The sequence below is a fragment of the Pseudorca crassidens genome, chromosome 3 (genome assembly GCF_039906515.1).
Source record: "Pseudorca crassidens isolate mPseCra1 chromosome 3, mPseCra1.hap1, whole genome shotgun sequence".
Taxonomy (NCBI): Eukaryota; Metazoa; Chordata; class Mammalia; order Artiodactyla; family Delphinidae; genus Pseudorca; species Pseudorca crassidens.
This window is the reverse complement of record NC_090298.1, coordinates 43,098,984-43,353,340: the sequence shown is the minus strand read 5'-3', so window position 1 is coordinate 43,353,340 and position 254,357 is coordinate 43,098,984. Positions and strand designations below refer to the sequence as shown.

The 254,357-nt window shown below is 37.5% G+C and overlaps 3 protein-coding genes, 1 non-coding gene and 2 pseudogenes across 20 annotated transcripts; 3 read left to right on the top strand and 3 right to left on the bottom strand.

Annotated features, from left to right (window-relative positions):
* Positions 1-28,546: 28,546 nt before the first annotated feature.
* On the bottom strand, positions 28,547-95,966 carry DDX4 (DEAD-box helicase 4). Its single transcript, XM_067730700.1, has 21 exons — positions 95,895-95,966; positions 87,023-87,083; positions 70,036-70,113; positions 67,102-67,179; positions 64,793-64,843; positions 60,534-60,593; positions 55,472-55,573; positions 54,427-54,507; positions 53,318-53,365; positions 51,628-51,675; positions 51,476-51,523; positions 51,108-51,250; positions 50,318-50,470; positions 49,029-49,183; positions 45,735-45,864; positions 44,186-44,352; positions 37,148-37,293; positions 31,974-32,073; positions 30,547-30,817; positions 29,963-30,073; positions 28,547-29,296 (listed from the first exon to the last, which is right to left on the bottom strand). The coding sequence occupies exons 1-21, from the start codon at positions 95,964-95,966 to the stop codon at positions 29,210-29,212; spliced, it is 2,190 nt and encodes a 729-aa protein (XP_067586801.1). The 3' UTR covers positions 28,547-29,209.
* LOC137221293 (inorganic pyrophosphatase pseudogene) lies at positions 41,284-42,472 on the top strand (annotated as a pseudogene).
* A 16,578-nt stretch (positions 95,967-112,544) lies between the features above and the next one.
* On the top strand, positions 112,545-222,373 carry SLC38A9 (solute carrier family 38 member 9). Of its 17 annotated transcripts, none has more exons than XM_067730686.1 (16): positions 112,560-112,945; positions 126,333-126,395; positions 142,664-142,811; positions 164,237-164,369; positions 167,561-167,682; positions 167,817-167,880; positions 168,502-168,595; positions 170,209-170,379; positions 180,666-180,725; positions 183,348-183,542; positions 186,053-186,160; positions 201,069-201,175; positions 213,047-213,160; positions 214,749-214,897; positions 218,855-218,944; positions 220,149-222,373. In XM_067730686.1, exons 3-16 carry the CDS (start codon positions 142,708-142,710, stop codon positions 220,312-220,314), a joined length of 1,677 nt encoding a protein of 558 aa, XP_067586787.1. In that variant the 5' UTR covers positions 112,560-112,945; positions 126,333-126,395; positions 142,664-142,707; the 3' UTR covers positions 220,315-222,373. The 17 variants fall into 17 exon arrangements, 12 of the variants coding, with proteins under 12 accessions (XP_067586791.1, XP_067586797.1, XP_067586787.1 ...); XM_067730685.1 differs by lacking the exon at positions 126,333-126,395 and adding an exon at positions 113,359-113,417; XM_067730690.1 differs by lacking the exon at positions 126,333-126,395 and having other exon boundaries at positions 112,545-112,721.
* On the bottom strand, positions 126,707-129,235 carry LOC137221292 (zinc phosphodiesterase ELAC protein 1-like). Its single transcript, XM_067730699.1, has 2 exons — positions 129,013-129,235; positions 126,707-128,694 (listed from the first exon to the last, which is right to left on the bottom strand). Exons 1-2 carry the CDS (start codon positions 129,153-129,155, stop codon positions 127,755-127,757), a joined length of 1,083 nt encoding a protein of 360 aa, XP_067586800.1. The 5' UTR covers positions 129,156-129,235; the 3' UTR covers positions 126,707-127,754.
* LOC137222844 (U6 spliceosomal RNA) lies at positions 193,397-193,482 on the bottom strand (annotated as a pseudogene).
* Positions 197,388-197,518, top strand: LOC137222877 (small nucleolar RNA SNORA18). Its single transcript, XR_010942653.1, has one exon. It is a non-coding gene; the product is annotated as a small nucleolar RNA SNORA18 (small nucleolar RNA).
* Positions 222,374-254,357: the final 31,984 nt, after the last annotated feature.

The following is a 254,357-nucleotide window of genomic DNA, read 5'->3' as shown; positions in this document are numbered from 1 at the left end:
GGGGGTCCAGCAATGGGAGGAGGAGTCCCCAGAGAATCCGGCTTTGAAAGCCAGCGGGGTTTGATCGCAGGACTTCCACAGGACTGGGGGAAAGAGAAATTCTCTCCTAGAGGGTGCACACAAAGTCTCGTCTGCACCAGGACCCGGGGGAAAAAGCAGTGACCCCATAAGAGACTGGGCCAGACGTACCTGATAGTATTGGAGGTTTTCCTGCAGAGGTGAGGGGTGGCTGTGGCTCACTGTGGGGACAAAGACACTGGCAGCAGCAGTTCTGGGAAGTACTCACTGGTGTGAGCCCTCCTGGAGGCCACCATCAGCCCCACCAAACAGCCTGTAGGCTCCAGTGCTGGGTCACCTCAGACCAAACAACCAACAGGGCAGGAACACAACCCCACCCATCAGCAGACAAGCAGATTAAAACTGTACTCAGCACAGCCCTGCCCACCAGAGGGACTAGACTCAGCTCCACCCATCACCAGTCCCTCCCACAGGAAACTTGCACAAGCCTCTTAGACAGCCTTATCCACCAGAGGGCACACAGCAGAAGCAAGAAGAACTACAGTCCTGAAGACTGTGGAATGGAAACCACAATCACAGAAAGTTAGACAAAATGAAACAGCAGAGGAATATGTCCCAGATGAAGGAACAAAATAAAACCCCAGAAAAACAATGAAGTGAAGTGATGGTAGGCAACCTTCCAGAAAAAGAATTCAGAATAATGAGAGTGAAGATGATCCAGAATCGTGAAAAAAGAATGGAGGCAAGGATCAAGAGGATGCAAGAAATGTTTAACAAAAACCTAGAAGAACTAAAGAACAAACAAACAGAGATGAACAAAACAATAACTAAAATGAAAAATACACTAGAAGGAATCAATAGCAGAATGACTGAGGCAGAAGAACAGATAAGTGACCTGAAAAACAGAATAGTGGAAATCACTGCTGCAGAACAGAATAAAAAGAAATGAAGACAGTTTAAGAGACCTCTGGGACAACATTAAACACATCAACACTTGCATTATAGGGGTCCCAGAAGGAAAAGAGAGAGGGGACCTGAGAAAATATTTGAAAAGATAATAGCAGAAAACTTCCCTAACACAGGAAAGGAAACAGTCACTCAAGTCCAGGAAGCACAGAGAGTCCCAGGCAGGATAAACCCAAGGAGGAATGTGCCAAGAGACATAGTAATCAAATTGACAAAAATTAAAGACAAAGAAAAACTATTAAAAGCAACAAGGGAAAAATGACAAATAATATACAAGGGAACTCCCATAAGGTTATCAGCTGATTTCCCAGCAAAAACTCTACAGGCCAGAAGGGAGTGGCACAACATATTTAAAGTGATGAAAGGGAAGAACCTACAACCAAGAATACTCTACCCAGCAAGGCTCTCATTCAGATTTGACAGAGAAATCAAGAGCTTTACAGACAAGCAGAAGCTAAGAGAATTCAGCACCACCAGACCAGCTTTGAAACAAATGTTAAAGAAACTTCTCTAGGGGAGAAAGAGACTAGCAACTTAAAACAATATTGCACATATAAAGATTGCTATATCAAAAGTTCGTGGGAACAGCAAAGCCAAAAGCTACAATAGATACACACACAAAAGAGAAAAAGCAACCCAAACAACACTAAAGATGGTCATCAAACCACAAGAGAACAAAAGAAGGGAAGAAAAAGGACCTATGAAAACAAACCCAAAACAATTAAGAAAATGTAAATAGGAACATACATATCAATAATTACCTTAAATATAAATGGATTAAATGCTCCAACCAAAAGACATAGACTGGCTGAATGGATACAAAAACAAGACCCACTGTCTACAAGAGACCCACTTCAGACCTAAGGACACATACAGACTGAAAGTGAAGGGATGGAAAAAGGTATTTCATGCAAATGGAAATCAAAAGAAAGCTGGAGTATCAATACTCATAGCAGACAAAATAAGCTTTAAAATAAAGACTGTTATAAGAGACGAAGAAGGACACTACATAATTATCAAGGGATCAATCCAAGAAGAAGACATAACAATTGTAAATGTATATGTACCCAACATAGGAGCACCTCAATATATAGGGCAAATACTAATAGCCATAAAGGGAGAAATCGACAGTAACACAATAATAGTGAGGGACTTTAACCTCCACTTTCCTCAATGGACAGATCATCCAGACAGACAATCAGTAATGAAACACAGACCTCAAATGATACATTAGACCAGATGGACTTAACTGGTATTTATACAGCATTCCATCCAAAAGCAGCAGAATACACATTCCTCTTGTGTACACGTGGAACATTTTCCAGATTGACCACATGCTGGGCCACAAAGCGAGCCTTGATAAATTTAAGAAAACTGATATCATATCAAGCATCTTTTCTGACCACAACACTATGAGATTAGAAGTAAACTACAAGAAATAAAAAAAAAAGAAGTAAGCTACAAGAAAAAAACTGTATAACACAAACATGTGGAAGCTAAACAATATACTACTAAACAACCAATGGATCACTAAAGAAATCAAAGAGGAAATAAAAAAATACCTAGAGACAAATGAAAACAAAGGCACAATGATTCAAAACCTATGGGATGCAGCAAAACCAGTTCTAAAAGGGAAGTTTATAGCAATTCAATCTTACCTCAGGAAGCATGAAAAATCTCAAATAAACAACCTAACCTTACACCTAAAGCAACTAGAGAAAGAAGAACAAGCAAAACCAAAAGTTAGTAGAGGGAAAGAAATCACAAAGATCAGAGCAGAAACAAATGAAATAGAGACGAAGAAAACAATAGCAAAGATGAATGAAACTAAAAGCTGGTTCTTTGAAAAGATAAACAAAATTGATAAAACTTTAGCCAGTCTCATGAAGAAAAAAAGGGAGAAGACTCAAATCAATAAAATTAGAAATGAAAAAGGTGAAGTTACAATAGACACCAGAGAAATACAAAGGACCATGAGAGACTACTACAAGCAAGTGTATGCCAATAAAATGGACAACCTAGAAGAAATGGACAAATTCTTAGAAAGGTACAATCTCTGAAGAGTGAACCAGGAAGAAATAGAAAATATGAACAGACCAATCACAAGTACTGAAATTGAAACTGATTTTTAAACTCCCAACAAACAAAAGTCCAGGATCAGATGGCTTCACAGGTGAATTGTATCAAACATTTAGGGAAGAGCTAACTATCCTTCTGAAACTGTTCCAAAATAATTGCAGAGGACAGAAAACTCCCAAATTTATTCTATGAGTTCACTATCACCCTGACACCAAAACCAGACAAAGATACCACAAAAAGAAAATTACAGGCCAATATCACTGATGAACATAGATGCAAAAATCCTCAACAAAATACTAGCAAATAGAATCCAAAAACACATTAAAAGGATCATACGCCATGATCAAGTGGGATTTATCCCAGGGATGCAAGGATTTTTCAATATCCGCAAATCAATCAGTGAGATACACCACAACAACAAATTGAGGAATACATACCATATGATCATCTAATGGATGCAGAAAAAGCTTTTGACAGAATTCAACACCCATTTATGATAAAAACTCTCCAGAGAGTGAGCATAGAGGGAATATACCTCAACATAATAAAGGCCATATATGACAAACCTACAGCTAACATCATACTCAACGGTGAAAAGCTGAAAGTATTTCCTCTAAGATCAGGAGCAAGACAAGGATACCCACTCTCACCACTTTTATTCAACATAGTTTTGGAAGTCCTAACTACAGCAATCAGAGAAGAAAAATAAATAAAAGGACTCCAAATTGGAAAAGAAGAAGTTAAACCATCACTGTTTGCAGAAGACATGATACTATATATAGAAAACCCTAAAGACACTACCAGAAAACTACTAGAGCTCATCAATGAATCTGGTAAAGTTGCAGGTTACAAAATTAATACACAGAAATCTCTTGCACTTCTACACACTAACAATGAAAGATCAGAAAGAGAAATTAAAGAAACAATCCCATTTACCATCACATCAAAAAGAATAAAATACCTAGGAATAAACCTACCTAAGGAGACAAAAGACCTGTACTCTGAAAAGTACAAGATACTGATGAAAGAAATTGAAGATGACACAAACAAATGGAAAGATATACCATGTTCTTGGATTGGCAGAATCAATGACTATACTACCCAAGACAATCTACAGATTCAATGCAATCCCTATCAAATTACCAATGGCATTTTCCACGGAACTAGAATAAAAAAAACCATAAAATCTGTATGTAGACACAAAAGACCCTGAACACCCAAAGCAACCTAGAGGCAAAAAAAAAAAAAAAAAAAATGCAGCAGGAGGAATCAGGATGCCTGGCTTCAGACTATACTACAAAGCTATAGTCAACAAAACAGTATGCTACTGGCACAAAAATAGAAATATAGATCAGTGGAACAGGATATAAAGCCCAGAAATAAACACATGAATCTATGGTCAATTAATTTACAACAATGGAGGCAAGACTGTACAATGGAGGAAAGACAGCCTCTTCAATAAATGGTGCTGGGAAAACTTGACCGCTACATGTAGAAAAATGAAATTAGAACATTCTTTAACACCATACACAAAAATAAATTCAAAATGGATTAAAGACCTAAATTTGAGACTGGACACTATAAAACTCTTACAGTAAAACAGGCAGAACACTCTCTGACATAAATCACAGCAATATCTTTTTCAATCTGTCTCCCAGAGTAATGGAAATAAAAACAAAAATAAACAAATGGGACCTAATTAAACTCAAAAGCTTTTGCACAGCAAAGAAAACCATAAACAAAACGAAAAGATAATCCACAGAATGGGAGAAAATACTTGCAAATGATGTGAACGACAAGGGATTAGTCTCTAAAATTTACACACAGCTCATGCAGCTTAATATCATCAAGACAAACAACCCAATCAAAACATGACAGAAGACCTAAATAGACATTTCTCCAAAGAAAACATACAGATGGCCAAGGGGCACATGAAAAGATGTTCAACATCACCAATTATTAGAGAAATGCTAATCAAAACTACTATGAGATATTACCTCACACCAGTCTGCATGGCTACCATCAAAAAATCCACAAGCAATAAATCCTGGAGAGGGTGTGGAGAGAAGGGAACCCTCCTACACTGTTAGTGGGAATGTAAATTGGTATAGCCACTGTGGAGAACAGCATGGAGGTTCCTTAAAAACTTAAAATAGAGCTATCATATGATCCAGCAATCCCACTCTTGGGCATATATTTGGAGAAAAACACAGTCTGAAAGAATACATGCTCCTCAATGTTCACTGCAGCACTGTTTACAATACCCAAGACATGGAAGTAACCTAAATGTCTATCAACAGAGGAATGGATAAAGAAGATGTGGTACATATATACAATGGAATATTAGTCAGCCATTAAAAAGAATGAAATAGTGCCATTTGCAGCAACATGGATGGACCTAGAGGTTGTCATATTGAGTGAAGTCAGTCAGAGAAACAGAAATACTGTATGATATAACTTATATGCAGAATCTTAAAAAATGATACAAATGAACTTATTTACAAAACGGAAACAGACTCACAGACTTAGAGAATGAACTTATGGTTACCAGGGGGAAAGCGGGGGGAGGGGAGGGATAGTTAGGGAGTTTGGGATTGACATATACACACTGCTATATTTAAAATGGATAACCAACAAGGACCTATTGTATAGCACAGGGAACTCTGCTCAATATTAGGTAGCAACCTAAATGGGAAAAGAATTTGAAAAAGAATAGATTCAGGTATATGTATAACTGAATCACTTCTCTGTATACCTGAAACTAACACAACATTGTTAATCAACTATACTCCAATATAAAATAAAAAGATTTAAAAATAACAACCATATTAATAGTTTGGTGAAACAATATTTAAACAGTGTCTAAGAGGTTTCATCTTGTCCAACAGGCTAATTTTGAGATGTTAATGTTCCACTCTCTTATGTTTCCTTCCTTCCCCATTATAAGCAAGAAGACAGGACCCTTGTTATTTCTGTTACTCGGGAATGTGAACAGGCTGGAAATGTCCACTTGAAGTCAATGACTCTTCCAGTCTTTAGGGAGGGCTCAGATTAATGGGAGAGGTACCTCAAGGAAGGGAGAAGAGAGTGTCTAGAGAGGCAGCAGAGAATAAGAGGAAGAAAACCCCCACCCAGCCCCAGACCATGGAGAGGTAAAGGACTTTCTAGGTTTTAAGAGTTTGATCTGAAGGGCTTCCCCAGGACTTTGGTGGTGCTCATGAACCTGGAACCTCAGCATAACTATGAGTTTATGTGTTGGGGTGAAGATGATCCCTAATAATGCCTGAGATCAAATTTCCTGCCATTCCAACAGGATAGGGACTATCAGATTCAGGCTGAATTTTTAAAGTTGTTATATTACTTTCAAGAGTTATGGAATAGGAGTCACACCCCTATGTGTTCCAATTTCCAAACTGTATATCATTCATGTAATAATTTACATTCTGTTTTAGACAGCTTCTCAAACGTCTCCCATTGGAATTTAAATTGATGCAGCCACTATGGAAAACAGTATGGAGATTCCTCAAAAAACTAAAAATAAAACTACCATATGATCCAGCAATTCCACTTCTGAGTATTTATCCAGAGAAAACAAAAACAGTATTTCGAAAGGATACATGCACACCTATGTTCACTGCAGGATTATTTACAATAGCCAAGATACGGAAGCACCCTAAGTGTCCATCAATGGATGAATGGTTAAAGAAGATGTGGTATAAATATACAGTAAAATACTACTCAGCCATAGAAAAAGAATGAAATTCTGTCATTTGAGACAACATGGATGGACCTTGAGGGTACCATGCTAAGTGAAATATGTCAGACAAAGAAAGATACATACTGCATGATTTCACTTGCATGTGAAATCTAAAAACAAAACAAACAAAATTCACAGATACAGAGAACAGACTGATGGTTGCCAGAGTGGAGAGGAGTTAAGGGGAGGGCAAAATGGGAGAAGGGGATCAAAAGGTACAACTTCAAGTTATAAAAGAAATGAGTCGGGTTTCCCTGGTGGCGCAGTGGTTGAGAATCTGCCTGCTAATGCAGGGGACACGGGTTCGAGCCCTGGTCTGGGAAGATCCCACATGCCACGGAGCAACTAGGCCCGTGAGCCACAACTACTGAGCCTGCGCGTCTGGAGCCTGTGCTCCGCAACAAGAGAGGCCACAACAGTGAGAGGCCCACGCACCACCATGAAGAGTGGCCTCCACTTGCCACAACTAGAGAAAGCCCTCGCACAGAAACGAAGACCCAACACAGCCAAAAATAAAAATAAATAAATAAAAAGAAGGCTCAACATTTAAAAAAAAAAAATGAGTCATGAGAATGTAACGTACAGCACAGTGACTATAGTCAATATTGTACTGCAAGTCTGAAAGTTGCTAAGAAAATAAACCTTAAAATTTCTCATTACAAGAAAAAATTCTTATAACTTTGTATGGTGACAGAGCATAACTAGACAGATTGTGATAATTTCTTAATGTATACAAATACCGTATCATTATGTTGTACACCTGAAACTAATATACTGTTGTATGTCAATTAGACTTCAATTAAAAAATTAAAAATGTCTGCCAATCATCTTGCCTTTTGTTATTCATGCTCTGTGTAATGCTCTCTTGAGTGTAGGTTGGAATTGGTGAGTCACTTCTAATTAACAGAACACAGCAAAAGTGATGGGATGTCACTTCTGTGATCAGTTTATAAAATTTTAACTTTTTTCTTTCTCAACTCTCTCCTGCCCTCTCACTTGCTCACCCTGATGACACTAGTGGTCACATTGTAAACTGTGCTATGGAGAGGCACATATGGCAAGGAACTCACAGGGCAACCTTTGATAACAGCTCGTGAGAAACTGAGGTCTTAAGTCCAACAACCTGAGAGGAACTAAATCTTGCCAACAACCACTTGAGTGAGCTTGGAAGCAGATCCTTACTAACCAAGTCCTGAGATGACCATCCCAGCCAACACCTTCATTGCAGCTTTGTGAGACACGCAGAACCAGAGGACCCAGCTAAGTCATGCCCAGATTCCTAACCCACAGAAATGGTGAGATAATAAAGGTTGATTTATGCCTCTCAGTTTGGGGCTAATTTATTATGCAGCAATAGATAACTAAAACAGATTTCAAGAGAAAAAGTAGAAAAGAGAATGTGCTAATATACATTTACCTATAGGTGATATTTCTATAGAGAGTAAAATCTAGCCAGTGCTTCTTAAGCAGGGGTGCACATCAGAATAACTCAGGGCTAAGAGGAGTGTTAGAAGACAGAAATATACAGAAAAGGTAAAATGGGGTAATCAAAAATAAGGAAAATGAAGTTCATTTTTTCCCAATGAGATTCCACTGCCCAAGCCTCTGGTTCAGTCCATAGCAGGTGAAGCTGTCAGAGCCACTGTCTCAGGATTTGCTCTCCTTGTTACAAAAAGGCTTTGGTTCACCACATTTCTTATGTGGTCTTTCAGGATCCTTTGGCTTCCTGCTATCTACCAGTTGAATTTGGTTTCCAAATTGCATTAAAGATAAATGCAGGGGCTTCCCTGGTGGAGCAGTAGTTAAGAATCTGCCTGCCCTTGCAGGGGACAGGGGTTCAATCCCTGGCCTGGGAAGATCCCACATGCCGTGGAGCAACTAAGCCCATGCACCACAACTACTGAGCCTGCACTCTAGAGCCCGTGAGCCACAACTACTGAAGACTGCATGCCACAGCTACTGAAGCCCGCATGCCACAACTACTGAAGCCTGCACGCCTAGAGCCCGTGCTCCGCAGCAAGAGAAGCCACCACAATGAGAAGCCCGAGCACCACAATGAAGAGTAGCCCTCGCTCGCCACAATTAGAGAAAGCCCATGCGCGGCAACAAAGACCCAATGCAGCCAAAAATAAATAAATAAATAAAAATTTTAAAAAATTAAAAAAGATAAATGCAAGTGAAGAGGGACACTGTTGTGATATCATCAGAATCTTATCCCCAGTCCTTATTCCTAGACAGGCTTAGCAGTCAGATTTGGGGAAATGGCTCCAGTTGGATCCTTAGAACATTCCACAGTTTAATTAGTTTGTTCTGCCCTGGTAGAGGTTGTGAAACAGCTCATGGCAGTCCTGACACAGAGTAAAGTGAAAGTTTCCTTTCATATGTGTAGTCTCTTCAGGACTCCCTCCAGTTAGTGAGACCCATGAGCTAGTGAAATTAGTAAAGTCTCATTTTCAGTCATATCATGTTTCCCAAAACTACTAAGCAAGATTTCAAGTCATTCCCAGAAAACCTTGGCATGGTCAGAGGTGCTAAAAATCCCTAGAAAACACTAGTGAGTGGGGGAAAAAAGAGGACATAAGATTTGACAGTTAGGTGTTTTACTACTTTGACCTTTACAAGATAAGGACTTTGGGCCAAAAAAAGAAAAAGGAAAACTTACTCTTCTCAGGTGATTGAGAAATAATTTACTTAGCCATGGGAAGCTCTCATAATTAAATACGGAGGAACAAACACCAAAGAAAAATTAGACATTGGCCTCTCTGCTTCAGAATGTCCACTGTATTCCCTTCTGATTCTATACCCTACACCTCAATCTATCTCAACAGAACATGTTAGGACAGTCTAAAACACAGATGCCAAAGACATAAACTGCCAAATTCAAGATCTTATGTAGGAAATGTTTAAAAGAAATATAGGTAAGAAAATATAAAAAGATATTGTATCTCACCAAGATTAAGACTTTTTGATTCTGTACTTGTTTTTTTTAAAAATTGAAGTATAGTTGATTTACACAATTATATTAGTTTCAGGTGTACAACATAGTGATTAACATTTTTATAGATTATACTCCATTTAAAGTTATTACAAAATATTGGCTATGTTCCCTGTGCTGTACAATATAACCTTGTAGCTTATTTTATACATAATAGTTTGTATTTCTTAATCCTCTACCCCCGTCTCTCCCCACTGGTAATCACTAATTTGTTCTCTATAACTGTGAGTCTGTTTTGTTATATTCGTTCATTTATTTTTCAGATTCCACATATAAATGATAACATACAGTATTTGTCTTTCTCTGTTTCAATTATTTCACTAAGCATAATATATTCCAGGTCCATATATGTTGTTGCAAATGGCACAATTTCATTCTTTTTTATGGCCAAGTGATATCCCATTGTATATATATACCACAACTTCTTTATCCACACAGCTATTGATGGACAATTAGGTTGCTTCCATAACTCGGTTACTGCAAATAATGCTGCTTTGAACACTGGAGTGCATATGTCTTTTCAAATTAGTGTTTTCCTTTTACATACCCAGGAGTGGAATTGCTGGATCATATGGTATCTCTAGTTTTTAGTTTTTTGAGGAACTTACATACTGTATTCCATAGTGGCTGCACCAATTTACATTCCCACCAACAGCATAGGAGGGTTCCCTTTTCTCCACATCCTCACCAACACTTGTTATTTGTAGACTTTTTAATGATAGCCATGACATGTGTGAGGTGATATCTCACTGGGTTTTGATTTGCATTTCCCTAATGATTAGCAACGCTGAACATCTTTTCTTGTGCCTGTTGATCATCTGTATGTCTTTTTGGAAAAATGTCTATTCGGGTCTTCTGCCCATTTTTTAATTGGGCTATTGGGTTTTTCTGATGCTAAGTTGTATGAGCTATTTATATATATTGGATATTAACTCCTTGTTGGTCATATCATTTGCAAATATTTTCTCCCATTCAGTAGGTTGTCTTTTCTTTGTTGATGGGTTCCTTTGCTGTGCAAAAGCTTTTAGTCTAATTAGGCCCCATTTGTTTATTTTTGCTTTTATTTCTTTTGCCTTAGGAAACAGATCCAAAAGAATATTGCTACACTTTATGTCAAATGGTGTTCTGCTTTTGTTTTCCTCTAGGAGTTCTAAGGCTTCAAGTTTTAAATTTAGGTCTTTAACCCATTTTGAGTTTATTTTTACATATGGTGTGAGGAAATGTTCTAATCTCATTGTTTTACATGTAGCTGTCCAGTTTTCCCAGCACCACTTGTTGAAGTGATTATCTTTTCTCCATTGTATATTCTTGCCTCCTTTGTCAAAGACTAATTGAACGTAAGTGTGTGGGTTTATTTCTGGGCTCTCTATTCTGTCCCATTGATCTCTGAGTCTGTTTTTGTGCAAGTACCATACTGTTTTGATTACTGTAGATTTGTAGTACAGTCTGAAGTCAGGAAGCGTAACACCTACAGCTTTGTTCTTTTTTTCTCAAGATTGTTTTGGGTATTCAGAGTCTTTTGTGGTCCCATATATATTTTAGGATTATTTGTTCTACTGTGAAAAATGTCATGAGTATTTTAAACAGGGATTGCATTAAATCTGTAGATTGCTTTGGGTAGTATGGGTATGTTAACAAAATTATTCCAATCCATGAACATGGGATACCTTTCCATTTCTTTGTATCATCTTCAATTTCCTTCATCAATGTTTCATAGTTTTCAGGGACTTCCCTGGAGGTCCAGTGGTTAAGACTCCACGCTTCCAATGCAGGGGATGTAGTTTCAATTCCTGGTCAGGGAACTAAGATCCCACATGCCCTCACACGTGGCCTAAAAAAAAAAAGTTTTCAGAGCACAGGTCTTTCACCTCCTTGGTTATGTTTATTATTAGGTATTTTATTCTTTTGATGTGATTTTAAATAGAATTGATTTCTTGCTTTCTCTTTCTGAAAGTTCACTACTAGTGGCTAGAAAATGTACAGATTTCTGTATAGTAATCTTGTATGTTGCAACTTTAATGAATTCATTTATTACTTCTGATAGAGTTTGGTGGAGACTTTAGGGTTTTCTACATATATAGTATCACATCATCTGCAAATAGAGACAGTTTTACTTTTTCCCTTCCAATTTGGATGACTTTTCTTTTTCTTGTTTGCTGTGGCTAGGACTTCCAATACTATGTTAAATTAAAGTAGCGAGAGTGGACATTCTTGTCTTATTCCAGATTTGAGAGGAAAAGCTTTCAGCTTTTCACTATTGAGAATGATGTTAGCTATGAGTTTGTCATAAATGCCCTTTATTATGTTGAGGTATGTTCCCTATATACCAACTTCAATGAGAGGTTTTTTTATTGTGATTGGATGGTGAATTTTGTCAAATGCTTTTTCTGAGTCTATCGAGATGATCATGTGATTTTTTTATCCTTCCTTTTGTTACGGTGGTGTATCACACTGATTGATTTGCAAATATTGAACCATCCTTGCAGCCCTGGAATAAATCCTACCTGATCATTGTGTATGATCCTTTTTATATATTGTTGGATTTGGTTTGCTAATATTTTGTTGAGGATTTTTGCGTCTATGTTCAGCAGAGATACTGGCTTGTGATTTTGGTTTTTTTTCGGTAGTGTCTTTGTCTGGTTTTGGTATCAGAGTAATACAAGCCTCATAGAAATGAATTGGGGGGTGTTCCCTCCTCTTCAACTTTTTTGGAATAGTTTGAGAAGTATAGGTATTAGTGCTTCTTTATGTGTTTGATAGAATTCCCCTGTGAAGTCTTCCAGTCCTGGACTTTTGTTTACTGGAAGTTTTTAAAATTACAAATTCAATTTCACTAGTGATTTGTCTGTTCAGATTGTCTATTTCTTCCTGATTCAGTCTTGGAAGACTGTATGCTTAAAGAAATGTGTCCATTTCTTCTAGCTTGTCCAATTTGTTGGTGTATAACTGTTCATAGTATTCTCTTACGATTTTTTGTAGCTCTGTGGTACCAGCTGTTATTTCTCCTCTTTCACTTCTTATTTTATTTGGGTCCTCTATTTTTTTCTTGATGGGCCTGGCTAAAGACTTATCAATTTTGTTTTGTTTTGTTTTTCAAAAAAACAGCTCTTGGCTTCACTGATCTTTTCCATTGGTTTTTTTTGGGGGGGGGGGCTCTTTTTCATTTCCTTGTTGATTTTTTTTTTTTTTTTTTTTGCGGTACGTGGGCCTCTCACTGTTGTGGCCTCTCCTGTTGTGGAGCACAGGCTCCGGACGCGCAGGCTCAGCAGCCATGGCTCACGGGCCTGGCCGCTCCACGGCATGTGGGATCTTCCCGTACCAGGGCACAAACCCGTGTCCCCTGCATCGGCAGGCGGACTCTCAACCACTGCATCACCAGGGAAGCCCTCCTTGTTGATCTTTACTATTTCCTTCCTTCTACTGACTTTGGGCTTTGTTTGTTCTTCTTTTTCTAATTCCTTTAGATGGTAGGTTAGGTTGTTTGAGATTTTTCTTGTTTCCTGAGGTAGACCTGTATTGCTATAAGCTTCCCTTTATAGACCTGTTTTTGCTCTGTCCCATAGATTTTGGAAAGTTGTGCTTTTATTTTGTCTCAAGGTATTTTCTGATTTTCTTTTTATTTCTTCATTGACCCATTGGTTTTTTAGTAGCTTGTTGTTTAGTCTCCATGCGTTTGGGGTTGTTTCCCCATTTTTCTTACTGTAGCTGATCTCTAGTTTCATACTGTTGTGGTCAGAAAAAATGCTTGATATAATTTCTATCCTCTTAAATTTGTTGAGACTTGTGTTGTGGCCTAGCATATGACCTACCTTGGAGAACGTTCCATGTGCACTTGAAAAGAATGTGTATTCTGCTGGTTTGGGGTGGAATATCCTATAGATATCTATTAAGTCCAACTGATCTAATGTATCACTTAATACTACTGTTTCCTTGTTGATTTTCTGTCTGGATGATCTGTCCACTGATGTAAGTGAGGTGTTAAAGTCACCTATTATTAAAGTTAATTTCTCCCTTTACATCTGTTAACATTTGCTTTATACATTTTGGTGCTCCTATGTAAGGTGCATACATGTTAACAAATGTTATATCCTCTTATTGTATTGATCCCTTTATCAATATATAATGACCTTATTTGTCTTTTGTTATAGACTTTGTTTTAAAGTCTATCTTATCTTACAAAAACAGAAACATAGATCAATGGAAGAAGATAGAAAGCCCAGAGATAAACCCACACACCTATGGTCAACTAATCTATGACAAAGGAGGCAAGGATATACAATGGAGAAAAGACAGTCTCTTCAATAAGTGGTGCTTGGAAAACTGGACAGCTACATGTAAAAGAATGGAATTAGAACACTCCCTAACACCAAACACAAAAATAAACTCAAAATGGATTAGAGACCTAAATGTAAGACCAGACACTATAAAACACTTAGAGGAAAACATAGGAAGAACACCCTTTGACATAAATCACAGCAAGATCTTTTTTGATCTACCTCCTAGAGTAATGGAAATAAAAACAAAAATAAACAAATGGGACCTAATGAAACTCAAAAGCTTTTGCACAGCAAAGGAAACCATAAACAAGACAAAAAGACAACCCTCAGAATGGGAGAAAATATTTGCAAATGAATCAACAGACAAAGGATTAATCTCCAAAATATATAAACAGCTCATGCAGCTCAATATTTAAAAAACAAACAACCCAATCCAAAAATGGGCAGAAGACCTAAATAGACATTTCTCCAAAGAAGACATACAGATGGCCAAGAAGCACATGAAAAGCTGCTCAACATCACTAACTATTAGAGAAATGCAAACCAAAACTACAATGAGATACCACCTCACACCAGTTAGAATGGGCATCATCAGAAAATCTACAAACAACAAATGCTGGAGAGGGTGTGGAGAAAAGGGAACCCTCTTGCACTGTTGGTGGGGGTGTAAATTGATACAGCCACTGTGGAGAACAGTAATGGAGGTTCCTTAAAAAATTAAAAATAGAATTATCATATGATCCAGCAATCCCACTACTGGGCATATACCCAGAGAAAACTATAATTCAAAAAGACACATGCACCCCAATGTTCATTGCAGCACTATTTACAACAGCCAGGTCATGGAAGCAACCTAAATGCCCGTCGACAGATGAATGGATAAAGAAGATGTGGTACATATATATAATGGAATATTACTCAGCCAGAAAAAGGAACGAAATTGGGTCATTTGTTGAGACGTGGATGGATCTAGAGACTGTCATACAGAGTGAAGTAAGTCAGAAAGAGAAAAATAAATATCGTATATTAATGTATGTATGTGGAACCTAGAAAAATGGTACAGATGAACCGGTTTGCAGGGCAGAACTTGAGACAGACATAGAGAACAAACGTATGGGCACCAAGGGGGGAAAGCCACAGTGGGGTGGGGATGGTGGTGTGATGAATTGGGCAATTGGGATTGACATGTATACACTAATGTGTATAAAATTGATGACTAATAAAAACCTACTGTATAAAAAAGTAAATAAAGTAAAATTCAAAAATTAAAGTCTATCTTGTCTTATATGAGTATTGCTACCCCAGCTTTCTTGTCGTTTCTACTTGCATGAAATATTCTTTTCCATACCCTCACTTTAATTCCATGTGTGTCTTTAGCTCTGAAGTATCTTATAAGCAGCATATACATGGGTCTTACTGTTTTATCCAATTAGGCACTCTATGTCTTTTGATTGGAACATTTGGTCCACGGACATTTAAATATACTTATTTCCATTTTGCTACTTGTTTTCTGGTTGTTTTGTAGTTCTGTTTTCTTCTTTTTTAGTTTCTTCCCTTGTGGTTTGATTATTTGCTTTAGTGGTATGCTTGTTCTTTTGTCTCTAGCTTTTGTGTATCTATTGTAGGTTTTTGATTTGCAGTTACCACAGAGTTCATATGTTGACCTATATCTACCTGTTTTAATTAAACTGGTAGTCATTAAGTTCACACACATTCTAAAAGACTTACATTTTTTTACTCCCCACCCCTGCATTTTTGTATTTTTGATGTCATATTTTACATATTCATGTTTATCCCTTTTTTGTAGTTATAGTTGATTTTACAATTTTTTTACCTTTTAATCTTTGTACTAGGTTATTTAAAGTGATTCACAGCCTTTACTATGTATTTGCCTTTACTAAATGGATTTTTCCTTTCCTATAAATTCTTACTTCTTGTTGTAGCCTTCTTTTCCACTTATAGAAAATCCTTCAACATTTCTTTTAGGGTTGGTTTAGTGTTGATGAATTCTTTTCATTTTTTTACTTGTCTAATAAGTTCTTTATCTATCTTCCAATTCTGAATTATAACCTTACTCAGTAGAGTATCCTAAGTTTCAGGCTTTTTCCCTTCAGCACTTTAAATAAATCATGCCACTTCCCTCTGGCCTGCAAAGTTTCTGCAGAAAAATCAGCTGATGGCCTTATGGGAGCTCCCTTTTAAGTGACTCTTGTTTTTCTCTTGCTGCCTTTAGAATTCTAACTTTTTGCCATTTTAGTTATGTCTTATTGTGGGTCTCTGTGTTCATATCTTTTGGGGGACTCTGTGCTTCCTATATCTGGATATCTATTTCCTTCTTCAGTTTCAGGAATTTTTCAGCCACAGTTTAATCAAGTTACATTTTCAGTACATTTTTCTCTCTCTTCTGAGATGCCTATAATGTGACTATTAGTATACTTGGTGTTTTCCCACAGGTCCCTTAATCTGTTCTCATTTTTTTTCTTTTTGCTGTTCTGATTGGGTGATTTCCCTTATTCTATCTTCCAGATCACTTATGTGTCCTTCTGTATCACTTTAGTCTGCTGTTCATTTCTTCAAGTGTGTTTTTCATTTGTTATTGTATTCTTCAGTTCTGACTGGTTCTTTTTTACATTTCTACTTCCTTATTAAAATTCTGTGTTCATCTATTCTTTTGCCTAATTCAGTTAGCATTTATTACTAATGCTTTTAACTCTTTACCTGATAAATTATCATTTTCATTAGTTTTTTCAGGGTTTTTTCTTTTTCTTGTTCTTTCATTTGAAAAAAAAATGCCTCTTTCTCATTTTGCTTAACTTTCTCTTTTGAAATTAGGTGAACCAGTTACCTATCCCAGTCTTGCAAGGGTGTCCTTGTGTGGGAGCATGCCTATACTGTCTGCATGTGCCCGGTTGCTTTCCTGGGAGAGCTGGACCTGAAGTGATCATGAGTCACGTCTTACCCCAGGGTGTGCTGGCAGCTATCACCTTGGTGGGAGGTGGGGCTGGAGATGGAGGGGTTAGAGTCAGAGCCAGGTGTGAGCCAGGGCATCTCCTCTGCTCAATGACCAACACCATTCTATTGGGGTCAGGGGCAGGTCCCAAACTGCTGGAACAAAAGGCCTGAGGGTCAGGTCTGAGCTGGTTCTGTTCCTTCTAAGTCTGTGCTTTCCCCCTCCCAGCATCAGTACCCTTTACCCCAGAGGGGAGCAGTGCTGGAGCAAGAGGGACTCAAGTGAGTGATGGGAGTTGGTGACTGATGCAGGCCAGGGTGCACACTGGGGCAGTCCCAGCACACCAGAGTTCCACACCACTCCTGATCTGTTGCCCCCATAAATGCCAGTAACGCCTGCCCTCACCCTATATGGGTGCTGTGCTGGGTCTGAGCCACTCCATCCCCCACAACTGTGTACTCTCCTCAGAAACAGCAGCCTTCACCCTAGTGGGAAGCTGCACTGCAGAGCAAGAGGAGCTGGAGCAGGTGCTTGGCATCGGCCGGGGCATGCACTGAGTGGTCGAGGGAAACCAGCCTAAGTCCCAGGCAGTTTCAATCTACGCCCTCTGCCCTGTTTCAGGAGTAAGCAAGCATGTGCATGCTCTTCGTGAGCCAAGTCTAGTTTCCTAACAGTTCTATTGTTAGTCCCACTGGTTTTCACACCAGCTAAAAGGACTTGTCTTCCCAGTGTCAGACCTCAGGGCTAAGGCACCCAATACGCAGTTTGAACTGTTCACTCCCCAGGGAGGATCTGAGCCCACATAATCCTGCTCCTCTTCTGTGTCTCCTCCCAGGGACACAGGTCCTGACCTGACCACTTTTCTTTCCTTCTTACTCAACTCCATGTGGATCTTACAGCCTTGGTTACATAAGTCTGCCAGTCTCCAGTTTGTTTTCTATGAGAATTGCTCCACATGTAGATGTATTTCTATGTGTTCATCAGGGGAGGTGAGCTCCATATTCTCCTTCTTGGCCTTCTTGCTCTCTATCTGCTGGTACTTTTCTTGATTTTTATCCAAAAGCATCAGTTAGATCACAGCTGTTACCTGGATGATGTCAACTGTAAAATGCATTCTGATTTCAAAGATATTAAAACGTGAGGAAATGTCCATCCTAGAATAGATGAGAATAGTTTCAGGTCCTGAGAATAGAAGTATTTAGATTTCATATGTAAGGAGTCCACCTCCCAGCCCAAAAAACCTGACTTTTCAGGCTGACCATAGGCAATTACAAAGGCTTTCCCTGGCAGGCTTCACAGGAGAAAGAGGCCTTCTCCATATCAGATTTGGTACAAAATCAATACACAATGCATTGCCATTTCTGAAAGTTGTTGCATACAAGGACTCAGGTCCCCATGGATGGCCATGCTCTTACACACATCTGCATTCCTGGCCCAGGCGTCTCTATTTGGAAGTCTTCCTATGGTGGAAAACTTGAAGACAATTTTCTTCACCCAATTCAGTACTTTCCCACTCCTAGCTCTTCCTTCTTCCTTCTCCCAGCCCCTAGGTCCATAAATCTGCAGGTGCCTTTTGTTCAGGGCTCCCTGAACAGTGAGACAACCCCCAACATCTGTGCTGATCCACCTGACCCTCAACCAGTAGGACATTCCATAGGGAACAGTGGAACAGAGGGAGTCTTTCTTTAGTTTAGACTCTTGTTTATACAAACTCAGTAAGTGATTAATGACTTGACTGTCACTTTCACTTTGGCTTGTTGTTTAATCCAGTACTCCCAATACCTGGCAGTTCAGCTCTCTCTCTCCGTCTCAGCCAAGCTGCTGCCACTACTCAAGTCAAACAGAATGCGGTAAAGCAATTTGAACACAAACCATGGGAACAGTCAGGTTCTTAAGAAGTCTATCAGCCAGGATTTCTTTCCACTTGTTTTCTGTGTACTCAAGCAAATGTTGAGGAACTGCTACTCATTAAACACTGAGAACACTGAGTTGGCACGGCTAGATATGACATGACATGAGTCAAATGGGAAACAATTCACAACACTGTAGATATATATTTGGATGACGAAATATTGGGGTCTATGAGAAAAGAATCCAGGAATGGGAGGAAGCATTATGAACTATAGTAACCAAGGAAGGCTTTGTGGAAGAAGTGTGAGTAGAGCACCAAACTAGTAAAATTTGCGTAATTAGTGGGAAAAAACATAGGGATGTTAAAACATAAAACTCCCATTCTCAAAGAATGTAGTCCTTTTTTCACACTATGGAACATTGTGCAAGTTAGATTTTTGTTGTTGTTGTTGTTAAATTAGATGTGTCTGCCCCTGTAACAACAAAATAGTTTCCTCTGCCGAGCAACATAGAATAGGATGTATGATTATTTTTCAGAATTAAAACCTTAATTATTTTGACTTCATTCATTTTCCTTTAGTTTATATTCCCCAAATTCAAACCAATGAAATACAGAAAGATCAGACTGACTACTTTCCCCCATAGTTGTTTAGCTAATCCACTATGTGGCAATTAATATGCAATTTGACCAGAGTTGCCAGCCACTGGAGTGGAAAGAGGCATGCTCCAAAAATGTATAGCCATTCTGGCCTAAATAGCTCCACACTAAATGCTTATTAGGAATAATTAAATTTTGGAAACAAAGACGTAGCTTTGGAAGCCTGGCTTCCCTCCAGCTACTCAATTAATTAAATTAGTTTATTTATTAAGTCTCACTTTCAACTCTACCAACTTTAAAATAGGATATTATTTGCAAACCACAAATATTTCCTGAGCACTTTCTCAGTGCCAGGCAGAAGTCCCTGCCTTCCTAGAGCTTACAGTTAACTTAGTCTAGACTTTAGAGTTGCACTGTCACTAAAGCAGCCATAGCCACTAACCACATATGGCTACTAAGCACTTGAAACACAGCTAGTGCAACTGAAAAACTGAATTTTTAAAAATTTTATTTTACTTAATCTAAATTTAAAACCTGAGACATGATTCAGCTACTGGAAAACTTAAGTATGTCTGGAACAACTTGAGTATGCGAATCTATATTGGGTACATGAATCATAATTTGCTATATTCAGTATAGTTGATAAAATCTAAATATCGATCCTAAGTATTTCCAATGAAAACAGCATCCAAATTGAGATATGAGGTAATTATAAAATATATACTGGATTTCAAAGATTTAGTACAAAAATGTAAAGTACCTTAATTTTTATATTGATTACATACTGAAATGATATTTGGGATATACTGATCACATATGTGGCTCACAATATACTTCTATCAGACAGTACTGCTCTAGAGCAATGATTTGCCCAAGGAAGGCTTAAAAGCAGGGCTACTTAGGAAGCTCTACTGCACCTCACCTCACACTCATTTTCTTTCTGTTCCCTTCTTTCTTCGTTTTCTTCTCCCTCTCTTCCTTCTAACAATGATGTGCACTGGACTCAAGAGCTAGAAAGATTGCTGACCCAAGGTTTAAATAATTCAAGGCAACTGCTTATTCGTTGACGATTTTAATTACAAAAGATCAGTGGAATGACTTAGCAACTACAATATATTAGGAGTATCTTAGTAGCTCAAGGGAAAGGTGTGAAAGAAACAACTTCGCATTTCCCCATGGACAGTCTTAGAAGTAGTGTTCTAATAAGTCACTAAAAAATACTTAAACACTTTTTTAAAGTTTTAATATCAAAAAGTCCTGAAATATTAATGAAAGATAAATTTTATTACCTTATCCTAAATTACATTTCATAAATGTAAGATATTACATAAATAAAATTACACTGGATAACAGCTTTCACCAAAGCATTTTAAGCCAGCACAAAGTGGATTTATTAAGTTATCATTATCTTTTATGGTCACTCTCCAACTCCTACAGCACAGGCAGGTTGCAAAAACACAGAATGGGGAGGTATCTTATTTAATATCTTCTTAGCAGTTTACACAGGTTCTTTGCTACTTGAAACAAATCAAGAATTTAGTCTTTGTCCTGAGTTTAGTACAGAAATCCAGTGACTGTTCCTAAGAACATCCCATTTCACCAGTATTGGCAGAGACTGCTAGCTGATTCCCAGTTTCCTGGGTGTACAGAAAAGGCTACTTTACCTAGTCTCCCTTACAATTAGATGTGACTAAATTCTCAACAGTGGAATGTGAGAAGAGGTATATATGCCATTTCCTTGCCTAATCCATAAATATCTTCCGTATGTGCACCTCTGCCTTCCCCACCCACCTCTTCCCCTTTTCCTGGTTTGATGAAGAGAAGCATAAAGACCTTGGAAGCCATGTACCAAAGATCACAGAGCCACATGATGGAAGAAGCCTGAAGTCCTAAGTAACAATTTGAGAGGCCACCTACCTTGCAGGAACACCCTCCTTGGATAGTTAGGTGAGCAAAAACCTCCTTCTATCTTGTTAAGTCACTGAAGTTTTGGGAGTTGTAAAAGCAGCTAGTGTCATTCTAGTAGATATAATCAGTGACTCAAAAAAAGATAAACCATTTCACAATTCTTGGTGTCACCACCAAGCAGCAAGATAGCACCCCACCCCTTGATTCCACCTTTTCTCCACCCCTTTTACCACTCCCAGGTGTACTGTTGCCAAGACTGTGACCAGGTAGACATGTAAACAGGTGAAGAAAGAATGAAATAAATGACCGACACATGAAAAGGTGCTCGACATCACTAATCATCAGGTAAACATAAATTAAAACCACAGTAAATGGTTAGAATTTTAAAAGCCAGCAATACCAAAAAATGGTGAGGATGTGAAGCAAGTGGAACACTCTTACAATGCTGGTAGCTATAAATGATTCAACCATTTTGGAAAAGTCTTTGTCTGTTTCTAATAAAGTTAAACACATACCTACCCCATGATCCAGCAATTCCACTCCTAGGTACATGCCTAAGAGAACTGAGGGCTGTGTTCACCGAAAGACTTGTAGTAGAATACTCACAGAAGCTTTATTTATAGTAGTTAAAAACTGGGAACAACTCAAATGCTCATCAACAAGAAACTGGAAAAACAATTTATAGTATATTCACATGACAGAACACCACACAATAAAAGAGACCTACTGATACACACAACATGGATGAATCTCACAAATACTATCCTAAACAAAACCAAACACAAAAGAGAGCGTACTCTATGATTCCATTTATATAGAATTCAGGAACAAATATAATTTATGGTTATAAAAATCAGAATAGTGGTTACCTCTGGGCAAGGGAGTTGAGTGCAAAGGGACAAGAAGGTGATAGAAATGTTACCCACCTTGATTCACACAATGGTTTTAAGTATATGTAGGTAAAAATTTAAGCCATACACTAAATATCTGTGCATTTTATAATATGAAAATCTTATTTCAAATAAAAAGATTAAAAAGTTAACCTGTCCCAAAGCACACAAATAGTAAGATGTTGAGCTCGGGTTCAAACTTAGGTCAATCTGCGTCTTCTGACTTGAGTAGGGTTCACTTTCCTACCCAATTATATACAGAGAAAACTACAAGAAGACTGTTACTACTTATTTTAAATGTGATTAGCATCATTCTCTCTACATATTTCATTCATAATATCCATATTATGATAAACTGTACTTATTTTGGCACCAAAACATTCTGTACTTCAAATGCTGGTTTTAACTTTGTTGCACTATAGCAGCAGTAATTCTGTCTACAGAATTGAAATAAATGACTGAATCCAAACTTTCCACCATCCCCCATGACTAGTAATATAGTAAGATAATTCAGCTGAAGAACAAACATGTTAAAATTGTCAGAACCTGCACTGCATTTAACTGGTACAAATGCATTAGTTGATTAGTATCTGTAGATGCTCCGGTGGTGGAGCATCCTATGACTGATGAAACAATCGATAGATGAGATATATAGTAAGATGCAGAAATAGTCAATTAACAAGCGTCACTCATGCCCCTGTGATATTTATAAGCAATTCAAGCACTATAGTTGCAAATGTGATCTCTGACATATTTCTCGAGAATCAACTATTTATTGAACGTTGATATATCAGCTAGGGACTTCCCTGGTGGCGCAGTGGTTAAGAATCTGCCTGCCAATGCAGGGGACATGGGTTCGATCCCTGGTCTGGGAAGACCCCACATGTGGCAGAGCAAGTAAGCCCATGCGCCACAACTACTGACGTGAGCCACAACTACTGAGCCCGTGCACCACAACTACTGAAGCCCATGCACCTAGAGCCCGTGCTCTGCAACAAGAGAAGCCACCGCAATGAGAAGCCCGCACACTGCAACAAAGAGTAGCCCACATGCTGCAACGAAGACCCAACGCAGCCAAAAAATAAATTTTAAAAAAAAATTTTTTAAAAAGATATATCAGCTAATTCAATATTAGAATATGAACATAAAAATACAAGTGCACCAGCATTTGGCTATAATACCCTGCATTCTTACACAAAGCTGCCTCTTTAAAAGTATTTTATTGTAACTGCATGCACTGACTGTGTGCATCTTCATTGGGTGAACACCAAATGAAGAAAAATCCAGTTACTGTCTTTCTTTTACATAAAAGCAAACTGAGGCATAAAGCAGATCACTGATAGTGCTAGGCAACACCAAGTCAACATTAAAGCCAGTGTTAAGGTTACTCCAACTAGTTCTTTATAATAAAGCATCATACCTACCTTGTCACACAGGAGCTTCTCATCCTACACATACAAGTTTTTGAGTATTTTAAACTGCTCTTACCTCTGTTGAGAATTTACCCCCCACATGGTAACCCCCTCCCAAAACTAAGGAGAAAATCAGGTTAAATAGATATAGCCAAGACTTTAGGAGAATTAACAAGTTCATATACAAAGAAGGGGAGAAAAAGTTGGGTTTTGTTCCTGAATGCTGAAAAAGAATTCTACAAACACATGAGACTCCAAATCCAGAAAATACTGACAGCAGAAAAAAATCTTTCAAGGAATTCTCACATGCAAAATCCCCCACAGAAAAGATTTCAATGCCCTACGCTGACAATTTGGCAGTCTCCTAAATTACAGTAAAACAAGTAATGAGTCGCTTAAAGGATTAACCTGAATCGCCAGACCCCAAGCTCTAAGACAAATCATTTGCTCACCGCAATTTCCAGCCTCCGCAGTGTTTCAGCACACTAACCCTGCTGTTTCCCCCACTCCAACCCACACCCACCCACCCCCATTCTCTCTTCACGAGGAATTCCTCGGGGCACCACCAACTGTCTCTAAAGCAGGAGTCATTTAATCTTCGGTTCTGGGGCCTTTCGCTGGGTCTACGAATGGGTTTTACATAGGTTGATAAATCCCCCGAGATTTGAAGTAAAACTTGGGTCGATAACCTACGCGGTCCAAAGTGATTTAGGAGCTGCGATTCTAAAGGGAAGGCCGGAGGAAAGCCCCGCGGTGGCAGCCCACCACGCGCGCACGCCCCACACTCACCTGGACTTGGTCAGCCAGAGCTCCCGGCGGCAGGGAGGCCTTCCTAACAGCTGCTCATCGCAGTCCCTCAGATCCCTTGAGGCCAACCTCCGGCTCCGCCCCGGGGGGAAGGCTCCTGCCGCCCCACGCCCCCAGTACTAGTTGGCATTCCCCAATCGAGGCCGCGGAGAGAACGGAGAGAACGCTGCCAGGTCCGGGAGAGGAAGGACCACCAGGTCAGGGCCGCCCCCGGGGGCCGCCTCCACAGAGGCGGGATGCAGACGAAGCTGCTTTCCAGCACTGGCTGCTTCGAGGTGGCCACGGCCGCACACAGCCGTCTGGCCGCCGAGGCTTGGCTCTCTGCTGGCCGGATCGTAAAACTAGCGCCTTATCTCACCACCAGCACCCTGGGACATAATACGAGTCCATTCTGGACTTTTACAAAGGAGGTACTAGGTTTCCTGTTCTGCGTGGGATACAGCGGGGAAATCTAAAGCCGACATGGAACACAGACAACCCCTGTCGACCATCATGCACGCTGTTGTGTGGCTGAAATTTTAATAGTGCCATTTTAAACATATTTAAAAATCTATAAAGAGCACACAAACCAAACAACATGAAGAGCTGTCTTCTCCCGAATTAGGGGACCAATAAAGAGATTATAAAAACAGCTCAAAGTGTAAAGCTAGGGGAAATGTGGGAGGGTAAACTTATGCTGCTGCCCTATGATGAAATGTTATCAATGCTGAAAAGTTAAACCAGAAAACGAGGACTATTCTACCCCAAGACCCTAACAGACAGATGCAGTAAGTCATGTACCCAATACGAAATCAGGACCATTCTTCATCTTTATCCCTTCACTGGTACAGCTATTCCACATTTTGAGCTTCCCACTTTAGTTTGAGCTTCCCACTTCAGGCCAGAACCTTTGACTTCTTAAAATGCAAAGAATTCAATAGAAGAAAATCTAAGCTTTATTATTCACATCTCAACTTATCCCTTCTCTTGAGAGGAGGCCTTGATGAACAGAGTTAGAGAGAGAGGAGAGGGCACTAGACTCTAGGGGTTGGAGGGAAATGCACAAAAATGAAGAGATTACTGAATTTGACTAAAGCCAGCATTCAATATACTTAGAAGTTGATAAAGGCTTAAGATTTCTGATGCCAAGCAGCAGGAAAACAAATGCTTAATGCAAAAAAAAAAAAGATTTCTCAGGTTAAATTACAAGGATTAAACAAGTATTAGTAAAGTAGAACATTCATTTTTAAGCAACATTTAGAAAAACAAAGTAAGATTGGAAATAAAATTGCTAAAAATGTTTTAAACGCGTTTAAAGATGGTAAGTATTCTACCAGAACATAAGCAAAAAGATGAAAAAACATGAACGATAGGACATTTAGAGATTAATTTTGCAGTTCTAGCAAAATTAATAGAAGTTCCATAAAGAAAGAACAGAGAAAGCTTAGGAAAAATTATCAAAGAAATACAACACACTCCCAGGGATCTGCAAAGCACACCAAGTACTCGCCAAAATTAAAATGTCCATTCATAAAAGTTAACAACACCAACATATTTGAGGATATAGCTTCCAGACAATACTAATTTTGAACCCAGAAAGGTAATAATATGATGAAAAGGGCATGTTTCTTCTCCCAACAAGAAAAAAGAAAGACAATCAAACTACAGGGTAAATAAATTGCTCTAAGAGTATGGCCCAAGGTTAAAGCAAACTGGTATGTGAAATGGTTTTGATCAATTTTCACTTGACCCTGGCATTTATAATAATTATAATAATTCTCCCTTGAAACACAGAGGTGACAAAATTGGAAAAATAGTAAAGATAATCAGACTATGTTAACTGGCCCATTCAGAGAACAATATTTGTATAATGTAAACCTTGTCTATTGATTTCCAATTTTAGAATCAACCTGTAGATATAACAAGGGAGACTTTTTGTTATAGAATAGAATGCAAATATTAACTTTGGAAATGTAAATGTATAGTTTACAGATGCTGTAATATAAAAACAGAAATAGAGGGAAGGAAAAGGGTGCCTTTATCAATCATCTCACAAAGTGTACTTCTAACTATATTAAAGTTACGATTTTTTTTCTTCTTTTGCTTTCTTATTTTATATACTATATAAGATGATGATTACTGCAGTAATCATTTCACAATACAGTGTAAGCCAAACCATTATGCTCATTATGCACCTTCAGTTTATATAGTGATGTATAACAATTATATCTCAATAAAACTTGAAAAACGTAATAAAGTTACCAAGGAAGTAAGAGTGAGGTGAGTGATCTTTATCTATCACACACAAAGTCAATAGAAGTCTAAACTTGGTGAGACAAAAACAAAAGATGTGATGGCAACCATTGTAAATGATTAAAGGTATTTGTGGGATGTGGAAGAGCAATTTAGAAAGGCAGAGGCAGGCTTCCCTGGTGGCGCAGTGGTTGAAAGTCCGCCTGCCGATGCAGAGGACATGGGTTCGTGCCCTGGTCCGGGAAGATCCCACATGCCGTGGAGCGGCTGGGCCCGTGAGCCATGGCCGCTGAGCCTGCACGTCCGGAGCCTGTGCTCCGCAACGGGAGAGGCCACAACAGTGAGAGGCCCGTGTACCGCAAAAAAAAAAAAAAAAAAAAAGAAAGGGAGAGGCAGCAGAATATTGCTTTCTATTATTAATCTTTCTATAGAATTTTATTTTCTAGTCATATGTGTATCCATTACTTTGATTTTTTTTCTAGTCATATGTGTATCCATTACTCTGATATTTTTAAAAGAAATTATTCAAATCTATACCTAGAAATGAGGAAAGTAATTGAACACTGGGACATTTACAGTTGGTTTATAATGATGGTAGGATCATGTATGATTTTCTTTCTCTTTTTACATTTGTTTCAGTAATGCTATTATGGTAAATCTGACAAATCAAGCAAATTCAAAAAAGTTTTAAGGCAATCAGGCTATGACCAAGAAGCTCTTTGAGGAAATGAAAAAAAAAAAAAAAAAAAAAAAGAAATGACTTATAAATGCTCTTTGTAAACAAAACAAACTGGAAATTAGCCTTTCCCAGAAGTGAGATTAACAGAACAAGTTAAATATTTCCCCTTTTTTTTCTTTTTTCCAGCTTGTGGGATCTTAGCTCCCCTGACCAGGGATCAAATCCAGGCCCCTGGCAGTGAAAGCACAGAGTCCTAACCACTGGACCACAAGGGAATTCCTGTCCCATGTTTTTTAAAATTGAACCTCCCTTTTTGAGTTGTCTGTTCTTTGCGCATTGATCTAATAGAATTCCTAAATATCCACATAAAAATAACTATACACTGATAATCCACTGTAGTCACAGTAATACTTTTCCTTGTCTACTGTTTAACCTTTTTACATAAGCAACTTATTCTTTTGTGATCAAATCTGTTTGTTGTTTCCATCATGATTTCTGTCCTTTGAGCTTAATGTCAACTCTCATTCCCAATTCAAAGGTTTAATATTTAACTGTATTTTTCTGTAGTTGTAATTTTTTATGTAATTCACACAGGGCTTATTTTTAATATGGCATGGGCATATAACTAGTTATAGGCATCTAGCTAGTTATCCCAACAGAATCTGTTGAATATTCCATTCCTCTTTTCATATGTGATGCCTCATTTATTAACCAAATTCCTATAACAAGACATATATGTTGGGGAGATGTTGCTTTGGATATTTTAAGCGATAAAAACATACATTTGAAACTGATTATTTTTGTCCCCCTAAATATTTACATCTCACTTGTTTTATGTCCTAATGTTTTGGCTTACTCGTTTAATGATTTATTAAGAATTTCTTACATTCTAGACATAGTAAGTTTAAGATATATAACGGTAAATGAAAAAAACAGAGTACTTTCCCTCAATATTAAAATATCAAAAAATTATAACAGTGAACAGCAATGTTTTTTATTGATATAGTTTGAGTTCAAAGAATGACATTCATTATTACATCTGTGTATTAATGTATATTATATTCAACTTATATGACTTTTTGTTCACTTCATTGGTTTCACAAGACTCAATAAAATTTCAAAAGACAGGAGTTGAGAACTATGACCTGTAACAAGAAAAATTAAAAGTGCTGTTGGAAAACTTAGGGGGAAAAGAGTTTCATCCTTTATTTTCAAGGAATGTCTATATAGTATAACTACAAACAGTTGTATCATTGAGTACAGAGCTCACATTGCAAACATTTAACTATGTTCATCACATATCTGATGATATAAAATCAAAATTACTTTTAAAAGCTTGTCTATTTGTCATGAAAATCATGTCATTATATTTCAGTGACTCACTACTGTTTAAAGGCTCCTTTTAAGTAAAAATAGGACCCAATAATTTTTAACCAAAAGTGTATCGTTTGTCCTGTTTGTTATAGGATCAATAAACACTATACTAAGACATGGCATTTAGACATAAAATATGTCTAAAACCCCTGAAGAATACAATAAAAATAAGCAAGACATTTAGAATGCTTTAATCTTTCCAGTTAACACCATTTGTATCAGTAACTGCAACGTTGTAACTTTCAGCATTTCACATAACTAGTCAGCAAGGATGTCTTTTTAAGGGTGGGAGTAAGAACAGAAGACAGGAGAAACAAGAGTGTCAGGTTTCATACTTCTATTAAAAAAATCAAAAATCAAAACTATTTTCATCTCCGCATCAAAACTGTACCACAAACTTGAAGGTTGTTTTAGCTTTAATCCCATGACTCATCATCTACTGGATTAGGAGCTTGTGAAGAAGAAAACCGTGCTGTGTTCAAAGAGCTCTTGCCCTGGTAATTCTTTAAAAAGAAAAAAAAAAAAGAAACAAACATTTAATTTTAATGTAGCTTTAAATTTACACTGCCTAGACTGAGATTCAAGCTTTCCACCATGTCTTCCCCAAATATATAAAAAATTTCATTCCAACTGACTCCAATCCATTTGAAAAACAGTACGTATAAACCTGGAAAGTCTAAATGCACAGAGGATTTCAAGAAAACTTTAAGCCAGTAGTTTTGGCAAGTGGAAAAACAAAGCTCTTCACTTCAATGAATAAGCGTAAATATTTAATGATTAGTATGCTCATTGTTTCTGTATAAAAATGATGTTGCCTATAAACTGACAACAGAAAAGATATGCAACCACATCTCTATTATTTTCTTACTTAATAATGTGGTCAGAATTCAAAAAATAAAGAATTCCTACAAAAATCTCAGAAGATCCCAAATTAGAATTTAAAATGCCAGCAGAATTGGGAAAGGAAGGTGTCTGAGCATAAATCTCAAACTCACCTTTAAGATCAAAACTATATAATATGTATATAAAACTTTTAGAGAACTATTATTCTTCCAGGTATGAAAATAATGGAATAGGTAAATTACTGAATGTTATAGTTACTTCACAATAGCACAACATTTACAAAGAATAACTAAAAGCCAAGTTCTAAATTTTTCCCTTCAACTTACCTTTCTAGTATCAACTGATACAAACATATTTCCTCTTGTACTACCACTGAAGCCAGTAACATATATACTAAAGGCAATTTCTTCCAACCATGCAGGAACATCCTGTTGAGCCTTTAAAAGAAAAAATTAACTTCATATACAACATGCATAAAGTCTCAAAGATTGGCACAGTTTACTTTTCCTTAAAATACATATATATAAAATGTCCGCTTTCAATGACAAGGTAAGAACACTATCCATTCAGTTTTAAAAATTAAAAACTGGGGCTTCCCTTGTGGCGCAGTGGTTGAGAATCTGCCTGCCAATGCAGGGGACAAGGGTTCGAGCCCTGGTCTGGGAAGATCCCGCATGCCGCGGAGCAACTAGGTCCGTGAGCCACAATTACTGAGCCTGCACGTCTGGAGCCTGTGCTCCGCAACAAGAGAGTCCATGATAGTGAGAGGCCCGTGCACCGCGATGAAGAGTGGTCCCCACTTGCCGCAACTAGAGAAAGCCCTCGCACAGAAACACAGACTCAACACAGCCATAAATAAATAAATAAATAAATAAATAAATAAAATTTTAAAAAAAATTTAAAAACTTACATCTGACAGTACTTTCACTAGAGGCTGTGCTAAATGGCCATCAGATTCAGGATCAAAAAAGGAAATAGCTCTGCCAGTATTTCCACAACGACCAGTACGCCCAATTCGATGAACATATTCATCAATGGTAGAAGGGAGATCAAAATTGATAACATGCTGAACATTTTCAATATCCAGCCCTCGGGCAGCTACTGAAGTAGCAACAAGAGCTAGGCACTTTCCACAGCGGAAATCTCCAAGGGCTTGTTCTCTCTCTCTCTGTTCTCGATCACTTGAAAGAAGATATCAAGTATGTATTAGGACAGCACTTAAGAAAATTATTTAAAAGAAACATTGAAGTTCGACACAAATTTCTTTTTAATAACAGTAAAAAACAGCAACATTTAACATTAATGTCTACTTCTTACATACCAAGTATTATACTAATTCCTTTCAAGTCATAATTTAGTTTGATTCTCATAATAATACTTTGAGGTTAGGACAATTAACCCCATTTGCAGATGAGGTAAGGTGACAGCTAATACACAGAGCCAAAATACAAACTCAAATATGACAAACATCAAATCTTACCTATTAATAATCTCTTTCTAGTCTTGACAAAAAATATACTACTTGATCAGGATGCCACCTCAAAAATTGCTGCTTTTTGAGTGTGGGTGGGGGCCGGGGCCCGAGAGGTTCCGCCGCCGCAGCGCTGGGAGCCGCAGTGGTTCCGAGCGGGGCTCAACATGGCGGAGAGAGAGGTGGAGTCCAGCCCCCGAAAGAGGACCAAGGTGGAGGTGGTGCTCTTACCTGAGAAGAAGTGGGGTCGTTGGCATGCCCTGATGTATGAGAAAGATTTTGGCAACTATGAATGTCATTTTCTAGTCTAGCCCCTTTACCAACATTTAAGAACGTGGAAGAGTGTGACAAGTTTTGTCATATCAAGGATGTACCCAAACAACCTGCAGAGGCGAAGCCAATTCCACATAGTTGAGTGCCTTTTAACGTTTGTCTTGAAACTTTTCTTATTTAATTCTTAGTGGGTTTTTTTTCAGATGGAGAATAATACAGTACTGTCGATTGAGCAGTTAAAACAAAATTGCTGCTTTTTAAAGAGCATAATCTCTGAATTCTATATATTCACTGATTAATCAGAAAGATTAGATTCAGCTGAAGAAACACCTAGCTCTAACTATCAAAGAGCCTTTTAAATAGATGTCTTGAGAAGTTACCAATTCTCATAATAAGAAGTCTAAGACACACCTTTAACTCGCCCATCCCCGCCACTTGGTTCTTATAAAAACTTAAAATGAAGATGAAGAATAACAGTTTAGATCTTGAGATCTTAATTCTAGGATTTTATACGAGTTAAATATACTGACATTTCTTAACAAATGACAAACAGAAGTTACCTCCTTACTAGGAAATCATATCAATCTACTCACCCATGAATACTTGTTGTTGATATTTTTTCTTGACAAAGAAAAGTGGCAATAAAATCTGCTTTTTTCTTCGTTTCAACAAAGACCATAGTTCTTTCATCTCCTACAAGACAATGAAACAATGATTAACATTCAAACTACAAAATTAGGAAAAGAAAAGAAAAGGGTAGGGTGAGTAGGAAACTGTCTCATCCACCACTGTATTCCTAGCACCTAGACTGAGGCCTAATAGGTAATAGTAACTCAAATATTTCCTGAATGGATGAATGTCAAAGATGGAGAGACAAGGACTTTTTCCTACTTTAGGACTAAAAAAAAAAAAAAAATCAGCTTGCCCTTTGACTTCCTAAGCCAACCAAGAAGTAGAGACTTAGGGAAAGATAAATGATATCTACCTGCCAACTCTTAACAGTTCCACAATTTTGTCTCAGGCCCTTCGTTTCCCTCTCTATAAATAAAGGCTTTTGTTCTTTACTTCCCAAGATCATAGAATCTTTTATTCTATCTTGACTACCAGAGGTATTCATAATAATGGCATCCAACCCAGGGCTGACAAACTCTACAATATTCCATGTTCCAACATTACCTCTTAATTCAAACCCCTTAATCCCCAAAGTATCTTATATATACAGAAAATTATCCCAGGGCCTTAACGCATTAAAGAATATTTACTTGTTATTTTATAAGTACTTAATTGGCTGAAATTCAAGCATGAGCCAGAGACATTTCCACACAAGGAACTTTTCTATAAAATGTTAGAGAGGAAAGATATTTATAGCCTTAAAGTAAGAAGGTATTACATTTCATAATCCCACTCCCCCATCTTCCTATGAGCTGGCTTCACTTATTCAACAAATATTTAGTGCCTAGTAGATGCCAGTAACTATTCTAGGTGTTGAAAACACAGCAATAAAACAAAGCCCCTGCACTCACTGTGGGGAGGCAAATAACAAATATTATGCATTAAGTCTAAAAAGGAAAAAAAATCAGCAGAATAAAGGGCCCAAGTGGACGGATGTACCCTCTCTAATTAGATGACATCTGAGTAGAGATATTACTAAAATAAGTGAACCATTCAGATACCCGAGGAAACAGTATTACAAGCCAGAGGGTAAGAACAAATATAAAGGATCGATCTAAGGTATGGGTGTTCTTGGTGTGCTCAAAGAAAAAAAAAAACAAACAGAAAAGAGGTCCCCATGTGGTTTTTTATGTTCTAGGCAGAGGGAACATCAAGAACAAAGGCAATGAGGCAGAACCATGTCTGCTATGTGTGGGGAATAGTAACGAGCAAAGGGTGCCTGGAATAGGGTGAGCAAGGGAGAGCAGTAGGATTTGAAGACAGAGGGGTAATGGAGGCCATATCATGAAGGGCCTTGAAAACCACTGAAAGATCTTTACTTTGAGAAGGGAAGCCACTGGGTTTGGAGAAGAGAAGTGGAAAGATCTGATCTTTGTTTTAACTGAGCAGCTGATGGGTTCTGATATACTTTTTATTTTTATTTTATTATTATTTTTTTTTTGCGGTACGCGGGCCTCTCACTGTTGTGGCCTCTTCCGTTGCGAAGCACAGGCTCCGGACGCGCAGGCTCAGCGGTCATGACTCACGGGCCCAGCCGCTCTGCGGCATGTGGGATCTTCCCAGACCGGGGCATGAACCCGCGTCCCCTGCATCGGCAGGCAGACTCTCAACCACTGCTCCACCAGGGAAGCCCGGTTCTGATATACTTTGATGCTAGATAGAAACAAGAGGATTTTGCTAACAGATCAGATGTGCACACTGGAGAAAGAACTCAAGGATGCCTCAGATTTTGTGTCTGAGCAACTGGAAGAATGGAACAAACACTAAGTGAGATAGGAGGACTGTAAGAAAGGAAGGTTTAGGGGTGATATTTAATTATCAGTAAATCACAGGTATCTATTAGACAACCAGGTAGGAAATCAATAGAGCAACTGATTCTTACAGTAATAAATGAGTTATATCCTTGAGACATAGTCATTTTATTTATCAGAGAGTAATGATTTTATGTTTTATCAAAAATTACCTTTCAATCCAACAAGATGCCCAATGCCAAAACTGATAAATTTGATAGTCAGTTACCTAATACTACTGTGCAGCTTAAAGCCTCGATTTCATCTTTTCTTGGTTCCCAGTGTGAATCCCAAATGGTAATAAAAATTTAACTCCCCTGACACTTCTCTAGTTTTTTTCCTCTACTGATTTGGTATTTTTTCTCCTTCAGACAATAAGCTATACCCCTTTGGTGGCAGCAATAATGCAAATTTAGTTTTATAAGCAGACCACCTGGTGATCTTTGTAAATGGATTAATGAATTATAGTTACGTATTTTGTTGCGTGAAAAATAATAGACAATTCATCTTGTTAGCCTTTTTTGACTATTAGTCCATTGTGAACTAAAATCAATTAAGAATCTAAAAAGAATTCTAGCTTTGGTAGTTAGATTGCCATTTTTTGTATTTCTGTGTTTACTCTTTACCTGTGGCTGAAGTGGTAGAAATGAAGCTATAAGCTCTTTATGTACCTATAATTCAGAAAGGGCTTTACCCACCACTATGTATAAGCATTATGTTAATACTCTATGGAGAGTATTAACAAATTATAAAGTCTCTTAAAGGAGCTCAATTCTGATTGGTTTACAGAGATAAATTAGAGAATTTATAGAGATAAATACTCCTAAAATTCCTGGAAAATAAAGAAATTGACTCATAATACTTTAACTATATTAAACTTAAAAAAAAATTCTTCCTATAGGAGCTAAAGCAGAAATATTTTAAGATTCCAAGTTCCCATAATTAAGTGAAATCTTTGGTAAACAAGACTAACTTACTTGGTTTTAAAAATACAAATGTATTTTCTCGAATTTATCAGTGTTAAGTAGAAAACAAACATGTATCTTATTTTACTTGGGTTTTTCTTAATGTATAGAGATTTGCCAGTCAAAATAACTAACATTCTCCATAATGTTTTCTTTAAGTGTATGAAAATGTAAATCTGTGTTCAACTAAACTGACTATTCAACACTATCTACCGTTTTGTATACTGTCATCTGAAAGATAATTTCCAAGATCTTTGGCTTTAGATAACTTAAAATAGTAGACTATATTGAGTTAATTAACTCAATAATCACTGAATATAGGATAGAATTCTCAAACATTAATTACTAAACATAAGTTTATATCCTTTTGCTTGTTATTTTTCATATACTATAGAGAGGCAATATCTTTGAGTCATATTAATGAACCTACTCGGGCTTCCCTTGGTGGCACAGTGGTTGAGTCTGCCTGCCGATGCAGGGGACGCAGGTTCGTGCCCCGGTCCGGGAAGATCCCACATGCCACGGAGCGGCTAGGCCCGTGAGCCGTGGCCGCTGAGCCTGCACGTCCAGAGCCTGTGCTCCGCAACGGGAGAGGCTGCAACAGTGAGAGGCCCGCATACCGCAAAAAAAAAAAAAAAAAAAAAAAAAAAGAACCTACTCAATTTTGCTACTTTAAGTGTAAAAGAATATGTGTGGTGTAGAAAGATATATGTGTGGTATAGAAAGTTCATGAGCTCTGGTAGTCAGCTACAATGTTTGTGTATGACATCTCTCAACTGTCCATCCCTGCCTCTAGTTTACTCTCTGAAATAGAAGTTACTACAGTTAAAATAATTAACGTAAGTGGTTGAGACTACACTTGGAGTAACAGTGACCAAGAAATATAAACCATTTGTGTGTGTGTTTTTCAAGAAAAGAGCAAAGATGATCACTGATGAGCACACCCTTCAGGGCTGTCTGTGTCTTTTACTGTCTTTTATTTTTTTATACCTCTATTGCAACTGAGAGCAATGCAAATGATTCTTATCAATAAAAATACAAATGAAAATTTTCCCTCAAATGTAATTGATTATTGCTTTGTGGATACTGACCACTTTTGCATCTATTTGTAAATCCATCTTAGCTTTCCTGATATCCTATACATAAATGTGTTCTCTGGGGACTTCCCTGGTGGTCCAGTGGTAAAGAATCCGCCTTCCAATGCAGGGGACACAGGTTCGATCCCTGGTCGGGGAACTAAGAGCCCATATGCCGTGGGGCAACTAAGCCTGCGCACCACAACTACCGAGCCCATGCGCCTCAATGAGAGAGCCCACATGCCGCAAACTACAGAGCCCATGTGCTCTGGAGCTCGCACGCCACAACTAGAGAAGAAAAGACCCGCACGCTAAAGAGAAGCTCACGTGCCACAATGAAAGATCCTGCGTGCCTCAACTAAGACCCAACACAGCCAAAAAACTAAAAATAAATAAACATAAATGTGTTTTTTCAATTCTCCTTAGAATTGGCTGTAACATCTTACTAGCTCCCTTTGTAATTAATGAGCTCAACAAAATCTTTGACACCTGTTCATTTAAAATTATGAAAAAGGCAGATGGTACACTACTATGAAATAATGAAACCTACACATTTTAAAGGCAGAAGAGGAAAGCTAGCAGATTTAAGTTAACAATTAGAAAAAGAGATAAATTATATGAACAAAAATATGTAAAATACTAGGATATATGGCATGACATTTCCATGCAAAGTAAAAAAAAAAAGGCCATATTAGAAAATTTTATTTCAAGGCACAAACTAAAGCTATCTCAATCAAAGAAATACAACTTTCTATTGAAAAAAAATTTTTTTGAGGGTAAAGAGATAGATTTCTCATCAACATTGTGAAGGAACAGAACTAGAGCTTTAAAGTCCCTTCTATCTCCAAAATTCTTTGAACTATGAATACAGGAAGCCTTAGAGAGCAGAAACTGGGAAGTAGAAATACAACAAAGATTTCACTTTTAGTGGAGTAAACAGAGCTTGATGTAGATATGTTACTCTTCCTTTCTATTTTCTAAAACAAGAAAATATGTATTTCTGCTGGAATAGTTTTTTGTCAAACACTGTTCAAACAAAGTCTCAAATTCTTCCTATTTTTAACATTTATGGAGGAGAAAGGATTATACTGCTACATCATTTATCCAAAATATCGAATCATAAGAAAAAGAGCTTTAGAGAAAGAGGAAACAGTGAAAACTTATTTATTTAACTTATGCCAAATAATGTTTAAAGTCATTTCCAGAAGTCATTATTGTAAAAATCAAAATCATAACAAAAGATAATTATATCAATGTAAGGTACCTATGTTTCGTAGAATTTCGACAAGTTTTTCTCTTTTTGAGTACTGGCCAACTTGGAGAATGGTCTGCTGAACATCTCTACATGCTCCACCCACTTGTCCAACAGCAACAAACAAATAATTCGACTTTAAAAACTCCCCAGCCAACCTTGAAAGACAAGAGACAAGAAAGAAAGACAAGAGAGTATTCCTTAACTTATCCTCTTCCATTAATACTCATAATATTTACTGAATTCCTGCAAGTGTTACCTCAATATTAATAAGCCAGATTATAACAGCTATAATAAGAGAAGGTGGATACTTACATCATCCAAGTACTTAGATGTACATCCAAGTACATTCAAATATCAGTACTTTGTACATTCAAATACCAGTACCAAGTACATTCAAATATCAGTACATCCAATGTACATCCAAGTACATTCAAATATCAGTATTAAATGTTAAGATTTTGCAAAATACTTAACAACTACTAGTGAAAAAGTCTGTGTCAAATTACGGATAAGTAATTTCAAGTGGATGTGCTCACCATACAAAACTATATAAAACGTGTATATAACAATAAAAAAAAGTATGCTAAGTATCAGACTACAAGCAGGAATTTTTTTATTAAAAATTAAAATGTAACCCTACAACAGAAATTCTGTTTTTCATTCATTGCTTTCATGTATGTTATTTCTAGGAGTTGTTTCCTGAAATATTAGTTGTCAAATTAGTATACTTCAAATGAAGTATTAGAAGCAAACCATATCTTAAGTCAGTGCTTTTTGTAACATGACAAACATAGAAAATGATAATATTTGTACAGCATAATTGGGCAAAAAAATGTGATGATGTGAAGAGACTAGGGGCCGGGGCCACACCAAGTTGTGGAGGCTCACCCCAAAGGTTGGGGGTATCAGCATCTTCACACACACACACCTCACTGACAGCACACAATTAAGAAGCCCTGCTCTAGATCACCCAGGAACATGGAGTAGGGAGAAGGGGAATTGCCAATTACAGAGCAAGTTTGGAAGGAAAAAAAGGGAAGGTCATGTAGCAGTCATGTATATACTCTCCTATGTAGCAGTGCCAAAAGCAGTCCCTTTCTAGCCACCTCCTAGCATATCAAGAAAATAGTTCAAACTCAGTAAATCCATAATCTTAATAAATCACTGCTGCTTCTCTCTCTTCATCTGCTCTCTTACCATAAAAGAAAAACACTGTTGATATACTACCTCTAGAGACAAGAACCCTCTCAAACCTTGAGATCATCTGCAAGTCTTAATTGTCAATCATCCTTTACACTCATGAAAACATATTCTGAGTGCCTCGTGTCAGGCATACATGGTACAAGGCACTGGGTGTATAAAGATGAATGTGATGGTCTCTGCCTCTGAGGTGCTCATATCAGGTAGCATAAATATAATTATATTAAAAAATAATTACTATAATCTAAAATATTTATATAGGTTAATATTTACATATTTTAATTATTTAATGATTTACTATAATAATCCAGTGTTACAATAGTTAATATCTATTGAACCTAACTATATTCCAAGAAACATGAAAAGTGTTTTAAATAGTTTCTTTCACAAGATACAGGATTCTTTCACAAGACTGGCAGGAAATGGATGAAATGATGTCTGTTAAAGAGTCTTCAAGTTTGAAGCTTCATCTAAGGAAGCAGCAAGCAAGAATGTGAAAAAATGATGACTAGGGAAAGGCACTCAATGCATAAGAAGACACAAGGATAAATAATGAGGAGGAACAGAATTTGGCTTGTGTGGCTGATAGGAAATAGTCTAAATAAGCCAGAAATACATCGGTCCAGGTAAAAAAGTGGCAAATGAGGCAGAAACTGTCTTGTGTAAAAGAATTTGAAAGTTGGTTAGTCTGTGGAGATGGAAAGACATGGGAGGGTTTATCTTAAATAAATAGCTATAAAGATCAGACTTTGTTTTGGAATTTTTACCAGCATAAAAATGAAACTACAGGCAGGGAGACAGGTTAGAAAGAAAGCTACCACCAATGAGCAGAGGGAAACTGAAAAGGACCTAAAATAAGGTGGGAAATAAAGAAACTAATGAATTTGAAATATTTTAGAGATAACTGCCAAGTTGAACACTTTTGAAGGGCAGAATTAAAGGAGTATGAGGGAGGAATCAACATGATTCAAAGGACTCTGGCTGCCAAAGACCACAATGCCAATAAGGAAAACTGGAAAGGAAAGAGGGAGCTGAAGAATAGGTTCAATTTTGGACTTGATGAACATGAGTTACCGGTTAATTCATCTAAGAGGAAAAACAATCCTAAAGAGTTAAATCTAAAAGTCTGGAGCTGAGGAGAGAGATTAAGCATACAAGTAATAATTGGGTTGTTTGTTTTTGATATTAAGTTGTAGAAGATCTTTACATAATCCCTTATGGAACATATCATCTGCAATTATCTTCTCCCAACCAGTACATTGTCTTTTTGTGTTTCTTCATGGTTTCCTTCACAGTACAAGACAAACAACCCAATTTTTAAAACTGGGCAGAGGACCTGAATAGACAGTTTTCCAAAGAAGACATACAGATGGCCACCTGGCACATGAAAAGATGCTCAATATCACTAATCATCAGGGAAATGCAAATCAAAACCACAATGAGATACCACCTCACACCTGTCAGAATGGCTATTATCAAAAAGACAAGAAATAACAAGGGTTGGCAAGATGTGGAGAAAAGGGAACCCTTGTGTACTGCTGGTGGGAATGTAAATTGGTACAGCCACTATAGAAAACAGTATGGAAGTTTTTCAAAAAATTAAAAATAGAACGATCGTATGGAGCAATTCCACTCCTGGGTATATATCCAAAGAAAATAAAAATACTAATTTGAAAAGATATGTGCACCCCAATGTTCACAGCAGCATCATTTACAATAGCCAAGATATGAAAACCTAGGTTTCCATCAACAGATGAATGGATAAAGAAGATGTGGGGTATACGTATATGCAATGGAATATTACTAAGCCATAAAAAAGAATGAAATTTTGCCATTTGCAACAACATGGATGGACCTGGAGATTATTATGCTTAGTGAAATAAGTCAGAGAATGACAAACACTGTATGTTTTCACTTATACGTGGAATCTAAAAATAAAAGGAACAAATATAACAAAACAGGAACAGACTCACAGATACTGAGAACAAACCAGTGGTCACCAGAAGGGAGGGGGCTGAGAGAGGAGTAAAGGAGGCGAAGAGGATTAAGAGTTACAAACTACTAAGTATAAAATAAATAAGTTACAAAAATGTAATGTACAGTACAGGGAATATACTTCATATTTTAAAATAACTTTGTATTGAATATATTCTACAAAAATACTGAATTACTACACTGAGCACTTAAAAATAATATAATATTGTAAACCAACTATACGTCAATCAAAAAAATACAGGTAATAAGTTTGGGAGAGTAAACAGGTACAAGTGCAAGCCAAGGAAATGGATGCTTCAATGGTTCAGTGAATATGTAGAATGAAAAAAGTGGACTTTAGACAGAATAATAGGCAACTTGTAACATTTAAATGCAGACAGTAAAGCAACTGAGAAGTCATCAAGAACTCAAGAATATAAACAACTCAAGGTCAGGAACTCTATCCTATTTATCATATAGCCCCAGGGCTTATAATCAAATATGGCTCATAAAAAGTCCTCAACAAATATTACTGACTGACGGTAGTATACATTAGTCATTTGGGCTGGCCAATATCTGGCCAAACACTTTCCTATTTCAGGGTAAATTAAAGAAATAGATGGGACTTCCCTGGTGGCGCAGTGGTTAAGAATCTGCCTGCCAATGCAGGGCATACAGGTTCAACCCCTGGTCCGGGAAGATCCCACATGCTGTGGAGCAACTAAGTCGGTGCGCCACAACTACAGAGCCTGTGCTCTAGAGCCTGCATGCTTCAACTACTGAGCCCGCGCACCTAGAGCCCATGCTCCACAACAAGAGAGGCCACCACAATGAGAAGCCCGCACACCACAACAAAGAGTAGCCCCACTCGCCACAACTAGAGAAAGCCCCACGTGCAGCAACGAAGACCCAACACAGCCAAAAAAAAAAAAAATTAAAATTAAAAAAAAAAAATAGAGTGGCTTTGTAGCAGCAGCGGCGGCTGGTCTCCAGCATCATGAGCGGCTTCAGCAGCGAGGAGCACGCCACACCCTTCACCCTCGAGTACTGAGTCTTCCTCAAAAATGAAAAAGGACAATATATATCTCCATTTCATGATATTCCAATTTATGCAGATAAGGATGTGTTCCACATGGTGGTTGAAGTACCACGCTGGTCGAATGCAAAAATGGAGATTGCTACAAAGGATCCTTTAAACCCAATTAAACAAGATGTGAAAAAAGGAAAACTCCGTTATGTTGCAAATTTGTTCCCTTATAAAGGATATATCTGGAACTATGGTGCCATCCCTCAGACTTGGGAAGACCCAGGACACAATTGTGAACACACCAGCTGCTGTGGTGACAATGATCCAACTGATGTGTGTGAAATTGGAAGCAAGGTATGTGCAAGAGGGGAAATAATCAGGGTGAAAGTTCTGGGCATACTGGCTATGATCGATGAAGGGGAAACTGACTGGAAAGTCATTGCCATTAATGTGGATGATCCTGATGCAGCCAATTATAATGATATTAATGATGTCAAGCGGCTGAAACCTGGCTACCTGGAAGCTACTGTGGACTGGTTTAGAAGGTACAAGGTTCCTGATGGAAAACCTGAGAACCAGTTTGCTTTCAACGCAGAATTTAAAGATAAGGACTTTGCAATTGATATTATTAAAAGCACTCATGACTACTGGAGAGCATTAGTGACTTAGAAAACTGATGGAAAAGGAATCAGTTGCATGAATACCACAGTGTTTGAGAGCCCCTTCCAGTGTGATACTGATGCTGCCAAAGCCATTGTGGATGCTTTACCACCACCATGTGAATCTGCCTGCACAATACCAACAGATGGGGATAAGTGGTTCCATCACCAGAAAAACTAAGGAAATTTCTCTGGAATACAAGTTGATATTGCTGCATCCTATTCGTCTGAAAGCATTAGATGCAAAAGTAGTAACTTTTCCAAGCTTTAAATTTATAGAACTAATCAATCAAATTCTGCTGTGACCAATGCAATATATCCATACTGTTATCCATCTAAAAGCATCTTTCATATCAACTAAGATAACTTTTAGTTCCTGCTTAAATATCAAGACAGTTGTAGTTTGGAAGTCATCTGTGAATAAATGTCCAAGATAAGTACGTACTGGATGTATATGTTTGCCACGTGTTAGGAAATAAATAAATAAAAATAAATTTTAAAAAATTTTATTTATTTATTGTTGGCTGTGTTGGGTCTTCATTGCTACGTGCGGGCTTTCCCTAGTTGCGGCGAGCGGGGGCTACTCTTTGTTGTGGTGCGCAGGCTTCTCATTGCAGTTGCTTCTCTTGTTGCGGAGCACAGGCTCTAGGTGCTCGGGCTTCAGTAGTTGTGGCACGTGGGCTCAGTAGTTGTGGCTCGCGGGCTCTAGAGCACAGGCTCAGTAGTTGTGACGCACGGGCTTAGTTGTCCCGCAACATGTGGGACCTTCTCGGACCAGGGCTCGAACCCATGTCCCCTGCATTGGCAGGTGGATTCTTAACCACTGTGCCACCAGGGAAGTCCCGGAAATAAAATTATTTTGTTGAAAAAAAAAATAGATAGGCAGCAGGAATATTACCTGCTAATTAGGTAGGTATTTACCCACCTAGTATTAATTACCTATGATGATGATGGGAATGTAGATACCCCATTTCAAATTTAAGACACCATTTAAATATAAGAAACTATTCTTTTATGTACCACTAAGAAAGAAAAAAATCCTGGCAACTGGCCAAATGCTTTATTACGATTTAGACTTTTTCCTCAGTAAAGAGCTCTTTTTAACTTTATACAAAGGCTTTTAAAATCATCTAATAAGTAATACAAATTGATAGTGTTTGACCCCACGTAACATTCTATCAGACCAGGGGATCCACTTTCAGCAAAGGTGGTATTGCAGCAGGTGCACAACCATGGGGTCCATATCATATCACAACACCCAGAAGTTGCCAGCCTGACAAACTGGAACTGTCCACTGAAAGAACAGCTAAAGGGACAGCTTGGAAGTGATTCTTTATGAGGATGGAATATCTTTCAGTAGGAATCAAAGATCTTCATGTGGTACATGGGTCTGTGAACCAAGAGATACAAGCAAGGGTGGTCCACATACCATCCATCACTTCCAGTGACCCACATGGGAAATCTGTGCTTCCTACCCCCACTACAAGTATAGGTTCTGCAGTTTTGGAGGTCTTGGTTCCCAAAGAGAGAATGGTTCCACCAGAGAAAACAGGAAGAGTCTTACTGAACTGTAAGCTAGAGCTGCTACATGGGCATTTCAGGTTCCCTGTGGCCAAGGGATCAGCAGGCAGGAGGTAGAGTCACCACTCTAGCAGGAATGTGTCATCCTAATCTCAGAACTCACAGACCACAGAGTACGTGGTATGATACTCAAATATCTGCGGAAATTGGTATATAAATTTTCCAACACAAGCACAATTCCCCCAAGCTCTATTATTTGGTTTGAGGAGAAGGCACAACAATAAAAATAATTTCATTTAGTAAGCACTTATTAAATCCTAGCTAGGTGTTGCACTCATGTGCTCGCTCGCTCGCTCGCTCTCCCTCTCCCTCCCTCCCTCCCTCCCTCCCTCTCTCTCTCTCTCTCTCTCTCTCACACACACACACACACACACACACACACACAGACTTTAATAAAATGTGATGCTAATGTAAAGCCAGGAATTAAGGTAAGAAACAATGAAAAATAGGGTAAACTTCCTGGAAATACTTCTAAACTACCTACGTTACAATCTTAAATTTAGGATTAAATGAAGTAAATCTCTCAAAAATAAGATATTCACAGTATTTCTCCTGCTATAAAAGCATCAAGTACATAGCAACTACTTTTAAGAAGAAAAAATTTACCTTTGAATTTCTTCTGGAAAAGTTGCGCTAAACATAAGGGTCTGACGCTGTTCCTTTGATGGCATTCCTGGGCAGGAAATTAACTTCTTCATTTCTGGTCCAAAACCCATATCCAGCATGCGATCAGCTTCATCCAAAACTATATATTTGACTTGTCTGAGACCAATCTTTAAGGATATTTTCAAGGGTGAGGGCAGAGAATGCATACTAGTTAATGTATTAAACTAAAATATTCTCTACAACTCCAACTATTAATATATTCTTTAGGATGAAGATTAGAAATAAATGCATACAACAAAGAGAACTGTTATGTTTAGGTAATACTACCAGTGTTTATTTCAGTTCTCAATTTTGCCTTATGTTATAAAACATTTTATAAGAAAGAAACCAAAACATCTAGATCAGTACTACACAATACACCTTTCTGTAATTACTTAAAAATTCTGTATCTTCACTGTTAGCCAGTAGCCACATGCAGCTATAAGCACTTGAAATGTAGCTAGTGTGCCTGAAGAAATGAATTTTTAATTTTATATCACTTTGACATTTAAATAGCCACATGTAGCTAGTGACTACTGTATTGGACAGCACAGATCTAGACTATATTATCTGATAAAGTCAGACTCTTTAATGTAAAAAATAAAATTGCTTAACAGCATGACATATTCAAATGTCTTGTAACTGCTAAACTTATTTCTAACTCCTTTAAACCCTTAATAAATCCCCCATTCTCTAATCACTCAGGAACAACTGGGAAACTTTTCTAACCTATCATGGATACTTAGTGCTAAAAACAGACACACATTTGCAAAAAGAAAACAAGTTATTTTGGTACCCCAGGGAAGATGTTTAATCAAGGTGGATTTCTCTGGATACTCTTAATAAGTATCCTAAGAAAAGTCCCTTTATGCAGAAACAGCATGTTTTGAACAATCCCTTTAGAGAAGGGCCTTAAAAAAGCAAATCAGAGTCATGAAAGTGAACTGAAAATATTGATACAGAGATGTAATACTGTGGTATGTGAATACCAAAAAGAAATACATAGCCCTAAAATCTCTTTCTGAAGACAGAAAATTAATAGTCCTGGATAATAATCACTCCCACACCTAAAACAGAAGACAAAATTACTGATGCCACAAAGGCTTTCTTTCAGGAAAAAAAATTTATTTCATCAAGACATATATGAAACTAGATAAAACCACTTATTACATTTCTCTCCCGGTGTAGTGGGGTATAGGATATAGATTCTGGAATCAGATCCAGATTCTAACCCTAGCTCTATCACTTACTAGAGCTAACTGAGAGGTTTAAAATAAATTACATAATCTCACTAAGCTTGTTTTCCCAAGTATAAAATGGAAAATACTATTTACCTCCTATTTTCATTATTTTAAGATTTATATGAGAATGCATTCAAAGCATCTGATGGGGGCCTAATATATAAATGGTGCTGTAATAAATATATGTATCTTTATACCAATCTCTCTCTTCCCCAAACAAAAAAAATTATTAATCAATACCACAACTTTGTTATCCCTCTAGAGCCTACCTTTTCTTTACGTATGATATCCATCAGTCTCCCAGGAGTAGCACATAATATATTACAGCCTTGTACTATTTGTCGAATGGAATGCCCCAACTGGGTTCCCCCATATATAGCAACAGCTCTTACACAAGTCCTATTAACAATAAAAGTAAATGCCACTTTCTAGTTACTTGAAAATTAGCCATTTGTTTCTAACAAGATGTAAAATGAAATCCATAAAGGAAAAGCTAATACATTCAACATAATTTTAAAAAAATTAAATTCTTCCCAGAAAGAAGCTGAAAAGCTGTGAGAAAAAAATATTTGCAACCTGTCTGATAAAGGGCTCTTCAAAAACAATGATAAACATGACCAACACTCACGCAATAAGCCAAAAACATGAACAAATGGTTCACAGAAAATACAAAGGTTTTTTAACACGTTAAGTTCAACATTACTTTTAAAAGCAAAATAAATGAAGACTAACAACATTTTCCCTCAAGTGTGATAATACCATGTTATCCAGGGCATAGGGAAACTGGCATTCAGGAGGATAAACTGATACAACACCTTTCACAATTTTAATCTCTATTAAAATTTTAAAACATATCTTTTTCCCAATAAATTCACATCTAGGAATTTTCCCTTCAGATGTGTCCCCACACATGGGTAAAGATGACTGTAAAATAATATTCACTACTAACATTATTTTTAGTATCAAAAGATTGAAACCTATCTAATTGTCTAACAATAAAAGACTTAAAATTATAGCCCACCCATACAAAGAAATACTGTGCATTCATAAAAAGGAGTACAGTTCTAGAGTAAACAATAGCTCCAACATACACAACTTTTAAAAAACAGGGTGACAACAAGCTTAGTATGCCACCATTTGTTGAGAGAATTAAAGTGCATACATGTGCACCAGCTATTTCACATAAACTGTTAATAGTGTGTAAACTCTGAAGAGGACAATTAAAGATAAACATTGATACTTTTCAGTTTTTTGCCACAAAAATGTTCCAACAAATATCCATGTACTAATATTCATTTTGTGCATAATTATCTGAATTTATCATACATATGCTTTCGTTTTTTAAAAAAGAAAACTGTTATCTTTTACGTGATTTAAAAGCCTGAAGTTGGGACGTCCCTGGTAGCGCAGTGGTTAAGAACCTGCCTACCAATGCAGAGGACATGGGTTTGAGCCCTGGTCCAGGAAGATCCCACAGGCCACAGAGCAACTAAGCCCATGCGGCACAACTACTGAGCCTGCGCTCCAGAGCCCACGCACCACAACTACTGGAGCCTGCGCACCTGGAGCCCGTGCTCCGCAAAAAGAGAAGCCACCACGATAAGAAGCCCACACACCACAACAAAGAGTAGCCCCCGCTCGCCACAACTACAGAAAGCCCGCGCACAGCAACGAAGACCCAACACAGCCAAAAATAAAATAAATAAGTAAAAATTTTAAAAAATTTACTGGAAAAGCTTTAAAAAAAAAGTAAAATTAAAAGACTGAAGAGCAACATACTACATGGGGATAAGCAAGAAATAAACACTGATATAAGCAATGTACACCTACTTTTTCCAAAAGATCTGTCAAACTTGACATTAAAGGGATTTTAATAATTTTAATTTTTTCTACTCTCATTTTAAATAAACTGATTTATACAAAATAAAAGGTTAAGCTTCTATACAGAGAAAACTCTAAAAAATTGTAAAGAAAAACACTAATATCCCAATAGATAAACTGGTAGATAATACATAATTCACAAAAGAAAATGTATAAAGCGTTCAACCTCTCAATAACCAAATAAATGAAAAAAAAATGAAGATACCTGTGGTGGTTTTAAAATATGTACATAAATTCTTCAATACTCCTTCCTTTAAATATAGATCCTAACTCCGCTCCCCTATAGGTGTGTACAAGGCTGGCTTCATAGGTGTACAACCTGTGCAGTCATACAGGGTCCCAAGCTTAGAAGAGCCCTGTGCTTGGTTTAATGTTCTATATTTGCTGCTTAAAATTCATAATTTTTTAACAAAGGACCCTGCATTTTCATTTTGCACTAGTTCTAGCAAAATATATTATAGCCAGTCCTGAGTATGGGATAGACTTACTGACTTGCTTAGTAACTAACAGAATATGGCCAAAGTGACTGCAACTGTTTTATAAAAGTCATAGCAACCTCCTCCTTGCTCTTTCTCATTGACCACTCAATCTAAGGGAAGCCAGCTGTCATTTCCTAAGGACAATCAAGCATCCTTACACAGAGATCCAGTCAAACCTTCAGATGACTGCAATCCTAGCTGACATCTTGTCTGCAACCTCATAAGTGATCCCAAGTCAGAAACACCCAGCTAAACTGTTCCGCAATTCCTAACCCTCAGAAACTGTAAGATAATATTTATTGTTTTTTTGTTTTGTTTTGTTTGTTTGTTTTTACAGTACGCGGGCCTCTCATTGTTGTGGCCTCTCCCGATGCGGAGCACAGGCTCTGGACGCGCAGGCTCAGCGGCCATGGCTCACGGGCCCAGCCGCTCTGCGGCATGTGGGATCTTCCCAGACCAGGGCACGAACCCGTGTCCCCTGCATTGGCAGACTCTCAACCACTGCGCCACCAGGGAAGCCCGATAATATTTATTGTTTTGAGCAACTAGGTTTTAAGGTAAGCAGCAACAAATAACTAATACCAAATACTGGCAAAGTGTGTAGTGAAATTGGCATTCTCACATACTGCTGGTAGAAGGCAAGCTTTAAAATAAGTCCATATTCTTTAACATTAAATTTATAAAAATCTCTAAGAAAATACTTAAAACATAAAAGTAGAAAAAATTTATATAGCAAGCTGTTCATTACAGCAAGAATTATTTTTATTTATAGTAGCTCCAAATTAGAAACAACCTAAATCCCCCAAAATAGAGAAATAAAATACATACACATGGGCAATCTTAAAGTCATTAAAAATTAGGTCTGGTTGTTAAATAAGCAGTTATCCATTTTATTAAGTTACGTGTAAAGAACAGAAAATTATTAGGAACACCCTAAGTTCATTTTTTAAACATACATTTAAAAACTACCAGAAGACACACCAATATGTTCACTATTGTCTTATCTATTTCTATTATCATCTAATTTTTAATAAGAATGTTTCCTTTTAAAATAAAGAGATTCCATAAACAAGATTATGAAAAAGGAAACTTCAATCAATTACATGAGTGCATTCTTATTCATGCACTGTGTTCTTCCCAAAATAAGTAAGAAAATTCTCTAAAGAAAAACTTGTTTGTGAGTGGCATTCTAGATGTACTTACCCAAAAGAAAATTTTCTGGCTTCCAAATAGATCTGACTGATCAATTCTCGGGTTGGTGCGACAATAATACACTCTGGTTCCTGCAGCTCTTTAAAACGACTGGCAGTTACTCCATCACGCATCATATGAGCCAAAATTGGCAAGAGAAAAGCTGCCTAGAAGTTAAATTCCATAAATTACAAATGTATAGTGCATCATCCTTCACCCTATGGCAACCTATTCCTCATGTCTTCATATCCTTTAGCTTCTTCTTTCATCTTTTTGGTAAATTTAAGATGAGAAAGGAAAACTATTTTTATTTCCACGAGTTTTTAACATTTAGGTCTTCATGCTCATATTATACAATATAAAATGTCTGATAGTTAATCTACCCTATGAAAATATCTTTTGTTCTTTTTTTAAAAAGCACAGCCATAGATTCTAAATAAACTTATTTTTAGAGGTTAATGCAGCATGCAGCATTCATTCTAAATGACTCCTTTTGGGGTAGAAATAAAATTATCAGAATGCATGACAAAAGTGGTCCACAAGCAGAGCAAAATTTGGGAAATCATTCATTTGGATTACTAAACATATCACCCTTATTAAAGTTACATGTGGCAAGAAACTTTGTGCTATAGTTTTCTCATTAAACAAATAAGACACTAAAATCTACCTCCAAAACCACATTTAAGTCACACAACAGCTGCTGTATTATACAACTCACTTATTTTCCCTTCAACTCTACTATGGAAGTTTTTTAAGACTAATACAGTATGAACCAAGAGTCTATCATCCTGGAAATGACAGTCTTTAATACTCATCTCATGGAACCCTATTTAATAGACAAACCCCACAGTTTAGTCCTAAGACCAACCTGGTCCCATCAGAGTTCTTTTAGAATTAGCATAACCGGAGGTCACTTCATACTAAGGAACAGGTATAATACCTACAGCTATTTCTCATTCTCTTGACTCCAAAACTGTATCAGCTGTATTACATAAATTATTTTTTACCTTTCTCTGTGGCTTATAAACTTTGGTGCTTTGACCCTCAATCATTTTGTTTTAGATACTATGTTGCACAGAAAAAGCTGACCACACTTAGAGATTAAAAATCTATGAAGTACTCTGGAAATAGTTCAAAATTCTTTCTTCAGAAGCACACAAACCTCAATAAAACCAGAAATCAGAAGCAAACACACATGAATATTTATGACAGTTCACTGAAATCTTCTACTTGGGAAGAACCAAAGTTCAAAAAGTAGCAGTTTGAATATGGGGCAGAATACATGCAGGAAAGTGACTTACAGTCTTTCCAGACCCTGTCTGAGCACAAGCCATCAAATCTCTTCCTCCTAGTATAATAGGAATACTGTATTTTTGCACAGGAGTAAGCTTAGTATAACCAGCTTTAGCAATGTTGCTATTCAGTGTCTGACAAAGATTAGCTTCTTCAAAAGTCTAAAAAAAAGCAGGTGGCAGTGATTAAATTCCATATATCATATACAGGTCATTCCATAAACATATTCTATTTGAATTAGTTTCAAGTTGTTAATTCCACTTTATATACTATGTTAACTTTACAAATATGCCCCCACTCAAAAGTAGTATCCAGAATCTGTATGTTATTACTTGATAGAATTAAGGAATATTCCGTATAGACAGTGGTTCTAGAAACTCTTTTCTGTCCCCTTAAAACCTGTGAGATACAAATAACTCTAATCAGTAAAAATGGTTCATTACCAACAAGGGACTCTGGGCTCCCCCACTCCTTAGAAAACCACTCCCCTAAGACACACTTTCTCACACACTTAGGAAGCAGAAATCTTGATCTCTAGGAAAAGTATCCTTTTTAGTGAATTTAAATAAAGTTCTCATCCTGGTTTTGGGAGGTGGGGAGGAAATATAGTACCCTCCCTTTCAACATAGCAATTAATTCTAATGTAGATGGTAGTCATGGTTCTAAATTTCCAACCTAAGACATTAGAGAATAAGATGAAATTTTTGTATTCTTTAATACCAACTTAAAGAAATGTACTAAATTTTTAAAAACCGAAGTTTGCTACACAGTCATTATAGAAACAATTATTACACTGACCAGAATTGCTGGTGGTACATCATGTCCAGATACTTCTACAAGAATAGCATCATATTTGTCAAAGTTTATGCCTGTCTGATAATGTGCAAAGATGGAGTTCTCATCCTCAGGTGGAGGAGGTGGTATGTAGGTCACTTTTGGTCCTTAGAATTTAAAAAGAAAATTTACATTACAAGGACTAGAATAAAAATAAGAGGGAAAACATACAAAAACTGACAAACTCAAATTTTAAATACTGTAGTAATTCCCAATGTTTACCATTAAAGTTTTCACTTCAAATTTTAAAAAGTTACCTCTGTTTTTAAATATTCTGTATTTGTATTAAAATGCAATATACACTCATGTGGATCACACAAAAATTAATATACCTTGAGTGTCACCACTTTCTCCTCCTTTAGCTTCTGACTTCCAAGAATCTTAAAAGGAATCAAATCGAAAAACAGATAAATGTTCTTAAAAATCGAAGGGTAAAAGAATGCTCACTATAAAAATCAAATACCTTATCTAAAGTAAAACTTACTCTTTCCAGAGCCTGTAATTACTTCTTCATTTAAACCTTTGTAACCACCTATTAAAGAAATCCACAAGATACAGTCAAGATACAAGATTATGCACATCTTTCTTTTCATTGCTTATCTTCAAAGAGAAAAAGTTCTGAAAATGCATGAAGTCCCTTCGTACAAATAATACTTGACACAATTAAGATAAATAGAACCCTGAACATTTTGTTTCCTTAGCATTCAACATGCTGATTTTATGATTACACTGTTATAACATATTAGTATTCTTTCATTTAAACTGTTATGTCTCTTTCCTAATCCCTATATTCCTCAGCAAAAGAATGTATTTTCTAAAAGGAACTAAAAATCCATCTTTGTTGGGATGTCCCCACTACAACCCATAGGTTCTATGATTTGCTAGGACTCAGAATATAGTCATAACCATGGCTGTGACTTATTACATAGAAAGGATAGGGAGCAAAATCAGCAAAGGAAAAAGGTGTACAGGGAAAAGTCCAGAGAAAACCAGGCAACCGAGCTTTCAAGAGTCTCTTCCACTGGTATCACACAGGACAAGTTGTGACAACATGTTGGAAATGCTGTCTACCAGAGAAGCCCATTAGAGGTTCAATATCCAGGGTTCTTATGAGGTGCTGATAATGCAGGAACCTTCTGCCTGGCATGTACCAAACTTCCAGACTCCCAGAAGAAAAGCAGGTATTCAGCATAAACCACACAGTTGTACAAACTGTTTAGGCACAGTGAGCCACTCACACCAGTTAAGAGTGGTGAGAACCCTAAATTCAAGTTCTCAGAAGCCAGGTCTTTCAAAGAACAGCAGTCAGGTCTGCCGTGTTGACTCCTTTCTATACACTATCTTTCTGATCTTTAGACAAGGAGTCATCTATTGTGCGACTTTCAGGTACTATCACAAAAAAAGAACAAGGACTGCATTAGATTTGAAAGGCTAACTAGATATAGCATCTTTACATGTGAGCTAATTTTCTTGTCCTGTATGTCCATAGGTCTTGAAATCCTTTTTCAAACAACATCTGAGCATTTGTAGAAGATACGGTTTAGCCATTAATAATCTTTTTCTATAGTGAAGAATCCAAGAATCCAAAGGAAGGAAGTGGGGACTAATAATGATCACTAAGAATTTTTCAGAGACATCAAACAAGCTTTATGGTTTTACTAGTCTGGAAAACATTTCAACTTTTATATGACATTTAAATATTTTTAACTCTGAAAAATTTTTTCATAGTATAAAATCATCTATACTGAACTTTCTTTATCCCCTATGCCAAGCCAAATAACTATCTCATAAGAAAAAACATTATTTTAGTAAGAATTTATACATATAGATTACATCTCAATCTTTAACATCTGCATGGTATCTCCCATTTTATGGTTATATCATTTATTAAACAGACTGACGAGTTTTTAGGTGGTTTTCAGTTTTTACTTATTATAAATGAAGCTGCAGTGAACACACTTTTACATGTACTGAGCAAATACACCTACAGTATGTAATTCCTATAACAGAATTGTTGGATTAAAGAGTAGTAGTAAACAACTCCCCAAAACTGGCTGTGCAAATGCATACTCCACAAAGTGTATAAAAGCAGCAACAGTTACCTTTAACTTCAAAAATTAAGCTTCGATTACAGTAATTTTAACCACTTACAGGTAAACCAGATAAGAACTCACCTCGTCCACTTCCACTACCACTTCTGCTTTGATAAGTGTCACCCTTACCTGTAAGGCATTGTTTTACAGAAGATTTAGAGAAATCACAGCTCCTCCTCAAGCACATAAACCATATAGCTATTTCTTTTCAAATACTGAGTAATTACTCAGGATTCTAGTCCCTTAATCCACCCATCTCTTAATTCTATACTTAAACCTTTTTCTCATTTGAACATTTTGTTTAAAGACTTCATTTTTTTTAGGGCAGTTTTAGGTTCACAGAAAAATTAAGCAGAAAGTACAGAGATGTCCCATATACCTCCTATCCCCACACCTGCATGGCCTCCCCCCATTATCAACATCCTCCACCAAAGAGGTAATTTGTTACAATTGATGAACCTACACTGACACATCATAATCACCCAAAGTCCATCATTTACATTACAGTTCACTCCTGGTATTATACATTCTTTATGTTTGGACAAATGTATAATGGCATGTCTCCACCATTACAGTATCATACAAAGTAACTTCACTGCCCTAAAAATCCTCAGTGCTCTGCCTATTCATCCCTTCCCCCAACCCCTAGCAACCACCTATTTTTTTCACCCTTCTTCTTATAGTTTTGCCTTTTCCTGAATTTCATATAGCTGGAATCATACAGTATGTAGCCTTTTCAGATTGGCTTCTTTCACTCAGGAATACATATTTAAGGTTCCTCTATGTCTTTTCATACCTTAATAGCTCATTTCTTTTTAGTACCACAGTTTATTTATCCACATTTCAACATTTTTCGTCAATAATTATGTTCCTTTTGTTCACTTTCTCCTCAAATCCCCTAACTCAGAATCTTTTCTTTGAAATCAAAGCAAACTTCATTTTCCTTCCTCCAATTAAAAGTATAATTTATAATTCAAATTAACTGGTAGATAAGAAAGAAGAAATAATTCACAGAGCACAAACTTTGTAAGGGAGGCAAAACTGTCCATGTATTTTTGCCTACAAATCTAAAAAGCAGAGAAAATCATGAGCCAATCTAGTACACTTAAACATATATATTAGGTTTATTAATCCTAGAGATAAAAGCAAATGTGAATGATTAACATTCAGTAATAAATTCTATTTCTCACCTACACCAGTTAATGCTGATCTTCTAGAGCCAAAAATGCCACCAGTGCACTGGGTCCCCTCATCTTGTTCATATTTGCTATCTAGATTTACAGATAATAAATTTAGATTATGTTACTTTTAAGAAGCTTTTAAATCATGCAGCAAAGAAAAAAAATCAACTTATGGTGCCATAAGTTAAAAAGATGCAGAATAAAATAATCTAAATTTAACAGGAATTACAGTATTTTTCTAGGAAGCACACAAAAGAATTTCTCCACAAATTATTTCCTTCAATTACAAATTACTTCCTTAAAATTTTTATTTTATTAAAATTATTTTATAAAAGTAGTTAGGGTCAATACTACACCAAAATATGATATAAGCAAAAGTTAAATTACCTCTGAAAAACAGCATGGTTACTGCCCCCAGAAATTTCACATTACATAATCTCACTGCTTATTCTCCGGAAAAGCACCCCTTGCACCCACAGTTCCCAAATCAAACTTTATCAGTCCTGAACAGCAACCCTCCAGATCCCTTCACTTTTTTTAAAGTGACAATTCACTAATCCACTGTACATCTATTAAATCATTATTACAATTTATGTTTTTAGCTTCCACTATTCTGTCCTCCTCTGTTAAGTGACAAATGCATTCCAACAGTGACTTCAGAAAACAATACCTTAGCACCAAGGAATGATGACTGGTAGAATTTAGGTAGAAAGTCACATTGGTATAAAAGAGGTATAATGGGACACAGAGCCATAGAGAAGGCCACCTATTTGTAAGGTCAGTCATCTTTATCAAAGCTCTAAAATGCTTCACAGTATGTAATATTAAAGAAATGAGTCACACACACTGCTAAAAAGATTCATATATTCCCACTTAACTGTAAGGAATTACATGTGTCTAAAAAATAATATTTTATACAATATAAGTGATTATGTACCAACCACTATGCTTAACTATTCTCATATAATCATCATAACAACCTTATATGATAAGTATTATTTTTTATCATTTCTTTCGTAATAAATGAACACACTATTTGCAATCCACCACTAACTTGGACTTCCTAGAACAAACCCTCCACAGAAACCTCGGAAACTACCTCTTCCACCTCTTCTGGATGACCCTGAAGCTTCTGAATCATTTCCATCTTGACAGCCTATAATATTAAAACATACACGCAAAAACAACACAAAACAACAAGAAAGAAATACTGGGGACATGGTGGCCAAGTTAATTCAAGTCTTGCATAATTCAATGACTTTAATATTTTAAGCCATTAACAGATAGTTACTAAAAAGAAACGCTGTATGTGACCTATAAATGTTCAACTTCATTAGTATAAATAGATATACTACAGTATTTTAAAAACCTGCTACTTGCTTTGGGAGTAAAAACTAAAAATGACTAAAAGGAAAAAATGACAGTTGTAAAACACTCAAAGTTGCCACAACTGCACCATTAACAGGGTATTTCCACAATCCATGGGAAGAAAAAGTACTTACCATAAGTTTAGTGAGGTTACTGAACCTTCAATATACAAAAGTTAATTGTATTTCTATACACCAGCAAACAAAATGAAAATTATTAAATGGTATGTATCACTGATATCAATGAAAATGGCAAAGTAAGGGACTCCAAATGCTGCTACTCCAAAGAAGAAAAAAAATTGAAAAAACTGTTAGAATTAACATTTTCCAAACTGAAAATTCAACAAGGACTTGCATCAACCCAAGGAACATTTCTTTTTTTTAAAAAAAGGCAGATTCTTGGTAAGAGCAGTGATTTTGACCACAAGGCTATGAGACTAGATATCAATTACAGGAAAAGATGTGTAAAAAATACAAACACGTGGAGGCTAAACAATACACTACTTAATAACGAAGTGATCACAGAAGAAATCAAAAAACACCTAGAAACAAATGACAATGGAGACACGACGACCCAAAACCTATGGGAGGCAGCAAAAGCAGTTCTAAGAGGGAAGTTTATAGCAATACAATCCTACCTTAAGAAACAGGAAGCATCTCGAATAAACAACCTAACCTTGCACCTAAAGCAATTAGAGAAAGAAGAACCAAAAAAACCCAAAGTTAGCAAAAGGAAAGAAATCATAAAGATCAGATCAGAAATAAATGAAAAAGATATGAAGGAAACGAGAGCAAAGATCAATAAAACTAAAAGCTGGTTCTTTGAGAAGATAAACAAAATTGATAAAACATTATCCAGATTCATCAAGAAAAAAAGGGTGAAGACTCAAATCAATAGAATTACAAATGAAAAAGAAGAAGTAACAACCGACACTGCAGAAATACAAAGGATCATGAGAGATTACTACAAGCAACTGTATGCCAATAAAATGGACAACCTGGAAGAAATGGACAAATTCTTGGAAATGCACAATCTACCGAGACTGAACCAGGAAGTAATAGAAAATATGAACAGACCAATCGCAAGCACTGAAATTAAAACTGTGATTAAAAATCTTCCAGCAGGGCTCCCCTGGTGTCGAAGTGGGTGAGAGTCCACCTGCCGATGCAGGGGACACGGGTTCGTGCCCTGGTCCGGGAAGATCCCACATGCCGCGGAGCGGCTGGTACCCGTGAGCCATGGCCGCTGGGCCTGCATGTCTGGAACCTGTGCTCTGCAACAGGAGAGGCCACAACAGTGAAAGGCCCGCGTGCAGCAAAAAAAAGAAAAAAAAAAATCTTCCAGCAAACAAAAGCCCAAGACCAGATGGCTTCACAGGTGAATTCTATCAAACATTTAGAGAAGACCTAACACCTATCCTTCTTAAACTTTCCAAAATATAGCAGAGGGAGGAATACTCCCAAACTCATTCTACAAGGCCACCATCACCCTGATACCAAAACCAGACAAAGATGTCACAAAGAAAGAAAACTACAGGCCAATATCACTGATGAACATAGATGCAAAAATCCGCAACAAAATACTAGCAAAAAGAATCCAACAGCACATTAAAAGGATCATGCACCATGATCAAGTGGGGTTTATTCCAGGAATGCAAGGATTCTTCAATATACTCAAATCAATCAACGTGATACACCATATTAACAAACTGAAGGAGAAAAACCATAGGATCATCTCAATAGATGCAGAGAAAGCTTTCGACAAAATTCAACACCCATTAGTGATAAAAACCCTCCAGAAAGTAGGCATAGAGGGAACTTTCCTCAACATGATAAAGGCCATATACGAGAAACCCACAGCCAACATCATTCTCAGTGGTGAAAAACTGAAACCATTTCCACTAAGATCAGGAACAAGAAAAGGTTGCCCACTCTCACCACTATTACTCAACATCGTTTTGGAAGTTTTAGCCACAGCCATCAGAGAAGAAAAAGAAATAAAAGGAATCCAAATCAGAAAAGAAGAAGTAAAGCTGTCACTGTTTGCAGATGACATGATACTACACGTAGAGAATCCTAAAGATGCTACCAGACAACTACTAGAGCTAATCAATGAATTTGGTAAAGTAGCAGGATACAAAATTAAGGCACAGAAATCTCTGGCATTCCTATACACTAATGATGAAAAATCTGAAAATGAAGTTAAGAAAACACTCCCATTTACCATTGCAACAAAAAGAATAAAATATCTAGGAATAAACCTACCTAAGGAGACAAAAGACCTGTATGCAGAAAATTATAAGACACGGATGAAAGAAATTGAAGATGATACAAATAGATGGAGAGATATACCATGTTCTTGGATGGGAAGAATCAACATTGTGAAAATGACTCTACTACCCAAAGCAATCTACAGATTCAATGCAATCCCTATCAAACTACCACTGGCATTTTTCACAGAACTAGAACAAAAAATTTCACAATTTGTATGGAAACACAAAAGACCCCGAAGAGCCAAAGCAATCTTGAGAACGAAAAAAGGAGCTGGAGGATTCAGGCTCCCTGACTTCAGACTATACTACAAAGCTACAGTAATCAAGACAGTACAATACTGGCACAAAAACAGAAATATAGATCAATGGAACAGGATAGAAAGCCCAGAGATAAACCCACGTACATATGGTCACCTTATCTTTGATAAAGGAGGCAAGAATACACAGTGGAGAAGACAGCCTCTTCAGTAAGTGGTGCTGGGAAAACTGGACAGCTACATGTAAAAGAATGAAATTAGAACACTCCCTAACACCATACACAAAAATAAACTCAAAATGGATTAAAGACCTAAATTAAGGCCAGGCACTATCAAACTGTTAGAGGAAAACATAGGCAGAACACTCTATGACATAAATCACAGCAAGATCCTTTTTGACCCACCTCCTACAGTGGAAATAAAAACAAAAATAAACAAATGGGACCTAATGAAACTTGAAAGCTTTTGCACAGCAAAGGAAACCATAAAGAAGACCAAAAGACAACCCTCAGAATGGGAGAAAATATTTGCAAATGAAGCAGCTGACAAAGGATTAATCTTCAAGATTTACAAGCAGCTCATGCAGCTCAATAACAAGAAAACAAACCCAATCCAAAAATGGGCAGAAGACCTAAATAGACATTTCTCCAAAGAAGATATACAGATTGCTAACAAACACATGAAAGAATGCTCAACATCATTAATCATTAGAGAAATGCAAATCAAAACTACAATGAGATATCACCTCACACCGGTCAGAATGGCCATCATCAAAAAATCTACAAACAATGAATGCTGGAGAGGGTGTGGAGAAAAGAGAACCCTCTTGCACTGTTGGTGGGAATGTAAATTGATACAGCCACTATGGAGAACAGTATGGAGGCTCCTTAAAAAACTAAAAATAGAACTACCATACAACCCGGCAATCCCACTACTGGGCATATACCCTGAGAAAACGGTAATTCAAAAAGAGTCATGTACCAAAATGTTCACTGCAGCTCTATTTACAATAGCCAGGACATGGAAGCAACCTAAGTGTCCATCACCAGATGAATGGATAAAGAAGATGTGGCACAGGGCTTCCCTGATGGCACAGTGGTTGAGAGTCCGCCTGCCGATACAGGGGACACGGGTTCGTGCCCCGGTCCGGGAAGATCCCACATGCCGCGAGCAGCTGGGCCCATGAGCCATGGCCGCTGAGCCTGCGGGTCCGGAGCCTGTGCTCCGCAACGGGAGAGGCCACAACAGTGAGAGGCCTGCGTACCGCAAAAAAAAAAAAAGAAAAAATAAACAAAAAAATAAGATGTGGCACACATATACAATGGAATATTACTCAGCCATAAAAAGAAATGAAATTGAGATATTTGTAGTGACGTGGATGGACCTAGAGTCTGTCATACAGAGTGAAGTAAGTCAGAAAGAGAAAAACAAATACCGTATGCTAACACATATATATGGAATCTAAGAAAAAATAAAAAGGTCATGAAGAAACTAGGGGTAAGACGGGAAGAAAGACACAGACCTACTAGAGAATGGACTTGAGGATATGGGAAGGGGGAAGGGGAAGCTGTGACAAAGTGAGAGAGTGGCATGGACATATATACACTACCAAACGTAAAATAGATAGCTAGTGGGAAGCAGCCGTATAGCACAGGGAGATCAGCTCGGTGCTTTGTGACCACCTAGAGGGGTGCAATAGGGAGGGTGGGAGGGAGGGAGATCTAAGAGGGAAGAGATATGGGAACATATGTATATGTATAACTGATTCACTTTGTATAAAACAGAAACTAACACACCACTGTAAAGCAATTATACTCCAATAAAGATGTTAAAAAAAAAAAAGGCTGATTCTTGGTAAGAGCAGTGATTTTGTGGCATATTTTAACTTACCACAGTCCCATTCCCTGGCAATTCCACTTCTAGACATATACCCCAAAAATGCAAAAACAGCGACTCAAACAGATAACTGTATATTAATGTTCACATAAGCATTACTCAAAACAGCCAAAAGTAGTAAGAAACCCAAGTGTACCTCAACAGATGAATGGATTTTAAAAAGTACAGGAGAGGCCACAACAGTGAGAGGCCCGCGTACCGCAAAAACAAACAAAAAAAGTACACATACAATGGAATAGTAGTATTCAGCCATAAAAAGGAATGTAGTTTTCAGTTTCGTATCTCTGTCTTAAGTACAAATTGTTCCAAAACATGGTCCTTACCGCCTCTCTTGGAAAACCCTCTGTTCCGTGTTTGATTATCTTCACGGTCATTATTAGACTCTTGAATAAAAATTTAACATGTGAATAGCATCTAAATAATTACTTTAGTATTTACATTAATGTAGCATCTAAAGAACAGCACTGTCACAAAAGAAATTAGTAAGAAAAAATAAAAATCTTTATAAGTTAAAATATGAACATTTTAATTTTTAAAATAATTGTAACCACAGAAATACAAAGACATTATTCAGTCAATTCCCTATAGAAATCACCTAATATATCTAAATATTAAATGTTAAGCGTATAATTTGTCAAATTCTGAGCACAGCCAAAAAATAAGAATTTCATAAATATCAGTTTAAGTAGAAACAGTTTCAGAAATATCTAACCATTAAGTAGTGGGGATCTCAGAAATGCATGACTGTTCTTCTTATAACGTCATCATTATTTCTGTAACTTGCCTTTCTTAATAAATCTGAGATGTCAGTGTTTTTTTAATATATGCAAACTTTCTCCCATTCATCTTAATGGAGAAATTGGGGGATATCCTGGTTTTCTGTTTTTAGTGACATTATCAAGTAACATTACCAGGGTTTCTAAATAGTGGTATGAGGATCACTACACTGAAGGCTGCCTAAAAATTATTAGTAAGTTGGAAAGAGCCCACCCCCAGAGATGTTTATTTTGAACGTGTAGAGTGACAGCAAGGAATGGATGATTTTTCTAAATTAAAAAATTATAACTTTTAGTAATAACTTTAAGCTTTCTAGAAGATTCCAATAAAGCCATGTTTGGGAAATACCGAGATGGTTTCAAGGGATCTTTGTACATATCACTAACGTTTAGCACCTGAGAACTTTAGGTCCCAGTGATGACACAAATGGCTGAACAGATTAGAAGCTATCAGATAAGTTTCTGCGCAAAAGTACTAATCTACTCAATTAATATTGTTTTGTAATAAACAATGGCCCAGAGCTCTTGTTGCAGGCTCCTATTTGAGCTGACATCAACAACTGACAAATATTCCTGAAGAGCCATCTAACATCAAGACAACTTTCTTAGAAGCAAGATATAATATGACAAGCGTGCTGAACAGTAAAGAAAGAATTTTGGAAAGATACTTGGAATAATAATTCTGGAATAATGATGACGTTAGCTAATATTTATTGTCTTACAAAAAAAAAAAAAACTATGAATTAATCTGGGGCCTGACATGGAGAAAAAGGTCTCATATAATCTTTGGCCAACTGTTCTAAAACAAGCCCAAAGCTATTTTTACCACACTGGGAATTAAAATAGGCTGATGACATTAGCAGTTGGGTGAAGGGTACAATTACATTAGAAGAAGAAGGGTGGAGTAAACCCTCTGTACTATTTTCGGAACTTCTTTTGAGTCAAATGATTTCAAAATTAAAAATTAAAAAAATTATTTCTGTAGCTTAAAAAATAAAGCCAAGCGCAAACAAAAATGAGACGATGATCCCAAGATCAGTTATAATCTATTAATTATATAAAAATAATAGTAATAACAACAAATAGAACTTAGTATCTGTCTGGCACTGCTCTAAATGAAGTCTGTTTTAACTTTTTAAGTCCTCACAAAAACCTTACGAGGTGGGTATTATCCTCAAATTATAAACAAAGAAAAAGAAATGCAGAATTTTTTAAGATAATACAACTGACAGGAGGAGCATCTGGGTCTCAAATCCAAGGTGTCTGAGCTCCTTATCGCCATACTATACCAGCTATGGGACATGAGATTGCAGAGAAAATAACCACAGAACACTCTATACATCTGTGTGCAGAGAAAAAGCTTCTATAATGATAGCAAAACCTGCTCCTGGGCTTGCCAACAACTGTGAGAGTGAAAGAAATTTTTAGGAATATACACAGTTTTTTAGTATAGGGGAACTAAAACTGAGAATAGAAGTAAATAAGGAAAGGAAGGGTGGGGGGGAGGGATACACAAGAGGGAAGAGATATGGGAACATATGTATAACTGATTCACTTTGTTATAAAGCAGAAACTAACACACCATTGTAAAGCAATTATACTCCAATAAAGATGTTAAAAAAAAAAGAAGTAAATAGATCAAAGGAAGAAAGTAGACCATTTTGGAGGAGAGAAGTTCTCTCAAGTGCTGTGAGAAATTGGAATTTGTGCTCAAAAGCACTCTGGTTCATCACTAAAGAGTCAACTGGGGAGGAAGGAATGTCTTTGGTGAGTAGAAATGATCTTGAATACTAATTAACAGTTGGAAAACTAGGACAAGGAGAAATGGAAAAGGATAAAAATGGTGATGTTTTTCTTCTCTCAAATATTAGCTGTATGTTACATATGTTTTCATTAAAAGAGGATAGGAGAAAAAGCAGACAAAAGCAGGGAGAATGAGACAGAGTAGTTTGGAGAAGCAGTCTTAACTGATATATTAAAACCCCACCATGTTCCAAAAGGGTTTTAAGGTGATCAGGTCTAGGTTTGGTTTTGATTTTGAGAATCACAGTTAAGATCAAGTTTCAAAAAAAAAAAAAAAAAAAAGATCAAGTTTCAAATATTTAATGAAGATAGATGACATTTACTGGTTACCATGAATGTGTCTGGGACTAAGCTTCGTGCTTTTACACACATTCTCATTTAGTGTGCCTATCAAGCTACAAAATGAATGGTCTCCATTCTACAGAAGAGGAAATTGTGGCTCCGAGAAAGTAAGCAACTCGCTCTATGTTATTCAACTAGCAGATAGCAGAGCAGGGACATGAAACAAAGTTTGGAACTCCAAAGTGTATTATGTTATAAAGATTCCATAGATCAGTGGTTACCAAACAAAAGAGGCATCAGAGTCACCAGGGATGCTTTTTAAATACAGGTTCCAGGGCCTCACCCAAATCTACTCAACCAGGCTCTCCTGGAAGAGTAATGTTAATTATTGTAGTCTACCTTATGGTAACATTACTCTATTCTCATCATTCTCTGTATTCCTCCAAACCAGAGTGTCAGTACCTTTGACAGAAATGTCTTTGATTTCAGCAGTGATCCACAGTCTCATGAATCTGAATAAAGACCTATATGTCTCAAACTATATTTATATATGAAACTGGAATTCTGATTCGTTTTTTTTTTTCAGAGTGACTAAAACCATTTTATTTTCCCACCAGTGATGTGATATAATTTTTATACGTACTCACCAGCATTTGATGTTGTCACTATACTTTAATTTTAGTTATTCTCTGATATCTCATTATGGTCTTAATTTGCATTTCCCTAATGGCTAATGATGTTGAGCATCTTTTCATGTGCTTCTTTGCCATGTGTATATTCTCTTCCATGAAATGTCTGTTCCTGTCTTCTGCCTATTTTCTAGTTGGATTTTTTCAAGTTGTTTGGAGGGTTCTTTGTATATTATAGATACAAGTCATTTGTCTCATATGGGATTTTCACATGTTTTCCCACTGTGTAATTTTAGTTTTCATCCACTTAAAAGGATCTTCTATGAAGCATTTTTAACTCATTTTGATGAGATTCAATTTATCAGTTTTTGCTTTTATTGATCATACTTGCAGTGTCAAGTCTAAGAATTATTCACCTAGTTCTAGATGCCAAAGATTTTCTATTTTTTTTTCTAAAAATGTCCTGCTTTTACATTTAAGATTATGATCCACTTTGACTTAATTTTTATGTAAGGTGTGGAGGTTTAGGTTAAGGTTCATTTTTTGTTTGTTTTTGTTGAGGGATGTCCAACTGTTTCAGTACCATTTTTTGAAAAGTCTATTCTTCCTTGATAGCTTTTGCACTGCTGTCAAAAACAAGTAAAATGTATTTATGTCAGTCTATTTCTGGGTTCTCTATTCCATTCCATTGATCTATGTATCTACCCTCCATCATTACTGCAAAATCTTGAAATTGGGTAGATTAATTCCTCCCATTTTAATCTTCCTTCACAAATTGTTTTAGCTATTCTTTTTTTTTTTTTTACATCTTTATTGAAATTCTGATTCTTGACTTGCTCTTTCTACTATCCTCTTTTTCTTAAGGAAGCACAGCATTCAAAAGTTGCACTTTATAGATTAATTAAGGCAGGTGACAATAGGCCAAATTAGGATGGCTGAACTCTTGGTTAAGGCTCTGGCTATAGCTGCTTTATAAAATGGGTTTAAATAAAATAGAACTGGAACAGACTAAGATAATTAATCTTAGTTTCTCTTTAGCATGTACTCTGGACACTAAATTCTTAAAGTCACTACAAAAAACAATGAACTTACCTCTCCAGAAACCAGAGCTATCACCTTCTTCAAACTTGTTATTTGAAAAACCTACAAAAAATATAAAATTAAACTTGCACATTTCTGAAAACAACAATTACCTATACCTTTGTAGAAGAAAGAAAGAAAGAAAGAAAGAGAAACATAGAAACAAAGAAACACTCTCTTTACAGGGACTTCTAGTCTTGATGCCCCTTTAAAACAGTATAAACCACATACAACTGTATATATAAATAGTGAATGAGAATTCATACACATTGTATGACAACTTCTTCCTGTGTCAGTTTATTAAAATACCAGCCAATCTTATATTACCTCAAATGTCACATATTCCTCTATACGTACATGGCTGTGTGTGTGTATATATATCACTATAACCACTATGTACTTTCTATTCAAAATATAAAAACTTTTTAAACTTTATAAATTAACTTGTAATCTCTTCATCTGCTGGAGGACAATACAACTAAATTATAATTCAATATTCAATAATTTTCCCCTTCTCAATAACAAGGAAATTCTGCCAACTTCTTTTTGTTTATAAAATTTTAAAGAAACAATCTTTCATCAAGCTCTGCTTTCAAATTTCTCATTTAATAAAAACTTGTATCTCCAGATTTATGCATCTCTGGAGCATATAGATATATCTCTAAAATTCATTTTAAAAGCATCCATCAAAACATTTCATAAAATTTTAAAAATTTGAGTCTTGATAAAATGATCTTTACTGCAGAGATACTCAGGGAATAATGTAAGTTAAAACTAATGTCAGGGCTTCCCTGGTGGCGCAGTGGTTGAGAGTCCTCCTGCTGATGCAGGGGACACGGGTTCATGCCCCAGTCCGGGAACATCTCACATGCCACGGAGCGGCTGGGCCCGTGAGCCATGGCCGCTGAGCCTGCGCGTCTGGAGCCTGTGCTCCGCAGCGGGAGGGGCCACAACAGTGAGAGGCCCACATGTCGCAAAAAAAAAAACAAAAAACTAATGTCAATATGCAATGCCTATCAATTAGTATCTAACCTAAATAATAAAATACATTAAATTATGGCTTTGGTACTACAGAGACCAATCAGTTACTGTTTGACAGATGTTAAATTTATATGCAGGGACTTCCCTGGTGGCACAGTAGTTAAGAATCCGTCTGCCAATGCAGGGAACACGGGTTCAAGCCCTGGTCAGGGAAGATCCCACATGCCGCGGAGCAACTAAGCCTGTGCGCCACAACTACTGAACCGGTGCTCTAGAGCCCGCGAACCACAATTCCTGAGCCCGTGTGCCACGACTACTGAAGTCCGCACGCCTAGAGCCCATGCTCCGCAATAGAGTAATCCCCGCTCACTGCAACTAGAGAAAGCCTGCGCAGCAATGAAGACCCAACACAGCCAAAAGTAAATAAATAAAAAATAAATTTAAAAATACATATATATGCAAAATGTCTACATATAAAGTCATTTAACATCTCAGGTTCAACAAACCTATGTACCCTCCAGCATTAAACCTCTTGGAAATTTAATACCCAATTAGCATATAAAAAATAAGTACCCTTTGACCTCAGTATATGATTGGATGATACTTTTTCCTTGAACAGATATGTAATTTCAAAATAAAGATAATCCCTACAAAAAGACTATATATCACAAAACTTGAATTTTGAGTTATTTTATTCATTTAAATATTTGCAATCTTTGAAGTTGGTTCAGAAAAGGATTACGTTCTACTGCCCTCTACAATTGCCCCTTCCCCTCCATACACCTCTCCCACAAAAGTCAAGTGCTGGGTCTCCAAAATGCTTGAGAAAGTCTTCCACCTACACACTACTGGTCTTGATCTTAAACTCTTACCTAAGTTCTACTTTACAGTTTTTAAAGTTTTTATGGAAAAAAATGTAATTTCAAAGCTTCTACTGGTTCTTTGCTCAAGTAAAGATGGCGACTCAGATTCACCTTTGGAAGTATAAGATAGATCTCTTGCTTGTGGGAGCAGGGAAAGCAAGTCATGAGTATAGTAGAAAAGAACTGGGGTTCACCTGTGGGGTAAATCAATTTGAAGAGATGTTGCAGCAAGTAGCATGGCTATTAAAAAGAAAAAGAAAAAGCGAAATAGAGTAGCAGACACATCCAAAGCAGCATAAGCAGCATAAACTGCTGCTCTAAACTATGACTAGGAAAGTGAAAGCACTCCCTTGTGATCTCCACAAAGTCTTGGGAAAGGCACACACTTTCTATGTATATTAAAGGGAAACAGAATTCAAAGACTATAAAACTTGGGGTCACTTAAGTTTTGATTGTAAGATATCATAAGCAGGTTACCTCTGTTTCCAAAACTCCTTCCAACTCTAAAGCCACCCACTGTGGATGTATTCTCTCTTGTATTAGACTCGCCAGGATCTGAAAAAGTTCAGAGAAAGTTAAAAAACTCTTCAACATACAAAATCAAGTGTGCCATCAATAACTAGGAATTAAATGAATCTGTGGGTTAAGGGAACTCCCAAGGACAGGGAGAGAGTAGTACAGGAACTTATAAAGATAAAATACACCTGCAACTTTTTAAAATCATTAAATTACACCAAAGTAAAAACAAATATACTATTGGTGAAATACAACTGTCTACTAGGTGTTATTTTACTAGTGACCTTTAAACAAGAAATTCAACTCTGATTTTCTATATATTGAAACCTCACCCTGATAGCTATTTACATTATACCCCTATGTGAAAGTCATTGCTACTGAAAATTTTACACTGCTGTCCTGTAATTATTCTGTTACTTATTCATTTTTCTAGTACTTCAGTCGCTCTCAGTCTTTCCACTTTTTAAAATTAAAATTAGGAAGGGACTACATAATAAAGAAAAAAATGCCATGAATACCACTCCCCTTTACCTCCCACCCCTCCATAGTATGTCCTCATATCGGCCTTATTAGCTTTATCCCCCACTACATGGCTCTGAACACCCAACATTTTAATTCATAAAACAACTTCCCATATTTTTCCTAGCAAAATTCTTTTCACTCTTCAAAAGCCGGGTTCAAAAGCCACCTCTTCAGTGAAGTCCTCCTTCATTCCTCCAGCCATAGTCAATCCTTCAGTCACATTCCCACAATACACTATGTGCATCTCTTTTTTAGCAATATTTCTTTCCATGTGTTTCTCTACCACTAAATTAAGAATTTTGAGGGCAGAGTTGCTATGGCAAGCAGCACAGGTATTTAAAACAAAAACTTAGAACAGACATCCAAAACATCATAAACTGCCACTTCAAACTATCATTGGGATTAACTATCATTATCTTGTGATCCTCATAAACTGTCTTACCTCCATCTGTAATATCCTAGTTCAGAGGAGTTAAGGGATCTGTGAAACTCCTAATGCCAAATGCAAAATTGCATATATGCAACTATCAGTATTTTCATCAGATTCTAAAGAAGTGTGTGATTCAGGAAGTTAAGGCTTTTTAGGCCATACTTCACAGAAGATAAAAAGCTAATCAATATATATGTTAAGCAATTAAGAGTCAATTTCAAAACCATGTGACTAGATATGCAAGTTCTGAGAACAAATATCACAGAGATTGAAAACAGCGAAAATGTTAAATGGATCATTCGGGAAAGGGGTTATACTCATGGGTCTTCTATGAATTTCCAGGATTATATGTAGTATTAAAGATAGCTTTTTTTTCTTTTAATTTTATTGGAGTACAGATGATTTATAATGCATTAGTTTCAGGTGTACAGCAAAGTGATTCAGTTATACATACACATATGTTTATTCTTTTTCAGATTCTTTTCAAAGATAACTTTTTAAAGTATTAACATTTACAAAGAGTTTTGATCAGAAATTTAATGTATTTCAACCTACAACATATGGAATTAACAATTTATAGTAAAGTCTCTCTCAGTGATGGCTTTCTCATTTAAAAAGGCTTTATGCAACAATGTTTAGAAGTCTTCATCAAAAAGTTATAACCCATTCTAAATTAGGATTTTAAAATATATCTAAATATTAAATAGTTCCCTGAGTATAATATTAAGGTATTTGTATTTCTAATCTTAGTAGTAGCAAACAAAACCCACACTTCAACCTCTTAGCACAACTACATGCTCCAAATCATCAATGACTCTTACTTAATATGCAGGCTTAAAAAACAAAATGTATATAGACATATTTAACAAATAAATTATTTCCATTAGTAGCAGAAACATGTCAAAACATAAAAGTTCACATTTATGTTAACTGTATCTAAAAATATTAAATTTTCCAAATGGCAAATGAAATACACGCATCAACCTTTAGTTTCCAATGAATAAAAATATCTAGAAGGATTGACGTTTTTCAAAAAATAATAATAAATTCAAGAATAAGTGTCGTGTATATTTAAAACTGCCAATTAACCCTAGCTTACGGCATCCCATAAAAGAAATAAATTGATTTAAAAATCCATATGACCATTTAATTTGAGGTTCTAATAATAAATATTTTGTTGCACTATAATAAAACATAGTGCAGAATATTTTCAGCATTTTAATATCAAATGGACTGGAGGAAGGTATTTTGCTGGGTCATTATCTGTCAAATCTAGCACTGGTTGTTCTAAAAGTAACAACAAAAAATTCCAATTTTTGGAAAACAACCTCTTAATATTAATGAGTTAACAGAACTGCTTTCCATACTTCCTCTTCTTGAGAAATGTAAAACTTAAGAAAGAAGTCCTTCACACCATAATCTTTGGAGCTTTTACAAACATTCCTCCTATGCCAATTGTTGGGAACAATAATCACCAACACCTGAAGAAGCTCTGGGAAGCAACTCTCTTTAACCAATCTATCTAATCAATTTAACTACTGCCTACTATCTTAAAAAAAGTAAAGCAGCGGGCTTCCCTGGTGGCGCAGTGGTTGAGAGTCTGCCTGCCAATGCAGGGGACACGGGTTCATGCCCCGGTCCAGGAGGATCCCACGTGCCGCGGAGCAGCTGGGCCCGTGAGCCATGGCCGCTGGGCCTGCGCGTCCGGAGCCTGTGCTCTGCAGCAGGAGAGGCCGCGGCAGTAAGAGGCCCGCGTACCGCAAAAAAAAAAAAAGTAAAGCAGCAAAAAATAACAGACATCAAAAAAAAAAACTCATTATCCCAACAAAGTCTACTGTACACTAAGTTATAAAAGATTTTACCTTGCACTAAACAGCCATAAAGGCCTCTATTCATTCCACTATTCAAAACTATCTAACAGAAGATTAGGGAAAGATACTTACCCCTGTTTCCCAAACTCCTCCCAGCGGCAAATCTGCTTCTCATGAAATGATCTCTTCGAGAAGATCCATCATCCATTTCTAAAGCAAATAACATTTGAAGCAAGTCAAAATAACAAAAAAAATACCTTGGTGGTAAGCAAACTTTAAACCTTCTCAAAGTGCCATCCACGTGGCAAAGGAAGAATTTTATATAGCACTAAGAAAGATGAAAAGCCTAGTAGAAAAATGGGCTATGAATAAGCCCATTCTTTCTTTCTCTCCAAAAGAAAGCCCATTCTTTCTTTCTCTCCAAAAGAAAGAAAGAAAAAAAAGCGTCTCTCACTTTCCAAAGAAATTGGAAATCAAAAAAAGGATATAATTTTCTCAACCACAACTGACTGGAAAACAGTTTGCTAATACTGAGACTAATCAAGGACATAGCGAAACAAGCACAAATCATATACAATATTGAAACTATAAACTGGATCAATCTTGATTGATTTTAAAAGAAAATACTTTTTGGAAGTATACTAGTATGATTTTCCCTGTGGATATACTCAGATGGTAACAGATACACACAAAGATGTTTTTATAAGCATTGTCTATAATAGCCAAAAAAAAAATCAAAGGAGAACAGGTAAATTACAGTCATTCACAGAACACTGTGCACATTCACAGAACTAAAAACATTAAAGAAGTTGACATTCAACAATAGAATGTTCATAAAAACTGGCCACATGGAAGGCCAAAATGCAAATTCAACAATTTCAAAAATCAATATCATATACACAAAATTCTCTAATTGCAATGCAATCAATTTGGAAGTTACCAAAAGAAAGACAAATACTGTATATTTTCACTTATATGTGAAATCTAAAAAACAAAACAAGCAAACAAATACACAAAACAGAAAAGAGTAACAGATACAGAAAACAAATAGTGGTTTGCCAGATGGGAGAGGGGTGGGGGAAGGTACGAAATAGGTGAAGGGGATTAAGAGGTACGAACTACCAGTTATAAAATAAATAAGTTACAGGGATGTAATGTATAGCACAGAAAATATAGTCAATGTCTTATATTAACTTTGTATGGTGTGTAACCCAAAAAAAATCAAATCACTGTTATATACCTGAAACTAATATGGTATTATAACTCAAGTATACGTCAATTTAAAAAAATTAGAAATTATTAAATACCAAAAAAACTTGATTAAAATCCTCTTACATTTGGAAATGTATTTCTAAAACACTTCTATATAACATAGTGCAAAGAAAAAAATTACAATGGAACTTTAGATATACTTAGAATTGTATGATAAAAATGACATATATCAGAACTTAAATTTTTATACAAAAAAAAGGAACTCAAAAAAAAAAAAAAAGAACTCAAAATTAATGAGCTAAACAGCCATCTCAACTAATAGGAATGTTAGAAAAAGAACAAAATAAATCACACAAAAGTAAAGGAGGAAAAAAATGGTAAGAGCAGAAATTAATGAAATAGGAGAAACAAACATATAATAGCGGCTCAACAAAACCAAAACCTAGCTCTTTAGGAAACCAATAACCCACTTTAGGATGGAGGACACACATAGACTGAAAGTGAGGAGATGGAAAAAAGATATTTCATGCAAATGAAAATGACAAGAAAGTGGGGGTAGCAATACTCATATCAGACAAAATCAACTTTAAAACAAAAGCCATAAAGAAAGCTAAAGAAGGACACTATATAATGATAAAAGGATCAATACAAGAAGAGGATATTACACTCATTAACATATATACAGCCAATGTAGGAGCATCTAAATACATAAAACAAATACTAACAGACATAAAGGGAGAAATGGATGGGAATACAATAATAGTAGGAGACTTTAACACCCCACTGACATCAACGGACAGATCTTCCAGACTGAAAATCAATAAGACAACAGAGGTCCTAAATGACACAATAGAACAATTAGACTTAATTGATATTTTCAGGACATTACGGTCAAAATATATACACACTACACATTCTTTCCAAGCACACGTGGAACATTCTCTAGGTTAGACCCATACCAGGACACAAAACAAGCCTCAACACATTTTAGATGATAGAAATTATTTCAAGCATCTTTTCTGACCACAATGGCATGAAACCAGAAATCAATCACAGAAAGAGAAACAAGAAAAAAATGATTACAAGGAGACTAAACAACATGCTATGACAAAAACCAATGGGTCAACAATGAGATCAAAGAGTAAATTTTAAAAATACCTTGAGACAAATGACAACAAAAACACAAACACACAAAATCTAAGAGGGAAGTTTATTGTGATATAGGCCTTCCTCAAAAAACAAGAAAAACTCTCAAACAAGCAACCTAACCTACCATCTAAAAGAATTAGAAAAAGAAGAACAAAAACTACAGTCACAAGGAGAGAAATAATATAGATCAAAGAGGAAATAAATAAAACAGAGATTAAAAAAACAACAGAGGGCTTCCCTGGTGGCGCAGTGGTTAAGAGTCCGCCTGCCGATGCAGGGGACACAGGTTCGTGCCCCGGTTCGGGAAGATCCCACATGCCGCGGAGCGGCTGGGCCCGTGAGCCATGGCCGCTGAGCCTGCACGTCCGGAGCGTGTGCTCCGCAATGGGAGAGGCCACAACAGTGAGAGGCCCGTGTACTACAAAAAGAAAAAAAAAAGAAAAAATCAATAAAACCAAGATCTGGTTTTTTTGAAATGATAAACAAAATCAAGAAACCTCTGGCCAGGCTCACCAAGAAGAAGAGACAGAGGACCCAAAATAAACAAAGTAAGAAATGAAAGAGGATAAATACCAACTAACACTGCAGAAATACAAAAAAAAATAAGAGAATACTATAGACTATTATATGCCAACAAATTGGACAACCTAGAAGAAATGGACAAGTTTCTAGAAACATACAGCCCACCAAAACTGAATCAAGACAAAACAGATAATTTGAACAGACTGATCACTGTAAGTGAAATAGAAACTGTAATTTAAAAACTCCCTGCAAACAAAAGTCCAGGACTGGATGGCTTCACTGGAGAATTCTATCAAACATACAAAGAAGAACTTGTACCAATCTTTCTTGAACTCTTCCAAAAGACTGAGAAGAGGGAATACTCCCAAAGTGATTTTATGAAGCCACCATCACCCTGATACAAGACAAAGACACTACCAAAAAAGAAAATTATAGGCTAGTACCTTTGACAAATATAGATGCAAAAATTCTCAACAAAATATTAGCAAACCGAATCCAAACAACACATAAGAAGGATCATACACCATGATCAAGCTGGATTCATCCCAGGGTCACAAGAATGGTTCAACACATACAAAATCAATGTGACATACCACATCAACAAAACAAAAGACAAAAACCACATGATCATCTCAATAGACTCAGGAAAAGCATTTGATAAAATTCAACACCCATTCATGATAAAAAAAACTCTTACCAAAGTGGGTATGGAGGGAACATACCTAAGCATAACAAAAGCAATTTATGACAAACCCACAGCCAACATAATACTCAACAGTGAAAAACAACACCTTCACGCTAAAATTTGGAACAGGACAAGTATGCCCACTCTCACCACTTCCATTCAACATAGTATTGAAAGTCCTAGCCACAGCAATCAGACAAGAAAAAGAAATAAAAGATATCCAAATTGGAAAGGGAGAGGTAACACTGTCATTATATGCAGATGACATAATATATATAGAACACCCTAAAGACTCCACACAAAAACTACTAGAACTGATAAACAAATTCAGCAAAGTAGCAGAACAAGATTAACATACATAAATCTGTTGCATTTCTTTACACTAACAATGAAATACCAGAAAGGGAAAGTTTAAAAAAAAAAATCCCTTTTCAAATCACATCAAAAACTCCTAAAAGAGAACACAGGCAAAACATTCTCTGAAATAATCTTACCAATGTTTTCTTAGATCACTCTCCCAAGTCAATAGAAATAAAAGCAAAAATAAGCAAATGGGACCTAATCAAACTTACAAGCTTTTGCACAGCAAAGGAAACCGTAAACAAAATGAAAAGACAACCTATGGACTGGGAGAAAATATTTGCTGATGATGTGAACGACCAGGGATTAATTTTCAAACAGCTCATACAAACAACTCAATAACAAACAACCCAATCAAAAAATGAGCAGAACACCTAAATAGACATTTCTCCAAAGAAGACATACAGATGGCCAATAGGCACATGAAAAGATGCTCAACATTGCTAATTATCTGAGAAATGCAAATCAAAACTATAATGAGGCATCACCTCACATGGGTCAGAATGGCCATCATTTAGAAGTTTACAAATAATAAATGCTGGAGAGGGTGTGGAGAAAAGGGAACCCTCCTATACTGCTGGTGGGAATGTAAACTGGTGCAGCCATTCTGGAAAACAGTATGGAGGTTCCTTAAAAAACTAAAAATAAAGTTACCATATGATCCAGCAATCTCACTCCTGGGCATATATCTGGAGAAAACTCTAATTCAAAATGATACATACACCCCAATGTTCATAGCAGCACTATTTACAATAGCCAAGACTTGGAAGCAACCTAAATGTCCATCAACAGATGAATGGATAAAGAAGATGTGGCATATATGTACAATGGAATACTGCTCAGTCATAAAAAAGACTGAAATAATGCCATCTGCAGCAACATGGATGGACCCAGAGATTATCATACTAAGTGAAGTCAGAAAAAGAAAGACAAATATCATATGATATCCCTTATATGTGAAATCTTAAAAAAATGATACAAATGAACTTATTTAAAAAACAGAAACAGACTCACAGACATAAAAACAAATTTATGGTTACCAAAGGGAAAAGGGGAGGGAGGGATAAATTAGGAGTTTGGGATTAGCAGATACAAACTACTGTATATAAAATAGACAACAAGGTCCTAGTGTATAACACAGGGAACTATATTCAGGATCTTGTAATAAACTATAATGGAAAAGAATCTGAAAAGAACATATGTATGTATACATATGTATAACTGAATCACTTTGCTGTATACCAGAAACTAACACAACATTTAAGTCAACTATACTTCAATTAAAAAAAAAATTTTTTTAAAGAAACCAATAAAGACTTGCCAGAGTGACAAATCACTAGAAGTCTGATGGAGGCAAGGGGAAGGGAAAGAAAGAAAAGACATAACTGAACAGTATTTGGAATTTTTTTAAAAAGGAAATAACCTCAAAAACAGCGAGAGGTGCTGTTAAATGGATATAAGGTTTCAATTATGTAAGATAAAAAAGTTTCTAGAGTTCTGCTGAACACTGTGCTTGTAGTTAACAGTAATACTGTACACTTAAAAGTTTAAGAGAATAACTCTCATGTTATATGCTTTTTACCACAATAAAATAAAAAGTACCATGAACGACTTCATACTACTAAATTTAAAACTTAAACAGAAAAGTTCCAAGAAAATTAACTCATCAAAACAGACTCAAGAAGCAATAAAAACAAACAAAATTGTCCTAAGAAACTGAACCAGTACTTAAATCTCTGCATCACACCTAAATGTAGTTTCACAGGTGAATTCTACCAAACTCTCAAAGAACAAATCATTCCAATGTCATACAAGTCCACCAGAAAATAGAAAGAGGAATTATACCCCAACTCATTCCACAAGGCCATCGTAATTTTGATATGACAAGACAGAAGAAAATTATAAACCCCTCTTACTCATAAGTAGATACAAAATCTCAAAAACACATATTAGCGAATCAAGCCCAACAGTAACTGAACAGATAAAACACTATGACCAAGTTGGGTTTATTCCAATATGCAAGGGTATTTTAACATCAGAACATCTAAAAAGGTAATTAACAACCTTAACAGATTAGAAAAGAAAAAACTAATTATCCCCACAGATTAAAGTAAATAATACAATTCAACACCATTCACGACTGAAAACATATACTTAGCAAACAAGGAAAAAAAGAGATGTTCATGGCAGCTTTGTTCATAACAATAAAAAAGGAAACAACTCAAATGTGCACCAAGAAATGAATTAAAATATGTGGTATATAGTCACACAACAGAGTTTTATATACACTGTGTTCTATATTATATAGTATTATATATATGATAGATTCACACAGCAGATTATAATTATAAATGAACTACAAGAACTGGCAACACAGATAAAGAATAAAGAAAGAACACTGAGTGAAAAATCCAAATTGCGGAACAAAAACTATTTATGGTACAGCACCATTTTTGTAAAACTTAAAGAAGCAAACTTAAATATAGTGTTTGGGGAGACATACGTATGTGATAAAGCTTTTTTTTGAAAAGGAAGGGAAAGAAACAACGCAGGATGTGGACTGGACAACAGAACAGGAAAATAATACATAAACAATATAACAATATTAGTAGTGTTCTTAAAAATGGGTGGTAGTTCAAAACATTTATGAAGCTTTATAATTTGCAAATGTGACATTTTTAATATAGTAGGTATTTCTTTTTATGAAAAGTCCTTCAATAAAGGTTCTATCAATAAAATAAAGTCACAAGGTAACAATTATTCTTTGAATTCTTACTGTCACTAGTTGCCACATATTAGGGTAAAAAAAACCTTTCAAAAATAAAAAATGCTAAAAGACATTTAAGTCACATATCCCTCCTCTGTACATTCCTCCTCTAGCTATACTCTGGTATCACAATTCATACTAGTTTCCTTCTCTCTTGATCAGGCTAAACATTTCATCAAGCAACCTAAAGGCTTCTGAGTTCCAGGTGGTAGTAAATAGGTAAAGCTCAGATGCTCTCAGATGACGGAAAGCTCAAAGCCAACTTAAGAAGATCTATTCAAAAATCTAACTGCTCCAACATTCAAGGGACTCCTCATGAAGGAAGTACCAATTTCAGCATCACAGTAAGAAGTAGCTTTGCTTTTGGTAAAGAGAAAAGGGAAGGGGACATTACAAGGACAAGAACATTCCAGGCAAGGACACAGCCAGAAAAATTAACAATTTTCCAAACACTAGTTTCTAATGTTTGCCAGGCTCTCCCCAAATATACAAGATGAGAATAGCCATGCCTTAGCTGGCTCAAATTTTAAAGCTATGCTGTATAATACAGTAGTGCCTAGCCACATGTGACTATTTAACTTCAAAATTAATTAAAATTAAATAGAATCAAAAATTCAGTTACTCGGTTGCACAAGTCATGTTAGTCGTGTTTCAAGTGCTCAACAATCAAATATAAATTGTAGTTCAACAGCCAAATGCAGTACAACTAGAGAATATCTGCATCCTTGCAGAAAGTCCTAATGAACAGCACTGGTCTAAGACTGGTAGTTCCCAAGCTATATCACTAAGACATAAATGGAAAAAGGAATAAAGTACTCACTCATTCTCTATAGTGAATCAACATATAAAGCAAATGTTGCAATGGTACTCAAATACATAAGAAAGTAACTTGTGTATAAGAAATGGCAAGCCCTTAGAGTCAACAGGAAATGTTTTAGGCTCAAGAAACAGACTAACATACCTTTCAATCAACTAAAGTTTCTGTATACTCTTCCCAAGATTTCCTGTCTCTGTTAGAAATCAGAATAGTAGTTACTCCTGACAGAGGGATTGTACCTTGAAGGGAGACCCAGGAGGGCTTCTAGGGTTCTCCTATAATGCATTGTTTCTTGATCTGGGTGCTGGTTACAAGGGAGTGACCTGTACATTTATGATATGTATATTACTCAATTAAAAATACTGAATCTGTGTGTACACTATGCTTCAATAAAAAAAAATTATTTAGTCAAGAAGAACCTGGCCTGGCCTAGACACTTCTGTGGACAAATTCTACTAAACTTATAAAAAGCAGGTAATTTCCATGTTCCAGAGCTTATTTTTCTTTTAAATGAAAAGCCTGAAAACAGAATCAAATGAGAACAACTTAAAGAAAACTACAGGTCAATCTTTTTTCTTTTTTTTTTGCGGTACGCGGGCCTCTCACTGTTGTGGCCTCTCCCATCGCGGAGCACAGGCTCCGGACGCGCAGGCTCAGCGGCCATGGCTCACAGACTTAGCCGCTCCGCGGCATGTGGGATCTTCCCGGACCGGGGCACGAACCCACGTGCCCTGCATCGGCAGGCAGACTCTCAACCACTGCACCACCAGAGAAGCCCCAGGCCAATCTTATATAATTCAAAAAGTGCTAAATAAAACACCTAATTTCATCCAATACTGCAATAAAATAACTATATTTATCCAAGGAATGAATTTATCCTAGAAACTTATCCTAGGAACACAAAGTTAGTTCAAGTTAAAAAAAAAAAAAATCCAATTGATATAACCACTATGGAGAACAGTATGGAGATGCCTTAAAAAACTAAAAATAGAACTACCATATGACCCAACAATCCCAACACTGGGCATATACCCAGAGAAAACCATAATTCAAAAAGACACATGCACCCTAATGTTCACTGCAGCACTATCAGCAACAGCCAAGACATGGAAGCAACCTAAATGTCCATCAACAGAGGAATGGATAAAGAAGATGTGGTACATATATATATAATGGAATATTACTCAGCCGTAAAAAGGAATGAAATGGGGTCATCTGTACAGACACGGATGGACCTAGAGACTGTCACACAGAGTGAAGTAAGTCAGAAAGAGAAAAACAAATATCGTATATTAACACATATATGTGGAATCTGAAAAAACTGGTATAGACGATCTTATTTACAAAGCAGAAATAGAGACACAGATGTAGAGAACAAACATACAGATACCAAGGGGGAAAGGGGGAGGTGGGATGAATTGGGAGATGGGGATTGACATATATACACTATTGATACTATGTATAAAATAGATAACGAATGAGAACCTACTATGTAGCACAGGGAACTCTACTCAGTGCTCTGTGGTGACCTAAATGAGAAGAAAATCCAAGAAAGAGGGGATATATGTACACATATCGCTGATTCACTCTGCTGTACAATATAAACTAACACAATATTGTAAAGCAACTATACTCCAATAAATAAATAAAATCTAAATAAATTAATTTAAAAAATAAAATAGAAAATCCATTTATTTCCCTACACTAACATATTTAAAGAAGAAAAACAACAGAAATCAGTAATTCCAAAAAAAAAAAAAGCACTGGCTAACTTTCAACTGCCATTCCTGAACAAAACTAATAGTCAAGCAGAAAGGAAAGAAACTTCCTTGGCATGACTGAAAAAAAAATTAACAGAAGCCTAAAGCAAACATTACACTTTAATTATAAAAAATGTGGTGCATTCCCACTGAAATGAGGAAAAGCCTAAATGCTTGTTACTTCTACTACTATTCAATGAATGGTAGATTTGTCCAGTGCTTCAAGACAAAAAAAAAAAAAAAAAAAAGAATAAAATTGCATGAGATGAATCTGCATCAGACATCATGAGGGAAGAGACAGAATGCTTAACAGATGGTGCCGGGAAAACTGGGTTACCATATGCAGATAAAATGATCTCTATTTCACACCATATTCAAAAGGATGGATTCAACTGTACACTTAAAAATTGTTAAGATGAGAGAGCTTATTCAACTTGATAAAGTATAGCTAAAAAAACCCTATAGCTAACATCATACTTAATAATGAGAAACTCAAAAGTTTTCCCACTAATATCAGGTATAAAGCAAGGATGTGCCCTCTCATCACTCCTTTTCAACATCATACTGGAAGTTCTATCTAAAAAGTATACATATTGGGAAGGAAGACATACAACATAAAACTGTTTTTTCACAAATGACATGATCACCAATGTAGACAACCCAAAAGAACTGACAAAAAAACCTCCTGGAATTAACGTGCAATTTCAGCAAGGTTGGAGGATACAAGGTTATTACACAAAAGTTAACTGCATTCCTACACACCAGCAACGAACAAGTAGAATTTGAAATTAAAAACACATTACCATTTACATTAACACCCCAAAAAATGAAACTGTTGGGTATAAACCTAACAAAATATGTAGATCTATATGTGGGAAACTATAAAACTCTGGTTAATGAAATCAAAGAAAAACTAAATAGACTGAGAGATAATTCCACATTCATGGATAGGAAGACTCCATATTGTCAAGATGTCAGTTCTTCCCAACTTGATCTATAAGTTCAACATAAATCAAAATTGCAGCAAGTTATATATTTTGTGGATATCAACAACTGATTTTAAAGTTTATATGGAAAGACAAAAGACCCAGAATAGCCACCACAATATTGAAGGAGAACAAAGTTGGAGGTCTGACACTACCCAACTTTAAGACTTACTATAAAGCTATAGTAACCAGGCCAGTGTGGTATTAGCAAAATAACAAATAGATCAATGGAACAGAACAGAGAGCCTAGAAATAGACCCATATTAATATAGTCAACTGATCTTTGACAAAAGAGCAAAGGCAATAAAATGGAGCAAAGAAAATCTTTTCAACAAAAGGTGCTGGAACAACTGGATATCCACATGGTATAAAAAAAAGAAAAAAGGAATCTAGGGCTTCTCTGGTGGCGCAGTGGTTGAGAGTCCGCCTGCCGATGCAGGGGACACAGGTTCGTGCCCCGGTTCAGGAAGATCCCACATGCCGTTGAGCGGCTGGGCCCGTGAGCCATGGCCGCTGAGCCTGCGTGTCCGGAGCCTGTGCTCCGCGATGGGAGAGGCCACAACAGTGAGAGGCCCGCGTACCGCAAAAAAAAAAAAAAAAAAAAAAGAATCTAGAGCAGACCTTACACCCTTCACAAAAATTAACTAAAAATGGATCACAGACCTAAATGTAAATGCAAAACTATAGAACTCCTAGAATATAACAGGAGAAAATCCAGATGACCTTGAGAATGGCAATGGCTTTTTAGATACAACACCAAAGGCATAATCCATTAAAGAAATAATTGATAAGCTGGACTTCACTAAAATTAAAAACTTCTCTGTGAAAGATAATGTCAAGTAAATGAAAAGACAAGCCACACACTGGGAGAAGATATTTGCAAAAGACATATCTGATAAAAGACTGTTATCCAAAATAAACAACTCTTAAAATTCAACAATAAGAAAACCCAATTAAAAAATGGGTCAAAGACCTTAACAGTCACCTCATCAAAGAAGAATATAGGGCAAATAAGCATATGGAAAGATGCTCCACATGACAGGACATCAGAGAAATGCAAATTAAAACAATAAGATGCCACTATATACCTATTAGAATGGCCAAAATCAATAACACTGACAATAACAAATGCTGAGGAGTATGTGGAGCAACAAAAACTCTCATTTATTGCTGGTGGGAATGCAAAATGTTACAGACACAATTTGGAAGACAGTCTGGTTGTTTCTTACAAAAATAAACATACTCTTAACCATACCATCCAGCAACTATGCTCCCTGGTATTTATCCAAAGGAGTTGAAAACTTATGTCCACAAAGAAACCTGCACATGGATGTTTCTAACAGTTTTATTCATAACTGCCAAAACTTGGAAGCAACAAAGATGTCCATCAGTAGGTGAATGTTTAAAAAAAAAACAAAAAACCCGTGGTACATTCAGACAATGGAATGTTATTCAGTACTAAAAAAAGAAAAAAGAAAAAAAAATAATACCTATCAAGCCATGAAAAGACATGGAGGAAGCTTAAATGCATATTACTAAGTGAAAGGAGCCAATCTGAAAAGGCCACATACTGTATGATTCCAGCTATACGACCTTCTGGAAAAGGCAGAACTATGGAGACAATAAAAAGATCAGTGGTTGCTAGGAGTTGAAGGAGAGGGCAGGGATGAATGGGTGGAGCATGGAGGATTTTTAGAGCAGTGAAAATATTCTGTATGATACTATAATGGTGGATACATGTCATTACACATTTGTGCAAACCCACAGAATATACAACACAATGAGTGAACCATAATGTAAACTATGGACTTTGGGTAATAATGATGTGCCAACGTAGATTCATCAATTGTAACAAATGTACTACTCTGGTGGGGGAGGTTGGTAGTTGGGGAAGCAGAGCATGCGTCAGGACAGGGGTTTTATGGGAACTCTATACCTTCCCTTTAATTTTGCTGTGACCCTAAAATTGCTCTAAAAAGTAATTTTTAATCATTTTTTACCTTAAAAAATGATTAAGACAGTAAATTTTATGTTACATTTATGTTACCAAGATTTAAAAAAAAAAAACCTCCACTATCACTGAAGACCCATGGCCCAAGTTGACGAGAAAAACCCTAATGTCAAAGATTATTTTTTGTGAGCCCTGTATGTACACTCATACTACATATACTATGTCCTGATTTGGCACCCAAATAAATATGGCCATCATGAATTTTTTTTTTAAAGTACAGATTTGGATGAATAAAATTTAAACGTGAAAGGTAAAACTCTAAAGATAACTTAGGTGGTTACTTTTTTGACACAGAGGTAGGGAAAAGCATCTTAACTAAAAGTGCAAAAGCAAATCAGAAAGCAAAAAAAAATTAATGGCTTTGAATTAAAATTTTTGATCAGCAAGGAATATCATGGACAAAGTTGACAGATAATAAATGGAAGAAGATATTCACAACGTTTAAATCAGAAAAAAGTGTAAAATCTTGAACATACAAAGAATACCTGCCAATCAACAAGAGGAAGAAAGCAAACCCAATAGAAAAATGGACTAAATATATGATACGCAACTTACAGAAGTGGAAACCCAAAAAGATAACATGCATGCATATGAAGAGACAGTTAAGCTAATAAATAATCAGATAAGCGAATTTAAAACAGAGATTTTACTATATACCCAATAGGCTGGCTAAAAGCACAAGACTGAATAGTAATGTCAATGGAATATAAGAGCCCTCAGGTCCTACTTATGGGAGTATAGACTGACATAGCTATTCTGGAAAGCAATTATTAAATATTTAATCAAATTAAGTATTTATACACCCCATGACCCTGTAATTCCTCTCCTGAGTCCATTACCCAAAGAATTCTCACTTAGACCCATAAAGGGACATGTAAAAGAATGTTCATCCTTGTGGTGCTGGAGGGGAATAAGAGGTAATTACAGTGTCCATCATGGGGATAGGGAGGATATAAAACTTGGTGATAAAGTATATGAAATACCATACAGTAGTTAGAAATAATGCAATCAATTATCAATTAGGAATATGTCATAAACGTAGTGGTGGGGGGTAAGAAAAAATTATGAGATCTTCAGCACAGTAACATTTTTCTAAGTTAAAATTACAAGCACACAAAAAAATAGGCACACGTAACAACATATCTTTTAAAACACACACACAAAAAGAATGGCTGCTTCAGGGAAGTAGAGGAGTAAGAATTCCCTGACACTTCTAATAGCTAGTCTAGGAAGAATTCAAATCATTCAAAAATGGGTAAAAAAGAAATCAGCAAAGGCAGCACAGGATCTGTTCAATACAACAAGGAAAGAGAGAGGAGGGAAGGATGAAACAAGAAATGAGAGCTTAAAAAACTTAAATCCTCTAGAAAAGCACAACATGATTCCTCTCTAAGAAAACTGCTCTCCCCAACAAAACAGCCTAGCCCTGGCCCAATCACTTAAGAGTAGAACCCATCAGTCAAGAAGCTGTGTCCAGGCACAGGGGTGAGTTTTTAATGTTCCACTCTTAAATACAAAAAGGCAGGCAAGGATCACCAGACTTCTGAAGAAAGTCACCTACATGAAACAAAACAAACACAGGGAAAAGAAGTCTAAGAACCAGCACAGGGAACAGAAATAACATTCAAATGAAATTATAATAATCCTCAGAGAAAAAAATAAGAAAATAAGTAAAGGGTATGAATTTCAGATTTAAAAGGCCCACTCACTAAGTGTCTATATAGACTAAGTGTATAATAAATAAAAAGTTCCACATCAAGTTACACAATCATAAAATTTTCAGAATACAGAAGACAAAGTAAGATCCTAAAAGCTTTAGAAGAGTTTAGAAAAAGTCATATACAAAGGACCAGAACTCATATCAAACTAAGCAGCATCACTAGTATTTCACGTACAATGAAGCAATTATAAAGTTTTGGGGGAAAATTATTTCCAACCTAAAATGTTACTCAAAGTGGGAATCAATCTTCTGTTTTTATGAATCAATTATGAAAGTAAAGATATTTGCAATCTCTCAAATTTCTTTCCCATGCTTCCTTTCCCAAGAAGCTGCAGGAAAATGGGCTCCACTGAAGTGGGGAGGCAGGGGAATCAAGATAGAAAAAACATGGGATTCAGGGAAAAGAAAGGTGACACACGAAAGAGGTGAAGGGTAATTCTTGGGATGAGAGGCTAGAGAGGCAAGTCTATCCTGGAGAGGATAGAGGAATCAAGAAAAAATGAAACTGATAGATCACCGTATACGTCATAGAACCTAACCATGAATATAGTCTGATGCATATCCATGCTTAGAAAGATGTGTTAAAAACTATGAACATAAATAGATATGAATAAATAGCTGTGCTTCTGGCAGAGGGTTTTGAAGTAAATTAGCAATAGAAACACAGATCAAGTAAACAAGGTAATGATTAACTCTAGTAAAAAACAAAACAGAAGACTGAATAATAAAGGAAATGCAACCATAATATATTACATGGTTCACGTATGAATGATATATACACAGCCATGATATAAAAACTGAGTATAGGTTTTTATGCAAAAAGTGTGGTAACTGTTAGGAGAGTGCGAAGGGAAGAAGTGTGAGTGGAGTATACAGGGGAAAGGGGGGGAGCTAAATATTGGTATCGGAGGAGGGTTGGATCCAGGACCCACCACCTAATCCCCTCCACCCACCCCCTACCCCCAAGGATACCAAAATCCCTGGGCGCACAGGTCCCTCATATAAAATGGTGTCATCTTTGCATATAACCTAACATCCTCCACATACTTTAAATGATCTCTAGATTACATATAATACCAAATACAATGTAAATGCTATATAAATAGTTGCCAGTGGAGGGCAAATTCAAGTTTTGCTTTGGGGAACTTTCTGGAATTTTTTTCCAAGTATTTTTCATCCATAGTTGGTTGATTCATGCAGAAATCTAAACAATCAGAGTTGAAAGACTGTCAACAGACACTCATGGTTAAACCTGGGAGCCAAGATTTCACTTCATTTTCTTTCTTTTCACAACTATATTTAAGTTTTTCCACTATTTTTTTTTGCAATAAGAGTATGTAGGTATTAACTTAGTATAGCATTCATTGGCCTAGTATGTATTTCTGTAATAAGGAAATCTATCTTCATGAAAAAAATATTTTACTTATAAAAGAGCTACCAAAGTATTTGTTATCCAGAAGGTGAGCAGGCAATCTATATTTTTCATTATTTGATTTTATATCATTAGCCTGAACATTCAAGATCTAATGCTAAGAAAAGTCCAGGGTTTTAGTTGGTGGCTATTTCAATCTAGTTTACTGATGATTTCACTACAAAGTCACGTTATACCTTAATATACTATAGACCCAAACTTTCATTCCCTTACAAAAATTATCTTTGACACCTCACAGAACAAGGTTTCTCCTGATTACGCAATGATCTATGCATATAGATGTGTTAAGAAGTATAGATTACTTTTACCCAATTTTCTTTTTTGAATACTTCAAGTACACACACATGCATGTGGTTAGCCTTCTGCTGGGGTTTCAGCAGGCATAAATTTCATAAACTTCTGAGAATCTGAATATTCTATATTAAACCGCTGCATTTAAATGTTTACAAAAGACAAATGCATCTTGGTAATAGCAAAAGCATTTCTTCTAAACTCAACTTCCTTCTATCAAGAGAATTACTCTAAGAAAAGAGAGAGAGAGAGAATTACTCTGAAATTAAGGTGAACATGGGAATTAAATTTGCTTTAACCCAATGAACTCTGATTCTCGAACTCCCCTTCACATTTTAGAAACTACCTCTCCACAGGTTTTTTCACTTTGGGACAGGCTTCAGTGAGCCAGTAGCTTCCTAGACTATAAAATGTTTTACTTCATCCACTAATTTTTGATGAGAGAAATGAAACTACCTGGTGTTACCAGGCCCTCTCTTGCATCAGAGTAAGACTTAAAAGTAGTAGCTACTCAAATTCATAGAGACTCACAGTAAATTCACAGTAACTCAAATTCATAGAAAGTAAACAGTGATTGCCAAGAGCTGAGGAGACGAAGTACTGGCGAGTTATTGTTTAATGGGCACGAAGTTTCAGTTTGGGAAGATGAAAAAATTCCAGAGGTAGATGGTGGTGATGGCTGCACAGCAATATGAATGTCCTTAATGTCACTGAACTGTACACTTAAAAATGGTTAATACAGTTAATTTTGTGTTACGTGTATTTTACCACAATAAGAAAAACTGAAGAAAAATAGTAGAAATAGCATTTCAGCCTGCTTTGGACTTCAACAAAATGAAACACTACTGCCATAAGTTTAACTTCCTAGCCCAGGACCTACCACTTCCACCCATCTTCCCATCCACATCAACTTTATAAAATATGTAGGCGAACCAGATGGAAATAAATGGTAGGAGAAAACAACAGCTCCCTTATCTTGATTTGTTTCTCTTATTTGCCTAGGACCTCCCCTAAATTTGTTTTCAGATCCCAAAGAAACTCATATTATCTAGATATGAGTTTGGTTTAAACAGTTATCCTGACAGGTCACCACCACTACAACCTGCTTCAACACCTTACAGAGTCCAATCTCCTACTTATATCAGGAACCCTGACAATTCCCTAAGCAGCCTGAAAGCCAAACATGCAACTTCCAGGTCGGGCAAAGGTTTTACAGCAAACCTACTAAATCAAAGGATACACTCTACAGCACTAAATACAGCACAACCCAAAATATTCAAGTCAGAATGAATTCTCACTAGAAAATTTAGAAAACATCCTCTACAAGACATCTACTAGTCAGCTCCTCATCCACTGGATGAAGCCCTTAACCTAAAAACGGTTTTACATTTTTGCCTTAACACATACCTGACAATGAAGCCAGAGTCCTGTTAAAAGTGTCTCCATTTGCTCCAGAAGAATACCTATCCTGTAAGAAAAAAAAAAGACTAGTTTTCTACTTTGAATAATAAAAATGTGTAATCTATCTCACAAATACTACAAAATTTTAACAACTGGGTTTTGTTCAGAACAAAACAATTACAGAATGTAAGATTTTCTGAGTCACTGCATGTTCCTTTATTAATTACTCTAAAACACCTCCACTTTAACATTGTACGTATAGCGTATTAATATATCACTTAAAACACTGGTCAGCAAACTACAGCCACAAGAGAAATCTGGTGGGCTACCAGTTTTTGTAAATAAAGTTTTACTGGAACACAGCCACGCTCAATTCATCTAGGTATGTCGATGGCTGCTTTTGCATTACAATAGCGAAGTCGCAACAGAGACCATAAGGCCTTCAAAGTTTAAAATGTTTACTACCTGGCCCTGTATGGAGTTTGCTGACACCCAACTTCAAATAAAACTTTAGCCACCCTACTTGAAAAGTATAATCAAATACTATTATTATATAACTACAATAACCAAAGTAATACATGAGTAAATCAATACCTGCCAATACACAATATAGGTTACAGAGTTCAGTATTTTACAGTATACTCATCAAATCTGTACAGAATAAAGTAGAGCACAGAAGGAGAGTGGCAGATAACAATTTCTACAGTAAAGCACTACAGAAATTTATTTTTAAACTTCAATTGTTTTTATATGAAGTGAAACTAATGTACTCACATTATTAAAAAAAGAATTAATTCTAAAGTAAAGAAAACCTCACTTATGCACTAAAAACAGTGTATCTACAGATGTTATCTCGCAGGTGCACTAAAAATCCAATGAAATGGTGGACGCCAGCTACAGGTCAGAATATTCATGGTTAATTTCAATCAAATTTGTCACAGAAATAGTTCAAGATTGCCTTTAATGCTCCCAAATACTGACTGTCCCATTTTCCCTACTTCAGTCTCAAAATTTATTCGCTATTAATACATATGCATTATGCTTGCAATGGTGTAACGACTGGTGGACTCAGAAAATTCATAGCTAAATGTCAAGTTAATTTTGGAACCTTCCAACATTTCTCAGGGTATTCCTGGGTTAATGACAACATGAGTAACATTTTTCTCACTTCCAACTCCTAGGATGTCCTTATCATCATTAAATCTTTATTTCCTCTCAAACAAGCTTCCTCTACTTAAGGCAAAACTTTTGAACAGAGCTCTGAAATTCTTGCACATCAAAATCAGAATTCAATCATTTAAAAACGAAAAGTGACCTAAAATTTACAGATGATACTTTAATTAACTGATTGCTTTAGAAGAATCACAATATTTTTTCAAATAAATTCCTTTAAATAAACCCAAAGCTGGAGGGAGCGTACCAACGTAGGTCTCTTCAGGTAATACTTTTATCTAAAATTTCTTTCACAAAAGACACTAAATGACTTTAAAAACTACCTTTATAAAGCTCAAAAGTCATCCAGTTATTTTTCCGACTTATTAAAAATAGACAATAGAATCCTGGAAATGGCTTGGGCTACAGTAAAAAGTTCCAATTTATGATTACCATAGACATTAAAACAAGAAAAGTAATCCAGTTTTCCCTGTTTAAACTGAAACCCTGAAGACTTCTTTCTCTTTTCTAGTGGCCAAAGTATTACTGGATGAATAGAGCCCCAAAAAGGGCTGGTTTTATAAGTGTTATAATGCTTTCAGCATTATATAACTGATAAAAAAGTAATGAAACACTCTGGCACCAAAGAATCGAAAAATTACTATTATTAGACAATCTTCAGACTGTGGAATTTAATGTCCCAAATACATTCCAAGGCAAATTTTTAAAAAAAAATTTTTTCAACAGAATTCACCTTTCATCATAAAAAATCCTTAACCTTTTTCATTACCTTAAAAATGAATTAACTTCATATTTCCTTCCAGCTATTGCATCACTTCTCTGCTCCTTTGTAGGCAAAACATCTTGTCTACAGTTGCTGCCTCCACTTTCTCATATTCCATTTTTCCTTCAAGCCACTCTAGTCTAGCCTCCATCCTCACCTCTGCTCTGAAAAAGCTTATAATAAGGATATTATGTAATAAAATTACTACTTTTATGCTTCATCCTACCAGAACTCTCAGCAGCATTTGAAACAACAGACTCTCCTTCCTCTTTCCAACATTCTTCTCTGGCTTAAGGAACACACACTCCCCTGGTTTTCCTCTTGCCCCACTGGCCACTCCCTCCTCAATGTCCTTTGCCAGCTCCTCCTCTAACGTTCCTTTAAAGTTGGAGTGCCCCACAGTTCATGGCACAGCCCTCAGTCTATTTTACTCTATCTAACTTTACCCAATCTCACAGCTTTAAACCCCATTAATATATAGGTAATTCCCAAATTTGTATCTATAGCTCTGATCCCTCTCCTAAGCAACAAATTCATATTATCTACTGACTGGCATTCCTACTTACATGTTTTCTTAGGTATCTCAAAATGAACACAGCAAATTCAGAATTCTTGATTTTTTTCCCCTCCCAAATTTGTTCATCTTCCACATATTTCCCATTTCAGTAAAGAGCACCATCATCCATCTAGTTGCTTAAATTTAAAAACCTGGCATCACTCTCTCTTTCATTCCCCATATCCAGCCCATCCAGTCCTATCAGCTCTATGTCCACCACTATCTCCAGGGTCCTCTCCCTCTCCTTTTCTCTTTCCTTCTCGCATTTCATTTTCTACCAATCTTGTCTTATCTCACTGTGCTTCAGCCATACTAGCTATAGCAGATTGAATAATGGCCACTCAATGATATTGTCCTAATTCCTGAAAGGTGTAAATGTTATCTTATTTGGAAAAAAGAGATCGAGCAGATATAATTAAGAATTCTGGGACTTTCCTGGAAGTGCAGTGGTTAAGAATCTGCCTGCCAATGCAGGGGACACGGGTTCGTGCCCTGGTCCGGGAAGATCCCACATGCCGTGGAACAACTAAGCCCGTGTGCCACAACTACTGAGCCCACGTGCCCTAGAGCCCGTACTCTGCAACAAGAGAAGCCACTGCAATGAGAAGCCCGCACACTGCAACTGAAGAGTAGCCCCCGCTCGCTGCAACTACAGAAAGCCTACACGCGGCAACGAAGACCCAACGCAGCCAAAAATTTTAAAAAAAAAAAAGAATTCTGAAATGAGGAGATTACCCCAGATTATCACAGTGGGCTCTAAATGTCATCACAAGTGTCCTTATGAGAGGCAAAGGGTATTAAGACAAACACAGAGAAGGCCTGTGAAGACAGCAGAAAAAGAGGCAGCCACAAGCCAAGGACTGCCCATAACCACCAGAAGCTAGAAGAGGCATGGATTATCTCCTAGAGTCTACAGAAGGAAGACAGCACTGCTGACACCATGATTTCTAACTTCTGGCCTCCAGAACTGTAAGAGAAATTTTTCTGTTACTGTAAGCCACCTAGGTTGTGGTAATTTGTTACAGCAGCCATAGGAAACTAATACATTGTACTTCCTCCTGTTGCCCTGATACCCCAAGTTTGTTCCCTTCTCTGGATCTTTACACATCATGTCCTACTGGGACTCCTTCAGGTCTCCAGCTCATGAGTCACAGTCTCAGGGAAGCTTTTCCTCTCCAAGTAATCTAAATCTACCCATCCCAATATCTCTCTCTCTCTCTCTCTCCCTTTCTCTCCCTCTCTCTCTCTCTCTCTCTCTCTCTCACACACACACACACACACACACACACACACACACACACAGAGTTTCCTGATTTTTTTCATAATATTTTTCACTCTATATTTGATTTTCAATGTGCTTATTCTGTGTCCCCCAGTAAAACAGAACATCCATGACAGTGAGCCCCTTATCTATCACGTTCACCACTCTCTCCAGCACCAAGTATGGCTGAAATAAAAATGTGCTGGGACTTTCCTGGCAGTGCAGTGGTTAAGAATCTGCCTGCCAATGAAGGGGACATGGGTTCGATCCCTGGTCCGGGAAGATCCCACATGCCACGGAGCAACTAAGCCTGTGTGCCACACTACTGAGCCTGCGCTCCACAACTACTGAAGCCTGTGCGCCTAGAGCCTGTGCTTCGCAACAAGAGAAGCCACCGCACCACAACGAAGAGTAGCCCCTGCTCACTGCAACTAGAGAAAGCCAGCAAAGCAACAATGACCCAACGCAGCCAAAAAATAATAATAATAATAAAAATGTGCTGAATGAGTCTCAAGTCTTAACATTACCTTATTTTTAGAACACTTAGCTATAAAATATTTATAACCTCTTTATCCATTCAAATGAACCAACTGAGAAATTTCAAAATGTTTTAAACAAGGATTCTCACAGGTAGCTACAAATAATCTATTTGCATTTTGATGAACACATTTCTTTTTACCTTATACGTACTCTTATTATTTTCAATTCTGGAATATCTTACTTTTTTTTTTTAGATCTTTTGTCTTTCCAAACAAATGAATACTTCCATTAACATGTTAAGTTGTTTTTTTTTTAAACATGGTAGAGTTTTGATCTCAATTACTTGTCAGGTCTGCTACTCAAGCGAACTTATAGCTGGACAGCTTATGAACCTTGAAGATGCCTCTTCCCTGTCCATTCAGTGACCTATGCAGACAGTTCCATGTGTTTCTTCCCCAGCCCTTTAAGGACCTTTGCAAATATCCTCCATTTTATGCCCAGAATACCCTGAAATGCATCAGAGTACTAAATCAACTTGTACACAATACCAAGATCTCATCTCCTATTCTAGGTTCCATGTCAAATAAAGCCGAGTTACATTGTCCAAATAAACTGACCAGATAGGTTGCATCAGATAGCATGCCATGTAAAATTTAAATTTTGAACAAAATACATCTCTCCTCCTATGATCTAAAACAGAAATTAAAGCCCCCAAATACAGACAATACCATCCTCCATCCCTTCTTCTGATTCATCAGTCCCAGCCAGATCAGCCCCATTCACATTCCCAGTTGAAGTCTGGTCCCTTCTTCAGTTTCTCCAGCAATTGCTGCATGGAGTCATCTTCTAGAATTAATGCAGCTCCTTCAGCACCTCCAGAGCTAGAGAACTCCAACTCTGAGTGTCATGTATCACACACAGACCTAAGGTTCCAGATGACCTATCATGTCACATAAGAAAGAGCAACTCACCTCAAAATAGAAACAATAACCAAAGCCCAGGAACAAATGTGTCTGTTGCAAATGCTTACAATCTAAGCCCTAATTTCTGCATGTGACAGCATTTTCCAAATAAAAGTTATTTCCCCAAACAAAAACATTTAGCAATCAAAACTCACGTCGACGTTATCAACTGCAGACTATACCACAAACCTACTGTGAGGACAGAGTATATACAGAGAAAAAAAGGGAGAAAACGAAAGACTCTCTCTCTGGTGTTAGGTTCTCGTGGGCATCAGCCAATCTCCATCAGTTCATTGGAATCCTTTGGTCATAAACTGCCAATCCTCCTTCAAGAGGATTCACTTTTCTCTATCCCCTGGACTAACTCGACCAACATTTCTACCATCATTGCAATCTCTTTAGCCTTCTTCTCAGCCTTCCCATACTTTTTTGTCACTCTGCCCTTGATGCCGTCATTTAGATTTGGGAGATGAGTGAGAGCACTTTCCTGGGTTTTTATTTGGATGAACATATTGTGTATCTCCCACAACTTGCTCCTATTCCACATATATGATCTTCTGTGCTCTTGAGTAAGAGACACAGTATCTTCCCACATCTCACTGATGACTAGAAGCAGAAATTGCTGGAAATCTTCCTCAGGCTCCGGCACATCAACTTCCTTAGGTCTGCCAACCCAACGATGTCCAACCACCACATTTTCCCCTGCTACTTCAGAACTGCAGTATGAACATGAACAAAGAAGCCATGAACTTTACTTTCTTATCTAAACAATTATTACAAACTTTGCTTTTACTACTTAATAAAATAATTGTGGATGGACTAATTATCTCAAGCTGTTTCCACTTTAATCACAAGAGTATCTGCCTTTGAAATATGCCACAAAAAAGGCAAAAAGATCAGACAGAAGTGATCACTGTGTAGACTTACTCCCAGGGTCATCTAACAAGAAACATTACAACTAGCAAGCAAACCCAGCATCCTGTTACAGTCATCATACTCATCCATTCCACCACTCATCCCAACAAGTTTGCATGCAACGTGCAAATGCCTAACCACTGGGTTTTCTGGACTGCTGTAACTGTTAACATTATCAAATTTCTCTCAACCCCACATCTTTTATTATTCTATCTTCAGGTGGTACACTCACTTCAAAAACTAGAATTGGGAAGTTCTGAGAACTACCAGAATAGTAGCCTGTTAGTTCAAAATTATATAAGCATGTATCAATATTAAATCTCCAAGTAAGGATCCTGAGAAGCATTCAGAAGAGGCTGATCACATAATAAGGACCTAGTGTATAGCATAGGAAACTCTACTCAATACTCTGTAATGACCTATATGGGAATAGAATCTAAAAAAGAGTGGATATACGTGTATATGTATAACTGACTCACTTTGCTATACAGCAGAAACTAACACAACATTGTAAATCAACTATACTCCAATTTTTAAAAGTTAATAAAAAAAAGAAAAGGCTGATCACAGATATTGTTACCAATCTAAGATGGTCTCAGAGCCAATATAAATTGAACAAAAGGGAAGCCCAGCTGTCTCTTGAAATGGAAATTCAATTAGAACAACCAATCAAAATGGTGCCTTTAAAAGAAAATAGGCTGTGGGCTTCCCTGGTGGCGCAGTGGTTGAGAGTCCGCCTGCCGACGCAGGGGACATGGATCCGTGAGCCATGGCCGCCGAGCCTGCGCGTCCGGAGCCTGTGCTCCACAACGGGAGAGTCCACAACAGTGAAAGGCCCACGTACCGCAAAAAAAAAAAAAAAAAAAAAAAAAGAAAATAGGCTGAAGAAAAGACCTCATTTTTCCTACATAAAAACGTCATATATTTATCCTTAGTTTCTACATTTCTTATTCAACCAAGGCAGGCAAACAGAGCCACTGATTGCACCATGTTCCTTCAAGTCAAGTAGACCAAATAACTAATTGCACAACCAGTACCAGGTGTTAAGTTTGCAGACAAGTGCAAAAAGTTTACTACAAACTGGCCCCACACAAATAGATACTAAGAATCATAAGGTAGAAATGTTAACATAAATTAATATTCAACTCAGTATGACCAATATCAAGAAACAAAGTATGTTACTGAATAGCACAAAGATTTCCAAAAGGTAAATCTAGAAGCCTGACAGTTGACCATCCTCAATTTCAGACACCCTTTGCAATAACCATGCACAACATGCTACAGTGCAGTAAGTACACTGTTTGAAGAGTATTTAGTGAAGACAAAATCTCAGAGTAAGAAAAAATAAAAATTAGACAAGTCCAAGTGGAAGAACATCTGTATTTGTGAGTTAAACTTTGTATTAGAACAAATCTGTTGAGAACCAGGGAAAGAAAGAACCATAAAATATTCTTTGACCAAGTAATTCCATTTTAGAAAAAAATACTCCCAAATTAAAACGAAGAATAAACTGTAGATATTCATGACAATATTACAGTGGAAAGATAACAACATCTTAAATTCGCACCAACAGAAAATTATTTATGTTATGGTAGCTCTAGTCCATGAAATATTATATAACCATTAGAAATTATTTTTAGGAAATTAGTAATATGGAATAGTTAATGCTGAAGAGTGAAAAAGCTGAAATCAAAAATTATTATTATGTACTATCATTACAATCTATATAAAAACACGTTTGGGAAAAATAGAAGAAAATTTACTAAAAACAGAGCATTTGTGCTAGTGAGCAAGACTGTTAGGTGATTTTTCTCCTCTTTTCCCAATGGTGTTCCAATATTTTTATGATGGGAAGACTGTAAAAAGATAACATACAAAAGATGTTACTTCTAAAGTAAGTCCCAAAACAAGAAACACGATAAATTCAGATTAACATTTTAGATATTTTAACATAAACTTTATATACATACAGATCAAATCCAATTGAGACAAAGAATTACTTATCTTATGATTTGGGGTAAATTAAGAATTTCCACTAAGACATCACTTTGAAATAGAAAGTGTCAGAATTGACTAACATAAACACCAACTGGAAATTCTAAAAGGAAAAAAATCAACTTTTGGAGACATTTTCAAGTATGTAACACTTATGTAAAAGCAACCCGTTAAAATACACTATCTTCTAAAGTAGAGTCTGTTCACCTTATTAAGTCAATTTTCAAGTGAAAACTGAAATCCAAAACCCACTCCATAACCCCTTCTTCTGAATTCCAATGTAACTCTTCAAACACCATTGAGAAAAAAGATCTGCTGATTTGTACATTTGAAGATCAAACTAATGTTACCATCTGAATCAGCCTAATGTTTTTATCTTGAGAGCCCTGCTTGTAGGAAACCAATTTTCAGAATTCAAAACATCAACCAAAATCAAATTAAATTTTTTCAGTTTTCTATATGACCGTATCTCAGAAACATTCAACCACATTAGCATAAGCTTGCTTTCACCCACAAGTCCTAAATCATTGAGATTTAAATTAAATTGTTAATGTTATTATATACATTTTAGTTTTTAATTATCAAATTACCTCAGACTATTTTATTCTATTTGAGGCTTAGCGTGCCTCTTCATCATTCGCCATGAGATAGTTAATAACAATCACACCGAGATAAGCACAACAAACTGTAATTTAGAACTTTCTCACCACAGTGATTTTCAACTTCGATAAAATCTGCAGCATTTAATAACTGCAAACTTTGAATTTTATTACCTTCTCAAACACAGGAACATAGGAAGACATACAAGGTTTGATTATTTCTGCTTCCCAATCTTCATCTCCCATGGTGGCTTCCAGTTCTATTTTCATAAAAATACAAACATGCACATTTAGCCTCAATTAGAATCAGAGAGATCAGAATCATATCTTTAAAAGCATAAACCCTCATCATTTCACATATACCCCTCCAAACTACTCAACTAAGTGTTGATCCTCCCAAAAAGTTTTTGCAAAACAAGCAATTAGGGCTTCCCTGGTGGTGCGGTGGTTGAGAGTCCGCCTGCCGATGCAGGGTACACGGGTTCGTGCCCCGGTCCGGGAAGATCCCACATGCCGCGAAGCGGTTGCGCCCGTGAGCCATGGCCGCTGAGCCTGTGCTCCGCAACGGGAGAGGCCACAACAGTGAGAGGCCCGCGTACCGCAAAAAAAAAAAAAAAAACAAAAAACAAGCAATTAAGTTTTGTTTCTTCCCTAGAGACAGCATTTATGTCCATCCTTTTTCTCTTTAAAAATCAGTTGAACCACTTACCTAATCACTCTAGCAATCACCATGTCCCCACTGATGTTTAGGCTTTCTCCCAAAATCTGTTGTTAAAATTTATCGTCTCCATCGAAGGGTCCTCAAACGTCTTATTGTATATTAAGGGGAGGGGACATTTTTCAGATACTACTCAAGGTTTCTCCCTTCACATGCCTCCCTTCAAAACTAGGTAAGCCGTTTAGCTTGAGGTTTTTTACTTAGTTTCTTGGAGGGGGGGCGGGGATCAAGGCCTCGAAGTTTGGCAGGGAAGGAAGCAGTGGTTAGGTGGCCCGAATACCTCCAACAAAGGACTGGCTTCGCCAAGGAGGATTTATACACAGTGTTACTACAACCATCCCTATTCAGAGAAAAAGACAAGCAGGGGCTGGTCAAAAAGGCTCCTTCACCTCCTCTGCAGGCCTCAACCTCAGACTTCGGGCACCCACGGTGCTTTTGGACCCTCCGGCAGAAAGCAGAATGACGCCAAAGGACGGCTTCAAACCCCCGCCCACCGCGTCCGTCCTTCAGTCGGCCCAAAGTCCAGCTACTGGGAAGCCCAGAGGGTCGGGACGAGGCGCGTACATGGGGGAAAAAGCCGCTAGCCCACTCACCTCTCCACTGCTTGCTCTCCCAGAGTTCTCGCAGGCGCTGACGCCGCGTAAACGGCTGCACGTGCAGGACGCAGGCTGCGTCAGGCGCGCCCCTCCAACAACAAATGGCGCCAGGCAACGAGTGCCCTCAGCCAATCAGCGGTCAGGCAGACGCGCCGTCCCGCCCCCATCTCCAGCCTCTCCTACCCTACTTGTTGGCATTCTAGGCTGCAGTGGTGGGACCCATTAGGCTCCTCCCAGAGTGGTCCGTTAGGCCTGGGGTAGAGAGCTGGCCGTGCGCCACTTGTCTCTAGATTCTTGGGTGGGGTCCTCAAACTGGAGTGGCTATAGAATTTCCGTATGCGAGAGCTGCAAGTCAGAGTTGAAAACAGGGCTTCCCTGGTGGCGCAGTGGTTGAGAGTCCGCCGGCCAATGCTAGGGGACACAGGTTCGTGCCCCGGTCCGCGAAGATCCCACTTGCTGCGAAGCAGCTGGGCGCGTGAGCCATGGCCGCTGAGCCTGCGCATCTGGGGCCTGTGCTCTGCAACGGGAGAAGGCCAGAACAGTGAGAGGCCCGCGTACCGCAAAAAAAAAAAAAATTAGAGGAATAAAATGCCTTCTCACCTACCTCTTTAAGCCTCCTCTCCCCTTTTGCCTATTGCAGTTCCTGGCAGTTGGCCTATTTCTGAGGCGCTTGCTTCACATCCGGGAGATTCCCGAGTGCTTCAACGTACGGCTGAGGCCGGTGGAGGTTGCATTCCTTTTCCTCCCAGTGAAGGTTGGGATGAGACTGTCACGCTGATACCCAGAAAACTGTGAAGAAAGTAGCTTGTCTTATAGAGTTGGGGGTCCAACTCTTTGGGAAGGAGACGCTCTCTGATCCAGAAGGAAGAAGGAAATTCTGCTGGTGTAGGTCGTTCATCAGCGCTTGGATTTGTGGCCCACCTGTTTATATCCCTAGAGCTACTGACCAAAGTTAAGGGTGACCGAAGGTCATTTTGGTACTTATGTTCTCACCAATCAGATATTCTTGTTCTGCCCCACAAAAAGTCAGGGAAATCCCTCCGTATTTTCCCATCCCTCCAAAAGGCATAACAACGGTCTACTTGAAAAGTGTCATTTTCATTTTGGGTTCTATTTTCATCACTTTCTGTTCTCTGAATCTTTGAATAAATTCCCGAATACTTCATAATTATAAGTCCCAACACAGTCCAGCACTCAGGCACAGAGGTTGAGGTACCTTATGGGCACGCTTCATACTTTTCAGCTCTAGAACCACCATTACTGGTCTGTCTCTTCCGTAAAAAATACGTCAGGATTTATTTAGTTAGCACCAAACTTTGTCAGACTATTTTCAAGGTGAATTATCTTTTTTTTATTTGATGTGGACCATTTTTAAAGTCTTTATTGAACTTATTACAATATTGCTTCTGTTTTATGTTTTGGTTTTTTAGCCACGAGGCATGTGGGATCTTAGCTCCCTGACCAAGGATGGAACCCACACGCCCTGCAATTTCTATTTTTAAACAAAATTTTCACATCATACCCTTGAGGCAGCTGACACTTTCAATCACTGTATACGTAAGGGGGAGAGACACAAATACTCTTTCTGGTGCTCTGAATTTGTACACAGGGTCCTCTGAGGTATTTTAACTCACTTTGAATATTCTTTCAAAATTTTTTATGTCACGGGAAAATACTTATTAAGTGAAAAGAGCAAAATATGAAATTGTATAGAGAGAATTATAACCAACTAGATTTTTTATTTTAGGAATGGAAAGTTTGGAGATATTTTCTAAAATGAGCATATTTTTTAAAACATTTAGCAAACATTCTCTGCTGTTAAATCTTGGAGAGAAGAGATTTTTGTTGCTTTCAATGAAATAGTTCTTTATGAAACACTCAATGTATATAATTTTTGAGAGCTAGCCCTGGTTAAGAAAAAGTGAATTCTGATGAGAACTGAAGTTCAATATTGAGGAAAGGATAAACAATGGATGAAGATAATGAAATTCAAAAATTGAACATAAACAGTGAAAAAGGACAAACAATTTAGTAAACACTTGCTCCTTAATGTGTGTCCCAAGAAAGTGAAGCCAGTATATTCCATTTTCTGGTTCCATCTAACAGATCTTAAATTAGTGATGGTATTAAATCACAACATAGGGAAAAGGCAGGGATTCATTCAGCTCTTAAATAGGCTTTAAATAAGCACCTACTGTATGCCAGGTACTATGCTAAATGCTATAGGTAAAATTAACCTATCAAGGGACATTCTAGTGAAAAGAATGGCAATGGCTAACAGAACTTAAAACCTTAAGATTCGTGTCTCAAAATTCCCTGGAAAGCTTATATACAGTTTCTCCAAATTCTCTAAATCCCATATAATAAAGGTACTTGTTTCTCAAGTACCTTTAATTCAAACCAATCAATATGCCAAAGTGGCATATTTTGGGGTGCTCCCCTTCAGAGTATTCTGCAGCTGTACAAAGGAAAGAGGGTTATCTCTATATATTGCTATGGAGTGATCACTAGGATATATTATTGGAAAAAAGCCAGGTACAGAGTAGGGTGTCAAGTATGCTGGCTTATATATAAAGAGATGTATCTGTTTATATTTTTAAAAAATGGAAGGATAAGCCAAATATTAGACTACCTATGAGATGAGAGAACAGGTTGAAAAGGATAAGAATGTGTGCCAGACGTCTCTGAGTGAGTGGATTTGATTGTGAAACCATGTGATTGTTATGCAAAACTATAAAACTAAATTAAATTTAAAGAGCTATTTTAGAATTTAAAGCAAAAAACCAAATACACTTAAATAAATGTATATTTATTTAGTGGCTTTTTAGTGGGTATTTAGAGTTAGTGGCTTAACCACACAGAGAAGAGTTATTTCAAGTGATTTAAAATACAGTAATTTGACCATATGTCCCTAGTGGGATATATCATAAGGCAAAAAGAACTGCAAAAAATAAACCAATTCTGTAATCATATTGTTGGTAATAAACTAGTACATAATTAAGTTAATATTGTTTAAGAATTAAGATTTTTAGTGTGAGAGAAGAGATTGAAATAGAAATCAGAGGTTAAGAAATAGCCCTATACTCTTAAACTTGAATTGGAAATATCATTATGAACTCATGATATATTATCTCCATAAAATAAAAAGGATTTCCTTACTCTGCCCACTGAAAAAGCATAGAAACAATGACAAACCCATTAGCAGTGCACATGCTAGCACACAGACTGCTGTTGACCTGAAACAAAAACACTGCCAAATATTTCTCCAGCAAAGATGGGTTTATTCAGGATTAGCAGAGAATTGCAATTTGGGGTCTGCAACCATGCCAAACCACATGCAAGTCCCGGCATGGCAAAGGAAGGAGAACACTTTTATAGAGAGGAAAAGGAATTTTCAAAGCACCTGGCCAGTAAGATGGGTTCCTCACAGTTCTAGAGAAGTTCCCCAGGTAGGGATAACCTTTTCTAAAGAGACTTTAGCCACAGAAGAGGCCGTCTGTCTTCAAGGAAAGGCTTCAGTCCAGTGTGAAAACATACAGACCATAAATAAAACAAAGAGCTCATAGCTTTTCATTGGCTGAGTCCCTGCCAGGAAAGGAGTCGTTCTTCTTCCTGTTAGGTTCTATCACCAGAGGGTGTGAGAGCTCCCCCTTCTGGTCTCCCAACTCTATTTAATTGAGGTTTCTGTTTATTAATTTTTTACATTTTCCCCTTTTGATCAGGATTTTTCTCTGAAAGCACTGCTATCAAGAGTCAGGGTTTTTAGTTTCAATGGCTTTTTGTCCCTCAATGTCAAGAAGGACCATTCCTGGGTATAGTGTCTCACATCAGAGGGAAAGTGCACAGATTGGAAGCCTATTAAGGTCACATTTGAGTAACAAGGAGGAGGAAGGAGGACTCTCAGGCACTTTTTATCTAAAGTCCTGTTATCAAAATCATAGACATCAGAGATCTCCTGAGGCATTATGCCATCATCAAAGGCTTGGTGACAAACTTCCAACAGGCCTGGTCCAGATATCTTGGGAAAGCTGTCTTATCAGATGTCATCTGCTTCAATTCTGGAAAATCTTTACTTTCAGGTCACCAGATGATGTGCAGTTTCAGTTAAGGTTCGATGCTTTCTTTAGGTGTGTCTCATGAATCCAAGAGTCTATTCCTTGGAGTCTGGAAGCACAAGGGCTGTTTGGAGTACTTGATAGAGTACTTTCCAGCAAGGTTGAAGAGAGTTCTTCTGATGTATCTTTTCCGATAGATGAAATCTCCAGGTTGCAAGATGTGATGCTTAAGGTCTTTGTCCCCCAAGGGTGCACTGTGAAAAGACTGATCCACCAAAACATGGTTATTTTTAATAGAAGCAATTAGGCCTTTGCAATATTGGAGTATCTCTCCTTTTATCAGTTGTAGGTTAAAGAAGTAGGAGCCAAGTTCATTGGGTATACTGTGACTAGCTCAAAGGATGAGAGTTTATAAATTTCAAAAGGGGTGGATGTGAGGTTTAGAAGGATCACAGTAAGGCAAGGGGGTTATCCTCATGCCACAGGGTCCAGCTGTTGGCTATAATACCCTATGGGTCAATGGTGAATCCATGTTTTGGGGTGAGTACCCCAAGGGCATTCCCTTCCTTTTCATATACAACAAGGAAAAATGGAATTTGATAATTGTGAAGGTCAAGGGCAGGTGGGTTCAGCAAACTCTTCTCTAAGACCTTGAGGCTATGTCATCCAATTCTTCCCATAAAATTAAGTTGTGTTGTTATTGTTGAGTAAAACGTACAGAAGTTTGGCCATAAGAGGGAAAAATTGGAATCCAATTTTAGCCATTAAGGTCTAGCCCAAGGAAACCTGTCACAATTTCAGCAATTACAAACTAGACAAAGAAAATCTCACAGTTGGCACTTAGTTTTGGGTTTTGGGAAACTAAGACACCATGAAGTCTATCTGGATCTAAGTGTATCCCTTGTTCTGATATCTGACGCCCTACATATCAAACCTGGTTTGGGGCAAACTGCCATTTTTCTTTGGTGATATTATGTCCCTTTAAGGCTAAAAGTTTAGCAAGTGGTTGCTGTCTTCCTGTAAGGAGGCTTGAGAACGAGAGCAAAGAAGTGAATCATCCACTTGTTACAACAAAGCAGTATCTCTAGGGATCAACCTTGAGGATTTGCCCAAGAAATAGGGGCTCCGTATAACCCTGAGGCATTACAGTCCAGGTGAATTGGCTTTCTTGCAAAGTGAAGGCAAAAAGGTATTGGCTAGCTTCACCAACTGAAATACTAAAGACTGCGTTATATAAATCAGCTACAGTAAAGAATTTACTACCTAATAACTATGAGGGCTAGGAACAACAGAGATAACAATGTTGTTTGTTGCTGGGAGGTCCTGGACAAACCTCCACCCTTGGCCCTTAGGTTTTCTCACCAGTAAAATGGGAGTGTCTGCCTCGTACAAGGGATAATGAGGCCTTGAGCCTTGTAATCTTCTATTATAGGCTTTACACCTTGAATGGCTTCCTTACTCTTAGGGTATCAATTAATTCTGGGAAGAGATTTTGAGGAGTCTCTCTGAATTTTAATGGGAAATGTGCTATGAATTTTGCCAACATCATTTGGAGATTTTGCTCATAAGGCAAGTGTTAGCTGATTCAATAGGGACAAATGATCAGCGTTTCCAGAATCTGCTCTAGTACGGTCAGAGATGGAATAAAAGATATCAAAGGGTCATTTAATTCACTTGGTGGATTGCTTAGATGACTACTGTCAATTTCTATATTTTCCCCTTCAGGGAGAAAGAATACTGGCATGATAATTCTCTAAGAAGTCTTAGCCTAATAAGTGGGTAGGGGCAGAGGAGCCAAGGAGAAAAGGGTGAGTATCTCTCAAAAGCCCTAAACTAAAGGGAATAGGTTCAGAGACAAGAACCTTTTGAGGCTGATTAAAGATCTGCACTATTTGAACTGTTTTAGTACTTTGAGGCAGGGCTGTTTTATAGTAGCAGAATTGAGCAATGAGTGTAGCTCCTTTGTCAGTTAGGACTAGAAGAGATTTTCCCCCAATCTGGAGAAATGTTCCTTCAAGCCAGTTAAGAAGGAGGGCTGGGAAAACCACCTATAGTTCCTTGGAGCCCTGTCACTGAGAATTGGGAGGATGTTGGAAGACAAGTGCTTAATTTTGTAACAATCTAGAAACTAGGCAGGTTTTGATTATATTTAGGATCATTCATTTGCTGGAGTTGGAGATTAAGAATTTTGACTGTATTCCTTTAAGGTAACATCTAGAGAATGAGAGAGATGTTTTGCCAGATTTACTAAATCTGGAGTGAACAAAGTTTTCCATTCCAACCTGGTCATTTTTACTAGAAGGAAAAGGTCCCAGTTCCACCCATTAATAAACATAAGAGTTGGGGGAGAGGAACCAAGATGGCGGAGTAGAAGGACATGCTCTCACTCCCTCTTGCGAGAACACCAGAATCACAACTAGCTGCTGGACAATCATCAACAGGAAGACACTGGAACTCACCAAAAAAGATACCCCACATCCAAAGACAAAGGAGAAGCCACAAAGAGATGGTAGGAGGGGCGCAATCACAGTAAAATCAAATCCCATAACTGGGGTGGGTGACTCACAAACTGCAGAACACTTATACCACAGAAGTCCACCCACTGGAGTGAAGGTTCTGAGCCCCATGTCAGGCTCCCCAACCTGGGGGTCCGGCAACGGGAGGAGGAATTCCTAGAGAATCAGACTTTGAAGCCTAGTGGGAATTGATTGCAGGACTTTGACAGGACTTGGGGAAACAGAGTCTCCACTCTTGGAGGGCACACACAAAGTAGTGTGCGCATCGGGACCCAGGGGAAGGAGCAGTGACCCCAGGGGAGACTGAACCAGACCTACCTGCTAGAGTTGGAGGGTCTCCTGCAGAGGTGGGGGGTGGCTGTGGCTCACTGTGGGGACAAGGACACTGGCAGCAGAAGTTCTGGGAAGTACTCCTTGGTGTGAGCCCTCCCAGAGTCTGCCATTGGCCCCAGCAAAGAGCCCAGGTAGGTTCCAGTGTAGGGTTGCCTCAGGCCAAACAACCAACAGGGAGGGAACCCAGCCCCACCCATCAGCAGTCAAGTAGATTAAAGTTTTACTGAGCTCCGCCCACCAGAGCAACAGTCAGCTCTACCCACCATCAGTCCCTCCCATCAAGCCTCTTAGATAGCCTCATCCAACAGAGGGCAGACAGCAGAAGCAAGAAGAACTACAATCCTGCAGCCTGTGGAACGAAAACCGCATTCACAGAAAGATAGACAAGATGAAAAGGCAGAGGGCTATGTACCAGATGAAGGAACAAGATAAAACCCCAGAAAAACAACTAAATGAAGTGGAGATAGGCAACCTTCCAGAAAAAGAATTCAGAATAATGATAGTGAAGATGATCCAGGACCTCAGAAAAAGAATGGAGGCAAAGATTGAGAAGATGCAAGAAATGTTTAACAAAGACCTAGAAGAATTAAAGAACAAACAAACAGAGATGAACAATACAATAACTGAAATGAAAACTACACTAGAAGGAATCAAGAGCAGAATAACTGAGGCAGAAGAACGGATAAGTGACCTGGAAGACAGAATGATAGAATTCACTGCTGCGGAACAGAATAAAGAAAAAAGAACGAAAAGAAATGAAGACAGCCTAAGAGACCTCTGGGACAACATTAAACGCAACAACATTTGCATTATAGGGATCCCAGAAGGAGAAGAGAGAGAGAAAGGACCAGAGAAAATATTTGAAGAGATTATAGTCGAAAACTTCCCTAACATGGGAAAGGAAATAGCCACCCAAGTCCAGGAAGCAGAGTGAGTCCCATACAGGATAAACCCAAGGAGAAACACACCGAGACACATAGTAATCAAATTGGCAAAAATTAAATACAAAGAAAAATTATTGAAAGCAGCAAGGGAAAACTGAAAAATAACATACAAGGGAACTCCCATAAGGTTAACAGCTGATTTCTCAGCAGAAACTCTACAAGCCAGAAGGGAGTGGCATGATGTACTTAAAGTGATGAAAGGGAAGAAACTACAAACAAGATTACTCTACCCAGCAAGGGTCTCATTCAGATTCCATGGAGAAATCAAAAGCTTTACAGACAAGCAAAACCTAAGAGAATTCAGCACCACTAAACAAGCTCTACAACAAATGCGAAAGGAAATTCTCTAAGTGGGAAACACAAGAGAAGAAAAGGACCTACAAAAACAAACCCAAAACAATTAAGAAAATGGTCACAGGAACATACATATGGATAATTACCTTAAACATGAATGGATTAAATGCTCCAACCAAAAGACACAGGCTTGCTAAATGGATACAAAAACAAGACCCATATATATACTGTCTACAAGAGACCCACTTCAGACTTAGGGACACACACAGACTGAAAGTGAGGGGACGGAAAAAGGTATTCCATGCAAATGGAAATCAAAAGAAAGCTGGAGTAGCTGGTATTTTATTGTGTATATGCAATATAATTAATTTAGCTAGTTTCCCATTGGGAAAAAAAAAGAAAAAAAACCCATAAGAGTTAAAAACCATACGGATGGATGGAACCATAAAAGACTCAGAATTGCTAAAGCAATCCTGAGGAAAAAGAACAAAGCTGAAGGCATAACCCTCCCAGACTTCAGAGAATACTACAAAGCTACAATAATCAAAACAGCATGCTATTGGCACAAAACCAGACATATAGATCAATGGATCAGAATAAAGAGCCCAGAAATAAACCTACACACCTACAGTCAATCTTTGACAAAGGAGGCAACTGAGAAAAGACAGTCTCTGCAGCAAGTGGTGTTGAGAAAACGACAGCCGCATGTAAATCACTGAAGTTAGAACACTCCCTCACACCATACACAAAAATAAACTCAAAATGACTTAAAGACTTAAATATAAGACATGACATCATAAGACTACTGGAGGAGAACACAGGCAAAACATTCTCAGAAATGGGGACTTCCCTGGTGGTCCAGTGGTAAAGAATCCACCTTACAATGCAGGGGACACGGGTTTGATCCCTGGTCAGGGAACTAAGATCCCAGATGCCGCGGGGCAACTAAGCCCGTGTGCCACAACTGCTGAGTTTGCACACCTCAACTAGAGCCTGCATGCCGCAAACTACATGCTCTGGAACCTGCGCACCACAACTACAGAGGCCATGTACCCTGGAGCCTGTGCACCACAACTAGAGAGAGAAAACCCACATGTTGCAACTAGAGAGAAGTCTGCACACCACAACGTAGAGCCTGCATGCCTCAACGAAGATCCCCCATGTGCTGCAACTAAGACCCGATGCAGCCCAAAATAAAAATAAAATAGATAAATAAATAATAAATAAATCTTTTAAAAAAACCAAAAAACATTTCTCTAAAGTAAATTGTACCAGTGTTTTCTTAGGTCAGTCTCCCAAGGCAATAGAAATAAAGAGAAAATAAACAAATGGAACCTAATCAAACTTGTAAGTTTTGGCATAGCAAAGGAAACTATAAACAAAACGAAAAGACAACCCATGGAGTGGGAGAAAATATTTGCAAACGATACAACCAATAAGAGCTTGACTTCCAAAATATATAAACAGGTCATGCAACTCAATAACAAAACAAAAAAAAAACCCAATCAAAAAATGGGCAGAAGACCTAAATAGACATTTCTCCAAAGGAGATGGCCAATAGGCACATGAAAAGATGCTCAACATTGCTAATTATCAGAGAAATGCAAATCAAAACTACCATGGGGCATCACCTCACATGGGTCAGAATGGCTATCTTTAAAAAGTCTACAAATAATAAATGCTGGAGAGGGTGTGGAGTAAAGGGGATCCTCCTACGTTGTTGGTGGGAATGTAAATTGGTACAGCCACTATGGAAAACAGCATGAAAGTTCCTTAAAAAACTAAAAATAGAGTTACCATATTATCCAGCCATCCCACTTTTGGGCATATATCTGGAAAAGACAAAAATTCTAATTTGAAAAGATACATGCACCCCAATGTTCATAGCAGCACTATTTATAATAGCCAAGATGTGGAAGCGACTGAAATGTCCATCGACAGGTGAATGGATAAAGCAGATGTGGTATATATATATACAAAGGAATACTACTTGGCCATAAAAAAGAATAAAATAATGCCATTTGCAGCAACATGAATAGACCTAGAGGTTATCATACTAAGTGAAGCAAGTCAGAAAAAGAAAGACAAATATCATATGATATCACTTATATGTGGAACCTAAAAAAATGATACAAATGAACTTATGAAACAGAAATAGACTCACAGACATTGAAAACAAACTTATGGTTATCAAAGCAGAAAGGGGGTGCATGAGGGATAAATTAGGAGTAAAAAAATTTAGAAACTACTCAGGTGGAATCAACATTTGAAGGAAGACCAGAATTTTATTTAAAAACATTCTGAAGTCAATTGTAATATTCATGAGCAGGTTCATTAGATTTTTGTGTGCAAGTCTGAATTTTGTTCAAATCAAATTTCCCGTTTTGGAAAAGCCCTAGGAATTGCTCGATGAAGTCATCTAGCAATTGCCTGAGCCTAATCATAAAATAAGTTAGCGCACTGGTTTCTCAGTTGTAATTCTAGAGCTCTTTCAGGACTTTCCCAATTAGCAGTTTTCATCCAATGCTGGACCTGGCCTTTACCAACAAGCATATACCAACTAGCTGATATTAATCAGAGAAACCAGGTTGATACACTTGAATGGCTATATTAAATTCCTCAGCGAATCTGTGTAAACCTTCAGTTACTTTGGAAAAATCTTTGGCTATGGCTCGCAGTTCAGCTTTAGTCCAGAGAATATGAAGAAATTAAGCTTTTAGCCTCGATCCTCAGAATGCTAAATTTTAAAGCAACAGGTACTGACAAGTGCAGAGAAAAAGGGAATAGGGAGAGTTTCAGAGAAAGGGGGAAGTTTGGTGAGAGAATTAGTATGGGGATGGTGGTAAAAAAGAGGAAGACGGAGCTGTGGGAAACAAGAAGGGGCCAGAGGCAGAGCCTGAGACAAAGAAGCCAAGGAAGAAGAGCCTGAGGCTTCAGGAGCCATTTTACCTTTCTTTAATCATTTGTCTGCCTCAGTTAATCTTAAAGTCTTATTTTGCAGAAGCAATTTTAGACTCCTGATAATTTCAGAAAGCCTCAAAATACCCATAGAAATAAGCATTCCACTCAATTGTAAATTTTTGATCTATTGTAGTCCAATTCTGTTTTAAGAATATTAAGTTTGGGGATTTCAAAAGTTCCCCACAATGACTATTGATATTCTCAATTGTCTTTGGTCAGGTCAGTCTATTTAATTAGAAGTGCACAAAGGGAAGGACCTTGGGTTTTTTTTTAACATCTTTATTGGAGTATAATTGCTTTATAATGGTGTGTTAGTTTCTGCCTTATAGCAAAGTGAATCAGCTATACATATACACATATCCCCACTCCTCCCTCACCCTCCCTTTCCCACCCCTCTAGGTGGACACAAAGCTGATCTCCCTGTGCTATGCAGCTGCTTCCCACTAGCTATCTATTTTACATTTGGTAGTGTATGTATGCCCATGCCACTCTCTCACTTTGTCCCAGCTTACCCTTCCTCCTCCGCGTAGGACCTTGGTTTTAAACATAAAATTGGCTAAAGTCCCTGTAGAGGGTGTGCCCTCAAAATACTTAGATAACTGGGATCTCATTTTCTAGGTGTTTTTCCTCTAGAGTCAAGAACAATTTTCAAACAGTTTAAACAGCTTACAGCACAATAGGTTCAATTCAAACAGCTTGCAAGCTCATCCCAGCCAGTCTTAAGAAGACAGCTTGGTCCCTGAGGAGCCAGGACAAAGGCCCTTCCTCCCTCCCTTCCTTCCCTCCCTCCCTCCTTCCTTCCTCCCTCTCTTCCTCCCTTCTTTTGCCATTCTCCAGAAAACAGCCCTTCCAGAGGAATGGGCTGAAGGCTAAACCAGCAGTTTCATTTGAAGCAGCCCCTTCCCAAAGAAATTGGGCCAAAGTCATTTTCAGCTAACTTCAGTTGAAACATTCTGATCTCAAGATCAGACCAAAGTGCCAAACGAGTACTCCAAACAAGGCCTTACCAAGAAAGATGAAACCTTTAAATAAATCCCAAACAAAGCTGGAGAGCTTCAAATGCAAAAAGGGAGTGAGCTCAGATCCTGGAGGAAAGGAGAAAGTCCTCTCCTTTGAAGAATCCAGCTAATAAAGGAAAATCTCCACTCTGTGTTCTCTAGGCCAGAGGGTCAGAAAGCTACAGTTCTGGGAACAAATCCAGTCTAATACCTATTTCTATAAATAAATTAAAATATAGCCACCTCATTGGTTTATATATTGCCTGTGTTGGCTGCATTCACGCCATAAAGGCAGAATTGGGTAGTTGTTAACAGAAACCATATGGCTATAAAACCTAAAATACTTACTACTAGGCCCTTTACATAAAATGTTTGTCAATTCTTGCTTTAGGCCAGGAACATAATTGCTAGTGACCTGCAGTTCCTAAGCTATGAGGTTACCACAGGGAACTCACAAGGACTTCACAGAGTATTTTAAATTTTTGAGGAAAACAGCAATATCTGTCAGACACCTTGTGAACGCTTGAGGTACTTCACAATTTCAACATTAGATCAAGTTAATTCTTTTGGCTAACGTATCTTTTCAAAATTGAGTTTTCAGCAATTCCTATGATCTCAAGCAAGTGCTGTGCAAAATCCAATGTGGAAGAGGAAATGGAGACAGTGATGTCCCATCTGATTTCAAGGTTTGAGAAGTTATGCAGTGCCCAATAGGTGTATACACCCAATTAGTAAGCAATTGTGGCTATTAAAGAATGAAATAAAATCTTTTTCTTTCAATTTTCATATATATTTAAATAAACACATATTAATTTGTTTGGACCTAACCACTTAGTAAACAGAAACTAAGGACACTGAGAAAAATTTACTCAGACACTAAGGGTGACACAAACCTCTGATCTAGAAGATGATCATTAATGGCTACTGATCATCAATGACTGGTGAAAAGCTAAAGGCGAACTTTGTAAGAGACAATATTTGAGCCCACTGAATAGTCTTAATATCACAAATGAAAGAATTCCAGAAATGTGCTTCCTGATGTGATGGGAAGTCTATAACACCAACTATAAATGCTTGATTTTAAAAATCAAGTTTAAATGTGATCAAGCTTCTAGACTTAACTACCAGTCAGCTAATTCTATAAAGTCTGTATTCTTTGTTGTGTGACCACTCTGTTCCATTAGCTTAGTGGTCAGCTAGTGATTTAGCAGAGATATCTTTATTAAATGCTTATAAGCAAAAAAGAAAAAGAAAAAACCAGACAAAATGCAAAAAATCTCTCCCAGTCTTTGTCAACTAGCTGTGTGTTGGGGCACTCCTTCAATGCTTAGCAGGATACTTTACATTTCTGCATTAGCCTTCACTTCCTGCTTGTACAGAGTCTGAAAGTCAGCCAGAAGTGAGAGCTTAGGGTCTTCTCAGGTCTTTTCTGAGCATGGGTCCAGACCAAGGCATGCATGTGGCCTTCTGGATTCCCCAGAAGAGGAGGAAGCTTTTCAAGAAAACACTTATACCAGGACTTCCCTGGTGGCACAGTGGATAAGACTCCATGCTCCCAATGCAGGGGGCCCGGGTCCATCCCTGGCCAGGGAACTAGATCCCGCATACATGCCTCAACTAAGGAGCCCACCTGCTGCAACTAAGATACAGCACGACCAAATAAATAAGTAAATATTTAAAAAATAGAAAACAAAAACCCTTTATTCCCCAAGTATCTGCTTCCCCAGCCTCTTCCTTCCTAGGCTTTTTGGCCTGTTTATTGTTTGTCCCAACTGTTACATCGTACCCTGGCGGCAGTGACTAATACATTTGCTTTAAACTCTTTTGACAATCCTGCCTCAGCCCTGGGAGGCTCCAAGCCTGGGGAAACAAAGGTAAGCCCTTGAGCCAAACCTTCAGGACACCACCAGATAGGTCAAAACACAAAATTACAACTCCTTTAGAATAAGGTCCATATTACTCTCTCTGGTACCAGCAACCTACACCAGGAATGTGGGCTGCTGTCCTCAAGGCCACTGGCAAGCTAGAGATTAATCACAGAGCTTTCTTGCCAAAATTCAGCAGTCTTTTCTTAAGTGTTCCCCTGGTTGTTGTGAGTTTTTTAATTAGATTCCAGAGTTCCAAAAAAAGCTGATTCTGACAGTTTCACCAGGTTATTCGTTGCTTTTGTGGAGGGAGAGTTTTCAAGTTCCCTATTCAGCCATTTTCGCTGACGTCATTCCATACCATCTACTTTCGTGCTTCTCAGCCTTACCTAAAAATATTTTCTCAGCCTGAAAAGCAGAGAAAGAAGAAAATTTTGCCACCATTGCAGCTATCAAAAGAATGTACTGTTGAAGGCAGGCTAAAAAGCAGTTGCAAAAGTTTTTTAATAAGGACACCATTAGCAAAATAACTTTTATCTGCCTTAAAGGCAATATTCATCACATTACCTGCCTTGCATTTGTCAAACCCTCGATAATAGAGGCAGAGTTTGAGAGCATAGGCTTTGGAAGAAGACCTCAGTTTGAATTCCAGATCTTCTGCCACTTGATAGTTGTTTGGCCTTGGGTAACTCTTAGAATTCTCTAGGGCTGTTTCCTTATTTGTAAAATAGGGATAATATACACTTCTAGAATCATGGTAAAGACTTAATGAGATATTTTATGTAAAATGCTTGGCACTCAGTTTTAACTATTTGTTAAATTTGGTTTCTTTCATTTGGGATTAACACATTACACTAACATTGTTGGATTTTTCCTGGTTGTTTTGCTTAAAAAAAAAAAGCCACCGGCTTCCTATGTAAGAAGAGCTGAAGTATTGCCATATGCTTTTCAGGAGACTTACCTTAAGCTGACTTTTTATAACAAGCACACCAATTTTCCTTAGACTGTATGTTTATTTGGGGTGGCCGTCGGCGAAATTGTTAGGGATGGGGAGAGGGTGCTTAAAATCCTACCAAAGCCCCTCTTTTAGCCTAGTGACTAAACTGCCAACACGTAAAAAACAAAAAACAAACCTAAATGTCTAGACAAGGGAGAGAAAGTGCCAAATCTAACAATTTTTTTTTCAAACCAGCTTCCCTTGGTGTCCACAGGGTGCAAGCACGTGATGAGAGTACGGAGCACCAGCGAGAACAGCCTGAGATGACAGATAATGGGAGGTCAGCCCTAGATGGAAATGTCACATCAGCCCTTTCTCAGGTGGCCTCCGGGGTGGTAGACTGCAGGAGATCGCGTCCCTCCTCTTAGATGCCTTAAGGGCAGGCAGGCAACAGACTCTAGCGCAAAGGTCTGGCTGCAGATAAAACGCGATTAGCCCACCTGCTCCGCCCTTCCTTCCGAAGCCGGAGGGCTGGGCTCGGCGGGAGGCGTGTTGGCTGTCGCAGAGCCCTCTGGGAGTTGTAGTCCGCGGCGGCGGGAGGTTTGACTGGGGCGGCGGGCTTAGCGCTCTCAGAACTGCATCCCCCGCTGGCCTCCGCGGCCTGGGCCGTTGCCTTTTCCTGTTCAGGGGACAAGAACCCTTGCTGCAGCAAGTTGAGAAGTTTGGGGGAGGGGTGTCCTCCTTCCCGCCGAGCTCTCGGAGATTAAGGGCTCGGCCTGCTCAGGTAGAGGACGTTCCGGGTCTTGCAAACTCATCTCCCGGGAGGGAGCGGAGGGAAAGGGGGGACGCGGCTGCTAAGACTGAGCTTGCGACGGAGTCGGCTGTTACCCGGGGAAGTTCTTCAGGGAAACGCCTCGGAACTGTGGCTTCTTGCGGAAGCGGTGAGGCCAAAGCCGGGGCCCGCGGAGACCGGTCCGGAGAGGCGGCGCGCGTTCTTACAGGTCTCGGGTGAGAGCAAGTCAGGGCCTCCGTCGGGGGCTGAGAAAGAACTCGAGGGGCTGTGGGAGTCGGTGTCTGCCGGACCTTAGGGAAAAGGCAGGGTTACCGTGGGTGAACACCCGAGTGAGAGGAGGAGGGAGGAAGAGAATTGGGGGAATTGCGGGAATGGGAGCGCCCTTTTCTATCCCGAGTAGGAGAGAGCTAGAGAGGGGAGGTGGGGAGGAAGCTCCCTTGGTGCCTTGAGCTAGGACCGCAGATGGGGTGAGGGCTGAGACAGGGAAGTCCTCGTCACGCTTTTCCCCCGGCTCGACTGTGAGAGACAGTGACCACAGTAGGTGGCTTGACATTTTCCTGTCTTAGAATAATAGAGCTGGAACGGACCTTTGAGAGCAGCTAGTCAAGCGCATTCTCTCATTTTCCAGATGAGGAAACTTCAGTCCACCGAGTTGAAGAAACTGGCTCGCTCACCACGAGACAACCGGTTAATGGCCAGCTTGACTAAAACCTAATTTTCATGACTCTCAAGCCATGCCGTAATCTATTGCTGAGATCAGTAGATTAGCAAACTTTACAACCTGTTCCCCCTCCTTTTATCTTTTTACTGCTTGTCATATGCAGGGTAACAGGCAGCCCCTGAAGGGAAAGGCTTTACACTTTGCAGTAGGTCAAAGAAACCCTTGTTTTAACTTGAACAAAAATCTCCTTGCCTCACAAACAACTACAAACTTCATATTAAGAATAAAGGTTGGTGGCAAGCTAAGATGTCACCTATAGCTTCTTTGCCTCGAAGAAAATAAAGTTCACCTTTCCTTTCCCACTGTATGCCCACTAGAGCTCTGAAAACATTTAGCCTTAGATTTCTTCTGTCTTAAATGCTGCATATCTCAGTTACATACATAAAAATAATGCTGCTTATTGTGATTTTTATAATACCCTAAATAGTTACAATAAAGGGTAAACAGCATAGGAGGATGGGAATACCTGAATTACAAATTAAAATAATGATTTATAGTATTTTTTTAAGAGATACGAACATAAAAGTAAAGAAAAAATTAAGAAGATAAAAATTTCTAGCAAGCCAGCATTTTATAATACACTTAAATTTCAGTACTTGCCAGTATTCTTTCTTTCCTACTGCCTAAACATAACTAGAGCATTTAGTGTTCCCAGTGTGAGAGGAGAGGTTCTTTGGTGCCATTGCATTGTTCTGACTGCTAATTTCTTTATTAAAACACATTGTCTTCCAGCACTGTCAAATTTAACACCTTTTGAAGGATTTATTGATCAGATTAGAAGCATGTTCCAACTGTCACATCAGAATTTGAATATTATGGCTCCTATTGGCTCACCATTAAGCAATTCATAAGGAAGAGGTTTAGATAAAGTTTGTTACCGGACTTTATAGAAGTTACAGACTTACCTAGAAGAACATACATATACATAACTGCTTTCACAAGGCTGCCTTTTTAATGATATGGTTCCAATTGCTTTGATATTGGCATACTACAGAGGTGAGTAAACTATGACCAAATTTGGCCACTGCCAAATGTATTTACTTTTTATATGGTTTTACTGGAACACAACCATGCTTACTCATTTATACATTGTCTTTTGTGCTACAGGCAGAGTTGAGTAGTTGTAGAGACCATATGGCTGGCAAAGCCTAAAATATTTACTATCTGGCCCTTTGCAGAAAAAAAATTATCAACCCCTGGCCTGGTGAACTGAATGTAAATATAGTATCTAAAACTCTACCATTTGCAGAAGTATTAGTTAATAGTAATTTTCACTCATAAATACTTGTATGGTGGGTTCATAATCCATTTCTTTGGGCAAAAGCTAGTACCTCCTTATTGCAGATTGTCGCTAGCATCTTGGCATATGTACTATAGGTTTGCTTTTGCAAAGAATTGTCAAAGAAAGTTTCTGAACCTAGTGTGGAAAGGGCTGACATTCTTTGAGATATACTGATGCTCACAGTTAATAACTTTTAAAAATAACATTTAGGAGCTTCCTTTGGTTGTTCTCTATGTTCTTTTCATGGAGATAAATGCTTCAGCATAAGCACCAGCAAACAAGTTAATAAGCTGTTTTCATATTGAGACCCCATACTAAAACCAATCTTAAAATAAATGATAAGGGTCTTTTTCTTTTTCTTTTCTTTTTTTTTTTTTTTTTGCGGTACGTGGGCCTCTCACTGTTGTGGCCTCTCCCATTGCGGAGCACAGGCTCTGGACGCCCAGGCTCAGCGGCCATGGCTCACGGGCCTAGGTGCTCCGCAGCATGTGGGATCTTCCCAGACCCGGGGCACGAACCCGTATCCCCTGCATCGGCAGGCGGACTCTCAACCACTGCGCCACCAGGGAAGCCCAAGGGTCTTATTACTAAATGACTTATCTTTGACATTAATAATCTTGTATCTGGGACTTCAGTGTCTTAAAGATCAGAGGATTGAATGAAATAGAAATGAATATATCTGTTTATGTCATTTTTTTGTATTTAACTCCCTATATTAGTGTTAGTCTGTGGCAAATTAGTGCTTAGGAATATTTAAAATTTTACTTAATCATTGGTAGCACTATTCTGTGTTACCATCTAAGTAATATTAGCTATGAAACTCCAATTCACCTCTCAACCTAATTCATCAAACTTCAGTTTATAGTTCTTAAGACTTTCAGAAAGGTATCAAATTTCCTTTGAAACAGCATTCTGGGGGAATTTGAAGTTCAGGTTACTTGACTAATTGAGGCAACTGAAAATGATCTGTTTCCTTACAGTTCTTCATATTTACTTGAATGTTAATAAATCTTTGAAAGGCACTAGGAACTTTGGACTCATTCATGATTTATTTTGAATCATTGAAATATCATCAGTTTTCTGCTTGTTTGGAATAAAAAGCTAATTTGACAATGCCACAAGATTTCAGATTCGCCCAGGACAAATACATGTATGTGATTAAACTGGAAACTTTATGTCAATTCCTGAATGTCCTTCATATTTTCCCCAACCTTGATTATCACTTTTTGTTAAGGCTGACTGAAATCTAAGAACCTTTCTAGATTTTCCTCTTTTCTGGTTTCCTAACATTCAATATTCAGTGAAAGTATCATCTCCAGGACATAAAAAATCCTGTTTCTAAACTCAACCACATTCTCAGTTTAGTTCAGGAACCAATACAGTGGAGAGTATTGGTTAACAAAGTAAGTCAGAAGTGTAGCCGTTTTTTTCTGCCATTGTTTAAGCAGGTATGTTTTTTCCTACTCTGACTTGGCTATTGACCTTTCCTGTGTTTCACTGCTGCTGGAAGGATTATTGCTGTCCAAGGGAATATCTAGTCTTGAGACAAAGAAGTTTGCATCAAGAGAAACAAATTCACCTAAGCTAGTTTGCTTCAAGAAAACTGTGTTGTTTTAAATTTTTAATCCAGATACTTCGGCACATATCTTCACTCTTCTAGTCCTAAACTTTGTTTTTAAAGAGTTTAAGGCCATTTGTCATTCTAGGTATTACTGCTTTTTTGTTTCCGAATCTGAACAGGACCTGATTTTCAGAGGCTTCTTTTGTCTTCCAAATAGCCTGCCTCCTTCTTTAAAGCAGACATCCCACTATAGTGGGAAATAGCGTTTGGGATCAAAGTAGCCTGGTTTCATTTCCCAATCGTGGCTTTATTAGTTACGTGATTTAGGACAAGTTACTTCTGAGCTTCATGGTTTTTTATTTATTTATGTTTTTTGTATCAATAATTTGAAGGTAATACCTATTTCCCAAATCCTAAAGTATTGGATGCAATTAAACAACATGTAAACATTAGGCCAGTAGTAGGCATTCAATAAATAAATGTTAGTTCCATCTTCCACTACCTTTCTATTGACTTGTCTTTTTCTCTGAATTTTTCTCCAAAGTGACACTGTTTTGTTCTTCAGAAATGAATTCTTTCCCTTTAGGTCTATTCTGTTTGTGACAGTTCAGTAATTCTATGAAGCTCAATTTCTTTATCTTTCTTACCTCACTGGGTTTACTCACTTTATGCTAAAGACGTACATCTGTCAGCTGATTTTATTCAGGCCACTAAATTAAGCCAAAATATAATTTTGCTAGTTACTTTTAAAGAACTAAATTCATAATAAAAATGATAGCTATGTTTATTGAGCACTCACTGTGGACCGGTCACATTATTATGTGCATTATCTCATTTAAATCTCAAACCAAATTCCCTTAGGGAATTTAAGTAAGTTGCCCCAAGTCACACAGTAAATCCAGGATTCAAATCCAAGCAGTCTTATGTGAGCTGACCACTAAATTCTACTTAATAGAATCAGAATAGGCTATATCCCAATTTAACCATTGTGTATAATTCAAACAAATGAATACCTTCTGAAGGTGGTTTCATCAGTTTTTGTAGATTTAAGAGCAATAAGGTTCTGCCTGCTTACCAATATTAAAAATTTTCTCTAGCATTTCTTTACAACTCTGTTTATGCCTTTTTCCTCCCACAGTATAACAGTTTCATTAAGCTCATTTCATTAAACTTAGTTTAAGTTCACAAATAATAGTAGCAAACTCCTATATAAAGTTCAGTAGTGCTTGGAATAGTTCCAAATGCTTACACATTAATTTATAGATTATTTTATGTGCTTTAGATTTTCTTTTATAAATTTCCCCCAAGTTCTTTAAGTTATTCTTTTTGATGAAGGGGTACTGGCTTCCTGACAGTCAACTTTTCAATTTCTAAAATATTTAATTTTTTAAATTGAGATGATATTTTTAAAACTCTCTAAATTTAATAACTTCTCTACTATATGTTTATTTTCCAAGCTTTTAATTCCTATGCCATGTCCATCTTTCTTTATTTTCCTTTTCCTTTTTTTTTCTAATTGAGATACAGTTGATGTACAATATTACATAAGTTACAGGTGTACAAAATAGTGATTCACAATTTTTAAAGGTTATACTGCATTTATAGTTATTTTAAAATATTGACTGTATTCCCTGTGTTGTACAATATATCTTTCTAGCTTGCTTATTTATTTATTTATTTATTTATTTATTTATTTATTTATTTATTTTTGCGGTACGCGGGCCTCTCACCGTCGTGGCCTCTCCCGTTGCGGAGCACAGGCTCCGGACGCGCAGGCTCAGCGGCCATGGCTCACGGGCCCAGCTGCTCCGCGGCATGTGGGATCCTCCCAGACCGGGGCACGAACCCATGTCCCCTGCATAGGCAGGCGGACTCTCAACCACTGCGCCACCAGGGAAGCCCGCTTATTTATTTTATACGTAATAGTTTATAACTCTTAATCCCCTACCCATATCTTGCCCCTCCCTGCTTCCCTCGCTCCACTGGTAACCACTAGTTTGTTCTCTGTATCTGTAAGTCTGTTTCCTTTTTGTTATATTCACTAGTTTGTATTATTTTTTAGATTCCACATATAAGTGATATCATGCAGTATTTGTCTTTGTCTGACTTATTTCACTTAGCATAATACCTTCCATGTCCATCCATGTTGTTGCAAATGGCAAAATTTCATTCTTTTTTATTGCTGAGTAGTGTTGCATTATACATATACCACATCTTCTTTATCCATTCATCTGTTGATGGACACTTAGGTTACTTCCGTATCTTGGCAGTTGTAAATAATGCTGCAATGAACATTGGGGTACCTGTATCTTTTTGAATTAGTGTTTTCATTTTTTTTCAGATATATACCCAGGAGTGGAATTGCTGGGTCATATGGTAGTTCTATTTTCAGTTTTTTGAGAAATTGGCCATACTGTTTTCCACAGTGGTTGCACCAATTTACATTCCCCCAGCAGTGTATAAGGGTTTCCTTATATGTACATCCTCACCAAGACTTGTTATTTCTCACTTTTTTGATGATAACCATTCTAATGGGTGTGAGGTGATATCTTATTGTGGTTTTGAATTTCCCAGATGATTACTGACGTTGAGGATCTTTTCTTGTGCTTGTTGGCCATCTGTATGTCTTCTTTATAAAATGTCTATTCAGATCTGCCCATTTTTAAATTGGGTTGCTTGTTTTTTTGTTGAGTTGTATGAGCTGTTTATATATTCTGGGTATTGACCCCTTATCAGTCATATCATTAGCAAATATTTTCTCCCATTCAGTAGGTTGTCTCTTTGTTTTGTCAGTGGTTTCCTTTTTGCCACACAAAAGCTTTTAAGTCTGATTAGGTCCTATTTTGCTTTTATTTCCTCTGCTTTAGCATACAGGTCAAAAATACATGTTGCTGTGATTTATGGCAAAGGGTGTTCCGCCTATGTTTTCCTGTAGGAGTTTTATGGTTTCTGGTCTTACATTTAGTTCTTTAATCCATTTTGAGTTTATTTCTATATATGGTGTGAGAAAATGTTCTAATCTCATTATTTTACATGTGGCTGTCCAGTTTTCCCAGCACCACTTATTGAAGAGACTGTCTTTTCTCCATTGTATATTCTTGCCTCCTTTGTCACAGATTAATTGATCGTAAGTGCACGGGTTTATTTCTGGGCTTTCTCATCCTGTTCCGTCGATCTATTTGTCTGTTTTTTTTGGCCAGTACCATAGTGTTTTGAGTATTGTAGCTTTGTAGTATAGTCTGAAGTCAAGAAACATTGTTCCTCCAGCTCTGTTCTTCTTTCTCAAGATTATTTTGGCTATTTGGGGTCTTTTGTGTTTCCATACAAATTTTAAAATTATTTGTTCTGGTTCTGTGAAAAATGCCCTTGGTATTTTTATAGGGATTGCAATAATCTGTAGATTGCCTTGGGTAGTATGGTCATTTTAACAATATTAATTCCAATCCATGAACACAGTATACCTTTCCATCTCTTTATGTTGTCTTCAATTTCTTTCATCAGTGTCTTATAATTTTCCAAGTATAGTTGTTTTGCCTTCTGAGATAGGTTTATTCCTACATATTTTATTCTTTTTGATGCAATGGTAAATGGGATTGTTTTCTTAATTTCCCTTCTGGTAATTTATTTTTAGTGTATAGAAGTGCAACAGATTTCTGTATATTAATTTTGTATCCTGCAACTTTACTGAATTCATTGTTGAGCTCTACTACTTTTTTGGTGGCATCATAGGATTTTCTATGTGTAGTGTCATGTCATCTGCAGAGTGTTACCTTTTTACTTCCTTTCCAATTTGGAATCCTTTTATTTCTATTTCTTGCCTGATTGCTGTGGCTAGGACTTCCAATATTATGTTGAATAAAATTGGCAAGAGTGGGCATCCTTGAGTTGTTGCTGATCTTAGATACCCACCTTAATTTATTTATTTTTTTTTATTTTTTATTTTTTTTAGAGAAACAGAAAGTGCATATTTATTTAAAGTAAGCAAGAACCTATGAATTCCTGACAATGGGAAAGTCAGTTTAAGACAAAGAAAATACTATACTCGGTGTAGATATGGAACTTATTACTTCAATAAATTGTCCAGGTAAAAATTATAATATAATACTTTTCAGAAGTATTAAGAAACAGCATTTCTCAGTGTTCCAAGATGCTCCTTGGCAAAAGAGGATTCAGTGATCAAATACATTTGGGGAACACCACATATTCTAATCCCATCTGGAGTCACATAACCATGAACAAATTACAAGCTCTAGGAAATCCAATTTAAGATTCACTCTTAATTCTAGCTCCACAAATTCTTAGAATGTGTTCTACCATTAAGAACAAATTCTAGGCCAGAAGAGAGTCCAAGAAGGAACTCTCACCATGAACTGATACCCTGCACTTAATCCAACATATCAATTCGTTCCACATCATGTTCTCTGTGGGCTTAGCCCACACATACTAATAGAGCCTGATTCTAAGGGCTGGAGCTCAAGTCAGCTCTCAAGGAACGCTCAGGAACAGCAAAATGGAGTGGTAGGCTATAAAATCAGAAACACTTGAAGGAACTGCATATTTACTGATATTTACCTATCAGTCTTCAGCACTTAAGACAGTGAGCTTGGACTTCCGGGAAGATGGCGGAAGAGTAAGACGCGGAGATCACCTTCCTCCCCACAGATACACCAGAAATACATCTACGCGTGGAACAACTCCTACGGAGCACCTACTGAACGCTGGCAGAAGACCTCAGACCTCCCAAAAGGCAAGGAACCCCCCACGTACCTGGTTAGGGCAAAAGAAAAAACTAAACAGAGGCAAAAGGATAGGGACGGGTCCTGCACCAGCGGGAGAGAGCTGTGAAGGAGGAAAAGTGTCCACACACTAGGAAGCCCCTTCGCGGGTGGAGACTTCGGGAGGCGGAGTGGGGGAGCTTGGGAGCCGCGGAGGAGAGCACAGCAACAGGGGTGCGGAGGGCAAAGCGGACAGATTCCAGCGCAGAGGATCGGGCCGACCGGAACTCGCCAGCCGAGAGGCTTGTCTGCTCGCCCGCCGGGGCAGGCGGGACTGGGAGCTGAGGCTCCGGCTTTTGTCGGAGCGCCGGGAGAGGACTGAGGTTGGCGGCGTGAACACAGCCTGCAGGGCGTTAGTGCACCGCGGCTAGCCGGGAGAGAGTCCGGGGAAAAGTCTGGACCTGCCGAAGAGGCAAGAGACTTTTACGTCCCTCTTTGTTTCCTGGTGCACGAGGAGAGGGGATTAAGAACGCTGCTTGAGAGAGCTCCAGGGACGGGCGCGAGCCGCGGCTAAAAGTGCGGAGCCCAGAGACAGACGTGAGACGCTAAGGCCGCTGCTGCCGCCACCAGGAGGCCTGTGTGCGAACACAGGTCACTAGCCACACGCCCTTCCGGGGAGCCTGTGCAGCCCGCCACTGCCAGGGTCCCGGGATCCAGGGACAACTCCCCCGGGAGAACGCACGGCGCGCCTCAGGCTGCAACGTCACCCCGGCCTCTGCCGCTGCAGGCCCGCCCCACACTCCGTGACCCTCCCTACCCCCCGGCCTGAGTGAGCCAGAGCCTCCGAATCAGCGGCTCCTTTAACCCCGTCCTGTCTGAGCAAAGAACAGACGCCCTCCGGCGACCTACACGCACAGGCGGGGCCAAATCCAAAGCTGAGCCCCTGGGAGCTGTGAGAACAAAGAAGAGAAAGGGAAATCTCTCCCAGCAGCCTCAGAAGCAGCGGATTAAAGCTCCACAATCAACTTGATATACCCTGCATCTGTGGAATACCTGAATAGTCAAGGAATCATCCCAAATTAAGGAGCCCTGTGGATGAAAGGCTCTTGGTGCTGCAGCCAGGAGTCAGTGCTGTGCCTCTGAGGTGGGAGATACAACTTCAGGACACTGGTCCACAAGAGGCCTCCCAGCTGCACATAATATCAAACAGCAAAAATCTCCGAGAGATCTCCATCTCAACGCCAGCACCCAGCTTCACTCAACGACCAGCAAGCTACAGTGCTGGACATCCTATGCCAAACAACTAGCAAGACAGGAACACAACCCCACCCATTAGCAGAGAGGCTGCCCAAAATCATAATAAGTCTACAGACACCCCAAAACACACCACCAGACGTGGACCTGCCCACCAGAAAGACAAGATCCAGCCTCATCCACCAGAACACAGGCACTAGTACCCTCCACCAGGAAGCCGACACAACCCACTGAACCAACCTTAGCCACTGGGGACAGACACAAAAAACAACAGGAACTACGAACCTTCAGCCTGCAAAAAAGGAGACCACAAACACAGTAAGATAAGCAAAATGAAAAGACAGAAAAACACACAGCAGATGAAGGAGCAAGATAAAAACCCACCAGACCTAACAAATGAAGAGGAAATAGGCAGTCTACCGGAAAAAGAATTCAGAATAATGATAGTAAGGTTGATCCGAAATCTTGGAGATAGAATGGACAACAGAATGGACAAAATGCAAGAATCAGTTAACAAGGACCTAGAAGAACTAAAGATGAAACAAGCAACGATGAACAACACAATAAATGAAATTAAAAGTACTCTAGATGGGATCAATAGCAGAATAACTGAGGCAGAAGAACGGATAAGTGACCTGGAAGATAAAATAGTGGAAATAACTACTGCAGAGCAGAATAAAGAAAAAAGAATGAAAAGAACTGAGGACAGTCTCAGAGACCTCTGGGACAACATTAAACGCACCAACATTCGAATTATAGGGGTTCCAGAAGAAGAAGAGAAAAAGAAAGGAACTGAGAAAATATTTGAAGAGATTATAGTTGAAAACTTCCCTAATATGGGAAAGGAAATAGTTAATCAAGTCCAGGAAGCACAGAGAGTCCCATACAGGATAAATCCAAGGAGAAATACGCCAAGACACATATTAATCAAACTGTCAAAAATTAAATACAAAGAAAACGTATTAAAAGCAGCAAGGGAAAAACAACAAATAACACACAAGGGAATCCCCATAAGGTTAACAGCTGATCTTTCAGCAGAAACTCTGCAAGCCAGAAGGGAGTGGCAGGACATATTGAAAGTGTTGAAGGAGAAAAACCTGCAACCAAGATTACTCTACCCAGCAAGGATCTCATTCAGACTTGATGGAGAAATTAAAACCTTTACAGACAAGCAAAAGCTGAGAGAGTTCAGCACCACCAAACCAGCTCTACAACAACTGCTAAAGGAACTTCTCTAGGCAAGAAACACAAAAGAAGGAAAAGACCTACAATAACAAACCCAAAACAATTATGAAAATGGGAATGGGAACACACATATCGATAATTACCTTAAATGTAAATGGACTAAATGCTCCCACCAAAAGACACAGATTGGCTGAATGGATACAAAAACAAGACCCATATATTTGCTGTCTACAAGAGACCCACTTCAGACCTAGAGACACATACAGACTGAAAGTAAGGGGATGGAAAAAGGTATTTCATGCAAATGGAAACCAAAAGAAAGCTGGAGTAGCAATTTTCATATAAGTTATATATATATATATATATATATATGTAGTTTGCTTGAGTGCAGTGTTTTTTGTTTTCTGTACTGAATTCATTAGCATGGGTCGGTATAAAATTTAGCATAGGTCAATATGTAATTTGTAAACTAATAAGGTCTTAAAAGTGAGGAATTAAGTCTTTTAAATTTAATTATTTATTGTAAAGAGCAGAATAGCATACATAAACAGGTGCCTAAGGAAAACTTGTATTCTAATATGGAACTCTCATGAACACCTTTTTTTTTTTTCTTCTAACGGTATGATAGTAGGCCATTTGATTATTTTTATGGCTTTAACTTTACAACAATGAAATATTCGTAAATTTTAAAAAGTATTTTTCTTTATTTGATGCGGGTGGGATACTGGAGAAATGAAAGGTCAAACACCTATTGAGGAATCCATACTTGTCTATATATTGTGTACTTTTATTTCAAGAACTGATTTAAAATTCCTAAAAGGATGCTATAATAAGTTATTATGCCATTTTACAGACTGAATTAAGTGAATTTCAGGGAGGTATGAAACTTGCCTAAGGCTATCCAGCTACCAAGCGGTAGAAGTGAGAATTAAAACCAGGTATACCTATCGCCAAAAAAAAAAAAAAAAAAAAAAAAAAGTAAAGGCATTAACCCTTTTTTGTCATATTATATCAAATGTCTCAATTTGCATTCGTGTCTGTATTGACTGTGCTTTTGCGTGTGTGGTAGGGGAGGCACTGGTATGTATTTTCTTTGCCATATATAAGTTTTAATATAATTAATATTAATGATATTATTTCATGTAGATACATCTTCCTTTACCTTTAGAATATCAATTTTTGGTGTACTGATAAAAAATTATTTCCCCATCTAAAGATTTTTTAAATATTTTCTATTTCCTATAATACTGGTATTTTTTATTCCAGATTTTAAACAATTAATCCATTATAAAATTATTATTGAGGATAATGCAAGTTTTATAGATTTTTTTTCAAATGGAGATCAGATTTTTCCTGATTTAAAAATATCCTTACGTTTAATACAGAAATAACTAAAGGCTTTACCTTGCATAATCATGGTGCAGTGTCACACTCAAGGAAATGTGGGAGTAAATCCATCCCTCTCTAGAACTGGACAGTGATTGGTGCAGAATGTTCAACTTGCAATCCGGAGTATCACTTCTTGAAAGCCCTTGTTGCTTTTTCCTCTTACTAGCCATCCTCCCAGCTGTACCATCTTTTCATTCTTGGCACAAGTTATAGAGTGATTTGCTAATAATTAATTTAACTATTTGTGTGTATAATCTGTATTATTTCCCATAAAATCATTTTGCTTATACAGCAATATAATACATTTTAAAGTAATGACATAAAACAAATACTAACATAATTCATTAATTTTCCCTTGATTACCACTAGATTAGGTTTCAAAATATTAAGAAATATTCAACATAATTGCCAACTCCTTTAATTATTTATTGGCAATATATTCCTTAATTTATTCAGAAAGGAATGGCCTTGATTATTGTAAGCTACTAATGTTGTTATTTATTATCAAGCAATATTGATTTTTTACTAGAATAAAAAATGTTGCAGAATATTCTTAATCTTAATTTTCTATAGGCGAAGAAAAATTCACCAATCTAATTCAGTTAATATCATTTTAATAAAGTGACAAATACTACCACAGGGATGAATGAAAAAAAAAAAAAAAAAGACAGTGAGCTTGAAATTCTGTCTTATATTCATTTATGTACTCCCAACGCAGTGCATGGGGTACCACCAATCAGGCAGCTAAAATTTTTGGACAAATACAGTCATAAAATGGGCTAGGCACAGGTTCTAAACTTTAGGTCATAAATTTTGTGCATTCATGACATCAAGGCCTCATTTCATTCAATAAATATTTCTGAGTGCCTACTACGGGTGGGTATTTCCAAGAATGCAGAGGTGACTAAGATACAATCTTTACCCACAAGAGCTCCAGGCATCAGAGGTACTAGTACTAGCCATTCCCTCTTGTACAGGTTTTGGCACACCGCTGGTATCTAATAAATGCTTGCTTGAATTGAGTTCAGAAGTCAAGATACACTTTAGGTCTGGTCAACTTTGGTACTTGGCAGGCCGGGAGCCTAGAGCAGGGCTGAGTCAGACCACTCTGGAGACTGTTTCAGAATGACTGAGATATTGAGTAACTAGACCCATCTTGATTATCACTACTCTAGGGATTACAGACCCATCCAGGAGTCAATTTTTACTAGAAAAGCCCCAGGACCCAAAGGAGTTTAACAGTATACACCAAGACAGTATTTCTGAATAAGTGTACAATAAACTCATAGGTTCTTGAGATGTTAATAGATAGTATACGGTGAAATATGACTCAGAAAGGGGTTCAATAGAGTTGACAGGCCTCTGTACTTTAGGACTTTATGCCCTGAAGCAATGTGCTATGCTCCTTTTATACACTGTCTTATTTAATTTTTTCCCTGTCTTATTTTTCAGTGACAATTTCTCACTGTCTTATTCTTATTTTTCCCATTTTTAGAGATGAGCAGCTAAAGCTCAGAGAGTAAGTCATCTGCTCCAGAGCACACAGGACCATCATGAGGTAAAGAATGGGACTCTGAAATCAGGGCCTTCTGGCACCAAAGACTGGCTGGTGATCCCTGAAGCAGTGCTGTTTTGAATGTACTGATGGGAACCAGAACTCTGCCGGAGGGACACACAGCACACAGGGTTTCCCAGACTGATTTGATGAGGGAAGCCTTTTGACTGAATCAGTACTTGAGACTACCTCTCCATTAACACATTTTGAGAAATACTGTGGGAAAATGAGTCCGAGATACCCCATGAAAGACAGAAGGGAGGTGGAAGGCAACTCATGAAGAAAAGCTATTCTAGAAAGAACATTTACTAAAATTGTGCTCAAAGAATTATTTATTGGAAAGCGTAAACGCAAGTTGGACAGGTATCATTTTTTAACCTCCAGATTCATAAGCTCCAGCTCATAGCTCATTTATGACCAATAATATTGGATAAGATGTTCCAATTCCAACATATTCCCTTAGCTAGCTTTTTAGGATTTGTTGTAGAATTTGACTTACCTCGTAGTTCAGTTCAGTATGTCACTAATTTTTATAAAGTATATTCACAGTGGGAGTATAAGTTTTAACTTGCTGTGTATCTCAACAGGCCTGCAATATGCATTTTGGGACGAGATAATTCTTCACTGTTTAGGACTGACCGAACTTTGTAGGATCTAGCATCCTGGCCCCTACTGACTAAATACCAGTAGTAACCCCCCCTAGTTTTGACAAGAGACATCCCCACAATTTCAAAACTCCATCTAAGGGAGAGTATCACCTCCAACTGAGAACCACAGGTTTAAAGCAAACTGGAAAGTTCAATAAAATAGTAATTGGAGGATAAACACCTAACCTGACTCTGCACTCAGTATTCAAGCAAAGAATTCAAGACTTAACGTGCCAGCTTCAATCCTTCATATCCAACGTCTCATTACATTTCTCTCTATTCTGTTAATAACATGAACAGATTCAACACAAAATGCCAAAATACCATTTTTAGCCAGGAGGGCCAAGCCCTGCTACTGCTTTGCCAACAACAGCAATAAAGCCGGGCAGAAGCTAAGCCCAGGATTGCATGGCATATTGGCTACCCTCTGAGGCAGCAGCCACAAAACATGTACACCTGAACAGTCTATCATTTTGTCAAGTGTGGACTTGAAGAAGGATTCTGGCTTTATTCTTTTTAAAGTGATCTATTATCACAAAGCTTGCTCCCTTCTCAATGCTGAGTTAGTTCAGCAGTGCAGCTCCATCCTTGTTAGGATTGTTAGGACCCAAATAATTTTAGACCAAAACGACAACGACGACGACAACAACAAACTTGACTGTTCGTTCAGTAACATATTCACAGACACACCAGAATGCATTCAGGAACACTGGCTTCATTTCTTGATTGGAATGCCAATCACCATAAAATCTTCTGCTAGAGTCACTTCTTGGAGATCTAACACTGATTCAGCTTGCTTTTTAAGCTCTACGATCCCATCTGTTTCTCCTTCTCTGGCCAAGGCAACTGGTTTGTACCTCTGACTGAAGTGAGTCAGAACGAGCCTCTTTGCTTGGCACAGCTTTGCAAATGCTGCTGCCATGTGTGGCGTGCTGTGGCCGTGTTCCTTTGCTTTGTCCATCTGGGTGTCATCCAGGGTTGCTTCATGTATCAACAGGTCTGCTTCAAAGCACAGCTTCACTCCTCCATCATCCACAACCCCAGAACAGTCACCCAAAATGCAGATTTTTCTTCCAACAATAGGCTTTTTTAAGACATCTTGGGGAGAAATTGTAACTCCATTTTCCAGAACAACAGAAATTCCATTTTTCAGCTTCCCATAGGCAGGACCTGGCGGAACACCAAGATCTTTCAGTTTCTGTGCATTGAGTTTACCTGGGCGTTTCTTCTCCACAACTGAAAATCCAAAGGAGGGTATTCGATGAAAGAGGCGAAATGCTTTCACAACAAACTGTTCATCATCAACCAGGAGGTGCGAGTTTTCTTCTGAGTCTAACACGATAGTTCTTCCCTGTCCGTCTTTGGGAGGGTTGTCTGCTTTATTCACGTGTACAGATTCTTTCAGTTCTTCTGTAGGACACTGATCCGCTGTAGGCACCAGCTCATGGACCACATAAGGGAAGACCAACTCCGTGTGAGAAAGTTCCATGGTTTGCCAGATAAAGTCCCGAAGCCCCGCAGGGCCATAGATTTCGATCGGCTGTTTGGTGACCATGGAGCCACTCTGCAGGCTGATTGTGCAGAGGAGGCCAGGAAGGCCAAAGAAATGGTCTCCATGAAGATGCGTGATGAAGATCTTAGTAATTCTCCCTGCTCTGACCTCAGGGTTTCAACATAAGACAGTATATAATCAGGGTTGAACTGTGTACACCTCAAGGCCACGTGTCCCAAGTGCATTAGTTCCTTCTTCCAACAGCTCTTTTTCTAACTCCCAATCTTGGTCTGGGACATCATCACCTGTAACTTGTAATAATTCTTCACTTCTTCACAGACTAGGAATTTACTCAGTCACCACCTGCTGTTGGGTCTATAAGTATCTCTTTGAGTCTCTCATCTTCATCCTTATCCCTACTTCCTGCTTCAACATCTTCATCTTCTCTCTCTCTCTCAGGTGAATGCCACTGCCTTGGAACTGGTCTCCTGATGCCAATCTCTCTCTCCCAGTATATGTGCCATTGGAAAACTGTCCTTCACACCGAAGGACCAGAGCAGAGGCACCCCGGGTTGGGGATGGGTATGCTGCGCCTGTCCCCAGAAATGTCACATCCATAGACATCTTCCACCCCACTCCCCGAGACCCGCGGCAAGAGCCGAGGGAGGCGCAGGCCCGCAGCAAGGCCCAGCCGTCCACGGGGACACGACCACCCACCTTAATTTAAAATGTATTTTTCATTGATATTTTATATAGAATGTTTTTACTCATTACATCCAGGAGATACTTTTTTCAAGTTTTATTTAGTGAAATTGACAGTTTTAGACTAAGGATATTTAATAGGACTGTCAATCCTAGTCTTGTAAATTAGTGGGTCAAAGTACTCTTAATTCTGCCTTTAGTTTTAAAACTTAAGACCAAAGAAGTCAACTGAATTATTAATCAGTTTTATTACATTAAAAAAGGAACTGAAAAATCAGGCTTCTGTTTTTGCATATCAACTAACTGTTCTGATGAAACTACTTAGCTTACTCACAGTTCCTTTTTATCTTAGTGAGATTTTAGTAACAGTTACTATTGATCAGTGTATACTTTATATTCAAGATCATTTCTGATGCTCCACATTTGAATATATATGTTATATGGCTCTATGTTTCAAATAGTCAACTAAACTTTTTACCTTAAAAGAATAAATCTTGCACTAATCTATTACAGAGCTAATTTGGGAGCCACGACTAGCAAGTGGTGTAGATATGAGCTAAAAGTGAAATGAGGAACAGAAAATCATAATCGTTTATTAGCATCCTGCTTGGTTTTATTATTTAAGTGATTTAGGACAAATTACCTGACTTCTTGACTTCATAAATTATATTTTTTAAGTTTCTTGAGGATAGGGACCATGACTTTTTTTTTTTCTGTTTTTCTCAGTACCCAAGTACCTTGTAGAGGCTCATTGAGAACTTGTTGGATGAATATATTGTTCAGAGTTTACCATTACTCAGTATTTTAGTTGCCTCATCTTAGAATAGATCATCATTTTTATGTTCATACTCTTTATAAGATACAGAAATAAGGCCCTTCTTGATTGGAAATGGTAATACAGTAGACCTTGAACAACACAGGTTTGAACTGTTCAGGTCCACTTATATGTGGATTTTTTTCAATATTATGTACTGCAGTACTACACCATCCATGATTGGTTGAATCTACAGATGCAGATTTGCAGATACTTGACTGTCAAGTTATACACCAATTTTCAACTGTGCAGAGGCACAGTTAACTCCCTCATTGTTGAAGGGTCAACTGTATATGGTTTTGCCTTTTTTGAAAAGTTACTGTTTAAATTACTATTATTACCTTATAAGGTAATACTTTAACATTTTTATTTAACATTATTTATCTTCAGTAGCATTAAGTTAATGAGAGCTTTGGCTTAATTGTTGAACAGAAACACAGAAGAGCAGAATAGGGAAATGGAAAGGAAAGAAACAGAAAAGAAAACACATGCTGGGGAATAGAACATGTTACCAACATCTCTATCACATAATAGTGGCATGTTGGCAATATTTGCTTATTAGCTCTTTGTTACTAAGAAGAATTTTTCATTTTAAAAAAATAGGAAAAAACTCAAAAGGCTGCATATGTTTTAAAAAAAAAGAAGTATTTTTATTTGATTGTTTTTTTTTTTTTTGCGGTACGCGGGCCTCTCACTGTTGTGGCCTCTCCCGTTGCGGAGCACAGGCTCCGGACACCCAGGCTCAGCGGCCATGGCTCACGAGCCTAGCCTCTCCGCAGCATGTGGGATCTTCCCGGACCGGGGCACGAACCTGTGTACCCTGCATCGACAGGTGGACTCTCAACCATTGCTCCACCAGGGAAGCCCTATTTGATTTTTGAAAGGAATAATAATACATTGGAACATTTATTTTCCCGTTACAAAGTACTAAGTATAATATGCATCATGTCATTTAATTCTCAAACACCCCAGTGAAGAGGATGTTATTATTTCCATTTTGCAAATGGGAAAATAGTCTCGTGGAGGTTAAATGGTTAGTCTTAAATTACACAGGTAGTGAGTGGCAAATATAGGACTCTCCCTCAGAAACCCCATTTTCTTTCTACTTTGCCGTAAATGCTACAATTAGAAAAATAAGATCAGTGGACATTAAACTCCATTAAACAAATACAGCAATAATAAAACTATACTTGTTGAGTAGTCTGGGCTGTAACAAGAAAGAGAAGTAAAAGTGAAAGATAAAAGAGGAGGAAAGGCCAAAGAACAGGAAAAACAGCACAGCATAGTGGCAAAGAATACAGGCTCTGGACTTAAACTGTGTAGGCTTGAATTTGAACTCTGCCACTTACTAACTTTGTAGTCAATTACTTACCTTCTCCATGCTTTGTATCCTTTTCTATAAAGTGAAGGTAATAATAGTAACTTACAGGTTGAGGATAAAAGGTAAAGCACTTGGTTTTGTGTTAAAATCTGTTTACTTCATCTTATGGAGTTCCCTTTTTTTTTTAATAATTGTGAAATACAACATCCTACAAAAAAGTGCATCGAACATACGTATATTGAATAATTATAAAGCAAATAGCCATGTAACCACAATCAAGTTAAAGAAATAGAATACTGCCATTACCATATAAGGTCCCTTCCTGTCTTTCCCTAACACAGCCTCCTATTTTCCCCCTTAGGGCAGATTTCTCAGTGTCAGGACATTTTTGGCTAGGTAATTGTTGTAGGAAGCTAACCTGTGCACTGTAGGATCTTTAGCAGCATCCCTAGTCTCTACCTACTGGGTGCTAATAGCACTTCCCTCAGTTGTAACAACCAACTGGGTGAGGCCAAATTCCTTACTATACCACTCTACAACTCTCTACCTGCTTGCGTGGCAAGTAAACTGTAAGGGTACAAACAGAGAGCTCCACTGTAGAAATCTTGGTAACAAATGATGGTAGTCAGAGTCTGGATATATTTGAAAGAAAGCCAACAAGATTTCCTAACGGATTGAATGTAGACTGAGAAAAAGAAGTTATGAGTGATTCCAAGAATTTTAGCTTGAGCAACTAGAAGGATGGAAATACCATTAACTGAAATCAGGAAAACAATGCATGGGGTAGCTTTTCAGGAAAAAGTCAGAAGTTCAGTTTTTGACAGGTTTCACTTGTCTATTATATCCAAGTAAAGATATTAAGTTGGATATATACATATACCAAATCATTATGTTGTGTATCTAAAACTAGTATAATGTTATATGTCAATTATATCTCAATTTTTAAAAAGGTGTTAAGTTGGTAGTTGGATATGCAAGTCTGAAATTTAGGAGAGAAGTTTTGGCTAGAAATATAATGTGAAATTTGTCATTATCTAGATCAGCAGAACTTTCTGCAATGATGGAAATGTTTTATACCTACACTGTGCAATATGGTAGCCACTAGCCACATGTGGCTAGAGTGACTCAGGTACTGAATTTTTTTAAATTTAATTTTAATTAGTATAAATTTAAGTAATCACTTGTGACTAGTGGCTACTGTATTGTATAACACAAGTGACGATATTAAAACCATGAGATTGGATAACATTACCTAAAAATTGAGGTAAATAGAGAAGAGTACAAAGACTGACCCTTGAGACTACAATTTCTTTTTTTAATAAATGTATTTATTTTTGGCTGTGTTGGGCCTCTGCTGCTGCATGCGGGCCCTCTCTAGTTGTGGCAAGCAGGGGCCACCACTCATTGCGGTGCACAGGCTTCTCATTGCGGTGGCCTCTCCTGCTGCAGAGCATGGGCTCTAGGCGTGCAGGCCTCAGCAGTTGTGGCACGCAGGCTCAGCAGTTGTGACTCGCAGGCTCCAGGGCGCAGTCCCAGCAGTTGTGGCACACGGGCTCAGCTGCTCCGTGGAATGTGGGATCCTCCCAGGCCAGGGATCGAACCCATGTCCCCTGCATTGGCAGGCAGATTCCTTAACCACTGTGCCACCCAGGGAAGCCCGAGACTCTACAATTTTAAGGGAGACAAGGAGCTAACAGTGAGCAAAGCAGACAGAAAAGGAGAAGGGACCAGAGAGATATAGGAAAAACCTGAAGCCCTGTTGAATCAGTTTATTAAGGAAGAGAGTGATTCTTTGTGGCAAATATTTCTGATAAGGCAAGCAAGTTAAAGATTGAGAAATTGAGTTTACCAATATGGAGGGCATTGGTCTAATAAGAGTAGGTTTTGTGTAGTGATGGGGAAGATAGCCTGATTAGCATGGGTTTAAGAAAGAATGGGAGGATCTTACCTATTTTATGCTTTCTATTTGTCCTACTTCTTTTACATTTTTTTCTCCTTTCTTACCTTTCTTTAAGTCATTTATTTTTTAACATTCTCCTTTCTCCCTCTCCTAGATTATAAGTTATATATTGTTTTCTATTATGTTAGTAGTTACCTTTAAAATTACACCATACATCACATCAAAGTGTAATGTTGATCTGGCCAATACAAGGGCTTTAGAACACTTTAATTCCAAGAACTTCACTTGATCTTTTCCCCCTTTGGTCTGGAATTTTAATTTTTTTTTCCAACTCTGTAACATATTGTTTATTGATTCTGCTTGAATTCATTAAACTTCTTGAATCTGCAGATCATTATCATTTACGAATTCTCGAAAATCCTAAGCCATTATCTCTTCAATATTACCTCTGCTATCTCCTCTTTCCGGTTCACCAATTACATGCATGTTAGACCTTCTCATTCTATCTCTTGTCTTTTAACCTCTCTCCCACATTTTCTGCCTTTTTTTTTTTCTCTCTTTGCCACTTTCTAGATAACTTCTTCTGATGTATCTTCTAGTACATTAATTTTCTCTTCAATTTCTTTAATAAAGGTTGCTAACTTTATTTATTTAGTATTATTTATAGATTTGTTTTTAAGGTACCATTGGCTTATAAAATTGTTCATTATATTTCTACTTCTGTATACCCTACAGTGTGCTCACCACCAAAAATTTACTTTCCATCCATCACCATACAGTTGATCCCCTTTACCCTTCTCTCTGCCCCTTTCCCTCTGATAACCACTACTCAGTATTCTCAGTATCCATGTATTTGTTTTTGTTCAGTTCATTTATTTATTTTATTTGTTTTGTTTTTTATATTCCACATATAAGTGAAATCACACAGTATTTATTTCTCTGACTTATTTCACTTAACATAATATCCTCAAGGTTCATCCATGTTGTCATAAATGGCAAGGTTTCATCTTTTTTTTATGGCTGAGTAGTGTTTCATTGTATGTATATGCCACACCTTCTTTATCCATTCATTCATTATTGGGCAGTTAGGTTGTTTCTGTACTTTGGAAATATTTCTTGCAATACTATTGCAAATAGTGCCGTGATGAACATAAGAGTGCATATATCTTTTTGAATTAGTGTTTCTTTGGATAAACACCAAGAAGTGGGATGGCTGGATCATATGCTACTTCCATTCTTAAATTTTTGAGGAATCTCCATACTGTTTTCCATAGTGGCTGCACCAGTTTACATTCCCACCTACAGTGTGTAAGTGTTCCCTTATATCTACATCCTCACCAACACGTGTTATTTCTTGCCTTTTTGATAATAACCATTCAAATGGGTGTGAGGTGATATCTTATTGTGGTTTTGATCCCTAATAATCCCTAATAATTGATGATGTTGAACATCGTTTTCATGTGCCTGTTGGCCACCCATATGTCTTCTTTGGAAAATGTCTGTTTATCTCCTCTGCCCTTTTTTTTTTTTTTTTTTTTTGGTGGTACGCAGGCCTCTCACTGTTGTGGTGTCTCCCGTTGCGGAGCACAGGCTCCGGATGCGCAGGCTCAGCGGCCATGGCTCATGGGCCCAGCCGCTCCGCGGCATGTGGGATCTTCCCGGACCGGGGCACAAACCCGTGTCCCCTGCATCAAGAGGGGGACTCTCAACCACTGCGCCACCAGGGAAGTCTTATGAACATTTTAATAATGTTAATTCTTTGAATTTATGAGCACAGAATATCTTTCCAGTTATTTGTGTCTTTAAATTTATTTCCAGGTATTTTATTCTTTCTGTTGCAATTGTAAAGGCAATTTTCTTTTTTTTAATAAATTTATTTATTTATTTATTTATGGCTGAGTTGGATCTTTGTTGCTCCATGCGGGCTTTCTCTAGTTGTGGCAAGCGGGGGCTACTCTTTGTTGTGGTGCGCGGACTTCTCATTGTGGTGGCTTCTCTTGTCGCGGAGCACAGGCTCTAGGTGCTTGGGCTTCAGTAGTTGTGGCTCACGGGCTTAGTTGCTCTGCGGCACGTAGGATCTTCCTAGACCAGGGCTCAAACCTGTGTCCGCTGAATTGGCAGGCGGATCCTTAACCACTGTGCCACCAGGGAAGCCCCCAATCATTTTCTTAATTTCTCTTTCTGATAGTTCATTGTTAGTGTATGGAAACACAACAGACTTCTGAGTGTTAATTTTGTATCTGCATCTTTACCAAATTTATTGATGAGTTCTAGTAGTTTTTTGGTGGTGTCCTTAGGATTTTCTATTAATAGTATCATATCATCTGCAGACTATTAAATTTTACTTCTTCCTTTCCAATTTGGATTCCTTTTATTTCTTTTATTCCTTTTATTTCTTTTTCTTGCCTACTTGCTCTGTCTAGGACTTTTGTTTTTTTTTAGAAGAGGGAGAAAGCACAAGGGCCGCAACCAACCAGGCCCCCTGGCCCACTCCTCACACCAGGGGTGGCAGAGGACCCGGATACAGATGTGTTCAGCAGCAGACACGTGCTGCTGCTGCCCTCCAGCCCCAAGTTTCCCCCAGGAAAGGGATCCGTGGGACCACCCTCCAATGCCCCTGCCATCTGCACTTGCCTCTCCCCTTTCCCCATCCCAACCTGTGCGCTGGGCCCATGGCAGGGTGTGGAAGAGACGCAGTGCACCAAGGCGGGAAGTGCTACAAGGGGCGCCCCCCCTTCCCTCTCGCCACTTCCTCTGGCGGAATGTTGCCTTTCGACCTGAGACCCCTGGCCTAGGTGGAACAGGCCCCTCCCCCGACCGACCGATGCAGGCCAGTTCGGGGACATGCGTGCAAGACCCACCACTGTTCCCATCATGTGGCCAGGGGCAGTGAGGATGGACTGAGGATGCTGCCTGCAGAGGTCAGGGGAGCATCCAGGGAGGTAGGAAGAAGGAGATGGATGGATACCGTCTTTTAATACTATGTGAATAAGCGTGGTGAGAGGGGCCATTCTTGTCTTGTTCCTGATTTAGGAGGATAGCTTTCAGTTTTTCACCACTGAGTATGTGTAGCTGCTGGGTTTGTCACATATGACCTTTATTATGTTGAGGTACATTCTTTTATACCCACTTTATTGAGAGTTTTTATCATAAATGGGTGTTGAATCTTGTCAGATACTTTTTCTGCATCCGTTGATAAGGTCATATGGTTTTTATCCTTTATTTTGTTAATGCGGTGTATCACATTGATTGATTTGCAGGTAATGAACCATCCTTGCATGCCTGGAATAAATCCCACCTGATGATGGCATATAATCTTTTTACTGTATTGATGTATTTGGTTTGCTAAATATTTTGTTGAGGATTTTTGTATCTATGATCATCGGAGATATTGGGCTATAATTTTTCTTTTTTTATGTTGTCTCTGTCTGATTTTGGTGTCAGGGTGATGTTAGCCTCGTAAAATGAGTTGGGAAGCATTTCCTCCTCTTCGGTATTTTGGAAGAGTTTGAGAAGGATAGTTATTAAATCTTCTTTGAATGTTTGATGGAATTCACCTGTGAAGCTGTCTGGTCCCAGACTATTGTTTTTGGAAGCTTTTTTGAGTACTATTTCAATCTCTGCACTAGTGATTGGTTTATTCAGATTTTCTATTTCTTTGTGATTCAGTCTCGGAAGATTGTATGATTCTGAGAATTGGTCCCTTCTAGGTTGTCCAATTTGTTGGTGTATGACTGTTCATAATCTCTTATAATCCTTTTTGTTTCTATGGTATCTGTTGTTATTTCTCCTCTTTCATTTGTAGTTTTATTTATCAGCATTTTTTCCTTACTATGTCTAGCTAAAGGTTTGTTTATCTTTTCAAAGAACCAGCTCTTGGTTTCATTGATCTTTTTTATTGCCTTTTTAGTCTATTTCACTTATTTCCACTCTGATCAATATTATTTCCCTCCTTCTACTGACTTTGGGTTTTATTTGTTCTCTTTTTTCTGGTTTTTTTAGGTGAAAGATAAAGTATTTCAGATTTTTCTTGTTTCTTAAGGTAGTTCTGTATTGCTATAAACTTCCCTCTTAGTACCACTTTTGTTGCATCCCGAAGATTTTGGTTTGATGTATTTTCATTTTCATTTATTTTCAGGTAATTTTTGATTTCTCTTTTGACTTCTTCTTTGACCCAATAGTTGTACTGTAGCATGTTGTTTAGTCTCCATATATTTTCCAGCTTTTGTTTGTAGTTGATTTCTAGTTCCATACCATGGTGACTGGAAAATATACTTGATATAATTTCAGTCTTGTTAAATTTATTGAGACTTATTTTGTTTCCCAACATATGGTCTGTCATTTGAGAAAGTTTCATGTGCACTTGAGAAGAATGTGTATTCTGCATTTGGATGGAATGTTCTGTACAAATCTATCAAATCCACCTGGTTTAACGTTTCATTTAAGGCCACTGTTTCTCAGTTGACTTCCTCAGTTGATCTATCCTTTGATGTAAGTGAGGTGTTAGAAGTCCCCTAATATTATTGTGTTGCTCTCAATTTCTCCCTTTAGGTCTGTTAATAATTGTTTTATATGTTTTGGTGTTCCTATGTTAGGTGCATGTATATTAGTAACTGTGATGTCTTTTTTTAAAATTTAATTTAATTTTTTATTGAAGTATAGCACAGGGAACTATACTCAGTATTTTGTAATACCTATAAGGGAACAGAATCTAAAAAAGAATATATGTTTGTGTGTGTGTGTGTGTGTGTGTACACACACACACGTATGTATAACTGAATCACTTTGCTGTAATGTCTTCTTGATGAATTATCCTATCCAGCCACTTTGTGTCTTTGAATTGGTGAATTCAGTCCATTTACAATTAGGTGATTATTGATAGATGAAGACAGTATCGCCATTTTATCTTTTGTTTTCTGGTTATTCTACATCTCCATTATTGCTTTTTTCTTGTGTTTCCATCTACCATTTTGGTTTGGTGTTTTTCTATGATGTTTTTCTCAGTTTCCTCTTTTTTTATGTGTCATGTCTTTGCTCTGGATTTATGTTCTGTGGTTTCCATTGGGTTTGTATAAAATTGTCATGCATAAAATAGTACGTTTTCTGCTGGTAGCATCTTTTTTTTTAAATTCATTTATTTATTTATTTACTTATTTATTTTTGGCTGCACTGGGTCTTTGTTGCTGGGCACGGGCTTCCTCTAGTTGCAGTGAGCGGGGGCTACTCTTCGTTGTGGTGCACGGGCCTCTCCTTGTGGTGGCTTCTCTTGTTGTGGAACATGGGCTCTAGGCACATGGGTTTCAGTAGTTGTGGCTCACAGGCTCTAGAGCTCAGGCTCAGTAGTTGTGGCGCATGGGCTTAGTTGTTCTGAGGCAAGTGGGATCTTCCCAGACCAGGGATTGAACCCATGTCCCCTGCATTGGCAGGTGGATTCTTAACCACTGCGCCACCAGGGAAGTCCCTGCTGATAGCATCTTAGCTACATTTACCTATATGGATTCTGTCCTTTTCCTCTTCCCCTTTTGTGTTTTTGTTGTCTCAAACTATCCCTTTTTATATTGTGAGTTTGTTACCAAATTGAAATTTTTTTCTATTCCCCCCCTTTACCTTTCCACTATAATAAAGTGTTTACAAACCTATTCTAATAAAGAGTTGCAATTTTCTGATTTCATATATTTATCACCTTACTCAAAATGCTGTGTACTTTTGCCTTTTAGTTTCTGGTAAAACAGCTCCTTTCAACATTTCTTATAAGACAGGTCTAGTGTTGATGAACTCCCTCAGCTTTTGTTTATCTGGGGAAGTCTTTATTTCTCCTTCATATCTGAATGATAACTTTGCTGGATAGGGTATTCTTGGGTGAAAGTTTTTATCTTTCATGGTATTTTGAGAATATAATCCCACTCCCTCCTGGCCTGTAGAGTTTCTGGTGAGAAATCTGCTGACAGTAAAATGGGGGTTCCTTTGTACGTTATCATCCTTTTTCCCCTGGATGCCCTTAAAATTTTTTCTTTGTATTGACTTTTGTTTTGTTTTGTTTGTTTGTTTGTTTGTTTGCGGTACGCGGGCCTCTCACTGTTGTGGCCTCTCTCGTTGCGGAGCACAGGCTCCGGACGCGCAGGCTCAGCGGCCATGGCTCATGGGCCCAGCCGCTCCGCGGCATGTGGGATCTTCCCGGACCGGGGCACGAACCTGTGTCCCCTGCATCAGCCGGCGGACTCTCAACCACTGCGCCACCAGGGAAGCCCTGTATTGACTTTCGATGATTTCAATATAATGTGTCTCGGAGAAGGTCTTTTTGCATTGAGGTAATTAGGTGTTCTCTTAGCTTCATACATTTGTATATCCAATTCCTTCCCCAGGTTTGGGAAGTTCTCAGCTATTATTTCTTTAAGTAAACTCTGTTCCCTTCTCTCTTCTGGGATACCCACTACCCTAATGTTGCCCTTCCTAAAAGAATCGGATAGCTCTTGTAGAATTTCCTCATTAAAAAAAAAAATCTTATTTCTCTTTGCTCTTGTATCATTTCTAGATTTCTGTCTTCAAGCTTGACAATTCTCTCTTCCATTTGGTCTGCTCTATTTCCATTGCTTTCTACTTCATTCTTCATCTCATTTATTGAATTCTTCAGCTCTAGAATTTCCGTTTAGGTCTTTTTTAGTTTCAATCTCTTTGTTACTTTTGTTCATTAATTTTATTCCTGAGTTCATTGAAACTGCCTTTCTACAAGAAAACTTGTAGCTTGTCGAGTGTCTTCATAACAGCTATTTTGAACTCTCTATCAATTAGATCACAATATTGCATGACTTTATGTTTGGTTTCTGGAGGATTGTCATTTTCTTTTTGTAGTGCACTGTTACTGTGGTTCATGGTGCCTGATGAGCTGTTTCTCCGCAGGCACACTTGAGCTGTTTCTCCGAAGGCACATTTGAGCTGTTTCTCCACAGGCACATTTTTTTTTTTTTTTTTTACATTTTTGCTTGATTATAATGAGTTAAACAGATTAGAAATTGAGGCCTTTCTTTTTCTTTCCAGTAGGTGGTGCTATAGCACAATCTTTTGGTTTTTCTTACTTGAGCCAACTCTGGTTATATATTTGAGCTCTTACTCTCCATCGTCCATCACCTCTGTTAGTGGCATTACCCTGGGTCCTCATTATTGCTTCTTGTGCCTCCAGGGTTGTTGGTGCGTTGCTTCTGCTACTGTCACTGGCATCATCAGCCAGGACGGTGGACTCTTCCTTCTCATCCAGGGTCTCCTGAGTCACAGACTCTGACACTGCAGGGGGGAGGGAGACGAAAGGGAAGAAGAGCCAGGATTGCATGGGCGCCTTTGCTGTTTTCAGTGTTGTAAGGTTCTACGTCTCTGCCTCTGTGGCCATGGGGGCTGTTGAGGCAGGAGTCATGTGCCCTGCCTCCCCTGCTGCTACCCAGTACTCTGGGGCTGCAGTCTCAGCTGCTGTAGCCAGAGGGGTAGGATTACAGGCACTGCCTTTGCTCTTCCCTTGGTTTCTCCCTCCCTCAGTTCCCCTGCTCTGTGTGTTCCGGTCCACTCACTTGTAGATGTACAGATGTGTGGGATTCTCCAGCATCCTAGTATGTTGGGCAGAGGCACCTTTGTTGTTTTGTGGATGTTTTACTGGTTTACTGGTTGAAGGGGAAAGATAAAGGTAGCTTTATATTCTACCATGTTGCCAACGCCCTCTCTTCAACTTTAAAATACATCCATTGAGTTTTAAATTTTGGCTATTACATTTTGTGTTACTATATTTTTTCTTTTTTTTTATTTATTTAGGCCTAAACATTCATTCTGGTCCTTTTCAAATATGCTGTTACTTTTTGAAAATGTCCACTTTTTCCTTTATTTGTTTAAACATAGGAAACATAATTATTTTATAATCTTATTCTGATATCCCTATAGTTGAAGCCTTTGTGGATCTGTTTCTGCTATTTCTTCTGGTTCTCACTAATAGTACTTTGTTTCTTTATATGCTAGGTTATTTTTGACTATGTACTGTTCATTGTTCTTGAAAGATTGTTAGCAAGTCTTTTGAGGCCTAGGATCAATCTTTTCTGTATCCTCATAGAAAAGATTTACATTTGCTTCGACCAATTGCCTATAAGCTCTACCAAGCAAGTAACCTGAAATTATATACACAGGTTTAAGTGTTCTTTGATCACCTTGCAAATCCATATGAGGTGCAGTTTGTGGTATATAGTATTTCCCTCAAGCGCGCGCGCGCACACACACACACACACACACACACACACACACACACACACACACAGGCTGTAGTCATTGTCAAGAAAACTTGTTTGTTATTCCTTTGTGAGGGAGTGAGGCACTTTTACTTCTTGTTAACTCCTAATCTGATGGTAAAGTTCTTTGTAGTCCCAGCTGTATGGGAAGTACGGAGAGGAGATGATTTCTTACTACAGTCGTTCCTTACTTTGGGTGAATCTTGGGTTTTGTCTTCTATTTTCTTAATACTTCACAAGGTCTTGAAAACCTCAGCCCAGTTTCTCCTGGCACAGCAAATACCCTCAGAGCAGAAGCAACTTCTTTGAGCTACTTACTTTCTAGGTTCCTTAAATTCACCTGCAAATGGCCTGCTTTTCCTTACTAAAAGGTGCTTTTCAAAAATTTTTAAAAAATATTGTATCCAACCTGCTGTATAAAAAAATAAATTAAATTAAATTATAAAACAACAACAACAACAAAGATTGTAAAGGGCTTCAAGAGGTCATATTGTCCATCACCCTACCTCAGCTGTGCTGTACATACTGTAACAGTATTAGAAATTTAAGATGACTTCCTTTATACCTGACCAACCTCTTAATTTTTTTTTTAACACACTGACTCCTATTTTCAATTGATGTTTAATTTGTATTATATTCACTACTTTTTAATTTTTCTCTCTTATTGGTTTAGGAAACTTTTAAAAGATCTTCACAAACACAGCTATTTTATTATGTTAAAAGTTTTAATGTTTTGATTTCCAGCTGTCATCAGCAAAGTTTTAATATATTTCACAGACAAAAAAAATAAAATAAAATGAACGTATGAGATCTCTGATTTAAAAAAATAATAATAATATTTTATCCAGTATTTTTAGTTGTTTTCTGCAGGAAAATGAGTCCAAGTAGCCTAATCTATTTTATTACTGGAAATGGATTGCCCTGCTTCTTTTTTACTAAGCTGAAAAATAAGCAGTAACTCCATTTCAACTTAACAGTTTTCTGATAATATAAATATTTTAGGCATGTAGCTCATTAAGATATCTTCAGCAAATTCCTGTGTTTTTTCAATTTCTTATGCATGCAAATATATTACCTATTAATAAAATATTTTTTAAATTAAACTTTAAATTGTTTCTCTTTTCTGATTTATTATAGGACTGACTTCTTCAGTGCTTAGAGTCTGAGAAAAAGTGGCAAATATGGATAGTGATTCTAGCCATCTTCTCATCCCTGAGGTAGATAATGAAATAAATCCTGGACCTATGAATATCCAGTTTGATTCATCAGATATAAGATCCAAAAGGTAAGTGTTTAAAATAAAATATTTATTTTATAATTAAGGTTTTTAATTATTAATATACAACTAATTATAACCAAATATATATAACTTTGCTTATAAAATATCCAGTTTCTTACAGGATCTGTATGTTTGTATGTGGTAGAGAATAAATATAAATACTCTTTTCTCACTTATATCTGACTTTTTATACTAAACTCCACTTGTCTGTCAGGGGTGGTTGGGAAGTTTTATGAAGTAAGATGCATATAATTCATTTAACAAATACATATTGATTATCTGATTTGTGCAAGGTAATATGCGAGGTGCTGGGGATAGAACAGTAAAAGTAATACGTAATCCTTACCTTCATTGAGCTTAAATTCCAGCAGATAGTTTAAGATAAGTAGAGTTTAAAATTTATTTCATTGCATACCTGGAAAACCCAAAAGAATCCACTGAAAAATTATTATAAATAATAAGACAATTCAGTAACGTGGTTGTTTACAAAACAGGCAAAAATAAATAGCATTCTGATGAGAAAATATAATGAAGAAAAAGATAAAATAGATAGGAATAGCCTTAAGGATGTGCAAAATCTATATGAGAGAAACTTTAAAATACTACTGAGAGACCTAAAATAACATGTAGAATATTTCTTCAAATCTGAGATGCTGATTATAAGTTGTGCTGCTTTTTTTTTAACTATTTATTTATTTATTTGGTTTCGCCATGTCTTTGTTGTGGCAGCTGGGCTCCTTAGTTGTGGCATGCAAACTCTTAGTTGTGGCATGCCTGTGGGATCTAGTTCCCTGACCAGGGATCGAACCCGGGCCCCCTGCATTGGGAGTGCAGAGTCTTAACCACTGCGCCGCCAGGGAAGTCCCTGTTGTTTTTGTTTTTAATATAATACATAAACTGCTACCCATACCTCTGATGCAACAATTTCTTTGGACTTAGAATTTTATTTTGATGTTTACTAGAAGAACTCTTGTAATTATAAAAATAAAAATATAAACAAAATATATTGGTTAAGATATTACAAATCTGATTCTTCGCATATAGAGTCTAATTCTTCTGAATCACTTTTTGACTTGCATTCATCAAAATCAGTGTTTTTTTCCCTGCCCACGCAAAATTGTCCTTAGTATCACTGAGAACATTGATAGTGTTTCTTCCTAGTCACTGACACTTTTTAGTTTTGATGCTTGCACTTTCCTGATCTTACCAGAAGGTGTCACAGAAAGCTTTCTAAACACTGTGGCTCACATTTCTTCCTTAAATGGTCCCTAAATGGTTTGATGACTGAAACGATCACAGGTGACAGTTACCTTCGTGCCACCAGAAATAATTACTTTCATGACTGCCACCTGGCTGACAGTGATTAAAAGATGTCCTGAATTATGAGATGCATCCATATTTTAGAAATGATTAAATGTGCATATTAGCATTAATAAGATAAGACATGTAACAAAAAGGCATATACTGGTCTCAGTAGGGAAGACTCTAAAATAAAATGTCATGCTCTTTAAATTTTAATCCATAAAATTAATGTGATCTGCCCCTCACCAAAAAACATGCCAGCAACCAATTCCAAAGTTTACATGGCCCAATAATTTCATTTCTAAGTATTAATTTGCAATGTCAAATAATATATGCACAAGGTTGTTTAATGCACTATTTTTTATAATAGCAAAAGTTTGAAAACAACTAAAATGTCTTTTCTTATAGGACTGGATAAATAAATTATGGCACATTGATACAATGGAATATTTTTCACCCATTGAAAAGAAGGAAGTAGCTTTATTACATATCAAAATGGAACAAGTCTTCAACTTATTTTGTTAAATGAAAAAAGTGAAGTGCAGAGCAGTGTATATAGTATACTACCATTTAGGTAAAAACAACATTAACAAGTTATATATTATACAAATATGTATAAATGACTCTGGGGGAATAAATGGGAAACTGTAAGAGTGGTTGCCTCCTCAGAAGGAAACTGAGTGCTTGAGGTGGGACGTGTGGCAGATTACTATTTGGGAAATGCCCAACTATTCATCAACCCCACCTCTTTGCCAGCGGAAGCCTAACCGTGTTAAGGGTCGAAGTAGTTTCCAATCCAGGAGATGAAGGAGGATTGGTTTAAGCTAGTCTTGATAATCCCATTTCCATTTTCCAGATACTTAATTTTTTAGTCTTTTTTGCAGCTAGAGCAGTGTGAAATTTATCACATGACAAATTTATCTTTGTCATTTAAGGTGGCCATCAGAGAAGATAATGAAATGAATCTTGTAATTTTCACTTATATGTTCCAATATCAGTGAATACAAGGACTAATGAATGCTGATTAAATGCTCAGGATTTTCTTGAAACCTCTAAATTCTATGATAAATAATTGACCACTGTGACAATAGAACATAGGTCATTAAAGTGTATTCCACTGCAGTAGGTTGGCAGGAGTTCAAACAGTTCTCTGAGAATTTGTTTAACCGTGTAGGTTAAATGGAAATATATTTTCTATAATGAAACTTGTCAAAATAAGAGGGAATCAACTATTTTCAATCAGGATAACTATCTAGGTAAGCATGTTTTAAGGAAGGCAAATATTTATAGGGGTTTAGCAGTATTGAATGCTAATTTGCTTGTGAAATAATTTCAGAAACTTATTTGATGAGGAAAAAAACAGGAGTACCTTAAAACATTGTTACTTCACTTTATATACATAAATCTCAAACACAGTGAAGGAAGTGTCTTCAATTAGAAGAACCAACTTAGACAACTATTTCCAAAACTTCAGTCATTTTAGAGTCACCTTATGACTTTGGTGATATCCCAGTACCACCTGTGTAATATTATAATTTAATATTTTTAAAAATTTATTAATGTTGAAAAATTAGGGTTAATTTAGCCTCATCTTCATGTATTCGTGAAATGAAGTATTGTTTATACTTTTTTCTAATATGCATTGCAGTAAATACCAAGTAGTTAAAATAGCGTTTATCCTTGTGCTACCTAAAATCATCTTACATATAACCACACTTTTGGAAACTGTCTTAGGCTGTTAGAATATAAAGAACAACGTTTGATAATTTTAGATTGCTTATCCTCAGTTTAGTTTGTGGTTGACTTTATCTCTTCCACTAGGTGGCAGTCAAAATTATGTTTTGGTTCAAATATAAGAATTTTAAGAACTGCTTTGGACTAAAAGATAACGTGCTGGACCTGCTTATCATTTTGTTGGACCTGGGGTCTAATTAGACTTAGGTGGAAGAAGGAGCTTGTCACTGTAGAGGAATGATACATGTCATAATTATTTGGATTATTTAGGGACCTTTTGCAAACTATACAAATCCACTTTTCCCTCTGCATGCCTCCACTCCCCTCCCCTCTCCTCCCCTCCCCTCCCCTATTAGTTTTTTTTACCTGGTTTGGTGTGGAGTGAGGAATGTGGGTGGCAGGACAGGAAGGTTTAGAAATCTGCTATACTGTATTTGATAATATTCCATTGGCAATCACTGGTCTTAGAGATTGTTTTCCTGCTTTTCCCAGACTTTCTGGTAACCAAATATTAGACCTGGTATTCAGGATTGCTTCATGCTTTGCTGCTACTCTGGGATTATGACCTTTGGGAGTTGACCACTCCAGCCAGCCTGAAACCAAATTGTGAAGTGGTTAATTTGGCTTTGCACTTCCCTTTTTCCATTTTTTCAAACTCTGTTTCCTCTTCCTTTTTTCCCAGGACCTAGGGCTTTCTTGCTCCTCTCTACATACCCAGTTTTTCTCAGGGAATTCACTCAAAAATTTCCTCTAGACAGTGCTTTGTAAGTTATACTTTTTCTTCCTCCCCTTATTCACTAGTGCTTATCTGTCCTATTCGTGCAGGGCTTTCTTGTCTGTTTAGGTGTTACGATGGCAAACAATCTGATGTGTCAAAGACCTACTCTATTACTTTTCCATGGCTGTTTGCATTTTAATAAGGAGAATCCTAGAATATAAAAGCCTAACCTAGGGCTTCCCTGGTGGCACAGTGGTTAAGAATCTGCCTGCCAATGAAGAGGACACGGGTTCAAGCCCTGGTCTGGGAAGATCCCACATGCCGCGGAGCAGCTAAGCCCGTGCACCACAACTACTGAGCCTGTGCTCCAGAGACCGTGAGCCACAACTACTGAGCCCACACACCACAAGTACTGAAGCCCACGTGCCTAGAGCCTGTTCTCTGCAACAAGAGAAGCCACCGCAATGAGAAGCCCGGGCGCCACAATGAAGAGTAGCCCCCTCTCACTGCAACTAGAGAAAGCCCACGCGCAGCAACGAAGACCCAACACGGACAAAAATAAATAAATTAAATAAATAAATAAAAGCCTAACCTAAAGGTTAGATTTTTCTAATTGATAACATTTCAAGTACTCTGGTAAGCCAGTGGGGTAGAGGTAGACATTGAAAATAGGCAGTTCCGGGTGCCCTTCAAACATACTAAGCATGCTTATGGCCCCTATTTTTTTTTTTTTAGAGTGTCTACTTGTCTACACATCTGTAAACTGGCCTCTCACTTTCATCTGTCAATAATACTATCGCTGAATAGCAGGCTGAATTGATTCTTTTTGGTATTTGTGGTCCTGGGTCGGGGGGCGCATAACAAAGTGAAGAGTTTATCTATTAATGTGCCCTGGACCAATAACAGTGATTATTGAGGCTTGGTAGTTTCATAGTTGGGGATTTATACAGAGCTAGAAAAGTAGTTTTCCCAGGAGGACTGGTTTCCAGAGCTGCATAAATTGCATTTTGAGGAACTTGCCATCTATGTTAAATAGACAGGACCAGGGCCCTTAACCATTTATCAGTGCCATGGAGCTGATACCAACTTGCTGATTGTATTACAACTTCTGTACCCTTCCCTCTCCTTCCTCCTTTTCTCCCTACTCTCTTCCCTCTCCTCTTTTCTCTCCCTTTTTAGTCCACTTCTCTAACCTCTCTTCTCCCCACTCTCCACCATTATTTTTCTCCAGTGGAACTCTTTTTGCTAAACGCTTGAAGAGAGCAACCCTGGCCATGGATTCAGAGATGCTTTAAATCTAACTAAAGGGACTTCCCTGGTGGTGCACTGGTTAAGAATCCTCCTGCCAATGCAGGGGACATGGGTTCAAGCCCTGGTCCGGGAAGATCCCACATGCCGTGGAGCAACTGAGCCCGTGTGCCACAACTACTGAAGCCCATGTGCCTAGAGCCGATGCTCTGCAGCGGGAGAGGCCACTGCAGTGAGAAGCCAGCGCACCGCAACGAAGAGTAGCCCCCTCTCGCCACAACTAGAGAAAACCTGCGCACAGCAACGAAGACCCTATGCAGCCAAGAATAAATTAATTGATTTAAATAAATAAATAAATAAATAAATCTAACTATGGACTTTGTTAGAATGGGATCTTATTTCTAGTCCCATCAGAACCTTTTTATTCTCTCAAGTTCATAGGTTCTTTTACTTCTGTCTCTCTTTCCAGATGTCTTTGTTTGCTTAACTATCCTTTTGTATCCATATCTGCTTGCCTGAGTTGCTTCCATTTCTTTCTTTATTCTCTCTGGTCTGTCTGATTTTGCTGTTTCCTTCGTTGCCTCTAAACTAATGCTTTATTTTCTTCCCTTTCTTCCTCCCTCATTGACATTATTTGGACAAGCCTGAAGAAAGAGGGAGCCTAATGAGTTTGACCGGTGCTCATTAGCACCAATCAAGTGTGTTTTGTTGGGAGGAAAGGGTATGAAGAGTTGGGCTAGCATCTTTCTCTGTCTACTCAGTATTATAACATCTCCAAGTATATAGTTGAAAAGGCTTTTAGTGTGTAAACCAAAAAAAAATAATGCAGGGGGCTGCAAATAAGAAAAGAGTTTATTGGGGGGGGTCTTAAAATTATAATTCGGGAGACACAGATTTGGGTAATCCTGAAAGAGTGTTCTGAGGAAGAAAAAGAGTCAGGGGCTTATAAAGACAAAAAGCCACGAGGTTGTTAAAAATTGCCTGGGAAGGATTGTGATTTATCCTTAAGGACTCACAAGTTGTTTTAGGATAGGGGTCCTACAGGTAGATAGACTGTCACTAGTTATTTTAGGGTAAGGATCCAATAAGTATCTTGAGTTTCTGGCATATGTTCTGGATGACTTGATTGGAAGGTCAAAAGGTCACACTCCATCCAGGCTGAGACATGCGTAAGTCACAATTCCTTATGGCTTCCTGGCTCCATTTTAGAGAGCTCTCAGCAATACCAACTCCATTTGGATTTTCCTTTCACAAGTAATTATACTATTACTGCAAAAGCAATGAAACCAATTGCAAATGTACAATAAGAAAAGTGAAACTCCTTTTAACAAAGACTTAAAATCAAGTGTTTTAAAATTATGGAAGCACATGAAATTTATGGATCTTGTTAAAAGCCTAATGGATGACTGTAACCCAAAGATAAGGAACTGATGTAAAAATAACATACTGAGATTATGTATCTTTGGCTTGCCTGTTATTTTTTAGTCTTAGTCTGAAATTGTCTCCAAAAGGCTATTACATTTTTTTCTCTGGCTTCTTTTTTTAAGATTTCTTCTTGCAATCTGTTCTGTATTCCTTTGTCACAAGGTATGGTTTCCAAGATCTTTTAAATATTAAGAGAGAAGTGAATGCCTCAACATTTTAAGTGAGGAAATATGTTTTCTATACAGTAACATAGAAAATTACTTTGGTGCTATACTTAATTTAAAAAGCCTGATTCATTGCAACAGCATCACACTTCCTCATTTTTTCTATTTCAGTTAGTTTATAATTTATCTTGGCATGTTCTCACTACTTCAATTAAGGTTATTTCTCTCAAATTTGAATTTGAATTCCAACAATTCATATCTCATATTTGCATTTGAATTTCATCAAATTGAAATTTGCATTTCCTCAAATTCATATATGACTTGTTTATTCTAACACGAGTTTTTATATCTACCAATACCTCTGATTTTTTATTTTCTTATACCTCTTCTGTAGAATAGCTGAATCTTCTCTTAAATCCTGTCTTATTCATTATAAATTGATGTAGGCATTGGTGTTCATTCTTTGTTGTTATGGCCTACAACTTACATATTAAAATTTGTTATTTTATTTTGTTTCTCCTTTATTATAGTTAGAGAATTATTTTAATTTTTTATTATTTTTCTTATAAATTTATTTATTTATTTTTGGCTGCATTGGATCTTCGTTGCAGCACACGGGCTTTCTCTAGTTTTGGGGAGTGGGGGTGCAGGCTTCTCATTGTGGTGGCTTCTCTTGTTGCAGAGCATGGGCTATAGGCACGCGGGCTTTAGTAGTTGCGGCACACAGGCTCAGTAGTTGTGGCTCACGGGCTCTAGAGCGCAGGCTCAGTAGTTGTGGTGCACGGGCTTATGGCTTTATGCTTTATGGCATGTGGGATCTTCCCGGACCAGAGCTCGAACCTGTGTCCCCTGCATTGGCAGGCAGATTCTTAAGCGCTGAGCCACCAGCGAAGTCCCTATTTTTATGAATATTTTCTATTTTATTTATTTCAGCTTTATTGAGGAATAATTGGTCTATTTTATTAAGGCTAGTAAATTTGGGTGTTAAAAATAATTGCTTAAAAAGAGGGCATGGTCGTTAAACGTTGCTAGTGGGATTGAAACATGGTATGGCCACTCTCTTTTCCTTCCAGTTTTTTGAGATATAATTGACATCCAGCATTGTATAAGTTTAAGGTATACACCATAATGATTTGAGTTACATACATTATGAAATGATTGTCACAATAAGTTTAGTGTACATCCACCATCTCATATAGATACAAACTTTAAAAAATAGAAAAATTTTTTTTCCTTATGATGAGAACTCTTAGGATTTACTCTCTTAACAACTTTCATCTGTAACACAGAAATGTTAACTATATTTATCATGTTGTACATTACATCACTAGTAGTTATTTATCTTGTAACTGAAAGTTTGTAGCTTTTCACTGCCTTCATGCATTCCCCACCCTCACCCTGCCTCTGGTAACCACAAATCCAGTCTCTTTTTCTATGAATTTGTTTGGTTTTGAAGTATAATTGACATACAACACTATGTTAGTTCCCATTACATAACATAGTGATTTGATATTTCTGTACATTTTAAAATGACCAGCACGATAAGTTTAGTTACGATCTGTCACCATACAAAGATATTACACTGACTGTATTCCCCAAACTATTCATTTCATACCCGTGACTCCTTTTGCAACTGGTATAGCCACTTTTTTTTTTTTGGTATAGCCACTTTTGAAAAACAGTTTGATAATTCTTAAAAATGTAAATATAGAATTATCATTTGACCTAACAATTCCACCCCTAGGTATATACCCAAGAGAATTGAAAACATATGTCCACACAAATATAAAGAAATGTCCATAACATTTATAATAGCCAAAAGTGGAAACAATCCAAATGTCCTACAGTTGATATATGTATAAACCAAATGTGATATATCCATACAACAGAATATTATTTGACTGTAAAAAAGAATTAAAATATCAATATACGCTACAACATGTATGAACCTTGAAACCATGCTATGTGAAAGAGGCCACACAGCAAAAGACACATATTGTATGATTCAGTTTATACAAACTATTTAAATTAGGTAAAGTCATAGAGACCGAAAGCAGATTAATGGCTGCCAGGGGCTGAAGAGAGGGGTTAATGGAGTCCATGATTTCTTTTGAGGGTGATGAAAGTGTTCTAAAGTTGATTATGGTGGGACTTCCCTCGCGGTCCAATGGTTAGGACTCCCTGCTTCCACTGCACGGGGCATGGGTTCGATCCCTGGTCAGAGAACTAAGATCCTGTATGCCTCATGGCAGAGCCAAAAAAAAAGAAAAAAACAAAAATTGATTATGGTGATGGAGGCACAACTCCATAAATGTTCTAAAAACTATTGAATCGTACATTTTAAGTGGGTAAATTTTATGGTATGTGAATTAATATCTTAATAATTTTTTTTTTTAATTAAAGAGGGCATGGGGGATTTCTGCTTACAACAAGGGCAGATTAAGGAATTTGGACCAACCATCTTGCTGAGAATAACTGGAAAAACTGACCAAAAAAATTTTTTTTAATCTGCCTAAAGACATGGGAGAACTGATAAAACAATGAAGAATAATGGGGTCTAGATCAAGAAGAAGGAGGAAACGAAGAGAGGGGAGTCCAGCATTTCCTCAAGGGTATCTGCCAATTCCAGTTTATTAGCTGAATGACTATTAAATTGACAGAGCTTTCAATAGCTTTACAAGGCTAGAGGGAGAAAAACTGGAATCCAGGGTTCACTAATAGTAGGTAGGCCCCATGCAAGCTTTAGGTTGGAAGCCCTAAGGTCTATAAGCCTAGAAATATGAGTGAACTGGAAATAGAATGGCCTTCTTTCAGGGACTGTAGCTCAACTTTAACTCATCTCAATCCCTAAAACTGGATTAGGGTAATCTAGGACTGCTAAGTGTCTCAAATTGGCTCCCAAAAGCAAATGTAAACCCTTTCTAAAGAAAATAATATTATTCTAGGCTTCAACTTACTTATACTGTTTTCTGTATACTAGAATTTTATTAAGTATTATGCCAGGTACTTAATCAAAAATAGCTAGGCATAAGAGAAGATGAGACAACATGATTAGAAATTAAGAGACTTGATACACAATAGACAGATGATCCAGACAATGGAGTTATCAGAAACAGACTTTTTAAAGACTATGTTTAATATGTTCAGGGAAACTGAAATAAGGTTGAGAATTTTGGCACTGACTAGAAATGTAAAAAAGAACCAAATTCATGGAAAATATTTATTGAATAAAAAAATAATGGAAAATCTGAAACTAAAAACTAAGAAACAAAAAACAGTAACCTAAGGTAAGAAATCAATCAATGATGAAAACAAATCAAGGCAAGGATGTAGAACAATGGGAATGATCATGCAGTACTAGCGTAAGTGTAAATTAGCATAATCACTTTGGAAAAGGGTTTGTAATTATCTGTTAACATTGAGTATACACTGTTTATAATCAATAGAAATGTGTGCACATTTCACCAAAAGCCATGTACAAAAATATAGATTATGAGTTATTCATAGGAGTGCCAAACTGGAAACAACCCAGATACCCACCAACCAGGAATGGTTAAATAAATTGTATTTTCATGTAATGGAATATTACACAGCTATAACAGTCTACAGCTGCACGCAAGAATATGGATAAATCTCAGAAAGATAATGTTGGCAAAAGAAGCTAGACAGAAAAATACATATTGTGTGATTCCACTTTATGTAAAGTTCAAAAACAAGTAAAACTAATTTTGTGTGTGTGTGCACCTGTGTGCATGTATGTGGGTCTACACTCATTTGAAAATATACTAGAATGTTAACTGATTATTTCTAATGGGTGGTTTTTATTTTCTTCTACAACTTCTATATTATCCTCATACAAAAACAATGTACTACTTTTATAATGAGAAAAAAGTTATTCAGAAAATAAAGATTCCTATAATTTAGGATAAAAATAGTATATACAAAATGAAAAACGCATTTTATTAGAAACAATGTTTAAATCACCTGTGCTTCTATAGGATGATACAAATTATCTTTTTTCTCTACTTAGGGGATGTTTTGTTATTTTGTTTTGTTCTTGTATAGAGAATATTCTGGGGAAAAAAAGCATAAAGAAATATATTCCCATCACATAGAGGCAAGTGTTGTTAAAACATTTTAGTATATTTTTTTCTATCCTTTTCTATGATATTTTATGAGCTCATATACTATATACAATTTAATGTGCTACTTTTTCAGTTTAAATTTCTGTTGAGTGCTCATAATAATTGCAATTGCAATTGTAAGCTATTCCCAAGTTGCCAGCCTGCCTGCCTACCTGTTTCTCTTGTTCTCTGCTTCTGTCCTTCCCTCTCTACTTCCTTCCTCCCTTCCTTTTGTTCTTGTATTCCTTCCTTTTGTCAGTAAACATTCACTAAGTTCTTTTTTGGTGCCAGACACTTTGGGAAAGGAGATAGACCCTCAGCAAAAAAAAAGGACGGGAATCACTACGACGAGGGTTTATAAATATTTGGCTTGTTATGTATATATACAAACACACACACATATATTTTTTTTTAACTCAGTACTCAATTTTCATTAGGAAAAAAATACTGATTTAACCCATCCTGATCCAGCATTACAAAGAACCCATGGGATCATATCCCAGCGAGTAACTATGCTGTAGAGTATGGCTAAGCCCAGCCAGGAGTAGAATGAGGTCATCTATGGTACTGATGGCTAGGTGCTTTGGGGGTTTCGGTGCAGGCATTGCTCTGTGTAAGAACATTCAGTGGTCTAGGGCAGGAGTCAGCAAACTATTTTTTTCTGTAAAGAGCCAGATAGTAAATATTTTAGGCTTTGTGGGCATATGGACTCAATTTTGCCATTGTGGAGTGAAAGCAGCCTTAGATAACACGTAATCGCACAGGCCTTGCTGTGTTCCAATAAAACTTTATTTATGAAAACAGGCCATGGACCAGATTTGTCCTGTGTATCCTTGGCTACCAACCTCTAGTCTGCAAGGAGAGACTCTGGACTCAGGTGTAAGCAGCCACAGGGACTGGTACTTCTGCTGTGACCCCTAGGATACCTCTTGCCTTGCTTTTAGAGAAGTTAAAAAAGTGAGGCCCACTCACCTTAATTTCACTCCACCCTCACAGTTGCTTTTAATGAAGTTTTTCTAATCAAAGTAGCCTTTTGGACAACAGAACAACCTCCAGCCTCCCCCTGAACCTCATGCCCTTGCAGCAAGCCTAGAGTTCTTTGGCAAGGTCATCCAAGGATTTTAACTGCCATAAACTGTAGAGATAGTGACTGAAGCTAGGAGTGATAAATAAGGGGTAAGTACCAGGTTTCAAGGAATAGTAAAAAGTTTTACAATAAAAATTATTGTTAAGAATCACTGAAATGTCCCATAAAGCTGTAAGCAATTTTCCATATTCTTTCTGAATATCATTTTAAATAAATATGTATTATTTAAATATATCATAATTTAACAGTTTAACCACTTAATGTTTTATTAAGCTGTTTACAATTTTAATTATTTTAAATGGTGCTTTGATTAGCAGCTTTCTACATATCGTATTTAAACCATATTTTGATTCCTTCTGATAGACTGTCAAAAGTATAATTATTAGAATAAAAGGATGTAAAGCACAATTAAGGTTCTTGATATATATAGCCAAATTGTTTTCTAGAAAGGTTGTACCACGTTATACTCCTACCAGCAATATGTGAAAGTTCCTGTTTCAAAATCCCCTTTCTAGCACTGTTTATTTTCTTTTTTACTAAAACATCTTATATTTTGTTTATAAAACTTTCCTATATGTAAAAGTTGGTAAGAGCCAGTTGGCAGCAGGTTTCACGTTGGACACTTGCCTTTATCAGTCTATTCTGTTATTTTGGGATTGGTTTGTGGAGTAACATGTCATACAACCAACAATGGATTCTGGTCAGACTACTACAGTGTTTGCCGTCTGGGTTGAAAATACAGCCATGGTCACCTGAAAGGCCAGTTTGTGTAGACGATTTGTTGCTGTCTTTCCAGTGGCAAAGCAGAAGTTCTCTTAGCCCATTTACCTTTCTTGGGAGCCATGATAAAGACTTCTAAGGCATGATAAGTAGTATCCCTTTCTTAAGTTATGGAAGAAGAATAAGAAAGAGGCTCCTTTTCTTTGGTAGTCTGTTTAAAGAGTAGATGAATTTTTGTTTTTTCAATTTTTAGATAACAGAATGAAGATAATGAAGAAAGCAATTTTAGTGTTCATCCGAAGAATCATATGTATATATTAAAAATAAGATTTATCTTAATATATATACTTAATGAAATATTTACCTTCTTTCATTATGTTTCAAGGTTTTTGGGTTTTTTTTGTGTGTGTGGTACACGGGCCTCTCACTGTTGTGGCCTCTCCCGTTGCGGAGCACAGGCTCTGGACTCGCAGGCTCAGCGGCCATGGCTCACGGGCCCAGCCGCTCCATGGCATGTGGGATCTTCCTGGACCGGGGCACGAGCCCGTGTCCCCTGCATCGGCAGGTGGACTCTCAACCACTGCGCCACCAGGGAAGCCCACGTTTCAAGTTTTTGAGGAAATTTTAGTTAAAATGCTGGCCTGGCAATTTTCTTCCCTGCTTTTTTTTTTTTCTTTTCTTTTTAACAGGGAATAACTAGGTTTTGAAACTAGAAATTTCATTTCTTTTCCAGAAATTCTTTTGGTAGATTTGTGTAACAAGGAGAATAATAATTGGCATGACATTACAGGTTGAAGCCTACAGTGTCTCTGTAATTTATTTGTTTATAGTTAATATAATTATTTATAACTAAGTATATAATTAAGTATATCTTAATTATAATTTATAATTAAGTATTGTTAGTCTTCCTTTGTGGAATGTCAGTCAGTTCCATTGGAACTGCTTTTTCTAGATAGAAGATAGGATGTGGTGATGCTGGTGTTGTTATTGTTTTATATCAACCTAGTGAAAAACTAAAGAACTGTTATGTTTGTATTTACTTACAGGTGCTTCTAGCATCTTAACTTTGTTGAAAGTTCCTGATGTTTATATAATTCTTTTAGCTTCATTCCAGTGCTGATACTAAAAACAAAACAAACAAAAAAACCCTTGTATTTCTGTTACTGATCATTTTGTAACCATGAAAGAAGAGATTGTTTGTTTTCAGGACAGTAGAATTAAAACAATTTATATGTTTTTAAAAACCAAAATTTGAAAGCATGAATTGCATTGAAAGAATTTTTAAATTCATTCTTAGCAGAATCTGCATTTAATTAAACATATAGTTTAATTAGGCCTGAGAATTAATATTCAGGTCAAGTTCTTTGTCCATATGTCATTAATGAAGATGTCTACTCATGGCTTAGTAACAGCTTAGAATTCTAAAATAAAGAACCCATAACCTTCAACCCGGTGTTTATTAACATTGACTTTTTTCATATCATCCTCATCAGTTAAAAAAATAATAACAACCTAAAACTTTGGGACTGTATATATTTATGTGTGTGTATGTGTGTTCGTTTGCAAATTATATACATGTACTTATGTACTTATAAATTATGTATATTATAAAACATAAAAATAGAAAATTTTAAATTATAAGATGTAATGATCTTGATAAAATTAAAATTTTATCTATTAACAGTACATTAAAACTTTTGCTTTCACTTTATAATATTAACAGTAACAATAGAATATGCTTTATTATTTTTGAGACTCTTATAACACCTTGCCACAATAGTAATTCAAGCTGATTTGAAATTCATTTCTGCTCATCCTACAATTATGTGGAAGTTTTTGTTGAAATTTGCCTGGTTAAATTTATCCTCCCTGATATGACTCAGTTCTTACATTTAGTGATTGCTGTGCTAGTTTGTGTATTCTGGTATCCCATGTTATTTTTAAAGTCCAAAATACTCCTGTTTTTAGTGGCTTAAAACTGTTAATTTGGAAACAGCCAGTAGCTTTGTTCACCTTTCTTGGTTCTCTCTCCAGTCTATCATCCGACCTCTCCTCTGCTTCAAAAAAAAAAAAAGCATTGATTTAGAGAGAGCCTTCAGAAAGCAGCTGATCTCTTTGCTCGGGGAAGGGGAGAAATTAATAGAATCATCCTTCCCAGGTTAACTGGGATTAAAATCAAAACTGTTACAACCCAGTGGCTTCTGGCCAGAATGCAGGAGCTGCCTAGCTGGTCTGAAAGCTCCATTGGAGGGGAGCTAAATACAATACTTCAGGAATGTCCTTGTTTTTCTCGACCAATTATTCCATGTCTATAAAACTACAGTTTTGAGTTTTTATTGGTGACAGACATTATTTTCAACAATAAAATCATGTAACAATGGAAACATTTTTAAACATCCATTATCAGAATATTCTCTGTATATTGTGAGTTCTTTTAAGAGCAACTGCTTTCTCAGTCATTGTTAAAATATCTTTACCTTGAAGGGAGATAGATTAGATATGTGGGTGGCTATTTTGGCTTTTGATACCTGCTGTGTACTTATGTAGCATACTGTTGATAGCCACAGTCATCATAGAAGAGGTCAACGAATTTGGAACAGTTGTCTTTTTATAGAAGAAAAGTAGATAATTCGTACTTAAGTTTGACAAATTTTTAAGATATTTTGCCACAAGATAACCAGCAAATTTCTGTATGGTACACAAGATTTTTTCAGTCCCTCTTGGTCTCATTACTAAATTTTGAAAGAATATGTTACTTTAAGATTTGTTTTTAAAGTTCTTTTTACCACATGATATATCATATATACAGAAGAGTGCATGACACATATGTTCAACAACAAGGTCTAGAAATTAGCTGCAGCTCAGAAGTTCCCCATGTGTCCTTCACCAAGCACATCCCTCTTCCTCCCTACAGGTGATCACTCACATGACATTTGTGTGATCATTTTCCTACTTTTCTTTATAATTTATTGTCTGTGTATCCCTAAATACTGAATTCAGCTTTACCTGTGTTTGCATCTCATGTAAATGAGATCACACTGTATGTATTCTTTCGTGACTTTTGTTTAGCATTGTAATTTTCATCCAAGTTGTATATAACTCTACTTTCATTGCCAGTGGTTTCTAGCATTTTATTCTGTAAGTATCTGCAGTTTATTTATCCATTCTACTTTAGAATATATGGGATGTTTCCAGTGTGGGGCTCTTACAAAGAATGCTTCTATAAACATTAATATATGTGTCTCCTGGTATACATATGCAAGAACTTTTCTATGATATATACCTGGGAGTGGATTTGCTTGGCGGTAGTGTATGTGTATATTCAACTTCACTGGATAGCGCCAGACTGTTTTCCATAGGGATTATACCAACTTACATTCCCACTAGAGTTTCCATTGCTCTACCTCCTACTCGTGCTTCATATTGCGAGATTGTTAAATTTTCACCATTCTGATGAACATATTGCGGTATCTCATTCTATTTTTTTCCAAGAGATTGAGGTTGGTAAAATGTTATTAATGATTACTGGTTGTGGGATTATAGGTGATTTTTATATTTTTTATTCTTTTAAAATATTTCCTATAGTATTTACACTTACTTCTTCAGCTACCATTTCATTGCTCTCTTTCCTTTTTACGGAAAATTCCTTGCAAGGATTATTTGTGCTCACCATACCACATTTTCCTCTTGAACCTAGTTCAGACAAGCTTTTTTTTTTTTTTTTTGTGGTACGCAGGCCTCTCACTGTTGTGGCCTCTCCCGTTGCAGAGCGCAGGCTCAGCGGCATGTGGGATCTTCCCGGACTGGGTCACGAACCCGTGTCCCCTGCATTGGCAGGCGGACTCTCAACCACTGCGCCACCAGGGAAGCCCCAGACAAGCTTTTGTTCTAACCACTCCACTGAAACTGCTCAATGCAGGTTACCAGTGGTCATTTCATCGACTAGTCCGCATCTCGTTTGTCTTAGCAGTAGCACTTGACAGTCATTTTCTAACCCTGAAAAAGTCTTTAATTTGCTTGAGGATACCACAATAAATTGATTTTCTTATAGGTTGCTGCTTTTCATTTTTTATAGCATTTGATACTTCTGATTATTGCCTCTATCATTTCTCCCCCAGATTTTATTTTAAAATTTTTTAAACTAAAGAAAAGTTAAAAGCATTATCCTTATAATTTTTTATTAACTTTTTTTCTGATTATAAAAGCAATACAAGTTTTGATGATCATACTGTGGTTATATAAGATGTCATCATTGGGGGGAACCTGCGTGAAGTATATATGGGAGCTCTTTGTACTATTTTTTCAACTTCTGTATGAGTCTAAAATTATTTCAAAATACATTTATTCACTACATTTTATTGAGCTCCTACGATATGCCAGGTACTATTCTAACCCCTGGGAATATAGTAGTGGCCAAATTGACAAAAATCCCTGCCCTCATGAAACTTATATTTACTGGAGGTAATCAATAATAAATAAAAAGTATGTATTATGCTAGGTAGTATAAATGCTAAAGAGAAAAAGTAAGGTAGAAAAGCAGAGATGGTGCATAGGAAATGACAAGGATAGAGAAGAGGGGTTGAAATTTTAGGTATGGTGACAAGGATAGCCAAATGCCTCATTGAGAAAGGGGACCTTGAGGAAGGACTTGAAAGAAGTAAAAAAGCAAGCCATGAAAATATTTAGGGAAGAGGGCTTCAGAGCCTTTGTTTATACCTGAAATTATTAACTAAGGTCCTAAAGTAGGTACATGCTTGCGGTGTGTCGGGAATGGTGAGGAAACTACTGTGGTTAGTGTGGTAAACAATGAAGTCCTAGAGGTGGGGTTGGGGAGAGGTAGCAGAGAGCAGTTTGATACATGAATCAGGAGTTCAGGCTGAAGATAATAGTTTGAGTGCCATCAGCGTACACATGATATTTAAAATTATGTAACTAGATAAATCCACCAAGAGATTGAGTGTAGACAGAGAAGAGAAAATGTCTGGATTAAACTCTGGGTTACTCTGACATTTAAGGGTTGGGGGTTTGAGAAGGAATCAGCAAAGGAGACAGAGTTCTTCCCTTTAGGATTATGTCTTTGTTGGCATGTGAAGTCCTCCATGTACTAACCCAGGTTTACCTCATCTCTTACTACTTCTCTTCTCACTACTTATAGTTATAAAAAATATATTGTGCTCATTTTCTGGGTTCTTTCTACATGCTTTTCCATTCTTTGAAGCACTGTTTCTTTCCTCCTGTTCCCCATCCCTGATTAACTCCTTTATATCTTTTAGAATTCACCTCAACAATAGCTTCCTCAGTGGTCTGCCAGACGTGGTTTAGTTTCCCCTTCTGTGTACTGTACACATACCCAGCATCACACAATCTTCTTACTCCCATTATTGCTCATAAGCACTTTCTCTCTTTTTCTATTTTTCTTTCTGGATTGGAATTGCTTACTTATGTATCTCCTCCAGTAGATTATGATCCTTGAGGTTCTATGTCCTATTCATCATTTAACATTTAGCACAGTGCTGAATACTTGGTTGGCACTTAAACAATATTTAATAAACTAGAGAACCAATAAATTAATTAGCCATAATAGAAAGAGAAGAGCTTATACAGGCTTAGCCTTTGGAGACAGTGAAGTTGGAGTGTAGAGCAGGGTTTTTGTGAAAGAGGGTGTTATTTAGGCATCAGAGGAAGCAAGAAACATGTCGGCAAGCCAGAAGTTACCAATATTTTTTTTGTAGCAATAAATATCTAGGTACAATGGCTTGATTAACTTCTTTTCGGTCTTCTTTATTGAAAAGCTGCCTGGCAGACATAGTGTTCTACCAAGCAGGTAGATACAAGTACAGTGGGTTCATTATTTTGAATGTTTATTTGTATAAGATGTTTTGAATACTTGATTCCCTTTTCATTTTCTAGCAAACTACTCCAATCTGGCAGGTGTTTGAGAGTTGCAGCTTCCATAGAGATGTGAATAAAGCAATAGTTTGTTTCTTTTTTAATTTATTAATTAATTTATTTATTTTTGGCTACGTTGGGTCTTCGTTGCTGTGTGCAGGCTTTCTTTTTAGTTGCGGCAAGCGGGGGCTACTCTTTGTTGCAGTGGGCAGGCCTCTCATTAACATGGTTTCTCTTGTTGTGGAGCACGGGCTCTAGGTGTGTGGACTTCAGTAGTTGTGGCACATGGGCTCAGCAGTTGTGGCTCGAGGGCTCTAGAGCACCAGCTCAGTAGTTGTGGCACATGGGCTTAGTTGCCCTGCCGCATGTGGGATCTTCCCGGACCAGGACTCAAACCCGTGTCCCCTGCATTGGCAGGCGGATTCTTAACCACTGCGCCACCAGGGAAGCCCTAAAGGAATAGTTTTAAATGAAGGGTCTTCATATTGAGTATGAACCTTTTTAAGAGTCATGGAATTGTTATTAAACTTCAGAGAAGCATAACTCGTCAGTAGAAGGGTGGAGACAGATTTAAAAGCCAAAAACTTTTAAGGAATTTAAGGAGTGGAACCTAGAAAAGGTGTTAGGTAGAAATAAGGTTTCTTTGTTTATCAGTGTATTAAATGAAAATAAAGCGTTTTGAGTCACATTTTAAAATATTTTTTTAAATTTTGCCGAACGTTAAAAGCATTTTTTTTCTGTAGCATGACCATAAATATTTTTAAGGTGAGACAAATATAACCTCTACATAAAATATTATGATTTATTTTCAGTGTGGCACAGTTGAGCTACATTTCAAATGGGAAGTAACATTGATAGGGAGCACTCATGTGAAACTGTGTTCAAAAGAAAAAGCCCAAGTTTCAAAAAATGTTTTATTCTGAATATTGTCCTCTGTATAGTTTTAATTTTAAAAGTGTTTTCAGATCCAACTAAAGTTCAATTTAGAAATATAATTTATATTTTTTACTTTCTCAGATGAAGCTTTAAGCATATGTTTCTAATAATTCAGTTAAAATATGCTGGGTTGTATATTTTTTAAAAGAATCTGCATTGAAAAGATTCCAAAATATTTGTTTGAACAGGCACTCAGCATCTTGATGAAAACTGTTGGAAAAGAAAAACTTTCAGAGTCATTCTGCTCTCTGAGTACCCAAGCCAACTAAACTGGTACAGTTAACACTTCTGTAAGAGGCCAGGAGCCAAGAAATGTAGCTCTTCCTGGACTGCTTTTCAACAGGCCTTCAAGCCAACTTAGTGCTTGATATTAATACCATTGAATTTTCAGATAATAAGTTACAAGTAGAACATCTACAACTCTTTCTATCAATATCATACTTGTTAGTCTCTACTAGTAATCCTTGATTAGCTTAAATCTCTGCTTTATGTTGGCATTAAAGCTGTAGCTTTAATTTTGTCGGATATCATACTTATAAAACAAGAAGAGAATGCCCTGTAGAGTGTGACCCCACACTGTCTCCCAGACATAAATATTTTTACATTGCTTTTTAGTACTACTGAGTGTCACAGTAGAGATGTGAATTATTTAGAACACATTAATGCTTTGGAAGGCGAGATAGTTATCTCAGCCTACCAAATTTATAAGTAGGGATAGTTTATTTGGTCTCCGACCCTTTCGTTTTCATTGTATCCCCTTGAGATTTATTGATACCAATGAATTCATTTAGCAGTTATATGCTTACTATAGGTAGTATGTCATGTTGATCTCTGTATCCACATACTTGCTCTAGTAAGTGCTCTTAGATATTTGTTGGATTGAACTAGAAAGTACCCACCAAATTTAGATGCTGTGATGGAGAGTAAATAATAAAAGAAAGATTCAAAGATTCTGTATGCTAACTAGAGAGACTAGGCTAAATTTAATTTCTCTAATATCACAGAGTTATTTGGAAAAATAGCATAAACTAAAATTCTAGTCACTTGGTTTTTCAAGTGCTTCCCACAAGATTAGATTAACAGTGTCTCCAAAAATGGTTACCATACTTTAATAACTTTTAAGCTTATTTCAGAACTGTAAATGTAGAAGACTTATGTGGAACCAGTGATAAACCTCCTGGCTTTTTTCCCCTTTCTTATTTGGATCTGTGTATAATCTGAAATAGCAAATTATATACAATTTGGGAGACAGTGTCATTTGTGACTTCAGGGGATCTGAGGAATGCAGTCATTTCATGAGTTTGTGCCAGATCTTTCCATTTTGGGTAGTTTATTAATGGAAAGAAAGCAAATGGAGGGAGTTTCAATAAGGAACTGAATGGGTTAATGACTGAAAATGATGATTGAAAACCATAATCTGCAGTTGATTGGGACATAGTTATGAGGAGAAAGCATACGTATAAATAGTAACATAATGGTATGTTACTGAAATCTAAGAAAAGTAGAATGAGACAAAATATCTCTAGTATCTTGATGTTCTATTTGATAGTATTTTGGATAAGTTTCATAAGGGAGATGGTTGAGATCACTAATCCTTAGTACATGAACCAACAAATAGGAATTGTATTTATCATAAGAAGTAACTTTGGCCCGTAAAGAAGGAGTAGAGACTCTTAACTAGAGGAACATTTTTGTCTGTAATTTCTCTGATTCAGTGCCAGATGCTTTTTGAGAGAACATTCAAAGCCGTGTCTGTCTGAGTTTCATTGTTGAAAACTGCCAGCTGCTATATTTCTTTTTAATAACTGATTGAAAGTCTTTCCGTTATGTCTCCTCTATTGCAAAATTCCTTAAGTTTAAAAAAGTGTGTTTAAAGTAATAGCATTATGAAACAAAAGCTTTATTCTGTGGATTGGATAATACTTCTCTTGTGACATTTTCTTTTCCCACCAAAAGTGAGAAGTGAATGCCTTGCCTTGGTACATCCCATTTCTAATGGAGGACAAGAAGTTATTTTCTTCAATGGCTGACTTCCAGAATTTCTGCCTGAACGTTCTTTGTCAAGTGTATATTCCCTTCTCTAGGCCTTTCTATATAGAGCCCACAAACATCGTCAGTGTGAATGATGTCATTCAGAGGGTTAGTGACCATGCCTCTGCAATGAACAAGAGGATTCATTACTACAGCCGGCTCACTGCTCCTGCAGACAAGGCACTGGTAAGGGGCAAAGCATTGCTAATTGTCTAAGCTTAAGTTGAAATGAACTGAACAACATAAGCCACAGCAGCTCCCAGTAGTTGAACTTTTTGCTGGCCATATTCCAAGGACAGCATCATGGAAAGTCAAAGATATTAATTAATACGTCTTACATCTCAGGCTAGTTCATCCTTATTAGCCTGGCATAGAGAGATTTGAAACAATCTATGTTGACAACAGCCTAGAGATTTGTTGGATTAAAATTCTGCTAATCCATAATCCTAAAAGCTTTGAGGAGGATAAACTGTTGAAGTAGTTTAGGTCATTGATTAATAACATAAATAATAACAAGTTCTGGTTAGTCTATTCAATTTTTAAGTTTGAAGCTACAAGGGAAAAATGTTTATAGAAATTTTCTACAGGAGTGAGAAACTGAAATATATACATACATATATTTTTTTCCTATTTGGTAATGTCCTTTTATAGATCAAAAAGCAGGGTCAAAGAGCAGATACTAAACATTTGAAGCTTTGTGGGCCACCTGCTGTTGCATATTCTTCTCTACTTTTGTTTTATAATCATTTAAACAGCCCCTTACCAAAGGGGCTGTTAAGGTTGAAGGCTAGATTTGGCCCATGGGCTATGGTTTGTTGACTCTTGATCTTACAAAATCTGTGTTATTATCTTAGAATCAAAAATATGTAAGTAATTTCATTTCTTATAAGAATTAATGATATTCAGAAATTTGGAAGTTGAAAGAAAAATGAAGCATTCTGAGAAAAAAATAATGATTTTTTTATAGGTAATAATAAAAAGGGAGAAGGGAATTCAACACTCTAAATGTTTACTGAGGGGCAAGGACTGGGCTAGTCACTTGAACACAGATATCTCATTTTAAGCCTTGTGAATTATTAAGATCTCCTTCTGTGTCATCATAGTAGGGACTTCCAAAATATTCTGGGTGGGATAATTTTTTTCCCCAATTTTTTCACTTTTTCTTCCCCTAGGTCTTTACATCAATAGTTGTGATAAAGTCTTAGTTCCATGTCAGAATTATCTAAGCCTTCTGGGGAGTAGAAGTAATCCAATATCTCTGGGTCTAGTTCAGACCTCCTAGAGACTGTACTTATGGAAGCAAACTTCAGAGATACCAACTGGGCCAGTCTAGGTCTGAGTGTATGTTGTTTGCCTGGAAATTAAGTCAGCATTGTACACCAAGTTGAATCCCTTTTGTTAACTGACAGTGAGATGAATCTAGTTAATCACAGTATATAAACAGTGATCTAAAATTAATAATATGACCATTTTTAATGATTGTGTGTATACATCCATGCTCATTTTCTGAGAATCCCAAAGTTATTTTTCCTAAAAGACCTTTTAGGGAAGAGTAATATGAAACCACAGGTGTCAGGTCTTTACACAGTTACACCTTTTTATTTCTGAAAATTTCCCCACTTACGTTAATATTTTTACTCTAAATTGGGGAAGGGTAGTAAATTATTTGGCTGCTGACATCTCCTAGATGCTTGCTAATAAAAGTGTGACCTGCACAGGCCAGCAATATCAGCATCACTGAGAGCTTGTTAAAAGGGCAGAATCTCAGTCCTTGCTCCAGATCTACTGAATCAAAATCTGTATTTTAACAAATTCTCTGTGTGAATCACAAGAACATTCAAGTTTGAAAAGCACTGTCCTAGACCACTGATGAGAGTGTGGGATCCAATCTTCCAATTTTTCTGTCTCTCCTAATAATTTCTTATCCTGTAGCTTCTAATCCTATCCCTGATAACTTTTGATTTTCACTTTTTCTGAACTTGCTCTGCTAGATATCATGGTTTATCTGCTGCCTGATACAGACATGGTCCTGCCCCTTTTTTCTTTTTACTCCATAGTAGAAGACAGCAGAACTCAGACCCAAGAGGACTGAGGGTAAAGAGAAGGCAGCAGACCTATTTCCATATATGCTTTTGTATCTATAGGAAATAGTTGTTTCCAAAGCCACACCAGGCATGGCATTCAAGACATTCTTTGCCCGCAAGACACCACCAATCATATGCATAAAGAGAGAAGGATTTGATATTTTTTCTTTTTGCACCAGTTCGTATCCTGTCTACCTGCTGAGTCCTAATGCTCCACTTTCTTGAGGTGTTTCCCAACTATTCTAGTCCCCATTGTTGTTGTTATCATTATTATTGTCATTCCTGTGTTCGAGTTGAACACTTAATTTTTATTCTTATAGCGTTTTCTAATTGTTTCACATGTGTTCCAACTGGTATTTAAACTTCTTGAAGTTAGGGGTTGTATATTATTTTTACTTGAATGCTAAACCTAGCACAGAGTTGTAGATTTACATAGTAAGTACTGATATAAAAGATTGTTGATTTATACCAGTCAGCTCCTACGTCTTTAATATTATGTGTAAGGACTACATATTCTCAAAGGACAATTCTCAGGGAGATGGTCAGAATTCCATCAGGAAACCGTATTTTTTTCCCCTCCAAAATAGGGAGGTAGAATTAGAAAGAAATGTGTCAGGGTAAGGTGGGAGCTATGTGTATAAAAATGTATATCTATTCAATTGTTCTTTCTGTGTACGTCTTCAACCTCTCTATTGGCTCCTTCCCTTTTGCTTACATCTTCTGTCTTTAAGAACCCTTGCTTTGCCTTTTCCTTAAGCCACTTTAGCTCACCTTTTTCTTCTGGTACCAAAGCATTTAGAAGAATAGTCCATATTTATTATTCCTTTCTTTCCCTTCTGTTGACTCCTCAATTCTTTATAGTTTGAGTTCCCTACCTGCCTCTTTGCTAAAACCACCTTCACATAGGAGTTTGGTGACCACTTCATTCTTAAAATTTCCCTCACTTCAGACCCAAGTCTCCTCCATCTAGAATTACTTAATCTAGGTCTTTGCTGGCTCTTCTTCCTCCTGTCTCATGAAAATGAAGAGAAGAATATTTTGACAATTGCATACTCTAGGAATTCATTCTCATTTGAGATGAACAGTTTATTGTTTATAGTATTTAAACTCTTGCTCCTTTAGATCTTCTACTCTATTTGAAAAATAATTTTTATATTAATCAGATATACACACTATTTAATTGTTCATGATATTTGGAAATGTGTCTAGAGTCAGGTACTCTGTTGTATAGAAAATATCCTCTGTTGCACATTTACTGGTTCTAACATTTCTGTACTTTTTTTTTTTAACCAGGTTGCCCCAGATCATGTAGTTCCAGCTCCAGAAGAGTGCTATGTGTATAGTCCATTAGGTTCTGCTTATAAACTTCAAAGTTGCACCGAAGGATATGGTAAAAACACCAGTTTAGTAACCATGTGAGTAAAACTACTTTTTGGAGCATAACAAACTTTTTGTAAACAAAAGTTATTGATTATTTTAATTTTTTGTCTTAATTAAAATGTTTGAAGAGTCAAACGTCATATTTTTACTGCTGTTACTCTGCTTTCAGTTTTATGATTTGGAATACCATGATGGGAACATCTATACTAAGTATTCCTTGGGGCATAAAACAGGTAATATAATTTTCAGCACACTTTTTACCAGAATTTTTTTCTCTTTGTATTTTAAGTTTTACAATAGAGGTTTTAATAAATCTACATAAAATTTATTAAAGAAAATAGATGGTTATATTTATTTATTTTAATTTTATTTATTTATTTTTTGGCTGAGTTGGGTCTTCGTTGCTGCACGCAGGCTTTCTTTACTTGCGGCGAGTGGAGGCTACTCTTCGCTGCGGTGCGCGGGCTTCTCATTTGCGGTGGCTTCTCTTGTGGAGCATGGGCTCTAGGCGCGCAGACTTCAGTAGTGGCAGCACGCGGGCTTCAGTAGTTGTGGCACGTGAGCTCAGTAGTTGTGGCTTATGGGCTCTACAGTGCGGGCTCAGTAGCTGTGGCGCATGGGTTTAGTTGCTCTGCAGCATGTGGGATCTTCCTGGACCAGGGATGGAACCCGTGTCCCCTGCATTGGCAGGCAGATTTTTAACCACTGCACCACCAAGGAGGTCCCTAGATGATTTTATTTAATTTTACATTAGTTGTCTGGTTTTTAATCATAATTGTTTAGGGTAACAATATGGTTATATATGAATTTATTCTAAAATGATGATATATGTTGTTCTGTATTTTTATAAACAGGCTGGGTTTACTACTGGAATGTGTGTCATCATGCTGATGGGCCTTTTAACACTTTATTGCTGCTACAGAGTGGTGAAATCACGAACTATCATATGTAAGAACTTGCCACTGTAAAAACAGATGAGTGATATGGGTATTAAGAATTTATGCTGAGGTAGATCACTAATGTGTACATTTCACAAATGTGTTAACTATTTTCTGCCTAAAGATTTATTTCTCTAATTCATAGCATTTGACTGAACTGATATGTTAATGAATTTAGTGGCTGCCTTTGAAATTCTGAGAGTCTTGTTCTTTGCAGAGTGCATTTACTTTGGTGCTAATTTCCTCATAAGAATCATTTAAAAAGTTGTATTTTAAAAATAAGGTCTTTGCTAGAACTAAATTGAGAATTCTATGATTCTTATCAGTTTATGGTGACTTGTTTTGACCTATCCCTACCAAAAGATCTAAATGTTGGAATCTCCTAAAAGTAGAAATTGTTAAGTATGAAAATGTGAGCAATGTGTCCTTTGTAATGAATTCTCAAAGTTGTACCAATGCGTTACCTCCAGTCATTTCTATAATTTAGATCAGGGAAATACCTTTTTAGATTGTTTTAGTTTAGGACCTAAATAGACATACATTATTTCATTGAATCTTAGCAAGTGCGAATCAACAGACCAGGCTTTGCCTCCAGTTTTATTCTGTCTCTACTAAGCAGTGGTATATTTTCTCTTAATTGTATTATTTAGTCATATCCCTTTCCCATTTATCCACAAGTCCCTTGGTGCTCTTATAGATATGCTAAATTCTTTATATGAGGTAGCAGTTAGCCCTTTACCTGCTATTTTTTGTTAATTTCTTTCCTATTCAATATTTGAATGGCTTTTGTATCGTATTAGTTTGTTTATATCTGCCTATCTTTTCCACTGTAATTTCTATTTCTTCAGTTGATAGAAAAGGATAACCTTTCAGGTGCTATTTTTACATTGTCATCTAAATTTTCTGTTACTTAATTTTTAAATTAACTCAATTGTCTCAAATTTTTTTTAATTGAAGTATAGTTGATGTACAATTTTATATAAGTTACAGGTGTACAGTATAGTGATTCACAATTTTTAAAATTTATATTCCATTTAGTTATTATAAAATATTGGCCATATTCGTCATATTACACAATATATCCTATTAGCTTACTTTATACATAATATATAGTTTGTACCTCTTATTCCTCTACTACTCTGTTGCCCTTCCCCACTTCCCTCATTATCTGAAATTTAAATTGGCATGTGGTGTGAAGTATGACTCAAGAAATGTTATTATTAAGTATGCCAAATATTGGATAATGTCTTCTGTCCCTTATTGATGATTTTTTCTAGCCTTGGTTTATCACTTGGTTTTATTAATTATAAAATTTTATGATACTATAATCTTTTCAGATTACCTGTACTATTTCATTCACCTACATTTCTTTTTATGTATTTGTTCTATAATTTTTTGTTTTGTTTTTTTAATTGAAGTATAGTTGATTTACAATGTTGTGTTAATTTCTGCTGTATATAATGTTTTAATTACTATTATTTCATAATATGGTCTAATGCCTGGTGGTGGAATACCCATAATCTTTTGCTAAATGTTTTGATTTAATTTGGAGAACACAAATTATGAATATGGAATATATGATTAACATCTAATTTTATTCTTTCCCTTTTATATTTTATCTAGCATCAGTGGATACCACTACCTGGGAATATCCAGATGTCTGCAGATATTATTTTGGCTCCTTTGGGCAGTGGTCAAGTCTCCTTTGCTCCTTGGTGTCTCTTATTGGAGCAATGATAGTGTATTGGGTGCTTATGTCTAATTTTCTTTTTAATACTGGAAAGTTTATTTTTAGTAAGTATCCATATCCATATTTAACAGAGTTACTTTCAGATACAGTAACTACTATAATGTTTTCATTTCAACCTTAAATTCTGGCCTTGGGATTAATAAAGTAAAAAGTAATATTTGTAATTCTAGAAGATATACTTGATTCAGTTTGTTTTCTATGGTTATGATCTCAAATACAATGTGTATGTTAATTTCCAAAAATTAATTTTTGAATAAATAATATTCCTTCAAATTCTCTAATTAACATAAAATATTTCTAAGTTCTAACAGATGTTTTAAGCATTGCTCAATTTTTACCACAAAATTTTAGTGTAACAGAAAAACTTATGAAGTTCCTTGGTGTTTGTTGCTAAAGAATTCAATGTGTAGAGTCTTGAAGAAACAAATTTCAGTCATGTATTTTCAAAATATTAGAATCTAAAATTAGGAAACAATAGAATAGTGGAATTTATATGGGAAATATATTATTAAATAAGCCCTATATATTTAAAATCTAGATTTACATGAAAACCAAATTTCAAAATAAGTTCTAACATAACTAACTACAACAGCTAGTTTTCCTAAGAACTTTTGAGAGGCAGGTGAGTGAGGGAGATAAATTCTATTTTTATTTTAAACCATAAAATTAGCATTTTAATTAAGTTTTTTTATTAACAATCATTTTTATTGTATGAGAAATTATGAAATGTTTCAAACTACCAAGGAAATGCAGAGGGTAATAGAAATACCATTGTACCCACTAAATGAGTTTTCATGTCTTAACATTTTGCCATATTTACATTAGTTCTCTATTCTTACAGACCTATAAATGTAACCCCAGGTGTACTCCTTCTCAATTTCATTTTCCTTCTTCCCTAATTTTGGTACAAAATAATGGTACCTACATGTTTTTGTTATCTTACTATATAAATATATAAGCAACATACCATATTATTTTGCATGTTTTTAATCTGTATAAATGCTACTGCAACTTGCTTTTTTCTGTAATCATCTTCAATAATACATTGTTCTAGTTCAATTTAACTGCTTTATTCCATAATATGAATGTACCGTGACTTCTTTATCCATTCTCTTGCTATTTAATTTGTTTTCAGTTATGTACTTTCCTGTTACAAACAAGATTTTGTTAAACATCATTGTTTGTCTCCTTGTGTATATGTGGGAGAGTTTCTTCAAACTATGTACCTATAAGACAAATTGCTGGAACTTAGAATATTCACATTTTCAACTTCACTAGAAATTACGGGATTGTTCTTTATCATTCTTATACCAGTTATATTCCTGCCAACAGTTTAGGAAACTTCCCCTTGTTCCACATCCTCATCCACACTTGATATTATCAGACTTAAATTTTGCCAGTTGGGATATGGTTTAATTTGCATTTCTCCTCATAAGGAATGATCCTAGACATCTTCTCTTAATTGGACATTATATAGCTTGTTATATCCTTTGCCCATTTTTCTTTTGGATTGCTGGTCTTTTTCTTATTTATTTATAGGAACTCTTTGTAAAGTTTTGATACTAATATTTATTCATTAATGTATGCAAATGTCTTCCAGTTAGTGACTTATCTTCACTTGGTCTGTGGTGACTCTCCGGTTCAGAAGTTTTTCTTTTACTTTCACATTACTCAGTCTTTTTCATTATGGCCCACAACTCTTCCACATACATTTTAGAATCAACTTGTCAAATTCCACAAAAAATTCCAATCAGAATTTGATTGAAATTGTATTGAATTTATCAGTGTACCTTAATGTATCAACCACTACGATAATTGATGTCATTAGGGTACTGACTTTAGAATTTGATTGGCATTGCATTGGATATATAAATGTGGAGAGAATAATATCATTAGGATACTGAGTCTTACTGTCCATGATCATGGCATGGAATAGTTCTCCATTTATTTAGGTCTTTTTAAATACCTTTTAAATTTTTATTGATAAAGGTCTTACATATCTTATTTTTAGACTTATTTTATTCTCAGGACCCTAAAATTTTTTTTCTTTAGTAAAGCAGTTTTAGTTTAATATTCAAATACACATACTTTTTATTATAGAAAATTTCAAACATGTACAAATTAAATGGAACAACATAAAGAACCTTCATGTTCCCCTCACCTGTTTTCTTTCCTTCGTAAAACAAAATTATTTGTTTGTTTGTTTGTTTATTTATGGCTGCATTGGGTCTTTTTTTTTAACACTTTTATTGGAGTATGATTGCTTTACAATGGTGTGTTAGTTCCTGCTGTATAAAAAAGTGAATCAGCTATACATATACATATATCCCCATATCTCCTCCCTCTTGCATCTCCCTCCCACCCTCTCTATCCCACCCCTCTAGGTGGTCACAAAGCACTGAGCTGATCTCCCTGAGCTATGTGTCTGCTTCCCACTGTCTATTTTACATTTCGTAGTATATATAAGTCCATGCCAGTCTCTCACTTCGTCCCAGCTTACCCTTCCCCCTCCCTATGTCCTCAAGTCCACTCTCTACACCTGCGTCTTTATTCCTGTCCTGCCCCTAGGTTCTACATAACTTTTTTTTTCTTTTTAGATTCCATGTATATGTGTTAGCATACGGTATTTGTTTTTCTCTTTCTGAATTACTTCACTCATATAACAGACTCTAGATCCATCCACCTCACTACAAAATACTCAATTTCGTTTCTTTTTATGGCTGAGTAATACTCCATTGAATATATGTGCCACATCTTTTTTTTTTTTCACATCTTCTTTATCCATTCATCTGTCGATGGACACTTAGGTTGCTTCCATATCTTGGCCATTGTAAATAGACCTGCAGTGAACATTGTGGTACATGACTCTTTTTGAATTATGGTTTTCTCAGGGTATATACCCAGTAGTGGGATTCTGGGTTGTATGGTAGTTCTATTTTTAGTTTTTTAAGGAACCTCCATACTGTTCTCCATAGTGGCTGTATCAATTTACATTCCCACCAACAGTGCAAGAAGGTTCCCCTTTCTCCACCCCCTCTCCAGCATTTATTGTTTGTAGATTTTTTGATGATGGCCATTCTGACTGGTGTGAGGTAATATCTCACTGTAGTTTTGATTTGTAGGTCTCTAATGATTAGTGATATTGAGCATGCTTTCATGTGTTTGTTGACAATCTGCATATCTTCTTTGGAGAAATGTCTATTTAGGTCTTCTGCCCATTTTTGGATTGGGTTGTTTGTTTTTTTGATATTGAGCTGCATGAGCTGCTTGTAAATTTTGGAGATTAATCCTTTGTCACTTGCTTCATTTGCAAATATTTTCTCCCATTCTGAGGGTTGTCTCTTCATCTTGTTTATGGTTTCCTTTGCTGTGGAAAAGCTTTGAAGTTTCATTAGGTCCAATTTGTTTATTTTTGTTTTCATTTCCATTTCTCTAGGAGGTGAGTCAAAAGGATCTTGCTGTGATATATGTCAAAGAGTGCTCTGCCTATGTTTTCTTCTAAGAGTGTTATAGTGTCTGGCCTTACATTTAGGTCTTTAATTCATTTTGAGTTTATTTTTATGTATAGTGTTAGGGAGTGTTCTAATTTCATTCTTTTACATGTAGCTGTCCAGTTTTCCCAGCACCACTTATTGAAGAGGCTGTCTTTTCTCCATTGTATACTGTTGCCTCCTTTATGAAAGATAAGGTGACCATATGTGCGTGGGTTTATCTCTGGGCTTTCTGTCCTGTTCCATTGATCTGTATTTCTGTTTTTCTGCCAGTACCATACTATCTTCATTACTGTAGCTTTGTAGTATAGTCTGAAGTCAGGGAACCTGATTCCTCCAGCTCCATTTTTCGTTCTTAAGATTGCTTTGGCTATTCGGGATCTTTTGTGTTTCCATACAAATTGTGAAATTTTTTGTTCTAGTTCTGTGAAAAATGCCATTGGTAGTTTGATAGGGATTGCATTGAATCTGTAGATTGATTTAGGTAGTATAGTCATTTTCACCGTGTTGATTCTTCCAATCCAAGAACATGGTATATCTCTCCATCTGTTTGTATGATCTTTAATTTCTTTCATCAGTGTCTTTTAGTTTTCTGCATACAGGTCTTTTGTCTCCTTAGGTAGGTTTATTCCTAGGTATTTTATTCTTTTTGTTGCAGTGGTAAATGGGAGTGTTTCCTTAATTTCTCTTTCAAATTTCTCATCATTAGTGTATAGCAATGCAAGAGATTTCTGTGCATTAATTTTGTATCCTGCAACTTTACCAAATTCATTGATTAGCTCTAGTAGTTTTCTGGTGGCATCTTTAGGATTCTCTATGTATAGTATCATGTCATCTGCAAACAGTGACAGTTTTACTTCTTCTTTTCCAATTTGTATTCCTTTTATTTCTTTTTCTTCTCTGATTATCATGGCTAGGACATCCAAAACTATGTTGAATAATAGTGGCGAGAGTGGACATCCTTGTCTTGTTCCTGATGTTAGAGGAAATGCCTTCAGTTTTTCACCATTGAGAATGATGTTTGCTGTGGGTTTGTCATATATGGCCTTTATTTATGTTGAGGTAGGTTCCCTCTGTGCCCACTTTCTGGAGAGTTTTTATCATAAATGGGTGTTGAATTTTGTCAAAAGCTTTTTATGCATGTATTGAGATGATCATGTGGCTTTTATTCTTCAATTTGTTAATATGATGTATCCCATTGATTAATTTGCATATTAATGCAAGAATCCTTGCATCCCTGGGATAAATCCCACTTGATCATGGTGTATGATCCTTTTAATGTGTTGTTGGATTCTGTTTGCTAGCATTTTGTTGAGGATTTTTGCATCTATATTCATCAGTGATATTGGTCTGTAATTTTCTTTTTTTGTAGTATCTCTGTCTGGTTTGGGTATCAGAGTGATGGTGGCCTCGTAGAATGAGTTTGGGAGTGTTCCTTCCTCTGCAATTTTTTGGAAGAGTTTGAGAAGGATGGATGTTAGCTCTTCTCTAAATGTTTGATAGAATTCATCTGTGAAGCCATATGGTCCTGGAGTTTTGTTTGTTGCAAGATTTTTAATCACAGTTCCAATTTCATTACTTGTGCTTGGTCTGTTCATATTTCTATTTCTTCCTGGTTCAGTCTTGGAAGGTTATACTTTTCTAAGAATTTGTCCATTTCTTCCAGGTTGTCCATTTTATTGGCATAGAGTTGTTTGTAGTAGTCTTTTATGATGCTTTGTATTTCTGTGGTGTACATTGTAACTTCTCCATTTTCATTTCTAATTTTATTGATTTGAGTCCTCTCCCTCTTTTTCTTGATGAGTCTGACTAAAGGTTTATCAATTTTGTTTATCTTCTCAAAAAACCAGCTTTTAGTTTCATTTATCTTTGCTATTGTTTTCTTTGTTTCTATTTCATTTATTTCTGCTCTGATCTTTATGATTTCTTCTACTGATTTTGGATTTTGTTTGTTCTTCTTTCTCTGGTTCTTTTAGGTGTAAGGTTAGATTGTTTGAGATTTTTGTTGTTTCTTGAGGTAGGATTGTAGTGCTATAAACTTCCCTCTTAGAACTGCTCTTGCTGTATCCCATAGGTTTTGGGGCCATCGTGTTTTCATTGTCATTTGTCTCTAGGTATTTTTTGATTTTCTCTTTGGTTTCTTTAGTGATCTCTTGGTTTTTTAGTAACATATTGTTTAGCTTCCATGTGTTTGTGTTTTTAATTTATTTAATTTATTTATTTTTGGCAGCATTGGGTTTTCATAGCTGTGTGCAGGCTTTCTCTAGTTGCGGAGAGCAGGGACTACTCTTCATTGCGGTGCACAGGCTTCCTATTGCGGTGGCTTCTCTTGTCACATAGCACGTGCTCTAGAGCGCAGACTCAGTAGTTGTGGCATAGAGGCTCAGTAGTTGTGGCTCATGGGCTCTAGAGCGCAGGCTCAGTAGTTGTGGCTCATGGGTTAGTTGCTCCGTGGCATGTGGGATCTTCCCAGACCAGGGCTCGAACCTGTGTCTCCTGCATTGCCAGACAGATTGTTAACCACTGCACCACCAGGGACGTCCTGTTTGTGTTTTTTACGTTTTTTTTCCCTATAATTTATTTCTAATCTCACAACGTTGTGGTTGGAAAAGATGCTTGATGTGATTTCAATTTTCTTAAATTTACTGCAGCTTGATCTGTGACCCAAGATGTGATCTGTTCTGGAGAGTGTTCCATGTGCACTTGAGAACAAAGTGTAATCTGCTGTTTTCGGATGGAATGTACTATAAATGTCAATTAAATCTATGTGGCCTACTTTGTCATTTAAAGCTTGTGTTTCCTTATTAATTTTCTGTCTGGATGATCTGTCCATTGGTGTAAGTGAGGTGTTAAAGTCCCCCACTATGATTGTGTTGCTGTCAATTTCATCTTTTATAGCTGTTAGCATTTGCCTTATGTATTGAGGTCCTCCTCTGTTGGTTGCATATATATTTATAATTGTTATATCTTCTTCTTGGATTGATCCCTTGATCATTATGTAGTATCCTTCCTTGTCTCTTGTAACATTCTTTATTTTTTTTATTTTTATTTTTTTGCGGTACATGGGCCTCACACTGTTGTGGCCTCTCCCATTGCGGAGCACATGCTCCAGATGCGCAGGCTCAGTGGCCATAGCTCACGGGCCTAGCTGCTTCACGGCATGTGGGATATTCCCGGACTGGGGCACGAACCTGTGTCCCCTGCATCGGCAGGTGGACTCTCAACCACTGTGCCACCAGGGAAGCCCAACATTCTTTATTTTAAAGTCTATTTTATCTAGTATGAGTATTGCTACTCCAGCTTTGTTTTGATTTCCATTTGCATGGAATATCTTTTTGCATCCCCTCACTTTCAGTCTGTATGTGTCCCTAGGTCTGAAGTGGGTCTCTTGTAGATACCATATATATGGGTCTTGTTTTTGTATCCATTCAGCAAGCCTGTGTTTTCGGTTGGAGCATTTAATCCATTCACATTTAAAGTAATTATCAAATATGTATGTTCCTATTACCATTTTCTCAATTGTTTTGGGTTTGTTTTTGTAAGTCCCTGTCTTGTCTTGTGTTTCCCAGTTAGAGAAGTTCCTTTAGCATTTGTTGGAGAGTTGATTTTGTGGTGCTGAATTATCTCAGCTTCTCCTTGTCTGTAAAGCTTTTGATTTCTCTGTCAATCTGAATGAGATCCTTGCTGGGTAGAGTAATCTTGGTTGTAGGTTCTTCCCTTTCATCACTTTAAATACAACGTGCCACGCCATTCTAGCTGGTAGAGTTTCTACTGAGAAATCAGCTGTTAACGTTATGGGAGTTCCCCTGTATGTTATTTGTCATTTTTCCCTAGTTGCTTTTAATAATTTTTCTTTGTCTTTAATTTTTGTCAGTTTGATTACTATGTGTCTTGGCGTGTTTCTCCTTGTGGTTATCCTGTCTGGGACTCTCTGCACTTCCTGGACTTGGGGGCTGTTTCCTTTCCATGTTAAGGAAGTTTTCGACTGTAATCTCTTCAAATATTTTCTCGGGTCCTTTCTCTCTTTCTTCTTCTGGGACCCCTATAATATGAATGTTGTTGCATTTAATGTTGTCCCAGAGGTTTCTTAGGCTGTCTTCATTTCTTTTCATTCTTTTTTCTTTATTCTCTTCCGTGGCAGTGAACTCCACCATTCTCTCTTCCAGGTCACTTGCCATTCTTCTGCCTCAGTTATTCTGCTATTGATTCCTTCTAGTATATTTTTCATTTCAGTTATTGTATTGTTCATCTCTGTTTGTTCTTTAATTCTTCTAGGTGTTTGTTCTTCACTTTTTCTAGGTCTTTGTTAAACATTTCTTGCATCTTCTCGATCTTTGCCTCCATTCTTTTTCCAAGCTCCTGGATCATCTTCACTATCATTATTCTGAGTTCTTTTTCTGGAAGGTTGCTTATCTCCACTTCATTTAGTTGTTTTTCTGAGGGTTTTTCTTGTTCCTTCATCTGTTACATAGTCCTCTGCCTTTTCGTTTGTCTATCTTTCTGTGAATGTGGTTTTCCTTCCACAGGCTGCAGAATTGTAGTCTTTCTTGCTTCTCACGATATAGTTTTTAATTATAAATAATTCAGGTTATTTGTTGCTGTTATAATAAAAGAACCTAATTAAATTTTTAATATTTATCTTGAATCTAGTAAATGTGTTGAACTCTTATTGCTTATAATTTTGTAGATTCACTTTCGATTTTCTATTTAGGTAGTTCTGTCATCCATGAATAGTGAAAAGTTCTTCCTCTCTAGTTATTATTTTTTGAATGATTCATATCTGTATGCATACATTTATATTTAATATGTACATATATACACACAGGCACATGCACACACATGTATATATGTTTACATATATATACATCTAGATATATTTATCTTTTTTTAAACTGTAAAGTTGTATGGATGCAGTGCTGGTAGACATCCTTATATTGTTCCTGAGGAAATCTTTCTAATGTTTCACCATTATATATTGCATTAGTTGTAGGATCAAAGGGTTGTACCCTTTAGTAATTCAGAGATGTTCTAGCCTATTGTTTTCTTAAGCATTTTTATTAATGTGTGCTGGATTTTATTAAATACTTAATCTACATCTCTTGAAATGATTGTAAAGCTTTTCTCCTTTAAATTGTTAATATGGATAATTAAGTGAATACATTTTATAATACTTAAATCATACTTATATTCTGGGACAAACTTAAATTAGTTTGTAAGTCATGATGTTTATTTTAAATTTTCTTACTGGATTCAGTTTACTTTTGGGAGGAGTGGGAGTAATATTTTATTTAGAACTTTTGTGTCTCTTCATAAGAGATAGTGGCCTAGAGTTTTTCTTTCTCATACTGTCCTCATTGAGCCTTGATGTATTAGGGCTGCGTGTAACAAATTACCATGAACTGTTTGGCGTAAAACAAGAGAAATTTGTTCTCTCCCACAGTCCTGGAAAATAGAAGTCCAAAATCAAAGTATCTGTAGGGCTCTCTGCTCCCTCTGAAGCCTTTAGGGAAGAAGCCTTTCTTGCTTCTTTCTAGTTTCTGGTGATCGACTGCTGGCAGTCTTTGGTATTCCTTGAGTTATAGGTGTATCACTCCAGTTTCGGCTTCTGCTTTCACATGGCCATCTCCCCTCAGTGTCTCTCTGTCCAAAATTTCCTGTTCTTATTAAAGACACCAGTCACTAAATTTAGGGCCTATCCTAATCCAGTATAACCTAATGTTAACTTGATTATCTCTACATAGAGTCTGTTTCCAAATATGGTCACATTCTGAGTTTCCCGATGGACATGGATTTGGGGAGAATACAGTTCAACCCAGTATATTTGGTATCAAGGTTTTACTAGCGTTGTGTAAGTCTTTGGCACCAGGAATTCCTTAAAGATTCATAACTTCCTATCTTAAATCACTAATAAGCCCTGGAGATAACTGTAAAAACCTAGAGCACTAGACTACTTCTTTCATTCTATCTTGAGAGGCATACAATGGAGATGAATAATTCACATATTTAACTTACTTTACAATGGAGATGAATAATTCACATATTTAACTTACTTTTATATAACTTACAATATAATTCACATATTTAATGTACAATGGAATGAATAATTCACATATTTAACTTACTCCAGCATTTTTTATCATCCTATTTTTAAGTTTTACATTACTTTTATTAATGCTTACTAAGGTTATAAAAGGTTAACATCAAACAGAATAAAGTAAATTTCCTCAGGCAAGTAAAAACATATTCTTTACCCATTCTCTCATTCACTGTAGAATGACATGAATGCTCAGGTATCTGCATTAGCTTTTTGTTTTGCTACTTCTTTTAGTATTACTTAATGGTGCTTGTGAGCAATAATTACTATATAGCCTTCAGTTTATAATAGCACGTCCTATACTTTGTAAAAACTTTAAGTGTTTTTCCAGATAAACTCAGCTGTTATGAGTACTGGCTTTACCCCTTTTGCAGACTTTAGAACTTTATTATATAAGATGTAACTACACTTATATAAATTAGTGTCCGTATAGGTAAAAAAATTGTGCACACTGTCTTTATTCCAGGGCTTTTAACTAAATTCAGCCTTGTGAGTAGTTTTTTAAAAAAATCTTCAATCATGTAAAACACAGTGGGACTGTGACACCAATGACATTGTTCCTGTAAGTAGAGAAAGCTGAAGAAGGTAAAGCTATGTTAACAGTGAAGTAGCCTTTGTTCAGTGTACTAGGTAATATTACCACACAGTAGATCTTAAAAGATTTTTATAAGTAAAAGACTTTAGAGGGTGACTGATTTAGCATCTTTCATTCAGTATTAAACTATATTTTCCCCTTAATTTTTAGACTTTATTCATCACATTAATGACACAGATGCAATACTGAGCACCAACGATAGCAACCTTGGTAAGTAGTTTGGAATTGAAAGTTTGGCTTGTTTTTTTATTCATCACCTCGCTTCAAAAATGCTTTAAGGTAGAACCTATAACTTTATTTTAGGTAAATGACCAGCATAAAATCATTATGTTAAGTAAGCCACTATTAAGTTGTTGGCAGTCAGTATGTTTAAAAAAAAAAAAAATACTCCACAAAATTTTGTGTTAATGTGAGCTAAACAATATTTAGTTCATATTATTCAATCCACAGTTATAGCTCACATCTATAGTATCCATATTTGCCTATGATCAATACACATTTTGAAGAACCTATATCACTGCTAATTGTTTTGGAAGTCTAGAACCATAGTTCTCAGTTTGTTAACTTAGTTTTAGATATTTATTGTTAGTAATATTTAAGATATACAAATCTGTGGCCTAAATTTCCTAATAATGAACCAAGGTTAGTAAATACAGAAAAATAAATTAAAGATTTGTCAAAAAAAACCCTTAATTTCTTAGAAAAGTTTCTTTTAATTAATTTATTAAAAATAAACGTTTGTGGCCTATGGGTTTATCCAATATGGCAGTCATAGGAAGAGTGAATAGAAAAGATAACATAACCTGGTTAACAGTGTAACTAACATCACCTAAAGCTTTTATGTGTTTAAGTTTATACTGAATTCATAGCATTTTGATGGAGGTACACATTGATCACTAAGAGGACAATTCATTCAATACATATTTATTAAGCCTATTACCTGTGAGGAACTGTTCTAGGCTCTGGGATATAATGGACAGACAAGAGTTTCTCCTCTCATAAAGCGTACATTCCCATGTTTTCTATTCAGTGTCTTATTTTACCCCTTGATTAAACTGATTAACCTGTCATTTATTAACACTAGAAAATGAGTGAAGTATCAGCTTTTATTTCTGTGAACACACACATATACACTTTTCAATAATTATACTAAAGTATTTTAGTATAATTTAAACATATATCTCTTGCACCCTGTTCCTTACCTCAGAATTTTCAAAAGACCAAGTAACATACTTGTCTTAAAAGAGAAATTCATTTTACTATAGCTATTCTGATATCCATTGATAAAACTAGTTTATTAATATCTAATAGGATTTCTTCACTAGAGTTCATTGTTGAGTTCATAAATATCACAATTACAGTGATAATTTGGAGAGCACCATCAGCAAAGTCAGTTTAGTTTGCATAGTGATATGTTGATAGTAGCACTTCTTGATTCTTTGGTTTATTTTGAACAGTGTATTAAATAAAGTATGAAACAATCCGTCTCAGTTAATATTTAAAATTACAGCTCACATTTATTGGATACTTACTGTGTGCAGGCATTGTTCTAAATATTTTACAGCAACTCCATAAGGTCGATCTTTTCTCTCATTTTCTATGCAGAAACCAAGGTACAGAGAAGTTAGTGACTTGCCCAAGGTTACATAACTATTAAGTGACAGAGTCGAGATTCTTTATTCAGTCAATATACTTCCATAGCCTGTGCTCTTTACCACTGTAATTATTAGCACAGTTATTGGCACAAAAATTAAAGTTAATTTACTTCTCTCCAGAGCATAGAAGAAAAATGTGCATGTTAAAGTACTAAGAAAAAAGGTGAAAGAAAATTGTTTAGTTTTGTGGTATGCGAAATAACGGATAGAGAATAAAATTGTCAGCATTTTTCACTAGCATTAAACATTCTTTACAAAGAGCTGATTATTAGAAAAAGTACTATTACGAAACTAGAAACAGTGAGAATGATTTGTATTCTCTCTGCTAACAGAAGATCAGTGTTAGGAAAAATACGTTTTACTCGCTTCCCAGTTCTCTGGATATCATCTGGGCTCTTAAACTGCTACAAGTTGTGATAAACGTCCAGGACAGTTACTGTGGATTGCTGGAATTCAAGATTCTTAAGCTATAAGCAATAATTAGATTTTGGCAATACCATGGCAGATGTTTTGATGGTGTCCACTTTTTATTCCAAACCCAGAGATTTTGTTTATTGTTAGAAGAAACCTGTTCTTTGGCCTTTGTGTGGGTTATTAGCACGGTGAACAATTACCTGTATGATATTTCTTATATTATTATACAAATAGGATCAAATATCATCCAACCCAGTATTTTCTCTCTAGCAATGGGACCAAAGGATATTTGGTAGGATAATTTTATAATTTCAAGTAGAAATTAAGGCTATACCTCAAAATTTTCTAACATTCTCCTACCTTTAATTATTTATAGGTAAAAGGTTTCTAATATAAGTATATATAAAATAGATAACAAGGACCTACTGTATAGCTCAGGGAACTGTATTCAGTATCTTCTAATAACCTATTATGGAAAAGAATCTGAAAAAGAATATATAAATATATAAATAACTGAATCGCATTGTTGTATACCTGAAACTAACACAACACTGTAAATCAACTATATTTCAATAAAAATAAATAATAAAAATAAATAAAAAGGGTTCCTAATATACCTAAATATAACCCTCTATTTTTTTCCAGAAAGAAGAAACTTAGCATTCATGGTAAAAATTGAGGTTGGCAGAACAAGTGTCAGTCTTGGGGGTAGTAATTTTCTGTTCTTTGTTGCCTTCTCTAATCTGTTGCTTCCCTATTGCAGTGATTTGTCCAAGCGCCAGGAGTGGTGACCATCCTGACAATGGCTCTATGATTTTCTACACCAATGACTCGGGACTCCAGCAGTTTGAAAAGTGGTGGAATAAGTCCAAGACAGTGCCCTTTTACCTCATGGGGCTCCTCCTGCCACTGCTTAATTTCAAATCTCCTTCATTTTTTTCAAAATTTAATATCCTAGGTAAGCCAAGGCACTGTGTTATAGAGCCTCTGTGTAGTAGAATACATGCTGGATTCTGTGGAAATATGGTCTGACTGGGGAAATATCAATACTTACCTTCCAGGCCTGTTCATCTATGTTTAATTTGTTCATGCATATGTTACCCTGCTTTTTGGTTTTCTTTATGGAGTTTGGAAGAGAGAAAAATATAGATGTGCTCTTCCCTGGCAGTCCAGTGGTTAAGACTTCACCTTCCAGTGCAGGGGGAGCAGGTTCAATCCCTAGTGGGGGAGCTAAGATCCCACATGCCTCGCAGCCAAAAAGACCAAAACATAAAACAGAAGCAGTATTGTAACAAATTCAATAAAGACTTTAAAAATGGTCCATCTCAAAAGACATCTTTAAAAAAAAAAGAAAAATATAGATGACCATTTCAAGTCCAAGTCCCTTTTTAAGGTGAGTTGCTGGGTGCATTAAAAAAAAAAAAAGGACTTACCTGGTGGCGCAGTGTGGATAAGACTCCACGCTCCCAGTGCAGGGGGCCTGGGTTTGATCCCTGGTCAGGGAACTAGGTCCCACATGCATGCTGCAACTGAGAGTTTGCATGCCAAAACTAAGTAACCCTCAAGCTGCAGCTAAGGAGCCCAACTCCCACAGCTAAGACCCGATTCAACCAAATTAAAAAAAAGAGAAAAAAGGATGAGTTGCTGTGGTTTCCATTCTATCCTTACTGAACAGCTATTCCTCATTTCCTCTAAGAGAACAGCTAGAGGAAGTAGAGTAAGATTTCAGCAGGAGAGATCCAAAGGGGATAATTTAGGAATTCTCAATTCTAAGGGTTGGAAATATTAGAATTTACTAAGGGAGGTTATGGAATATTTTTTTCCTACAGTATCTATTTAAGAGTATAGCACAAAATTATCGCTTGACTTTCAACCTGGGATATTGTTCTCTAGCTGAAGCTCCTTAGGTTTATTCTGCTTCTGTCTTCCTCTGTGCTTTTTCTTTCTTAGAACACTATTGCCTCCTTAAAGGAACAGACTTCTTTTTGTGAGACCTGTTTTAGAAAAGGAACCCCTATGAAAGCGCAGATCTGGTTAACTAAAGACAAGGATATCATTCATAAAGAATTGATAACCTAAATAGATAATAGGATTTCACCTCCTCCCTATAGTTCTGACCTCTTGGTAGGCGGCCTAGAGTATGAAATAATTAGATTACTCATCACATCAAGGAGGTGGCTTTGGGTTTTCAGAAGACCAAAGGAGGAGGTAAGGATATTTCTCTATACCTCTGCCTCACAACAGGATTCACTGTAAGACTGACTACCACAGACACACACAGAAAATGAAGAGTTGTGGTTATATAAGCTTTAGCCTCTTGTATTCATCCTTTCTGAATCAGCTAACCTCCAAACCCACAGTAGAGCTTATATAGCTCATTTGTGGTTTCCTGATTTGCTTGCCGACTTTCCCATGGAACAGATCTTTAAAAGTTAGCATGTAAACTTATAGAAGAATTTGCTCAGTTGGGCAAAACAATCACTAGGCTTCTAACCAGGTTAATTATTCTCTACCTCCTTAAGGATATTTTTCTTTTGCCCTTTTTCTTGGTACTTTCCCTTTTAAAACTATATAAAGCTTCTTTAGAGAAATTAGAATCTAATTCCTCTAGAAACCTTTCTGGATTTCTTGACTCTACTCCATAATGACTGGACTTAATTCCTTAAATCCTCTAACATCTAGACTACTAAAAAATCCTGAAATTCTGAATGCCCACTTTACCCTACATAAAGTGGGCATTTACACAGTGAATGGAATCTGGAATCTTTCCATCTAGCAAGTAGTCCTGCTCAATCAAAACTTCATCTAGATAGTAGATCAGATTGTTCATGGATTATGTGGCTTATTGCCTTTCTCAAGTAAGTTTATGATCCACATTTACTACTTTTCTTTCTTTTTTCTTTCTTATATTAAATATTTTGACAGACTTTTCCAACTTATTGACTGTCTCTGATATTTTTTTTTAAAGTTAATTTTACCCGTTCCTTTTCATTTTAAAATTTTTTATTTATTTCTTTATTTTTTGGCCACGCCACACAGCTTGCGGGATCTTGAAGTTCCCCGACCAGCAATTGAACCTGCGCTCTCAGCAGTGAAAGCGAGAAGTCCTAACCACTGGACCACCAGGGAATTCCCCTCTAATACTTTCAATACAAAGAATAAGAGTCAGTTTCAGGTTGTTTTTTCTCTCCTATGTAACCTTACAATTTTATAATGGACTCTCTGCATGTATCTTCCACTAAATTCAGGTCATAAGTTCTTCTTAGGCCTACTACATAATTTTTTGCTTTGTTTTTTGATATCTCACATAGCTTGTTTCTGTTCTTTAGATCTTACCTGGGTTTTAGTGGGCATAAACGACAAAGGTAATAATTTTCCAAACTATGCTGAGAATGTAGAAACAAAACTTGATTTTGAAATAGTCTGTAAAACAAAGTTGATAAATGGTTTCTGAATTTTTCCTTACAGGCACAGTGTCTGTTCTCTACTTGATTTTTTTTGTCACCTTGAAGGCTATTCACTTGGGATTTCATTTGGAGTTTCATTGGTTTACGCCAACAGAGTTTTTTGTCCCAGGTGAGCTATTTGTCCCAAGTAAAGAATTAATAAATTACAATAATGTGATCTTCAGTTAACTATTGTTACTATAAAAGAAGTATTGGTAGATTTTATGATGAACACTTTTATTAATGCTGTTAAGCTAAAAACAGGAGTACAGTTGAAATTACTGTGGTTTTCTTGCAGTTAGGGATAACCAGTACCCTTTGTCATTTCTACTTGGGAGTTAAAGTCACAATGCAATTGAAAAATCAAGAACTCATTCTCTAGACTCTCTGAGGAAACATACCCCTAGAATTTCAGAGACTTATTTAGAACATAGTCAGTGATAAATATATGTGGACAATACTGGTAATTAACATCATTGTTCCCTTATGGGTTTTTTTCTTTTAATATTGCTGTTTTTCAGGCTAATTAGGATGGTGTTTTTTGTTTTTTTGGGTTTTGTTTTTTTGGTTTTTTTGCGGTACGTGGGCCTCTCACTGTTGTGGCCTCTCCCGTTGCGGAGCCCAGGCTCCGGACGCGCAGGCTCAGCGGCCATGGCTCACGGGCCCAGCCGCTCTGCGGCATGTGGGATCCTCCCGGACCGGGGCACGAACCCGTGTCCCCTGCATCGGCAGGCAGACTCTCAACCACTGCACCACCAGGGAAGCCCTGGAGTGGTGTTTTTGAAACAACCTTCAAAAGCCTCTAATGGTTTCCCAACTCATTCAGAATAAAGGCAAGTCTTTATCATAGTCCACAGGCCCTATATGATCTGACTCCTGGCTTCCTCTTTTATTTCATCCCCTATTACTTTTCCACTCATTCAGTCCACTCCAACCACACTGTCTTCCTTGCTGTTCCACAAAAATGCCAAGCACACTCCTAGCTCAGAATTTTTGCACTTAGGATTCCCTGTACATGAAACATTGTCTTTTTCTCAGGTATCTACATGGCTGGTATCGTTAGAGAGGTCTTCCCTGACTTCCTGCCCATTCTCACACCTCTTTCTTGTTCCTTATTTTCTTTAGAGCCCTCATCACTACCAAATCTTATATGCAGGTATCCCTGGTTGTCTAAATCTATTAAGTTCTTGATTCTGACTAGTTGGAATATTGAGGCATATCTGTTATTCTAATCAACTTAGCTCCTGAGTTTAAGATAAAAAGTAGCAGATGTTAAGATAACAAGAGACTTACCTAGAACTGTTTCCGAATCTTTTTGGTTCTTGAATTCGAGTAGTGAAAGTTCAGATGGTAAGAAATACCTGTATTATTTTTTTTACCTGTGTATCTGTCTCCCTTAACTAGAATGTTAGCTCTCTGAGAAAAGAAATGTTTTTTTTGTTTTTTATACTTCTCTATTACTATTGTGTCCCCAAGGCCTATAATACTTCTGGCATATAATGAGTGCTCAATAAATAATTATTAAGAGTAAATGTGTTTATATCCACTCCTTTCTAAATCCCATTAAAACATTCACGTTAAAAAAAAAAATGTAAAAAACAAACACAAAGAGGCTCTATAGAAGAGACAATAGCAAATGAGAGAGAGCAACAGATTTTTAGAAGCTCGAAAACTGATACATGGTTGGTAACCGACAGCAAAGCAGAGAAAGCTGAAATGTAAGTACCTGTAGAGAGGAGGCCAGTTTGAACTACACAATTCTTGAAAGCCTGAGTGTTTGGAGAAAACTGGTTAACTCTGAAAGCAAGGGTAAGGAGAAGGGCTTAAAATGGGAGAATTCTTTGAAGGTTTATGTCAGGAATAATTAGCTATAATCCATCCCCTTTCCCTCTTCAACCTAGCAAGAGATGGAAGAAACTAAATCAGATACTCTCTGGACTCGGGTTTGCCAGATACAGCAAAAGGGTAGGAATAAGCCTCCAGTCTGAAAACAGGTTAAGTGAAAGCATATATGCTGAATGGTGAGGCCATACCCCACCGTCTACCCCTCCAATTCTCTTTTCTTTATTCCTTGGTTCCCAAAATGCTGATAGAATAGGGTAATAGAGGATTCTTCTCAGGAGAAACTAAGCCTAAGAGGAAAGACCTAGAGTCTCAGATATTCGGGTTCTACCAAAGAAATGATAGGTACCTTGCTTGTATCAGACCATTTAGATGTCCACTAAGTATGCATTTTTTCAGTGCTTCACTTTTAAATATAAACAAACATACAAAGAGCACTAGATATTTGTGGAAAACCTCTTACATGAAAATAAAACAAGAAAGATAAAAAAGGGGACCTCCCTGGTGGTGCAGTGGTTAAGACTCCATGCTCCCAATGCAGGGGTTCTGGGTTCTATCCCTGGTCAGGAAACTAGATCCCACATGCATGCCGCAACCAAGAGTTCGCATGCCACAACTAATGAGCCTGCCTGCTGCAACGAAGACCCGGCACAACCAAATAAATAAATAAATATTTAAAAAAAAGAAAGAAAGATTAAAAGGGAATTTAAAGGGAAAAATAATAAGAAGGAACAAAAGCAAAATTCCAAAAAATTACATCCTCAAAGTAACAAAAGACAGTGATATCCATGAAACAATATTTAGATGCCAAGCAAGGAAGGAAAAGTGGGGAGTTGATCTTGGAAATAAAATATGTAATAGAAATTAAGAATTCAAAGAAAATTTGGAAGATAAAGCTAACTTCCCCAAAAGACTAGAGATTACAGATGGGTGGATGGATGGACAGATGGATGGATGGTTAGAAAGAAGGAAGGAAGGGAGGGAGAGAAAGAGGGAGGGAGGGAGGGAGAGAGGAAGGAAAAAAATAGGACAGAAAAGATGAGAAAATAGATAATTAATTCAGGTGCCCCAATATCCAGCTAAAAATAGTTTCATAGAGAAGAAAGGAAATGAAGGTGAGGAAATTTTCAAAGAAATAATTTAAGAAATTTCCCCAGAACTGAAGAGCATGTGTTTCTAGATGTAAGGGCCCAAAATGCCCAGCATTGTGAAAAAGACACCAAAGCTCATTATGAAATTTTACAACACCAGGGATAAAGAGAAGGGATTTCAGGGACAAAGAACAAGTCTGTACAAAAGGTCTGGAATCAGAATAGTATCAGCCGTTTTAACAACAACTCTGAAAGTTAGAAGACAATAGTAGTATCATCAAAGGTCTCAGAATAAATTATTTTAACTTAAAATTCTAAATCCCACCATACTCTCATTCAACTGTTAGAGTACAATAAAGGTATTTTCAGAAAGTAAAGTCTCACAAAATTTTCACAAACTGAACAAACCAGATAACCAGCACCTAGATCAAAACCAGAAATTACTAGCACCCCAGAAGTCCCTCTCATTCTCCCTACCAATTGCTGTCTCCCTGCAGAGATAACCACCTGTTCTAACTTCTAACCCGAAAGATTAATTTTGTCTGTTTTTTGACTGACTATAATTGGAATATACAGTACGTATTCTTTTGTGTCTGGCTTCTTCCCATCAACATTATATTGTGATATTGAGCCATATTGTTGTGTGTATTTTATTCATTCTCATTAGTATTTCATTTTATAACTATACCACAATTTATCTTTTTCCTATTAAGGGACGTTTGAGTAGTCTCCAATTTGCGACCATTATGTTTATTGTAGCACTCTTCATTCTCTTACATATCTTTTGGTGAACATATATGCCTGCTTTCTCTTGAGTATAAACCTAGGAGTGGAATTGGTAGGTCAAAGGGTATGCATATATTCTACTTTTGCAGATATTGCCAGTCAGCTTTCCAAAATGGTTGTACCAATTTACGTCCATACCAGCAGTGTTTGAGTGTTCTAGTCCGTTCCATGTCTTCATCAATCAACACTTCTGTTTTCTTTTTCATCTAGCCTTGCTGGTGGTTGTGTAGTGGTATTGTGCTTTTAATTTGCATTTCCCTGATGGCTAATGAAGTTAACACCTTTTTATATGTTCATTGCCAATTTGGATTTCCTCTTTTGTCAAGTGCCTTTTCAAGTCTTTTGCCCATTTTCTATTTTTTTCATATTGATTTATAGGAGTTCTTTTTACTTTCTAAGTACCTGTCTTATGTATTGAATTATCTTCTCCCCCTCTGCTTACTTCCTTTCTTAATATGACTTCTCAGAGGAATAAAATAGGCAGTTTGAGAATGATTGGAGGTTTGGGGCTTCTTTAAAACCACTTTGTGAAGGAATCTGTCTTCTTTAATTTACTGCACATTGATCATGGTATAAATGTCTGGGTTCTTTAAAAGACATATTTTTCATACAAAAACTTGTACACGAATGTTCATAGCAGCAATATTCATAGTAGTCAAAAGGTGGAAACAATCCAAATATCGATCACTGATGAATGGATAAATAAATGTGGTATATCCGTACAATGGAATATTATTTGGCAATAGAAAGGAGTAAGGTATTGTGGTGATGGTTGTACAACTCTGGGAATATTCTAAAAACTTTTAACTGTACACTTTAAACGGGTGAAAGATATGTAAATTATATCTCAATAGAGCTGTTAAAGATAATCTTAGGTTTTCAAGAAATTTACTCAGAGAGTTTTTGTTGGTTAATTGGAAAAAGCTGGATATTCACTCTAATTTGACAAGTTAGAAACAACAGTGGTATCACCTGCCTTAATTAGAGAAGAATCAACTAACAAGTTGCTTCACGAGGCATCTTAGAAGTAATAGATGTTGAGCGCTCCAAAAGACAGGAAAGATCAGCTAAATTGAAAAGAGCTTATCGAAAACTAGTAAATCTTAGCAAAAAGCAAAATCATTCTGAAGAGCCATTTAAAGTAGAATGTTGACCACTTTCGTGGCCAAGAGTCCTTTATTATGAAAATAAATGAACGCCTCTGATTATGTCATGCATTGTCCAAAAAGACATGGCCCACTGCCGTTCGGGAGCTTGCAGTTGAGCTGTAAGACTGCTTTGTGAATTAATGATCACAGTATGAAGATACACAAGAGACATAGTAGTATAGAGGAATTGCATGTAAATAAGAATTAGGAATCAGAGAAGTGTTCTAAATAAGAGTATTTTAAGGCCAAAAGGAGTTCTTTAAATGAAGAGTTGGAGGAATGGGTTTATGCCAGGTCAAGGGATCGATATGTTTAAGAAACAGTTAAGGCCTGAGATACCATGACCCATTTAGGAAATTACAAGAATTTGGATGGCTGAAGTGAAAGAATACTTACTGGTGAAGTAATAGGAGACACGGATAAAGAGGCAAAGGCCAGATCATGAAGAGTCTTCTATTTTAAGCTAGAAATAACTCTCTGGTTGGCTATGAGACCCTCCTTCTCCCTTATTTGGGATTGGCTGAACTAAGAGTTAGGCTTCTGTGTCCCTAGGTTAATAGGGTAGAGGAAGAGTAGTCCTATAATTCCCTGCCTAAAAATAGGATTCATAATGGAGCTGCTGCAGTCAGATACCACCCTCATAAAAGGTAAGTTGAGGTCAGAGGTGCTGTAGCCTCTTTGAATCAATAGAATCTGTAGAAAAGCAATGATAGTGAAAACACTGTTAGAACCTTGGGATATCGCTAAAGCATTGCTGACATGGTAATTCAGAGATGGGTGATGACTGATCCCATGCCCAAATCCCATCTCACTGTCTGCTTTCTTAAACAACTTCCAATATCTGTAAGCAGCCATCAAAATGGAGTTAGAAGTATAAGAAATTTTGCAGGGGAGCATTTGTGAAAGAGGAGGGCAAGCAGGAGTAGGTAGCTACATCAGACAATATTGTAGCTCAAATCTACAAAAGGAGAAAAGGAAAGGATTGGGTAGGAATAGATTAAGAAAGTCTTAGCCAACCCAATGTGAAGCTCTGTCAAAGATTGCCTGCAGAGGAGTCTAGGGTTGGGCAAAAGTGGTCAGGCCCAAGTACTCTGCTTTGCTCAGTCGTTGGCTAGGAGCTGCCCAGGGAAAATGTGACTTCTTGATTAGGTCAGCACAGCCCAAAGAGGCTGCAGCTGGAGTTTTATCAGCTCACTGCATGCCTTGCATCAGGTTCTCACTTGGATATCGGAGTAGTACATTTACATGGCTGCCACAGTGAAGTTTTATAATATTTTAATATAAATTTGTCATGTTAATGTTATTCCTAGTTATGGCCTAGGAATACCTTTAACGGTATTTAACAATATGTATGCTTGTTTTATTATTGTGAATGGACTTCTTTAATTTCTCTTTATATCTTCTAACCAATTATAGATATATAAGAAAGATGTTGATTTCATATATATATTTATTTATTTATATAAAATTTTCTTTCCAGCTCCCTTACTTTGAACTCTTTTTTCCCCCAGCTTTACTGAGATATAATTAACATATAACACTGTGTAAGTTTAAGGTGTACAACATATTTGATGCACTTATATATTGCAAAACGATTACCACCATAGCACCTAGATAACATCTCCATCACATAATTTCCATTTCTTTTTTGTGGTGAGAACATTTAAGATTTACTTTCTTAGCAACGTTCAAGTAATGCAGTATTATTAACTATAATCATGATGCTATACATTGGATCCCCAGAACTTATTCATTTTATAACTGGAAGTTTGTACTCTTTGACCAATATATCCCCATTTCCCCTACCTCCCCAGCCTCTGATAACCAGGATTCTGGTTTCTGTTTCTATGAATTTAGCTTTTTTAAATTCCACATATAAATGATATCATACACTATTTGTCTTTTTCTGTCTGACTTATTTCACTTAGCATAATGCCCTCAAGGTCCATTCATGTCACAAATGGCAAGATTTCCTTCTTTCTCATGGCTGAGTAATATTTCATTGTATATATTTACCACATCTTAATCCATTCATCTGTTGATGGACTTATAGGTTGTTTCTATATCCTGGCTATTGTAAATAATGCTGCTGTGAACATAATGCAGATGTCTCTTCAAGATAGTCCTTTGGATATATACCCAGAAGTGCAATTTCTGGGTCATATGGTAGTTCTATTTAAAAATTTTTGAGCAACCACCATCCCATTCTCCATAGTGGCTGCACCAATTTCCGTTCCCACCAACAATATACCACGGTTCCCTTTTCTCCACATCCTTAAGAACACTTGTTATCTCTTATCTTTTTGATGATAGCCATTCTAACAGGTGTGATATATCATTGTGTTTTGTTTTTGTTTTTAATTTTTTATTGTAGTATAGTTGATTTACAGTGCTGTGTTAATTTCTGGTATATAGTAAAGTGATTCAGTTACACACACACACGCACATATTTATTCTTTTTCATATTCTTTTCCATTATGGCTTATTACAGGATACTGAAAAAATATGGAATGCTTCGTGAATTGTGTTGTCATCCTGTGCAGGGGCCATGCTAATATTTTCTGTATTGTTCCAGTTTTCTTTTTCTTTTTCTTTTTTTTTTTTTGGCTGTGTTGGGTCTTTGTTGCTGCGCTTGGGCTTTCTCTAGTTGCGGCGAGTGGGGGCTACTCTTCGTTGTGGTGCACAGGCTTATTGTAGTGGCTTCTCTTGTTGTGGAGCACAGGCTCTAGGCACGCGGGCTTCAGTAGTTGCAGCATGCAGGCTCAGTAGTTGTGGCTCATGGGCTCTAGAATGCAGGCTCAGTAGTTGTGGCACACAGGCTTAGTTGCTCTGCGGCATGTGGTATCTTCCCAGACCAGGGATTGAACCCCTGTCCCCTGCATTGGCAGGCGGATTCTTAACCACTGCGCCACTGGGGAAGCCCCTGTATTGTTCCAGTTTTAGTATATGTGCTGCCAAAGCAAGCACTATCATTGTTTTTGATTTGTGCTCCCCTGATAATTAGTGATATTGATCACCTTTACATGTACCTGTTGGCCATTTGTATGTCTTCTTTGGATAACAGCCTATAGGCATACCTCATTTTATGGCACTTCGCAGATATTGCGTTTTCTTGCAAATTGAAGGTTTGTGGCAACCCTGCATTGAGCAAGTCTTTCAGCACCATTTTTCCAATAGCATTTGCTCACTTCATATCTCTGTGTCACGTTTGAGAAGTTCTCACAATTTTCAAACTTTTTCATTATTATTATATTGTTATGGTGATCTATGATTTTTGACATTTTTTAGCAATAAAGTATTTTTAATTAAGGTATGTATTTTTTTAGACATAATGCTATTGCACACTTAATATACTAAATATATTGTAAATGTAACTTTTATATGCACTGGGAAACCAAAAAATTCATGTGACTTCCTTTATTGTAATATTCACTTTATTGCAGTGGTCTGTAACCAAACCCAAAATATCTCCAAGGTATGCCTGTATTTAGTCCTCTGACCTTTTTTTTTTTTTTTTTTTGCGGTATGCAGGCCTCTCACTGTTGTGGCCTCTTCCGTTGTGGAGCACAGGCTCTGGACACACAAGCTCAGCGGTCAGGGCTCGCGGGCCTAGCCGCTCCGCGGCATGTGGGATCTTCCCAGACCGGGGCACGAACCCATGTCCCCTGCATCGGCAGGCAGACTCTCAACCACTGCGCCACCAGGGAAGCCCCCATTTTTTAATTGAATTGTTTGTTTTCTTGCTATTGAGTTATATGAGTTGTTTATATATTTTGGTTATTAACTCCTTATCCAATATATGATTTGCAAACATTTTCTCCCATTTTGTAGGTTGCCTGTTCATTTCATTAATGGTTTCCTTTACTGTGCAGAAGCCTTTTAGTTTGATGTAGTCCCATTTGTTTATTTTTGCTTTTGTTGCCTTTGCTTTGGTGTCAAATCAAAAAATCGCTGCCAAGACCAATGTCAAGGAGCTTACCCCCACCCCCCGTTTCCTTTTAGGAGTTTTATGGTTTCAGGTCTTACATTCAAGCCTTTAATCCATTTAGAGTTGATTTTTGTATATGGTTTAAGATAGGGGCCCAGTTTCATTCTTTTGCATGTGTCTCCCAGTTTTTCCAACACCATTTATTGAAGAAACTGTCCTTTCCCCATTGTGTATTCTTGACTCCTTTGTCATAAATTAATTGACTGTATATGTGTGGGTTTATTTCTGGGTACTCTGTTCCATTGATCTATATGTCTGATCTTTGCCAGTACCATACTGTTTTTTTGTTTGTTTGTTTGTTTGTTTGTTTTTACCATACTGTTTTGATTACTATATCTTGTATTAGAATTTAAAATCAGGAAGTATGATGCCTCCAGCTTTGTACTTCTTTCCCAAGATTGCTTTGGCTGTTTGGGGTCTTTTATGTTTCAATACACATTTTAGGAATGTTTGTTCTATTTCTGTGAAAAATGCCTTGGAATTTTGATACGGATTGCATTGAACCTACAGATTGCTTTGGGTAGTATGGACATTTTAACAATATTGATTCTTCCAATTCATGAGCATGGAATAACTTTCCATTTGTGACTTTCTTTCATCATTGTCTTATAAATTTTAGTTTATAGGTCTTTCAACTCCTTGGTTAAATTTATTTCTAGGTATTTTATTCTTTTTGATGCAACTGTAATGGGATTGTTTCCTTAATTTCTCTTTCTCATAGTTTGTTATTAGTGTATAGAAACACCAACAGGTTTTTGTATGTTGAAATTGTACCCCACAAGTTTTCTGAATTTGACTATTAGTTCTAACAGTTTTTTGGTGGCATCCTTAGGATTTTCCATATATAGTATTATATCCTCCATGGATAGAGGCAGTTTTATTTCTTCCTTTCAAATTTGGATGGCTTTTATTTCTTTTCTTGCCTAATTGCTCTGGCTAGGACTCACAAAACTGTGTTGAATAAAAATGGCAAGAGTGGGCATCCTTGTCTTGTTCCTGATCTTGGAGGAAGTTTTCAGCTTTTCACCATTGAATATGATGTTAGCTCTGGGTTTGTCATGTATGGCCTTTATTATGTTGAGATACATTCCCTCCATACCCAGTTTGTTGAGAGTTTTTATTATAAATTGATGTTGAATATTGTAAAATGCTTTTTCTGCATCATTGAGATGATCATATGATTTTTATTCTTCATTTTGTTAATGTGGTGTATCACACCACATTGATTTGATTGATTTGTACACGTTGAACCATACTTGCATCCCTGGAATAAATCTCACTTGATAGTAGTGTGTAATCCTTTTAATGTATTTTTTAAATTTATTTATTTTATTTATTTATTTTTGGCTGCATTGGGTCTTTGTTGCTGTGCACAGGCTTTCTCTAGTTGTGGTGAGCAGGAGCTACTCTTCGTTGTGGTGTGTGGACTTCTCACTGAGGTGGCTTCTCTTGTTGCAGAGCATGGGCTCTAGGCGCGCAGGCTTCAGTAGTTGTGGCTGGCGGGCTCTAGAGCGCAGGCTCAGTAGTGGTGGCTCATGGGCTTAGTTGCTCCGCGGCATGTGGGGTCTTCCCGGACCAGAGCTTGGACCTGTGTCCCCCTGCTTTGGCAGGTGGATTCTTAACCACTGTGCCACCAGGAGAGTCCTAATGTATTGTTTAATTTGGGTTGCTGATACTTTGTTGAGAATTTTTGTATCTGTGGTCATCAGGGACTTTGGCCTATAATTTTCTTTTCTTGTGTGTCTTTGTCTGGGTTTGGTATCAGAGTAATTCTGGCTTTGTAAAATGAGTTTGGAAGTGTTCATTCCTCTTTCACTTTTTGGAAGAGTTTGAGAAGGATTGGTATTAATTCTTGAATGTTTGGTGGAATTCACAGTGAAGCCATCTGGTCCTGGACTTTTGTTTGTTGGGAGGTTTTTGATTACTGATTCAATCTCTGGTCTGTTCAGATTTTCTGTTTTTTCATGATTCAGTCTTGGTAGGTTGTATGTTTCTAGGAATTTATCCAGCTCTTCTAGATTGTCCAATTTGTTGGCATATAATTGTTCACAGTAGCCTCACGATTCTTTGTAATATTTCTATTGTATCAGTTATGGTGTCTCCTCTTTCATTTATAGTTTTATTTATTTTAGTCCTCTCTTTTTTTCTTGGTTAATCTAACTAAAGGTTTGTCTGTTTTATCTTTCAAAAAAAGCCAGCTGTTAGTTTCATTGATCTTTTCTATTGTCTTTTTAGTCTCTATTTCATTTATTTCCACTCTGATCTTTATTTCTCTTCCTTCTGTTAACTTTGGGATTCATTTGTTCTTTTTCTTGTTTCTTTAAGTGTAAAATTAGACCATTTATTTGAGATTTTTCTTATTTCTTGAGTTAGGCCTGTCATGTATAAATAATAATTTTATCATCTTCCCCAAAATTTGGGGCTCTATATAATTATATAAATATAATGCTAACTGTTGATCTAAAGTGATCATTCTTTTTCTTGTTGAGAAAGTATCCTTCTGTTGAGATCTATTCCGATGGGGCTTTTTCTATAAACCTATATCATTGGAAGCACTTCATAGAGTAACTATGTGGTTTCCTTTACTCATAGAACTATGTATTAGATCAGTGGGAAAGAACTACAAGACAGAGCTGCTAAATAAACTGAAAAACCTAACAGTCAAACTCTTCGGTACGCGGGCCTTTCACTGTTGTGGCCTCTCCCGTTGCGGAGCACAGGCTCCGGACACGCAGGCTCAGCGGCCATGGCTCACGGGCCCAGCCGCTCCACGGCATGTGGAATCCTCCCGGACCAGGGCACGAACCCGCGTCCCCTGCATCGGCAGGCGGACTCTCAACCACTGCACCACCAGGGAAGTGAAAGGGCTATCTTATCTTGAAGATTATGACTTTGGAGGAACTAATGTGATTGGCCGTGGAAAGAATCAGAACATGTGAAATTCCTTAAAAATTTATTGATTTAAATAATTTTGCCTATGTAACACATAATAAAAAAAAAGACCCTTTACACTTTGTGCAGAATGTAAAAAAAAAAAAAAGTATGCTTCTATTCCCAATTTAAGAGTTTTTTAAAAAACAGAAGTGGAAATTGCCCCCACATTTTACTTTGTTGCTGGCATGTAAAATTTTAAAAGATTATAGACAGAAGGAGAGACTTTTCCTAAGAAAAATACATTTTGAATTGCTTCCACAGATAAAAATTCAGATGAAACCTAGCAGACAAAAAACTTGATATAAAACAAAAGTATGTAATATTTTTTTTATCTTACTTCCTGATTTCTTTTAGAGCTACTGCTTCTTAGTTGTTCTCACTTCCTTTCCTAAAATATTATGGTAAAAAGCCAGGGGGCTTTTTTTTCATTTCTACTTTTTACACTAAGGAATCACTTGTGATGAGTTGTCCTCCACTTTGCCACCTCCTTTGCCTAGATGCAGCACTGTTTTTGAGTAAATCATGATCTTTTTCTACATAAAAGAAATTTTTTCATTTTTATATTAGCAAACTTTAAAGACAAAAACTGGCAGTGCTTTTAAAATGTTATTTTATTATTCTTATTTGAAAGTAACTATGTTTATTGTGTTTATTGTAGAAAATTTAGAGAATATAGGTAAGTGATTAATTTACAATAAATTCCATTAACCAGAGATAACCACTATTTAAACTTTGTGGCTCTCTCTGCAGTCTTTTTTTTTTTTTCACATACACACACTTTTTAAAATAAAAGTAAAATTGTATTATACATGCTATTTGACTTATGAACATTTGCTGTAGCATAAAATCTTTCTCTGGAACATAATTCTTGCATAATATGTACCACTGAGCAACTGCATCATAGTTTAGCCATTCCCCTCTATGTAGACATTTAAATTATTTCCAGTATTTTTAAGCAATGCATTTTAGATTAGCCATTGAAGAATGTTAAATGACAAATTCTCCCTTCCCTGATGACTTTTCTAAGTATTTTTCTGGCAAATTCAAGTAATAGAAGAGGAAGGACTTCAGAGTCAGACAAATTCAGTCAGACACCTGAATTTTTTTTTATTGAGGTAGAGTTGATTTACAAGATTAGTTTCAGGTGTACAGTGTAGTGATTCAATATATTTGTACTCCATTACAAAATAATGATTATATTTCCCTGTGCTGTACAATGTATCCTCATTGCTTATTTATTTTATACATAGTACTTTGTATCTCTCAATCCCATACCCCAATCTAGCCCTTCCTGCCTTTCTTCTACCCACTGGTTCACCACTAGTTTGTTCTTTATATCTGTGAGTCTGTTTCTGTTTTGTTCTATTCATTCATTTTATCTTTTAGAGTTCATGTATAAGTGATAACGTATACTATTTGTCTTTCTCTGACTTATTTCACTAAGCATAATACTCTCTAGGTTCATCCACGTTGCTTCAAATGGCAGAATTTCATTCTTTTTTATGGCTGAGTAATGTTCCATTATACATATATATACCATACCGTCTTTATCCATTCATCTGTTGATGGACACTTAGATTGTTTCTATATCTTAGCTATTGTAAATAATGCTGCTATGAACATTGGGGTGCATTATCTTTTCAAATTAGTGTTTTCATTTTCTGCAGATAAATACCCAGCAGTGGAATTGCTGGATCATATGGTAGTTCTAATTTTTAGTTTTCCATTGACTGCACAAATTTACATTCCCTCCAACAGTGTACTAGGGTTCTCTTTTCTCCACATCCTCACCAACATTTGTTATTTATAGATTTTTTGATGATAGCTATTTTGTGTGAGATGTGAGGTGGTATCTCATTGTGGTTTTGATTTGCACTTTTCTGATGATTAGCAATGTGGATCATCTTTTCATGTGCCTTTTGGCCATCTGTGTATCTTTGGAAAAATGTATATTCAGGTCTTCTGCCCTTTTTTTTTTTTAGTTTTTTTAACATCTTTATTAGAGTATAATTGCTTTACAATGGTTTGTTAGTTTCTGCTTTATAACAAAGTGAATCAGCTATACATATACATATATCCCCATATCTCCTCCCTTTTGCGTCTCCCTTCCACCCTCCAAATCCCACCCCTCTAGGTGGTCACAAAGCACCAAGCTGATCTCCCGGTGCTATCTGGCTGCTTCCCACTAGCTGTCTGTTTTACATTTGGTAGTGTATATATGTCCATGCCTCTCTCACTTCATCCCAGCTTACCCTTCCCACTCCCGTGTCCTCAAGTCCATTCTCTACGTCTGTGTCTTTATTCTGGTCCTGCCTCTAGGTTCTTCAGAACCACTTTTTTTTTTCTTTTTTTTAGATTCCATGTATATGTGTTAGCATACGGTATTTGTTTTTCTCTTTCTGACTTACTTCACTTTGTATGACAGACTCTAGGTCCATCCACCTCCCAGCAAATAACTCAATTTCGTTTCTTTTTATGGCTAATATTCCATTGTATATATGTGCCACTTCTTCTTTATCCATTCATCTGTCGATGGACACTTAGGTTGCTTCCATGTCCTGGCTACTGTAAATAGAGCTGCAATGAACATTGTGGTACATGACTTTTTTTTTTTTTTTTTTTGCGGTACGCGGGCCTCTCACTGCTGTGGCCTCTCCTGTTGTGGAGCACAGGCTCCGGACGCGCAGGCCCAGCAGCTATGGCTCACGGGCCCAGCCGCCCCGTGGCATATGGGATCCTCCCGGACCCGGGGCACGAACCCGTGTCCCCTGCATCAGCAGGCGGACTCTCAATCACTGCGCCACCAGGGAAGCCCCCCATGACTCTTTTTGACTTATGGTTTTCTCAGGGTATATGCCCAGTAGTGGGATTGCTGGATCGTATGGTAGTTCTATTTTTAGTTTTTTAAGGGACCTCCATACTGTTCTCCATGGTGTTCTGCCCATTTTCTAATCAGACAGACCCTGTATTTGATCTTGCCCTGCCACATACTAGTTGTATGACCTCAAACAGAAATAACTGATATAAAGTACCTTTACAGAGTAGTCATTTCTTGATTCCTTTTCTTTCCCTTTTCAAGTATTTGTTAGTATAATGTTAGCCTTGAGGAACTTTGTAAAGACATTTTAATATTCTTATTCCCTGGACAAAACAGAGACAACTGATTTTTAGTAATCAACTTTCAGCTACTAATATTCATTTTCCAACTGTCAGTTTTAATATGTTTCCCCCCCCCCCTTTTTCTCCTAGAGATAAGATTTCAGTTTCCACAGCTGACTGGGGTGCTTACCCTTGCTTTCTTTATTCATAATTGTATTATCACCCTCTTGAAGAACAACAAGAACCAAGAAAACAATGTGAGTAATTACCTGAGGATTTGACTTTTGTTACCAGATATTAATTTTTAAATTTAAACCACAAAACAGTGGTCTGCAAACTTTTCCGTAAAGGTTCAGGTGGTAAATATTTTAGGCCTTGTGGGACATGTAGTTACAATGACCCAGCTCTGCTATTGTGGCATGAAAGTAACGATAATATGAAAACAAGTGGGCGGTGACTGTGTTGCAAAAAAAAATTTTTTTTTTTTTTTACACTTTTGGTTGAGATTTTCCTTTATTGTTGATACCATGTTATCTGGTTTTAATATTAATGAACACACCTCTCAGATTTTTAAAAAATTTCTGAATAATAGTAGACAATAGTTTTGCCCTAGTCAAGAATATACTTTTGGTTTTATTTGTTTTTTTTATCCTCCTGTATACTTTATTTTTATTTATTTTTATTTTTTTAATTTTTTATTATTATTTTTTTTTACATCTTTATTGGAGTATAATTGCTTTACAATGGTGTGTTAGTTTCTGCTTTATAACAAAGTGAATCATTTATACAAATACATATGTTCCCATATCTCTTCCCTCTTGCGTCTCCCTCCCTCCCACCCTCCCTATCCCACCCCTCCAGGTGGTCACAAAGCACCGAGCTGATCTCCCTGTGCTATGCGGCTGCTTCCCACTAGCTATCTACCTTACGTTTGGTAGTGTATATATGTCCATGCCTCTCTCTCGCTTTGTCACAGCTTACCCTTCCCCCTCCCCATATCCTCAAGTCCATTCTCTAGTAGGTCTGTGTCTTTATTCCTGTCTTACCCCTAGGTTCTTCATGACATTTTTTTTCCCTTAAATTCCATATATATGTGTTAGCATACGGTATTTTTCTTTCTCTTTCTGACTTACTTCACTCTGTATGACAGACTCTAGGTCTATCCACCTCATTACAAATAGCTCAATTTCATTTCTTTTTATGGTTGAGTAATATTCCATTATATATATGTGCCACATCTTCTTTATCTATTCATCTGAGGATGGCCACTTAGGTTGTTTCCATCTCTGGGCTATTTTAAATAGAGCTGCAATGAACATTTTGGTACATGAGTCTTTTTGAATTTTGGTTTTCTCAGGGTATATGCCCAGTAGTGGGATTGCTGGGTCATATGGTAGTTCTGTTTGTAGTTTTTTAAGGAACCTCCATACTGTTCTCCATAGTGGCTGTACCAATTCACATTCCCACGAGCACTGCAAGAGTGTTCCCTTTTCTCCACACCCTCTCCAGCATTTACTGTTTGTAGATTTTTTGATGATGGCCATTCTGACTGGTGGGAGATGATATCTCATTGTAGTTTTGATTTGCATTTCTCTAATGATTAATGATGTTGAGCATTCTTTCATGTGTTTGTTGGCAATCTGTATATCTTCTTTGGAGAAATGTTTGTTTTTTTGTTATTGAGCTGCATGAGCTGCTTGTAAATTTGGAGATTAATCCTTTGTCAGTTGCTTCATTTACAAATATTTTCTCCCATTCTGAGGGTTGTCTTTTGGTCTTCTTTATGGTTTCCTTTGCTGTGCAAAAGCTTTTAAGTTTCATTACGTCCCAGTTGTTTATTTTTGTTTTTATTTCCATTTCTCTAGGAGGTGGGTCAAAGAGGATCTTGCTGTGATTTATGTCATAGAGTGTTCTGCCTATGTTTTCCTCTAACAGTTTGATAGTGCCTGGCCTTAATTTAGGTCTTTAATCCATTTTGAGTTTATTTTTCTGTATGGTGTTAGGGAGTGTTCTAATCTCATACTTTTACATGTACCTGTCCAGTTTTCCCAGCACCACTTATTGAAGAGGCTGTCCTTTCTCCACTGTACATTCCTGCCACCTTTATCAAAGATAAGGTGACCATATGTGTGTGGGTTTATCGCTGGGCTTCCTCTGCTGTTCCACTGATCTTTCTGTTTTTGTGCCAGTACCATACTGTCTTGATTACTGTAGCTTTGTACTATAGTCTGAAGTCAGGGTGCCTGATTCCTCCAGCTCCGTTTTTCATTAATAAGATTGCTTTGGCTATTCGGGGTCTTTTGTGTTTCCATACAAATTGTGAAATTTTTGTTCTAGTTCTGTGAAAAATGCCAGTGGTAGTTTCATAGGGATTGCATTGAATCTGTAGATTGCTTTGGGTAGTAGAGTCATTTTCACAATGTTGATTCTTCCAATCCAAGAACATGGTATATCTCTCCATCTATTTTTATCATCTTTAATTTCTTTCATCAATGTCTTATAATTTTCTGCATACAGGTCTTTTGTCTCCTTAGGTAGGTTTATTCCTAGATATTTTATTCTTTTTATTGCAGTGGTAAATGGGAGTGTTTTCTTGTTTTCACTTTTTATTTACAAAAACAGACAGTGGTCTAGATTTCCCCCATGGGCCATAGTTTACTGTAGAGCAGTCACTAAAAAAAAAAAAAGATGTACAGATAATAGCAAATAGTGGTGATAGGATCTTTAAAAATACCCAAGTAATCTAAAAGAAGACAGGAAAAGGGAAACGAGACTATATGGGACAAATAGATAACAAACAGAAAGATAATAGATTCAAACCGAGTAGTATAGATAATTCCATTAAAAATGGTCTAAAGACTACAACTAAAAGACAGAGATTGTCAGTCTCATTAAAAAACAAAATGTAACTATGTGCTGTCTACAAGAAATTTACTTTAAAGATATACCACGCAGACACTAAACGTAAGAAAGGTGGAGAGGCTGGGGGGTTTTGTTTGTTTGTTTTGTATTTGTTTATTTTTGGCTGTGTTGGGTCTTCATTGCTGCACCCTGGCTTTCTCTAGTTGTGGCGAGCGGGGGCTACTCTTTGTTGCGGTGCGTGGGCTTCTCATTGCAGCGGCTTCTCTTGTTGCAGAGCACAGGCTCTAGGCGCACGGGCTTCAGTAGTTGTGGCTCGTGAGCTTTAGAGCAAAGGCTCAGTAGTTGTGGCGCACCAGCTTAATTGCTCCACAGCATGTGGGGTCTTCCCTGACCAGGGATCGAACCCATGTCCCCTTCATTGGCAGGCGGATTCTTAACCACTGCGCCATGAGGGAAGCCCCAAGAGAGGCTGTCTTAATATCAAAGTAGACTTCAGAACAAGGAGTACTGCCAAAGATAACGAGGAACATTATATGATGATCTTTAAGGATCAATTCATCAAGAAGACATAATAATCCTAAACACGTATGCACCAAGTGACAGAGTTTCCAAGTAAATGAAACAGCAACTGTCAAAACTGCAAGAAGTAAACAAATCCACAATTATAATTAGAGATTTCATCACCCCTCCCTTAATAATTGATAGAACAAATAGCAAATAAGGATGTAGAAAACATGAAAAACACTATCAACCTACTTGATCTAATTGACATTTATAAAAGTCTTCTCTCAAACAAGAACAGAATGCACATTCTTTTCAAATGCACATGAAACATTTACCAAGATAGACCATATGCTGAGTCACTGAACAAGTCCATAAATTTGAAAGGACTGAAATCATACCAAGTATGTTCTTTGACCACAGTGAAGTTAGAAATCAATAACAGAAAGAAATTTGGGAAATTGACAAATATGTGGAAATTAAACAGCATACTCCTAAATAACTAATGAGTCAAGAAAGAAGTCACAAGAAAAATTAGAAAAGTACTTTGAGATTACTGAAAATGAAGACACAACATAATGAAATATATGGGATGCAGCTAAAACAATGTTTAGAGAGAAATTTATAGCTGTAAGCACCTACGTTAGAAAAGAAGATCTCAAATCAGTAACCTAACCTTCTATGTTAAGACACTGGAAAAAAGACAAGCAAACTAAACCCAAAGGAAGCAAAATTTAACCAGTTACCTGTGGCCTTATTTGTACAATTTGAATTCTATTTGATAGCTTCTAACCATGTAAACAAAGATGATGAAGTTCTAATAGGAGTCTATACAATTGTTACTGAAATACAAAGGAAAGAAGAGTTCACTGTGCCTGGGGATTCTGAGAAGGCTTCAAGTAATGTTTGGCAGAGTCATTATGAGGGCCTTTCTAAGTAGAAGGAAGTTAGGTCTCAAATTAGGGCAAGAATATAAGTCAGGCTCTTCCATTTTCATCTTTATTGTTACCTGGTTACATACGACTGGCATATTACCTGTGAGTGGTGTTGGAATTGAGTAAACCTTGATTTTTCCCAACTTCCTAGCTTGGTGATCTTTAAATTTCATTTTCTTTGTATATAAAAATAGCCTAATTTGATACCGACCTCTCAAGTTTTTAATCATAATCAAATATTATAAAATAGGAAAAGTATTTAACATGACCTGGTGTATAGTAGGGGCTAGAAGTTTTTAGCTTTTCTACCTCTCTTACCCTTGCTTTCCTGACGTTTACAAACTGTGGATCTTTCTGTTAACAGGAGAGTATCCCGCAGATTTTTTCTAGTGCCTTTAAATTTGTTTTGCAATGAGAACATATTAAGTCTTCTCCAAGATTTCTTCCTATGATATTAATGTTAGAGTCTCAGAAAAATATATAACTGAACCACATCAGTTATTTCTTTCTCTCTTCTCTCATCACTGCACTAGATTTTAATGTTAAAACTGGCTTTTTACCAAAGGTTCAGGGTAATACAAGAAAGCCATATGCAGAATGTTGCTTCACTGTTTATTAAGAACTGTAATTGCGATAGTCTTTGTTAAATTGCTCAACATCCTTTATACAAAGACTGTGGAGAGAAAATTTCCTGTGTTCAAGGCTAGGAAAAAGTTTCTCTTAATAAACTCATTGTTTGACAGTAAGTGTCATATAACTATTCTTGTTTCAATTTTTGCTTTGACTTTTGGAAAACTTAAAGTATTAAGTTCTTTTATCTGTTTCTATAACTTTTCTTAGGCAAATGTATTTTTAGAGTTTTTATCTTTCCCTGTATCCCTCACACTTTAGATAGGGTTTTTATTTTGGAAATGTTTAGTCTTACTGTATTTTTATCATAAACAGTTTTAAACCTTTTGAGGGAATAGGAAGAAAATGTTACTTATCCTAAATAATCATTTGGAACTTTGGGGTGTAGAGGGAAAATTGAGGATAAACTTTATGGCCTTTACTCTTAAATTCCTCTCCTTCACAAATTTCCTGACTTGAACTAAGCTGCCTACCACACGTTTAGCAAGTTTAGAGATATGTGGGAAAAATCTATTTTATCTTTACAGGAAATAGTGTATGTCATTAACAGTGTATACCTTGGTGTCAGCCAAGTCACCTATCTATCCTTATCAACTATGCCAGCTTAGACCAAGTACCACAGAAACACATTTTGTGAAGTTGGATTCTCATGTATATTGGGTCATTCTATCCATAAGGCTGTGTTTCTCAAACTTTACCACCAAAGTCTCCTTAATGACAGAGAACAACACCTTGTATATGCTGGGTATCTGGGGGTGAAGAACACAATTTCAGTGAACTCTCATGTTTTATCTTAAACACTCATGCATATTTTTATTGTGCTCATAATTAGTTTGTCTTACTAGAAAACAGTCTGAAAATAATGAGTTAAATTACAGGCAGATTTCAGTTTGCACAGCTCCCATATGCATGAATTTCAGTTACTATGGCTTAGTTAAATTATGTCAGTACCCCCTAACCACATGGTTCAAATTTAGGTTGCCACAGGATTTGAATTATGAGTACTTGCATAAAGTAGTAACTACTAGCCCTTCAGTTCGTAATTCACTCCATAAATTACAGATGCACAACATGATTAGTTACCAGTCACACCACTTCTTTCAAAATCTGTCAGAGGTTGGTCACTGCCCATCTATTATTCACGTTACATCCAGATGACAAAGCAGATAGTTCAGTTGCCTCCTTGTCACCAGGTGGTAAACCCACATTATATTTTACAAAAATGGCGAATCAAAAGGAAATTGGCAAACAAACACAAAAGTGCAAAAATGAAACAAAAAGTCATAATGGTGGAAATGAAATTTGAATCAAACATATTTGACTGTGGAAATGTTGACATTGCTGCCGTTCGAGAGACTCTAGGTATGCAGCCAGAGGAACTTAGGCAAGGTGAACTTATCAACATGAATGAAGAAAGTGGTTGTGATGAAAAGGCTGAAGATGTTGCAGAGGAAATGACACTATCAAAAAACTTCACATTGAAAGAATTCTTAGCGATACTTCACAAAATTGAAAGCACAAAAAATGAAATGTTGGAAGCTGATGAAAACTTAGAAGAAAGGAATATGACAGTTCACCAAAGCATAGAATGGAAGTTTGCTCTTACAATTATACCGTGAGAAAGAGGAAGCATCACGGAACAATCATAATTTTTCCCATTGATTATTATGATCGCACTGCATGGTCATTTTTTTTAACAACCATTAATCTATTAAAATAGTTGATATAAGCAGCTGCACTGGTGACTTCAACTGCTCAATACTGGTGGAAGTAATCTGCTTAACAGTCTCTGAAAGACTGTACAAGTCAATGAATCACTTACAGATCTTCATCTGGAACCAACTTTGAAAAATCTTAGAGTCTTAGAACCTTCATCTCAAAGAGTTTTTCTTGTAGTGACTCCCAGAGTCTTAGTTGGCCTCTGAACTGGTCCTTTCGTTTTTAGATATTTTTCCTTTGTGCCTCTGATCGAGTCAGCACACGCCTTCTCCAGAGATGTTATGCTGTGGCTGGATGGAGTGATTCTCCCTTGGTGAGGTGTTAAAGGGGTCTTCCCAGTATCTGCAAGCCTTTGCTGCAGCACAACTTCCTGACTGACCTGTTCCTGGGTGAGAGCAAACAGTGGTGAGGCAGGAGCAGACCGACCCCAACTGTGCTGCAGCTGCGAAGGTATCTTCCTCAGAAAGGTGTCCAGGCACTTTCACAGTCTCATACTACCATGAAAAGAGAGGACTGTCTGTACTTAGCTTTTTTGCTCCTGAAAATTCTTAAGAGGAAGAGCTTTGCTGGAAATTTACACCAGTTTACCTGAAGGTGTGCATTCCTCAGTGTGAGAAGCTCCGGACTGGGTAGAGAGATGAATGTTCCTGTTCATAGTCCCCGAAAGACATAGGAAGAGTCCTGCCTGCCTTTCATACAAAAACACTCAAATGGGCCTTGAAATCCATATTCCATATGTAAATACCATAAAATGAGTTCTTGTTTCTACTGAGTTTGGGGACTAGCATTTTGTAGAACTAGTATGTGAGGTTCAGCTAATGAAGTGTAACTCAACTTTTGTCCCTTGTGGAAGATATTTTTTTAAAGGCTTAAAAATAAAAGTTGAAATGGGTGATGTCTTCTTACTGTCTTAATTGATTGAAACTAGTATGTGAAATGCAGCCCAGCGTTCAAAAAATCAGTTATGCTTCATGTTAACTTCTTAAAATATTAATAATTACTAATGATAAAGCTAATATTTATGAAGCACTGTGTGCCAGCAAAATTCTAAGCAGTTTAAATACTTGTAAATATAGAACACTCTCCTTTTGACTATACTTATATATTGCATAAATTAAGCTAAACTAAATGTTACTATATTCTGAGAAAAACTTTGTCATTTGATTTATTTAATGATTGTACTTTTAATCAGGTGTCAGTAAGTAATTTGACTCAGATGTTTTGTTAATATCATGATACAATATTTTCTTGAGATTTAAGTCAGAAAATATGAAGCTTGTCAGGAACTCTGAATTCTTAATGTTGATGTTGAGTTAGTCACTCACAGATCAGTAAAAAAAAAAAAAAAGCTTGAAAATAGAAAAGATATAAGAATAAAAAGGCCTCATTCTCTTCTATATAAGCTGTAGTTGGACATGGATCTAAAGACATTTGTGAAGGAGAACAGTGAGGCTCCTACACAGGTGTAGTGCTCAGATCTTCCAGGTTTTCCAAATTTGACTTAATTTCATGGGTTTTCTTTCACCAAACGTAATTTTTTATATGTATAACTAAATGAGATATAATTTCTATTTTTAGTAAGGTATACCTTACCAAAAAAAAAGCTGTAGAGTTGAAGATCATCCAACTCATTTCTTATCATCAGAATATGTATTCTTTATAACCATCCTGGATATGGTATTTCCTCATCTTGTTTGAATTTCCTCATCATGTTTGAATCAGAACCTATATTGTGCTTTTTTGTTTTGTTTTGCCTATCTTTGTTTAGTTTTATGCCCTGCTTACTTCTTTAAAAACTATTTGAGATGCCTTATATCTTAATTTATTATTCACTTCTTGCTTCTTATGAATCTGTGTCGTTTACTCAACTATATACATCAGCAGAAGTTTTTATGTAAATGTTTGCGGTAGGTCTGTCATTTTCTTAGTAAATGCTCCACTGGATAGTATTTTCACTATGAACAGTACGTGGAACAGATAGATTATAAAACGTATTTGAGAAACAGAATGTGCTCCCAGACCCACTTGTGTCCCAGTTGTCATTCTTCCTGTCATTAGTTCTCTAGTGCCAGCCCTGCTAGCCACTGCTTATTTGCGAGGCAGAATAAGTTACCTTATTAATGTGTAGGATTCTTGACACATTACCAGTTCATATGGTCACTTGTGCCTGTTTTTTGAATATTTTTTTACTTTGAGCCTCATTTTCTAAAAGGTGGTTTTTTTCTACCATTTTCCATTAAACAGGCTTTTAAGAGGCCGTATCTCCAGGCCTAGAATAGTGATGGCTTGTGTTCAAGCCAGAGAATAGCAAAGCCCACATGTGTGCATGCTCTTCATAGGTGGCATGTTTCCCAGGATTGTGCTAAACCTCAGCTGCTTTTTATATTAAAATATCATTTCTGTTCATTAAAGTATTTTCAGATGAAAACGGATATGTACCTCTTTTTTAATATATAAATTTATTTATTTGTTTATTTTTGGCTGCGTTGGTCTTCGTTGCTATGCGTGGGCTTTCTCTAGTTGTGGTGAGCAGGAGATACTCTTCGTTGCAGTGCACAGGCTTCTCATTGTGGTGGCTTCTCTCGTTGTGGAGCAGCGGCTCTGGAGCACAGGCTCAATAGTTGTGGCGCACGGGCTTAGTTGCTCTGTGGCATGTGGGACCTTCCCAGACCAGGGCTCGAACCCATGTCCCCTGCATTGGCAGGCGGATTCTTAACCACTGCGCCACCAGGGAAGTCCCCAGATATGTAACTCTTGACCTAGTTCTACTGAATGTACATTTATGCTACTGTGAAATAGAACTTTTCTGATTATAGTTATTTCTCTTGCATCTATATGTGTGCTTTATTGTATCGTTTGTTACTCAAAACTTGTTACCTCTCTTTCACCGTTTTCTTTAGTATTGTTTATTAACTGTGACACAAATGTATTAGAAACTGGTTAGCTCTCCATTGTAGTAGCTAAGGGCATGCAATTTGGAGCCAGAAAGTCTTTGGTTTGGATATTGACTTCACCAACTGTTCACTGTGTAACCATGAAAAATGTTGTAGGGACTTCCTTGGTGGCGCACTGGTTAAGAATCCGCCTGCCAATGCAGGGGACACGGGTTCGAGCCCTGGTCCAGGAGGATCCCACGTGTGCGCCACAACTACTGGTGCCCATGCTCCACAACAAGAGAAGCCACCGCAGTGAGAAGCCCACGCACCGCAGTGAAGAGTAGCCCCTGCTCACCTCAACTAGAGAAAGCCCGCGTGCAGCAATGAAGACCCAACGCCACCAAAAAAAAAAACAGAGAAAATAACCTAGCTGCACTAGTTTACTTATCTATAAAATGAAGAAAAGGATTGTACCTACATTAAGTGAGATAATATATGTACTGTGCTTTGCACAGAGCCTAGTACCTAGAAGCACTTAATAATTGTAGACAGCATGATTATTTTTACCTACATTTACTGAGTTCCTACTATGTGCCAGGTATTGTCCTGGGGATTGGGGATACAAAGATGAAGAAGACACAGTCCTTGTCCTCAGGGGTCTCATAGTCTAGTAGTGTGGACCAACTTAGATACGGAAAAATTAAAATACCAACATGATAGAAGAACTATTAACCTTGACTACTTTTTGGGTGTCAAAGGACATTTTCTTTCCAGTTGATATCCTCATATCATATATATAGATTCTTTTATAATAAAAATTCATGACAGTTACAATATAGGGTAGTAGATGCTACATTTCAGATATGTGTACAGTACTATAAGAACAGGGAAGCAGAAGGGGGAAACTATCTTATCAGGAAGGCCTTGCATCTTTGCCTTTTTATCTTCATCAGATTTTCCCCAAAGTTTGCTAAGATACACATCTTTGCAGGAAACCTGCCCAAAATAATGTGTTGATCATGTGGTATACTGGCTAAAGACTCCATGAAATGGTAGCTGTCCTTTTTTATATATAGCTCTCTCTGACGCAGCCTTCTTGGCCTTCCAAGGTTTTGCGTTCTGCAAAACTTCTTTGTTCTTGAGTGACATTGAGTAGGTTGAGGGTAGAATGACTTTCAAGTGTCATAATGGGAGACTACTACCCTTTGATATGAAAATAAGAGTTGCCTGGTTCATTTCTGTTAATACTACACAAGACCATCAGGCAACCCAAGGGGTGACTGAAGTCTAGCCTGAGATGGGCCCTAGAGCTTCAAGAACTAGAGGAAAGACTTTGGAACTTCCCTGGAGGTTTGGTCAGCCTCTCCTTCACAATTAGAAACTCTGAAAAGGCTGGAAGCAATCTCCATAATCCAGGTTCCTGTAGTTCCATAGCCTATCCACTGTCTAATTTAGGGTTTGAAATCCCTGTTTTGTTTTCAAGCTGATTGTCAACTTAGACCTAACTTTGGATTTCTCATATTTTGTTACTTGCTTTTTAAGTGAATTTATCAACATTTAAGTTTATAACTCTGTACTATTGCTTTAGCCCATTTAAGGAGGAACGTTTTCCCAAAAATCAGAAATGTTCTCTAATACCAAATGTCCAGTTTTCTTACTGTGGAATCAAACTAAAGCAAAATTATATATAATTTTTTTTCTTACCTGTTTTCTTAGCTTTCAAAGTAATGTGTGTTTAAAATGAAAACTGAATAGGCTTATAGCCATAATTTAGTTGTGCTGAATTATTTGGCCATAACTTTAGTGGTGATGGAGACCAGATTTATAAGCTGTGGGATCTGTTCTGTTTGGATCTGACAGCTGGCTTCATTAAATATCTTGGAGCTTTTTACTTTGCATGGGGATGGTTGGGAGGGTGGGAACAGCAGTGGAAGAAAGCAATCCAATTTATTTAATGTTCTCCATTTGTCTACTGGTTCCAATCATAAGATTGTGCAGCTGTTTGAACAGCTGCCTTTTGATTTCCTTTTGTTTACTGTTTAGGTTTATTAAGCTTGTCTTTAATACCTGCTTATTGTCTGCGTTAGCTTTCCTTTATTAAATATATTTTAATATATACCAGTCTCTTTTGGTCTAGGCATGCTTTGATGAATTAACAAGTTAATTCACTAGAAGAAAAAAAAATTTTTAATTCCATAAATCATACAGAAAGTAACCTATTCTTGATTTCTTGTTGTCCCTTAGCTTTATTATTTTAGTTAAATATTTTATATTTTGGTAAATGAACTACATTTTGAAATTAAGTCAGAATTTCAATCATGTTAAATCACCATTTATGTTAACTTTCTAAGTCTGCCAACAGGTAGCTTAGTCTACATACTCCAGAATAGCTTTTAAAAAGTTGTCAGACTAATTGTAAAGTATGTGGATCTTGTTTTAACTACTTTCTCTGAGCAAACTGGATACCCAGGAGGTATACACAGGCACACAGAGCAAAAAGATAAATCTTATATTTATTTGTCAGTCTTATTATTTAGCCTATTCAGGCACACTTACTTACTAAAAATTTATTCAACATTGTGGAAATTTTTTTCTTTCTTTACAGGTGAGGGACTTGTCCATTGCTTATATACTGGTGACATTAACTTATTTCTATATTGGAGTCCTGGTTTTTGCTTCATTTCCTTCACCACCATTATCCAAAGATTGTATAGAGCAGGTAAGGCACTGTGTACCCTCTCTGTGTGATTGTTTACACCTTCATATCTGCAGAGCAAGCAGTGTGATACAGTAGCAAAATATAATACCAGACAGGCCTGAGTTTGAATACAATCTCTACTATTTACCGTGCATGTGGGAATTTAAGCACCTTACCCCTCCCTTGTGAGCTTCGGTTTCCTCTTCCATTAAATATTATAATAGATACTCCATAGATTTTTAGATGGACTCTCTGAGAAGTCCTACTGCATGCTGGCACCTTATGGTACTCAAATAAATGATTCCTATTATATGCATAGTATTTTTGGGTGTGTGGAGAACTGTACTAGTAGTAGTCTTGAATTTATAAACCCTCCACAGAGACTATATTCAATTCCCTTATTTTCCAAAGTCCAGATCTGGAAATGTCTTGAATAAACTGGTGTCTTAGTTCATCAGTCCGTAATAATAGGTCTGACACCCATTTTGGTACTATGTGTCAAGTATCAAAGCAAAGAAAGACTATTTGACTGTTAAAAAGACAGAGGGAGAGACAGAAAGAATAAAAGAAACATTCTTTTACTAAAAGGTTGCCATAAATAATATTTTCTTTGCTTTGGCCTGTCATAAACCTGGGAATAGTATAATCTCTAGTTTTATGTAACTGAAGAATTTCTCACAAGAAATAGCATGCACAGGTGATTTTCTTTCTAGGCAGAAGAAATTCCTCTAATAGTGTAGTGGAATGTATAATATGATTTATTACAGATGAATTATAAAGGTTTTTTCAGCATAATAGTGGTAATAATGTTCTCATCTTTATAAGATAAATAGGTTTGAGTTATTGCTGTTATGATAGCTTGAAATGTTCTCTTGATTTCCTTGATTCCAGAAGTTCTTTGGCAGCCAAATGTTTGCTGAAAATTCCCCTGATGTGAACAATCCCATATAAAGCCCACTCCCTTGGGAATAAGAATATCTGTGGTATTTGTATTTGCAAGGAAAAAAAAATCTGAGTGATTAGCTTTTTTTTTCTTAGATGCCTAACGAAAATGGAGAAAAGAATCATGAAAGGAAGGAGAAATAAATTCTTTTCTATTTATTGATAGACTGTACATAATAATGATAGTAGGTGATAGATACACTCTCACCTTATTCTATAATCTTACTTTGAAAGTGTAACAGTGTTTCAGAGGAGGAAAAGCAAGAGAGCTATTAAGGATGAAGTAGCATTGAATTAGCTATTTAAATTTATTCAAACAAATTTATGCTTGAACCTTATAGAGCAGTACTTCTCAGACTGTCAGTGGTGGACAAGGTCTTCTTTGTTGTTGGTGTTTCAATATCAAATCATTTGCAGACTGATACTTTCGTAAAATGCCACATTTTTATTCTAATGTCAAATGTCTTTAAGTTTCCAAACACTTAACTTTCAATTTCTGTACTTAGCTCATTGAAGAATCATAGTTAACAAACAGTTTGTGGATGGACGCCCATCCACAAACCACAATTTGAGTGGCACCCATGTTCAAACGAAGCGAAAAAATTCCATTTTATAAATTTGTATATACTGAATTTGATTTGTAACATTATTATCTTTCTTGGATTAGAATTTTTTAGACAACTTCCCTAGCAGTGACATCCTGTCCTTCATTGCAAGGATATTCCTGCTGTTCCAGATGATGACTGTATATCCACTCCTAGGCTACTTGGCTCGTGTCCAGCTGTTGGGCCATATCTTCGGTGACGTTTATCCTAGGTAAGGGCTCTTCTCTTGACCAGCAAGATGTGCCAAGCAACAAATGACTGTGCAAACAGGTCCGTTTAAAATGTGACTGATCCTTTTGCTATAAAAATTTGCCTAATGAACAATGAAAAACTTGCCTAACACCAAGGATAGATCATTGGTGTTCTTGTCCCAGAAGAGCTTTAAAAATAGAAGCCTCTCCCTTGTCCAGAATGATTTAAAGTTAATTCCTTCCAGTGAATTTATGTTAGCTCTGATACCAGTTATATTTATCTTATGATTTAGTCACTATTAATCTACTCTTTGCCAAGAAGTTAATAGTATGTAGGGCCTGTATGGCTAATAAGAAGCAACTCTTTTAATTATTGGTTATTGATATTTACCTGTATATTTAACATTCATGCATTTTTACATAAATGATCATTGTTTAGGATTGAAGGTGAGATACATAACAAGTTTAAATTCTTATTTGCTTCTGTAACTATTGCCATAATTTTTAATCTCTTATTGGTAATGGAGGAGTTGTGAGTCCTTTTGAAAATCTGTTCAAAGCTAGTCACCCTCATCCAAGAGAAGTTTCCATATACTGCTTCAGGTTTCCCTGAAACTTCCTTGTGGACCCCTGGTTAACTCCTACTCTTAATTAAGTTTTATTATAGATTCATTCTAGTAAAAAGTACCTAGTCCTGACCTATTTTATTGGGAATAAATGATCTTAAATGAAGAAAACTTTTGGATAAAATTTGAAAAAAATTACATTTACGGTAACCAGCTAAACAAGTGGTCTTAACCAGTTTATTTGAAGTGAACTAATGCAGTCTTTCCCCTCATTTAATAAATAATTAGTTATAAATGTGTAGGTTTAAAAACAAAAAAGCTTTTAAAAGCAGAAATCGAGAGTTACCAGGCTTCTAGCATTGACAATAGCAGCAGCTACAGTTCTCCTATTGGATTTCAGTAAATATTATTCCTATTGTGTTTATACACCCTGCTCTATTTACATTCACCAAAATAAAATAAATACGGAGAAGTAATAGATGAAAAAAATTCTAGGTAAACGCCTTATTCCTGTTTTCTGCCATTATTTTGCATAATGTTGGCTGTTAGAATGTTTTTTCTTCTTGTAAAAAGTCTGGAATTCCCTTTTGTGTTCACATTACATTTCTTCCCCTGCCACCAAGAAGACATTATCATTTATCCTACAGTTACAAGTACTCTACAGACTGCATACTTTGGAGCATACTTTTTGATTTCAGGACCCCTTTACACTTTTAAGGTTTATTTGAGGACCCCCAGGAATTTTAGCTTATGTGGGTTATATCCATCAATATTTAACATATGAAAAATTAGAACAGAATTTTTTAAATGTTTATTAATTTACTTAAAAAGCAATAATTACTTGTTAACATAAATAACATTTTTGAAAAATAACGATTTTTGAAAAATAACGATTTCCAAAAAAAACTTTCCTTTTACCTTTCAAAACTGATTAATGACATTAAAACTGATTTAATGGGGGCTTCCCTGGTGGCGCAGTGGTTGAGAGTCCGCCTGCCAATGCAGGGGACACAGGTTCGTGCTCCGGTCTGGGAAGATCCCACATGCCGTGGAGCGGCTGGGCCCGTGAGCCATGGCCGCTGAGCCTGCGCATCCGGAGCCTGTGCTCCACAACGGGAGAGGCCACAACAGTGAGAGGCCCACGTACCGCAAAAAAAAAAAAAAAAAAAAAAAAACTGATTTAATGTCTGATTTGCTAGTAGATCATTGGATTCTCCTAGCTTCTTCTGCATTCATTCTGTTGTAATGTGTAATTTTTGTTTAAATATATGAAGAAAATACACCCTCCCAGTTGGAACAAGGAGTACTTTTAATAGCCTTTTCAGATCATTATGGATATTCTTCTTTGATACTATGCCAAACCTTGACAAGTGGTAGTTTTTTAAAAGTTAGTTGAATCTGAAACTCAGTTACATTAAAATCCATTGGTCTATCTTACACTTTGGATCTTTTACCCAGGCATGATTTTATAACATCAGGGTTAATCCTTTGGAAAATATTGGTTCAGTGAGTTCTGTAGACCTTCCAAATGTTGACACACTTCATTATGCACACTTCAAAACCCACATTCATTAATATCAAAAGTCTTTAGATATTTATTGGAAAACTGTCGAGCTCTCATGGTGGCAAATACAAGCTCTCCAAAATTCTAGTTTTTGCTCGAAAGCTCAAATGTTATCATTGGCAACACAAACTACCAGTTGCTTTCCTTGAAATGATAAGATCATATCATTCATTTTCAAGAAAATGTCTGTCAAATACCCAAGTCTGAAGAACCATAGTTTATCTGCCTTTCAAGTAAAAATAGCAGTCTTTGGATAAAACGGCAGGATTGTCCCCCAGCTCAGTTGCACAAGTACTTTTCCTCAAGACAGCCTTTTTACTTCAGTATGCAGCAGATGTGCTTCATTATATACTTGCTATTTGATCATACAGAATATTAAAAAGATGTATGTTCAAAGTATGAGATTTAATAAAACATAATTTTTACTCCTTTATCAAGGACAATTTTTAATAAAACTTTTTTTTTTTTTTTGAGAGTGTTTGGCGGTAAAGAATACAGTATAGAATACAGACAAGTGAAGCTGCCTCTATCCATGCTAAGGGGGCAGCAGTTTACCCACCAATGCTTTTGCAAAGCGAGTAATGTTTTGTCTGATTGGAAAATAATTTTTACCTCAGGGCTTCCTGAAAGGGAATTGGGAACTTCCCTGGGGTTCGTGGTTACACTTTGAGAACCACTACTTTGGAAAATACACAAAGTTGATTCCTTTTACAATATAGAAATAACAAAGGCCCAACCAATGTCTCTCTCAAAGCTCTGAAGCAATTTTAAGGTTGGAGTTTCTGGATAAATAGTAAGATCTGGAAGCCTGAATATCTTTGTAATTCATCAAGATGGATGACTAACCACTTATTTGTGTAAATACTTTTCCTTATTTTTAATTCTTTCTGTAATTTTTACCTAGGATTAATTAACCTCTGATAACTTGGGCTCAAAATGTTGCTTTGATGTGTAAATTTGGCTTTTAAGGATCATTTTTGGGGGAAATGGAGTTATTTCTTGAGCATCATATTCCATCTACATTATGTTTATTTGTGTCCAGAATTGATTCCCAAACCTTGAATTGTTAACATCTAGTTCAAGTTATTTAGCAGATATTCTATTCATGGTAAATACTGAATAGCTTTAAATGACTAAATCTGAAAAATAAAAACCTGCCCATTTTGTCTTACCCCTTAATAAAATTTATTTTTCTAATTATAAAAGTAAACACTTTACAAAGAAATATTGTAAAACATACAAAATTTGTTAAATATAGAAACAAAGATTACCCCAAATCCCAAATTATAACACAGTCACTACACCCTTTTCAGTGTATTTCCTTCTGATATTTTTTCAAGTGTTTTCAGATTTTCTTGTGTAGTAAAAATCTAACTAACTTTTCCTCAAGTTGCCTAGATGGATTTTTACCATCTAGGTAACAGTGATTACTTATTTTTAATGTTTTTAGTATATTCCATCAAGTAAATTGTTACCCTGCCATATATCTAGGATGCTTCTGTCTTTTCACAAATATCTTTATGTTAATAGCTTTTTCAATTATTTTCTTATGATTTTCCACCCAAATGGAATTATGTGTCAAAGAATGTGAACCTTGATACACACTACCAGTTTGCTCCTACAAAATTTAACCTATTTATATAATTGCACAAAAGGGCCAGGTATCACTGTCCCATCACCAGTATTGAGTACTATTGTTGCCTTCTATTTATGCTGTGATTTTATTGTCAAGTTTAAGACATTCTCATTTTAAGGATGATAATAATGAATTTTATTCTCATATTAATTGTTATAATTTTCCTGTTTTTATATTTTTTCTTCCTCCAAACTCTCTTCTCAACTTTTAGCATTTTCCACGTGTTGATTCTTAATCTAGTTATTGTGGGAGCTGGCGTGCTCATGGCCTGTTTCTACCCAAACATAGGAGGAATCATAAGGTACTGCCTGTAAGGGAACTTTGCCCCTTCATATATTGGTCTTTATTTTTATGCTTTTCCTGTTGTTGTTGTTGTTGTAGTTGTTGTTTTGATATAATTGTATAAAATTCCTGTGAGTATTTAAAACTGGTAACATTCAAATGTCGTTCCCTGGTATCAGTTAAGGTGCTCATTATCTTCCATTTCTGCTTATTTCTGACTCTAGAAGCCCCATTATCCCTTAGCCTTATGTACCTTTCCCCTTCTCTTTTTTGTTTTTCTCATAATTTTCTACTGTATTCCTTTTTCTTTATCCAAAATAAAGTTGTTTTTAATATATAATATATAACTTCTTGGGGTACCTCAAATGTCCCTAATATGTCAAGGCTATGTCCTAACTTTCTTAATCCATTTCTACTCAAGAACATATTTCAGTGTCGATTGTAGTCATAAAGTAAGAGTTTAGATCCCAGATGGCTCTTTCCTTAATATCCTTTCTCCAAATACATTGTGATAGGTTGAGTAGATTGGGAATATATTTGTGACCTCAGATTCTCACGGAAAACTGAAATTTCGAATGATCTGATTTCCTTGACCTGTAGAAAGCAGGACTGAGTCACTTTTTGGAAGACCCTTACCTAAGAAAGTAGCAAGAAACAAAAGGGGAGACTTTTAGCCTGATGCTTATTGAATATAATGGATTTACAAGTTCCCATTAACCTGTTTTCAAGAAAACTAAGTATAGGGAAGGAGAGAAGAAAGTATAGGTTCCTCTGTCATGTGTTTAGGTATTTTTGTTACTATCTTTGATAATTATGCTGAATGCCAAGGAGGCACTCTCAGTCTTAAGCAGATGCTAGCAGTCCTTCAACAACTCAGAATTTATAATTAGTTTATAAAAGATCAAAGGTATGAAGCCTATCTCCAGATGTTTCTGAGGAAGTAGCCATAATCACTGAGATACAGAGGAACTAGGGAAATTTGAGAGATGAATAAAAAACTCTTTGTCAAGCAGATGCTATAAAGATGAACAGGAAATAATATTTTATATTAACTTAGCAAGTAAAATAAATTTTAAACTCAAATGCTTTATGTCAACAAATGAATCAAAAACAATTTTATTGTAATATCAGACTGAGGAGGATTTAAATTGTACTATATTTACCATAATTGTAAATCAGAAAAACACAGGATGAATATTAACCCAAAAGCTTTTATTTTGCAGATATTCAGGAGCAGCATGTGGCCTGGCCTTTGTATTCATATATCCATCTCTCATCTATATAATTTCCCTCTACCAAGAAGAGCGTCTAACATGGCCTAAGTTAATCTCTCACATTTTCATCATTATTTTGGGCCTGGCTAACCTAATTGTTCAGTTTTTTATGTGAAATAGTCAACTGTCTTCTCCAGATCTTTCATGGTGTTTTGAACTCTGACAACAGTTCCACATAAACTCACTTGTAAATGCTGTTGTTGCTGTAATTATTAATGTTTTCCTAAGGTAATTTGAAACCAAGGGAAATAGTGGTCCATTAATAAGTAATTCGTGTTAGAATGGGGAAAAGGGCAGTAAGAGTGGTCTTAATCTCTTTACCATTTTCATATTCACTCATCTCTTCATTCTCACTGTCTTTTCTGAGTAGAAATGTATGCCCCTAGGAAAAATCATGCTGGGTTTTGCTTTTAGAGATGTAGGGTGGGTGTGTTTATTCTGGCTACAATAATGATTCTCAGAGTGTCAGAGCAACTATGTTGCCAGATCCCATTTCTGTTTTATGTTTCAGTTATTCACTTTTATTTTATTACTTGCTATATCATTTCTACAGTTTGCCCAAACCTTTACTGTTTTAGACAGTAAACCAAATACCTCATTCTAAAAAAGAAGTGTCCATGACATCAGTGTTAGTAGAGTGAATTCTTACGTGAGCCCTTAATCTCTGTTTTAAAAAAGAAAGAAGGAAAAAAAAAAAAAGCAATGTCAGAACAGGCCCCATGGTCATGAAACTTATGTAAAATAAAGGAACTAGGAGAGAATTTGTTGCTATCTGACTCCTCTTTTGTTTCTAATCCAGTTCCAGTTCCCCAAGCCACATTTTGCATAGGAACAAGTATTGTCCTCATAGACCCAGAGGGCTCTTTGGCTTTTTGGACCTCTGAGGATTGCATAGGATGTGATGACAGGACCAGTGGGGAAGAATATAGGAAGCATGGAAGAGAGGGATATATGAGGTGTTAAGGGAATAGAGAGGGGCCAGAAAGAGTGAGGCCTCCTTAAAAGTGTATTCTCTGCTGAGGGTGAAAGTGATTTCTTCAACACAGGAAAGGATGACTTCTGTTCAAAGTATGACCTCCAGAAGGAGACCCCCTCAACTTAACTTCTGTAACTGTCAGGGTAGCGGTTAAATCCCCAAAAGAAAAACTACGTGGATCTGAGAAAAGGATTAGGGAATCTGAATTCTTTGATTAACACTCTCTTCTTTTTCTTTCAAACTAAAAGCTAAACCAAAATCTAAATCCATGTCTTTCATGTAATATAGCCTCCATGTTCAGCTGGAAAAGTTAGATTTCTCTAATTTTATGGTAACATTAAACAGTGTATTGTGTTAATACACATCCCAAGATAATGTGTAGATTTGTGTGATTTTCCTTCCTTTGAGAAAGACAGGTGAAATGGTTTTTTAAACCTGGTAAAGAGCCCCAGATTCAAGACCAGCCATTCTTCTTTTTAGCAGAGCTTTCTATCTAGTCCATAGACCCATACCCATACTGATGAACTATATTGCCTAAAGCTCTTTTTTAAAAAGTCTCATTATGAAAATTCTCAAGCATACACAAAAGTAGAAAAAAATAATATGATAAATCCCCCCATACCCATCCCCTACATTTAGTAATTATAAGACTTTGCCACATTGCTCACCTATCCCCCTTTTTTTCTTTTCCACTGAAACATTTTAAAATCAATCTTCAAGTTATGTCATTTCATCTCTACAAACCTTAATATGCACTTGAACTTAGTTACGTTTATTGAGGGAGACAGTCTCTCTGAAGTTGTTTGTTGTTGTTAGCAGAAACTGCTGGTAGAAATTAGGTAATTAGAAAATGCTGCGTTATGTGTCTGGATCCCGGTGCTAACCTCTCTTAGAACAGGAATATAAGGCGTGGAGAAAATGTATCTCTGTGCTTTTATGACTTGAGGGTTTTGTTCAGTTAGAGACATAGGAATCAAAAGCCAGACCTTGAGAGATCTTCCAGGCTTAATCCTTGTTTATCTCTAGTTGCCTCCCTTGTCTTTAAAAACTTCAGAGACAAAGTTGCATTGCCTTTTTTCAATGATATACTTGAATGTTTTAACACACAGAAAAGTGATTTGATATATTTTTGTGCATTTAATAATCAAAGTGAATATGAAAATGAATGCATTATTGATTAAACTGAAAAGCAATGTGATATTTGCTCTTTTTTTTTGCGTTATGCGGGCCTCTCACTGTTGTGGCCTCTCCCATTGCGGAGCGCAGGCTCAGCGGCCATGGCTCACGGGCCTAGCCACTCCGCGGCATGTGGGATCCTCCCGGACCGGGGCACGAACCCGTGTCCCCTGCATTGGCAGGTGGACTCCCAACCACTGCACCACCAGGGAAGCCCGATATTTGCTTTTTGTTTTCTTTAAGAGACTTGCTGATTTAGAATTTCCAAAATCCTATGTTAGACTTATACTGAATGACTTTGCCTCCTTAGGTTTTTCTTCACAAAACCAGCTCCTTTGGCCTATTAATTAGCTTGGTCGGAAAACTGTTTGTGTACGTGTGTCCTGGCTCACAAATTAGAATGATGAGATGAGATCTCATTCTGATCATATTACAATTAATTTTAGACTTTCTTTGCTGTCATCTCTTTGAATTTTCTGATTAAATTTCTTTCACTTTTTGCTCCGAAGTGGTTAATCTTATAGTTTCTTTGAATTTAGCTTATTTAACACATAACTGAGGACGTTATAAAATTTAAAATAGCTTGTTTAGAGAGCTCTTCCTTGGAAAGGCTCTGGATGAATATGTGGTATACTAATACTGTGCCAGAAAGGGAAAAGAAATATGCTTTGACATTTGACACCTACGGGTGACCATCCAAAATCAGTTTCATCATCACACCCCAAAAATGTATTGGAATAAAGAATAAATTTACCCACAAAAAGGGACTGTATTAGAGGGAAATATTCACTTCATTTACGCTAAATATATTTTGCAAATACAATACAGCCACTAAATGCAGAAGCAGAAGAGTTTTTGGTTTCTACTTGGAGTTCATTAGGAGAATTTTTTTATCTGTATTTTGACTTACTCATTTCCATAAATAATTGAATAACTACGATCAGGGAGGGGGAAATTTCCCCCCATCCCTCTTGAGTTCTTTTGGCTGGTCTAATAATTAAATTGACCCAAGACATATTAACGGGAGAAAGAAGCAAAACAAAACAATTTAATTTGTATGTGTAGAATTCTCATAGAAATGGGACCCCCAAAGTGACCAAAGCAAGTTGTTCATATATCATTTTTAGACAAAGAAAGATTTATGAAGATTTAAGTTATGCTAGGGAGCAAACTGATGAAGAAGTAACAACATTTGTTTATAGTATAGCTTTTTAAGCCTTGAGTTCCCTAACTCGGGTGATAAGGACGCTTTGTAGCCTCCTGGTATAGGGAGGATACCTTCACCTGGGAGATTTATTTCTTGCTTTCATGGGGAAGGGGGAAGTCAGAGTGTTTTTTATATCTTTTGTTTCCACCAGCTGTTTCTCAAGTAACTTTAATTCAAAATAATCACTATGCCACTGTGACATATCTTGGGGCAGCCTGTCCTGAGCCCCAGCACTGCCATGTTCGGTACTTTGGAGAAGGCAAATATGTATAAGACATCACTCATATCCTAAAGGAACTTGTGGTCCAGTAAACTACGCCTACAGTTAACTATAATGCAAGGCACTTTCAGACAGAGAGAAACAGATCCCTTCCAGTCAGGCTCCTCAGGGAGGGCAGGTAAACGAAGCTGAGTGGTAAAACTGCAAGGACACATTTTCAGCCTTCTCCTAATAACTGTCCAAAATTTTAGGTGTTTGATACATTCGCCATCAAGTGGGATCTTCTAAAGTGTAATTGCTTTTACTTTGGCAAATTTTCTCTAAGATAAGTTTTATAAGAAGTATTTAACTGCTTCTGTATACTGTTTATTGTTCTCTTTGCATTTTAACACTGCAAGATTCACTTCTGTGAATCTTGGACCGCAAAATACAATTGGTCAGTAGGGGAAATAATCAGTAACACATTGGGCAGTACAAACAGAAAGATTCTATAAGATTTTCTCTCCAAAAATTTGACTTATTTATCTGTATTCAAAACGTCAAATGTTTGGGCTCATTGATTAGAGCAGAAAATATTGATGCTGCTTGTTTTCTTTACAAAGCACTGACCTGTTGCTTTTTAAAATCTGGTCATGGTGATGTGGTGGTGGTTTGTTTTCTCATCCCAATTCAAACGTCCAAAAGAAAATCCAAATCTAGCTGACACCTAAACAATAGAATGTTATATTAGTTTGTTGTCCAAAATGGAACGCGCACAAGGCAGCCTGGCTGGCCCCAGTTTCACAGTCGACTGCCGACTTCACTTCAGATTATGTAAACATGTTTTGCAAAACAGCTCTGACGGGAACCTCATAACCTAAACACTGTTCTCTGAAATGTAATTTGTTGTCTTTTTATATAAAAGAAGAAATTAAATCAAAATTATTTTGAAGAAAAACGAGTCTGGGATTTTGTTTAATTGAACTTTGCCAGGAGATGCCATTGCCTAGTAGCACTGACCCCAGGGTAGAAGGAGACAATCTTTTGCAGGGTCAGACTTCTCAAGTGACTCTGCATGTGTCACATGAGGTCACTCAAGTGACCGATGCATGTCTCACATGCCCTCCCTCATGTTCTAGATCCTAAAAAAAAAAAAAAGGTATATGCTTTGTATGTTAACCAAAACCTAAAATGATCATCCCTTTTGGACAATAATACTGTGTGACTTCTCCCTCTAAGAGCATTTCAGAATGAATGTGGCACTTCAGATAAGTGTAGCCCAGTTTCTGGCAAAGAGCTTAGTGTCATAATCTTACAGAGCCATTTAAGGCAATAGAGAGCTCTAATCTTCTGCCTGCCTTAAGTAAAATTCCTTTTTTTCCCCAATGCCATTTTTTAAAATATTTTTGTCAACTCTTCTGCAAAGATAAAATAAGGCTGTGTCTTTTTAAAAGATTAAAAATTCCTCCATTCTCCTTATTCATCTCAGGCCATAAAGTTCAGGGCTGGGATAGGGATTAGAAAGAGCACACTCTGCAAATTTTTCCTCCTTTGGGTCTCTCTTGATATCTCAAGTAATCCAACTGTGTTTGGTTTTAACAGACACTTAATATACACTTGTTTAATCAATCAATTAATGAGGCAGGATTCCACTTTAATGGAAGACAATAATTGCTACTTTTTAAGGGTTTTTCGTTTCTACTTGGAGTTCAATACCCCCCCCCCAAAAAAAAAAAAATTGGGCCATTCAGGTTCAGAATTAGTCTCTCGGCCAATTCGGCCAATATTTAAGTACTAACCGGATGCCAGACTCTGTGCTAAGCACAGAGCATCCAGTGGTGAACAAGGTGGATGTGGCCCTGGCAGCATCCTTGCCCACCCTCTGAACTCGGGCAGCTGGTCATTTTCCAAGATAAAACAACTTTAATTATAATCACACAAAGTTATGTAGACATGTGGACAAAAACTGAAAGGGGCCACAGAAGAATAAATGTGGGTTACCTGTTGAAGTGATGAGACTCTAGGTGAATCATTTATGTTGTTACTTTATTATCTGCATGACAAGCTTTCTAAAAGGATGTTTGTATTAAAAGAAGGCTTGTAGAAATTTATCTAGACTCAAGCCATGAAGTAAAGGACCAACTTACAAAGAACCTTTGGGATGGGGGATAGAGATCATTGGTTACAGGGCAGGTCCAAGTTTAGTGGGGCCTGAAGTTATATAATTTGTTCTTCCCTCTTAAGGAAAAACATACAAAATTAGGAAGAACCCCATACAAGTGAGGATCCCTTGCTTTAACGTTTTTTAGCTTTAAGGTAAATCATCCACACAGCTCTGGGGACGGGACTTAGACTGAAGGAGGTGTAATGAAGAAAAGTTTCAGCACTCGAATATGTCAAGCTTTGAGTGCCTCCGCTACCTTTAAGAACTGCAACTTTTACTAGATCTGAGCCTTTACTTCTCAAAGAGTCTAATTGGATTTAGCAAAATAGCATGGGATACAAATTCAGTAATGGTTAATATGGGATCACAATAGGACATTTTTCTTTTTTAGAGAGGTTTTACTTGGGAATGGGTTTTGCAGCAGGGGGGTCTCCTTTTAACTTTACAGAAATAATAGAGTTCAAAGATACTGTTTGTCAAATACCTATTCAATGAACCTTAGAGATGAGGAACATTTTAAGGGCTCTTGATGCAGAAAACAAGCCACCAAGAGCAACATTAGAATAAGGTAACATTTATTTATTCATACTTCACTTTGTCCCAGAAGGGACCTGTTTTCACTACAGTAAAGTAAAATCAACTGCATAATTGTCTCTTTTTTTAGAGACTAAATTAGAACTTTATGACACTCCTTAAGGAGAGGAAACTATTCAAATAATTATACCTTTTATAATTTTATAGTTCTTTGTAGCTTATATTATAGTTCTTTATTGTAGGTAGATAAAGCATAATTCAATGCAGTAAACGTATTGATGATTGTCCTAGAATTGGAAATGCAAATATAGAGTTATCCTTCCCAGTGCTGCTAGAATTCTCTTAATGTAACATGAACCTGATTATATCCCTCCTCTGTAAAATCCTTCAGTGCCCCAATAGAAAAATGGGCAAGGGCCTTTGTAACAGACAGCTCTCAGAGGAACAACTGCAAGTTAACATGGAGATTTAAAAAGTTCAGAGTCGAAATACTGATCTGTGCTAACGAATAAACCTCAAAAACATGAAAGTGAAGGAAGCTACATGCAAAAGACTAACGGTTCCATTTATATGAAATGTCTAGAAAGGGCAAATTTATAGGAACAGAAAGCGAAATAGTTGCCTGTGTCTGGGGGTGGGAGCAGGGACTCACTGTATATGGCCATGTGGAGGAGATTTTCTAGGGTGATAGAAATGTTCTAAAAGTGGGTTGTGGTAATAGTTGCACAACTATATAATTACTAAAATCATTGAATTGTACACTTACATTGAATTTTATGAAGTGTAAATTATCCCTTGAAGCAGTTTTTTAAAAAGTTCAACCTCAGTAGAAAAGTAATTTAAAATGCTTTCTACTTGTCGAATACTAAAATAATAGTAACTGTTATTATTATTATACACTGACAAAGGTATGGGAATGAACACTCATACACAAGTGGTTGGTGTAAAAGTGGGTGTAAACTTTCTGAAGGTAATTTGACAACATGCATCAAAGCCTCAAAATGCTCATATACTTTGACTCACTTCCAGATGTGTGTCCTAATTGGAAGGTGTGGATATATAAACACAAAGAGATATTTATCTCTTTACTATTTGTAATGGAAAAATTAGAAACAACCTAAATGTCCAACAATAGGAGATAAATTATAGAATACCCATCAATAGAATACTGTTTAGCTATTTAAAATGTTGATGCAGATGCCTGTATGTAATAAGTGTCAAAAAGATGTTTATAAATATAAGTAAAGAATTTAAAATATTTGTGTATATATATGTATATATTGGAAGTTTATATAACAAATATGAATATTGGGCATCTCTGGGTATTAGGACTATTGGGTATTTCTTTTCTCATTTGTTTATCTGTATTTTCTAAAGTTTTTAAATGTGTCATGTTTTATGAAAAACAATAAAATTTTGTTTTCTTAAAAAAGAAAATATCTTTCACTGACTTCTCATGACTTTAACTATAAGGATCGCTTTTGATGATATAACAAAATCCTTTGGACCCTCACACAGTAGTACTTCTGTTTTTAGTATTTATTGATTTATAAAAATAATGACCAAAAGCTACTATAACTCCTATACCACTTATACGTAGCTTTGAATATATTCTTAAAGTATCTACAAACATTTAAACAAGCGCCCCCCCACCCCCTGCACACACACACTCACACACACACACCTTTTAGACCTATTTATTTAGTCTACATTATAAACTTTGAAACAATTCTGTGGTCTGCAGGTTGGGGTCTGCAGGTTGGGAAGGACCAACCTAGAGAATAAAATAGAAATGCTTTAGCATGGTAAACAAGGCTTTTTATTACAATCTTTATACCTTTCGAACCTCACACCAGTTCATACAAAACTACTAATTCTCTTATTCCATCTGCATTTGTACATGCTGTGCCCTGAGCCTGACGTGCCCTTTTCCTTTTGTACACTTGACAAATGTTTATCTTTCAGGAGGTTGCTTGGAAATCAGCCTTAACTGCCTCCCAAATAGTTTAGGTGCCCCCTTTTCTGTGCTGTCCACTTCACACATGCTTTTATTGTAGCATTTATCACATTGTATTGTAATTACTGGCTGTGTATATTTCACCATCCAGAGGAGGAAGTTCACCTTTGTACCCACTGCTTCTAGCACATTGTCTACAATAGAAGAGGTGCCTGCAATCTTAGTTAAATGAGTGCACAGAGAAAGACCCAGTCCTTGCCCTTAAGGCACTCGTAGTCTAGTTAGGGAGACATGCCTGTCTAATATATGATTAGTACTATAATAAAAGATGTGAATGAGCACACAGAAGACTTAGTGATTAATTTTGACTTGGTAATTAGGAATTGCTTTCCAGAATAGGGTCCATTTGAATTAAACTTATTTTGACAAGTTGCAGAAAGGAGGAATAAAAGCCTTGAGTCCCTTGTTACACTTTAGAAATTCATTTTGTAGAAAAATGGAAATGACTCACCAGCTACTCCCTGAACTTCCAGCTCTCCAGCTACCCTCAGCCCTAGCTAAGCCTGATTCCCACTGTCCCAGCTTCCCTTTCCTCTCATCTCATTGTCAAAAATCACTGACAGTAAATTTCCTTTTTAGGATGCTGAGTTGGCACTCTAATCTGGCAAAGAGTTTGCTTACCTGGTCAGATACATGTTTGGGTGGTAAGAAAAAGTGCTATGTGAGGGCATGGGAGAACTGATTTCTAATCCTGGCTTTGCCATAGACTCACTGAATAGACTAGCTTTATGACACGTTCACACTTCTTGGCCTTCAGTTTCTTCTTTGGCACAATGGAGGTAGTTAGAATAATTATACCTCTTTTACCTAATTTATATAATTATTTAGAAGAATATATAACAGTATGTAAAAACACCTTATTAAGCTGTGATACACTGTACAAATGCTCAGTCTGGGGATTATATCATTACATTCCTGAAAACACTTCATGGAATTGGCCAGACTCCTCCTATTGAGGGGCTGTACAGCTTGAGAAGAGAAGCATGGCAGTGGGTTGGGAAAAGAAATCTTGTACAGTCAGGTGAATGGTTTTCAAGTGAGTGTGGGTGATAAAACATCTGGAAATCATGGAAACACAAAATATTGATGCATTTAATTACATCATGCAAATCAGGACTATTTAGTCCTAGTTAGTCCTGACTTTTCTGGCAAAACCATGATTATGTTATATGTATACAAATAAAAAGTAAAGGAGATATCCTACTCCTCAGCTCTTTCCTCAGTCTAAGCCCAAAGTAGGGTTACTTGAGCCCTCTACTCACTGTAGTAGTCAGGGTTCTTAGAAAAATAGAACCAATAGGAGACAGGTAGATAGATGATAGATAAATAGATAGATAGAGAGATAGATAGATAGATAGGAAGGTATCTTAAAGAATTGATTTACGTGATTATAGAGGGTGGTAAGTCCAAAATCTGCAGGGCAGGCTGGCAGGCTAGAGACCCAGGAAAGAGCTGACGTTACAGGCAGTCTGCAGGCAGAATTCCCTCTTCCTCAGGGGATGTCAGTCTTTCTCTTAAGGCCTTCAACTGATTGGATGAGGCCCACCCACATTATGGAGAGTGATCTGCTTCACTCAGAGTCTATTGATTTCAGTGTTTATCTCATCTTAAAAGGAACTTCAGAGCAACATCCAGCCATGTTTGACCAAATAATCTGATACCACAGCCTAGCCAATATGACACAAAATTAACCATCATACTCACCAACTTTTAAATCACAGCAGCAGGTTGCAAAGAGTTTCCCCCTCCCTTCCTTATCAGTTTTCCAGGAATTTCTTAAGGCTGAATGTCCAATGGCGATGCTGGGTGTGCTGTGTTAGGAGATAGCATGTCATGTGATAGCAGGTCCAGCAGACAGCAGCTCTGAAACACTGAGAGATGAGGCCCAACTGGGACAGCTTGCAGGGACAAGCCAGTCCTGGGGCCAGGAGTGAGAGGCAGAAAGGGATCCTCTGGTCAGGCCATTGCTCAAGGCCCAGCAGCAAACAGTGCCCTCACAAAGCAGTTCTAATCCTATCCATTGGGCCCAGCACCTCCCAGGTCACAGACTGAGCCCAAAAGGCAGCGTCAGGTTAAGTTTGAATGACAAACTTAGCCTGATGCTGGTGAAACACTCAGAGGCTGTCTTTAATTACAGTTGACTTTGTTCTCTTTTTTTCACATTTACAGGTTGTTCTAAGGTTTTCTTTAATTGTGTATCATGCAAAGGCCAAGTCTAAATCATCTCCGACAGCCCTGCTGCTCTGAATCCTGATTCGAAATCTTGGTGAAGGTGTATTTTGTTGTTTCTCTACGTCCTTCTCAAGTAGTTCCCTTGGTTCCTTTGTTTCTGATGACCTTTTGTCTAGTACCTGGAGCATATTAATGCTCTATGGTTAATCAGATTTAGACTGCTGCAGGCATTGTGTTAGTTTATCAAGTTAACTCAAGGGGATTCTCTGCGGGAAAAAAAGCTAAGGTTTGCAGAGGTTCCAGTAGTTCTCAACCCTGACCGACTTCACTGGGCTCAATACTGTACCAAAAGCAGCCAAACCTATTTCCCCAGCACTACTCAACAGTTTGGAAATTGCCAGTTGTTACTCTCTAAGTGTTTTGGTTACTGCTTTATCCTTAACACCTGTTACTTTGTCACACGGCAGATGGATGCTCAGGAAATACTTGTTGATGGAATGAACAAGATACCTGGTAGAATAATTTGTTATAACAAATCAAACTACAAACAAAATAGAAGAAAGTATGAGTGAATGCTTCTCTTGGCTGTGTATGGATAAAAACTATCTTAAGTTTACGAGCCATGGAGGAAATCATCTGGAAAAAAAGGTGTAGATTTGATGACATAAAACTGTTAAACTCGGGGCTTCCCTGGTGGCGCAGTGGTTGAGAGTCCGCCTGCCGAAGCAGGGGACACGGGTTCGTGCCCTGGTCCGGGAGGATCCCACATGCTGTGGAGCGGCTGGGCCCGTGAGCCATGGCCGCTGAGCCTGCACGGTCCAGAGCCTGTGCTCCGCAACGGGGGAGGCCATGGCAGTGAGAGGCCCACGTACCGCAAAAAAAAACCCCAAAAAAACCCTGTTAAACTCTACAGATCAAAAAAATTATAAGCTACATTTAAAAAGACATATCAAACTGAGAAAATATTGGCTACATATATGGCATATCAATGTGAAAGTAAATAAGGGGGAGAAATCTAAGATTCTAGTTCAAAAATGGGAAGAACATAAAAACAGACAATTCACAAAAGAGGAAGTACAAATGACTAACAGTCATAAAAGAATAAAAACCATTTTCTAACAACTACTATTAAGAAAAAGAAAAAAAAAATCAGTGCTCATTACTGACTAGGGTACTCTAGTTGGGCACACTCCTTCATATTTGCTCTTGATCATCAAAGCCAAGATTTTAAAACTCAAAGCCAGGCATTGAATCAGTTTCTTTCTCTGCATTTTAGCTGTTTAGACACTACCTTAGGAGCAGTACAAAACAAAAGCCCTGGGACTTCCCTGGTGGTCCAGTGGTCAAGAATCCGCCTTCCAATGAAGGGGACTAGGGTTCAATCCCTGGTCGGGGAACTAAGATCCCACATGCCTCAGAGCAACTAAGCCCGCGCGCCACAACTACTGAGCTCTCACGCCTCAATGAGAGAGCCTGTGTGCCGCAAACTACAGAGCCCATGCTCCCTGGAGCCCGCGCACCACAACTAGAAAAGAGAAAACCCGCGAGCCACGACTAGAGAGAAGCCCACGCACCACAACGAAGAGCCCGCCCGCCGTAACCGAAGATCCCACATGCCTCAATGAAGATCCCGTGTGCCGCGACTAAGACCCAATGCAGCCAAGAAAAACCATTTTTTTAATAAATAAATATCCCAGAGCTGCCTAAAGCTCTAGGCTTAAAAAAAAAAAGCCCTCACTGCTGCTGAAATGATGGGAGAGGGGTAGGAATACAAAGAATTGAGAACTGTAAGATTAATATTATAGTATTATTCTATTACAAGTAGGTAGGGATCAAATATATTTGATTAATTTGAGGGGTGTGATCTATATGTAGTCGACCAACACTTAATCTCAGTCATTCATACCTTCAATGAAAGAATCATCAGTGACTACAGAAAATTATGAAATCAGTTTTATATATATATATATATATATTTTTTTTTTTTTTTTTTTTTTTTTTTTTGCGGTACGCGGGCCTCTCACTGTTGTGGCTTCTCCCGCTGCGGAGCACAGGCTCCGGACGCACAGGCTCAGCGGCCATAGCTCACGGGCCCAGCCGCTCCGTGGCATGTGGGATCCTCCCGGACCGGGGCACGAACCCGTGTCCCCTGCATCGGCAGGTGGACTCCCAACCACTGCACCACCAGGGAAGCCCCCAGTTATATTATTGATACTGCTTTTTATTGGGTATTGGTTTCTCAAAGGTCCAGAGAGAATGATGGAATATAGCATCAACTTTGTTATGTATAGCTATGTCAGACAATTTCTTCTTTCAAAATTCTTTCTCTTTCAAAAAACTATCAGTTTATTCTAATTAAAATTTAATAGTTTTTATCATTAACACAGGCCTCAAAACTGAGAAAAATTACAAATCATGTGAATTTCAGAATCTTTTTGTTTTTTTTTTTGCTTGCTAATCACAAACCACGATGTGAATTTCTACAAGAGCAGGCTGCCATGTCACAAAAGATCAGTCTGGCTTCAGAGTCTGTTCTTATTTTTTCCTGTGTGGAGAACAGATGTTTTTTGTTGAATCAGGACCATAATTTGCATCTGGTAGGACAATGGCCCGTATTTTCTTCTCCTGTCCACACGTGGAAGCTACACTGACAACAGCAAGAGCTGCTCAGAGATAGATGCAAAATTTGGCTCAGTCAGTGCAAAATTCAGCCTGATTTTTAAAAGTAAATAATCCAGTTAACATCTAGTGAAGAGCAAACCAGCTAGTGGATTTGGAAGTTTCCTTCAGAATTTCTTGAAATTTTCCTTTGAAATTTCCAGCCCAGAGTATGAAGTAATTCCAGACTCTAATGAGCTTCAGAGGCCTCTCTGGCTGTAAATAAGAACCAAAATAATTGTCTATATTGGTTCCAGGACCTTCTTAGGCAGTAGATAATTTATTGTTTGTTATGCCCTATGTCCTGGTTTTCCCTCAGTGACTGATGTGTTCTCTTCTTTTTTCAGATGGATTTTCTAATATTCACTTTTCTTCAAAATGATCCTGAAAGATGAGTCAGAAGTCCCATAACTGCTTTCCATAGGGGGAAGCTGGGGCCCAGAAAGGTTAAGCAAATTCCCTACCAGGGCATCAGAGGAACTCTAGGTTCTCAAGTGGTTATGGAAATCTAGTCAAAATGGAATGAAACTTCTGCTTCCTTAGGTTATCTTTCCTGTTTGTTTAAAATTAGATCCTTTCTATTTTATCAGTTCCTAGGAGATTGTTTTTGACACATGTAAATTTGGAGTCCCCTCTCATTGGAACCAGTTTTCTCCAGGACACCCCAGTCATTGGTTATGAGGCCTCTCCTCCTCATATAAACATAGCCCTCAGGACTTGCCTGGTGGTCCGGTGGGTAAGACTCCAAGCTCCCAATGCAGGGGGCCTGGGTTCGATCCCTGGTTGGGGAACTAGATCTCAGCATGCATGCTGCAACTAAGACCTGGCACAGCCTAAATAAATAAGTAAATAAATATTAAAAAGAAAAGAAACCTAGCCTTTTAAAAATAATAAAAATTAAAAAATACAGCTCTCTTCTGGCCAAGCAGGCCATTGCTGATCAATGTCACCAATATTATCCAGAGGATGTAGAGTGACCCATTTAATTGCTGGCCCTGGAGTGTATTGTCTATGAAACCCATGTATTCAGGGGTTTTTCGCTTAGTAAAGCTGTTTGAACATATTTACTCTCAGAGTTTTATTATTTACTCTTAGATTCCAAGATATTTTGATCATCTGAATTGAGAAAGAAAGATTTAACCTTGAGAAAGGAGAAAAAGTAGAAAGAGAGTTACGGGTTTTGTGAATTTTAGATTTTCCCAGGGAAAAAGTTGAAAAGGGGACAATTCTATTTTTAGGTGCACAAAATTCTTGAGCCATATGATGTACTTCCGTTTTCATAGAGTGAAGTTAGAAGGACTCTAAGAGATTTTTTTTGTCCAACCTCTCCACCTTACAGATGAAGAAATTGAATTCAAGTAAGTTTTGACATGTCTTAGAGCTATTTCCCTGTCATTGTGTATATATTTACCTTATTTTTTTTAAAAAAAAGCTGTGTAACATTCTATAAGGATGCATCTTAATTTATTTAGCCGTATTTCTTTGAGGAATATTTTGGTTATTTCCAATTTTTTTCCACTATTATAAACAATGCTGCAGTGAATAACCTTGTACAGGTGTCTTAGTATTTACTTAGTATTTTTACAGGATAGATAACCAGAAACGAAGTAAAAATTTTAGTAGAAATAGTCCTCTTAATTAATTGTACCCATGGCTGCACATCCTTGCCAACACTGGATATTATCAAACTTTTAAGTTGTTTTCTTTTTTTTTTTTTCTTATTTTGGTCACGCCCCGAGGCTTGCAGGATCTCAGTTCCCTGACCAGGGATTGAACCCAGGCCATGGCAGTGAAAGCACTGAATCCTAACCACCGGACGACCAGGGAACTCCCCGAATTTAGGTTTTTAAAATAATTTTGATCTTTTACATTTAGCTTATTGATCTATCTGAAATGTGATTTCCTGTGTTATGTGAGATGGGGGCCTAACTTCTTCATTTTGTCAATATTGAGTATGAGAGGAGGAGCAGAGCACTAGGTGTGGGAAGAGAAAGGAAGGCAGCTAAAGGCAGCCACCAGGTTACACAATCCACTCAACAAAATAAAAGCCCTCAGCTTACCAGACCTGACCCCTGTGGATACCTTAGAAGGCCAGTTAGGGACCATGTAGAACGGTTGCATCATGTTTGCATTTGGGGGTTTAACTGTACAGGCTTTTAAGCTTCTGAGGGCCCAGATACTAGCAACTTTAGGACATTTTAAGAGATTTTTTTTTTTTTTTTTTTTTTTTTTTAGCGGTACGCGGGCCTCTCACTGTTGTGGCCTCTCCTGTTGCGGAGCACAGGCTCCGGACGCGCAGGCTCAGTGTCCGGACGCGCAGGCTCAGCGGCCATGGCTCACGGGCCCAGCTGCTCTGCGGCACGTGGGATCCTCCCGGACCAGGGCACGAACCGCTTCCCCCGCATCGGCAGGCGGACTCCCAACCACTGTGCCACCAGGTAAGCCTTTAAGAGACTTTTAAATGTAATTTTGTCTACCATGTCAATAGTAAAACCCGACCTGTCCGTCTATCCTCCACCCAGCCCCCACTCGAGATGTAGCTAGAGCATGCTGCCTTCTGAGGGTTCCATTGCGTGCCTCATCCACACACAACCTCCAAGGATCTTATGAAAATGTTCCTTCCAGTAGCATATGTACACACATAGTACATTCCTGAAAGGATTTTGAAGTTTTTCAGTGATTTTTATTGGTACCCCTTATGTATATGTACCCAGCTGCCCTAATCCATAACACACTCTTTCTCTCCATGCTTCAGAATTCTTCTCAACACAGTGCTCTGGCAGCCACCACCAATTGATCAGGGTGGACCCACAGGTGGAATCAGTTTGCCATCTCTAGTCTAGGTCATTGTTAGTAAAAGTCCCGTGGTATTAGTGGAAGGTTTTTGTCTTGAGTGTAGGCATTTTATCACCGTGATGTGCAGCAGTGGTCTCACCCACAGATTCGGGACAAGGGTTATTGGAGGTTGTCTGGCCACCCATGGAAAAATAGGATGTGGCTCTTTGGGGAAGAAGGCCCTTCCTTTTTCCTTTAAGGGCTGAGGTGAGTCATAATTCTTCCTGCTTTATCTATCAAAGGGCAGGGTCTGTGATATGATTTCATATCAGGAGTTCAGAGGTTGCCGAAGTGGGGATAGCAGATTCCTTTGGTGCCCTACCCACGTTCTGTAGCACTCGCTGCTACGATTAAAGCACTTGGCTTCTGTGACTCTTCCTGAAGACTTTTGCTGTGGTTGCAGAAGCTCACGTGGCTTGTACACAGGGTGAGTGGCAAGTGCTGGGCAATCCATGCCCTCAGGAGCAGCATTCAACCAGTAACAGGTGGGAATTATGGTACAACACTCCAAGGGGTACTCTGCAGTTTCCAAGGAGTCTCCCAGCTGCCCCAGTGGCAATGGGCTTGTGAGTGCTTCCTCTCTATGAACTGCCTTTCCCTCCCTGTCTCACATCCCCATTCCTCTACCGAGATCCCCTTCCAAATAACCTACTTGCACTCCAATCCTTTTTTCAGAATCTGCCTCTGAGAGAACCCAAACTAAGACAGGAGGAGATATCACCTTTATAGTGGGGGATGACATATCTTTTTGAGCACTGATACTAGCTAACAAAGCATTTTAAGGAGCTACCTATAAGTAATAATGAATTGTAATTCTTCACTTGGTAGAGAGATGCAAAGATTCTTCTGTTTTTGTAGAAACAAGGGAACTATAAAAGATAGGGTAAGGAACCCCTATCATACCTGACATCATCTAGCTGAAACATTGAGGGTGCTGGGCTTGCTAAGAAAATGTCCACAAGAGCCTGTGACCATAGAGAGGTCCAGGCTCAAGCACCACTAACTGTACCAGAGGTGGCAGTGATAAATAAAATATTACGTTGTGATTTTTCCATTTGAAACAAGTATAAATATATCCTTATTTCAAAATAATATGTCACTTCAGAATTGCCAAACGTCGTTTGATGGTGTTATCTGAAAAAAAAGCACAACCTAAAAGTTGAGAATTATGTTTTATTCAGCAGGCATACTGAGGATGTAAGCCCAGGAGATGGGCTCTCAGATAGCTCTGAGGGACTGTTCTAAAGAAGTAAGGGAGAAGCCAGGATATATAGGAGTTTTTGAAAAACAAACAAAAATCCAGGTAGTCAAACACCAAAAGATTACTGTCATTTAAAGAAAAAACAGACATCTCAAGTTAATGAATTTAGTGCTTTCCTACTTATGAGAAGATGCAAGAGTCTGGGCTTAATGAAATTATTCCTTTGATATGCATCTTAACTATCTAGGGCCAGTATCTTTTTTTGGGTGCGCTGCTGGAAGCAGTTGCAGTGACTGATGCCTTGATGGCTACAACATCCTTTGTTTGCTGATAAGGCAACATTCTTTGTCCACAGGGCCTCATCTTGGTCATAAATTCAGCCAACATTTGGGAGGCATTCCATGAGCAATTTTGTCCCAAGGCACTGGGAAGTCTTCCTAGACCAGGCAAAAATTCTGGGCCACTCACTGTGCTGATAATCTAAAATTCTCTGGATCGCCTGGCTTACGAGTTTAGCATAATCCAGGAAATGTTTTCCCTTGTTGCTTTTTCTCATACCTAGAATTGCACTATGACAATTATTCTATATAGAGCTACATATATGATCAACTATCCTGAGATGTCATTAATTTTGTTGAAGGCCAGGTTACACATTCGTAATGCAGGAGACAACAGTCTTATAAAACAGACAGGATATAAGTAATACAACTAGCAACATTAATAAAGTCATAATGCAACAGAGAGAGCCACAGGCATAAATAATTTGAAAACAACAAGAGAGAGCACATTAAAACAATGATTAGTAAACTATTTGTAATCTGGTCACAATAAGCCATCAGGTCCACAGGGGAGCCAGGTGGAGAAGCCAAATTCTGGAAGGATCAGGTTGAGAGAAAAAGATAAATATTTCATCTTCTTTACAAAAGTATGTTTGTTGTAGGTCATAATTAGTGTAAGAGGAAAGGTTTTCTAGAAAACAAAGATTAAAAGCCAGTATATTTTTAAAAAGTCATAAAATTATAAACCATATTTATCAGTTCATTCAGTCCTGTGTAATTAATTCCTGTTGATCTGGATGAAATCATCAGGTTTTCCATTAGAGTTTTTAATTTCTTACCCAGTTCAGTGGTATGATCTAAAAGTTATCAGAAACTTATAATTGTTAAAAAGTCCTTTTTATGAACCTTCTTGAAGATCTTCATTTTATGAAAGCATCAGAGTAAAACAATGATTGTTTATAAACAGCAAAAGACTTAAAATGGCATGGTTAAATATTTGATTATAATGCAATTGACAAGGAACTTGGATATTTCTGTGACATACAACATTTTAAGATAATAACTAGAATTATGCCTGATAACCTTATACCAGGACGTATCAGACTTTTAGGAATGCCATATAAATTTTGGAATATATACATGTTAAAGTCATCTAACCTAAGAAGGTTTTTTTTTTTACATCTTTATTGGATTATAATTGCTTTACAGTGTTGTGTTAGTTTCTGCTGTACAACAAAGTGAATCAGCTATATGTGTATATATATATATATCCCCTCCCTCTTGCGCCTCCCTCCCACCCTCCCTATCCCACCCCTCTAGGTGGTCACAAAGCACTGAGCTGATCTCCCTGTGCTATGCGGCTGCTTCCCACTAGCTAACTATTTTACACATGGTAGTGTATATCTGTCAGTGCTACTCTCTCATTCATCCCAGCCTAAGAAGGTTTTATCACCACTTATTTGACAATGTTTCTCATGTAATTTAACATAAATAAACCTAGTTAATTTAATATCTCCCTTTGGGATGTTTCAGGGGCCCTTTGAAGCATCCCAAAGTTAGCTGGAGGTCAAATGAACTTTATTTAGGATTTGACTAGGGGAAGTTTGTGAAAGATACCAAAAGGTTTTAAAACACTTGGTTAAATAGGATCATAGGTTGCTGTGAAACAATACTTATTTATTCAGCCAAAGTGACAATAAAAGATTTTTAAGGCAAATACAGATCATTTAGAAGGTAAATAAATTCACAGTTTGTTATTAAAAGTAACTCAACATTCCAAGAAAACTTCGTTCTCTTAACAGAGAGAGAGAACCGAATTCCAATCCTGCACCAGCCCACCCTCAATAACAAAATTTATTTACCTATTATATTTAACCCAATCCCAGCCTACCATGTACAAAACTCTTCTCTCAGGGTTCCCTTTCTACAAACCTTCCACAACTTTCTGTGTCTGTATTAGTTTATCTCTTATTCTCCTGTTCCATTTAGAGATAACAAGCTGTAGGACAAAATCACCCTTGCCCCTTAAGAAAATGTATTTCCATTTTTCATACCTTCTCTTGTTGAAAACACACATCCTACTTTCCTTGCGTACTGACATGTTTCCCTTATTATTTCTAGTAGCTTTATTTACATATTACAATTTTAACCCTTAAAATCTTTAATCTCTAGTGAAAACTGACAAGCTGCAAGTAATTGTGAACTGTTGGTCATACCAGCATTTCCTGGTTGGCAAATTTAGGAATATTTCATAACCTCTAGAAACATACTTCTTCTGATAGCATAATTTCTTTTCTCAATGTGGTGCAAGAAATGTGTCTAATAAACCCCAAACATCTTTAGTTTTCCTCTCATAAGAAGACAAAAGCAGACCTGTTTAGCAATTAATGTTCCAGTATTTTATCTTATTCAAAATGACCTGGCTATTAAATGAATTCTCTTCATTTAAGTTAATTTAGCAATAAAGTTTCAAGTTACCAAAAACCTGGAGAAACTATTTTAGATAGACATACCAAACCATAATTATTCCTAAAGAGTTCACCTGAAAACTCTTATCTCATTTACCTTTATTTTATAACTTATGAAAATATCATACCAAGTTATCATACCAGCTGCAATGGCTGATGGCTTGACGGCCAAAACATCCTTTGTTTACTCATATGGCAGGCGACATTCTTTGGCTACAATGGATAGATTGTTTTGTTTTTTTAATTTAAATAATTGTTTAAATGTTCACGTTTTTATGAAATTATATTGGTAGAAGATACTTTGTTTTAAATAATATTCTTATCTGCCAGAATTAAAAGCTGCCAACCATTTGCCAGTGTCCCTCTTTTATTGGGCAGGGGGTGCGGGGACAGTGTCATGAAATCCTAAACTCTGGGAGCCACTGATCACAAGCCCACATGGGTACACCCTTTCTAACACAGGGGTTTACACAAACTAGCCATGTAGTAAAGTCAGTGTAGTGGCTGGTCCCTGGCAGCACAGGCCAGCCTGACTGCCATGTGTTGGGGTGATAGCAGAGGCACAGATTTCTCACAGAATGTTCTTCTGGGGCCAGCTGGCAAATCCCTGGCCCTTTGAGCCCAGTGCCTGTCCTTGGGCTCTTCACCTGGCCGCCAGGATTTCTCTGAGATGTTCCTAAGCTTAGTCCAAATGCTTCACTGCCCCTGCGCCTCTCTCAGCACCGAGACGTGCAGAGAAGAGAGACTTCTCTTGCTTTCAGTCAATTCTCCGATCTCCTAATACCCCTGTTGGGGGTCTTCACTTTGGAAAAGAGCCTGCCATCGTAGCAAAGGCTATTTTTGTTCTAGATGATGATGATTGTTTTAACTGCTTTGAGGACAGAATTTCAATCTATTGTGAAAATTTATTGCAAATTATTCTTATCACTCCATTCCTCAAATATGTTCCTCCAGTAATAAAGTGCCGTGGTTTATCTGCACACAAATAAGATTCAAGTCCATTCAAAATTATAACTTGATAGAAACCAAAGGTACCATTAATAATAAATAACGAACACAACTTTGGGCAAAATAGATGATAGTAGCTAAACTGAGAATATTCTCACAAAAAGAGAAAGGCTAGGTAATTTTTTTTTTTTTGGTGTAAGAAATGCAATTCATAGGCCCTCTCACTTGTGAACATAGATGGCAAAATCCTCCCAAAAAAATATCGGCAAACTGAATTCCATAAGACATAGAAAAAGGCCGTACATTTTTTTTTTTTTAAAGGGCTTCAAATGCTTGACTTTTTATTTATTTATTTATTTATTTATTTATTTATTTATGGCTGTGTTGGGTCTTCATTTCTGTGCGAGGGCTTTCTCTAGTTGTGGCAAGCGGGGTCCTCTCTTCATCACAGTGTGCGGGCCTCTCACTATCGCGGCCTCTCTTGTTGCAGAACACAGGCTCCAGACGCGCAGGCTCAGTAGTTGTGGCTCACGGGCCTAGTTGCTCCGCAGCATGTGGGATCTTCTCAGACCAGGCTTCCCAGACCGTGTCCCCTGCATTGGCAGGCAGATTCTCAACCACTGCGCCACCAGGGAAGCCCAAGGCCGTACATTTGAACAACCCTGAAATTTTTAAGAACTCTGAATTTTTACTCCCCCCCCCCATTTAATGTTTTTGACATCATACTTTGCATGTTTTTATTTTGTGTGTTCCATAACCACTTATTGTGAATGTGGATGATTACACTACTTTTGTCTTTTAACCTTCCTACAAGCTTTATATGTTGTTGATCTACAACATTTACTGTATATTTGCCTTTACCAATGAGATTTTTTTCTTTCATAATTTTCATATTTCTAGTTGTGCTCTTTTAAGGCCAGGTAATTTTTTAAAGAGATTGAGACAAGTACTAAAAATGAGGTCAATCGTATAAAAAGAGAATGCCTATTTCCTGGGTTCTGAGGAAGTGAGTTAAATGGGAGCAGCTTTTTAAACTGAATAAGATGGGGGTAGGTGGGGAGCAGCTTCCTGCCTCTATTTACACATAGAGATTCCAGCATGGAAGATCAGAGGCATTGCTCTTCAAATTCTTAGACAAATTGTCCCTTTGGAAGAGTACTCTTGTTTTCTGTAAATAGTAATTTCATAGTATGTATCCAGTGTAGGTGGCAATGTGACAAAAGAAGCACTGGGCAAGGCATTCAGATTTAACTGGCGAGGCCACTCTTGAACTGAGATTCCACATGTAAGAGTTTGCTAAGGCTGCTGTAACAGAGTAGCACAAACCGAGCTTAAACAACAAAAATTTATTGTCTCACAGTTCTGGAGGCTAGAAATCCAAAATCAAAGTGTTGGCAAGGCTGTTTCCTTCTGAAGGCTGGGAGGGATAGATCTGTTCCCTGCCCCTCTCCTTGGCTTGCACATGGTTGGCTTCATGTTCACATAGTATTCTCTCTGTATACGTGCCTCTGTCCAAATTTCTCCTTCTTATAAGTACACCATGCACACTGGTTTATACCCAACCCCGCTTATCTCACTTTAACTTATATGTCTGTAAAGACCCTATCCGCAAATAAGATTACTTTCTGAGGTCTTGGGTGTTAGGACTTTAATAAATGAATTTTGGGGAAACTCAATTCAACCCCTAACACCGGCAACCTCTCTGGCTTCAGCTTCTCATATTTAGAGAAGAATGTTGGCCTTAATGCTCCTTAAGGGCTCTTTCAATCCCAGCTTTCCAAGATTGTCTCAGCCCTTTTGAAGCTGCCAAGTCTGGCCCCCCTATTTATGGGACTATAAATATAAAAATTTTCCCGACCCAAGCCTGCCAGCCAGTCCTGGAGGGCGGAAAATGAGTAGGGAAATGCTGCAAGGGTGGAGTTTTCCTTTAACCTTTTGTTATTTGCAGGAGTTCTGTAATCAGACAAACATTCAGGGCGTGGTGAACCGGGGGTCCTGACATCTGAAGGCAAATAAACTCGAATGACATGTGTTCTTTTCCAAATCCCAAGGTTTTCTGTGCTCCAACTATAGATGACAAAACTGTTCCAGGAGAGTGTTTTGTTCTCCCTGCCAATTCATTAGTAACAGAACGGTTGCTGGGCTGTAATCCAACCATGCTGACATCAGTTCCCCAGTAAAAGGACAGAACTGGAGCTGGGTCTGTGCAGCCAACAGGGATCAGGGGGCTCAGCTGTACTGACACGTTGGCAAAAAAAAAGGGAAGAAGGGAGGGAGGAAGGAAGGAAGGAAGGAAGGAAGGAAGGAAGGAAGGAGGGAAGGAGGGAAGGAAGGGAGGAAGGGAGGGAGGGAGGAAAAGGAGAAGAAAGTTGGGAAAGTTTATAGAAATGAAGAGGCCACCCAGGTTCCTCAAGGGACTCAGACAGGAAGGCAGGAGGGAGGGAGTGCTAGGCATGGTGATAACCCAAATTAAGTTCTGGCCAGCATCGTCTTCATTATTTAGAAAAATTGGGGTGTGCTTAATCTATAAATAAAAACCATGAGTTTTAGAAACCTAACCTAACAGCATGTGTGTGAAAAGAAACCTATATAAGGAAGCTGAGCTGGACTGTAGTTATGGGAGGCCCAGTAACAGCCCACTTCCTTTCTCTGTGCCTTTTTTATTCATCTCTAAATGTGGGGATGGTAATACAATTGCACTCTTCTCAACTTAAAAATACTTTTATTCTGAATCACCTGACAAGTCTTCTCCCCCCTGCACAGCACTTATATCCATTAAGAGATCTTCCAGAGCCCCTTTATCAGTCGAGCAGGCCTTGCTGGAAGCTTCCAACACTCCAGATGCTAAATGCAGCCCGTAGCTCAGTCACCGACCCCTCACTATTTTCCTTGTCTTGATAAAGTGCCAAATTTTTATGTTTAAGCTAGGTTTTATTAGGAGCTTCCTGAGCTTTCCTTCCATGGAATTTCTCCATTCCCACTCCTGGACTTTCCTCCCAGCTTTTATGATATTAGAGAGTGAGCTTGCGTGTCGCTGTATGAGGTTTGAAAAGCCTGGATATTATATGAGTGTGTCCACATCTCACCTTCTGTTTCTGCCACCTGTAGCAGGGCAGGAAAGGGGGGGAAAATCATCCTTGTGGCCCCATTCCCAGCTTCTCAGAGGCAGATTGTGTGCCTGATGGGACAGGCACGTTCCTGGCTGCACAGTGGCTGAACAAAAGCTCTCTCTCTGCCTGAAGAAAACCACGACACCAATGAGCTCATCATAAAAGAAAAATCTGGAGTTAGGTCGATTGAGGATGAATTATAACACATTTCAACAGCTTACTGTGGCTCAACCCCATTTTTCAACTCAGTTACCCTTGATGTATGTATCTCGAAATTCTACGTTCTGCCGTCTCTCCCCATCTATACCCTCAGATACTGACTCTTAAATCCTCCTAATTAAATTGGACTCTTGGATACTAAACTTGACTCTTCTTCTTTAGAAATCGTATTTATTTATTTATTCATCCATTCATTCAACAGCAAGGGTTGGGTGTCTCCCACCCACCAAGCATGGTGCTCAGTCATGGGGGTGCACAGGATAATAGGAAGGGCTTCCTGCCCTGGAGGAGCTCCTGGTTCCAGGTCTCCTCCAACCTGTGAGGGCTCTGGATTTGGGTTTTGACTTTGGCTTTTTGAACTTATAGCTTCCTTTCCAAGGAGGAACTTGGTTTTCTTGCTAATGCAGAACATGGATACTTGCCAAATCCCTGAACTCGACCAGACATCTGGTCCCAACTTCTCCTGGTTCTTCGTGTTCCTGAAGCCCAGCACAGCAGCCCTTTGCCTGGAGTTTCCATTTGAGTTCAGCAGTTTTGTCCACATAACGAAGGTTATATCCTATGGAACCTCTAAGATGTTGCCTCTGTGGGATCTCTGCCCTGTTTGTTTCCTCAGCCTAACCACCACTGGACTATGACAGAGTTCTAAGAGCCCAGGATATCTGAGAACTCAGCTGTGACAAATGAAAGTGGGAGCCAAAGGAGAACATTTAAGCTATTTCCCTTCTGAACCAATCCAGTTGGGCTGAATCGTCAGAGTGGTGTCTGGTGGCAGCAACCCTGCCGGGCCCCTGGGAGCCCAGGTCTGCCCGGCGCAAGCTCCTCGGCCACCCTTGCTGTGTCACCTTCTGGCCGGGACAGTGAGGAGGTGGTTACAGTGATGTACAGAGGAAAGCAAGTGGGCATTGGGTACAGCCTATGCCTAAGAGGCAGTCGTACCTAGAAGGTATTCCTGCCAAAAATGCTGCATGTGCAGCAGCGCAGGGAATGGAAAAAAAAAATCCTTGTGGTCCCATTGAATCTAATCGAGAGGAAATAATCAGACATCCAAACTGTGGACATTCTACAAAACAATTGTCCTGAACTCTTCAGAAATATCCAAGTCAAGACACCCTACTATATAAAAATAGACAACTAATAAGGACGTACTGTATAGCACAGGAAACTCTTCTCAATACTCTGTAATAATGACCTATATGGGAAAGGAATCTAAAACAGAGTGGATATATGTGTATGTATAACTGATTTGCTTTGCTGTACAGCAGAAACTAACCCAACATTGTAAATCAACTATCCTCCAATAAAAATTTTTTTTAAAAAGATTAAAAAAAAAAAAGGGAGCTATTCTAGACTAAAGAAAACTAGAGACATGACAGCTAAATGCAGTGCATGATCCTTGATTGGATCCTGAACTGAAAAACAATACAGCCATAAAAGACATTATCAAGGGCTTCCCTGGTGGCGCAGTGGTTAGGAATCTGCCTGCCCATGCAGGGGACACAGGTTCGTGCCCTGGTCCAGGAAGATCCCACGTGCCATGGAGCAATTAAGCCCGTGCGCCACAACTACTGAGCCTGCACTCTAGAGCCCGCGAGCCACAACTACTGGAGCCTGCACGCCTAGAGCCCATGCTCTGCGACAAGAGAAGCCACCACAATGAGAAGCCCTCGCAGCAAAACGAAGAGTAGCCCCTGCTCACCGCAACTAGAGAAAGCCCACGCGCAGCAAAAATAAAATAAATAAAATAAATTTATATTAAAAAAAAGACATTATCAAGACAATTGTGTGTGTGTCTGTGTGCATAGGAAGAGAAAGAAAGAAAAACAAATGTGGTAAAGTGTTAATGATTAGTAAATCTAAGTGAGGGATATATGGCTATTCATTGTACTGTTTTCTCAACTTTGCTGTAGGGTGGAAGAGTGGCAGTGAGAGGGAAAAGATGGCCTGAGCGGACTGGCAGAAGCTAGGGGAGGCACAGCAGCCCCAGCCAGCTCTGGACCACGTTCCAGTCCCAGGGAAAAAGCAGGGACCAGGCGGGCACACTGACCATAAACACGGGGAACCTACAGCTTAGTGCACACCTGGGTCAATCCCACCATCTGGGGGCCAGATGTGGGTGCAGCAGGCAAATTCCAAGCCCACTAATAAGCAAAGAACTCCCAATAATGCCACGTGTAGCCTTCGGAGGCTCAGGACTGAGAAATGCAGAATGATCAAGTGCTTGGCCGTTGTTCCAGAGGCCAGACAGGATTGACGCCAGCAGGAACTGACATGTCTGCATGTTGTTGGCTGAGGACCCCAAAAGCCCAAGGTAGGGGTAAGGGCTCATTAGGAGGCAGGGGCCTAACTGGATTCTGTTTACTCTTAACTGGTTAAGTTTGCATTGCCAGATTAAGTTACTGATTAAGCCCACAGATGTACCCCTAGCCCCCCACACACACACATTTTTTTGTCTTCTATTCTCTATTTGTAATTCTTTCTGGCTGTCGCTGCTCCTCTCCTGGTTTTATGCCATTATGATGTGTGGGAAACATCAGAAGACCTCTCTACAGTGTCTTAAAATGCCTGAGTACAAAGATGAACAAAAAATCTATCAAAGCTGGTTTTGGACTCAGTACTGTGATGTGTCATTTCCAAAGGTCAGAAAGCTGAGTGCTAAAGTGACCAAGTTTCCAAGCCCTCTGGATTTGCCATCTTTTGGCATTTCCATAAATTTTCTGGTCCCTAAAGGAATCGCTGATTTCTCTTTCCTGACTGTCTTTTAATCTCAGCTGTCCTGAGCAGAGCTTCCCCAATTCTGGACAGGACCAGCTGGTCAGCCCTCTCCTCTCTGGGGCTCCTGAGTTTTCTTCCTCTGTATGCAGAGATGTACAGTTCAGAAGGTCAGCCAGGGGTTGGTGTGACGGATCCAGCCAAGGGCTCTGCTCAGTTTCCACCATGCGGCTCAGAAACAAAGCAGCCACGACGAGTATTGCCAAGACCATGTGCTGGGAGCCAGGAGTAGATGAATTCCCGGTGTGAGTAAGGAAAACAGCACCCGAGTTTGCTGCGACTGTGATTAACATTCAGGATTCCTCCAGTAGAAGGCCCCTCCTGAGAAACCATAACATTTGCAGAAGTGGATTCAAGCAAACCCCAGTGGTTTTCAATCTCAGTCTCTTTCTCTCGCAGGCCCTCTCTCTCTTTTCCCTTTCTTTGGCAGCAAATCCCTATGTTCAAATATACATTTTAAATAAAAACCAGTACACAAAAGAGATCAAGATTCAGTCTGTCTGATTTTTTGTGGAGACTGTGGACCCACGTGGCCCCTCCCCCAGTCACCCCAGGGTAATTTCGAGGTATTGTTCGGCCCCATGGAACCCAGGGTTTGAAAGCCATTGCTCTGGTCTGTCTTCCCCACACACAGAGGGAATATGGATCTTCTCTGATCCTGACTCCTCAGCTCCTCCCCAAACAACATTCCCCCACCCCTCCCCCAAACTGCTTTTATGCTTCAACACATGCCAAGAACTTTATCGGGTAAGATTTGTTGTATTTCTTTCTTAAAAGTTGGAAAGTGTCCTTTGATGGAAAATGAGTCTAATGATAACTTGTGATATTTTCAAAAAAGAGCATTGGCCTGAACTTCATGTATTTTATTCTCCTAGAAAAATAGAAGTGTGATCACGTGGTTTCATTTCCTTGAGGTCAAGAAGGCAGCATTTATGGATGGTTCCCTCACCTCCCCCATGAGATGGGAGAACCCAGGCTGTGGCTGTCCTCACTGGCTCTGTTGCATTGGCTTTGTGTTAATGCAACATCTTGGATCGAATTGAACTTGCTTCATTTTTTGATTATTACACACTCTATCAGCCACTTAATTTTCCTGCCATTGACCACTAGTTACATTTTCATCTATAACCTCAGATGCCATGGGATAGAAAACTGTGAGAAAGTTCATCTCTGAAGCAGTGGAAAGTTCCCAGATGTGAGAACAACACAGCAACCTATGGTGGGAAAGGCCACTAAACAGCTTTATTACATCAGCTATCACAAATAGCAAAGATTCTTGGGGTGGAAAAATTATTATTTTATAAGATTACCAGTCATCCCAGAAGAACAATGTGTTTTTAGCCCTTCATTTCAAAGTTGGCTCATTCCTCAGCTACCTACTTAGTTTTCCTTTTTTTTTCAATAGTGGTTAGACTATTTCTCTAGGCCACACCAGCCAGAATGCTTTGCACTCTGAATATACAAATAGTGATGATCTGAGTCTCTCCTGTTTTTATCCTCACCTCTAGTCCCCACCAATGCCCCTTCTGGGAGTCCCCAGAGAGCATCTCACCTGGACTCACCAAAAAGCACAGGACCATCGTGGGCTGCCACCACTGTCTTCCTCTACCCTGTCCCTCTCCAGTGATGTCAACTGCCCAGCCTGCACTCCCCAGGCAGCTGTACGATGGTGCCTCAAGGCTGCCTCCAATGTCCCCAGCCAACAACTCATCCAGGCACATTGCCACTGCCACCACCCCCAATACACAGGGGCCTTCAGTGTACCAATGTGGAGAGGAATATTCTGGAGGTCATGAAGTTTGGGGACAAAATGGGAGAAAGTCCTCTCCCTTTTGGGTAATATATCTGTATGAATGGAATACTGAGGCAGTACTATCTTTTATCCAGTGTCTTAGAAGTGTTTTTTGGTTTGTTTTTTTATAAATTTGTTTGTTTATTTATTTATTTATTTTTGGCTGCGTTGGGTCTTCGTTGCTGCGCACGGGCTTTTTATAGTTGCAGCGAGCGGGGGATACTCTTCGTTGCGGTGCGCGGGCTTCTCATTACAATGGCTTCTCGTTGCGGAGCACGGACTCTAGGCGTGCAGGCTTCAGTAGTTGTGGCACGAGGACTTCAGTAGTTGTGGCATGTGGGCTCAGTAGTTGTGGCTCGTGGGCTCTAGAGCGCAGGCTCAGTAGCTGTGGTACACGGGCTTAGCTGCTCCGAGGCATGTGGGATCTTCCCAGACCAGGGCTCGAACCCGTGTCCCCTCCATTGGCAGGCGGATTCTTAACCACTGCACCACCAGAGAAGTCCCTCTTAGAGGTTTTTTTTTTTTTGCGGTACACGGGCCTCTCACTGTTGTGGCCTCTCCCGTTGCGGAGCACAGGCTCAGCGGCCATGGCTCACGGGCCTAGCCACTCCGCGGCATGTGGGATCTTCCCGGACCGGGGCACGAATGCGTGTCCCCTGCATTGGCAGGCGGACTCTCAACCACTGCGCCACCAGGGAAGCCCCCTCTTAGAGTTTTTTATGAGAATAATTATCTTAGCCCGTTCGGGATGCTATACCAGAAATACCACAGACTAGGGGGCTTATAAATATCAGAAATCTACTTGTCACACTTCTGGAGGCTGGAAGTCCAAGATCAGAGTGCCATCATGGTTGGATTCTGGGGAGGACCCTCTTCTGTGCTGCAGACTGCTGACTTCTTGCTGTATCCTCACATGGCACAGGGAGCTAGGGAAATCTGCGGGGTCTCTTTTATAAGGGTGCTAATCCCATGCATGAGGGCTCCAAGCTCATGACCTAATAATCACCTCTCAAAAGCCCCACCTTCTAGTACCATCACATTGCGGGGTTAGGATTTCAACATCTGAATTTTAGGAGGACAAAAACATTCAAACCATAGAAATCATGCTTTCAAATTTTACCCACAGGCCTTTCTCTTCTAGGACTCAGTCCTGGATACATGGAGGCAAGACCAGGGTTTGGGGAATCCTGTGTTTTCAGAACTATGCCTCACACCAAAAGCCTTAATAAACTTTTCTGTTTAAGTCTGTCTTCCCTTAAATTAGTTCTCTCTCCCAAGTTTATTCTTCCTTTTAAAAACCGGTTTCTGACATCTGACGTCACCAAACAGGCCCAGACACATCTGAACCCCAGCAGGGGATGGTTTAGGCTTAAGCTAAGGAAACCATTGCTATATAACTTTCAAGTTTAAATTGACTGTAGGCTCTTTAGCCAATATGTATGCCTTTTTTTAAAAAAAAACAGATAATATCAGTCATTCATTCCCAAGTTAGTCGTTTTCTTTTCTTTTGCCTTTTCCTTATGAGCTCTTGGATGTCAGAAGGCAGGTTGGCAAGGTCATTACTGATCATTTGATTCATGCACATTAATTATGTAAGTATGAAGTGTATCGTTCCTATTTCTCCAGGTCAGCATTCTGTTTGCCTAAAATAAATTTACTCAAATGGATCTTTACTAGGATGTGGAGCAGTTGGAACCCTCACACATTGCTGGTGGGAATGTAAAACAATGCAGCCACTTTGGAAATCAGTCCTGCAGTTCCTCAAAGAAGTTGAACATGGAGTTACCGTATGACCCAACAATTCCACTCCTAGGTATATACCTGTGATAATTGAAAACATAAGTTCACGTAACAACTTGTATACTAATGTTTGTAGCATCATTATCTATCATAGCCCCGAAGTGGAAACAACACGAATATCCATCAGCTGATGAATGGACAAATAAAATGTGATATATGCATGCAATGGAATATTATTCAGACACATAAAGGAATGAAGCCCTGACATATGCTACAATTAGGATGACTTTTTTTATTGTGCATCTATGTAGTTCACTAAATAAATGAGTATATATTGATATTTTTCAATTTCTTTTAGCTGGTTTCATCAGCTAAAACAGGAAAACGGTGGAGGTTTTTTGTTTTTTTAAATTGAGATGCAATTCACATAGCATAGCCTCCCCCCCACTTTTAAAGTATACAATTCAATGGTTTTTAGTATATTCACAGATATCTGCAACCATAACCACTCTCTAATTCCAGAACATTCTCATCACCCCATAAAGAAACCTCATACCAATTGGCAGTCCCTCCCCCTTTCCCTACCCCCCAGCCCCTGGCAACTACAAATCTCCTTTCTGCCTCTATGGCTTTGCTTGTTCTGGAGATTTTATATAAATAAATTCATATAGGTGGCCTTTTGTGTCTGCCTTCTTCTACTTAGCTAATGTCTTCAAGGTTCATCCAAACTGTGACCAACACAGATATATTCCTGCCTTCACAGGGCAATTCAGTACAGCACACGGCTCTGTGGGACCATGTGGAAGGAACACCCACTCAGACATGACGGGCCAGGGAAATCTTTCCGGACCCCTTGCTTCCTACTAGAGGCCTGAAGTCGAGCCAGAGTCAGGGACACAAAGAGCAGACTGAGGAGAAAGAGGAAATGGCGTATGCAAGGACCCTGAGGTGGGAGAGAACACAGCATGTTCTGGGAACTGAAAGCAGTTCAGGTCCAATCTAAACATTTGGTCTGCACTGAGTCCAGACTATTACATTTAGGAATTCAGCACTTTGCCAGGGTTCCAGCTTGTTCACACTTTACTCTGTGTGTCAGTCCATTAGAATGTTTTCAGCTGCAAGTAACAGAGGCTGACTCCCACAGGTTTAAAGATTAAGGACATTTATTATCTCATATGACAGGGTGGGTAGACTTCAGGGTTGGTGGATTCAGTGGCTTAACAATGTCATTAGGAGACTTCCCTGGGGGTCCAGTGGCTAAGAGTCTGCCTTCCAGTGCGGGGGTTTGATCCCTGGTCAGGGAGCTAGGATCCCACATGCTGAGGGACAACTGAGCCTGCATGCCACAACTACTGAGCCCGCACGCCTCAACTAGAGAGCCCATGTGCTGCAAACTACAGAGCCCAGGTGCTCTGGAGCCCATGCACCACAACTACAGAGAAGGCCACGCACCACAACGGAAGAGCCTGCGCGCTGCAATGAAGATCCTGCAGCTAAGACCTGACGCAGCCAAAAATAAAGTAAAATAAAAAACAACAACAAAAACAATGTCACTAGGGACCCAAGTTCTTTCTGTCTGTCTCTCTGCTAATTACCTGTTCAGCTTCTCTCTAAGGCAAGTTCCCCTTGAGGCCACACAACCTGGGACAACATGTTTCCCTGTTATTTTTCAACAGGAGAGACACTCACTTCTGTTTTCTGAAAGCCCCAGCAAGGATTCCCTGACATCTCATTGGCACAAGTTCCTGAACAGAGTCCTGGTGAGGGAGCAGTTACCATGAGCAGCTTGGATTAATTATGTGACGATGGATGGAGGACTGGGGAGTCAACCTCAGTGTGACCACACTGGGGACCTTAAATACAGTTGGGTGCCTTGGGCTGGCAATGCATTCACCAGCAGCTGCCTTGGGGTTCATCTCCCACTCTTGTATCCAAAAATATATCCAAGCCCAACTTCAAAGTAGGATGAGTAATGTGGTTTCTGTTCCACAGGTTTTGTGAGAACTGTCTATCATACCTACAAACTTCCTAAAAATTATCTGTAAACCTCCTTCTCTTTCCTCAGATTTCCACTCTCCACCACAGGTACTACATCTCTTTCTCTCTCTCTCTGCCCCATCTTCCTCCTGAGACCGCTTACAGCCAAGCTGGTTGTTTCCTCTTTCCCCACTCCCTTTCTTTAAATCACTTAGCTTGCATTTTCCTCTCAACACAAACTACTACTGCCCCATGCAAAGGAACAGAATTTTAGGTAATTCTACTGTTCCTCTTACATGTTTCCAAGGGCTTCAATTCACTCTGCCAAGAATTCAACAGGAGATCTGAACACTCATACTGGTATCTCTACATACAAAGATCCTGATCACTTCAAACTCTTTCAACTCAATAAGCTTATTAATCATCAATCACTATTAAAATTTATGGGCAGTTCTCCAGAGATAAACCCACTCACATATGGTCACCTTATCTTTGATAAAGGAGGCAAGAATATACAATGGAGAAAAGGCAGCCTCTTCAATAAGTGATGCTGGGAAAACTGGACAACTACATGTAAAAGAATGAAAGAAGAACACTTCCTAACACCATACACAAAAATAAACTCAAAATGGATTAAAGACCTAAATGTAAGGCCAGACACTATAAAACTCTTAGAGGAAAACATAGGCAGAACACTCTATGAAATAAATCACAACAAGACCCTTTTTGACCCACTTCCTAGAGAAATGGAAACAAAAATAAAAATAAACAAATGGGACCTAATGAAACTTAAAAGCTTTTGCACAGCAAAGGAAACCATAAATAAGATGAAGACAACCCTCAGAATGGGAGAAAATATTTGCAAATGAAGCAACTGATAAAGGATTAATCTCCAAAATATATAAGCAGCTCATGTAGCTCAATATCAAATAAACAAACAACCCAAATGGGCAGAAGACCTAAATAGACATGTTTCCAAAGAAGATACACAGATTGCCAACAAACACATGAAAGGATACTCAACATCACTAATCATTAGAGAAATGCAAATCAAAACTACAATGAGATATCACCACACAACAGTCAGAATGGCCATCATCAAAAAATCTACAAACAATGAATGCTGGAGAGGGTGTGGAGAAAAGGGAACCCTCTTGCACTGTTGGTGGGAATGTAAATTGATACAGCCACTATGGAGAACAGTATGGAGGTTCCTTAAAAACTAAAAATAGAACTACCATATGATCCAGCAATCCCACTACTGGGCACGTACCCTGAGAAAACCATAATTCAAAAAGAGTCATGTACCACATTGTTCATTGCAGCTCTATTTACAACAGCCAAGGCATGGAAGCAACCTAAGTGTCCATCAACAGATGAATGGATAAAGAGGATGTGGCACATATATACAATGGAGTATTACTCAACCATAAAAAGATACGAAATTGAGTTATTTGTAGTGAGGTGGATGGACCTAGAGTCTGTCATACAAAGTGAAGTAAGTAAGTCAGAAAGAGAAAAACAAATACTGTATGCTAACACATATATATGGAATCTAAAAAAAAAAAAAAAAATGGTGCTGAAGAACCTAGGGGCAGGACAGGAATAAAGACGCAGACACAGAGAATGGACTTGAGGACACGGGGAGGGGGAAGGGTAAGCTGGGATGAAGTGAGAGAGTGGCATGGACATATATACACTACCAAATGTAAAAT

Coding starts and splice junctions, on each gene's coding strand:
- LOC137221292 (XM_067730699.1), bottom strand. CDS start 129,155: ATGTCTATGGATGTGACATTTCTGGGGACAGGCGCAGCATACCCATCC. Junction 128,695..129,012: donor AGATTGGCATCAGGAGACCA/GTTCCAAGGCAG, acceptor CCCTGAGGTCAG/AGCAGGGAGAATTACTAAGA.
- SLC38A9 (XM_067730690.1), top strand. CDS start 142,708: ATGGATAGTGATTCTAGCCATCTTCTCATCCCTGAGGTAGATAATGAA. Junction 180,726..183,347: donor CACCAACGATAGCAACCTTG/GTAAGTAGTTTG, acceptor TCCCTATTGCAG/TGATTTGTCCAAGCGCCAGG. Junction 214,898..218,854: donor TTCGGTGACGTTTATCCTAG/GTAAGGGCTCTT, acceptor CTCAACTTTTAG/CATTTTCCACGTGTTGATTC.
- DDX4 (XM_067730700.1), bottom strand. CDS start 95,966: ATGGGAGATGAAGATTGGGAAGCAGAAATAATCAAACCTTGTATGTCT. Junction 51,251..51,475: donor AGAAAGTGGTGACACTCAAG/GTATATTAATTT, acceptor TTAAATTCTAAG/GACCAAAAGTGACCTACATA. Junction 30,074..30,546: donor TAGTGAAAGTACTGTCAGAT/GTAAGTTTTTAA, acceptor TTTCTTTTAAAG/GCTCAACAGGATGTTCCTGC.